The following is a 219,354-nucleotide window of genomic DNA, read 5'->3' as shown; positions in this document are numbered from 1 at the left end:
AAGTACAAATGTTATTGATTTCTCTCACGTTCTAAAGATTTTTATTTCTTAAAGAATCACAAAATATGCTGAGCTGGAAGGGACCCACAAGGTTCACTGAGCAGTAGTTTTTTCTCTGTGCTAACTTTTAAGGAACTTGTAACTTAATAATTTACCTAATGGAGCATGAGATGTGAAAATGTTGCACATTACAGATGTTTCTGATAAACAAATCCTACACAAGACAGTGCTGGAAATAAAAACAGGGGGAGAAGAGTGAGAACTTTGCCTTTAGGAAGGGTGAGGGCTTTGCCTTCAGGAGAATGAGGACTTTGCCTTTAGGAGAAGGAGGACTTGGCCTTTAGGAAGGGTGAAAATTTTGACTTTAGGAGGATGAGAACTTTGCCTTTAGGAGAAGGAGGACTTTGCCTTTAGGAGAAGGAGGACTTTGCCTTTAGGAAGGGTGAAAATTTTGACTTTAGGAGGATGAGAACTTTGACTTTAGGAAGGAGGAGAATTTGGCCTTTAGGAAGGATGAGAATTTTGTCTTTAGAAGGATGCCTTTAGGAAAGGGGAGAACTTTTTGTTTAGGAGGATGAACTTTGCCTTTAGGAGAAGGAGGACTTTGCCTTTAGGAAGGGTGAAAATTTTGACTTTAGGAGGATGAGAACTTTGACTTTAGGAAGGAGGAGAATTTGGCCTTTAGGAAGGATGAGAATTTTGTCTTTAGAAGGATGCCTTTAGGAAAGGGGAGAACTTTTTGTTTAGGAGGATGAACTTTGCCTTTAGGAGGATGAACTTTGCCTTTAGGAGGATGAACTTTTCCTTTAGGAGGGTAAGCACTTTTCCTTTAGGAGGATGAGCACTTTTCCTTTAGGAGGATGAGCACTTTGCCTTTAGGAGGATGAGCACTTTGCCTTTAGGAAGGATGAGCACTTTTCCTTTAGGAGGATGGACTTTGCCTTTAGGAAGGATGGACTTTTCCTTTAGGAGGATGAACTTTGCCTTTAGGAGGGTGAGCACTTTGCCTTTAGGAAGGATGAACTTTGCCTTTAGGAGGATGAGCACTTTGCCCTTAGGAGGATGAACTTTGCCTTTAGGAAGGATGAACTTTGCCTTTAGGAGGGTGAGCACTTTGCCTTTAGGAGGGTGAGCACTTTGCCTTTAGGAGGATGGACTTTGCCTTTAGGAAGGATGAACTGTGCCTTTAGGAGGATGAACTGTGCCTTTAGGAGGATGGACTTTGCCTTTAGGAGGGTGAGCACTTTGCCTTTAGGAGGGTGAACTTTGCCTTTAGGAGGGTGAGCACTTTGCCTTTAGGAGGGTGAGCACTTTTCCTTTAGGAGGATGCACTTTGCCTGCTGGGGTTGGCCATTTTTTGCCTTTACTGTTTGAAGTGAGCTGCTGATGCCAGGGCTGTTCTCCTGTGTCCCAGGGATCTGGCACAGCTCAGTGTGCTCTGGAATAACATTTTGGTTTCTTTGGCCACTGGAGATGTCTCATGTGACACTGCCCTGGCTCAGTGTCCCTCTGCATTTGGGCATTGTCACCTTTGGCTTTCACCTGTTGTCACAATGTCACCATCAACTCAACACCCACCCTGAGCCTTTGGACACCTTTTTTATTACATGATTCCAACCCTGGCCAGGTCAGTGGGAGTTTTGTTGCTGACAGAAGTGAAGTCAGTCTCCACTTTTTGGCTTTTAGCCTCAAGGCAGAAAATCAGGGGAGCCAATGTGAGCTGGCAGGGCTGTGCTGTGCCAGTTCCAGCCCTGCCTGTTGGGATATGTGCAGACAATAGGATGAAAATCTGCTCCAACACAGATGCAGAACTAATTTTTAATTAGTTCTAATTTTCAGGGGTTTTTTTAAATTTAACAGGAATTTTTGCATCTATAAAAATCAACCCAGATTTTCTTTCAGAAGTGTTGTTAATATGTCTGTGCCATATTAAAGAATTATGGAAATGCCTTTTATTTTATCAAGGTAGGGTGACCCTTAGTGTGGGGTCAAACTTTGTTAGAGTTTTCAGCTGCAAGCAAAAAAGTAAATGGTAGATAAGTCATCTCTTGAGCTTAAATTTCTGCTCACCTCTAAAAGAAAGCAAAACCAATTTTACATCTCCATTAAGAAAAATTCCTGCTTTATTCTTTTTTTTCTTCATTCCCAGTAACTCTGCTGTTTCTTCTGAATCCACTTCTCCTTTTATTTCACCTCCCCTTTGAAAGTCTCCTGGAGGATAACTTGGATTTTGCTTGTTTAGTGCTAAAGCAAACTGCAGCACGAGAATCTTCTGTAATGTGTTTGGAAGGGCTTTATGGTCATGTGAACAAAAACCTGGTTATGAATGAAACCTGAAACTTTTTAATAATAAATACAGAGATTGAAAACCTTTTAGAGCCACTGAAATGGGGGGTGGAGGGAAGATAATATCTTTACCTTCTGTAGGTGCATTTTGTTTTCCACTTTGGATTCTAATTGGATGGGATAAATGAGATTGTTTATTTTTAATGACTACACAGATTTTCATGAGCTTTGGATGAGGTGTTGAATATTCAAATTCACCTACTCTTCAGTTACTTCCAGCCATGGCCTTTATTGAATAAATCATTAAGAACAACCTTGTACAAGTGGGACCATAAATCACAGTTTGGTTCTAGGAAGTTCAAGGAGGGGGTTTTGTTTGTTTCTTCCTCTGTAGGTAAAATCTATCAATTAATAAGCACTCTTTTGTGCTTTTCTGCTTCATGAAGAGCAACAATGTTTGATGAAAAACCAGTGAAAGGAGACAAATGGGATGCAAGTCAAGGGGTGATGGGAAAAAGCTTTTAAGAAATAATAGTTAAAGCAATAAAATCCCACTCCTGGAAACCTGAGTGCAGATGAGCTTTGGTTTTTTTGGATGGGGAACCTGGATTATGTCATACAAATAGGGATTTGAAAATCCTTCAGGAAATACTGAATTTTTCAGTGGCTTTAGGTAGGATCAGGCATCCCAGGAGGGTTGGCAGTGCTGGAAGTGCCCAAGGCCAGGCTGATGGGTGGAGGAGGATGAAATTTAAGGTCCCTTCCCACCCCAGCCTTTTCCTGCTCTAACTGCTGCTCATGGCTTTGCAATGAAATTTTCACCAGGGAAACCAAAGTGTTCTCTCAAATGTGCCCTGGAAAAGGAAAGTTTGACCCAGAGGGGATGTAAAACCTGCTGGAGGCATTGGTACCACCTGGGTAGAGAACATCAAATTGCTTAATTAATTAATTAATGCTCTCTGGGGCTGCTGAGCCTCATTAGCCCCTGTGACCCCCCAGCTTGGCTGTCACCCTGGCCAGAAGGGATGGAAATTCCACAGCCAAGGCAACTCTTGCCCTTAAATTCCTGTTCACCTCTACAAGGAAACAAAAATAATTTTATGTGGTGATTAGAAAAATTCCTGCTTTATTTTTTATTATTTAATTTAATTAATTGTTATAATTTTATAGAAGAAATAATTAATAATTATTCTAAATATTATTTTGTTAAAAATTATGATTAACGAGTTTTTTTTATTTCATTCTTTATAATTTTTAAAAAATTCATTATTTATAATTAACTTGGCTGTTAATTAACTAATAACACATTAAGAATACATTTGAAAGGCATTTTTGTCATGGGAGAAAAATAACTAATAGAAAATAAATAATAAAAAACATTACAAAATAATATTTACTTTGTCCAGATTTTAAATAGGTCTTAATTTATTACTTTACTATATTTTTAATAGATAAACATATTTTCAAAGAAAATAGATGAATAGAAGGGAGCTTCTGAAGTGTTATTTCAAATTTTTGGTATTTTTTCTTTGTTTTTGTTGGGTTTTTTTGTTGTTTCCTTAATTTGCTTGCTTTGTGACTCAAGCTACATGTATGTATATATTTTATATTTTGTATTTTGTATTTTATATTTTATATTTTATGTTTTATATTTTATATTTTATAATTTGTATTTATATTTATCTTTATATCTATATAGCAGCCCAAAGCCTGCCTGTAGCATCTAAATTTGATGAAAAGAAATTTCAGAGTTTACTGAATTTCTTTTCCCTGTCAATCTTTTTATGCTGTGCACAGAAAGATTTACAGTGAAAAACAGAGGCTGCACTAAAGCTGAATGCTCAGTATGGAAACCATAATGCCCTTCAATAAAATAACTTTAAATATAATTCCTCCATGAAACAGTGAATTGCAAAGTTGATTCTGGTACTTAGATATAGATGCAAAATAATTTCTGTCTGTATTTCTGTGTAGTTTGTTCTCCAGGGGCTATATCAAACAATAACATAATTTATTCAATGTTCAAAATCCATCTTCTCATATATATTATATACAAATAAAATATATCATAAAACTTATAATACATAATAGGATATATAATAAAATATAAAATAGAAAATATATAATAAGATATAATAAGATATTTATATAAAATAAAAATATTTATGAATAAATAAAATATATAATAACATTAGTTTTAAAAAGTATTTATTTTTAGGGAAAAGACCCATCAACAAACCACATCCTGTTGTTACAGAATTGTTGCAGCCCCATATTCAGCTGCTTTGGGCTCCAAAGCAGATAAAGAGACTGATAAGGACAATAATTGGGGTATTCCAGGAGCTCCAATGTTGCATCCTAATGGAGTCAGATATTATGGAAGTGCAAAATTGATGTGGAACTCTCCTCAGATTTGTAAACACTTTAAATCTGGGAGGGGTTGAAATGGTGAATATTTGCTGTAAATGTATATGTCAGAGGTAAAATGTAAAGTTAGGTAAAATTTGTTCTCAAAATTAGCTCTGGATAACTCCAGAACCACTTGTACTAAACCAGTATTTTACATAAATAAATAGATAATTCAAATAATTCACTTAAATGCTTCAATAATTCACTTTTTAGCTACTGGCCCAAATAATTCCTGAGTCCATTTCTCTTTCCTTTGAATTAAACATGAAGTACTGGTAAAATTCAGAGTTTGCTTATAAAGGCTCCACACTTTGGTTGTTTTCCTGCAGAAAAATGCATTTTCTGGGGAAATGTAGTGATTTTCCAAGGCAAATTCGTCACTAGGTGGCAGGATCAGACTGTACTAGTGCCAGCATTGCTGAGGATTTATTCACTCATCTCTGTTCCCTAAATACCCCTTGGATTATATCCAGCATTCAAAAGCATCAACATGTTACAATAAATTCTAATCAATTCCAATCCATTCTAATAACTTAAAAAACATTAACATTAAATAAATCTAATGTTTTTTAATGAGGTTTTTTTTAATTGCAGGTGTACCATGCTGGACTCCAGAATCACTGAAATATTTCATCAATATTCCCTTTGGGATAAAAGCTGCTCCTTTTTGATAGAGCATTAGAAGTATTTTACTACTCAAATTTGTAATGATGTGTAAATAAAAACATGTTGGTTTTCCAAAGGCGTCTAATATTCAAATATTGCTTTACCCATATGGGCAAATGAGGTATTTATTGTGAAAATGGTGCTATTTTTTTACTTTAAATGCCATTTTTCCTTTGAGAACCCTCAATTCCCAGCCTCAGTTAGAGATGTTACAAATTAGATTTTTCCTGTGTGGGCTAATTTGAAATCTCTCTGGTTGGGGACATGGGTAAAACTGGAAAAACTCTGCTGTAATTGGCATTTTCATTCTGCTCTCCATTTATTCCATCAAAACAATCCTGGAGCTCCAATCCTGGAATATTTTGGTGCCTGGATTTGACAGATGGAGCAGCCAGGCAGAACCTGAGGAGATTTTCTTTTGAGGGATAAAGCAAATGTTTGGGAAAAAAATGAGAGGGACATCTCAGATCACTTGCTGGGTGCTGAAATCTCTGGGGTATTTGAAGGAACAATTTCAATTTCATTTTCAGGGATGTGCTACAGGTTGTGAGCCAAGAGAGTCCACAGACATGGATTAAAGGTCACCAGCCCTAAAGCATCCCTCACTATGGTGCAGTTATCCCTGTGTTCCCTACCAGAAAATAGCCTAGATTTTAAATTATAATTAAATTACTAAGTCAAGGCTTCCTTCTATATGTTTAAAAACATATAGAAAAAAACCCAAACCAAACCAACCAAACAGAAAAGCTTAAGAAATGTGTCTGAGCAGGCATGAGGAAAATAATATCATTTTACTTTAACACTCAGGTTAACTAATATGGACTAAAGTTATTCTGTAGATTCAATTATAGTTATAAAATTCTCTAGCGTGCTCCCTGACATAGTTCTTAAAATAATGAATAAAATGTTGCTTGATTTCCTTTGTTTTAAATTTTTAAAATAACTTTTTCCTCAGCCAACTGCTGGTCGTCCAAGGTAAGCAGGTGCAGAAGCAAGTCTGGATTTTGTGTGGCTTGGGGAAGAACATGGTTGTGATCTCAGGTTTCTATCAGTGCAATTCTAGACATGCATGTTCTTAGAATATTTTAGTGGGACTATATTTGCATTTCTTTTCAGGTGTCTGAGTCATGGCTCAGTGAATATTTTGCCTTGAATATGTTCTTAAGAACTTTGGAAGTTGTGAAAAAGGTGCTGGAGGTGTCCAGTGGGCTGAGATCAATTACAGGAGGAGTTTGGCACCCAGAGTAACTCCTGGCAGTGGGGGATGCTCAGCAACCAGGACAATGGGAATATCATTGACAATGGAAATTATAAATGCCTTTTTTTCCCCAAAAAAGACATTCTTAGCCTTAAATAGCATCTGCTTGAAAACAGCTCACTCTCAAGTTTTTCAGGAGTTTTATATATTTTTAGGTAACACCTGCAATGGCTTCATGGATCAGTTTTTTACCAGGAGCCTTTTTCATTGAATCTCCAAGCTGGAATTGCAGTTTTTCCCACAGTGAAATAGAGCTCTCCTAAAATGTGAATATCTGTTTGTACAGCTATTTTAAACTGATGATGTTGTATGGAATATTTGAGACTTAGGTGAAATAAAGAAAGCTTAAGTAGATTAATTTGTTTTGAAGCAGAACTTGCAAAGCTGAGATTTATTTCTTCATGCATTTGCTACAAACCTTCAGCTTCACATGTAATCAGAGCTTGGTTAAAATGATTTTTAGTTGAGAAATATTGAACATATTGCTTAGACCATCCCAGGCAGCACCTCACCTCTGCCACAACCTAAAATTGAGTTTTCTTTACAAATTCCTGCTCATGGCTGCAGTGGAAGGGAAATGATTGCAGGGATGAATCTCCCCTGTTCCAGCTCAGTCAATGCATCTCTGCTCTGCTTTACACTGAAGGACTCAGGCATCTGCACCAGTTTTTGCCCCTCTTTGGACACTTTTCAACTGCATTCGAGCTTTTAGATCTCACACCAGCACATACCTTAAATAATTTGGCTGTAGATATCTCATATATCCATATATCCCATATGAATATCTTAAATAATTTGGCTGTAGATATCTCATATATCCATATATCCCATATGAATATCTTAAATAATTTGGCTGTAGATATCTCATATATCCATATATCCCATATGAATATCTTAAATAATTTGGCTGTAGATATCTCATGTATCCATCAATCCCATATGAATGGTGTGTGGGTCTGTGTAAATCCACACATGGAATAAATAGGAAAAGAAGGATGCTCCAAGCCTGAAATAACTTCTTGCACCAACTGGGCTTTGTTACAGTCAATGTCTGATTAACACTCAAAATATTTTACCTCTGGTTTTTCAAATCATGTCTGCACATTATAAACAACAAGGCAGAATAGGTTTCTAATTTGTATTCAGCTGGAAAAATGTTCTATAAATCAGAATGGAAGTTTGCTCTCCCCCTTTGGTGAAGTACAAGAGAATTCTGTTTCAATGAAGCATGCAATTTTAATCAATTGTACCCTAAGAAAAGAAGACAAACAGCTGCTGCTGGTTAATTGGTGAATGTCTCCACCAATGCACTCATCATTTATTCCCTGCCTTCAATGCTGAAATAAAGGTGTGGGCACCCTGCAGTAGGACTGCCTGCACGTTTGGGACTGAGCAGCTCAGACTGTACATCAAGAATTTATTGCAAGAGACAAAGATGTGACCTTCACCCTCCCAGCTCCATTGTTTTCATCTAATAATCACCTTTCCTGGGAAAGGTCACATCTCTTGTGTCAAACCAAGGGAAAAACAAATTTAATCCCTCTGGCTGAAAGATTCATTTCTTGTTAGGAATGATACCAAGCTCTGGAGATTTCCAGAGGCTTCTGGGGTAGAACCAGAGGTTCCTGTGGGCTGCAAGGGACCCTCAAGGGCCCCAGCCTTTGGCTCAGGTTAGATCCAGCTCCAGGTCTTGCTCAGTTGGGGTTTGGAGCTTCTCTGTGTTCCAGGTTTTTTCCCTCCATGGTAAAATCAATTGTTTTCTTACACCAAGTCAGAATTTCCCACCATCCAGGGTGATTTCCATCTGTCCTTCACTGTGCATCTGGGGAAGAGTCTCTCCATCATCTCCTTCCTTCCTCTCCTCCAGAACTCCTCATTATTTCTCTTTATTTTCCACAGCCTCTCTGTTACTTTCATTTACAGCTCCATTTTTGGGTTGGGATTTTGCCCTTCTCCCTCTTTTCTGACTGATCATTTGCAGTGGAGCTGCAAACTCTTCCAGGGAAATACAGGAGTGAAATACAAAACTTCAGCTTGACAAAGGATTTATTCTCCTTTCCTCCCTTTTCTCTCCACTCTTGTTCCCTCCTGTATCCCCTTTCCTTTTATCCTCCTTGTAAGTAATTTTTGCAGCAGCTGTGCTCACTTGTTCTGTTCTTATCTTTTGTTTTGCCCTTGCCTCTAGGTTTGTTCTTTGTATTTTGGTTTTGCAGTTTGTTTCTTTGAGCCTTCCTTGTCCTCGGTTCCCCTCTCCATCCGTGGTGTGGCTGGTTGGGGTTCTCCACACCATCCTGGGACTGTTCCAGTGCTGGTTTTTACCTGGAAAACATTTCCTTTGCATTGATATTGGGTCAGTATTTCCTTTATCTGACTGATAAACAGAACCATAAAGATGTCAAATCTAAATATTTTACATTTACTAAATGGAAGATCCAAACAGCTCTGGGTTGGTTTTTTTGTTTGCTTTTTGGGGTTTTTTTGTTTGTTTGTTTGTTTTTAGTAAAAATAAGTTAAAATTCAAGTTAAAATAAGTTAAATAAGTAAAATAACTTAAAATTTGTCAACTCAAAGGATACAAACACTTAATTTGATCCTGTTCTGTTTCCTTTAAAAGGTATTTTTAAGACAGGCTCTGCAGCCATTTCTAAGTCTCTGAAGATGGCCATATCTGAAATACTTGATCCTAATAATGATATCAGATCTTGTAGAACTTTGAATAATCTGCCACATTAAACAGCAAACTGAGAACTGGGGTTCTGTTGTTGAAATAATGAAGTAAAATGAAATATCAGAGCATTGTATTATTAAACATGAAGATTAATCTTCTACAGCACTGGTTTAATGCTGTGTAACTAAAATGAATGTTCCAACTATTTTTTTGGAAAAAAATACTTTGTGCTTTGCTTACCATAGGAGAAGCAATGAATGGAGAACAATTCCATTGGCTGTTACAATGCAGAGGCATTTTTTTAAACATAATTCAAGGAGGGTAAGAAAATGTTCTGGTCTGAAAGAACAGATTTAGAAATGCTAAATAGCTTTATTATGTTGTTTAAATGTTTTAATAATGGTGTTACACGATGTTCTGTAAATTTCATTTACATTATAATTGCTATTACAACGTTAAAATACCATCAATGAGATGCTATTGTGCTTCCAAAATTCAATTATCAGTGTATCTTCTTTTATATCAGGCTTAGCTGTTGTGTTTGCAAATTCTAGATAAAACTCACTCTGCAGGCATCCATAGCGAGCTAAAAGGGAGAGAATACAGGAAGTGGGAAGGACAGGTATATTGAGAATTTTTTATGTGATATAGAAAGGCCACAGAAACTTATCTAAAGAGAGGAGACTTTGTCTTTGGGTGTTCTTTTTGTCCTTCTGAAGGTCTGGAGGGACTTGGCTCTACCCAATAATGATATTTTTTTTCCTTTCACTAATCCACGCATGTATTCTTAGATTTGCAAAGAAAGAAATCAAACAGAATTATTATCTTTATTTAAACCAGTCTGTCCTGAGCCAAACTCTTTGAGACTTCCCTTAACTGCCAGGTAATCAGCAGGCACTTTCCAGTGTCAGACCTCTCCCCTTCATGTGAATTTTGTGAAGAAAGCCCATTTCTCTGTATTCAAAAGCAAAGATTCACTGTACCTCACTGTACACTCTGCTCTGCATCCTACTGATTATCTCCCCTTGGAGCTGGAATTGTGCCATTTTCACTGAAAATCCAAACTGTAGTCAAATGCCAGCCTCTGTTTGGTGGGGTCAGGTTTAAAGTCCCTTTTCCTGAAGGATTAAAGAGCTGCAGTTAAGTAGCTCTGGCAGGTGAGTTCGGTGTGCAGCAGCTCTGCTTGAAGCACAATGCTGAAGGAAAAGTGGCTCTGAATTAAATCAACCTGCATTAGGCACTGCTTTTCCTTTTCAGAACTTAAGGACTTTTCTGCAGACCATCCCAATAATGCCACTTTATTCTCTAGTGGGTAATTATGCCTTTAATTTCTAGGCTGTCACCAAGCCTCCGTCCTGGGGGTTAAAGGGGCTCAGCCAGGGCAGCGCAGGAGTCCCAGAACCTCAGCACAAAGGTTTCTTTTGGGATTCAGCAGCGGCTTTTCCCGGGGCTGTGAGTCCATGAAAAGCCTCGTGTGCTGATTGCGGCATTGTCTGACACCCATCCAGCCCCGGGGCTGCTCAGGAAGGGGGAATGGGATCAAATTGTTGTTGGCCTCCAGCAATCCCTGCTGAACACCTGAATTCCCACTGAACATTTTCCTTAACTCTCTTGGCTTTTTCTTTCTCAGGCTCTGGTCATCCTCAGAAGTTATTTCTCCAAGCTGGAGCTGTTGGAATTTTGTCCTGCGTGCTGGGACAGCCACACAATTTCAGTAGTTCTTCCCCTTGGAGCATCCACGTGTTTATCAAATGCCTTCTGCTGATTTTCCCAGCATTTTGGTAACCAGTGCTGCTTGTCCTGGGCAGTTTGGAGCCCCACACACAGCTCTGCTGTCCTGCCTGGAAATTTGGTGATTTGTGCAGAAGGGAATGGTGTGTCCTGCTTAGTTCATGGCCTGTCCATCCTTGTGGAACTGCTGAATGTATTCCAAGAACCTCTGGGGTCACTGGTGGACATTTGCTATGTCTATATTGTCTCAAAATGTGTGGGATTTCTTCTGCATTTCTTGAAGTAATGGATGTTATGTTTGTCTGCCTTTGCTTGAAAAAACCCAAGTTTTGTGTCATGTTTTCATCTCTGTCAGAGTAGAAATTTGCAACCAAGGAGCCAGGGTTTGAAACCCTGCTTTGAGCTGAATTTGCTTCATTTACATTTTTACTCCACATTTAGTAAATGTATTGATGTGGTATTGTATTATTACCTCAGTGATGGGGTAAGGCAGTAAAATGTGTTTTGAATGACATCATACTTTGTTATTTCCATGACAGCAAGGTTTGAATGTGAGTTTAACCAGAGTGTCACTGCCACATTTCCCTGGGGGTTGTTGTGCTTGCTGGTGGGATCAAACACATCCCAGTGTTTGGAAAAGCACTGTGATAAATAGAAATTATTTCTCATTTAGAAGTGAAAAACAAACAGAGCTGGAACTTGGTTTTGATGTGATTGAGTGTTATTTGGCCAAGCATTGCATTGAAGACTCATTAATTGAGACACTCCTACAGTTTTGTTAATTGTAACCTCTGAGAGATAAATACAGATAATTAATCACCTCTCAGATTTGGGTCTGACTGTAAAGCAGAGAACCAAAAAAAAAAAAGGGAACTGCCTCAGTACAAACAGGTCTTCTACACAGCACAGGGAGATTTTTGGATAGCTATCCAGCTAGCAGGGGCAAAATTCTCATTACACTGAGGACTCTCTGTGCTAACTTTTTGAAAGGCATAAAATAATATGGTTGGTTGCAACAGCAGGAGGCTGGACTTGATAATTGGGAAGATTTTTTAAGTCCTGCATTCATAAATTTTAAGATGCTGATAGAAGGTGTCCCTGGCTATGGCAGAGGGTTGGAACTAGATGATCTTTAATGTCCCTTCAAACCCCAACCATCCTGGGATTCTGTGATAGATATGTATATAACTATATATAAAAGATGTAAAATGCAATATGATGTGACAGATGCTGTGGTGCCACCCTGAGGGACAGGAGAATCACACTGACACAGGATGTCAGCTGAAAAGCAGCACAGTGAGCTGATCTTTTAATTCTTTTCATTTGAGAAAGAACTAAAAGAATTATCCTTATGAGCCATTTCTTTAGGTGGAGGGCTAACATATTACAGGGTTCTCTCCCACTATTTTTATTTTGTTTGATTTATTAATTACCAAATCCTTGTATCTTTTTTATTTCCCATTTCTAGTTAAGGTTTGGAGAACCAGAGGGGTTTTACTAAATGAGGAAGGGGATCAGCCAGGAACCATTGGTGGGCATGGAGCATCTGAAGACAGGATTCAACAAAAGGGAGGAAGGGTGAGAATGGCACAACACAAATCTCTGCAGAATGAAATCATCTGAATTACCTTTGGATTTTAAGTAAAAAAAAAGGTGCTTTAAGGATTTACCCAAAGGGAGAGAAACATATTTTCAGAGCCACACACTGTCTGTTTTGGAACAGAGATGTAAGTCCAGGTCCTTTAGATTTCAGTAATTTCCAGCTGATGTCTGGAAACATAAAGGTCACACCCTTGTGCCAGAGTGGGAATTGGGAATTCAGCAATTCAGGAATTGGGAGCTAATTGAGAGGAAAAACAATATTTGGAGTAAAAGATGGGTGTAATGACACCCTTTCTATGGGCTAATGGATAGTGAAGGCAGCAGGAGGATTGGAATTTGGATGTGGATTTCTCAGTGTTTCTGTGCCTGTCTGCCTCTTACCCTCCTCTGACGTGAGGCAGAGCTTTCAGAGAGCTCTTAGGAGTGCATCAAGGGTTTGAAATATATTTATGGTGTTATTCCTTGTCTCCAAGAGGTCAGGCATTTTCAGATGTCTCCCATGTTAGAGCTGGGTTACCACAGGCACATTCTTGCTCAGAATTTGATGTGGCATTGAACACATTTAATTGATTTTTTTATTAAATACTGATAATAATGTCCTGATTTTGTAGCACGTTAATTTCCTTTTCTTCTCCACTTTTAATGATGATGTTGGCTATTTTTGCTGGTCACCTGGAGATGATTAAGTACCTGAGCTCACCAGGTGCTTTCTGAGAAGGCAAAGATCTGGGAGGTCACACAACTTTTCAGGGCTGCAGGTGGAGGACAAGGTCCTGCTCTTGCCTGGTGCTTGATGATGCTGAAATGGAAGAGTTTTATCTCTACAGTTTGCAGAGAAGGCAGCATTGTCCCAAAAGTGAGCAGGTAATTTTTATCCTCATGTTAATTCTGCCCTGATACATTCCTGAGTCCTTCGGGCTCTTGCTTAATGGAAACTCATTTGCCCAAAAGAATGATGGCAATGGGTTCAGAAAAGTGGAGAATTGTGTAATTCTGGCTGGAAGACAGAGCAGTGGATAAAACCCTGCTGATATTATAGCAATAACTGGAATAATCTCTAAGTCTTTAGGGCAGTGAAGATTCCATGGTAGTGGTTTTGTAATTAGACCTTCTCCCTTTACCTTTCCTTCATAGGGAGCAGGGTGTCAGAAAATTAGGAGTTGATGCAGGATATAATAGGGAACCTTCCTTGCTTATAACCCACATTTTTAATCCAACCACAACATTCAGTTCTATTTGCAGGTTACCATGAAACAGGAGATAGGCATGATTGCCTAGATTTGGTTTCACACCAGGCAGGGATGTGTGTTAGCAAACAAAATTGGAGATATTTAGTAATGGCTGAGTAAATATTAGCAAATGGATGGTGCAATTAAAGCATCAGGGTTGCAGCTGATAAGCTCTGATCAAGACTGCTGGGTGGCTGAATGAGAAGCTGAAGATTCAGAGATAAGAATTGATGGATGTAATGTTATCCCAATTGAGAAGAGGGGAGCACCTGAAGCATGGAGAAATGTAATTGATGACCTGTAAAACAGGCTGAGATTAAAAAAAAAAATAAAAATCAGCTTGATGGAGGCTCCTGCAGGAGTGCAAGGGGCCAGAGAGGGCTGGGCATGTTGGATAAGCTGAAGTTTTTCTGTTTTTCTTGAAGATGGTCAGGATAATGTGAACAGCAGTATGGGACTTAAAGTATCACTTAAAGCTTGTGGGATAGAATTTAGTTTTGAATTTATTTTATGGAACTGAGGGTGGTTTCTCCTCTCCCCTGACAGATCCCCTGTTCCCAGTGCTGCCTGGTTGGGGTTTTGTGAGTAGTGATGGAATTCTGTGTCCCTCTGCTCCCAACATCAGCCTGGGCTTATGGTGAACTGGTTCCCCTTAGGGAAGGGAGAAATGCAGCTTTGGAAGAGGGAAGGAGGATGAAAACCATGGAATGGAGCTTTGGTAGCAAAGGATCAGCTCTGGGGAGCAGGATGGAGCTCAATTATTCTCACTTAGTGGGCATTGCTGTCCCAGCCATCAGGAGGTTCCAGAGTTTCTGTCTTCATAAATTAATTCTGCTGGGTGTTTGTTACTCCAGGAATTCCATGGCTGAAGTGTTTGAAATGATATAATTTTTTATTATTTAATGTGTGTGCATTGCTGTACACTACAGCCTGCTGTCCATGCTTATGGATTGAGAGGAGAAAAACCTGCAAAGTTATTTACTGGGACCTGCAGTTCTCTGGGAGGCTTTGCTGGAGGGAAACACATCCTGAGAGGTGAAATTTGAAAAAATTTCTGTTCAGCAGTCTCAGAAAAGGCTGAGAGCCTTTTCTCTTGAATTTTTTCATCTTCTTTCCAGAGTGTGTCAGGAAAATCCACAAGTGCTAGAAGAAGACAGAAGAGTCCTGTGACTTTATTTGAATAAAGGGACTGAGATGAAATTAAGAGCTCTTGTTCTTAAATCTCAATTTGTCTTTACAAACCCTAGTTATTATTAACTCAAGCCTTTTGAACAACCTGGAACATTTGAAACCCTCCTGACTTTGCCAAGTCTGGTCCCCCTGCACCAGGCATGGCAGGTAAATATTGAGAATAAAGCAGACAATGAGACATTTTAGCCCATTAAACACCAGAGGTCCTTGGCCATGGCAAATGATGGCCAAGATCTCCCAGACTCTTCTTCCAGCTGAGAATTCCAAACCTCTGGGGCTTTAGAGACCTTTATCAAGTGGGATGGGTGCACTCATGTCCAGCTGTCCTGGCTGCTGTTCCTGTGCTCCTGCCTGGGTTTATGCACAGCAAAGTCCAGGGGCAGCAGCTGTGAACTGGCTTTGCAATTGTAGTTTTTGGGGAATTGTCAGCATTAGCTGAAGTGGTGAAAGGAGAAGTGAATAAGGTTAAAATTCCAGCAGCAAACAGACCTCCTGTTGGAAAAACCACCCACAAAAAAAGGGCATTGTCACAGCCCTGGGAAACTTTAGGAGTGGGGAGATGTAACCAGTGAGTGCTGAGGTGGTGCCACCTCACAGAATGGAGAAAATCTCAGGTTATTTCAATAGTGGAGAAAAATCAAAGCTGTAGGAGAAGAGAAATCCAAACTGGGAACATCCTGACAGTGTGATTCATCTATTCCAATCAATCCATTTAATTGTCTTTGCTGTTATTTATGGTGGTGCCCCTGGAGATTTATAGTGTTCATCTGAGATTGCAAAGCTTCATCACAGAAACCAACAAAAAAAGGGGGAGAAAATAAAGAAAAAAAAAATTCCAACTTCTCCAAAAGATTGGAGAGGTTTTTATAAAATCTTCCTTTGTAAACACCTTTAGGTTTGAGATTTAGATAAAGCTGGCTGGGAGAGCCACAACAACACAGGAGCACAAAGGGGATGTGACAAAAAGAAGGAAGGAAAGGCAGGAAAACAACCCCAAAGTGATAAAGAGGGGAAATGTGAAGAGAGGATTTGCTGGATGTGGAAGGGCAAAGGTTTCAGAGAGTTTCTTGAAGGGAACTGAATAGGAAATGTGCTTTTTTAGGGGCAGGCAGTGCTCTGGGGTTAGTGCTAAAACAGAGACCTCTGAGCCCAGGCACTTTCCCCTCTGGCTGTGGGGAAGGACAGCCCTGCTTGACACTGGAAATTTCATCTCCAGAAAGTTTAAAACATAAAAATGACATTAAAGCCGTTGCCTTGTAGTTGTTATGCCTTACTGAATCCTTACTGAATGTTGGAATTCTATAAAATCTCCCTGCTGTCTTAAATCCACACAATTTTCTGTCTTCAGAGCTGTTCTTTTGGTTAGTAATTACAGGTAATAGCTTGAATGTAACTGGAGAGGAAAGGATAATCCAAAATGTGCCCAAACCACATTTTTAGGGAAAAAAATTCTACAAAATGAATGTATTCATTGAATGAATAAATTTTCATACATTCCTAATGCACTCCAAAATTGTGCTCGTGATAAACAAGGAGTTTGATGAATTTTCTCAGCTGTCCCTGACCTATATTTTAATTTAAATATGTATATCTTGTGCAGACTGCCTAAAAATTCTCCCAAACCATCTACTTGTTGCAGTTTCCATGTTACTGGGCTTTACTTAGTGCTGAAATGCAATTAATGGGTTCTCTAGCAGTGTCAGGGCTCTGCTTGGCATCCTTGTGTGGGCATTCAAGCACTTTGGTCCTTGATGCTTTGTTAAAACCTGACTTGATAGTTTAATTCCAGGCAGCAACAGCCTGGATTAGATGGGTGTAGGATGGAGATTGCACCTTTCAAACAGGATTTAGGGTGATTTTTCCACGTGGGGCTGCAGGAGGAGTTACCCAGACTTTATTGGTTCTGTTTTTGGTTTTTTTTTTCCTTTTCTCTTTACCTTTCAGTATTACAAAAGACTGGAAGTTTTCACAGGTAGGTATAAATAATCCCTATATAGAGGTTTTCTGCCTCTGAGTTTATTTTTAAAACATATTTCCTTCTGGATTTGTTGTGATTTTTGTTTGTTTGGAGCTTGGACAATTTGCTAGAAGTCAAGAAGGAAAAACAAAGAGAAAAACTGCTGTTCCCCAGTCTGGAGATGAGGCCTCAGATAACTTTGATTTTTCCTACCAAGACAGTGAAAAAATGAATATTTGGCCCCAAATGCTGTAACTTGCCTGTTTCACCTGTATTATTCGGATTTCTGGGTCCTTGGCACTGTAAATTTTGGAGCTCAGCCTCCTCTTCAGCATCTCCTCCTGCATTTAAGTGCATCCATGGGATTTACAGACACTGAATCCTTACAGAACCCTCTTGCACAGAGTTAGATGTAAAGCAAGAAATTCAAATAAACAAGATACTTTTTGGCATTCCCCTGAGGATATTACAAAACTGCTGGAAATTAAATACTGATTTTTTTTTTTCTTCTCTACTGCTTCCTTTTCTTCTTCAAGACCTCTTTTCTTTCATGACTGTCTCCTTAGTAAACAAAAAAATAGCATTTCTTACCCAACCTTGTTAATACCCATCTTTAAATTTTCCAAGGAGATGCTTCTTTACTTCAAATCATGAGCTGCTTGTGCAACAAATTTAGCTTCAGCTCTAGAAGTGAAAAATATGTTCAGATTGTTAAGGTTTGTCTAAAATTCTTACAGAAAATTAGGCAAATTAATGAATCTTTGTAGAAAATATATGTTGATATATTTTAGTTTTTGGTTTTTAGAATTAAGTAGTAATTTAAAGTTTTAACAGTAAAATAATCTGGTATATTTGCTAAATAAAAGCAAGTGATATATGCTAAGTATATAAATGATCTGAGGTCTTTTCAGATTGGTTCCTGAAAGTTATGGTTTGGGGGTTTAAAAAGTAGGTTTAGAGGTCTTTATATCAAGTAACATCAAGATTGCAGAGTAAACCACTGAGAAATGCAAAATTCAATTGCTTTAAAAAATTAGAAAAAATTCAGTCCTTTCCTGCAAATCCAGCATAATCTAAGATATGGCACATACAAAAGGCAATCTGGTGGATAGAACTTTTAATTTTTGCTGTGGGTTCTTGCAGCAGTGGGAACACACAGGCAGGAAGATGCTCTTCTCTCCTACCCTCCTTCTTTAAGGGAAGAATTTCTTCCCAATATCCGATCTAAACATTCTCTGCTGCAGCTTGAGGTCATTTCCTCTCCTCCTGTCCCTGTCCCCTCCTGCCAGGAGCTGTGCAGAGCCACAGGGTCCCCCCTGAGCCCCTTTTCTCCAGGCTGAGCCCCTGCCCAGCTCCCTCAGCCCCTCCTGGTGCTCCAGACCCTTCCCCAGTTGTTCCTAAGTGCATTAAAAGCAATGAATTTAAATATGTAAGAATTGAGGTCTGAAATAAAGCAGAAACATGTACTGCTCACCTCTACAGATACACGTGGTCTTGTACACTGGTTAAAAAAGTAAAAGAGGGTCATGGAAATGAAAAGTATCTTTTGTCATGATGATGATGATGATAATGTTGTATATTAATTCCTGAATGAACTGAATCCCAAGAGTTCTAAGTGTTCAATGTGCTCCAGGTTTTTAATTTCTCTTGTAAGTGTTGTGTGAAAAGGGCAGCTGTCTGTAATTTGTGGGGAATGTTTCTGTGTGGTCTCGTTCTGTGGAAGGATGGTCCCTGTGCAGAACGAGTTTCAGCCTTCCTGAGTTCAGAAAATGATGTTTTGCAAAGTGAGATAAAGAAAGAATTTGTTTACTGTTACATGGCAATTTACAGTTAAATTGGAAACTGCTGTTATATGATTGGAAGTTAATAAAAGAGAATATTGCATACTCAAATGATCAGAAGAAACCAGAATTGAAGCAAAGGGGGAAGCTCTGTTATCTCTTTATACTCTGAGCTTCTGAAAAGGCTTTTAAAATATTCCATGAAATTAAAAGGAGATAAATCTTGCTACCCTGATAATTGCTAGCATTTACAAACAATCTGGGAATACTAAACCCAAGGGACTTGATGGGGAGAAAGATGGTAAATATGCAATTTTCCTTTTGTTTACTGCCTATTTATTAATTTTCTTTGGTGTTTTGTACTTTCTGTTCTATTGATTAGCATAAAGGCAGCTTTAGGGAGAGCACACTCTGTTCCTGCCTTCCCTCTGGAAAGGGAGCCTGGCTGTGGCAGCATTCCAGGGGTGTGGGACAGGACAGAAAGGAAGAATCAGCCCCAAAAAATCTCTCCCACCAAGACAAACTGAGACCCATAAAACACTGAGGATTTAAAGGTTGGTGTAACCTTAATTATTAAAGGTGATTTAGACATTATTAACCTTTAATTATTAAAGGTGATTTAGAAAAGGTGATTTGCTGAGCAGGGAGGTGGAGGAATTTATGATGACAGGACTGAATTTATTATGCCAGGGCTGGTGCAAGGAGCACACCTTGGATTTCACACCCTGCTGTATCCCACAGGAATTTATTTGCTTACAGATGTAAAACCATTCACCTGCTCTCCACAGTGGAATTTTCCATGCCATCTGCATTTCTAATCATGAAGGCACTAATTAGGTGGGAAGGCACCTCAAACCAGCTACTACTGATAAAAGTCCCTAAAAGAAAAGAAGGATTTGATGGATTATTTGGTGTCACCTCTTGTTGTCAGGTGTTGTTTCTTGTCCCGTTCCACCCAAGCTACAGGTCCTTTTCTGCCTGTAGAATTTTGCAGCTGATAATATAAATATAAATATAAATATAAATATATTGGTTTAGTTGAGGTGTTAGGGCATGGGATGGACTCGATGATCTTAAAGATCTCTTCCAACCTAGTCATTCTGTGAGTTCTGTGAAATATAAGTAATAAAATAAATATAAAAAATATAAATAAAAGAAATATAAAAAAAATATAAAATTTGCAAATTGCTGACTGGAAGGATTTTACATTTTATGGCTGTTGCCTACATTTCACCCACGTTTTGCTGTGAAAAAAATCACCCTGTACTATTCAGTAAGAAATTTTATTGGTGTCAAGTAATGGTATCAATTTTTACAGGATCTTTGGATTTTGTTACCTGTGTTTCAGACAGAGAATTGGGTTTTTTTTCCCCAGACATCTAGAAATCTCAAAGTTTAGCCATGTCTTAGATGGTAAGTCTGGTAGATAATATGTTCTTCTTAACTGTAGGACTAAATTCCCTGTCCCTGGATACCTGTGCTTGTTTTAGTGGGAATAGTTAAGAAATTTAACACATGGTGTGGGTGAGGTGGCTGCTTGCAGTGACAGGGACACAGCTGGGTGCCCTGTGTGGATATTTCTATATTTCTATATTTTAAAGCCCGCCTAGGCTGGTTGTATTTAAGTTTATACACGTGCCAAGTCTTACCTAGGCTGCTCCTGTTAAATTCAGAACTCCTGATGCTGATAACAGACACTTTTTAGTCATTTCATGTCACCTTTCACTACCCACAGTTTCACCTTGTGGTTTTCAGCAATTTGCAGAAGGAATCTGATAAAATGGGAGCATTCAAAAAGCAAACTGAGCTCATGTGGCTGCTTCAAATGGAGGTACCCCCTACTCTAGATACAAAAAAATTAGTATTTTAAAAACAGAAATATGTAAAGTACATAAAAAGCATCATTCTGGTTCCCCAAACCTTCTGTTGTGATTCTCCACACACAAAGCCCTGTTGCTGCTTTAAGGATTGAAATACATTTGTGAAGCTTTTCCTTTGCTATAGAGCACCAAACTGAGCTGGGGTGTATTTTGGTTATTTTGGTTTGTTCAGTTTCTCCATAAACATGAAGGTTGTGCTGCTATGAGGGGGAATAACTGGGAAAATGAAATACAATGACACTCCCTGAAGCCAGGTCTGAGTTTCTATCAATGCTTTTATTTTTGCTTAAGGAAACAAAAACCACAAGCAATGAGGAAACCATTGAATGTGATAGTCCCTTCTCCCTCTGCTTCAGCTGATAATTAAAAATTGCTGTTTTTACAGGTGAAACTGTGTTCAGCAGTGCTACTGAGAAGGCACAGAAGAGATCAGGTGTAATCACAGAGCAGAGATGAACTTTTTTTTTTATTTTTTGGATAATCCAAGTCTATGTATTAAAATACACATTTTGATTTGGGAATTAAGGAACCTGGAGCAACCTTGTAGAAGTTTAATACAAAACAGTAGTAAATATGCAAAATACAGGTGATAAGCAGAGCAGTGAGGCAAAAGGAAATAATATAAAATTTGATTTTTAAATGTAATTCTTTGTCATCCTTGGCTTCCCCCCAGCCCTGGGTATAATGCACTGCCAGTCTAATCAGGACAACAATGAGATGGTGGAATTTAATTACCAAAGCATCAAAAAGGAGATGGCACAGGGAGGCCTGATATCTGCTTTAATATGGACTGAGCAGGCTGTGCTTGAGGAAAATGAGGTTAAAACCACCACAGCTTGGTGATGTACAGTACTTCTTCAGTGAGAGGACTTCTCCCAGGTGGATACATCCCCTTTCAGCACAGAGATTTCTGGGAGATCTCAAACAGTAAGGTGAAAATTGAGATTACAGTACAGCTGCAGACACAGAGTGAGCCTTTGGTTACATGCAGGTCACACCTTGTGTGCAGGTATTGGGCATTTCACCCAGTTCCAGGAGAGATTTTGTCTTTTCACCCTGCCATATTTACTCAGAAGTTGGGTAAGGACCATTGAGATGGAGCTGTTTACACATTTCATTGATCTGCATCAGCACCCCTTAAAGAACAAAACTAAGAGATCTACATAGGACCAACAGAGCAGAATTATTCAAGTTCAGTGAAATATTACAAAAAAAAGGTTTCCTTTTTAGGAAAACTCAGCTATGGTAAAAATATCTACTACAGTGCACTGCACTGTAATAAATATTCAACATAAATTAATAATTTACAAGTACCTGAGCAAGTATACAGAGCACCATAGCACAGCACAGCACCAAAGGCAGTAGCTCAGAATTCTTAAAAATAATGCTGTTTTAAACATTAAAAGTTCTAAGTATTGTCATAGAAATGAACTCCAGCTGGAGTTGAAAGATAGTGCAAACTTCTGTCTTCACTTTTTAAAATAAAGGTGTCAGATTTTCATTTCACATCCATAGTGTTGCTGGACCTGGATACCTGTGGTGGATGTTTGGGAGCAGGCCTGTTGGAAAGAAAGAAAACAGCATATTGTTACTTAATCTCCATTTCTTTGGGTGCTCATCAATTTTGTACCTGATCAAAAATGTCAGTAATTCCAGGTGGTCTCCAAAAGCTGTAGGGGTCAGCTTGAAATGTTGTTGCTTTCAGAATTTCTGACTAGAATGGACAGCCAGGAGTTTAATCAAAGTTTCTTTGTGCAATTTTTTTGCTAAAATATAGGAGACAATATTGGTTCTATTTTTAATGTTTCTGAGCACTTCAGTGCTTTACTGGTAGAATTCTTGTAGCTTAAGACACCAGTTTTATCTTCCTTGGAGCTCACTTTATTCACAGGAAACTGAGGAATATTGGGCAAGAAAACAGCATTGACTAAACTCACTAACATTGGGTGTAGTTATTCCACTTCCTATTTTTTTCAAACCATTAGACTTTTGAAGTGCACAATTTCTATGCTTTTTGAATCTTTTGGGTAACATTTTCAGATGATGGCAACTGATGTTTCCTTGGGAAATAGGTGATGAGGAAATCACTTTTTTGGTGGCTGATTTTAGCAGCATTCAGTTCTCAGCCTAATTCAGATGGGGGGAACTGTGGAGAAAATTCATTTTTTATTGGTTAGTTTTGTAAATATACAGCCAGGTGTTTACAGTCAAGCCTTCACAGGTATTATAAATCCTCATATTCTGTGGGAGTCAGAGCAACTGTGCTGGTGAACTCCCAGTGAGAAGCAGCATGATGAGTAAAATTAGAGATGGAAATTATATTGGAAGTGGTTGTTGCAGCAGCTCCTTGAGCTGTTTTAGCCATGTTGCTGTGAAGTGCTAAAATCCAGGTGTTGGGATTGATACCTTTTTGGGACTGCCTAAAAACAGAGGCTAGACAAAACTAAGGGAATAAAAAGAGGTTAAATATATATTGAAGGGCGTTCAGGTACATTTTGGGCAGACAAGGCTCCTCAGGGACCACACCCAGGAATGGATGGTGGGGCACAGGTTTTCATACTTTTATGAAAAAGGGAAAATTAAGGGAATAAAAAGGGGTTATATTAATTGAAGGAACTTCAGGCACATTTTGGGCAGACAAAGTTCCCAGTGACTACACCCAGAAACGGATGATGGGTCACAGGTTTTCACACTTTTTAAAGTTTGGTCCATTTGCATATTGGGGGTTAATTTTCCAATTACAGCTTCAGTTAATGAAGTAATTTACCTCAAGTTTTCTCCCCCCAAAACTCACTTTTTTTTACACTTGTGGGCCCTGAGGCAGTGAGGTGTCCTTGATTGCCAGGCCTGGAGGAGAATTGTTGTGTCTGCCTAAACTGGGGAAGCAGCAGCTGACACTGTGTGGAGTTTGGGTTACACCCTGCTGAGTTACAGGATCACAGGCAGATGGGAAGCACAGGAGCTGCACTCCTAAGGCACGAGGATGGGGACTGACCTGGCAGGGCTGGCGTGGGGCAGAGCCCGGGGCCGTCCGGCGGGGCCCTGGCGCGCTCGGCCCAGCGGGTCCGCGGGGAGAGGCTTCCGAGGGGCGCTGGGCTTGGGGGGCTCCTGCAGGGAACACGAGCTCCTGTCAGTTCTCACAGGGGACAGCGCGCCCTCCAGCACACGGCCACAGCTCATGTCAGGCCATAGAACTGGGACTCACACGCTGGGCTGGCTGGGAGGGACCTTAAAGCCCACCCAGCGCCACCCCTGCCACGGGCAGGGACACCTCCCACTGTCCCAGTGATGCCTGGGAGGCTGCTGAGAACAGGAATAAAGAATAAAGCATTTAAAGGAATAAAGCAGGTATTTATTAAAAGGCCTTCACAGATACTCCCTGGGCAGTTCAAGAGCCTGGCCATGGCTCCACCCAAGATGGACAATGAGTCACGAGTTTTCACACTTGTATAAGTTTTGGTCCATTTCCATATTGGGGTTAATGTGGAAATGTTGTTGCTTTCAGAATATCTGCCTGGAATGGACAGGAGTTTAATCGAAGTTTCTTTGTGCAGTATTTTTGCTAAAATCTGTAGACTGTATTGATTCTATTTTTAATGTGGATGGACCCAAGATGGATGGCGTGTCACGAGTTTTCACACTTTTATAAATTCTGGTCCATTTCCATACTGGGGTAAATTGTCCAATCCCAGCTCCAGGTTATGAAGTCCCATCCTCCCAAATTTGCTTCCCTCAATTCCCTGCTATTTGCCCTTTTTGGGGCTGAAGCTGCAGCGGTGTCCTTGGTTCTGGGGCTGGAAAAGGATTGTTCTGTGTGCCTGAGCTGTGAGGAGAGCTGCTGGCACTTCATCTGGAGTTCAGAGTTGTACACTAATGCAGTACAGGATCTGGAAAATATGAAAGCTAAAACTTAAGGCATCACCAGGGTGTTCCAAGCCCCATCCAACCTGGCCTTGGACACTTCCAGGAGGCAGCCACCACTCTGGGTAAAACTGACACCTCATCCCCCCTCACTGTTTCCTCCTAGCACCTAATCTAAACCTAAACTGAAGATATGTTATGACCAGATAAGTTTAAATGAGTAAAAAGTAACTTATTTTTAATAAACTGGCACTCTAATTTTAAACCAAAGATTTAATACTATATTTTCATGATTTTATGACTTTTGATTCCTTGCTCTAGAAATGCAGGGTGCATCTCTACTGGACTCAATGCTTACTTGGTGGTAAATGGAAACAGCAAAGATTCAATACACAACTTTGTAGAAGCAGTTCTATAGAAAGGTGGGAATGCTTGACATGACTTTAAAATGGAAATTCAGATGGCCACAAAACCAAAGTGCCCCAGTCTGGTTTGGATTGGGAGCATCTGTGGAATCTTTTTTTGCTGTGCTTTCATTCAGTGGAATTAAAGGCTCCATTAATAAAGAACAGAAGTCATCTGCTGTCAGGCTGGGCCAGTGGCTCCTCTGGGTGGTCCCTGCAAACGGGGAAACTTGGCTGTTTGTGCTCCTTGTTATGGGGAGCTGGGACACATTAAGTGGCTTGCTCAGGGCACACAGATCTCTCCAGTTTATCCCCAAACTCATTTCAGATCTTTTTACCACTGGAGCTGCATAGCCAAGCTTTTCCCAAGGAATTTTATTCCTTATTTTTAGTTAAGGATCATTGGTAAAGTTAAAGGAAACAAGAAGAGCTTACAAGCATAATCCGATTAAAGATCCTTTGAAAGATGTGATCCAAGCAATCAGAGCATGAATTGCTCCTGAATAAAGTCCAACTTTTCATTATTTGTTTTGAGCATCCTTTTGTTTTTTTACTTTCCATGGCAAATATTTGTTCTTTCAAGAAGGAAATGCAGATTGATTATCCACAGGCATTTTGATAAGGAAGAAAATACATGAGCTTAAGTAAATCTCAAATTTGCCACAAACTACATTTTAGAGTTGCATGTAATGTCCACCCTCTGTTTAATTCTCTGCATAACAAGTACTAGTATTGATAGGTACATAGTCCCAACTCCTGATTTATTTATTCATTCATTTCCCACTCAAAAATGTCCTCAAGTTAAAATATCCTTAAGGAGGAAGCAGCCAAGTGTTTTGACAGGAAGTGTAATGTGGTGGCAAGCTGCTGGGAAAGGGTAAATGAAAGAAAAAAATTGAAAAGGGAACTCTGATAAAAATGGAGCTGGAGAATAAATGGTGGCTGAGATAAAGCAAAATGGAGCAGCACTTGATAGAAAGGAGATGCCACCAGGAACACACAACCCAAGGAACAGAGGAAAAGCTCTGTGAAGAAATAAATCCCACCCTCCCCCAGACTGATTACAGAATTATTATTCTGTTCTTTCTGTGCCACAGGAGCATCCAAACTTTGTGTGTTACCTCGTGTGGGGCCCTGCAGAGCCTTTGATGGGCTGGAATCTGCAGCACAGCTCAGGGTACCACCACAGCCCTGCTTCCCTCATTCCTTCCTCCACTCCTTCCCCTACAAAGCCTCAGCTCTTCCTCTCAAAGAGTTTATGGATGGATTTCTTGGTCCATTTTATATCCACAACCTGGCATTTAATGCATTCAGGCCCTGCTTGGGGAAGTGTTGTTTTAAACATTGGAATGAAAAAACACAATTCTCATACTGAGCAGCTCCAAAGACATCAGGTGCATGAAATTCCAGCTTTTTTCCACTGATTTTTGAAGAAGAAAGTGAAAACCCTCAGTGATTACAGCCAAGCTGAGGTGTCACAGGAGAGATTTCCCAGGATAACTGTGGCAGAAGGAGCAGAGCTGGGCTGAGCTTGGTTTTAGGAACAAGTAAAACCACTTTTTTAAGTGGTAAAATTTTGAAGTAAAAAAGTTCTATTCCCTGGCATTAGGATGAGCTGTAAAATTTGAGATATATTTTGGTAACAAGAGGATGAGAGTGTCAGAGGCAGCAACTGAATGCTAAAAGCACCAAAATCGAGGGGAAAGAGATCAAATCCAAATGCCTGCACTGAACCCATGGCTAGGATAAACCTGCACTGTTCCCTTGATTCACATGGGGCTCTGCTGATTTATACTGACTGTGAATCTGGCCCATAAATAAAGACTGTTTGCCTTGCAAGAGCATCTGAAAGAAGGAAAAGCTGTTTTTCAGTCAAAAAGATAATTAAATATTAAACTTGGCAAGAGCTAATTCGCTGAGGGTTTTTTGTTTGGTTGATTGGTTTGGTTTATTTCGTGTTGTCTTTGTTTTTTAACTATTTTACTTACAACTGAAGGCAATTTTATATAATTTACAGCACCATCCTGCAGCACTGAGCATCTGGGTGATATCCTGAATGTAGCAATGATTTTTCAAGTCCTTCCTCTTGCTCCCCTTCTGGACGTGCTTCCAAGAGAGAGCTGAAGCAATACATGAAGCAGTACTTATATTTATTATCCCAAACTCTTCTGAATTTACTTCTAACTCTTCTAATTTACTTCTTCCAAGATTTGAGGGAAAAAAATTGACTTAGGAATGAAAGATTTTCTCCCCACACAGTGTTTTTTGGTCCTTCTGACATAAAAAGTAGCTGTTTCTCACAATATTGAGGTTATGATCTAATTTTGAAAGAATCTATTCTTGCTCATTCTTTAGGCTGCCTTGAGCTGATCCCCTGTTTGTGTTCCATGCAGAGGCTGAAAATGGTGCAATGATATTTTGCTTGATGAAGGAACTGTCACAATGAATTTGAGCTGCCAAGCTGAGAAGCTTTTTGGCAGTTTCAGATCTGTCAGTCTTTGCTAGTGGTGGTACTGCAGGTCTGGTGTTCCACCTGGCACTCTGGGTGACATTTGGAGCACAAGGATTTTGGAACATGAGCTGTAGAGGGGAGCACTGGGCTGCTGTGATGTGCAGTGAGGCTGGGGCAGGTGCAGATGCAGTATCAGAATGACAAATGGCTCCTTTTCCTTTTCCTTGGAAAGCCTTTTCTCCATCCATATTCTGCTTAAGAAGCAGAAAAGCACTTGCACTTGAAATCTTCCCTATGACCACTGTGAATTGTGCAGAATGTTAGAGAAAATGAGAAAATGAACACTAAGACCACTGGAGCTAAAGACAAGCAAGAGGAATCAATATTGCTCCTGACTCCCTACAAAATTTATTTTAGAAAGAATCAGTGTTCCTTACTCCTCTGGAAAGGAAAATGACTGGAAACGTGGAAAAGGGAAGATAAAAAAGCAAATAAAACACAGATTGCACTTGGAAAAGTTGGTCTAACCTGAGTGATACAATGTTCAGGCTTAGAAAAAATTAAATCTAGAAACACTTATTTGCTACCACAATGGGCAGGGACACCTCCCACTGTCCCAGGCTGCTCCAAGCCCTGTCCAACCTGGCTTTGGGCACTTCCAGGGATCCAGGGGCAGCCACAGCTGCTCTGGGCACCCTCCCTGACAACTTCTCTGGGCAGCCTCTCTCATCCCTCTTTGTTTCTGACATTTTTCCAATCCCTTTTCAAAGCCCTGCACTCCAGCACTGTCTCAGAGCTGTCTCCTCCTATCCAGCACCAGGGAAGGGTCTCAAGCAGCTCTCAGGGCTCCTGCAGGTGTTAACAACTCCATTTCAACCTTGTACCACAGCCAGAACAGGAACAGCCTGGGTGCTTTGCACAGAAACAGTCACTCCAAAGTGCCACCAAAAGGGAGCAGCCAGTGACAAGGAAAGGCACTGTTTAATGCACACAGCTTCATCTACCCTGTCTATCGCCCTCAGATGCATCTTATTCAAAAATAAAAAATAAAAAATAATTACCATCTCTACTTAAACATTGCAGGGAAAGGTGGGTCTGCATGAAATAGTGGTTTTTGTGTCTGTGCCCTGGAAAACCAGACTGTGCTTCATGCAGCCCTTGGCAGGGCAGAAGCACATCAAGCTAAGACACCTTTTGCTCTTGCACATCACATCTGCAACATGACTCCCTAAACTGTCTCTCTGTGTCTGGCAGCTCACTAACAAACTGTGCAGCTCTCCCCTGCCTGGGCAGCTGCAGAGATGTGTTTGCCTCTAATGTCTTTGTTCTGTTGTCTTTTGAGTGGTGAAGGCAGAGTTCAGGATCCAAAATTTTAGGATCACAGCCCCACTAGCCACAAGGCAATTTTTCTACAGCACAGTTCTGAACTCACACAAAACATAAAGAAAATACTGTGGGAAAAGGGCAGCAAGAAAGATGAGAAAACACTTCATTTCTCCAGACACTCACAGAGTAAATATTACATAGAAGAGAATCAATGGTTCAAAGAGAACAGTTACCTGGGTGAACCTCAGTGAAGGATTAGCTGGCAGGGGTCTCTCAGGCCCAGCTTGGTGTCCTGGCAGCTGGGGAAGGGGTGGCAGGACCCTCTGGGGTGTTTTTAATGGTGGCACCTCGTGTGTCTTCACAGGGTCGCTGATGTCGATGATCTGATACGGCAGCGGCCGCCTGGGGCCCTCCCTCTGGGAAAAACCATCCACCAAAGTTAGAAATGCAATCATCCAACCAAAATTATACATTTCAATCATTAACCAAAGTTATACATTTCAATAATCCAACCAAAGTTACACATTTAAATCATCCACCAAAGTTAGAAATTTCAATCTTCTTCACCAAAGTTATACATTTCAATAGTCCAACCGTAGTTATACATTTCAGCCACCCAACCAAAGTTTTACATTTCAATAATCCAACCAAAGTTACACATTTAAATCATCCACCAAAGTTAGAAATTTCAATCTTCTTCACCAAAGTTATACATTTCAATAGTCCAACCGTAGTTATACATTTCAGCCACCCAACCAAAGTTTTACATTTCAATAATCCAACCAAAGTTACACATTTAAATCATCCACCAAAGTTAGAAATTTCAATCTTCTTCACCAAAGTTATACATTTCAATCATCCACCAAAGTTACACATTTCAGCCACCCAACCAAAGTTATATATTTCAATCATCCAACCAAAGTTTTACATTTCAATAATCCAACCAAAGTTATACATTTCAATCATCCAACCAAAGTTTTACATTTCAATAATCCAACCAAAGTAATACAATTTCAACCATCCACCAAAGTTACACATTTTGGTGTTAACTAAAGTTACTCATTTACACAAATCTTCCACCAAAGTTACTCATTTCAATAATCCAACCAAAGTTGTACATTTCAAGGGCTGGCACAGAATCACAGGATGGTTTGTTCTGAAGAGATCTGAAGGACCAGCATGTTCCAAGCCCTGTCTGTGAGCAGGGACACCTCCCACCAGGGAGCTGCAAGCCCTATCAAACCTGGCCTAGTGCTACTTTAAAATCCATGGGAGTGCCCTGCTTTTCTCTCCTAGAGACAAAACTATTTATTTTCTGCACTGGACAGCTCCACCTGTATTCAATGTGGAAGGCATAAATGAATTTTGAAGCCTACATCCTCTCCCATTTTACTTAATGTTAGTCCTACCTACATGATATTAAGTTCATGTAATTATTGCATTATAATAAATCACTTAATTGAGATCCAAAATACATGAGACCTTTTTTTGGTTTTCCCCCACTTAAAAAAAATATTTATGGACTCACTTTTTGTATGGCTGTATTTTGTGGCTTCACAATGAGGTTTTTACTAACACATACGGTATGAACATGATTTGGCTCAGATGAACTGGAAGGTCTTGCTGGACTCACAGACCTGCAATACAAACATTTAATTGTTGAACACAACGTTCTGCTTTGTAACATTTTCTTAAACAGGAGCCTCTTTTCAGGATGGGATTTTGCAAGGACTTTCTGCCTGGTTATAGTAAACAAGGAAAGTAAAAATTGTCTAGCACTCCTGCAAGAATAAAAATAAATATTGATTTTTTAGAAACCAGTAGTCTGTTAAATTAGCTTCTGCAATCTGTGGAAATGCAGCTTTGTAACACCCAGGAGACTATTCTAATGAATCTAACATTTAAACAGTAATGACCTCAAATAGGAAAGTTTCAGCTCACTCAGCTGAGTTTAGATAAAAGGCCATGCAGTGTAATGAAACTGTTTCAGACAAATGGAAATAAAGACAATACTTCCATCGCTGCTTAATTTTTCATCCCAAAAGGAAAGAGGGATATATTCAAACCAATACCTGTGTTATTTACTGCCTATCAATGAAATTAAACCAACCCAGGGAAAACACTGCTGATAATGGTGAATATTTTTTGTCAAGGCTGGTTCTTCCTAATACATCCACAGTGATGAGAATTGCTGTGTTTACTGCTTCCTTTCCTTAATATCTATTGGAATATAATTAGGGAAAATGGGCAAACCTTAATTTCTCTATTGTTGTCTTCTTGCTTGTAAACAACCACCTCATGAAAGTCTTCCTTTTGAGGTACATGATTGATCCAGCAAAGATAAGGCACAGGATGGTTATCAACACTCCTATGGTCAAGCTCTTATTGTCTGCAAAAAAAATCACATGGAGTTAACTTCTTCCAAGGGCCTGCTCACTGCCTGGCCAGGGTTTCTTTGCTATCTTCAAAAAACAAAAATCTTTCAGCAGTGAAATTATGATGGGAAGCTTTGTCATGGAAATAACCATGCTGTCATAATTTGACTATTGCCACCCACTGCAGCATCTGGCATGCAGAGGAGAGATCCATTTTGGTTTAGAACTGTATTGTTCATATGAAAGCAGACATTATTTCCCACTGAGATTTAGTTTGTACATCCACTTGTGAGGAGACTGCTTGCCCTGTAATGTCCTCAGACATAAACCAGAAACATCTTTGAGGTCACTAATGTTCCAACACTCTGGGGAAAAATTGGCATGGAATAATGAAATCCTGTAAAATTAACAAAGTGTAGAAATAATTCTTTTTGAGGTTGACCAGTTTCCACTCTTTCTCCTGTAAAAAAAAACAGGTGGAGCCTGAATTCCCACTGACCTGCCTGTCTGATGGGCCCACTGTCCACGCTGCCACCAAAGCCTGGCTTGTCACAGAAGGGGGGGGCCCAGTCAGCCTCACAGTGGCAGTTCTTTTTGTTGTTGCAGACCTGCAAAACAAGACAAATGGCTTAACATGAAAAACACCCCAGAGCAGCCCTGGCTGATAAGGGCTTCTAATCAGACAGTGACACATCAGAGAGGAATAAAACTTGGAGAAGAAAGGAGATGTGCTGATAGCTGCCTGCTGCACACTGAGGTGGCAAAGAGCAACTCGCCATGGAGGAAGAGGATCCTAAAAACCATTATTTCTTTGGCAGGAAATCGTTGGAGTTGCCCCAGCTGACAACATCAATAATATGAGGATAATCAGACACCTCTTAAGTCTTGTTCTCTGTTTGCTTCCAGCAGCAGCATTATCTGCCTGGTAACTTCAGTTCCTCCTGCCTGCACAGGAGCAGCAGAGCTTTGTCAGCCCCCCAAGTATTACTGAAGGGGTATTGGGGACAGCCAAAGGTGATACAGAGACTTTATTATTAGGCATGAAAAGACACTTGATTATTAGAAATCTACAGTTCTTATAGAAACAATGGTGGACCTAAGACCTTTAGGAATCTTCTCTCCCATTATTGGTGAATAGGAATAGCACACTCTAGAAAACCGTATCTATAAACAATGGTTACAGAAAGAGAGTTAATAATTGTTTGAATTCTTCCATCTAAATTTCTCACAGCTTCTACACAGCTTCCCAGGATTTTCCTGGGAGAGCCATGTCTCTCTCTGTTCAGAAGATATGTAATTACTACACCCCAAGCTCTCCTCTCCATAAGGGCTTGCACTGAGCCCAGCACAGATTTTTCCATGGCTCCAAGATGAACCAGTTGCTGGAGTAAGCTGTGAAATGGGCTCAGGGCTGAGGAAACCCTGAGGGAGCTTTGATACCTGTCCTAGGTTGACTATATGATGCTTTAATCCCCAGCTGTCGTGTTCTGTTTATGCTCAATAATAAGTTTTGCACTTTAGGACTTGTTCCAGAGAGTGAAGGGGGCAGAGAAGAAGCTCAGTTTGTTTTCAGGCACTGCACTCACTCCTCCACATTCCTGCTCCTGGCCTGTGCTGTCTGTGGATGGACAGACAGTGGGACAGAGCTCTCCGTTGTTTTAGTTAGTTTTAGCTTGCTGAGGCAAACAAGTTCCCTGGACTGTGGGGTTTTTTTCCATTTTCTTTGGACCTGTTCAAACCTGCTCTGGACAGGACACCAGCAGAGCACCAGCAGCTCCACCTGGGGCCCACCAGGCTGGGCCTGGGCTGTGACATTTCCAGCACTGAGGGACTGATCAGAGCCTGAGTGAGCTGAGCTGCAACCCGGGGAGGGACTTTCTCAGTTTGTCATCTCTTTTGGAGCAGCAAGGAGTTTTGTTTAATATTGTTTAGGTTTTATTGTTTAATAAACAGGTTTTTTTCCACTTGTCCCCAAGGAGGTATTTTCTCCCAAACCAGTTGGGGGAGAAGCCAATTGAATCTGCTTTCCTAGAGGAGCCCCTTTGGGGGTTCTCTCCAAAATTTGCCCTGAACCAGGACAATGCCACACCTGCACTGGCTGCAGAGACACAGTGCTCTGTGCTGGGGTGGTTTTAATCTGGGTGAGGGAACAGCTGGGGAGGCCTGACCACCCCTGTGGGATCAGAGAGCTCTGAGGGACTGGAGCTCAGCACCAGCATGGCCTGGCCCTGCTGCACACAGGGCAGGAGCCAGAGCTCCAGGGCTTTCCCCACTGTCCCCAAACCCTCATTATCTCCTCCTGCTGCTCCTCAGGCAGCTGCTGTGTGGTGAACACAGAGCTTAAAGCTCCCTGCTGGCCTGACAGAATGCATGGAGTCACAGAACTGCTCAGGCTGGAAGAGATCTCCAAGATCTTCAACCATTCCCCAGAACTGACAAGGCCACCCATGGCCCCAGGTGCCACCACATCCACATGGATTTTAAATCCCTCCAGGGATGGGGACTCCAAACTGCCCTGGGCAGCTGTGCCAGGCCTGGAAAAACCTTTCCATGAGGAAATTGTTCCCAAATATCCACCCTGAGCCCAGGCTGAGGCCGTTCCCTCTGCTCCTGTCCCTGTGCCCTGGAGCAGAGCCCGACCCCCCCGGCTGTGCCCTCCTGGCAGGAGCTGTGCAGAGCCACAAGGGCCCCTGAGCCTCCTTTGCTCCAGGCTGAGCCCCTGCCCAGCTCCCTCAGGGATTCTGCAGCCCCTGCCCAGCTCCTTTATGAATTCTCCAGCTCCTGCCCAGCTCCATTCCCTTCCCTGAACTCCACCCCTCAATGTCTTGTCCTGAGGGATCCAAACTGACCCCAGGATATGAAGTCATATTTAGGTGCTCAAATCAATGTGTAAATAAAAGATTTTGGGCTTTAGGGTTTGTTGTCAATAAGGTCCTTAATTCTGTGCTAACCCCAACCATCACTGATCTGCCACCACCATGGAGAGCCCACAGCACAGATTAATAAATGAGTTTTCACTAAGACACAAATCAGTTCACAGGAGTTTGGGTTATTCTGAGCATGCAATATTCTGGCCAGGTCAGCTTGGCAGGCTTTCAGAAACACTGTGCTCCCTGTGTCTGCAGAGCACTAAAATATTCAGAGAGCTCAGACTGACTGTGGTCATGTAAAATTAAAAAAAAAAAATTTACATTTCAAAGACAGCAAGATAATTAAAAATATACTTTGTTATATACTTTGTTAAGCATTATTTTTTAAATTAAAGCACCACAGGAATTCCCATTTACAATTCCACGAGGTCAGTTTTGCCACTGAGGAGTCACCAGAGGTTCTTGTTTGTACAGACATAAAAAATGCCAGTCCAAGCCTCTGCTCATTCCGTCCTCAATGATAAGAGGCAGCACCATCAACACACTCAGTTTTGCAAATTCAGGGTGATAAAATAAGTTAAAGCAAATTAAAATCCTTCCTCAGAGAGGACAGTGAGTTTCTATGGCTCTTCCAGTGTGGCTGCCACAGCTTTTCAGAGAAACAAACAGCTCATCAGCACATCAAGGTTAATAAGGCAAAGCTTGACATAATTAACATTATCATAATATAAACTGGGTTTCAAACCACTGATATTATTAAATGATATCATCACATTTTTCATTCTGTGCCACTTTCATGCCACAAAACTCATCAATATGGTTTTACTTTTTTAATGTTTTTCGAAATGCTGTTTCATTTGCCTCTCAATTCCAATGTTTCCAATGCTCAATTCAAAAACTTCAACTTCTTTGTATCTATGGAGAAATTGCATTTTTGATTTTTAATGGGAATTCTTCATGATGGAGGGTCAGACTTCAAATTGCTTTGAGGATTACAAGATTCCTTTGTATCACAGGCTGTCAATTAAGAACAAGATAATTACTGCCTGATAAACATTTCTTTGTCAAATAAAAACAATTTCATATAAGGCACAGGGGAAATGGAAATACATAATAAAATGTATTGCAGTGACTCTGACTGATCTATGGCAGGCAATTATAGATCTCAAAGCCATTACAGAAAGTGATTTCATGTCCAGTGGTTATTGAGGGATTGTAAAAAATGTTTTCCTAGGATGCTTACCCCCCGTCCATGGCACTTGGTGGCACATTTATGGACCCCAAAAACACTGGTGTTCTGGCACCGCCGGTTCAGGCAAATCTGCAAAATAAAAAAAAAAAAAAAGATTTTGAACAGGGACAGAGCTGCTGGGGCTCCCAGGGCACCCTATCCCTTCTTTCAGCAGTTAAATATTCCCAGCACACAAATATATATCATTATATGGACAAAAAGGACACCAGGATTGGGTGTCTTCTTATTATTTCCCTCAGCCCCTTTTAAATCTTTGAAATCCAAAGCTGAGCAAGTTGAATTCTGCTCTCCTGGCCAGCCCTGGCTCCACACACACAGTTCACAGTGTGAGGTTGTGCAAGCAAACCCTCACAGATCCACTCAGGTGGAACTACTGGGGAGACCCTGGGGTTTGGGAGTTTTTAAAGCCAATTTAAAAATCAGTAATTTGCATTTTTTTTCAGGACTAGGAGTGCACTGAGCAGGATTCCTTCAGGTTCCTGCTCTGTTTTCCTTCCTATCTTCACCACAGCAGATGCTTCCTTCAGCAAAGCTTTGGATCCTCATGGTGTAAATTATCAGAGTTTTGTTTATATCAACAGTGAAATATTTTTCATTCCACTACAGAATGTGGACCCATAGTAGTGAATATTTAAGTGAGGTCATTGATTTTTATGGGCTCATCATTGTTTTCCAGGAAAACCAAGATCTTTCCAAGTTTTTCCCACATAAATAACTTTTTTTTGGTGTCAAATATAAACCAACCCTATTTAACATTTAATATTTATAGGAAATGGAAGTAAACAAATAGCATATGCAGAAGAATAAAATTCAAATTTTTTTTTTTTGCTTTCCATTCATTGCAGATAAACTTTATGCTGCCAATGGAGCTGAAAATTGAGGTTAAGCAAGATTAGTGCTGAGCAATAATAACATCAAACAGCCACACAACTGATGAGCATGTCTGTAATGAGAAGTAACCCTACTCCAAACAGAAAAAAGAAGAAATTAGGACTAGAATAACAGTTCCTATGCTATGTTGACAACAGAAAAGGTCAAAAAGCCCCACACTGCACATTTTGCTCATGTTTAACTGCAGTGCAGTTCAGTAGTACTAAAAGTCAGTCACAATAATTAGCATTAAGCTGGGAATGGTGTTGAAGGAGGCGACAGGGATGCTTAATCAGGGCACTTATGCCCTGGGGAGAAGGAAAAATGGAAAGGAAATTAGAGTGAATTGGCATCAACATGCAGGCATGGAGAGAATATGGTCTGATTACAGCACTATTCACAATTCAAATATTCACAGTGCAGCAGCTCCCAGAATTCTGATCACATTAAAATGGCTGCGTTTCAAATTGTGCATCTCCAGTTGAGAAAACCCAAGAATATTTAAATTCATATTCTTAATCCATAATACAAATGCACTAATGTCCTCAAAGTAAAACATACAATTTCAGAAGTATTAGCCTGTGTATTCTATAGTGTGGATGTGTATGATTAGATAGATTAGAAAGATTAAATACTCATTAGTAAAACATAATGGGGTGCTTTCTCAGTGCTGAGTTGCCTTTGAAAAGACTTTTTAGAACAGATTGACTTAGAAATGTTGTAAGGGTTGTTTTCCTGTAGCAGAGCTGTGGTTTCACTGGGGATGGATTTCAAACCTGTTCCCAGTACAGTGAGATAATACAACGTAATTCAAAAGCTTTCAGAAATTCAGAGGCTTACTTCAATTTACCACAAATTATCAAAGCACTTGTTTTTCCTCCTTTTTGCAAGCAAACCCACTGAGGGTATGGAAACCTCCTTCATTTCAATAGATCTTGGACTGCTTTCCATTCCTCCTCCCCCTGTAAACTCATGGCTGCCTCCCATCTTTCTCAGATGCTTTCCTCACAAAAGGAAAACTTAGAATGAGTTTTTTCACAGCCATGTGAAATCTGGGCTGCATTTGCAGTGGGTAATTCACAAAGTTTGCAAAACACAAACACTAAAATCAGTTTTGGTGGCTGAGCATCAATGGGTTTATAGTTTTCTAAGAGTGCATACAGAGATAGGTTTTCCTGCATGAAAAAAAAGAAGTGGGGAGTCATAATCAGAAGATAAAATACGTTTTGAAACCTCAAGTGAAGTTAATGACAATTTTGCAATGCCAGAGATGCTGGGAAAGGGAACACATGGAGCTCAGGAATTCATTAATAAGCCTGTAATGTATTTTGCTGTACTTATTTTGCAGAAAACCCCAAGCCTCCGTGGGCAGATAATTGGGACTGTCTTCAAAAAATCAGTCATAAACTTAAGCAACTTGCATTGCACAGAAACCCAGGACGTTTTGGGTTGGAAGGGACTTTGAAGCTCATCTATTTCCAACCCCCTGCCATGGCCAGGGACACCTTCCACCAGATCAGGTTGCTCAAATTTGCATCTGAAAATCCATAATCCAGAACAGTGGCCAGAAGGGAGGAAAATTTGTTTCAGTCTAAGCATGAGAAGCAATTATTTTGTGGGGAAAAAAAAAAAAAATCCAAAGAAAAAAGAAGTACAAAACACTTGGCAGAGCGACGGTCGTGATGTTCCCCTCGTCTGGGAGCATTCCAGAATCTTACTTTTCCATCTCCACACTTGGTTCCTGCCAGCACCAGCCCAGGGTCAGGCATATCATCCCCCAGATACACGTGGGTGCCACGGCACAGGATCTTGCCCCCCTCCTGGAGTGGGATGTTGGTTTCTATGGAAACTGCATTGGTACCAATGATGGGTCGGTTTGCTCCTCCTTGACACTGGATCTTTCCACACTTCGCATCCCTGATGGAAATAAACACAACACAAGCAAGGATGAGGTGAATCATTGCAAATGTTCCAAGCCCTCTGCCAGCACCTGTTGCTGTGTTTGCAGGGAGAGGCCCTACCTGGGTTCACATTTGGCAAAGGAGCTCTTGGAGTCCTTCCCGCAGTTGCCGTAAGGGTCTCCAGCAGAATTGACTCTCTCAAAGCAGATCCCAGGAGCGGGTTTTGCACCTGAAACAAAACCTAATCAGAACTCTCATCTCATACAAGGTGTTTTTAATAATTTCCTTTGAGCTCTGCTGGTGCTTTAGGGGAAAGGGGGGATGTGAGCTGAATGTTGATGAGGCAACAAACAGCGGTGCATGCTAATGGAAGGGTTTGGATGGGTGGGATTGCCAGAGTTTGTCTCTGAGCAACAGGCAGTGCAGAACTCCTTCTCTTCCAGGATTTCTCAGCTCACAGCCCTCTTGCCAATCCTCCTAGGACACAAAACCTTCTAGCAAATACCAGACAGACAAAGGCCAGCTGGAAAGTTGACTCTTCTTTTGCAGGAGTTCATGTTCTAGTGACACCCCAAAGAAAATTCTTTTCAAGAAAGGCCTGTTTGACTGCAATTGAGAACAAGCCAACAGGGAAAATCCAGTTGTAAACTGGGTGTAAAGATGTGAGGGCCTGGCATGGCAAAGGGAAATGAGCTGCTATTAACTCAGGCTGAAGGACTGGGGAGAGGAAAGGAGCCCATCCCACCTTAACCCTCAGGACACCCACTCCTGAGAGGAAGAGTGACATGGAAGAAGGGGCATTTCTGTCATGGTGGTAGAAGTGGGAATATGGGAGTTCAGGCAGCATCTGGCTCTTATCTACTGTGATCTTTTCTGATAAAGACATATCCTAATGGCAAAGGAACTTCCCTGGTGGGAGCAGGGCTGGAAAAGCTTGTGCAGGCAGATAATTAATCCTTGCACTTCAGGAGTTCAAGGGCGCTATTAGAACATCTCTTCTAGTGTTTTATACACACAATCTCCTGCTCATTTCCCTCCAGATTAGAACCAATTACAGAATATCTTCTAGGGGAAGATGCATCCGTTCATCTGGAATGCTGAAGAGGTGAAGGATCTGCTTCCCTGGTTTGACTGCTGCAACAATTCATTAGTCAGTGTACTGGAATTTAATCCCTTTGTTCTACAGTGAAGTGTGGCTTTCATTTCCAGCCAATAATTGCTGCTTCTTGCAAGATTAAGAGGCCCTTTGTTAGGGCTCTTTACTACTCTGTATTTTCTTTCCATGAAAATAATTAACAGCACCATCAAGTCACCACCAACATTTCAACTGCTCCAACAGGGAGACTGGCTTTGAGCAGCAGAGAGGAAACTCTGGCTAAAACTGAGACCAGAGACCTGCTACCTGCATTTCTGTGCTTCTGACAGATCAGCCAAAGCAAAGCAAAAAGAACTTGGCAGCAAGTGATGTGATAGCCCAAAGGCTGAGAATATCCCATTTCTACAGTGCTCCTGATCTTTACCAGACACAGAACATTTCAACTAATGCTACATTTTGTCAAATGTTTTGAGTCACTTCCAAGTGTGTATGCCTCTAACTGTGGGTAAAACATTGCATTTATTTGAGCCAGACTGAAGATTTCATTTGAAAGTCTTCAAAGAGGAAAATGTTCTTTTTTTCTTTTCTTAAAAGAAAAAAAAGGGGGTCAGATTCCTGGAGAAGAAAATACAAATATGACTGTAACACTTCCAGCCAGTGTGGATCTTTTCACTAAAAACTCAGAGATTAAAACTTCAATTAATTATCTGCATTTCATAGTCAGAAGCTTGACTAATACTATATACTGCTGAACAGCAATCTAATGCTATTAAGGACAAAGTATTAAGAGTTGGAGAGACTTAAGATGGCACCCTCTTTTCCTTCTAACATTTTAACATGCTGAAACTGGAAAATTCAGCAAGAAAGGCACAGAAGGAACTGAATATGAGCTGATAGTTCCCTGGGGAGAAGGACAAGAGCCTGAAATTCTTTGGAAGATTATGATCAAGCTTGCTGAGTTCAGAATATTTTTTTCAAATCTAGAACTCCTAAAAGGGACCTACACAGGATTCTTTCAATTCTTTTTCATTAAAGTTCATGCAATAATAAAAAAAAAAAAAAAAAAATCAACAAAAGCATCCAGACGAGGCGCTGTGCAGAAAAAGCAAAAGTTAAATTTCCATTTTCAGCATGCAGATGCCTCCTCATCTTTCCAGGGTGGGCACACTCAGTGTTCAGCTTGAGACAAACATTACCATGTGCAAATTCTATAGCAGCTTTGGAAGGGCTGGGGAGGGAAGAAACGTTCTGGGAGCAAGAGGCCAAGGAAACCTGCCTTTTCTAAACCTGCTTTTTCTAAAACTGCCTTTTCTAAACCTGCTTTTTCTAAACCTGTTTTTTCTAAACCTGCTTTTTCTCCCACATGTGCAAGGACCAGCTTGTGCAGCCCTGGTTGTGAGCAACTGCTCTGGGTGTTGTTTTTGGCCAGGAGCCTCAGCCCAGCTCAGCTGCTGCCATGGAATTGAGGGGCTGGATGCTCCCTTGGAGCTGTGGCAGCACAGCCCAGAGCCCAGACACGCTGTCCCCTCAGTGCTGTCCCCTCAGTGCTGTCCCCTCAGTGCTGTCCCCTCAGGGCCAAAGCTGCCAAAAGCCAAATGAATGCTCATGTCCTGTGCTCTGACTGCAAGGGATGTAACTAAGGCTTATTCTGAAAATGGTTTTTAAAAGGGAATGCTGAAGACAGAGTTTAAGGTGTTCCTCTTTCACCTGGTGGAAGTTTTTGGGTTTTTTTTTTTGGTGTGGCTGATTTTTTTCCTGAATTCAGCAGCCTGGCGTTGCAGAGATGATGGAAAGCAGCCCCCAGGAAGGAAAACACATCTGCAGGGCTCAGACACTGAGCTTTAACTCCAGCTTTAATAACACTTGACAAGAAAAAGGATCTTGTGGAGCACAAACAACCACTCCCCTGCCAGGCTGGGAGCAGTCTGTGTGTGGAAACACCTGGTACCCAGTGATCATCTGCAGCCTGGAAACCAAAACCCAGCTTCACTTTCTGCCTTTGGTTTCCACCCAAGACATGCTGGTGCTTGGGATTCAGATGGCTGTTCCCTCTCCCCACTGGCTTCTCACAATATTTGTACTTCTTTATGGATGAAAACATATCAGAGTGTGAGATGCTGAACAGATGGAGCTACCAAGTTAAAAGGAGGTTTTCAGAGGATGCTTAAGGAAGAGAATTGTAATGTTGTGTTTCTGGAGGAAACCCATTTATCATGACTGCACCACGTAAACTGAAGCAGAAAGTCCTGTCTTCCTCTATTTTCTACCTCTGCAGGCAGAGGCAAAATGATTTGTGAAGGATTTCTGAGGGTTATTAAGTGGTTTGAGCTGGATGAACAGAGTTTATTTCACTTTGCTGTTGGTAATTATAGTATCATGACCCTCTAATTAAGGTCCTGTCAGCCCTTCCATGCCAAGCCTCATTCAAGGGATTAAATCAGCCCCTGGAAGCTGCAGAAGGTCAAAGCTCACCCCTGCAGCTGCCAGCCTGGAGATTGTTGGGGTTTTTTCTCCAAATGTGTATATTGATGAGCCCACTTCTTTCCCTATGCAGTTGCAAAAAAATAAAAAAATAAAAAAATCTAACTTGCAGGGCACAGAAATGCTGTGTCATTTCAGACCTGCTGCCATAGGTAAACACCAACAGAGTCTCTTGAAAGGAATGAGGGAAATTTCTGACCATGGTGCTGATTCCATGAACACGAGAAACATGCTCTAGCAGGCTGACAGCAGAAAAGGAAGATATTTCAGTTCAGCTCCCAGCTGTCTGTGGGTGGGGAGAGGGGAAAAAAACAACCTCTGAGTAACAGGCTGGAGTTCTGTGGCTCAGGCTGTGCCAGCCAGCACCACAAATAACTGTGCAAGTAAATATAAGCATAAAAACCACAGTTCTCTGTCGTGTGATCTGGGTTTCAGCTCATTAACTTTGTTTTTGCTGCAAAGCAAAAGTTCCATGAGCTGCCCTTGGCCTCTCCCCATCCTGATGATCCCTATTCTGTCTGGACAAGAGCAAGATGGGGTTGAGCATTTTTGTGCATTTAAGGAGGATGATGTCACCACCCCTGAGAATATGATTTAATATCTTTCCCATCGACAGAAGAAAAAGGCCTGGCCATAAATCTGTGATGGTCAAAATAGTTTGATTTCACTGAATTCAGGAAATTGCAGTGCTTGGACAATTAGCAGTTTTCCAAAAGCAAATCAGCAGTGGTTGGGTCAGATATCTGAGGCGGGCAGCCCATTTATTTTGTGTCTGTAGGGTTCTACAGACATTTATTTTGTGTCTGTAGGGTTCTACCTGGCAAAACCTGCAAAGTTCTCACTCAGTAACAAATATTGACATCTAAATTAAGAATGTTCCTGCCTCAACAAATGGCCATGTCCATGCAACACATTTAAATGTCTTCTAATTATTAAATCAATGCCTGCCATTGGCTCCCCAAAATCATTGCTTTTTTCCCCACTTGGGGAAATTACAGGAAAACAAACTGCCAAACTTCCCTAAAGAATCATTTTCTTGTCGATGCAGAAAAAGCCATGAGTTTAAAGTTGAGAATCTTCTGTTCCTTGGTAATCAATGATTTCTCTGTCTTGAGCAGCTCTATCTGTGTGTCTGGAAAATGCCACCACACACAGCATCACCATTGATGTCACTGCTATCAATAGGTCAGATCAGTACAATCTGATAATTTTGAATATGGACCAAAAAAAGGTCACCAGAATTTCCTGCTCCCCAAAGATAAAAATGACATGAATTATGGAGAGAGAGAGAGAGAATGGAGAGCTCTGGGAGCAGACTGGAATCAGCCTGGGCTCTGAGAGGAACTCATGGCTATTTTCAGAGATTCTCCCCAGGAGCTCCTCCCTTCTCCTTCCCACCAAGCTTTCCACAAAGATAAGAAAGAAGAAAAAAAACAAAAATCCTCTATTTTATCTGAGCCACTGTGTTGAGAGAAACAAAAACAACCCCAAGGAAATGCAAGTGCTTTTCTGGAAACAGGTTCCTACTGCTCAGCCTAATGTAAACAAGCTCTGACAGTGTTCATCATTTTCCTTTAAATAGATCTAAAAACATGAAGATTGACATTTATCATTGGGCTTCTGGACATCTGTAACCTGATGAATAAAGAAAGATGTACAAGGGAAGACATTAATAAGGAATTCAATATACCGAATATTATTTTAGGAAAAGTTATTGTATTTTGTTCTGCATGGATTCCTCCTACTGGGAAGAAGAAAATAAGGAGAGAATGAAAATGAATTGTAATATGATTTTCCTTCAGAGGGGGAATTATTTTTTTTTAAACACAAAACTACTTCAACACAGGCAGTTGTTAAAAACAGTTCTGATCAGACACAACAACCTGGGAAAAGGTTCCAATGTATATTTTGGTACAAAGTCCAGAGACAACATCTTAGAATGTCAAATCTCTTTGTGCTGCAGGCAAGGCTGGAAAGACGTGTAGGTTTTTAATCTGTACCATGATCTGCACAGTTTTTCCAACTGCATGAGCCACCCACCTCTCTTCTCATTCCACCCCAAATCTGCCAGCTCACACTTCAGCCAGATGTGTGAGAGAGCAGTGGATATTCACACCCCTAGTCTTTAAATCCAGAATATGGGCATTATTTGAAGTGTCCAAGGCCAGCTAGACAGGGCTTGGAGCAACGTGGTCTAGTGCAGGGTGTCCCTGATCATGGCAGGGGTGGAATGAGATGATCTCTAATGTCCCTTCCAGCCCAAACCCCTCTGGGAATCTGCATTTATTTTTAATTTATACTTCCAAAAACGTGGCAAGAATTAAGACTTTCAGTTCAGGTTTGGTCATGTCCCTTCCTCCCTATTTAAAATCCTTCTCCTTGGGCCTTCCCAAGGCAAAACCAAGGGGTATTCCAGCCAAAATCTGTTTGAGCTCTGTTCTTAACACAACATCTGTCTCATAAAGAGAGATGGAGCTTCCATGCCTGCCAGTGCCCATATCAAACAGTCCCGAGAAGGAAGGCAGGAGAGAATTAGGGGATCCCAGGGCTGTGGTGGAATTGCTGTGTTAGGAAGCAGACCTGGCAAGGAGCTGCAGCAATGCAGCTCCCTGACCTTTAGAGGAATTTTTCTCAGCCATTGACACCACGAACAGCCTGACCAAGTAACTTTCCACAGCATGGGAAACTGGTTCAGGAGGAGATTTTTGCCTTGTACAAGAGGAAATGTCTGTGTATGCAGGGATTAGAAGTCCCAGTGTGACTCAGGCTGGAGGCTATAATTGTCCATGGCTCTATGAGCTCACATCAGCTCTAGGACACGCGTGGGACTGGAGCACAGCACGCTTTGTTCCACGTGAGGAGTTCAGTTCTGAGCTGGAACCCCTCCTGAACATGCTCTGATACCCACATGGCCAAGCTGACCTGCACCACTGGGGCTGCTTCCTGACATGCTGTAATGCTCTTTTAAAGAGAGATTGCAAAAAGTCCACGTTCTCTGGGAAGGAAACAGAGAAATTCTTCAGTAGTGTTCTGGGGAGGGCTTTGACCAAGGGAAACATCTGTGTGCCATTATACTGATACAGAGGTTTTGGAGCAGAGTTAGAGATGCTGAATTCAAAGAGGCTGGAAATATTAGTTTAAAAGAAATAATTACACCTATTTCTAAGTAATGTTTCTCCTTAGGAGAGAGAGTTTTTCAAATTTGAGATAGAAGGTCAGAGATGCTGAAGAAGACATGATTTGGATTCATACCAAAATTCTGAGTTAATACTTGCATTTCAATGGAAGGGTCACAGGCCTTTATAGAAAGGTGAACAGCTTTCTTGGGAAACATGTTGAGAACAACTCAAGAACTCATGTTAACAGATTTCTGCAAAAAGGGAGCAAATTCCCACGGGAGAATAAACCCCTTTCTGCTTCAGTGCACACCCTGCTAAAAGCACTGTCAGGAGGCAGTTTCCAGGTGGCACCAGTTAATAAAATACACACAGTGATCCAGGAGTCTCATGTCAGTGTCAAAAGCTGAGCCCTGGCTGGGGATGGAGCAGACACATCTGTTTTGCAGATGAGCTGTTTAGAGCACAGGAGGAAGCTCACACAGCAGCCTGAAAAGGGCTGTGATTTCAACCTGCCAGGAGCGTTCAGCACCTTGTGGGGTGACATCAGACCATATCAAAGTCAGGAGGAAATGATTTGTCTAAGTTCACCTATCCATTTGCAGCTTGTTGCTGCATGAGCCTCGTTACCTCCTGCTGCAAGACATGAACACGACAGCAAATCAAGGCTGGAATGAATCACCCAGAGATTCCCTCATGATTCAAACAGCTACAGATTGGTGCTGCACCCTCCAGATCTTTATTCCCTCCCCCAAGCCTCTGTCAGACCTGTGTCCCAGTGCTGGTGATGCCTTGGGAGGGCTGCCCTAGGACAGAGGCTGGGCAGAGCTAAAGAATAAAGCAGGGATTCATTCAAAGCATCTCCTCCATGGATCCACCTTGGGCAGCACCAGAGCCCAGCCAGGGCTGCACCCAAGATGAACCAAAATGGCCCCAAAATGCACGGCCGGGCACGGGCTCTGTCCCTGGGATCAGTTCTGCTCCATTTGCACCTTGCAGTTCATTGTCCCATTCCAGCTTTAGCCCCTGCAGTCCCACCCTGCTTGTTTTTCTCTCTCCAGCCCACGGGGTTTGTGCTCCTGGGCTGAGATTTGGATCATTTGTCCTTGGTGCCCAGCTGGAGCAGGAATTGTTTTGTCTCCCTGCTCTGTGCACAGAGCTCAGCATCCCCTGATGTGAAGCCCAGACCCACCCACTAAAGCAGCACAGAATGGGAAAAATAGAAAAGCCAAACCTGAGGCCTCTCTGGCACTCACCTGGGCCCCAGAGGGTGATGCACTGCTGCTCGTGGGTCTGACAGATGCCATTGTAGCAGTAGCCATCCACCCCGTGGCACGCGTGCCCGTCGTGCAGGTAAACGTTGGCCGGGCACTGCGGGCTGGCCCCCGTGCAGAACTCGGGCAGATCACAGGAATTGCTCGACTCTCTGCACGAAATCCCTGCTGCTTTGAGCTGCAAAACAAACAGAACTTCAGTGGCTGGGCTGTGCCTGGTCAGCCCTGCAGCACAGGAGCAGATAGATTCCCCCCGGCCCGGCCCCAGCTGACTGCAGAGGACAGGGCAGGGATGGCAGAGCTCTGAGTGCATGGATCTGAGCCATGCTGGGAGGCTTTGGCAGCAAGGAGGCTCAGATGAAGCTGCACACATGACTCAAGACAGAAGGGAACCCCAGCCCTGATGTTTGCAGGTGGCTCCTTCATCGTGTCCGAGCACAAGAACTCTGGAAAGGAGGATCTGGGGCACTGGGCAGGTCAGAGACCTTTCCATCCAGGGCAGCTGATCACAGAACACTGTGCTGTGTTAGGGCACAGGAAGCCACCAGCAAACTTGGCTGTGGATTCAGATGCCCAACAATTCCCAGCTTGGAAGGTTCAATTCAATGATCTTGAATAGATCTTGAACGTTAATAAATCTATGGAGTTACATTTCCTCATGGAAATGTTGTTGTGATGGGCATCAAGATCTCCTCAAACTTAGTTACAAGATTAACTGTTTGTCCTGTACCAATTTCCATGGAAAATGATATTTTTTTTTTGGAACGTGCCAGTCTGAACATTCACATCTCAACAGCAGCCACAAAAGTTGGGTGTGCTCTGGGAGCAGCGCTGAATTTTAATCACATTGCCTTTGGTAAAAAGCAAAGGACATGAAGATAGATTGATTTTGCTAAAAAGCAATTCCTGGCTGTGAGGATCCCTTGCTGCTCCAAGCTCATAGGTTGCCACAGACAACCTGCTGGATGCTTTATTAGCCCACAGGCAAGGGATGGTCTGAGAATTCAAGCAGGTAAATGCCTGTGGTAAGTTGGCTTTTATAGAGTGTTAGGAGACCACAACAGCTGATGAGCTGCTGTTAAAAATACATTATGCTGCTGATGGAGTTAATAATTTAAGGACCCTCCCCCCAAAAAAGAGGGTTAAGCATTTAATGAATGCTTGCTGAGTAAGAATGAGAAAAATTAAAGCACACAAAAGTTCATGAAAAAGAAGTTTTGCATGAGTAACTGAAGGGGCCACAAAAAGCACAGAGACAATTAAAAAAAATCTGTTGATCTGCTCCTTCAATAATTTATATTTTGGGAATTTTTTAATTGCTCACATGACACACAAGTGTCTTAATGCTTATCAATACCAATTTACTTCTCCTCCATCCTTGCTTTGGGAATTATCTAATTGCTCACATGACATGCAAGTGTCTTAATGCTCATCTATACCAATTTACTTCTCCTCCGTCGTTGCTTACTGCACTGAAGCAGGGAAAAATGCAGAATTCTGCCCTCCCCACCCCACCCAGAGACATTTCCCCAGGTTCACCTGGCAGTCCTCGCAGCAGAGCCCATGTGCACACACTGCTCCTGGGTTCAAGGCACAGGTGGTTGCATTGCAGCACGGGTTTGTACATTCCTGCATGGATTTGGAGGGTAAATTTAGAGCAGACAACGTGCAGTCACCATGAGCTGTAAATCAAGAGGCTGCCTATAGCTCTGCCAAGAAAAGCTGGGCATGAAATCATGAATTATGCATGAAATTCGACAACCTGATCCAAACAGCCTTGTCTGCCCTCGGATTCAACAAGCCCAACAAGTGTAGTAAAACCAGAGGAGCTGCTGAGGAGGGCTGGTTTATTCCAGCTATGGATCTAATCCCAAATATCAGAAACAACCCGAGCGTGCTGACACCAACCCTGATAGAGCACTGGGGTGTTTTATTGCCACAGGAATCAGTGGAATGATTCCAGTGCCTCCAGAGAGGATCCAGGAGCTGCTGCAGTTGCTGAGCATCACGACCACAGCTCTGTTTTGTGCTAGCTGCTGGCCAGGCTCCTGTTTGGATGGAGGCTGGGGCTGCCACAGAGGAAGACAACGACACAATTCCATGTAATCCCTTATCAGAGCACACCAGTAATAGAGCTGTGAGATATGGAATGGCCATGAATTGCAGCCTCACTCACTGATACATCCCAATTTCACACTTGTGGATTAGATGGTGCCGTGTGTGGGCTCCTGCAAACTTTATTGTCAGTAGAATGAGCTCGTAAGGAGCCTCAGAAAAGAATGGATTTGTTTTTCCAAGATAATGCCCACAAGCTGCAAGTTACACCAGCTGAGCTGGAATCTCATCTCTCTCACAGAAATAGGAGCAGATAAAATTGCTCTTCAGCTGTGTTAAATCTGTTTGACTTAGCAAGGGATCACTGACAATAGAGGGAACACAGGAGGAATGAGTGGGTTAGAGTGATGCTCTCAGTCTCTTGTTACTTCCCTGGCTTCTGAAAGCTTCCCAACTGACTCACCAGCACAAACCAGAAGGATTCTCAGCATTTCACTGTTTTTTAGGTATTATCTTCCTGGATGTACAAAGCCAACTGTGCTGTGAAGCAGAGGAACAACTTCCTGCTCCTATTTCTGATCACCAGGAAGCAGCAGGCTACAGAAATATTCCTGTGCAGCTGCTGCATGTCAGGAGCAACATTCCTCTGCACAGAAGCACGTTTTCTAAATTCACCTCAGAAATAATCTGAGATAAGCAGGGTGGAGTGTCAGTCCCATTAAGGCCATTTTGAAGCAGTCAGCTGCAATACCCCATCCTCTGGCCCCACAGCAGCATTCCACAGGCAGACTGGGATAAAGACACAGCTCTTGGAGTGGTGTTTCAGCAGCCTCTGAAATTTCCAATTGCTGCCTCACTTATTGCTCATTGTAGGGAATGAGCTTGGTAAATAGTTTTTGTGCCTGGGCTATCAAATTGTCAGGAATGATTTTAACATAAACAAGTGAAAAAACAAGCAAGGCTCACCAGGTTTTGGGAGGATGGAGGCTGCCACCTGAAAGTACTCCTGGAGTTTGTTATTATTATTATTATTATTATTATTATTATTATTAGTTATTATTGATAACAACAGCAATGATGGGAGGAGGTTTCTCAGTGTGGCTCTCCTGGCTCTTCAGAGGAACCAGAGCAGCCCAACCCCAGAACAATTCCAGCACCACCTACGAGATGTCAGGCTCTGTCCTGTGGACAGGACACCTGGATTTCCCCCTCTCTTCTCTAAGAACAGGACAGACCCCACGGGGTCAGCCCATAACCCCTCTGTCCTTGTGTCCCCCTGAGAGCAGCCAGCAGCAGAGGTTTAAGGACATCGACACCTTCCCATTCTCCTGCCTTTCCCTTGGCTCTCCCTTGGCTCCATGGGCATTTTTAGCACCTGTAAGAGTCAGAGTAAAGGAACTCACAGGTAACCAACACAGTCAGGGCAGCAGCTCCTTCTGCTTGTTTGGAACCTGCCATTTTCTAACTTCATCTGCTCATTTGTTGATCTCTCCTCTCTCACCCTTTCCATTCCCTTCACGATTTTATCAGCTTATGCTGCATTCCCCTTTATTTTCTTCTTTTCCAGCCAGAGCCCTTTGGAAACTTTGAACCACCTTATTGCTTTTCTCTCAATCTTTTTTCACTCTGCTTTATCCTCCCTGGGATCAGGGAGGGGTAGGGAAAACCTGCACAAGCAGTTTCAGGCACAGCAGATTTATAGAGGTCTGCTGGTGCTTTGTTTTGTTTTCCTATTTCTCTCCTAGTACTTTCTAACAGCCTATTTACCTTTTAGACCACTCCTGAGCACTGGGCTGACATTTTCATGAGACTATTTATTGCAATATGAAGTCTTGTTCCTCCATGGTCAGAGTCAGCTCAGAGTCCATCATCTTCTTTGTGTTTTTGGAATGTGCATCACTCCTCAGTGAGTCCCATTTCTCATCCTAATGCCTGCTCCAGCTGCCTCAGAAGATTTCTCTGCAGTCCTTCACAGCCAGTTTTCATCTCTAGCAGCCTAACTAATATCATCAGCAAATTAAAGACTATTCCTCCTCCCAGGCTCTTTATGGAAATGCTGAGTTGTGTAGTCCCAGGACACATCTCATGGATACAGCACAGCAGGTCTCCTACCACTGCATGAAATGGGTGATTTACACCTGCTTGCATTTCTCATCTTTTAACCCAATTTTTGCCCGTGCACTTTTCTCTCCTTTACAGCTGCTCAATCTCCCAGAGATGCTTTGGTGAAGGTTTGGCCCAAAGCCTCTCTGAGCCCCTCACAGGCTGCAGTGACAGCCCTGTCCCTTCCCTTTCCATGCACTTGTTGAGCCCTTCAGAGCTCTGTGATGGATTTGTAAGACACAATTTTGTAAGAGAAGAGTTCCTGGCACAAAAGCTGTGTTGACTCGTCCCTGGCATGTCACAGCTGTTTGGGCACTCACTCCTAATTACATTTGGAAGTAATTTGTCTGACTTCTGAGTTAGCAATTTGTAGTTTTCTGTTCTTCCTTGCAGCTGGTTATGAAAGACATATTTTCATCTTTCAAGGACTGAAGATTTTTACTTCTCTTTATCCTTTTATCTTTCTATCTATAATTTACATTAACCCTCCTTCCACAGACACTGCAGCACATCAGGCATTTTTGGTCATATAGACAAAAATTGTTAGGATCATAAAATCATAGAATGGTTTGGGTTTGAAGAGACCAAAATCATCCAGTGCCACCCCTGCCATGGCAGGGACACCTTCCACTGTCCCAGGTGCTCCCAGCCCCAATGTCCAACCTGGCCTTGGGCACTGCCAGGGATCCAGGGGCAGCCCCAGCTGCTCTGGGCACCTGTGCCAGGGCCTGCCCACCCTCACAGAAGAATTTAATCCTAATATTACTCATTCTTGGGATGCTGCAACACCATGGACAGAGCTCAGCTGGCACAAATGAGTGGGCAGGGCATTAGTAACTAATCACACAGGTTTTCTGGAAGCACTCAGATCACAGCAGTAAATCCCAAATAAGTTTAATTGCACCCAAGCTGCATTTCTTTCCAATATAACTAAAAAGGCAAAAAAGACAGAAAGAAGAGGCAAATCAAGGCAGTGCTTGCTGACATTAAGTGGCTTTGACTTGAAAAGGTATCACTGACGTTCAGAAATGAAAACAAGAAAGATAACAGGGTTACAAAGACATTTGCAAGCTGCTTGCACTCTACTGACTTTAAACATGGAGATAAGGCTGCTTCCTCCAACCCTGCTATCCTCAAGAGTGAGGAACTGTCAGGAAATCCTCAAGGCTTGGACAAGCCCAATGCACTCCACAGGCAGGATGCAGCAATATCTTGCTGCTTTAACTGCCCCCATCTCTTTTGTCTGTAGGTCCCTATTCATCACAGGAAACAAATCCCAGATCTGCTGCTGCCTTTAATTCACATAATCAGAGAGAAGTTCAATAAAGCCAATGAGGAGAGGATGTAAAGGGATAAGGATGCCAGCTCGGATATTATTTGACCCCAGGTTTTGCCTATCTCCTGCTGATCTCAGGAGTCCTCTGACACAGTCACTAAACTGAATGGAACAATCTTGGATGCAGCAGCAATCTGTTTGGGAGGCAGTGAGGGCTCTTTCTGTTGGGAGGTAACTGACTAGAGGGAAAAAAAAATCCTGCAGGGAAGGAGGAAAGGTCTTGGACCTAAAAACTGAAGCTGCAATGAAAAATACTTGGCCAATATTAATATTTCTATTTATATAATTCTATAGATATGGATAGTGAGGCCCTGGCACAGGGTGCCCAGAGAAACTGTGGCTGCCCCTGGATCCCTGGAAGTGTCCAAGGCCAGGTTGGACAGGGCTTGGAGCAACCTGGGATAGTGAATAAGTGAAATGGCAGGGGGAAAATGAGATTATCTTTATGGTCCCCAACCCAAAGCATTCTAGGACTGCACAGATTCTGTGGTTATGTTGACATAGATATAAATAAATGCAAATTTAAATACAATTCAAAAATGTTATAAATATAAATATGAACATAAATATAAAATATAAATATGAACATAAATATATAACTATAAGAGTGGCTTCTTATTGATGGAAACAAACCTTCGACTAACTCACGTTTGCTTGAGAAATTCCAGCCAAGTTCTCAAACTTCTTCTGAGTTTAGCAGATTAGCTAATGCTGAAAGGAACTTCTAGGACCAGGAGGTCATGGCCAGTCTGCTGGACAAGCCAGAGTTTGCTCTCTAAGGATGAGCTGAGCACATTCTTAACCCAAGCCCTGCCTAAACTTTCCCATCTCGAATGCACTCGAGGCTCCCTGCTCTTCTGAGACTCTGAGGTTCGAGCTGATGGGACAGAAGCAGAGAAGTGAGAGCTCTGTCTTACACCAAGCCCACCAAAGCAACCCTCCACTGCCAAAATCCTGCAGGCAGGACATGAGCAGCATTTCCCAGGTGGTGTCCTGTCACTGACACATTTTCTGAAAAATCCCTTTGCCAGGAGTTTTCTCCTGAGAAGCTGAGAGGCCTCAGAAAAGAAATGTACACAATGAGTATCTGATGGCTGTGGAATGTGCTCTGGAGATGGTTCACCAACAGGTGCATCTTGGATTGGTTGCATGTGAGTTGTTTTTACTCGATGACCAATTGTGGTCCAGCTGTGTCGAGGCTCTGAGAGTCACAGATTTTTATTATTCATTCTTGTCTAGCCTTCTGATGTCTCCTTTCTTCTATTCTTTTAGTATAGTTTTAATATATCATTTTCTTTTAACATAATATATATATCATAAAATAATAAATCAGCCTTCTGAAACATGGCAGCCAAGATTCTCATCTCTCCCCTCATCCTGGGGTCCCTCAAAGCCCACCACACTCTCTTACCTCAGGCTCCCCACAGTCACACTCCTCTCCATCCTCCACGTAGCCATTCCCACACTTCTGGCCACCAAAGGACTCCTTGACCTCAGGCAGGTTAAAGAGACACATCCCCACTCCTTTCTCCAGGCTGTTTTCCAGGTCCTTCCTGCTGCAGCTGCTGAAGACCATGGGGAATGGATAGCTGGAGAAAAACCACATGGAGACAAAGGGAAGGTTGTTATATCAGATGAAAACCTCTCTCTCCTGTCACACTGGTGACATTTCAGCACATCTGTGCCTCAACCAGAAGATTGTGTTCACTTTTTATCACACAAAATTGAGATACAGCAGTTCACTGTGAAATTGAGCTCAACCCATTAATAATAATAATAATGATAATTTCTGACTATGAGCAAGGGAATTTTCACTTTTTCACTTCAATTTGTAGCTGCTGTTAAGGATTGGAAGTGTTCACATTTGAAATTCCTTCTCCCTCTTTTGCTTATGGAGTTATAATGCAAATGATGATTATGAGCCTAGAGAAATGCTGGGTTTGCAAGTAGTATCCTGCATTTGCAGGACTGCAAAAGATCCTAATCCTTCTTGGAAAATTCAGCCTCAAATGGCAAATTCATTCATCTTGCTCTGTAGAATGGCAAACTTCCTGCTCTTTTCAGGAAAAAAAAAAGACTAAAGAAAAAACCCACTGTTACTTGATAAGAGCCTGCTTCTGCAATTCATCAAAGCTGAGCTTGGGAACTGCATGATTAAAGCAAAGACAGTTTTTATTTTAAATCAGCAGGGCTGTAAACAATTTTAAATATAATAATGATATTATTATATTTATATTATATTATGGTATATATTATATATAATTATATATAATTATATATTATATTATATTATATTAAATATTTTAATAATAATTTTAAATCAGCAGGCTGAAAATCTTCCTGTTTGGAATTCCCAGTGCTGAGTGCAGGTTGGACCCTGCTGTGCAGACATGTAGCAGCTCCCACTCCTTTTGCAGAACCCCCAGCCAGTGAGAACAGGACAGTCCAGTGCAGCACAAATGCCAGCAGGTAATTGCTGTTCTTCTCTGGCAGAACTCAATTCCATTTCTGCTGAGGAATTTGCAGTTTGCCTCATGGGTGAGGGACCAAGTGACACCAGGGCCTGGCTGATGGCACGGGGTCCTTGATGCCTTCGGGAGCTGCAGCAGAGGCCAGAGGGAGTTCAGAGGAATAAAGTGGAGATTTATTGAGGTGCCTCCAAAGGCCACACCCTGGCAGTGCCCAGATGGCTCCAAGATGGAAGCAAAAGATCTCACATTTTTATAAGTTTTAGTCCATTTGCATATAGGATTAACTGCCCAATTAACAGCTTCAAATAATGAGGTTTCATCCTCCTTGCTTGCTTGCCCACCCTCCTCTTTCCATGTTGTTTGTGCTTTGGGCCTGAAGTTTGAGGAGATTGTCCTGGGGTCTCCAGCTAGAACAGGATTGTTTTGTCTCCATCACCTTGTGCAAAGATCCCAGTAACAATTCATATAAAGCTAAAGCTGCACACCAAAACAGAACAGAAAAACTCCAACCCAAGGTGCCATCCTGCTGTGACTGCTCTGTGCTGTCATGGAACCAGAGCCAAGGAACAGTTTGGGCTGGAAAAGGACTTGGAGACCATTTGATGCCACCTCCAGGGGCACCTCCCACTACCCCAGGGTGCTCCAAGCCCCGTCAGCCTGGCCTTGGACACCTCCTGTGGCTGCTCCATCCACAGCTTCTCTGGGCAACCCCTGCCAGGGCCTCCCCACCTTGAAGGAAACAATTTCCCCAAATATCTCATGTCCACCTTGAGTTACACTGAACCTGTGTCACAAACATGGTGTAAAACAGCTTCTCCCCTCAGACTGATACCTTTGTACAGCAGAAACTCAACATTTCAGGAGCTCAGGAGCCAACCTGGCAACTCCACTTTACTCACTGAGTGCTTTGTATCACCCACGTGTCATTAGGATTGTTATCTCTGCAGACAAACAAGATAACAGAAATTCTGCACTGCTGAACTTCAGCCTTCCATTAATCTCCTGGTGTTTCTGATATCCTCAGATGAAAAGCTTGTTTTGGGAATGATGATGCCCCTAGGTCTTAGAAAGGGATAATTTCTATTAAAAAGAAAGAAATGTTTGGCAACTACAAATGCAATAGAGCTTCCTATGCTGACATAAGGAAGTTAATTAGGATCTTCTAGGAGGTTATGGATACATTACAGAACAGAATATATTTTTTGCCTAGTTAAAATTACCTCTTTTACAGTTTCTTTTGCAATAAAACAGCCAGCTCATTGGAAAAGAACATAAACATGAGTCTGAAGAAGAAAATAATTTTCCAATATCACTATAGGGCTTGTCAAGTTAAACTAAACAGTTTTGAGTTTCACTGACATATGACTTCAGAAAGCTAATAGGCATCTCCATGTAATAAGCTGATTGCTGGAAAATATCAATGTTTCAGCAAAATGACAGAGTCTAAGATAAATAAAGAAATTTCAGAATAGCAGGAGGTAGGAGCCAGGCTGCTAGCTGGGCCCCAAGGGAGGACAGGGAAGGTACTTGGAGTAATGGAACAGAAAATAAAGGCTCTTAGAAAACTACTGACCATTTTATATTGAGCACTTGGAGATGTTCTCAACAGGGCACCACAAACTTCTGCCCTACCCTGAGCGTGACCGGGAAGAAACCTCACAAAATTCTGTGTACGTACTGTGAACAAGCAGATGGGTGCACAAAAACCAAAGAAACCAAAGAAACCCAGATACACCTGACTGATAAACCCTGATGAGGGCTTGATCAGACAGGGCCCTCATATCAAAGTGTGAGTAAATGAACACTGCATCATCCAGGCAAGGTCCTGCTCTTCAGTGGCACAGCTTTGATATCCAAAGTGAGATAAGGGTGAGACAAGGAGACGCCTCTTGGGGAATGAAATCCACTCAGGAGCACAATTAATGCAGATTTCCATGTGACACCTCTCAGCCACACACAGGTCATGAGGACAGCTCCCCAGGCTAAACTGTCACTGTTCCAGGGCAGTTCCTTGGCACCCCTGGATTCCCAGGATCATTGGCATGGATGTGAGGTGTGTCTGTCCATCAGCAGGAGGGCAGAGTCCTCTCTCTGTGCCAGAGGTGGAATTGTGTCATTGCTGATGAATGGGCTTTATGTTTCCCCCCCCCAAAGGAAATTCAAGCTGTTTCCTATTTTGAACCCAGAGATCCATTCATCTCCTGGCTTTTCCTGCTCCTGACACTGATTTCCTCAGCTGACATCAGTGCAGCACATGGCACATGATGACATTTCCTGAAACGCTTCTTTACCAAGTAATCCCCGAACAAAGCAGTAAAAACCCAGAAATAAACCCAGCTGGTGGAAACAGAGAAACTTCAGGGTAACCACACCATGCAGAAGAAAGTTCCACATCAATTGGTGCCAATTGGTATTTCATTGGAAACTTGATTGATCTTTAATGTGATACTCTGATACCCAACCAGTCTTCTTTTCTTGACCAATAAAGTTCCATGTAACGGCCACAGCACTTGATTGTTGTGATTTTAGGCTGTATTTTGTCTGTCTTTGCAATTTCAGGGCTGTTTCATCAGAAGAATGAAATGCCTGGCAGATGGGATGGGAAGGGAAGTCACAGATATCAGATGTCAGCAGTGCTCAAACCAATGTCTGGGTGGATCTGGAGCTTGTGAAAAATGCTGCAGGGATGGGGATGTGAAAAGAATTCATCCTCTGAACAAATACAGGAGCTTCCTCCCACTGCCCTCTAAAGAGGCTTCTGATCTCACCTGGAAGGAGCTCCTTAGGATGGCAGAAGGAAATGGGGTCTCCAGTGAAGTCAGCCCTTGACCTGTCTCCAAGATTTCAGTGATACCTAAACACAGGGACCTTTGTGCTTCCTGTGGTAGCTCAGACACTTGCTCTGTTGGAAAACCAGCTCATAAATGCCATGGAGAACATTCCAGAGGTGAAAAATTCATCAGCAGTCTTTATGCTCCATTCATCTCCACTCAAGACATTTTCTGTTACAGATCCTTATTTCTTTTTACAGTTGGAAAGAGAAAGGACACCTCAGTCCAGCCTCACTCTTATTCCAAAATGCTGTGTCCCATGCATTTTTTACACTGTCTGAATCTGGAGATTTAATACACAATGGATCATTTTGTGAAACTGTTCTGGCTGTGGATACAACGCAACAGAACTCAAATTGTTCCCAGCACTACCATCAGTCTCCTCAGTGGCTTTGCAGCAAGGAAAATCACTTCAGTCTTTCTGCCCCTCTTGAATCCACAGCATTCCTTGGTGTCTCCTTGGTGCTTTAAAGATGTGTTTAATCCCCAGCAACAAATATCCCAGTTTCCAACAAAAATAGCTCTGCCTGCTCCTGCAAATAAGACCTTCACAGTTGTCAGAGGATCCCTGGTAATCGATTCCTTGGGAAACAGAGCCTGGGCTTGTCCCATTCATTTATATTTCAAGCACTGCAGCCCTCCAAATGCCAGGTTCCTTTAGGCAGTTCTGCATTGAGCCTGTATTAGATGGCTCCTTCCATTAACTAAGTGAAGTGGCATCAGCACTCTGTCAAGTCCCATTTAAGAAGAGAGGATTCTTTGTACCAGCACCTCGTTGCCCAGCACAGGCTTCTTTTCTTTTCCTTTTTTTTTTTTTTTTTATGAAATATAAAAGCTCATCTCCGTCATCTCCATTCCAGAGGAATTCCCCTTCCTCAGGGGCTGAATGACAGGAGAGTACAAGCACAGGAACTGAGCCACTGCCCCAGAAAATTACAGGCTGAGGAGATGAGACAGGCAGAGCACTGAGGAGAGAGGCAGTGGCTGCTGATCCGTGCAGGTCACAGCAGATCTGTGATCACTGCCCAGGCTGCTGGGATATTCCTACTGCTGTCCTTCCACTGCTCAGGCTGCTGGGACTTTCCCATTCCTGTCCTTCCACTGCTCAGGTTGCTGGGATGTTCCCATTCCTGTCCTTCCACTGCTCAGGCTGCTGGGATGTTCCCATTCCTGTCCTCCCCAGGCTGCTGGATGTTCCCATTGCTGTCTTTCCCCCTGCTCAGGCTGCTGGGATGTTCCCATTGCTGTCTTTCCCCACTGCTCAGGCTGGGATGTTCCCATTGCTGTCTTTCCCCACTGCTCAGGTTGCTGGGATGTTCCCATTGCTGTCTTTCCCCACTGCTCAGGCTGCTGGGATGTTCCCATTGCTGTCTTTCCCCTTGCTCAGGCTGCTGGGATGTTCCCATTGCTGTCTTTCCCCTTGCTCAGGCTGCTGGGATGTTCCCATTCCCACCCTCCCTACTGTCCAGGCTGGGATGTTCCCATTGCTGTTTTTCCCCCTGCTCAGGCTGGGATGTTCCCATTGCTGTCTTTCCCCCTGCCCAGGCTGCTGGGATGTTCCCATTCCTCCCTCCCCACTGCTCCATCTGGAATATGCCTGGAGGAGCACTGCCTTGGGCTGCAGGAGACCCAAACCCCTCCAGCTGCATTGCAGCAGCACCTCAGGAAAGGTGGAACTCCTTTGATTCCTCCAAATCCTGTCTGTCCACACCTCAGAACCTTGGGCCCACCTCCCCTGAGCTCCTGCACCATAAAACACCACAGATTTGTGTTTCCCAACCACTCAAGGGGTAACACAATAATTCTGGGAATTCTCTATTCATTGCACAGCAGGATAAACTACAGGCTCACCATATCCTAGAATCATTTTGATTATTATGATTATCACTAGCCAATCTCACTTTCTATTTCTTATTCAAGAGCTGCAGGATTTTTCTGAAGGAACTGCATTGTTCTGTCCCAAATGTTGGTGTACACACCCAGACAGACACTATATGTATATACACATCTATTTATAGGGTTCAACACATCTATTTATAGGGTTCATTTCTTCCAGTTCACATCACAACCTGATTATTCAGCATTATGGCAATGTTTATACAGAGCCTTTTACCAAAAGACCCTGAAGTGTTTTACAATTATTCACTCAATTAAAATGCACAAGAGCCCCAAAGAGCTCTGTTAAGTACCACCAGACCTCCCTCCCTGAGGTAATATGATAATTGGAGATTATATTAATTTTAAAAGGGACTTTTTTTTTTTTCTTTGAGCATGCTTATGGAAACAACTGTTGGCTAGCTAATTGCCAAAGGTGCAGAAAACTGGGACTGAACTTTGCCCAGAATTCCTGAGAACCCAAACCTGAGGGGCCATAGCTGGAAATAGCTCTGGCATCAGCTGTGCATTTAGGAGCATGAAGGTGCTTGAAGACAAGAGAGGTGCTGAGTCCGAAGTTTCCCTGGTCCAACACCTGAATTTCCAACATTTTCCATGACAACACCTTGTCTGAACTGACCACCACAGTGACTTTGTGTCTGTCTCGACCCAAGGACCCTTTGAGATTCAAAAATATGAATATTTACTCTCCTTAATCTCTGAAATTCCTGAATTTTGGAGGGGATGAGCAATGCAGACTCTTTTACTGGAGGATGGAGATGGGAGTTGGAGCTCACCCTTGCTCAGACTCTAGAAAATGCCTGACACAGAAATATGTGAATTTTCTGTTGCATATTCCAGTTTTACATAAGAACATAAAAATGAGGGGGTGGAAACTAAATTAAAGAACAGAGATAGGGTTGGTTTTGGGAATACAGGTGTAACTGATTTTTCCACAGAAAAATGGCAGCACTAGAGGGAGAAACCCAAGAATAAACCTCTAGAAGGCAGAAACTCAAGCAGCATAAATGTTTCTAGACCCAGGGAGGTGTTGATTTCAAGGAACTGTGACAATTTTCCAGCCCCCTTTTAAGTCCTGATCTAATTGACGTAATTCTTTTGCACTCAAAAGCATCCCCTTGGTTTTAACCTTCTAGATTTTATTACTGCTCTCCACCTTTTGAAAACAACTTTTTATGGGCTCCTAAGAGAGATGAGCCTACCAGAATAAAAGTGAATTTGCTATGAGATGACATTTTTTGACACTCCAGCTCTTCTGTACAGCAAGTATGTTAATGAATTAGTAAGCATAAAGAACTTCACAGAATTAGGTGTCAAGCAGGAGATAAAATCCAGTTTTCTTTGATATTGAAATAGGTGTTCAAATACTACAGATCCCTTCATGTATCAAGTTCTGTCACTACACGTTATTTCCTACACCTCACGTTTTAGTAGCAATTGTTTCAAATTAGACAAGTGCCAAAATGTGGAAGAGCTTTTTAATCTATTAATTAGACAAGTGCCATAATATGGGAGGGCTTTTTAATCCATTATTTAAACAATGTCTTAATTTCTAAGTACTTTTGAGGGAGAAAGGCACAAATGCAGTTTTTGACCCAACCAGCACAATAAAAGGGGAGTTAAAGGTATCTGCAGATTGTTTCACACCTAAAGCTTTTCCCAACAGCAAATTGGGAAAATTAGGAGGAGGGAGGAAGCTGGAGGAGCCTTTGGGCTCTTGGAAGCAGCACATGGCAGATGTACCCAAGATGTCAGTCCCAGAGCTGATGGGGCACATCTTTTTCAGGTGATTTGGATTTACCTAAAAAGGAAGAGTGGTTTTATCTACAGATAAAGCATTTAAACAGGAAGTTTGCTTCAAAAGGTAGAGGACGTCTGACAACCCACACTTATTTTTCTAGCCTATTTTTCACTCCCTTGCTCCTCTTTTAGAGTTTTAATCCCTGGAGCATCGATAAAGTAGAGCACAGAACTGGGCCATGTAGTTAGAGATGACATCAAAGCTCTTCTGTCTGAGTTTGTGGTCAGTGACTCCAAAACAAGCCCAGATTTCTCCTGCAGCTTTTGTCACCCTCACTCTGTGGTGGCTGCTCACCCTTCCAATAAATAACTGGGATATCTCACACTGGTGTTCATTTAATTGATGTCTGCTTGGAGCCTTGCTGTGCTACAGTGGAATTTCCAGGCTTATTGGAAGGAAAGCCTTTCCAAGGAAGCGTTTAAGCTTTGCACACAAATGCCTTGAGTTTGTTTTAATTTTCCCCTGGGGATAGTGCAGATTCCCAGAATGAATTCCAGCAATCTCCCTCCAGGTGCCCAGACTGCACTGACACAGCCCCAGCTGAGGCTTGGCCTCTCCCTTCACACAGAAGGTGCAATTTTAACTACCTGGAATATTCAAAAAGGCAGATTTACAACTCTGAATGGGGGGCTTCAGGGCAGAACAAATGCCTGGATGGTTCCCAAAAATCCATTCTGCAAGGCAACAACACTTAATGGCTTTATACAGTATAGATTGTTGTGGCAGTCACAAAACTGCCAAATAAAACATTATTAGCAGTTACTTTCCCTTTGACAAATAGATGGTCAGAGAAGTTTTTTCTTGGAGGAGAGGCCTGTTGTGACTTTCCTTTGTGTTCTGGGGGTGAAGCAACACTAAACCAATTTATCAGCCCTGACAGGATCCTGACTCTGTGCTGGAGTTATCTGCATTGCAAAAGCTCCATGGGAATTGAACTCAGACAACTGTTCTTCCTGTTGGAAACCAGACAGCCAAGGCAAGGGGCTGGAATCAGTTTGAATTTGCCTCTGGCTCATCTTTTGCTCTGTTTCCTTTTAGACCACTACCTCATTAATAAAAATTTGCTGGATTGCTGAGAGTTCAGGTTTCACAATCTACTGCTTAGAATTTGAGGCTGATCCAATGCTGACTGCAGGAAAAGTCAGCAAGCAAGGCAGAGCAGAGGGAGGGATGAAAAGGCCAGGTCAGGGCTGGTCCCAGGCTAAGGAACAGCAGGATGCAGACACCCTGTGCCTGCCAGCAGCTCCCAGCAGTCAGGGAAAATCTGGATAAGGAGCACAAGCAGAGTGCCCTGAGTTTAAATTTTGTCACACAAAACACAACATCCTCAGCATGTGACGAGCAAATAAAGACAAATGGTCCAAACCAGAGCTGAAGATCAGCTTCCTGCTGATTTCTGATTAGGGAAAAGGTGCTTTGGTTAGTTCCCAACATGATTTTACAATCTGCTTTTGTTCCAGGCTGTTACATTCTAATTTTCTCCCTTGAAAAACCTTGGAATTGATTTTTTTTTTTTTCAATGGGCCAGGAGCAGACAGGGATGAAAAAAACAAAAAAATCTGATTTTGGGAATCAGATTGATGGAAAGACCAGTCATAAAGATGGTGCTCAGAGATGGGTTTGGGTGAGAATGAGCCTGGACATCAGGTGAGCAGATCAAATGACACCAAGTTAAGGGAAATGGATCCAAAATAGGGCTAAACCCAATGAGGAGAAACCCAGGCCAGGGAGAAGGGAATTCATAGGAAATCCTGAGTTGGAAGGGACCCACAAGAACCTTCCTGGCACAGACAAACCCCAGGGATCAGCCCTCTGGATGGAGAAGCTGCTCCCTGGGAAGAGCAGGAGCAGAGAATGGAGTGCATGGAAATGCCCCTTGGTGAGATGGGGGTGCTGCAGAAAAGAATCTGAGCTTGCAAAAAGCTGGGAACAATAAATACCTGGGGGACAGGCTCATATTGATTTCACTTAGCATCTCTGCTACCCGGGCTCTTAATAAATCAGGACTCCAAGGCAGCAGGATCATTGCTCAATTTCTTGTTCTTTGGGAAGATCCAAAGGAAAGATAAGTGAGGAAAAACAGTGCCAGAAATTAGTCTGAATTTCCCCAGCATTCTCACCTTCTCTTCTTCTGCTATGAGAAAAAAGCTCTTTACCCCATAACACCTAAAACACCTCAGATGAGTGGAAATGGAATCCTTAAAGAAATCCTAAATATATAACATATATATATATAAAATCCTAAATATATATTCCTTGTTATATAAATATATAACAAGGAATCCTTTTTTCTACCTTCCCCTTTCTTTTTCACAGAGCTGGAACAAAGAAAAATTAGCATCCACATTGTATTTATTTAATTATTTCAAGCCATGAGGACAGGATGGATCCAGCCATGATCCAAGACTTAGGGATCCTTAATGAGCAAATTAAAATTTCACTCACAGGAGTGAAAGGCTTTTGATAAATCTAAAACAACCCCACATGGATCCTGATGAAATCCTGGCCTTACTGAAACCCATGAGAGTTTTCATCCCAGCTCTGGATTTCTCACCTGGTGGTGCTTGGCTGCCAGGGGTGGAGATGAACACAATTTCCATGCTGAAAGAGGCCACAGAAAGGCTCTCCAGGACACCAAAGTTATTTCACCTGTTCATTTTTAGTGCCTTTACTCTAAAATAGGTGGTTTCTGATCCTAACCCACCGCTGGGGCTGCATCATCCATTTCCAAAGGCTGAAATGGAGCCTCCCTGCATTGCTGCCACCAGGAGAACGTGCCCAGCCCTCCCTGGCAGGCTCTGACATCAGGAAAGATCAAGAATGGCTTTGCAGGAAGGAATTGTCAGGGTAAAATCTGCAACCTTTTGCAGGCACAAAGGGCTCTGTGATTCCCATGACAACTGTGGCCAGTGCAGCTGTGGGCACCAGTTCCTGACAGGGATTCAGCCTTGCAAGGCCACACCAGCTCCTTCGAGTGCTCCTGGGCACACAACACATGCTCAAAAAGGAGCTTTCATGTGACCTGAAGGATTTGCCCTTTAAGGCATATTCCCATTTTCGAGCCAGGAATTTGGAATTCATTAACACCAATTAAAACTGGACACTGGGTGCTTAATTCTCCACGTCCTGCTCTGCAGATTTATCCCTGCAGGTTGAAAAGTTTGGGGTTTGTTTTTCTTCTTTTTCTATTTTTTTTTTTTTTGGATGAAACAGCCAAGATAAAGGGAAATGTCCTGATATGATTTGTTCTTGTGGGTCATGGCAATAGCAGCACTGCAGGAGAAAAATGTCCCTCTCAGAGCTATATTTCCTATGGATATTACAGCAACAAGACAAAAGGCAGCTGAGCTCTCTCATCCCAGCATCCAGGCCAGGAAAAGTGGATACATCTCGTGGCAGAAACCCCTGCTTGTCCTTAAGTATCTGCTATAAATAATCACACCAGGAGTAAAATGTGCTTTCATTTGAGAAGTCACCTCTCTCCTTGTCAGCTTCACTTACAGCAAAGTCAGGCTGTCAATCTGGGAGTTCTCCTTCAGAGTACACCAGCAAAGCCAATTATTCTCCCTCCTAACAGCACATGTACTGAAATGGGAAAGACTAAACTAAATAAAAAGCAATTATCCTTTTTCTTTTTCTTGCCCCACAGTTCTGTGTGCTAATTGTTAACAGTGACCCACTCCTGCAAAGGGCTGGGGAAAATTAAATGGATTTCGACCAACGCTACTAATTCTTCAACACAGATCTTATTTAGCACAAAAATTAAATATATCTGCCAGGCATGGAAATTATTAACAAAAAAAAGAAGGCCAAATGCACTGCAGACATGGGGCTATTTGGAGTGAAGGGAAAGACTGACATAAATCTATTCTGTAATCTCGTGGCTGTTTCCTACTAAAGGAAGGACCAGAATGCAATGTGCTAAATTACTGGGGCAGAGGGATATGTTGCTTAAGGTTTTTTTTTTTTAAAAAAAAGCAGTTGCACTGCTGGCACAACAGACCTAGCTCTGTCACAAGTAATTTATTACATCAGTATATCAACCTTATTAAAAAAAGAAAAAGACAACAAAGAAGTCTGTCTTTGTGCCGAGCTCAGCTCAGACTGGTTTGGGAACATAAACAGCTTCAGAGTTTAATTAGAAACTGTTTACATCTGAAAGATAATTTCATTTTCCTCAAATTGTAACAGAGGTAATTCCAGACAATTCTGCTGACTCTAGAGTTTAATGGCTCTAAGCTGCCAGACAGAAAAATGCAAAGTGAGGTCTGAACAGCTGAAAACCGCCTGAGAGGGGTCAGGGAATTCTGTGCTAACTACTGATGGTTTGATTATCTAACATTTAACAGCTCTGCAGCTCCAAGATGCTGCAAGACGTCTACAAGAAAAAAAGAGAACCACTCACTAGACTGAAGTGTCCTTTCCCACACTCTGTTTCTGATTTCTTTCCCATTTCACCCTGACCTTTTGTCTTTTTTTTAAGCTTTATTCATTTATTTATTTGAGGTTTTTGTTTTTTTTTTAAATCTGGAGAAGTGCTAGAAAAAGTGTGTTTCCCTTCAAGTGGATGCTGTTTTCATGGCATACCTGGCTGTGTATTTTCACATCTGGAGACTCCAGTTCTGCCTTTGAATGACCAAAATGAGGGTGACCTTATGTTCTGCTTCCTTGAGATCATTTTTCAAAAAGGAGAAAAGTGATTGAAACCAATACTTAATACAACAAATGGCACAAGTGATTAGTACTTTCCCAACTTGTCCTTAAGAGGTTTCCACTATGTTTTATTTATTTAACTACATGTTTATAAAGTAGTTAAATAAATATTTTTTTCCCGTGGCAGCTCAAAAATGAAACAAAAGCAGATGACAAAATAAGAAGGCTCCTAAAAAACCCTTTAAGACCCAAACCCACTGAGCCCAGCAGCTCTCCAGGAGCCCTCCAAGATGCAAATATTCACTTGTGCAGTGTAAGATCAGCATTGCTGCCACTGGCCTGCTTTTGATGTGCAGCCCTGAACCTCATTAATGGTAATGAGGGATCCACAGGGGAGCACAGACCTCCCTCACCATCAAAGGACAGCACTTGGGAGCACTTTAATCACGGGGTGCTGCTCCCCCAGACACTGCCCTGGTGGGGAACACAGGAGCTGCTGGATCCCCTCAGCCTGAGCCATCCCTGCTGCTCCTCCAGCCCAGCTCCAGGGGGAGAGGCAGATCCCTGAGGAACCCTGGGATTCCTGCACACCCTCCTGCCTCCACAAACCTTGCTTTTCACTTGCCTGGCTCCCATCACCTGGATTTTCACATCTCTCCCAGAAATGCTGCTCCAGCTCACCAGAGGAGAAAGCAAACTGTAGCACAGGAGCAAACCAGGTTGAGGTTTGTGTGCAGAGGCCAATTTCTCTTCCCAAACCCGTAATTCCACCAGAAATATCAGATGCTTTTGGACAGAGACCCTGGACACAGATACAATTCACACTCCTGTGACCTAACACTTAATTAAGGAATATTCAGTAAAATCCAGGTTGTGACACCTCAGTGGCTCTGGGGGATGCCTCAGGTTTGGCTTTTCTCTTTTTCCCATTCTGTGCTGCTTTAGTGGGTGGTGTGAGCTTCACATGAGGGGATGCTGAGCTCTGTGCACAGAGCAGGGAGACAAAACAATTCCTGCTCCAGCTGGGCACCAAGGACAAATGATCCAAATCTCAGCCCCAGAGCACAAACCCCGTGGGCTGGAGAGAGAAAAACAAGCAGGGTGGGACTGCAGGGGCTAAAGCTGGAATGGGACAATGAACTGCAAGATGCAAATGGAGCAGAACTGATCCCAGGGACAGAGCCCGTGCCCGGCCGTGCATTTTGGGGCCATTTTGGTTCATCTTGGGTGCAGCCCTGGCTGGGCTCTGGTGCTGCCCAAGGTGGATCCATGCAGGAGATGCTTTGAATAAATCCCTGCTTTATTCTGGAGCTCTGCCCAGCCTCTGTCAGCCTTCCCAAGGCATTAGGGAACATTCCAGATGCATCCTTGGAGCCCAGGAGTTTGGGAAGAGGGAGTTTTGCTGCTGGACTCCTGCAATTACAGCTGCACCTGAATGCCAAAGCTTCTGCCAGCCCTGCCCTTGCACTGAGCACAAACTCCAGAGAAATCTTCAAGCCTGAGCCCTTACACCAGGAAAATCAGCAAGACCTTCCAGAGTATGGAACAAGCAGGAAGAGAAAACAAATAAAAGCTATTTTAGTTGTCCCTGATAATCTATTTGCTACCACAGAAGCTGTCAATAGAGGGGAGCCAATAAAACCAGCTTGTCCTTGCCAGCAGAAATGGGTGTTTACTTAGAGAAAAAGCACAAACTGGAGTGTGATACCCCCCTTCAGTGAAGCTAACACATGAAAGCAAAGCATCAAGTGAACTCCTCCTCACCTGCAGCAGAGCTGCCTTTCAAGGATAACTTCTCCCAGATCCCACAGCACAGGAATTGGCCTCTGGATAGCAAATGTTTCCTAAGCTCATCCAGGGATGCCTGGACCACTTCTACAGCAGATCCATGGCCCAGCTCCTCCCCAGGGAGGCAAACAGGAACGTTCACATTTGCTGCATCTCCTGTGCAACTCTTGGTGTCCCTTGGAGCTCCCCACAGACATCTGGTACTGCTGCTCAGGAAAAAGCCACTCTGTTTCCACTTAAATATTTTATCTCACCTTAATTACTGCTGATGTACTCAGTGTTCAGTGCAGAATATCTAATTGCTCCTGGAGGGAATTAAAACCCAGTAAGTACTCAGGCTCTTTTTCAGTGGTACCTGGAAGAAGCCCACCTGATGGTCCTTCCCATGGTTAATTTTCCCCCATTTCTCCTCAGCAGTACTTAATTGGAGTAATTAGTTTAATTTGGGATTGTCACTCAGCTGAGTCTTAACAGATCCCCTTTGCTCTCACTCTCATTCACAAATAGGCAGCTTCCCATTGTCTCCCTGCTTTAATTCTAACATAAAGGTTTGAATTTTACTTAAAACTTTACTGATAACAGCAGAGGTTTTTTTGGGACTGGTTAGAAAAATGTCTTCTCCAAATTACAACAATAAATTAACCCATATTTTTCTATGTATGATTTCTACTCTGTGCTCTTTCTGGGTTCCTAATTGGTCTCCTCCCCCAGACCCTGCCTCCAAAAACTCAATAATTAAAGTGAAATTGTGTACTGAAAGGCAATTACTCAAAATTAGCTGTTCTTTTTTTCATGTGAGGCACCATTCCATAAAAATCCTCTGAAATAATAAAATAGTAATCTATAGCTGAGAGGTTAAATTGCTCTCATTTCTCCTTTTTTTTTTTTTCCTATTTATGGTCATCACTACACAAAACAGGAATTTCCACCAGCAGTGTCCCAGCCCAGGCCCCACTTCCCTGTAACACTTACAGTCATATTTATCTGAGTAAATTCAATTTAAAATCTGAGAGAGAAACAGAGTGATTTTAAATCCTAGCTGTGAAAATTGGAAATGGGAACACAAGATTGAAGATAAGAACAGGGGGGGAAAAAAAGGCAGGCAGAGGGGTTCAGCTCATTCTTGACTTTTGAAAAGGAGCATCACACAGAAGGAACAGGACAAAGGGAGTTGTTGTGAGGGAAGGATCCTAAAGAAGCTGCTTCCTCCTTCCTGGCCCAGACCTTCCTGTGTGTCATCAAGGGATGGAAATCAGAATATGTCTTGGAACTCTTGGAAAAGAGAAAAGCCAGGTCTGATAGGGGCCTAAATTGAAATAAGTTTCCCAAGAGATGTTCTTTCATTCAGTTTGTTAAGCAGATATCAATAGCCATGCTCTCTCACACATCACATTTTCCACTTCTTGAACATCTACACTCATTACCTGTCCTGAAACAATAGCCCACCCAGAATTTATATTTTCCTGAGTATTTTAAGTTATTTTGCACTTATTTAATCTTTTCTCCATCGTGGGCTTTGAGGAGAGCCTTCAAGATCAATGTGAGGTGTTCCATCTCATAACAAATGTACAGAGACAGCAATGGGGGGTAGGGCAGTGGGACAGACCTGAGAAAATCTCCACCATTCCCATACCCAGGTGCAAAGGGGATTGGAGGGGAACACTCCAAAGCAGCCCTTTCCCCATTTTCCACCAGCCTGTGCCTGTGGGGAGGCAAAGAGAGATGGAACAAATGGCTCTGTCCTTGGAACCATTTCCATCAGCCCTGGCTGGGATGATCCAGCAACGAGAAATGAACCTGAGAAGAGAAAATGCTCCCACCAGGGGCCAGTGAAAATGGATTTTATTGCAGGAATTGGGCATCTCAAAGGGAAAAGGGTATTTGGTTATTGCAGGAATTTGGCATCCCAAAAGGAAAAGGGTATTTGGTTATTGCAGGAATTGGGCATCCCAATTCCTGGGAAAAACCAACTGTAGGATTGAGCATCTGAATGGGTGAAACTGCCCCTCCTGGGAGGATTCCTGCTCCCATTAACCTCACCAGGAGGAGGAAATGGAAAGGCATCAAGGAGCACTCCCTGAGAGGGAGGGAAGAACAAATTTCCCTGCAGACAAGTTCCCTGTATGGGTCACCAGCGTGGAGCTGAAAGAGCACAGCAGTCAAGGACACAGGAAAGTGGGAGAGGGGAAGTTCAACCCTTGAGTTCACAGGAAGGGAGAACACCAACTATCAAAATTTTACTTCCCTTAAGGCTGGCAAAACAATCTCAGACATATCTGAAGTCAATATTTCAACTCCTTAGTGGGAGCTCACCCAGCTTCAAATGGAAGGCCCTGTGCTCAATTTTGATGAAGTAAAAATTTGTGTAAAAACTGCATTTCCAAAATTATTAAAGAAACAAGCTCTGCTAATTGGCAGCATTCTGCTCTGCAGTGCTAAATTCTGCTCACATTTGCAAGGGTATAAATGCAGCCCAATGCCTCGGGCTGCACCAGAATTCTTGGGTATTTATCTGCCTGGCAGGAGGAATATTTTTACTCCTAAGAGGAAACACTTTAGGGAGATATTTGGGAAAAAAAGTGGAATACTGAAGTGGCCTCACTGGCTCAGGCCAGTCCCTTAGTTTCCAGATAATAACATCCCAGTAAAAAGATTCACAAATATCTCTAATTTTCCTTCTTTGTCACTTGCAACTGTTCATGTACAAGACAATTTAAAAAAACAAGAGGAATATCATTACAACAGATGTATAAAAAAGAGGACAAGATATGTTAAATATTCCTTACTGATATGACTAGTATCAATATTAAATATATTTCAATATTAACATCTGTTTTACCAAACACTCATTTTAGTACTAAATATTCCTTATTGATAGTATTCTTATAGGAACCACCCCTGTTTCTACAGAAGGATTTATGTGATTTTCATAGCAGATATTTGAATCTCTCAAAGTTCTGTATTAACACAAATTTGTGGGGTTTTGTGCTTGACTCCATGTTAGAAAAAATACATTTTGCTAAAGTAGTTGGTCTTTAGACATTTGTATCTCACACACAACTGATGCTCATCTTGCTGGTATCTTTTAAGAATAAAACCTATAGGAAGCTGATTAAAGCATAGATCCAACAGAGTTTAAATTCCACCCTGATCCCTGGAGGTTTTTTCCCACCAAGACATAATTTCCAAGACCTCTTCAAAGACTGAAACAGAAGAACAGAAAGAAATTACAGTAATTGATGAAAACTCTTTTAAGTCAACAGCCTTAAAACATTCCCTTTTGTGCATGACCACACCAATGACTCCAGAGTGAAATTCAGAGGCCTTTCTGGCATAACTTGGATATTTCCTATTTTTGTAGGCATCAGATAAGGACTTCCCAGTGCTTTTTACACTAACTTCAGCTAGATTTTTCTTTATTCCATTCATTAAATCTACCTTAAACCAATTAGCAAAGCACAGAGGCAATGCAGTGAGTACACTGAGAGCAGACTGTCCCTCTAAATGGACATGGGATTCTCTTAGTTTTGATTTTTTGGCTATTTCCAGAGTGCATTTGAGATAAGGAACATTCATTTGGCCTTTCCTTAACAGAAAAACACTTCCAGAGAGGAAAACTTTTCAGTGTTCCTTCAATAATGGTGCTCAGGGGAATATTGCTATTGGTGAGACACGTTGGGTAATTAAATATTGGAAGTGTTAATTTGAAATGGGTGAGAGGCAGCTTGACTCAAGGCATGGAGTGTGCTCCAGGAATATTTGTCACAGATTGACAGCACGGGGTGGAGATAAAGCCTGAGGCTATAAACCCAAAGCTGAAGTTTCCATTTCTGCATCAATAATCAGTGCAAACAATCAGCCACAGCTCCTCCTCAGGCACAAGCTGAATGCAGAGTTTGGTGAAAATCCAAAGAGGGGGATGTGAGAATCCCCCAAACCTTCAACCTGGAAGGTTCTGCAGGAACCCCAATGGGGGAGCTGAGCTGCTTGGGATGAGGAATGGGATCTGCAGCTCCTCGTGTCCAGAGCAACCCTGGGTGGGCACACCCCTGCTCTGACCTCGCCCTGAGCCAGCCCAAGCCCAGTGCCAGTCTGGACTGGCACATGCAGCACCCAGGACAGGGTCAGACACCCCCAAGGACTCCAGGGTGAAGGAAGAATGAACAAGGGGCTATTTAATGGCCCTCTCACCAGATGAGTTCAGAAAGTTCCCAGAAATCTCTGTCCTGAGAGCATCCCTGTGTTTATTGCCATGTGGAGCAGCTGGTGCAGAACCAGCAACTCAGCAGAGCTGGCAGGAGCTGGAATGTTTCATTGGGGAGATCAGAGCCCAGCCCTGCCCAGTGCCCAGCTCAGAGCCCAGTGCCCAGCTCAGCTCAGAGCCCAGCTCAGTGCTCAGCTCAGCTCAGTGCCCAGCCCTGCCCAGTGCCCAGCTCAGCTCAGACCCCAGCCCTGCCCAGTGCCCAGCCCTGCCCAGTGCCCAGCTCAGCTCAGACCCCAGCCCTGCCCAGTGCCCAGCCCTGCCCAGTGCCCAGCTCAGCTCAGAGCCCAGCTCAGTGCTCAGCTCAGCTCAGTGCCCAGCCCTGCCCAGTGCCCAGCTCAGCTCAGCTCAGCCCAGTGCCCAGCCCTGCCCAATGCCCAGTTCAGAGCCCAGTGCCCAGCTCAGCTCACAGCCCAGCCCTGCCCAGTGCCCAGCTCAGTGCCCAGCCCTGCCCAGTGCCCAGCTCAGCTCAGCTCAGCCCAGTGCCCAGCCCTGCCCAATGCCCAGTTCAGAGCCCAGTGCCCAGCTCAGCTCAGAGCCCAGCCCTGCCCAGTGCTCAGCTCAGAGCCCAGCCCTGCCCAGTGCCCAGCTCAGCTCAGAGCCCAGCCTGCCCAGTGCCCAGCTCAGCTCAGAGCCCTGTCCCATGTCATTCTGTGTGTGACAGAGCCCTGACCAGTGCAGGATGCATTCCAGGGGGATGATTACCACCCATTGTCTCACAAGAGCTGAGTTATTTTTCTTTCCCAGACTCATTCTCCCCCACTCTCACAACTCTCTTTTGTTTGTGTCTCAGCTTGCTGTGCTTGGCCTCTGGCCACAGCCCTGATTTCTGCCCTGGTGGAGGGTGTCAGCTTTGCCTTTGAAGGAGTTCCAAGGCTGCTGTTGGGCTGACCAGCAGGGAACAGCCCTGCCCAACCCTCCCTGGCCTCTCCCACATTGATTCCCTTCTTTCCCAGAAACCTGCAGTCTTGGAAAAGGCACAGGGAGGATTGATCACAGTTCCCAGAGGAGGTTTTTAAGCAACAGATGAACTTTAGGCACACAGAGTGAACACTGGAGCTGGAAGGGACATCAGAGAACATCCAGAGCATCCTCTTGTCCTAAGGCACATCCAGCTGTACCTGCACTGCTGGCAGATATTTGCCTCACTGCTTCTTACTGGATTCCAGTCACAGGCAGTTTAACTGGCAAATCTTACTTCAATTTAATCCTTTCAGTCCTAGTCTGAACACGGACATGGAGAACTCATTCCTCATATCCTTCAGTTTCAACAGGAACTTAAAATACATCCCTGCAAGCAGTGACAGCTCACTCTGCCCAGGGTGCCTGAAATTCCAGTGTCTACAGAACACTCTTGTGCTTGGCACAGTGCCTCTGCCAGCAGCAGAGCCCCTCTTCAGTTCTGACAGGGAATCAGGGAATTTCCTGAACTCACCAGGATCCCTGAGTGCAGCTGCTGGCCCTGCACCCACAGAAGTGACCACAGCTTCACTGCTTTTATTTCCCACATTTCTAATCTCTTTTCTTGGAAGATCTCCCTCTGGACACAGAACAGCCTTAATGCCACCGACCTGGCAGATTTCATTTTCTCACAAGCTGAAAGTGCTCCCCACTTGCAACAAAAAAGTTTGTGCAGAGTTAAAAACCTGCTCTGCACGAGACAAAGAGTTTGCAGAGAGCCTGAGAGGGCATTTCCTGCATTACTGAATTTCCTACCCACTCATCTCAGTCTTGGCTCATTTCCTACTGTGACTGATGCTCAGCTGGCAAGATGAGAGGAGGTGAAATGTTGATTTAACACTTGCAACACAGCTTGTTTGGTTCTGGATCGTTTTTTGGTTTTTTTTAATTACCCAGTTTCTTACAGCATTTTTGTCTCTCACACTGTTAACCTGGAAATAGCAAGGTGCAATAGTACACCTGCTCTGATAACATTTAATTTTTTCAGCTTGAGGAGGATAACTGCAACAAGATTTAACAGGTGTTGAAAAATCTTTTGTAACTTTTTTTGTCCCTTCCAATGTTCCTGAGGCACAAAATGAAGCCACAGCTGTCCCAGTGCAGCTTGCCAGTCTGAGGCTGGCACTTACCCAGTGGAGGGGTTCATGATGCAGCCCCCTTTCTCAGTGGAAGCTCTGCAGCTGCAGCCCCTCTCCAGGGTGTCGTGATTCATCCCAAAGTTGTGCCCCAGCTCGTGAGCCAGCGTCACTGCTGCACCCAGAGGGTTTTCTGAGTGATCCTTCAAAACAAAACCCACAGCAGAACCAGTCAGTGCAGCACACAAACCCAACCCAAGGCACACATTCCCCCTCCAAGGTCCCACTGCCTGTCCTTTGACATGTTTTATAAGTTTAGCAGCTGAGGTTACTCTGTTGTTAAATAAACCCACTTTTAAATTCATCCTTGTCTAGGGCAGAGTGGGAATTTCAGGACAGCCTTTCTGGCCATCCATCAGCCATTTGAAACCATTGAGCAGCTGTGAACATCTCTTTATTTGGGCTTAAAATTCTGCTGTTCCAGAAATCCCCCAAACCCCCAGGTGCCAGCAGTGGCAGAGAGAGCTCAAACCAGACATGGAGTGTTGGAAAGGGCAATAATTTATGGGTGAGGATGAGTGTGGTGAGGGACAAGTGAGAAGTCCTTCATGTCAGGAGGCAAATTGAAAATGCAGCAAGAGATTTTACTCAGTCTATTTAATTTGCTTCAGACTGTTTCTTTAATATCAGAATGCCCAAGATTTCACAATCCTTTTAAAAAAACCAAGGACCGTTAAAAATCTCCTTTTTAAAATGAAAGGCCAAAGCAAGCCAAAATCTTCCATGGCCTCTTATTAACCTATAAATACTCTAAATGTTGAAAGTGTCAGTTTGAAATTTTAACTCTAATCCATGTTTAAATGCTGATTGTTGGGACAATCATTTCTGAGAAATTCACTGCATGATTTGATTACAGGCTGCTGATCAGAATGATGCTTTGGCTTAACCACAAGGAAGAGACCTTTCCACACTGATCATTTTCCTTGAGGGAAAAAAAATCCACTACACTTGTAAGAAAGCTTTCCCTGAAGGCATAAACATGTAATATAAATGCATGATCCACTATTTATCAGTCAGTAAATGGAATTACTGTGTACAGCTGCCTGCTCTAGAAGCTGGCATGAATATATTCACTTTAAATAACTCCTTCAGCATCATCTGAGCCAAACTCCAGACTAAAAAGAAGTGAAGGTAAAACTGTCTAAAACATTATCTGTGTACTAATGGAGGCCTTAATACATGACTTGGGGTAGATTTAAGAGTTTCTTCTTTCATCTGTCTGAGCTAACGTTTTTAGTAAATCATTTCTCAAGCAGCAAACAAAATTAAGAAGAGAATACAGTCATTCTGAAAAAGCCAAAATGCTCCTTCTGTAATTGGAATCAACTCAAAAGAATTTTATCTGTTTGTAAAATGTCTCTTTAAAAAAAAACCAAAACAACAAAAACTGAATTTAAAAATCTTGATATAAAAATCTTGTGACAGGCAGTTTGTCCTGCACAACACTTAAATAATGAGATATCTTATCTAGATACTGCTCTGATACAGATGGGTCTATCTTTGTGCACACAGTAATTGATGGAATACTTAGAGAACTCAGTGTAACTGAACCTGATGTCACAAAAAGAGCACAACCTCTCACTCAAATGGAAAAAAAATGCAGGGCTGAAGATTAAGAAAACAGCAAAATAATTCCATATAATTTACCACTGACTCAGTGGATGATGCCTTGAAACTCAGGCTATCTGGTCAAGGCAGAGAGTCCTCACTGAGCTACAGACACCCAGCAAATTGAGCTCAGACTTTCTTTGTATTTCCAGTATCTCCCTCCTCCACTTACTGAGCAGTGATTATATTTCCCTGAATACTCTGAAGCTGTCAACTAAAACTAAAACCAAGGATTCACACAGTCCACTCCAGAAGTGGAGCAACAAATGATGTGAAATGTAATTTGGGACTTGAAAAGGCAAACAATTATTGCAGCCCATGCGGTTCTCATTACTTGCTCAGATCCACTTGGAATGCAATTTTATCAGCTTCTAGAGAGGGTTTGCAGAAGGAGGAATGTGATGCCTCAGCACAAGAGGTTATTTGAAGACAGCATAAGTGAAGATTATCAAAACAAACAGTGACATGTTCCATTTGATACTGAGACCGTTTAAGAATCACAAGGACTAAAGAAATGAATAGCAATGTGACTTTGATTTATTCCACCAGGGTCCTTCAAAGTTAACTTGAGCAGTAAAAGTCATTACCAAACACATTTCACAATCACTGAATAAGCAACCATCTACTGTTAAGGCATTATAAGCTGTTGCACAAAACATGCAGCTGCTTTCAGCTGAATTCTGCCTCATTCCACTGGGATTTCAATCAAACCCTAATCATTAAATGCTGTCACCTACAGCTCCACCAGGCAAATGCCCTGCTCTTGGTATTTTCAGTGTGCTCACTCTGTCCATGGAGTCACAGAATGGTTTGAATTGGAAGGGACCTCAAAAATCATCCAGTCCCAGCTCACTTTCCACAGTGCCAGGCTGCTCCAAGCCCTGTCCAGCACTGCCAGGGATGCAGGGGCAGCCACAGCTGCTCTGGGCACCCTGTGCCAGGGCCTCACACCCTCACAGGGGACAATTTCCTCCTAATATCCCATCTAAATCTCTCCTCTGTAAGTTTAAACCCTTCTCCCTCGCCCCATCACTGTCTGCCTAGATAAAAAGTCACTTTTCTCTCAGAAATATTTTACTTTTAAATCCATGAATTCAGTGGGCAACCTTTGGAAACAGAAGAATGAAGACTGAATCACGTCAAACACTTGCTTTAATGTCAACTTCTCTTTGGTTTTTCTGTGACACTACAGAAACTTCACAGGGAAATGAAATGATAAAGGTCTTGTTAAAGCTGCTCACACTCACATGGCTGCTCTCCCTGCTTTGAGTTCCTCTGAAAATTAATGGCAGACAGGGTGTCACCCACTGAGAGAGCTCAGCCCTATAGAAAAGAGACAGGCAGGCTCCCAGGGAGGCATGACAGAGGAATTTAGATCATAAAGTAGAGCTGACTAACTGCAGAAAGAAGCAGGAAAATCACATCAGACAAGAGTCACTCCAGATTTGGTATTCAAATGTCATTTCTGACGCAGTCTCTCATTGTCTTTTCTTCCAGAACAGGTTTTAGAGTGTGGGAGCTTTTGGTGTTGAGTGCTGGGGGTGGGATGGGTGAGAAATTGGCTGAATTAAGAGGTTGGCCAAATGTTCATTTGTGCAGTGTCGAGACACCTGAGCCCTGACCTTCCCAGGCTGAGAGTGATTCATTCTTTCAGAGAGCACAGAATCTTTTAGGGTGGAAAAGGCCTTTAACGTCACCGAGTCCAACCATGCCCAGCACTGCCCCGTGTCCCCAAGTGCCACCTCCACAGGGCTTTTAAATCCCTCCAGGAGTGGGGACTCCACTCCTTCCCTGGGCAGCTGTGCCAGGGTACAGGTACCAATATATATAAATGTGTTTTGTTTGTGCCTGAATCTGCCTTTGCTAACTCAGGGGATGGTTGGGCAGCTGCACTTTTGGGTTGTGGGGTGAGTGTTTGCTTCATTTGGATTTGGCTCCTTTTTGAGGATTTGTTTAAAGAGCTGGAGAACATTTCTGGTTATCCTGTGCAAGTTTCAAATTAATTTGCACCTCAAAAGCCTAAATTCACTGAGTCTCTGGGAAACATCCTGCTCCCCTTTATCACAGAAGCTTCAGCCTGACCCAGGACTCTTCCACAGAGCCTGGGTTTCTCCTGGACAGATAAATCAGTCCCCTCTCTAGGAGAATGCTCTAAGGAAATTGCTGATTCTTGTTTTCTTGTTACTGGAATGAACTATTAGTAATTATTTCTCTTTAAACTGACAGCTTCCAGAGCAAAGAGAACTGACTTGGCTGTAAATTACACTGTGGAGTGTTTTAAATCTTAAGCTAAAAATTAAAAGGACAAAAAGTCATCATTAAAGGCATCTCTGACTGCAGATAAAGCCAAAGCAGTGACTGCAGGGCTGAGTCAAAGGGGTAAAATGGGGCTCTCTGCCTCATCTGTGCCTTTACCAAGACTTGGGGGTGCACTGGGACACTCCTACAGCTCTTTCTTCCTTTTTTTTCTCCTTTTCCTTTTGTACCTCTCTCCCAGGTACCCAGTGAATAATTGTTACAGTCAGCAATTACAGACTCAGCTTCTCAAGCTATCAAGAGCCTGAAACCTTTGTCTTTTCTACAACTTTGACACAACTTTTCCCAAATTATGTGATTTGATTGTTCTAGTTTAAAGCTTCTTCCCTCCGTCTTAGCACAAAGCACAGCAAAACTGAAATTCAAAAAAAGAAAAAATCAGAAAGAAAGTACATCAGGACTCCTTCCAGAGATTCGATAAGATGTTTGCTTGTGTGTTCACCATGTCTTGCATCTAACAACAATAATGCCCTGGGAGAGACTCAGCTGGAATAAATGCTGCCATTGTTTGTTCCCTCTGTCTGGCAATGCAATAAAACCACTGCTGCAAAGATGGAAAATAAGGCCTAACACAGGAAACTCTATAAATACAGAATAAAATCAATATAATAAAAGATTCAGGATAGACTACTGCTGCCTGTAACACAAGTATACCCAAGTGTATAACAAATACATCTTCTGGTTCTCTTCTTCACAGCACCTCAGCACCTGGTTCAATTACAATTAGAAGAATAAACTCCTTGCAAAGAGGCCCTGCTATATTTTAATGCAATATTTTGGTTGTTTTCACTATGGAAACTGTCATTTACAAGCAGTCTGAACAACAGAGAGATGGAAAATGGGACAAATGGGGCTGGTTCAGGAGGCAGGAGTGCAGGGGCTGGTGTGGTGTCACCCCAGCTGGGCCAGTGAGAGTGGCTGAGAGCTTCCCCCACTTACCATGACGACCCCTCCAGACTGCTCTGCTGTGCACATGCTCATGATGGGAGCCATGCCAATGGTTGTCCCCTGGAAGTACACCCCGCTGCAGGAGGGGGAGAGGAGACACAGAGCCACCAGTCAGTGCCAGGACACCTCCCTGTCCTCTCCAGCTCTGGGTTTCTGCCAGGCTCCAGCACAGACCCTGTTTCTGCCCCTCGCATTGGCAGCTCTAAAGCAATGGGAAGCCCAGGTGGGCTGTGCTGCCTCAGCTGAACTGAACCACAGCACCCCAGCTCTGGGAATATCCAATGGATCACCCCCACTGAGCCACCCCCAATGGACCACCCTCACTGGATCACCCCCAATGGATCACCTCAAATGGATCACCTCAAATGGATCATCCCCAATGGATCACCCCCACTGAGTCACCCCCAATGGATCACCCTCACTGGATCACCTCCAATGGATCACCCCCAATGCATCACCCCCATTGAGTCACCCCAAATGGATCATCCCCACTGGATCACCCTCAATGGATCACCCCCAATGGATCACCTCAAATGGAACATCCCCAATGGATCACCCCCACTGAGTCACCCCCAATGGATCATCCCCAACAGATCACCCTCACTGGATCACCTCAAATGGATTATCCCCAATGGATCACTCTCATTGGACCACCCCCAATGGACCACCCTCACTGGATCATCCCCATTGGATGATTCCCCAAATGGATCACCCCCACTGATCACTCCCATTGGATCCCCCCCATTGGATCCCTCCCCATTGGATCACCCCCAATGGATCATCCCCAATAGATCATCACCACTTGATCACCCCCATTGGTCACCCCAAATGGATCAATCACTCTCATTGGGTCACCCCAAATGGATCACCCTCATTGGGTCATTCCCAATGGATCATCCCCACTGGATCCCCCCAATAGATCATCATCACTAGGTCACCCCCACTGGATCACCTCAATGGATCACCCCCACTGGATCACCCTCATTGAATCATCCTCCTCAGTTTTCACTGCTGCCACAGGACCCTTCTCCCCCTCCCTTTTCTCTAAGGTTGGGAACAGGAGCACAAGCACAGAGATGGAGCCTCTGACTCAAAGCAGGGTTATTGTAATGCAGGGGGAAGTTTATGTGCTGCTTGTGATGATGCACAGCCTTGAGTGTAATAATTTCAAACAAAGTGTTATTATACATATAGAGAAATCAAATATCTCAGGGGGGACAGTTTGGAAAGGCTCAATTTATTCTTATTCAGGTAATGTAAGAAGTAAATAACTCCTTTTAATTACTGAGACATCAGTTGTGTTTATCTGCTCAGTATAAAGAATAGTCAATTGATCAAAATAATATCTATTCAACAAAGAGGTGTTCCTCTTCCCTTTTTTTTTAAAGAATGCTTTTACTTTTACAGAACCATAGACTGGTTTGGTTGACAGGGACCTTTACTCAATTCCTTTATTCCAAGAAAAAGCAGCAGGGTAAAATATGTTTATGATTTAATTTTTAAATCATGAATGCAAATGAATTGTTTAAATTAGACAGCATTTTAAAGCATACTGAGGCCATTTCATCAAGAAATAGGCTTAGGGTCAGAGCAGGACTGTCTTTTCCAGTGACAATTTAGACTGAGGGCAGTTTAAAATGGTTGTAAATTCACACCCTGAGCATGCAGCAGCTGAGCACCCCGAACCCCCAGCTCTACACGAGTTATAGACAGGCTCAGGACAGGCTTTGAGCACCAGGGCTGGGAAAGGAAACTCACCTGGAGCACCTGCAGAGCGATTTTGGGTTTGAAGCTTGCAGAGGGGAAAGGCAAACCCTCAGGAGCACAGATGTTCCTTCCAAGAGCTTAGAGGCTGGGGCAGAACTCAGCACAGCTATCCTGAAATCCCCAAAATCCCCCAGATGCTGGTGGTGGGTATCAAATGCAGAGCCAAGCCTACCTGATCAGCTGGGCATTGTCGTGGGCTTTCCGAGGGAGGAGCTTGAGCTTTCTCCAGTCCAGGAACTCGTGCAGGCTGGTGAAAGGGTCCTGGGAGATGGAGCACTTGTCCATGTCATTCCACACCTCCACTCCCACCAGGGCCACTCGGATGTTTAGGGGCCTGTAGAACTAAGGAGAAGAGAAAAGTAGGAAATATGTGTCTAAAAAATATTGCAGACTAGAATATTTCAACAAAAACCTAATAGTGAGCCTTTCTTGTGGAGGTTAAAACAGTTTCTTCTTCAGGGCAAAACACCTGACAGGACTCAGACAAAATATTTCCAAGACTCCCAGAAAACAAGTTCTGACCCAACCCAATACCCATAAGGCATTCAAAGAGATCCAGGGATTTCCTGCTTCTCCCTGAACTCCCTGCCCATGTCCTTCAGCTCTGAAGGAACCCCAGGCCATGGCAGATGAGTGTCCCAGGGCTGCCCCACCCTGGATTGCACAGATCCCATTCCACAGGCAGAGGAACTGTGCTGTGGATCACAGTAACAGCTGAAAACCAGCCAGGCTCACCAAGCCTTGCACAGAGCAGATAAAACCCAGTAATTTTATCCATTCCCCCACCAGCAAATGCCATTTGGCCTCAAGGGGGGAGCCAGAGCAAGATCAGCAGAGCCATGGCAACAGTTCCAATGTGAGAGTAATGTAAGGAAGGAGTCAGGGATTGATCAAGTCCAGATTTGCCTGACAGGCTGACAAAACACCCAGTAGATCTTTGTCTTGTTTCTATGCATTCCAGTCATTTGTAGAACACCAGCGTTTGCTGAGCATAAATTAAGCATGAAACAAAAAATAGATTACAATATGCAAAATTAATTTTGAGCAGGTAACATGGAAACACCTGTCCTCTGGCAATAAGTCAGCAAGACAATTATGGATGAGGTGGAGGTGTCTTCAGCAGCTTGTTTTTAATCAGGAATGCTTCTCCTTGAGCTACTGCCCTTGAAGTATCACTTGATAAATTCTCAGATAAATTAAGACACTCTTCAGTTATAATTTCACTACTAGAGTCCTAATATTTTCTGGCCATTCAGCCTAACAAAAATAAACTCTAATTTGTTCAAAAACCACTCTAGAGGATTCTTAGCCTTTATTGTTTCCTGTCAAGGAATTATTTCAAGACCTAAAAAATCCAGTGTATATCCCTTTCTTACTGCTTCCACTCAGCCATCAAATCTTCTTCCTTATTTTTAATTCTGCCATCTTCCTTGGATTACACATCTTATTAACTGTGTTTTCATGGGACTTTGTTGGCCTTACAACTGGACCTTCCCTTGTTGCTACAAATGACTTTGTTCTCCAAATTTCTCTTAAAAATAATCCTCTTTTTTTTTCTATAGGCTGTTCTCTAGGTGATTATCCCCACCCTCTTCCCTGGTGAATAAAATCCTAGGGCTAAATTGGGCTTTTTCTTGGGAATAGATCTTTACATCCCATATGCAGCAGAGCAGAGCTCATGGTTTTGTGTATCAAAAGGCAAATGAAAGGTTTAAATTTGCTTTTCCAGGAGCTTTGCTCTGAAATACTGGAGTACCAGCAAAGCTGCAGGGTTAGCTCCTTCAGCATCCTACAGAACGTGTGGGAAGGTTGGGAAAAGGGAAACAATCCTTGTGTTCTTACCTTATCCACGTAGTTTGCAATTTCTATCAGCCTCTGCTTAATTTTATCCACATCTTTGCCTTGTCTCTGAAACTTGGAATGTAAAGGATCAATGGACCAGCAGCACAAATGTCACAGAGTTTCCCCCCACAAGAGCCAGCACATCAGGGATCTTTGGGAATTAGGGGGCAGCCAAAATCCACCAGCAGACTCCTGCTGGATCCACAGTCTGCCCCAAAAGAAACCCAGACTGTGGGACAGGATTTTGGTTGTCGTGAAAAGATTTTAAAATCTCCAAGTGTTACGTAGGGGTCTTTTCAGGACTGATGTTTTGGGAAATAGTTCTTCTCTTAGCAAAGAGTGATTGCAGTTCTCTGAGTAGCAGTGTTCAAGGAGACCAGAAAAAAATTTTAAAAGGCAGCAAAATAATTCAAGCCAGGATTCAGATCTTTGCCATTCAGCTCCCTGGAACATTTTTACAGCCAGTGCTGGTACTTTGAAGCTCCCTTTGCAACACCTCAGGAAGGCAGTCGTGCTCCATGGAATGTGATGGCCAAGCACTGCTCCAGAAACCCTGACAGCCCCACTGAGGGCACTGGGAATGGCAGTGAGGACTTAACTTGCTCAAGGAATGAATATTTATTTGCCTCTTCTTCCATACTGACACGGTTATTTCAGAGTCAAACTCCTTCTGAGGTATTGTAAGGAATTTCACACCTGAGTATCACTGCTGTCCTATCTTAATAACTCCTTCCTTGCTCAGCCCTAATTAGGCAGGATGGTTTACCTCAGAAAACATCATATTATTGTCATCATATTGTCTGAAGCACCTTGTTTGCAGCACCATGGTAACCGAGCTGAGCTGCCCCTTTGCTGCTCACATAAGTTTTTATTTTGCAGTTCCTTACCTCGCGATTATCCGCCACAATAACGAGCTCCACGTACTTCGTTGTCTTCAGAGTCTCCCTCTTGTACTGTCAAAAAACCATGAGAGTCTTATTTTGTTTTCAGCCCTGATACAACAAAGTGCTTGCAAGAGGAAATACACAGTGTCTCAGGTTTCCTACATTTTACTACGATTTCACTACACACAGATTTGTAGTGCCTTCCTCCTCCTCATGGAAGTTTTCCTTACAAAACCTCTCAGGGTTTGATCACAGAAAGCAGGAGATTGGTGTAAAGTCTCTCTCAACCTTTCAGCTTTCTGCAGTTGAAACATTTGAGTTATCTTTCCTCACAGGAGAATATCCCCTCCAGCAGAAAGACCTCTGCTATTTCCAGGGCACTTTTAAAGGAGAGATGAGGTAACTTCTAACAAACATTTCACACGATAGACAAACTGGTTACTAAGAAAAATGAGAGAGAAAGGGATATTGAGTGAAGCAGAGAAGAGGTCAAGCAGTCAACTGATAAATTATGTAGGAAGAAAAACCCAAAAATAAAAAAAAGCAGAACCAACTGTTGGTGTCTGGGGAAGCAAATTAATACTTGAAAAATGGAAGGCACACATTTAATTCTGTATCTGCAAATTCATATAAAATGCAGGTCTAAAAGAATCACAACGCTTTACTGAAAAAACAAAATCAGTGAAGAAATGATTTTGTAACAGTACAAACCATGTCACAGCTCCTTTGTTACCCTAAATTTCAGTGACCTATTAGTGCCTGTAGAAGTTCTGTGATTTACAGCAGCAGCAGCAGCATCTATCCTATCATTCCTTCCTTGTGTCTGGACCAGGACATTTAGGGAAAAGAGGTCTCAGCAGAGTATCTGATCTTCCTGCCAGAACTTAGAAGGCTTAAACAGATGTCTGACCTACAACTGACCATGATGTCTTGAGCTGCAGCAAAGCTCTTTAACCTAAAACATGACTAAAGCTTTCCAAGGAAAACTGCTCCAAGGCAAACTGAGAGATCCCCTAAGCACAGCCAGAGCTGGACAACTCCTTCCAGACAGATTTCACAAGGTTTTCTTCACATTATCAAACTGTTCCTCTTCACTCTCTGCAGATTGATGATTTGATGTTTTGCAAGAATTAGAGGAAAAGTGAGCGATGCAATCTTTAGTATCTGACTTTCAACCTAATATTTAATAGTGCTGCAAACTCCAATAAGTTGAAAAAAAAAGTTTAATTTGGACCATATTTATGGATGGAGAGAGGAGTAAAAGCTGCTGTTAATGAATTAAACATCAAGGATGCAAACACTTGACAGGATTACACTTTTTAGGGGCTCTGGCAAATGAGCTGAGGTAGATTCTTTTAAAACTTCTGGCACTGGGGTGTGATGCCACTCAGACACCAGTGAGGTGCCACAAAAGGTAAATGGCCATGTGGCTGCTGTTTGTGATGGAATTGATCTCTCAGACACTGAAACTCTCCCATCCTGAAATTTATGATGAGGTCCTAAAGAGATGCATCTCCAAGGAGCCTCTCATCCTCCTCCGAGAGAAGAAGAAAAGATGATACAGGAAAATCTGAGTTCAAAGGAGCAAGGAGAGCTCTGTTACATCAGTCAATTTAAAACATTTCCCTCTCACCAAGAGTAAAACTGTTTGGACTGGAGTGAGCTGCAGAGAAATTGGCTAGCAGGCATAAAAATCACATCAGCCTCTGGTGACTGACTTGCATAACAAATCTGTTCCTGAGATTTGCCCAAAGGCTATGTGAACTCCTAGGATACAATATTTATTTATGAAATATACCTAATTATGGCTTCTTTCAGCTTGCTCTCTGCAGCCAGCTGCATCACTGCACAGCCCCTTTGCTGGGTTAATCCTTCAGAACTGAAATGAGGAGCCAATGACACAGCCATGAGAGCTGGGGGACAATGGGCTTTGTTCCTCTGACCATGGTCTCTCTCCTCTGCTTCTTCCCCACCTGATCCCATCCCAAACCTGCTGCCCCACCCCTTCCTCAGCCTTCCCTGCCTGGCAATTGGCATGGCTTGGGTGGACACTGCAGTGGTGCAGCCTCTCTTTCCTCATGATCTAAAAAATCCCCTGCCTGCTCCTGGTCACCACCATCACCAAAATGGCTTTTTTTCCTTGTGGCTACAGAGAAAATTCCCTACTGCAGGGAGTGTCCTACACATCAGACATTCTGCAGGGTCCTGTCTCAATGGAGCTCAGCTGGAAAATGCTCCTTGGTGCAATTTGAGGGTCCAGTGAGTCAGGAAATGACCCAGCACTCACAGAGACCCCGCTCCAGCAGGGCACGGGCTGTCAGTGGCAGCCTCTGCATCTCCTGCTCTGCTCCACTGCAGCTCCTCTTTGGGTCTGGGGAGCTGAGGCTGCTGCTTGTGCCATCCTTCACCTGTGCTTGCATCTAACCAAAGCCCTTGGTGATGCACTGATCTCACTTTTCAGCTCTGCTCAATAAGAATTTCGTGTAGGTGGTTGAGTGGAGAGTCAGCAGATAAAACCACACAAAAATCTTCCCCCAGACCTGTCAAGAAACCAAATATTTTAATCATCCCCATGAACCTTAGACCAGATTTCTGCTTAATTCTGTCACCCAGTGTGACTTGGAGCAGCTTTATGTCTCCCCACTTTGCAGGTCATCTTTATTTGATGTGCCCACTGACAGACTGCTTAGTGACAACACTGAAATATGAAAACTCACTGCACACATGACATTTGACAGCTTTCAAAATTCCTACATTAGAAGTTTAACCAACTTACTCATTAAATATATTGTACCTATCCATATGATGTGACTGCTGACAGGTTTTATAATTATGTCCAGTGAACCACAGCAAAAATATTTTTCAGATATTTAAAGTGAAATTTGAGATGTAGTTGAAGCCAGCAGCAAAATGGAAGAACCATAAGGGTAATAATAAAATGGCTTTGGTTGTGTCAGTTTGCTACATGCACACATTTTACTTCTGCTTTACACTGACTACTTCAGTGGAATTCAAAGTCACAGAGAATTTGGGGAAAACTTAATAAAGTTGTATTTCCAATGTTTTCTACCCACACACATGCTTTTAGAAATACACTTAATTCTTATGATGTTACATGCAAAGGCTAATGCTCTGGATGCAATATTCCTAAAAATGTAAAATAAATTAATTCCATTGCATAATTCTATCTAGAGATGTCACTTAGGTTGCTTTCCTTAACAATGGACCTGAGGCAAAGCCTGAGTCATACATGCAAGTACAAATCCCCATATGTGACATTCAATAAATGCTGATGGCAGATTTGTATCATTCTATAATTCCTAACCCAGCCTTTTCTACAACCCTTGTCCAATATGCAGAGGAATTTGTTACAGCATTTCCTCTTCCTAGTTTTTGGCTCATTTAATTTTCTAATTTCCATTAGCTAGATGAATCTCACATGAAGTACATTTCTGCCAACATCACAGCAACTCCAATAATACAGCTGTAAAATAATATGCTGAGAATTTGTTTTGTCTGCATAAGAGACTTTGCTACTAAAATACAGAGGTTCCAAACCTGGTATTAGCAAAGTATCCCAGCTATCATGTTCTCTTTCATCTTGGGAGGGCAAGAACTTTTCCAGACATCGCTCAGTATTCTCAGGGAGCCTCAAATTCTGGTTCTAACCATACAAGAACCAGAATATACAACCATAATATGAACCCATAAACTTTTCTGTGTTGAAAAGGAAGTGAAAAGCAAGCTATGCATGGAGAGTCCAGGAAAAGTAATAAAGCTTTAACAAATAACTTCATCTGCACTTCAGCAGACGGCACCGAGGGAAGGCGGTGGTGTGGGTTAAGGTTTTGCTCAGTGGAGACCCTTGTGGTGGGCAGCAATATGGAAATGCTGCCAAGCAGACACAGAAAAGCACATGAGCCACCTACCCTGGCAGCTGGAGGATGCTGTGATGTGGCAGTGGCAGCAGCCCCCATGGCAGGGATGTGCAGCTGGTGGCCACAGGAGCCCGGGGCTGCTCTCAGGTTCTCCGCTCGGTAGATCTTGTGTTCCCTTGTAGCACCTTCCAATGGCTCCAGAATGTAGCTTTTGTTTCCAAACACAATAATTCCCCTGGGACACAGGAGAGCAGAGTGAGACACGTGGTTTTCAGGAGCTTGTCTACACCAGAGTTACACCAAGTTTAATAATGATGGAGTATGAGAAAGCAAAACACTGATTTACAGTGTCACAGGCGAGCGGAGCAGGAAACATCAAAGCTGTACATTTGTCATTGCAGCACACACTATACTTTAAAAGAACCAATGGCTCACAGAAATCTGTCTCTTCTGAAGTGCTGCACTGCAGAGCAAAATGATATTTGTGCTTTATTTGTTTTCCATTCTCCCAGTGATGCATTGCCGATGCCGCCGGAGCCGCGGCAAACGAAAGAAAAAGAGAAAGACTTTGGGAAGGAGGTACAGTGGGAAAACATCCATTCCAGTCTGCAGCTCCATTAGAGCTGCTAAAGCAAACCCTGCCAGATCAAAGAGGCCTCGTGGTGTCAGCATGGATTATTAAATATTGCACAGCAGGGCAGCAGAGGGGAGCTCAGACACGGGAGGAGTGCGTTCCTGTTTCGCTCATTTTACTGCCCAAAAGAATAATTTCAACAGCAATGCCACCTGCCCCCTGAGGAACTCACAGATCTGGCACTGAAAGCTCTCTTGCTGAGCTCTTTAAGCTACAGCCTGTAAGAGGAAAGGAAGAGGGTCCTTGTGCTGGGTCCTGCCCAGATGCCACAGCAAAGCAATGGTGACAAAAGGGTGAATATGTGACAGGCTGGGAGAGCTGGGGGGGCTCACCTGGACAGGAGAAGGCTCCAGGGAGAGCTCAGAGCCCCTGCCAGGGCCTAAAGGGGCTCCAGGAGAGCTGGAGAGGGACTTGGGACAAGGAATGGAGCAACTTTATTATCTTAGTACCTTTTTGGAGTTTTAGAAGTGTCTGCCCCTTTTATTTCTGTCTCTGCTGTGATAAAGGTAAAATACAACAGCCATTGTGAGGCCAGTGTTACTGTACAATTTTCCAGAAAGTTACAAAAAAGAAGGATAAAATAGGAGAAAAAGGACCCAAAAGCAGGTTAATGATACTATGAAGATCGATTTAAAAGTAAAATGATAATTATTTGGAAAAGGTACCTTAGTTATCCTATTATTAGGAAGATATGATGAAGAAACTCAAAGTCTTTGGTCTGCTAACAAATGAACTGAAGTATTAATTCCAAGCTGGCTGCACAGTTTTGCTTCAGAGCACCACTAACACCAAGCCAACAGACATTTTCCTGGGGACTGGAACAGCTAAAAGTCCAAGAGAAAAAAGCAGCCTGGAAAGGCAGGATATCAAAATCTGTCCAACAGCAATCCCAGGAGCCTGTTTTACTGCCCTGAACCAAGGCTCAGGGTCTGATAATTCATCTGCAGCTCCCTCAGCCCCCTTGGCAGAGCAGGTGAGACACGTCCAGGCATCCCCCAGCAGCTGGGAGTGATGGGTCAGGGCTGGGAGGGCTGGGCTGATTTATCCCAGCCAGGATCCCAAGAGCCCTCCTGACATATGGGACACCTCGGGCAGGTCACCCCCTGATTTCAGTAACCTCAGGCTCTGAATTGCTGTCAGGGCTGCCTCACTCCTTGGAGGATTGGGGAAATGGGGACAAAATATTCACTTTACTCCAAAAACCAGCAGCCCTGTAATCAGCACAATCAAATAAGGGTTGTTGTCTTGGCCTTGTGCAATTAATCATTTAATTTTGGAGGCAGGAGTCCATTAGTCACTGTTTGAAATGGGCCAGCCTGACCAGCTCCCTGTGCTGACAGCTCAGAAACAACAGAAAAGCATGCAGGGGTTTATTTTTAATGCTAAATTTGCCCTTCTTAGAATGTTCACTTTCAAAATTAGAAGCTTGATCAATTTTCTTTAATTACTTACACTACAAAGGGAGAGATCTAGTTGTATCCTAAGTTGAGTTCTCTCAATTAAATTTTTTTAAAAAATATTTTAAAGTGAGCATCTTGTTTTCAGGAGTTCATATCCAAAATGTGCCACATCAATGCCACATTGCCAATGTATCCCTCATGTGCCCAACCTCTGTCTAAAAGAACCAAATGACCATTTCTTTAAAAAGACCTACATAACCATTTCTTTACCCCTCATGTACCCAACCTCTGTCTAAAAGAACCAAATGACCATTTCTTTAAAAAGACCTACATAACCATTTCTTTACCCCTCTTTTCCTTTAGCTGCTGAGGGCATGGACAAGTGATCAGATCCCAGAATGATTAATCTGGGTTTTTCCTGAGCACACCATCTGATTCCCATCTCAAGGGAAGCAGGGGCTTTTAAGGACCAGTTTCCCTTTGCCTATGGAGAAATCCCAGGAGAAGGAAAATCTGCAGATTTGGCAGAAAGAAAACCAGACTTTTCATTTAAAGCACACTTATCCCTTGAGTGCTGCCTACAGGATATCAGCACTTGGCTTGTGACCATCTGTAATAAGATAATGAATATCAAATATGAATTTTCTTGGCCAGCTCTCCGGTTTTGACTAATTTTCTTTTCCTACAATTGCATTTTTCCCCCATCGTGCAGTGCCAAGCACAGCACCTTAAAAATGTAACGAGTCAAGAGTTATGGTTCCTTTCTTTTTTATTTTTTGTGTGTGTGAACAATACCCACCAGTCATTCAGAGGCAAATAAAATAAATCTCTAGCTACTGGTTCCTTCCACTCTCCTCAGGTGTCTCCAAGAGGCTTCTGTTACTCCTCCAGCATTTCTGTGTCTCCCCCTGCAGCTGGGATCTCCCACACTCCTGAGTCAGCCCATGTTCCCACAAACTTTTCTATTTTTCAGCAGCCATTAATGCTAAACAATCTTGAGTTTTCCACTGATTAATAAAGTATTAATGTGGCAAATGGCACATTAAACTACAGATCCCCAGTCAAACATTGCACAGAGAATCCCAAAGAGATTTCAGCAAGTCCTTAAGACCAGTCTGTGGGATTTCTATCAGACAAAGGACTACTAGAATTCCCAGGATTATAAACGTTGGAGGGGGAAAAAAAGCAATATGAACTATTCAAATTTTAGTGTCAGGTGTCTAATTCTGGGTTTTCCTCAGTCCCAAACCTTCAGATGCTGGGATGTCAGACAGATTTACAAAAGAGGCAGGCAGGAAAGCCAAGAGACAACCCCAACCTACCTGAAATTCTCCCCCTGTCTCCTCCATCCCTGGTAGCAGAGAGGGAGGGAAAATATCCATCCCAAGGGCACGTCCAGACAGCAGCTCCCAGGCTCCAGGCCAACTGGAAGCAGCTCCAGTGTGGTCCTGAGCCTGGCCTAAATTTGACTCCAGCTCTGCACAGGGTTTGGTCCCTGCTCATGCCTGGGGCCAGCAGCAGCCCAAGCACCTCCAGATCCCTGCTGAGCCCCTGGAGATGGGAAACCCACGGGGCTCTGCCTCCTGTCCTCCCCTCTGAGCCCTGGGGACACCTGGGAATGTCTGTGTGAGATGGGAGAGCTCTCCCTGCCTCAAACAGAAATTAAAACTCACACAATTCCACATTGCCAGGAGTCTCTCAATCAGGGAAAGGCAATTTCATGGAATAATTCCACTTTTTAAACTGTCGATAAAATCAAATAGAATTTTTTTTTTTCCCCTCTTAAAAAGGAAAACCAAAACAAAACCTAAAGCGAGGCCAGTCGTATTTCATAAATCAACAGGCTTTAGGAAATCTCAAAATATAAATGGGATTTTTCTTTTCCAACTTGTCAGCAGAAGCAAAGGTCCTGCCAACATAAACCATCAACACATACTTGTCTGAGAAATTGTGATGCTGAAGCAAAACTTGGCTGGGACAGCACTATATGAAACTATTATATATTATTCTGCTGCACTATACAGGGGAAATTAAGTAAATTGATAAACCTGAGATCTGTGAGTGCAATTAAACATTTGGTTTTAATGAAGCTCAAAGTTATTTCTCAACAATAAAAATAAAAAGCTCTATTTCCACTGGCAGAGGAATGTAGATGTCCTGAGTTGGTGAGAAATTAGTTAGAGGGCAGTTCCTGCTCACACACTGAATATTCATTTAAAGTCTGTGCCTGCCCACAGACACTGCAGGGCTCCTGTGCCACCTGAAAACCTCCAGGTCCCTCATTCCACAATCAATGTCACAGCTCCCCAGGGACAGGGGCTGATCCCACAGCTCTTCCCTGGATTTCAAGGAGTTTTGGGTGAAAAGGTTCCAGAATTGGAGCCCTGTGAGCCCAGAGTGCAGGGCTGCTCAACAGGGGTGATCAGTGCACTCAGAGGGCATTTTTATTTATTTTTATTGTACATTCTGCATTCCCAGGGCTCTGCATAACAAATTCCCAGGCAAGTAAGCAGGCAAACAAACAAAAGGGAAAGAAAAATGAGGTGGTGAATGAGGGCTTCACTTTTAGGCTGTTTTAATAAGTTGCAGATGGATACTGTGGGGATAAATGAGCAGGATGATCTATTGACTGTTTTCCTAATAGAGCTGATATTTAGATATTTTTCAAATGGTTTGGTCATTCTTTAGCTTTAAGAGACTGGGAAATGCAGAGAACAGGAGTCTGAAAGCAGATGTGCTCCTGTCTCTGCCTCTGGTCACCTCTTTTTGCAACAACTCCTCACCTCTAAAACAGAGAAAATTTTAGTATCCACAGAAAAAAAAAAATCATCTATTGATGAAGAGCACAATAGGAAAGAAAAACAATCCCATTATCCTAGTACACTGCACAGGAGGATTCTATTAAAATAACAAATCTGACCCAAATCAGCCAAGGGCAGCCTCTCCAAGGGGGTGGAAGCAGTAGCACCACTGGTTCTGCATCTCACAGGAGTGGTGGAGGTGTTCCCACACAGACACACCATCACTCACAGAGCTCCCACTCCAGCCAGTGCCTTTCATGGACCTGAAAATATATTCTCTAAAATAGAATTATGGCCAGAGCCTCCTGCAGCACACACTTCATCCTTTCTCAGTGCAGGACAGATCTGTCCAGGGTGGGTGCAGATCGAGCTGCAGCTCTGATTCCTGGAATTCCAGCAAGGAGTTACTGGGATAGGGGGAGAGAAAATGAGATTTAATGTCCAGCATTTGGGCTGCAAGGAACAGGAATTGTGTTGTCAGAGAAAGGGTCACATGTGGGGGTGGGGAAAGAGAAAGGGAAGAAGGAAATTTCAAGGAAAGGAAATTTAATGGAAAGGAAATTTCAGGGGAAGGGGAAGGGGAGGGAAGGGGAAGGGGAAGGAGAAAGGGAAGGGAAGGGAAGGGAAGGGAAGGGAAGGGAAGGGAAGGGAAGGGAAGGGAAGGGAAGGGAAGGGAAGGGAAGGGAAGGGAAGGAAAATGAAGAAGGAAAGATGCATTAGCATGGGTACCAATTTAGTGAGCACATTTTACAGCACCCTGCAGCAAACAGAGAGACAGGACAAGAAGATTCCAACTTGCATATCCCACTAAATGCCAGCAGCAGAGTGGATGGAGAAGGAGCTCAAACACCTGGGTAGGGATCATCCCTCATCCCTGTCCTGGCAGTGATCCCTGTGCACACCATGGTCCAAGGCTGGACATGATGCTCATCTCAGAGCACAGAGGTGACCCTGAGCCAGGAGCTGCTCCCCTGGAACAGGCAGCCACGAAACAGAAGCCATGAAACCCCAGAAAGTGAATGGTTTTTAATGCTGAGCTCAAAATCCTCCAGGAGTTTCCTGGTCAGATAAATTAGAAACCATGCAGGATGTTTATATGAACTAAAAGCTCTGCAGAAAGTAGGGAGGAAAAGCTCACATCCAAACCAGTGCTTTTCTCAATGGGGATTTTCTCCTAACTTAAATTTTGGATGAAATCTCTTCTTCTGTGGGGGAATGCTGCTTGAGGAGTCGTGAGGAATTTACATTTCTTTTTCTCACTGGTTTCCTACTTCCATTCCTTTCTCAACAGTTGATGTCTGGAGTGTCACATTTAAATCCCCTCTTCAGCTGACTGTGTCTGGGCTGCAGTGAGTTCAGCCAGACCATTTGAAAAATGGTATTGGCAGCCTTGGGTACCATAACTCTGTAATCCCAGTAAAAATGAGCATCAATTCCATCCTGGGGCCTTCTGCCCATCCCTGTCCCTGTGGACACTGCATCTTTCAGCTGCTGATGAGGCTGGACAAAGAGTGAACACCTTCTGTTTGTGTGACTGGCTTAATCACCTAACAACTGGGTAAAACATCTGAGGATATTCAAGTGCATTTTGGGGTTTCAGAAGGAAAAGGCTTCCTGGGAGATTTCTGTCCTTAGGCTCCCAAGGAATTTTTGGGAGCACCTCTCAAGCTCCCCCCATCTAAGAGGTCACTGCAGATGCTTCTGGAGCTGCACATTTCCATGGCAGAGTCCCCTGGCAGCCCCTGGCCCAGGGAGGTTTGTGCCCTTCTCCAGGCTGCAGTTCTGGGTGGATTCAGCACTCCCAGGGAAAGTAATCAGGGAAAAATCATTCAAGTCTGAACAAATTTATCACAGAAGATGTGAGCGGTGGCCAGAGGCCAAAATTATTTGCTAAAAACTTGAAGGGCCTCCAAGCTGGATAAACAGAAGGGTATTTCCTGAGGACAGGAAGGAAATGGCTCAGCTCTGTCATACCTTCACCTTCCCACAAGCTCTGACAGTCTAACTGGCTTCTGATCCTGATGGACCCAGAAATCCTGATTAGCCATTGTTCCCATTCCGTGCACTCAGCATTTCCTGAGCCCTCTCTGCCATTCAGCTCCTCCTCCTCAGAGGAGCCAGCAGGATACAGATTAAGGCATGATTATATTCTCCTCTAACCTGCATTTTAGGCAGCTCTCAGTGCCAATCCCACTATTTCTGCCATTGTGCTCCTACGTGAGGTGAGGAGTTATGTGAATGTTATGTGAGGATGGAACAGAGCTGAGCAATGTGTGCTTGAGAGCTGAGCCTCCTCCTCTCTCCTCTTCATCTCTCACCCCTCTGCCTGCCTGAGAAACCTAAACCAGACTAACCTTAGTATTCAGATTTCACACAATTGTTCTTCATCACAGAACAATCATGAAGTGTTCAGGAGCTAAAACCACATCTCAACTGCTCAGCCACGTGGAGGGAAGACCTTGGTGGCTGGGGGAGGTCAGGGCAAGGCTCCTCCAGCTCTGCTAGCAGCTCCTCTCTGGCCTTGGCCATCAGCAGCAGCTCAGGGGTGAGAGGTAAGAACAGAACAAGCAGCCCCAGCTCTGAGAGCAGCAGTGCCAGGGTCATTTCAGGGTTTTACAGCCCTGCAGAGGCTCCCTGAGCTCCCCTTCCCAAACTGTCACATCCTCTTGGAATCCATTGACACTGTCACTGATCCACTGACACCCTCCTGTGACAGCTCCAGCTTTGTTATGTGAATAAAAAAAGTACTTTCCTTTGCTCTCAAGTCTCCTAATTTTGAGGTTATGAAGAATATTCAGTGATTGTCCCCTCTCCAGTGTGACATTCACCCTTGTTTCATCATGCTCCTTTTCTCCGTCATCGCCTTTCAAAAGTGACAAATCCTGGTCTATTTTCTCTCCTTGGATAAAAGCTGCTCCACACCTTTGATCAAAATTTTTGCCCTTCTCTGTACCTTTTCTGGATATATTGCTTCTTCCTCTTCTGAGATGGAGCAGGGGAGGGGGAAACAAGAACTGCATGCAGAACTCAGGATGTGAGCGCTCTGTGGATTTATAAAGTGGTAATGAGGGTTCTTGTTTTATCCTCTATTTCTGTCTCAGTAATTCCTATGATCCCTTTTGCTTCTCTGACTGCTGCTGAGCACTCAGCCTTCAGAGCACACTGAAAGGTGGGACCTATTCTTTATGAGTAGTTTCATATCTTTTAATGAACTCTGCTGGTCTGGGAGAAAATGCACAGTCCCCACCTATCCACACCTGGAACAATGCCCAGGGTGCCTGTCTGGTGGGAGGGGGAAGATACTGGTTTCTCCAGGATTTCAGAGGGCTGACAGCATGCACTTCCTCTCATTACATTATTACATTATTTTTCAGGCACTTGAACCCCAGCTCCACGCAGCAGCTGTGTGAGGTAGGTAAGAATCATTAAATGGATTTCACAGATGGAGAAACTGAGACAGAGAGATTTGTCTGATTCACTTAGAAACTGTCACAAAGCCAGGAACAGACCCTGAAAACGAGACCTGGCCTCCCTTCCAACAGCTGCTGCAAGTGAAAGGGCTGCTCCAGGGACTGTCCCCACCTGGGGCTCCATGGCCACACAGAGCCTCATGTCTCTGCTCCTGCAGCTTGGAGTCTTTGTCATGCTCTGGAAAAACAAGAGTCCCTGCTCCAGCCAGCTGGTGGCAAGTACATTATCCTATCCTATCCTATCCTATCCTGTCCTGTCCTGTCCTGTCCTGTCCTATCCTATCCTATCCTATCCTATCCTATCCCATCCCATCCCATCCCATCCAGATCTATTCTTTCAAGCCAGCAAAGCTGCCAGCAAAGAAAGCCAAGAAGTTCTCCTGGACTGTGCTTTTTTTGCAGCAGCCAGGGACAGTGGAAGGTGTCCCTGCCCATGGCAGGGGTGGGACTGGATGAGCTTTCAGGTCCCTTCAACCCAAACCATTCTGTGCTTCTGTGATCAAGCACTGGCAATATGTGGGAGTTATTCTGTCTGGGAATTGTTGCTGTTGGTTGTTTGTTGGAATCCTGGATGCTGAGAATGTTAAACTTTCTGTACTGAAAGGTACAGACCCGTAAAAGAATACTACAATTGACCTGAGGCTGTGGAGAAGGCTTCAAAAATTGATTGATAACACTAAGATTACAAGTGTGTGGTTGGTTAGAAGTATATAATATCACAAGGTAGAAAACTTTGAGTTTGGGGTTTTAGAATATAGAAATAAATATGAAACAAGATTGAGGTTTTAGGGCAGAAGCAGGTTGTTCTTCTTCACCTTCTTCTTCCTAAGTTTGGGTAGTGTTTTGTAATTGCACAGAAAAGTCCACGTTACAGGTTTCAAGAGATCAGTTATTGAGTTAAAAAAGAAAATAATCTAAGTATCATCTCTTAATTGAATAGTCTAGTCTTAAAAGACCTTATTACAAAAGATAGTTGGCCATTTTGTGCCTTACTAATAACAGGCTACCAAAGTCACAGCTGTGAGGCCGTTTCACAAATAGGAAATAACAAACACCTGAGTCCAAACATGAACTACTGTCTCAAGTGCCTTCAATCCAGACCCAGAGAAACCCCCAGTTGTTGGGCTGTGAAACAGGTTTGGTGGAGTGAATCAACAGGCACAGAACTCCTATCACAGACTGTTCTCACCCATGGACACTCTGTTTATCAATCCCAGCAGTGAAGCGGGCACAGAAACTGAGATTTCTCCTCGTCTGATCTCCTACTAGAACAAAACATGCACTGCAAAGGAAATTTCTGCAGTTTTGTACTGAAAAAGGTGCTGCAGAGAAGGAGCCCAATCCTGTCAGCTTGCACTTTGGGCACTTGTCTGCAACAGTGCCAGGAAAATGTCCCTGCCAGCATCTGCTGTCTTGACATGTCTGAACCACCTGAAGCTGGGAAAGGACTCTGGGAGCTCCACAATTGCAAAGAGAGCACTTTGGAGAAGAAAGAAAAGACTTCTAATGTGCATTTTCTCTTGAGAGTGATTAATTTCCAGGTAGCTCTGGAACAAGGACATCAATGGAGACCCTGTCCCACGAGGTACAAATTTTCCCTGTGGAGCTTGCAGCATTGTGATCCTTTAACTAAAATACTGAGAGTTCTGCATTAGATTTTTATAAACAGTTTTAAATTCTGGATATGTTTTACAGTAAGAATGACAGATAAATTCTGACTGTTCAGGCAAGGGGTTTATTAAACTTTTGGAAGATGCTGGATCCATAGTGAAGCACCCATAAAGCCCCTCTGTGTGTGAATGAGTCAAAGGAATCCCATCCACTACAGCAAATGGGTCATTCCCAGAGGGAGAGGGGTGCTGGGATCAAACTCTGCTCTCTCTGCTGCTGTCTGTCCCAGAGCTCCCTTACAGAAGCCTTGACAATGCCACTACTGCACAAAATGCAAAATCAAGGGGAAAAGATTCCAGCTACTTCTTCTGTTTGTAGATAAATTAAACCCAGAAAAGGCTGAGACAGCTGGAAATCTGACAGGAAAACTGGGTTTTCCAGGGAGAACCTAGAGCCAATTTACAGTTAATTACTGTGATTTGGAACAGCTCTGTGAGTAAATACCAGTCTCTGATTGTCCAAGTAAGAAAGATAATTGTTTCCTGAACTGTGTCTGTTGTGAACGTGAAATTTTGTCAGCCCATTCCTTTGTCAGACTGGAAGAGGTTTGATTTTCAGCAATAGGAATCTGCTACTCTGCTGTTAACAAGCAGCTAAAATCCGAAAGCTGAGCATCCTACCTGCCATAAACACAATTACTGAGCTCCACAGCCATGCATGTTCTCTGTATCACAAAACCTTTGATTTCTAAAGCCACCTCTCCTAGTGCTGAGGCTGCTGGACAATGAGTGATTCCACAGCTGGCAGCTGAAACAATTGTGAGGACAAAGAGGCCTGGAAAGGCACCAGGCACTGCCAGTATGAAAATGTGCCAAGGAACGGGCACAGAGAGGGATGGGCAGCAGGAGACAAGGGATGGCTCTTGGAAAACCCCCCAAAACTGTGTTACCTGTTCTTTGTTTTTTTCTCCTCAATGCAACCAGAGGGAAAATTATTTGTGGGGATTCATCCAACATTTGAAAAAGAGATGGAATCATGGAATTATTTCTGTTGGAGAAGCCCTCTAAGATGACTGAGTCCAACCATTCCCAGCACTGCCAAGGCCAGCACTGCCCCGTGTCCCCAAGTGCCACCTCTGCTTGGATTTTAAATCCCTCCAGGGATGGGGACTCCAGCACTGCCCTGGGCAGCTGTGCCAGGCCTGGACAAACTTTCCATGAGGAAATTGTTCCCAAATATCCACCCTGAGGTCGTTCCCTCTCCTCCTGCCCCTGTTCCCTGGGAGCAGAGCCCAAGGGTCCTGAGCAGAGCCACAAGGTCCCCCCTGATCCCCCTCTGCTCCAGGCTGAGCCTCTCCCCAGCTCCCTCAGCCCCTCCTGGGGCTCCAGCCCCTTCCCCAATACTGGATCATGCATTAAAAGCCAAACCCAGCTCTCAGGAGCTCCAACTCTGCTGAAATCTGGGCTCACCTGAGTCCTGAGCAGGTGCTGAGGCTGACGGAGGAGCCGGGGAAGCCCTGGACGTGGCCATGGTAAAAGCAGTGACCCTGTGCAGGAGGAGAAAACATTTCACTGGTCACAAATCCTCTTTGCTCCTGGGTTTCCAGCCCTTTTATTTCAAGGTGATTATCACTTTCAGGCCACAGCATTCAGAATCTCACTGGCAGCACCTTTCCTGTCCCGCCAAATATTCTCTGTGCTTAACAGACCAAAGAGTCCTAAATAAAAACCTTGAGTGCTCCTAAAGCTCAAAAAGTTATAGGAGGTTTTTTGTTTGGTTCTGTATTCTTATTTTGTGAAGGATCAATAATGTTAGATTTGTACGACTGACCCCCTTTTTCTGTCTTATGTATTTAAAGCCACAATAATTAAACATTTGATAATATTTTATATTATTCTAATAGCTTTATATTATTTATATTATTTTAATATTTTAATATTATTTTAATATTTTATAAAATAATCAGATTAACAAATCAGCTGCTGCATTTTACTCCTTTCTATATAGACTCCTATTTTTATTTAAGGGCATTTAAATCTGTGTATCCCTATAGGAGGCAGGTATGTGAAAAGAGAAACATAACAAAGCCAATCCCAACCCTAGAACCTGAAATAAAAAACCACAAAGCAAATGAGAAGGAAGGGAAACAGGTGGGAAATGAAATTTTTTATTGAAATACCCAACCAAGTAGCTGCATGTTATTAAAAACAACCAAGAATAAAGGGGGGGCTTCTATTTTGGGAGACAACAGTCCAATTTCATTTTGTACCTTGGTTATTATATTTCTTTAATAATCCACTGCTTGCAAAAGGCACCCACAACAGAGGGTTTCTAAGCTCATCCACATATCTGTCTGGAATCAAGGCTAATTCTATTGTTGACTAAAGGTTATATTGCATTCTCAATACCACCTGGAAAGTGAGAACTCTGCTGTGCAAGGTTCCCATCTGATTAGTGCAGAGGGAAGTTATCAGTGCTGCAGCACTCCAGTCATCTCCCTGTGCCTCTCATGGCTTGGTTCATTATTGCATTAATTAACCTTTCCAGGCTGGGGCATGGTTTTCACTCACAGCAGGTTTCTAAAAAGCACCTTGATTTTGGTGAAGAAAGCAACAGTCTGGGCAAGATGGAATGATTCAGACAGGAATTTTCTGTAAATAAGTTTGTGCCAGAGAAAATGTTTGTTTGATTTCCAGCACGAGCAAGTGAACACTGAGCAGCCAGCTCTGACTTTGTAAATACAAATCTCAGTAGCTTTTCTCAGTGGAAGAAATGACAGAAACAGGGTGAGAGTGTTTTACTCTTGGGTATTTTTATCATCAATCCTCATAAAGAGTCAGTAACACATTAGCAAAGATAAAGCCATAATAGAAGGGAGTCACAGATTGAATTTTTTGGGGTGATCACTTCAGTCACAATTGCTATGGATGTCAAGCTTTCCGTGTGGGTGCACTATTTCACTTTATTTCAGTGTTACCAGTTCCATGCATCCATGATAGAAGAACAATCAACACTCCTCCCACTCAAGCACTGAATTTCTTATATGCTAAAAGCAAAAATGAAATAGGTTTATTCTCATTGCTTAAAGCAAACATGAGGTGAAGTTCAGAGCTCCTGAGAAAGAAATCTTTGGGTTTGAGCATCGCCAGAGCTGAGGCCAGTGAAATGGGGAGGGGAGCCAATATCTCACCCTGCACAGCTGCTGCTGTGGTCCAGCTGTCTTTATCTAAGAGTGAATTATGGCAAAGGGCCTGATTTCTTTCCCTCTCCACATACAACTTGTCATTTTATTAACTCTCAGCTCCTGGTTGTGGCCCATTTCACAATTTCTCTGAGATCCAGCAATGTGATGCCAAAGTTCAATATCGAAAATGTAAACTTATCAGAGCATGGCCTGCAACAGGACTGGGAGAAAATTGATTTCTAGCTCAGTAATTCCACTGAATTGCAGGACTTTTTTCTGCTATCAAATCTTTTTATTCCTGCAAACTAGTATATAAAATGGGCGACCCCTTAAAAACAAATAATTACCAAAGGCTGATCCATCATACTTAAAACAGTACTCTATACTTGCTTGAGATCATTTAATAAATAGCAGGTTTTGACAATTTTCCAGGTGCTATAAATTGAAAAATAACCTAGACACTGACTTGTGTGCTAGAGAACTGCCCAAGAGACAGCTCCACAAACCTGCCTTGACCTCCAGGCAGAATTTGACTAAGCAACTTTTCAATGGAAAATCGGATTTGGTTTCAACTCCAGACTGTATTGATGTCCTCAGTGAAGAAGAGATATAAAAATAAAATCACAGTCTTGTCTTTTCTCAACTGTATTGCAGCATTTAATGAAAAATGAATGCACTGAGCTCTCTTTTTTAGGCAGCAAAATGCACTGTCATTACTAATCATGACTTACTTTGCCATTTTGCAAACAGATATTGTATTTCAGCAAGGAAAACCTGTCATTAGCTGTACACATACTCCTGTTAACTCAGGTAAATCTCTGAAAGACTCATGTGTTTCATTTATTTCCTTTTACTTCCTTCAGGACTCTGTGCAGCCTTCCTGCTCCCAAAACAAATGACTATTTTCTCCTGAGCTGATTTGGAAGGAGATATGAGCACCCAGCAAAATGAAAGCCCTGAAAGCTTTCGAAATGATTGCTTTACTTGGGGTGTCTGCAGCTATAATGAAGATGCTTCTTCAGAAGTAAGATGTTATGCAGAGAAATAATTCCTTCCCCTGATCCCAGCAAAGCCTGTTATGGATGGGAACACAAAGCATGGTGTCTCTGCTGACAGTGTCAGTGAGTAAATACCATAACAGAGAAAATACTTTATGGGACTTAGGCAGATAAAAGATAAGCTTTGTAATTAAAATGGCTTGCTGCATTATTTCTAATTAAGGCATTCATGCTGTCAGAGGACAAAATACATTCCTGCCTTAAGGGGTTATTATTTGTAAAAAGCAGTTTTAAATGCTTCTTTTAACAAGCCATATTTTGTATAGATCCATTTTTATACATGCACATAAATATACACATCCATACACACAAATACAAGTATAAAGTACGTCCACAACACATTTATGGCCTGGATTAAAAAAACAAAACCCAACCAACATCCTCCCCATGACCTCCCCAGTGAGGAAAGACACCCAAGCCTTCCAATCTCTGACATGAACTTTACACTCTGGAAATCAGATATTTAGGGGTTTTTTCCCCAAACAGAAATAGGCCTTTTCTCCATAACTGATCTGCCATAATTACCACATTTTAATGGTGGAAATTCTATTTCCAAGAAGCTGAAAAAAACCTCACAAATGTTAAAAGCCACGTGGTTCACCCCAGAGCTCGCCTTCAAAGGCTGCCTCTAAAAATTCATGTGTAGGATCAGAGCAGTCACAAAGACACTGAAGGCAACAGTAAAAAAAACCCAAAACAAAAAAAGCCACATGTTGAGCTGTTTCATGCCAGGGCTCAGATCCTGGCAGAGGATATTTTGGATTTGAAGGATGAATTGCCCAGGACAGCCCAGCCTTACCGTGAGATTGCGTGTGAGAACCACGTCAGTGCCATCCTGCAGGTAATGGGTCTCTGTGAATCCTCTGGCCAGCAGGCCCCTGCAAAAAACAGAGCACAGGGAACATTGAGGCCACCTCACCTTGAATTTTATCCTTCAGTGGTTCTGTTTGAGATAAGGATCAAAGGCAGGCATTAAGGATTCAATGGCTCCGGGGAATAAGGGAAAATGGAACTCCAAATATTGAAGCTGCAGGACACGAACACTTCCTGTGGTAATTGTGAATAGACTACAAGTTTCCAGACTGTTTTCTTTTCCAAATGAGGACTCTGTGCCAGCACATTTCAGTGCTGAATCTTCCATGTAGTTTTCAACACATTTTAGGTTAAATCTAGGGAGATCTGGGGTTTAGAGTACTGTTAAGTAATGGTGGTTTGTAGAAAAGGATAATGTTTTCCCTGTGTTCCTTATTTTTCATCTAATCTGTTGTATTCATCAGCAAGTGACCACCCAAAGACAAATTTAGCACTTGGTGAGTGAAACAAACTCCTCCTATTGACACTCCAGGGAAACACTGCATGAACAGCACAGAATTTACAGCACTGGATTTACCCTGCTCATCTGAAGGGATATTCACAAATGGAAATATAACGATTCCACAGGAGGCTGTGCAAGATCATGTGTGGGACGAGGCAGTTTGTTCCCATTCTCTCCACACTTCCCCTCCTGCCTTTGGCAAGGAGATAAAAACTTTGGACTTGCAATTGTCATTTTCCAGGAACCTCCAGGGAGGGGCATGTGTGTGACAACCACAGAAACTTCACTTTTTGTAGGGAACTCATCTCAGGCATCTGCCTCTTTAAAAAAGAAAAAAAAAAAGGTGTTGCTATTGATCTGTTTTCAACTCCTTATCTAAAGAGCATTTCTGACAGCCAGAAGGAGGAACACTCATTCACATTTACTCCTAACGCAGGTCTTGAGTTGTGCTCCTCATCACAAACACCCTTGAGTTTTGACAAAATTTCTGGTGAGCTGCAAAAGCACAATACAGAAGGAGCCAAGAGATAAACGCCACCATCACCTTCAGAAAACTGGAGAGTGCAGAATATTGAAAATCCCTGGCTCTGTGTTTCACAATGTTCATTCTGTTCCACTTCTAAGAGGTGTTTCTCCCTTGGGTTCTTCATTTGAACAAACCAGGCACTTTCTTTTATTTAAAGCTGGTTAATGCTGCATCTTTGCAAATATTGTGGTGGGAACCATTACACAGTTGGGGTACATACTTCTTGTGTTTGTATAAACATTATAACTGGAGCATAAACACACATTTAATTTTCATTACTGATTAATTTGCAGCACATTAATATCCAGTGGCTCCATCAGGATCTGGTTGTGCTAGGAGCTCTACAAACACTTACTGTGGAGAAAAACCAGCTTTAAAAGAAAAAGAAAGCCCAGCCTCTATCTTGAGGTGGGAAAAAAAAAGAATTAAACAAGACCAAAAACAAGAAAAAAAGGAAAAAAAGAAAATATGGAAGTGGCAAGGCAAAAAAATGAAGCCCCAACACATTATAGTGAGCACTCAAGCAGAGATTCTCACATTTAACTTTTAAATTTTTCAGCTTGTGGGAAATATTACCATATTAATTAATAGATATGGGATGTTAAAACACTGCAGCATTTGGTGGGTTTGTAGGAACTGGATCTCAGGCAAGCACCACACCCACAGCAGGATTTGGGTGCCCAACCAAACACCTCGTGTTGATTTAGATGCACAATAATAAATCCCACCAAGCAGCTCCACAGGGACACCCGTGGGGCCTCCAAGGACACTTGGCTGCAGTGGTGACCTCACCTCTTGTGCCTGCAGCCCCCACAAACCCTGCCAGGAGCACAGGGGGCTGTACCAACACTCATGGAGTGGTTTGGGTCGGAAGAGACCTTTGAGATGTGCCAGTGCCACCCCTGCCATGGGCAGGGACACCTTCCCCTGTGCCAGGCTGCTCCATCCAACATCCCCTGGGCACTGCCAGGGATGCAGGGGCAGCCCCAGCTGCTCTGGGCACCTGTGCCAGGGCTGCCCACCCTGCCAGGGAACAATTCCTGCCCAAAATCCCATCCAAATCCACCCAGTGTCAGTTGGGAGCCACTCCCCTTGTCCTGTCACCACACACTCTTGCAAAAAGTCCCTCTCTGTTTCCTACTGTCTCATTATGACAAAGAGCAGCTGCTTTCATAATTATCATTATTTATCTAACACTGCTCACTTCTGCACTTGGCAGGCATTAATTGCCTTTGTAAAGGCAAGATCCTGTTGCTGAAGCCAACAGAGTTTCACTGTGCAGCTTTTGGAAATGGGATTCCATCCAGGACAGGGGAGTGAGTTTCATTTAATGGGACAAAAGTACAGGTACAGGTAACAGATGTAGCAGAAGGGCAAAGTGATTGAGCAACTTGCTTTGTGCTCTGCTGTTTCCAAGGTGTTTGACAGCAATGATGATAAAGGTGACCTTTCTGCTGCTGTTCATTCTGCTCTGAGGCACAGATTTAGAAAATACTTCATAGATCCATAGGTTTGAACACCAGAAGGGATTTGTGATCACCAGCCTGCCCTGCCCCATTACAGGGGTCATCTGACCTAAATTTATCTTCTGCTACAATGACAGGGAAGGAACCAGATCCAGTTTCCCACTGTAAAGAGCCCTTGCCTTCATCTCCCATGAAGATGAAGCTATCACAAACCTGGCAGGATTTTAACCAAGCCCAACCTAAACCCACTGCACTTTGTATCTGTATTAACTGTGCCAACATTCAGTTCCCAGCCACTGGATTGGATCTCATTCCTCACATCAGAGCTTTATTTTTGTTTCAGTCCTCCATGGACAGTTCTTCCCACTAAAGTGAGGAAATGTAGCAGGTAAACAAATTCCTGGTGTCAGCAATGTCCCTGTCAGGATGAAAGTTTGATATAGACCCTGAAAATACTGGCTGAAAGGAAGAATTCCAAGTGTGAGCTGTAAAACACTGGTGAGAGCACCAATATGATGGAATCCCACTGTTGGGACTGACCCAAGGGAAGCAAAGGAATGTCCCAGTGTGGGACACAGAGCTGGGGCTGCCCCTGGATCCCTGGCAGTGCCCAAGGCCAGGCTGGACACTGGGGCTGGGAGCACCTGGGACAGGGGGAGGTGTTCCTGCCCATGGCACTGGATGGGATTTAAGGCCCCTCCCAACCCAAACCATTCTGTGATTCCAGGCTATCAAACCACGGAAATTTCACAAGGCACTGGGAAAAGAGGAGAACTTTGCAGGGTTCTGCACCAGCCCTCCTTCAGTTGGTACCTCAGACATCAGGGCTGGGACACCTGCTCTGCTGGCCCTGCCCTGTGTGCCAGCCTGAGGCTGAGCAGGGAAAGGCTTTCCCCACAGCCACAGGGGGAGCACCTCTGAGAGGCTGCCACGGAGTCCAAGAGCTCCTGGCAGAGGAAGGAGCTTTTATCCCCACTTGCAAAATGTCCAATATCCTAAAATCTGCATAGCTGGGTGTGTAGGGTTGTCACGGACATATTTTATGAAAAATCCTTTTGCTAGGATTTTTTCTCCTGAGAAGCTGAGAAGCCTCAGGGGAAAAGAAAAACAAGAATTATCTGCTGCTGTGGAATGCATCAGGTGCATCTTTGATTGGTCTCATGTGGTTGTTTCTAATTAATGGCCAATCACAGTCCAGCTGTCTTGGACTCTCTGGTCAGTCACAAGATTTTATTATCATTCCATTCCATTCCTTTTTATTCCTTTCAAGCCTCCTGATGAAATCCTTTCTTCTATGCTTTTAGTATAGTCTTAATATATAATTTTCTTTTAATATAATATATTATTATGTCATAAAATATTATAAATATTATAAATATAATATTATATAAAATATTTAATAATTTTTAATTTTAAAATTTATAATAATTAATTAATATTTATAATAATTTTAAAAATGTAAACATTTTTATCATAATTGTAAATATAATATAAATTATATAAATAATGAAATTATTATTATATCATAAAATAATAAATCAGCCTTCTGAAACATGGAGTCAAGATTCTCATCTCTTCCCTTGTCCTGGGACCCCTGTGAACACCACCACACTGGGTTGGTACCCAGGGACAGCAAGGCATTTCTTGACAGGTTATGAAAATTAACTGTTACAAGCACTCAAATTCCACTACTGAGTGTGCACCACTTCACTTTCCAATTATGGCAATAATGTTCAACACAGCAAACAATCAATCCAGCATATGTATCTATCAGGTAATTTAATTACCCTCCCACCCCCCAAAGATATGCAATACAATGGATTGATTTACATTTCTGGTTTTGACCCAGAGTAAAGGAGATTAATAGAGGAAAGTAAATTAATTTAGATGGCAAGCTACTTAACCTAATTGGATCAATGTAATTCTGAAAGAGCAGGGATCAAAATAACATTAATATATCATAGAGCAATTCATCACCATGTCTGGAGTTTCAAATGTTGCCAGCTACAATGCTCAGCAGTACCAGATGATTATCAATACTTTGCCCTGCATGAAAGACAGAAACAAATGCTCTGAAGAACTGCATCAGCTGCTTGATGTGATTTATAAAAATCAGCTGGAACAACATCACAACTTTCTCACTGATGCCTCAAAGATGCAGAGTGCAATTCTTGAGCACAATCACTCACACACTTGGTCACTGTGTTTATCAGCACAGTGATTTTTCCACACTTCACAGAATCACAGGGTGCTTTGGGAAGGAAGGGACTGTAAAGCCCATCCAGTTCCACCCCCTGCCATGGGCACAGACACCTTCCACCCGACCAGGCTGTTCAGGATCAAATTTCCCAGAGCCAAATGAACAAGTAGAAGCTTCCATGGCCCAGAAAGATAAATTTTATGCCTCCTGATCTCTGACAGACACAGCACAGGCTCCCTCATCCTCTGTAAATCAGCAGAAAGCTTCCATGTCAGACTTGCTGAAACATTTTCAGGTGTCAAGCAAGCAACCTAAGCCTCAGAGAACATGATGAATTTCATTTAAACTTCTCATCCTCACCTTCCTGGCCCCCCACAAGGTGAAATCTGAGGTGGTTTGTTTGGGGAGGGGAAAAGTGTCCTGGTACAAGCACATCAGATTTTTTCCCCTCAATCCATTTAATGACAGGAGTGGTAATTTAACACACTGCCTCTCACTTGCAAATGGGAAAATCAGTCTCTGCTCTCCAGGCACCGATATATTATTTCAAAAGGTTATAATGATATTTCATCACCCAGGGAAAGTCAGACAGACAGTCACAGGAGTCAGAGATGGAAAAAACCCAGTGGATCATAGCAAGTGTGCCATGGATCAAACCAGGCTCTGCCCCATGGAGCTGCAAACATCAGGAGCAGTTCTGATCCCACCACCTTCCAGGGGAGGTCACTTTGCATTCCAACAGGTGTTACTGTCATGATGCATTTCCCAAAATCCAGCCTTTCTAGTGCTTCCCAGCCCACTTCTTTCACCAGCTGAGACAAGTGCTTTCCTTCTTGGTAGATCTGTCATTTACACAGTGATGTAAATGCAGATTATTATTATTATTATTATTAATGCACAAAAAGGTGCAGATTATTATCCAATTGTCCTTCAGCCATCCAGGCACCAAGTACAGAATATCAGGCTGTAAAAAAAGACAAGAACTGTGCATTCCTCATGTCAGTGCTACTCAGGAAAAATCCCAGCATCAATCATCTCAGCAGGAGCAGACCCTGGGCTCCAGCATCACAGGGATGCCCCCCTTTGGTTACCTGGTTTCTCAGTAGTGGAGACAAGGTGCTGTGCCCCACTGACCTCTGGAGAGGAACAGAACACTCTGTGTGCTCTGAAGGCTGATCTTCTGCTTCCCCTTGCCTTTGATTCACAGCTCTGTGCAGTCCCTCTGCTGCAGGAACTGCTGTTTTAGGGAGAACATTGAATATCCCTGTTCCTTTGTAAAGGATGGCAGTCAGGGCCACAGAGGTGGTGCAGGGCTGGCTCAGGTGTGGCTGTGCTCCTCCCTTCCCCTCAGGGATGCTGTCACACACACCCCTGGCCCTCACTCAGAGTTTTTTCCCAATGCTCAAGTGCCTGTTTTCTCCCCACTCAAGCACTGCCTCACTCTGTTATACAAACTCTTATTAAAACCCCTCTGGCAATGCATTTGAAACCTTTCCTGCATCTGGGGGAGGTGAAGAGCCTGAAGCAGCATGGTGAACAGGCAGTTATAAAAAATGTCATTTATTCTGCCTGCTGACACCAGCCTACTCCATTAATTCTTAAGTATCTCAATTCGGGTCATTTTGACCTTTACACTGAAATTAGTTGTTATTTCCTCAATTGCTGCATTTTTTCCCAGGTACATCCAGAGGAATAAACAAGTCTGTTGAACCTGCTGCCTCTGCTGTGGTGGTCTCAGTGCAAGCACCCACAAAGGTGATGTTCACAGAGGTGTTTTTCAATTCTTCTTTCTCATTACAATGTAAAAAATGAGTTCAGCATGGGTAATGAGTTTCTCATGCACGGGTACCTAACACCATTCTATTCACAAAACCATCTCATATTCTCTAAACACACCACATTCTTTCCCTTGTTTAATTATCTTAAGTGATTTGAACTGCTTTTGGACATTTTCCCATTGAATGTCTCCACTTCATAATATCCTATCTGCCACACTCTAGCGTGCTGCCACAGAGGGGCTGCAATGTCATAATTGAAGAACCTGAGAGATTGAAATTCGTGGGCTTTATTAGCACAACAATTCAGAGGCAAAGAAGGGAGTAAAATAAAACTATAATAGCTGGGAAACCAACCAAGCATCCCAGGTTTCAATAGTAACTCTATGGTAGGAGCCTGCAGCCTATTTCACATGGCCTGGAGATAGACAATTGGAGTAGATCATACACTAGATTTGGAAAATATGTCTTTGTGCTGGCACCCAGTCCTTTTGATGCAGAAATCCATATAACCCTGTGCCTATTGGAGTCCATGTTAAGCTATATCCCCTGGAGTGGGTGGAGCAGTGCCTGGCACACTGAGAGCCAGTTCTGACAAACACATGCTGCAGGTGAGATCCATGTTCTGGGTGATCCCTGGACAGGGTGTGGGAACAGGCACTTCCACACTTAGCTGCTCCCTGGCCTGCTGGGAACAGGAGAGAAGAGGGATAAATCCTTCTTTCAAAGCCCCCAAGCACCCAGTGCTCATAACTTGTCACTGCATGTGGAGGCAGCATGCAGAAAACCCAACAGCCTGAGCCAACAGACCTGAGCAGGAACACAGCTCCCAGGCTGGCCATCACCCAGTGATTGAGAGATTTCTGCTTCCCTGGCTGCTGGGCAAATAATCCATGAGCTTCACCTCCCCAGATTTCAATGGGCAAAGATTGAAATGAAATCCAGCACGTTGGTGGCCTCCCGTGCTGTTCTGGGCCCTCAGTGCACACCCCACTTCCATCACTCACTGTCACATTTCTGTCAGCATTTACCTGCCAAAACTCCAGCATTTATTCATCACTCTAATTCCAAAATGTTAATGAAGAGACTACTGCTAACCAGTGTGTGGGGAAAGCATAAAGAAGATAAATAACACTTTTCCAACAAAGCAGATGAGTAACGAGTTATTTCCCTAAAATGGTTTAAACTTGGTCAAGATGTCCAGGGTGTCCCTAATGGGATGGGTTTAGGTGACCCTACACCTGAGATGGGCATTGAGGGAAGAAACAACACCCAGGGAACATGTGAAGGAATCAAAGAAGACCAGGAAGGTTCCCTGTGTCTCCACACAGCAAAACTTCAGCAGGAAAGGGAATGGCAGCTCCTCCATGGACTTGAGTGGAGCTGATCAACCTCACACATCCCAGAAGCCAAACTCACAAATGGAGTCCCAACATTCCCATGTTAACCTCAAAGACCTCCTGACTGCTTCTCACTGTCCAGTTCTGATATCCCAGAGCTTACAGCACCTCTCTTGGGGCTGTTCTTGTGAGGAATATTTCGGATCAGCTCCCTGAGATTCCCTGTGTGCTGGATGAACAGAAATCCTGTCACTGGGTCAGCTGGGCTGGGTGCCATGAAAAGCAAACACTTCAGGAAAGGCTCCAGAATAACACAAGCCACAAACTGTCAGCAATAGAGAGGTGCTGGTGCTTACTGGCTAATGGATTTTTGAAGGGAAAACACAATTCTGTACATTCAGGCAAAGCCTGTGGGCTGCCTGCTTTGGGGAGACTTTACTGCTCGAGCTGCACTGAGTGGTTTCAATTTCAGGTCATGGAAATGGCTGCAGTGGAACCCTGCAGCAATGTGCCAAAAGTGAAATAACCACTGAACTCCTGCTCCTCTGCAGCGTCTGTGGCAGGAGGCAGCAGGAATGGGCTCTGCCACCCTGCAGGCTGGGCCCAGACCAGCCTGTGTGAGAATTCTGGGTTGGCCTGGGCTGGACCAAAGACTGACACTGCTCTGGAGCTTCCTGGAAGCTTCTGGAAGGCCTTCCCTCCAGGATCTGCCCCTCACACGGCAGTGCTGTGGCTGCTGATGGGAAGCACGCTTCCCAGCGTTGTGCTTCCACTAAAACCTGTGCAGGATAACCTAAGAGCTTTTTGGGACATTCTGATCTTGCCTGCCCAGTCCAGAGCTGGAGCTGCAGGTGCAGGGAGCCCTGGATAAAACCAAGGCTTGAAAGGCTCCCCAGGATCACTGAGATGCTTCAGGAGCTCACAGGCACAAACATCACAGGTTGCTGGAACCCTGGGTACTGAGAATTTTACACTTTTACTGACAAACACTGACCCCCCCAAAACCCACTACACTTAACCTGAAGCCATCGAGAAAACTTCCAAAATTGAATAATAAAACTAACATTATGAGTGTGTAGCTTGAATAGAAATGTGTAATATCACACAGTGTAAAATGCAGAGTTTAAAGTTTTAAAATACAGCAATATATATAAAACACAATAAAAGTTTTAAAGCAGAGACTAGTCCTTCTTTATCTTCACCTTCTTCTCCATGAGTTTAGGCAGTATTGTGTAATTAAATAAAAAAATCTGCATTGTGCAGAACACAAGTAGTTAGTTATTGACTACTTGTGTATTAGTTACTAAGTTCAAAGTAAAAATAATTTAAGTGCAATTTCTTAATTAGACAGTTTATCCTTAAAAAGCCTTATAAAAAAAGAGATACAACTCAATTTTTAACTTTTTAGAGTAAATTACTATAGAACTCACAGTTTGTGAAACTATAATATAAATAAAAACTAATAAACATCTGGATCCAAACAAGAAAATACCATCTCAAACATTTAATCCCAACTTTAAAAAAAAACCAAACAAACAAACAAAAAACCAAACCAAAACAAACAAACAAAAAAAAAACCCAAAAAATCCACAACAAGTGGCAGGCATGATCTTTTAAATGCATTATTTTCCAACATCCCAGCACTGCCTTTCATAAAACTAAAACATTCTTCCTAGGCCCTGTAGCACTCCTAGGATGGCACATTTTCAGTAAGTAGTAAGTTTGGAGATACTGGGCTGGAAAGCTGTCAAATTCTATTTGAAATGTCTCAGTTAATTAAAATATGTCACTCGTAGCTGAGTGAAATTATGCTGCTGAACAGATGTCACTGGGCAAACTGTCTGAGTGTACTTGCAGCTGAACATTTTCAGACTGCTACGGAATTCTGCTTGAAAGATCCAAGAAAACTGCTCTTAACATGGAAAATTTATAAACATAGAAATTTAAGTAAGTCCAATGAAAAATCAGAACTTATTAAAATACAACAAAATGCAAACAGAGCTGAGGGATTACAAAAGGTTATTGCAAGCATCTGCAATACTTTTAGGAAGCCAAGCTCCTACAGTAATGAAAAGTCACTGAGCCTAAGTTTATCCTTAGACTCCAACCAACAATTACATCCTTTTTGTACCTTATTCTTGCTTTGGAGTTTGTGCCTCTAGGCTTGCATTTGCATTTTTAATTTTAGAGAAGTTTTATTGCCATTTCTGCCAATTTGTCAAAACATGAAATCGTATTTTTGTTTTTAACTAAACCCACAATTTCCTCCTTGCCACCAGCATGAACCATTTGCTCTAGGCAGGCTGTGCTCACATTTCACTTGCAGAATCATGGATTTCCAGAGATGTATCTTTATTTTGCCCTGTGCCTCAGTGTGCCTCTCACTAACCTTATAAAAGGCTGGGTGAAGAGGGCAGAGATCCTAAGGAGAGCTCTGTGTTTGTGTTTAAATCCCAAGGAGATCTCTGTGTTTAAATCTGTGTTTAAATCCCAAGGAGATCTCTGTGTTTGAATCTGTGTTTAAATCCCAAGGAGATTTCTGTGTTTAAATCTGTGTTTAAATCCCAAGGAGATCTCTGTGTTTAAATCTGTGTTTAAACCCCAAGCCTGTAAATCTGCCTTAAAACTCAGTAGGTGCAAAAGCCCTAAAATGAATGGCAGCTTGTCAATCCAAAGGTGTACCCAGTCCTGTATTCTGTCTCCCCCAGTGGCCAGTACTAAGGACATAACTCATTAAGAGGAGGAACATTCTACATCTCCCCAAAATCCTGCTCCTGCTCTGCCTCTGAGTCCTCTGTGAGCCAGGGATCAATGCAGGGTGGAAGCTGAGATGAAACACAAGCTCACAAGGGGGTTCTCAGTGTCTCCTGCCACTCTTCCTCCCCAATTAAAGCAGTGACTTCCATGAAGATCAATTAATTTGGCAGCACGACCAGGCTGCAGCTCTGGAGGCTGCTCCCCTGGAGAAGGCTTTGATTTCAGTGCCCAGCACAAAACCCAAGTTCAGTGGGGCAGGAAACCAGCCAGGAACATCCCCAGTGTGTCAGGAGCCTGGGTGGGTTTGTTTGGAGCTGCCTGGGAGTGCTCATGGGGTTTTCTAGAGCAGAAGGGTTGTTCTTTCCTGTGTGGGACCCCTGTCAGCACCACTCCCATCCAAAACCCCACAGCTGCTCTCTGGCTCTGCCAGCAGCACATCTCTTGCACACATCTCTTGCACACATTTCTTGCACACAGGTGTCACTTGATGACACCTGAACCACTTTTTAAAGCACATCCTCAAAGACAGGGGTTGTCCTCACCCTCAGCCCCTGAACACATCCCAAACTCTGAGCAGCTGCTGGGATATGGCACTGTGGTGTCCTGGGAAAGCCTGCAGGATATTTCAAATAACATCAGGCTATTCTCTCAGGGGATGATGGCTCATTTACAACTAACTCTGCTTCCAGATAAGACTTAAAATTAGGATGAAGTGATTCAAAACAAAACCATGGGCCTGAGCTTCCAAGCAATGAGTGAGTTTGTAGGGTGAAGGCAGCTGAAAGGATGGGGGCTGAAATATTCCTCCTTCCTTTCTCTTTCTTGGCCATTAATTATGTTCCTACATGCCCTGCATTTTGCTTTAATCTTTCTCCATCATCTCTCCTTTTCCCTGAATCATTCCCTCCAAGCCTCTTTCATCACCTCTTGCATGCTGAGGTTTATTACTCAACAGGAGAAACATTTTTCCTTGGTACATAAAAAACCAAAGCAACAGAAAAACATAAAAACACAAAAAGCAACACAACCACGCTGGTGCTTTTCTTTAACAAGCCTGAAACCTGTGGGTACCACAGCAGGGTGTGAGGCTGGCACCTGTCAGTGCCCAGCTCCACAAGATGTGGCATCAGTGGGGCCTCTAAAGGAGGTGACTCTGCTCACTACCCCTGCTGCCAGCTCAGGCTCCATGCTGGTGTTTCCCAGGCAGCAGAGGAAGAATAACCAGTGAAATCAGGAAGGCTAAATCAGTTTTTTAACGTCTTTCTTTGCTTTTTCACCTCTCTCTCTGCTCTGCACTTCCCCTGAATCTAATGCCTTGACTCTGCCATGTGTCAGAGCCCTTGATGAGCAAATTAAAGCCATCAATCCAACAGCAAATGACTGCAGGGGAGCACCAGGGCAGTGCCTGTGGCTTGGGGAGCTGAGCCACGGCCGAGCAGATGGACGTGGGAAGGAGGGAAGGACAGCAGAGGGCTGAGCCACCATCCCTCCTCCTCCTCCTACCACACAGAGAGAAACCCCACAGCCCCAGCTCCTCCACCTTGTGCTCATTTAGGAGCTGATTCATGGCAAAGCAGATTCTGACTCCTCTCTGCAGTGGTTTTTGGTCCAAACTCGCTCCTCACCCACTCTGAGTCTGCACTGAAGAAGTCACTGGTTTAGTGAGAGAAGGATCAGACACCATCTTTTAGTGGTTAAGACACAAAATTATAATTTTCTTTTCAATTCCAGGAAGTAATTAGTTTATAATAACATTTAACATTTAGTTGCTGACAGAGATATGACACTTATCTTACATAAGTCATTTTAATTATTCCTACTAACCAAGACCTCAAAAATATTGTGCAGTCTGAGCTAACAATGCCTTCCCAGATATTTCTGGTTCTACTGTCATTTGAAAAATTGATGCCTAGAGCATCAGCATTTATCAAGCTCATTATAGATTTCATCCAAATGACTACAGATAATTAAAAGTATGCTTCATTTTTATTGTAATGTTTTCCCCCCTAACACTGCAAAGTAATTCCATTGTTGCTCAGGGTTTCAGGAATTAATATAGACTCATCTGCCAGAACATGAAGTTCCACAGGATTATAGGCAAACTATTCATACACCCAGATGTGAGTCAAATGTGCAGAAATTAGACGTGCACACACACTAATATATCCATATATATAACCTTGGAGTCCTATATGCATTTTCACATACATTAAACAGTCCTAAAAAAGAATTGCCAATTCAGAGGGAGCTACAGACTCTTGGGTAACCACTCCCTGAAAATGAGTCTTCTCTAAAGCACTTGGGCAAGTTGGACACACAAAAAATCCCTTCAGAATTTTATTTACTACTTATATTTAACTGTTTCTCTATGAAATATATGCACCTGGTGCCCCATCCTCATACATCACACAGATTTATTCACACTTAAATGAAGCAAGTTTATGCTACTACTGCTGACCTGAGAAATCCTGGCAGCCTTTGCTTTGTTTTGTGTAACTGTGTGAAGAAACAAGTATTTTGGAAACTGTTCAAGAGGATTCTGGAGAGCCCCCCTGCCCCAGCTCAGGTTTAAGTGATGCATTTAAAGTTTTTAGTGATGTAAAACCCTTCAGGAGATTTCTGAGCTAGCTGGGCTTGCTCTGCAGTGGGAACTGTGTCATGCACAAGTGAAAATTAGGATTGCTGGATAAATGTAGGGTTGTATTTCCACACAGAACTGAATTAACTTTTTTTTTATTCTGTTATTCATGGATCAGGCTATGTCTGTCATACCTGGAACTGCTATGACTCTTGTTAATAATGCTTATACAGAACTATAAAACTGATGGGGTTTTGCTGCTTCTCAGGTTGCAGAATTTAGTACAACCCCAAGTTTGACTGGCACAACCACCACACCCTGCACACAGGAATCTTCTTCATCCCAGCATCGCTAACACTGCTTGAATTCATTAACTTCATGTGTCATCAATTTTCCTTGGCACCCCCTTATCACCAAGAGCTCGATGTTTTTACATGACTTTCCATGTTACTTTGAAACTCAGATCACCTATAAATAGCAGTGGCATTAAAAAGCAATTAGAGACACATGCCTTTTTAATGTCCCTATTGTAACCCAGCCTGGCAAATCAGAGAGATAATATTTAATGAGACAGACACAGAAGAAACTCTCCTGATTTAGTGTTAACATCCACATCAAGCAGTGCTAGCAAGGGGTTGCTGAGGCAGTTTCAGACTGAAATAAGAAAGAAGAAAAAACCCATAATGAGAAGCATCTGACATAAATATTAGGAAATGGATCTATATTTTATAAAGGCCATTTTATCCAAGACAGTTTAGGTTTCCTCCCACTCAGGGAATGGATTCACTGTGAATAAACCCTTGAGTCATGAGGGTATTTCACACGCAGATTTGGATTTTATGTAAATTATTTAAGTATGTTTTAGGAAGTTTGGGCAGTGATGTAGAAATGTTCCCCTGCCTGCACACATCACTCAAAGAAACAACACTCATCACCAAGGAATTCAGCAGGGTGAAAGCTCTGCCAACAGGCTCAAGCCGAGACTGCAGCATGGAAAAGTTGAAGCTGTGTGATCCTATTCCTTAAATTTGTAATTTGTCTCCTGCTGCTGACAGGAGGGCAAGGCAGTGCCTTGGCCAGGCTGGTCCCAGAGCAGCACACTGCAAGCTGCAGAAACCCAAACCCACAGAACCTGCAGACACATGGGGGTGCCAGCACAGCCAAGAGGAAAACCTGGCAAATGTGACAGGTGGGATCTCAACAGAAAGGTTCATTACACCACAGGGTCAGGCTTTCTGGCTTTGTCTCCTCTCACAATCATCTTTCTTTCATTTGAGGTACACCCAGGCCAGGACACGTTCATCCAGGTTTTGGTGTTGGACAGAATCAGGTGAGGTGAGATTGCTTTTAACAAGAGTGAACCAGAGAGACAAAAGCCTGCAGGAAATCCCTCCAAAAGAAAACTTTGAGACACCACAAGAGAATCCCACAATGGTTTGGGCTGGAAGGGACCTTAAATCCCATCCCATTCCACCCTAGCCATGGCAGGGACACCTCCCACTGTCCCAGGTGCTCCCAGCCCCAGTGTCCAGCCTGGCCTTGGGCACTGCCAGGGATGCAGGGGCAGCCCCAGCTGCTCTGGGAATTCCATCCCAGCCCCTCCCCACCCTCACAGGGAACAATTTCCCTCCCAACAACTCATCTACATCTCTTCTCTTTTGGTTTAAAACCATTTCTCCTTGTCTTAGGCTCGAGGTAATCAACATATAATTATCCAGTGCATGGCAAACACCAAAAAATTCCCTTTGCTTCCTTGCACACTGCTGAATTTTCACTCTAGAAGTGTCCAAAAAGAGACATAAAACATGTCACACCTAAAACAAAGGGTGGTTTTTTCACTCCAGCCAGGTCAATACTCCCAGGGAAATGAGGCTGTTTAATTTGGTGAGAGATGTTCTCCTACAAATGTTCCATGGCAGAGAAGCAGGAGATTTTATCAGGTTTTATCAGAACTCTGCTGGTGGCTCAGCCAGGGGCAGGAGGATTTCTACCCCTCCTGTGTCTGCCTGGTCCACAAAGCTTGCAGAGGAAGCACAAGAGAAGGGAGGTGCCAGGTTGTCAGGGAGACCTCAATAATATTGAACAAAAAACTTCCAGCAGGTGAGGGGGCAGATGATACAATCAGAGCCACCAACAAAATAGCAGGGAATGCAACAATTTGGGAAATGTGAAATAGGATCCTGAGCTGTTCCCCTCCAGACTTGTGATTTTAATTAGATCCTTGTCCGAAATAATGGAAAGGGTTTTGATTGATTTTCTTTTTTTTGTTTGGTGCTTTTTTGTTTTGTTTTTGGTTTTTTTTTTTGTTTTAACTGATGGCTGATGTGCAGATTGCAAAAAATGAGCTGCTCTGAGCTTAGACACTGATATCATGGTGCAATCGACCCAGTCCAGCCACACTCCCCTTTCCCCCTCAGTTCTGCCAATTCCCTGTTTTGTTTTCAGGCTGAGCAGGAAGGAGATGCTGCAGAAATTCCCAATATTCCCTCGTTGGGAGGAGGCAGAGCAGGGCTGAGGTGCTGGAGTGGGCAGAGCATAGAGAGGTGCAGTGAAACTGCCTGACACCTCCTGCATGCAAAGCTCATCCAGCCCAGGGATGGCAGCCCAGCAGCTCAGCCAGCTAAACAATCAAAGGCACAAAAGGAAAACAGAAATAAGGGAAATCAAAGCAAAAAGCACCAAATAAATGGGTAGATTTTTTTTTTTTTTGTGTTAATATTTGTAGGTATTTTCCAGGTGTCAGCAATGCTTTGAAGCAACCTTCCACTGCTTTGAGTGCTTTGAATACTAAGGAAAAATTAACTCTATCCCAGCCAAAACCTGGACAATGCTTTTCTCCAATTCCTGACCAGTTTTTATGGGATGTTGTTGTTTCCTCAAAAAACCCATACTCATTGGACTCACATTTTGAGCTGCAAGCAGGGCTTTCATTTTAGCAATAAACCACATGTCCCCTGCCATGGCTTTTTGGGAAGGCAGAGGCTTTCATGATAATCTTTGGCACAGCCTTGGATTTAAATGCCATTAATGAAATATTTCCTGATTCTGTCCTTGGACCTGCTTGGTCCTGGATTTCCCTTGGTCTGCTCCAGTTTGTCACACTCCAGACAGGAAGAATATTCCAGCTGCACTTTGGGAAGTGCAGTGTTATGCAATTTTCATGACCTCCTGAGACATGTTCTCCTTATCATAACACACCAAAAGAGAAGAGCTTTGCTCTGCAGCTCAAAATATTGGGTTTTTCCACCATCAAGAGCTATGGGGAGGTTTTCCTTGGATTATGATCATCAGTGCAGCTGTTCATTTCTCTACCTTGATCTGATAAAAACTTTACTCTTAAGGAGTTCAACTGATGAACTGATATTTGGTTTCATGGGCATATTTTGAACACAATTAGATAATGCACAGGAAGAAATATTTCATAAATATTAGGGCAGATCAGCAGAACCTCATCATTTCCTACTGAGCTATGGTGATTCATGTCAGCTGAAAGAGATACAACAATAAAAACCAGAATGCAAAAGAGACTCTTTGAATTAACATCAGGCAGCAACCAAATGAAGCTGAGTTTTGAACTCAATGCAAGACAGTAATTGTAGCTGGTGAGGGAAGAAAAAAAAATATCACAGCACTGGAATTCCAGAAATCTCCTCTCCTAAGAGGAAATACTTCTTGGCCTTTCTGATGGATGACAGGCTCCAAGTACAGTGTCACTGAGACAGGAGAGTGGCTGCAGCTCCAGGGCCCCAGATCTGCCAAGACACAGAGAGCTCTGCCAAAAAGGCATTTTAGGCTTCAGCAAGACCCAAGCAGAGACTCCTTGGCTTGTCCCAGCTTCCTGATGGTTAAAAGTTGGAAAGGTGGCAGAACCTCAGCAAAAGTACCTGGAAAGCCTGGGTGGGAAGAAAACAGCCAGGAGTGTGTCTGGAGAGGGGAGGGCACAGGGACACAGCTCTCAGTGAGATTGCCCTCATTGAAAGCTTGCTGAAATCTAGAGTTCTAAAGATGTTAAAAGTTTCTACAACATGGGCTCCTGACTCTACACCCCAACAGACAGAAGGCAAAATCCCCAAATTCCCTCTGCATTTCACTGAGCTTAATTGTGCTGATACCTCTTCCCATTTTTTTCCCTTTGAAACAAGAAATCTTTGAACTTTTTGAGCTGCAGATGCTTCCAGTAGGGAAGCAGTGACCAGTGAGGGTCCTGTGAGCAGTGACCTGGGAGAGGATCAGCACAAACACTCTGAGGTTTTGTTTCTCTGTTTGTTCCCATTACCAATTAGTGGCTGTCAGGGAGCATTACCCCAAACAAGATCTCCAGAAACACACATCCAACATGATATTGAAGTTTCTAGTCCTGCAGCTCTGTGCAAAGCTGGGGGACAGTGATTTCATGCTGCCAACAGCTGTCACAAGTAGTAGGATTTCATCTTGGCGCTGGCCTAACAACAATCTTTGCCTTTTCTATTTTGTGCTCCAGCACATCTTCAGCTGTCACAGCAGATCTGTCAGGCAATATTACCCTCCCAACAATATCAGCTCAAATTGCTTCCCAGAATATTCCTCTCCTGGCCTCTCAAAGGCATGAGCCTATTTTCTCGACTGCAACAGCAGAACGAATTCACTCCCCAGAAGCGTGGCTTTCCCCTAAAACACCAAGTTTGAGATGTCAAAGATTAATCCAAAAGGCAAATTCATGTAAAATTGTTAAATCACAGCACTCATGTGCTGAGCTGCAGTGGAAAAGCTGAAGGGGGAAAGCTTTTTGCTCGTGGCATCAGTGCCACGGAAATTCAAGCTCTGCAGCCCAGTCTGACCAGCTGCCCTCAGCCACCAGGGAGATGGGGAATGTGCACTGCTCTTTCTCAGCTTTGCCACTTCCTCATAATTATCTGCTCCTGGGATTGCAGATGTGCAGAACATAACAGGAATCCTCAAGGAAACAATACCTGTCCAGTGGTATAGATGTAAACATGGCTATTAAAACAAAAAGCAGCCAAGATGGGGAGAAAGGGAAAAAATGGCATTCCAGGGGTTAAAAATGAAGAAAAAGCTGATCTAGTGGAAGGTGTCCCTGCCCACAACAGAGGGTTGTAAATAGATGATCTTTAAAGTCCCTTCCAGCCCAAACCATTCTGTGATTCTCTGAAAGAGCTGCCACAGGTACCAAACCAGCCCAGGTCAGCACTCCCTGCTGCAGCACTCAGAGAGCTGCTCAGCCCTTTTATCCCTCTGCAAACATCTGTATTCTGAAATCCTGTCCTCTCCTGGAGACACAGCTCTTGCTGTAACAGAGCCTTGAACCTCCTGTGGGTTTATTGTAAAGTGTCAGCTGTGAGTAGCAGTGAAGGAGAAAGGCTGACAAATCCCCTTTCCCACTGGATGTCTCAATGTTCCAAGAGCAGGTGTGCCACAGCATGAATATTTTGATTTCCACAGAGGAATTATTCCCTCATTAGAGCGTAGGAGCTGCCTGGCACAGCTGATTTCACACTTGGCTGCTGCAGATGATGCTACAGGTCACACAGGCATTTTCTGCCACGCAAGATAAAAACCTCCCTGCTGCAGTCAAACCCTGAGCTGGCTTCATCAGAGTGGGTATTTCACTCAAATCATCACAGCAAATCTGGTTTATCTGCAGTAGGAGTAGAGGGGAGTGCTCCAGCAGGCAGGATTCAATCTAAGGCAGGGACAGACAATACACAGGAGAGGTAAATCAGGTCTGTCCAGAGGGGGACAGGCATCAACTATCCCTACAGTGAACTGCACACAAGGAAATGAAGCTCAGGCAATTGAAATTGTAATGAAAATTATTTTCAAGTTTTCTCTCTTCCCTCTATTTCCTGCCAATGGCTTGTGGGGGGGACAATTTCATTTTCCTGTTTAGCCAAACTTCTCCTCCTCTTCCCAATGGGCAAAGCCTACCAGGCCTGAATAGAAACTGCAGAATCATGGCAAGGATCCAGCTGAGATTTCAGCCCTCATTTCAGTAAACCCACGTGCTTAGTTCCAGCTCTCTTCAGAAAAATCTTTAAGCACACAGCTGAAGCTTTAAAGTGTTCTGTTGTGTGGTTTTTCTTTTAAAATTGTTGGGTAAAAGTAAATGTTGGGCAAACAAGTGCTTGAGGAGAGAAGCAGCTCTCAGGTGTGCAGGTCTGACCTGGGGCTTGTGCATTCTGCAAGCCCAGGTTTGCTCAGGGCACTCTCTGCCAAGGTGTTTCCATATCTTGAAAGCCAAAAGGCAGCAAACAGGAATAAAAACCAGAATTGTCCTTCACCTCCTTTGTGCACAGGAACACTCAGAGTGTGACTCTTCACTGTGGCCCGTTTAACAAAGAAATAAATCAGCTGTGAGACAAAAGAACCAGCCACAGAACATCACTGTACCCCTAAGTGTGCAATTTGGACTGCAGTGGCTCTGATATCCAGGGACAGAGAGGAAGATCCTGGCTCCTCTGGGCAAGAAGGCAAACCAAACACCAAGAGAAGAGAGTGTGGGCAAGTGCCATTCTCTGCTGTCATGAAGACAGAGGACTGAGCAAAATCATTCAGCAGCTATGGATGAGAAAAAAAAGTGCTTTCATTGAAAAAAATCATTAAAGAAAGGATCTCAAAAGCAGGGCCAGCTCCTGCTTCCCTCAGGTATTCCTGGTCATCCATAACTATCAACATTTTTCTGCCTCACATCTGATTATCCCCCATATGAGTTGGGAAATAGCTACAAAAATCTTCATTAAAACAAAAGAAGGGGTAACTACAGGAAAGAGTCCCTCTGCAGCCCTCATGGTATTTACAGTTCCAATATCAGCAACTTCTGCACTGTAGGCAGAATGAAACACAAGAAAATTAATTGGAGAAATTTTCATATATGGAGAGAAACTGGAAGAGGCAAGGGTTATGGCTCTGGAAAATCAGAAGACTGCAGAAGCTTTAGATATAAAGCACAACCTAATCTTCTCAGTTTAGTTACAGGAATTTAAAATCTGGAGGTTGTACCAGGAAACTGGTGGGGTTTTTTACAGCTCCTCACTGGTCTGTGTCCTCCAGGCCAACACCAGGTGCTTCCATCCCAGCAAGAGATCCCAAAAATGTTCAGGCTCTCCAGCATCCTGAGCCAAGCAGTGCAGAAGAGCAATAGAAATTGTGCTACAGTACAAGGGAGGATCATTACCCTACAAAAGTGGTCCAAATTGTCCTCTGAGGTGTCAGTGGCTACACAATTTCCAGGGTAAAAGCATTTTTTCCATGTGGTTTCCCAAATGTTCATAACCAGTTCAAGCCAACCATTATAACTTAAACACAGAGGATTAAGGAGTTCACCCTCTCCTGTTGTGGGTGTCTCAGTGATGCTGGGCCCAGTGCAGGAGCTTGTGAAGGGCTGAGTCACTGCAAATGGATTTAAACCTGCAGCTGATGGCACACTGGGACTGCCAGGGCAAACAGGAGGAAAGGAAGGGAAAGGCAGAGAGTGCCCCAAAGGCCATTAGTGTGAGAGGGGAGGGAGTTCAGCCTGGGGCCAGGCTCTGTCAAGGGATCCATCCATGGCCTAAGAGGAAATCAGGCAGAGGATAAGAGACATTGCAGGCTGGCATTTATCCACAGAATTCACAGAATGACCAGGTTGGAAGAGATCTCCAAAATCATTGAGTCCAACCCATCCCCAACACCTCTAACTAAACCCTGGCAGTCAGTGCCACATCCAGGCTTTGTTAAACACACCCAGGGATGGGGACTCCAGCACCTCCCTGGGCAGCCATTCCAGAACTTTATCACCCTTTCTGTGAAAAACTTTTCCCTGATACCCAACCTGTATTTCCCTTGAGGCTGTGTGCTCTGGTTGTGTCAGTGCTGCTGGAGACAGAGCCCAGCCCCAGCTGAGCACAGGCACCTTTCAGGAGCTGTGAGAGTGATGAGGGCAGCCCTGAGTCTCCTTTCCTGCAGGCTGAGCACCCCCAGCTCCCTGAAGTTCACGATGCTCACAGAGTGAAGGGGATCAAGTTCTGCTGCTTTAGGGGAAGATTGCTGAAGGAATTGAAGGAGCTGTCTTTTAGCACTAATATCAGGCCCTGCTGAGGCTGAGGAGCAGCAGGACAGGCTTAACCCTTACAAGGGTAAGTATCCAGCACCCCTGCAACATGCCCTAGAGCTTCCTTAAGGTGATGAAGAAAAGGAAAGAGAAGTCTAATATTTAAAGGTCGGCTAAAAGAGAAGCATCTGAAATAATTTACTGAATTTACAGAATGACTGGGTTGGAAGAGACCTTCAAGATCATCGAGTCCAGCCCAGCCCCAACAGCTCAACTCAACCCTGGCACCCAGTGCCACATCCAGGCTTTGTTAAACACACCCAGGGATGGGGACTCCAGCACCTCCCAGGGCAGCCATTCCAGAACTTTATCACCCTTTCTGTGAAAAACTTTTTCCTGCTATCCAACCTGTATTTCCCCTGAGGCTGAGTGCTCTGGTTGTGTCAGTGCTGCTGGAGAAAGAGCCCAGCCCCAGCTGAGCACAGGCACCTTTCAGCAGCTGTAACACTTGAGAGCAGGCAGCAGTAAGGGAGACAAAAGAGAAAAATAAGCAGCAAGTACCCCTTGGGTTCTCCCTCTAACTCTCCTATAATGAAGCAGCTTCTGGAATTCTCTTCATGTGTGCAAGTCCTTGGCTTCCTCAGCTGTGAAGTGCAGTCATGGCCTGACCCCCAGCACTGCAGGGGAGGCAGAGGGACCTGGAGGTCTCCCCTGTTTATCTCACCCAGGGCTGTGCAGCAGGACAGACACAGCTCCAGGAATTCACCATGGGAAGTGTCTCACATCTGGTTTCACCAGGCTTCTAATGCAAGGTCTTAGAGATAAACCCAACTCTTAATTAAAACTGAAACATAATTCAGACATGACTTCCAGAGGGGGAATGTGGCTACATCCACAGGCAAATTAGAGCTGACCACAGAAGACCCCATCATATTCTCATGGTGGAAAAGTCTAGCCTGATTACAATTAATTAGCAACATAAAATACATTACCACATCCCCACTAGAGAAAGGCTGCAGGACTAGTACATGTTCTGCTCTTAAGAGTTCAGAAAGAGGGCAAAACTGTATTATCAGGTGAGAGAACAGATGCAGGAGGGAGGAAACGGGACAACAAAAACTACTCCTAAATAGCAAGCATAATCCATCTTAATGTATGGAATTCCAAATTATTTAAGTAATGAACTAAACCCACATTTTCTGCTGTCTGTATAAAAACACACAACATTCTATTGTCAATTAATTCTAGAACTGAATCAGGGCCTCTATTTTACCTTTTCAATAAGACTCCAATGTAATCCTGTTAGACATGTAGGTTTTGTCTGAAACTTGTGTTTTGCTGACAGCTGTTCATGTTTTAGCAGTTTTAGACTATTTTCAACAACTATCCTATTCTATTGAAATAGTAATAATTACTAGTAGTATTAATTAACTCATACTAATAAACTAAACTAATACTGTTAGTATTAATTAACTTTCAGAAAGTTACTTAGCCAGAAATAACAACTGAAGAACAGTTTAAGCACAGATAAAGAGCTGGCAGCAAAAGGCCATGGGTTTGTTCTCAGCCACAATAAGAGTACAAGCCCTCAACTAAAAAGGTCATTTTTACATCCCCACTCTTATCCATCATATTTGTTCCATTTCATTAAAAGGCAAAGCTCAGAGTCACATGCTGAGTTATGGATAAGTAACAATTGTGACTCCTTTCAAATGTAAAAACTATTCTTATTCAACATACTTTTAAAATAATTGCAAAATCACTTATTTTTCAACAAAATAATCTGCAAACTGCTGGTTTCAATACCAGTTAGTTGTCTGAAGGAGAACTTGGAGAGGAATTCAGTATTACCAGCTAAAATACATGAAAAATAGAACTCTCATTTCCTATCTTGTGCACTTCCAGTGCACATTTAAAATCATCCCCCATTCTTCAGGAGGATGAGGCTCTCAAGTGCTCTGCAAGGTGCAGACATGAGCAGCACAAAGGAGACACAAAGCAGCCAGACCTGGATCCTTACATTATTAAGGGCTATTTCTCCAGCTCTGAATTCTGCCATGATTTTACAGAAAGTGGCTTTGCCTGTCCCTGCACCTCCCAGCTCTGATCTGATGCTGCCTGCACTTCACTGAAGGGATCTCCTCAGCTGCCCATTGTGCTCTCTGCCTCCAAATTCAGCATTTTGCTGTACTCCAGCCTTTCTCTCCCTCACACATTCACTTTTAGGCCTGAATGGCACCCATTTGCTTCACCTATTAGGAACCTGAGATTTTGAAAGGGAGTTAAGTGATGGGAGTTCTGTCACTGATACCCAAAGGCTCAGAGTTGGAGCAGCTGCTGGTGCAGCTGAGCTGGTCAGGCACTGCCCAGCAGGCTAAAAGCTACAGGGAAATCAGAATGATAATAATAAAATTGTATTTCAAATCAAACAAAATAACCCATGTTAATGGGTCTAATCCAAACAGCAAGAGAAATTGAGATGGGGTTTTATTAAATCCATTATTGTTTAATATCCCAAACCTCATTGATATAAGAATGTTTCTTAAAGCAGCATCACAAAGGCTTCCATGTGCTTTATTTTCATATCAGGGCATATTTTTTATCTCTAATCCCCCCCTTTTCCCTTCCCCCATTATCAGATGGCTGCAGAAGACAGAAAAGCAAGAGTCACCCCCTTTAAGAGCTCACCCACCCCACTGTATGGAGCAGTACTTGTCCTGCAGGATTCTCACTGTGAGCTGCTCTCCCTATAGGGAATGTCAGAACTTAACCTGGATTCAGGACAAAACCCTCTACATTTGCATTTTAAATAGGCTGAGGCCTATAAAACAATTATAAGCCAAAGGAAGTTTTGGAACCTAATCTTTGTTAGCATTGCTGGAGGAAAATAGGTCATGCCAAGAAAACCTGATTTCATTCCTTGATATAATTACATGTTTGCTTTTATAAAGATGATTACATGGCTCAAATTGTTGTTAGCACCCAGTATTGTGCTGAGCAGAGATCCATGGGCAGGAGATCCTAAATAAAACAGGGATTAGTGAAGCAGGAAAAGGCAAAAAATGAGTATCAGCAAGGAATGCTCTGATTCAGCTCCTGGTGGGATCCCACAGGCTTTTTTTTGGCAGCTGCTGTGTTATTCTGCACTGCCACCAGCAACTTTGAAGTAAACAAATAATCTACACCTTACTTGAACTTGGAAGGGATTTCGTGGGATGAGGGAGAAAGGACTTTGCTGTCTTAATTTAAGGCTCCTACTTTCCTACTCTTCCCAGATGAATCCATTGAAGCCATCATTTATTACCTTGTTTTTCCTCTCATCAGCCAGGAATCAAAGTCTTAATGTGATAATATCAATGCCAAGTAGGTTTTCATGGGGAGAAATATGGAAGCATTTTCCATATGCTCCATTCTTCCTGTGCCTTGACTCTCAGTGGCTGACAGGGCACAGGAGAAACCCCAGAAATCTGAAGGCAATGTGTGATGCTCTTCTGGAATGGGCCACCTGTGGAACCATCCCACAGGGATGGGGTTTTCCAAGGAAAAAACAATAATGGCTTTAATAAAGATCACTGCTGGCTTTGAGTAAGAATGCAGCAAAGGAGAGACAGAGGGGCTGAGCAGCTCTGAGGGCTTTTTTTTTTTTTTGAGTTAGAAATTGTGGCTGTGGGATGCTCTGCCCATTCTGCAGCAGGATTTCAGTGGTCTGGAGAACACCAAGGTGATTGTGGATGCTGATGAACACCAGGATTTTCAAATAAAGCCTTTCATAGTGAGATCTGCACTCCTGTGTCCTCCCAGCCCCTCTGGAAGCTCCAGAATCCTTCTGCAGAGAGCACAGAGCTCAGGAGCATCGCTGGCAATAAATCTGGTGGGTGCTCCCACTCAGAGTCCTCCTGCCTCTGTGGGTTTAATGAAATCCTGCTCCAGCACTGCTGTACATGTTGCCTGTAATTACTACACATCCATCAGCTGATTGTGGTGCAACTTTAAAAAGGCATCAGGAAAAGCTGATTTTTTTAAAAAATACATCTATATTTCTTTAAATTACACTGCTGTGAAAACACCATGAGTCAGCCAGTCCATGTATTAACTTCCAGTGAGGACTTTAGCTCTAAATTAATGTGAATTCTCCACAAACACCATTATTTCCTTTGCATAAGCAATTTGGGCATCGCTTTTCAAATGGACAAGTAGCAGATAATAGTGTTTAGAGTGCCTAGGAATGCAGAGTATTCCTGTATAATGAGATATCACAGAGCAGGAGACTTGGTACCACTTTAACAAAACAGCATTTCTTTGACAGAAGGCTTTCAAGGTTAACTATGTAGAGCAGCTACAATTTATGCAAACAAAATCTCCCCCGGTTCTTTGAACTGATCACATCTATTTTCTATCTCAAGGGTAATCTAAAACATCTGATTTCCCTCTTCTCACCCTTGTGTGAAAATAGTAGTGGTGCTTTCAGATGAAGGCCCAGGGAAGCTCTGCCACTGCTCAGTCGTCATTTTCAAATTTCCTATTTTAACAATATACTTTTCATCTGGTTTCTGAAGTATTTTAAACTCATGTTAAAGCCATGTTGCAATACAGAGCTCTCTGCTGCAATATTCACCAAGGAGGAAGTTAAATGATAGAGAGTTAAAGAAAATATCTATATGTGCAAGACAAATTAAGTGAGGTGCAACCACTGGCTCTTGCTAAACACAATCCAACTCAATATTTAATTGGTTTTCCTTCCTCTTTAAACATCTTTCCTTTCTAAAAAACCCCTCATTTTTACCACCAACCTGGACCAGAAACTCTTGTAACTGTTGAGAGTTTTGTCATAATTTAACGTGTCCTTTAAAGCACACCTACTCTTCCCACATGAACTCATTGAAACCATCATTTATTACCTTGTTTTCCCTCTCATCAGCCAGGAACCAAAGTCTTAATGTGATAATATTAATGCCAAGTAGGTTTTCACAGGGAGAAATATGGAAGCATTTTCCATATGCTCCAGTCTTCCTGTGCCTTGACTCTCAGTGGCTGACAGGAAAAACCCCAGAAATCTGAAGGCAATGTGTGATGCTCTTCTGGAAAGTTCTCAGTGGTGAAGCAAGCAGCAAAGAACCTGAGAAATAATCTGATTTGTTTTCTGGCTACCCTAAATATGGAAGTTTAAATGTTGTAGAATTGGTAAATCAAACTAGAATCTGTTCAATACAAAGTAAGTGAGGTGCAACCAGCAGCTCTTACTAAACACAATCCAATCCAAAATTTAATTTGCTTTCTTGGTATGTTACCCTTGCTGTTCCAATATCCTTCCTTTCTAAAATTTCCCCTTCACCACCAAGGCTTCTAGAGGTGTGTATATATAAATATAAATATCTATTTACATGATAATCCTGCTTTCAAATCACAGACAATTACCTTGGAAATGAGGAGATTTCTGTGCACATATAAGTGAAAAACTATCAAATACTAGTCAGAGGAAAATATTAAATACCAGTCAAAGGCACACTTGCTCATTGTTGGAAGATGCCACATGAAATAGGATGTCAATAAATACATTTCATTCCCTGCAATACATCAAAATGAGTAAAAGCTGTCAGTAGCTTGGCTCAATGACGTGTGAGAATGCAAAATGGGGAAAAAATGGAATTGTAGCTGCAAGTGTTTGATACAAGACCCTAAATTTAACATTGTTTCCCCTTTGCTGGCAGGGCAACAGGAGGATGGGCAGATGCAGACTCTGTTTGCACTGGCTCTTTCAGTGAGACATTTGCCATCTGGTTTGTGGAGGTAAAGTGAGGGGGGACAAAAAGCCAAAATCTCTCTTTGAACGTTAAACGAGTTGTTTCTGTTGGAGAGAAGATATTAAACCTTAAACTGCCTGGGTAGAAGGTTCCTTCTCTCCCCTTAAACAACCATTCACTTGTTAACACACTATTCAATTATAAGTAATGCAGAATAGATGAGGAAATCTAATGGCACTGTTACATTTATCAGCTGAAATCAGAGGCCTCATGTGCTGACAATGAATTGCATTTTTTATCTCAAGGTATGTGTGCTTACCCTGGCCAATACTCACTTCCAGCTCCAAAAACTCTTTTTTTTTCACATTTCATGTATATTTATGAATAGGCTATTACTGCCAAATTCCAAGCTTAGCTCTCCTTGCAGAGCTTAATACATATTCAAAAGTCACAGCTGTGACTGGGAGGAGATGAGTATTTTTGTGGAAACCATTTCTTCCTCACATATCCAAATGTATTTCCTTAATTTATTGTCACATGCTTGTTAAGCCATGTTTTAGATTCTTTTCCTGACACATGTTCCTGCAGAACTTGGACTGCAGTTTAGGAGGCTCCTACAACTGCAGTCCATGCTGATTTAAAGAAGGATTTCCTGCAATCATGGATTACTGTGGGCAAAACACTGGCAATGGCACTTGGTGCTCATCAAGAACACTTGGAAAAATAACAAAACTCTGCAATTATATCAACATGGAGAGTGTTGATGACTCTCCCCTGTATCTGTGACAGTTATGGCTGCTCTCAGAAATTACTAATTAAGTAACTCAGTAATAAGGATAAAGGATGACAACTGAAATTGATTTAATTCAGGATAAAAATCTCTCTCTATACTACAGAAATGCGCTCATGCTTTAGAAATTTTGGGGAAAACCATGTTCTGGAAAAGGAAGAAAAAAGGAAAATTTACTGTTTATCAGCCATCTTTAACTGAACAAATGACTTTTACCAAACAATGTGGGTTTTGGATACCTGTAAATGTCTGAGGGTACTCATGGGTAGGTGCCAAGGTCCTGCTGCCCCTGGCAATGACCCCGTGTCAAGGGAAGGGTCTGTGGAAGCCTATGAAGGGCACTTTTGGAACACACAAAATACCAACATTCTCTAAAAATCCAACAACATATCTGCTTTAAAATCTTATAAATCTCACTTCAACAAAATCTAGGGTTGGATCTATAGAATAATGGACATTTTCAAAGACAGGTTTTTCCTATCCCCAACAAAGTCACTGAGACAAAGGTAAGGAGACTTTGGGAGTGTGGTAGTGAGGGCAGAGCAGGGCTCACTCATCCCTTTCCTGCCATTCCATACCCCAAAATCCCATTTATTCCAGCTGGCTCAGATTTCCTCTGAGATTACAAGAGCTCTGCTTCTGCAGTGTTACCATAGCCATGTGTTAAACCTGGGTAGAAAACCAAAGGAGTTAAACCTGAACGAGCCCTGTGTGTCAGGGAACAGGAATAACCAGGAGGGAGCTGGAAGAAACATGAACAGCCTGGAGCCTCCTGTCTGCCCCAGTGATGCCTCAGGTTTTGGCTTTTCTATTTTTCCCATTCTGTGCTGCTTTAGTGTGTGGGTCTGGGCTCACATCAGGGGATGCTGAGCTCTGTGCACAGAGCAGGGAGACAAAACAATTCCTGCTCCAGCTGGGCACCAAGGACAAATGATCCAAATCTCAGCCCAGGAGCACAAACCCCGTGGGCTGGAGAGAGAAAAACAAGCAGGGTGGGACTGCAGGGGCTAAAGCTGGGATGGGACAATGAACTGCAAGATGCAAATGGAGCAGAACTGATCCCAGGGACAGAGCCCGTGCCCGGCCGTGCATTTTGGGGCCATTTTGGTTCATCTTGGGTGCAGCCCTGGCTGGGCTCTGGTGCTGCCCAAGGTGGATCCAGGGAGGAGATGCTTTGAATGAATCCCTGCTTTATTCTGGAGCTCTGTCCAGCCTCTGCTCTAGGTCAGCCCTCCCAAGGCATCACCAGACCAGCACTGGTCAGCACATCTAAAACTCCCATTTCCTCTCCCAGGCTGGACAACCCCAGAGAGCAGCAATTGTGAAGTTACAAGGAGATATGCAAAGAATAAAACATCTGGCACTGAGATCCAGGCTGTTCTGGAGAACAATCTGGCTGTAATGTTTTTGCATGCTTTGCACATTTCTAATGGAATGGCACTATCTCTGCAGCATGGATTTTCCCAATATCATTTTCATCTGGAGGCTGAGCCAGAGTTTGTTAACCATCTGCATATGTGCAGTGTGGATTTTAAAAGTAATTATTTTTGTAGCAGTCCAAATTGCTGTTGCATAAAATAGCACATATTTTTCATATATAAATTTTTTTTTCTGTGAAACTGCAGGAGGCTCCATAAGTCCTAAAACACCATTTTGCATTCAGTTTAATTTAGCTGTGCTGCAATTAGAAGGTTGGGTATGTTTGTTTTGTCTCAAAGAAATGCAAACATTTGCCTTGAAGTTTGGAGGTCCCTTGCTGGTGACAATATTTGAAGGGAGAGGTTTTGATGGTCTGTTTTGATGTTTTTAGGGATATATTTGGGATGATGTCCATCCTGACCAAAGCCTCCAGAGATTGAATTCACATGGAAATTATCCAGGTGGGGTTTTGCAGGGAAAGGAGCTTCAGATAGGTGACTCTCTTGTCTCTACTTTTCCTACTGGGTAAACACCATCGAAATTCTGATTTACAAAGAAAAAAACAATGTCTACAACATGCAGTTACAGCCAACCATGGGTTCTGCTGTTAACTTTATTGTGCTTTATACTATTGTTTTTATTATTTGTTATCTTTATTGTTTTCTAGGCTTATTTTATTTTTTGGAGGGAGATGAGCATTCAGTCTAAAGCCTTCTGCTGTATAATTTGTGATTTAAGCAATTAGAAATACCCTTGGTTTCTGAAATATTTACAAATATAAATAAAACAACTGAGTGAAAATGACTTGGCTTCAAAGGACAAATTTCTGTAGGCAGATTCATGGAGACAATAAAATTAAAGCTGCAGTTAAACCTTCATAACAGAAACCTCTGCAGAAAACTAAGTCAAGTCTAATATGCATTTAAATTTTTCATGGATCCAAAACTGAGTAATTTCCCTTCAGGACAGAAATCAGCCCCCAAAAATCTGCTCAGCACAGCCCCAGACTGCCTGAGCTGCACCTTCCCTAGGACAAGCTAAACTGAACAGATCAGAAAGGTCAGAATGAGGCCAAATACCTCAAAGCCACTGATAAAAAATGGCTGAAGGTTCCTATTTTATTTTTATTTTGTTTTGTTTCAGGCAAGAGGATGGCTGGCAGTTAAATCCATGTAATAATTCCTATAAAGTTAGGAGGCTTCTGATAAGTGAGTCCTGTGAAATGCTACACCTTCTTGGCCTCAGGCAAACAAATTTTTTTCTGGTGGATAAACAACAATATCATCCTACTAACACGTGTAAATTCTATTCCTTCATGCACAGATTCCATAATTATTTTTTCAGGCTTTGATAAACAGCATGAATTCTATATAATGCATGGTCCTCCTCTGTAATGAATAAATTTGCCTTTCAAAGTCTGCTGCCCTAATAACGAAACAGGAAGGAAAACCACAAAGAGCAGAAATAGGAACTGTTTCAACAAGCTAGTTGTAAATAAGGTTAAAAAAAATTAAAAAAATAAAAGCAAAACTCCCAAAGTGTGTTCAAAGTTTGATAATGATTTACAAAGGAGACTATTCTAAATGTAACACCTCCAGACAGCTGCAAATTTGATCTACAGCACTAACAACCACAGCAGTGATTTCTAATCAGGAATTACCAGCCCTATCATGTCTGGGACATTTTTTATTCATAGCTTTCTGATTTTCTTTCAGCATCCATTTAAACAGAGTTGCTTATTGTTTTGGATTAAATCAAGAAAACTGTACTATGGCTCAATTTAAAGCAAATACAGAAATTAATAATTTTTCTTTTGTGCTGCCATTGCAATAGAATTCCTTGTCCTTATCACAGCCGAGAAAGTTTTGGTCCAGGGGAAGAAAGAAAGAAAATACTGATTTTTCCTGCTCTGCAGAAATTTGATTGTGTGAATCTATTATTACTAATTATTACTTTGAAGCTAAGAGTCCAACAATATGGCTTACATATAAAATAATTTTCTCCTTGGTGCTACACAAACTAAACCAGAGAATCCTAAAGAGCTTTCAGTCAATATCTCCAAGTTTATTCCTTTATCATATAAGACTCCTGTTAAAAAGGAGACTAATTATGACTGCAAAGAGAATTTAACACATTAAAAATCAAATTATTTAATTCTTGATGAAGTTATGAATTCTATTATCCCCACCATGGAAAACACCCAGGGAACACGGGTGGTTTTGTGAACCTGCACCCTCTCTTCCATGACAGTTATTGCAAACCAACAAATTTTTCTACTCTGCAAACCAACTTATTCCCCTCAAAACTCCATGAAGTATGGAAAAAAAACATGCAAAAAAAAAACAGAAAGTTGATGTAGTACAGTGATCTGACCAAAAAAACCCTATTTTATCAAACTATCTATTTTTTTTTTGTGCAAAGGACAACTTGCTCACGTCTGTGCAAGCTGAGGTCTCTTTGTACTTTTCCCCTTTAGAAAAAGAAGTGGAGAAAAAAAGCCAGGAAATGAGAGTTTAAAAGCTGGTGATTCCCACCTGGCAGCTGCTTTGAGTGCTGCTCCAAAGGGCTGCCACGCCAGAGCAAGGCGGTGTCACTTCTAATTGCATTTCATTAAATCAGCCTCTAATTCAATTACAGCTGCTCTCCATATGAGCAGGCCACTGGAGAGGAAGGATTTCCCTCTTCCCTCCTTTCAGGCACACCTCGTGTGAAGATCCACAGGGATCTTCAGCAGTGCCAGGACAACTCCTGCTCATCAGCCCTGAACCTCTCTGCTCACAGCACCCACAGCAACACAACCCAGCTCCTCAAAGATGCTGCCTCTCCTTCAGCTTCCTTGGCCTCATTCTCCTCCCTTGGTTTCCTCTTTGTTTTGGGATCACAGAATGGCTGGAGTGGGAAAAGATCTCCAAGATCATCCAGGATCTGTGATCAATCCTCACCAATCCCCAGCCCTGAATGCCACATCGTGCTCTTCCTTGGACACCTCCAGGCCTGGGGATCCAAACCCTCCTGGGCAGCCCCTACCAATGTCCAATCACCCTTTCCATGCAGAAATTCCTCCTGATGTCCAAGCTGACCCTGACTGCTCAGGGGATTTCTCCTTTTCTCTCTGCTCAGGGGATTTCTCCTTCTCTCTCTGCTCAGGGGATTTCTCTTTCTCTCTCTGCATACAGTTCATTGCTCCCAAGAAAAGGAGGGTAGGGGAGCCTTGCATCAATCTCACACCTCAAACAATAAAAGAGAGTTTGGCTCTGACCTGTCAGGGGTTTCATCCTCTCCATGCAGAAGAACAAGGCTCAGTTTTCAGTCATTACATTTTTACAGAAATACATTTCTTTTGACCTTTGGATTGCCCACATTTAGGGGATGCCCTTAGGGCACACCAGTGCTGGAAAACTAAACCAAGACACAATTAGAGAATAGAAACACAGAATTGTGTGGGTTGAAAGGGACCTTTAAATATCATCTCATCCCACCCCCTGCCATGGCAGGGACACCTTCCACTATCCCAGGCTGCTCCAAGCCCTGTCCAGCCTGGCCTTGGGCACTGCCAGGTTCTCTCTCCTCTCTCACAACATTTCCCTCCAGGACCAGCCCTTGGAGTGAGGGGCAGGATGCTGAGCACCCTCCTGTAGCTGCATTTCTCTTCACAGAGAAAAGCAAGGCACAACTTCCCAAGAATATTTCTGAGATTCATATTCTCTGAACCTCAGGGAAAAAAAAACCCAATTATTATCTCATTTACTACTGTATTATTCACAAGTGAAATACACTGTAAAAAAATATTTACCTAAAAAAAAAGAATTAGTAGTTAATTCTAATATAAATATTTCAATTCACTAACCAATTAAATCCATATATATATAAATATATATATATCAAAACTATCAACTAACAATCACAAAATTCTAAACAATTAAGAAAAGCTGAGTACTTATACAAATTCAATTTAAATATAATGTAATATAGTATAAATAATATAAAATAATATAATAAAGTAATTAATTAGCCTTCTGATATCAATGGAGTCCTCCTCATAATTTCTCCCTTTGTATCCTATACCCTCATTCCAGCCTCTGCCCCAAACCAGTGGCTTCCCTCTGGAACCCAGTTGCAAAATCAAGGTCTTGTGCACCACAAAGCTCCTTGTTCCTGCAAGACTACCCATCAAAGAGTATAAAATTATTACAACTGGCAGCTCCTCACAGATGTGGAGACTGCATTCTTTTCTGGTGTGCTTTAGTCTAAAAGCCAAAAACAATTCTGGGAATGTCCAGGGGTAAGGAGATTACAGCAAATCAGGAGTAAATTAAGCAGGCAGGCATCTGCTGAAGGGAAAGTGGGGAGAGTGGAATGTAGATATTTCATTTATGCCGGATTAACTTCATTTTTTTGCTGAATTCATATTAACTTTCCGAGCATCCCCGTGTGCAGGAGTCCCCTGGGAGCCTGCAGGAATGTCACTCCTGCTGCTGTAGCAGCTCCTGTCACTGGAGGGCACAATGCTGCTGCTGTAGCAGCCTCGCACAGCATCAGCTCAACGATTTTTGGATAGATAACGTTTTTTCCTATTAAAAAAAAAAAAATTTGATCCCCTCAAATTATCTGAATGCTGAGATCTTCCTTTTGTAGATCTCTGGCTGCTAAATTGTGCAAGGAATAAAGAAGGAAAATCCCCTGAAATAACGAGTTGAAAAAAGCCCAGAGTTTTTATTTCCTGCACGGTGCTCCAGACAGTGTAACTATTCATTAACTTTAAAGCACAGCGTTTAAAATCCTGTTTTTCTTTTGGTCTCGGCTTTACATCCTGCAGTTCCTTTAGCCCCAAACCAAATCCCTGGCTCTGATCCTACTGCTAATATGAGGAAAATCAGGCTTCCATCTATTTGGGCTGTTATGCTTATTCAGCATTTCCTTGAGGAAAAACCTGACCCAGGTAAAGCTCCTTCTCATGGGAATGCCTTAAACCCAAGGGAAATCCTTTTCCTTTGTGTCTGGGCTCCTCTGGCAGAGCTCTCTGGGCTCTTGAGTGTCCAGACAGTGTGAAACACTGAACTATGGAGCAAATTACAGAAGAATTAAAAGGAAAAAAAAACCCTAAATGTTAAAAGCTCACAGGATAGAAAAAATAAAGCAGTGAAATCCCTGGCACTATCTGTCTTATGCAACCCCTGAGTTGCATATTGGGGTAATTCAGCCCTCTGTGTGTTCCTCCACAAGATGGGGGAGACCTGAAGGAGGAGACCACAAAGGCAAAAGCACAAAGAGATTCTTCCAGAAAGGGCCTTCTGTGTGGTTTCTCCTTCCTGCCACAGCCTGTGAGATGCAAATCTGAGCCACCCAGGGCCAGGAAATACGTTTCACAATGCTGATGGTCTCCTCAGTGCTTCTGAAATCCTATTGTGACCCATGCCTTGGAACAGTTGGACACAACTACTGGAGAAGCTTTTTGGAAAGCAATTTCATTAGCACACAATATTGGCCTGCCTCTGCCTGAAAAGTCAATGGTAAGACTCACAGTGATTTTAATGAGAGAAGAAGTAGGTCAGTACTGGAAAATCTCATGCACAGCCTTTATATTCTGTCACTGATTCCTTGTGATCCCCAGAGAAAGAGGAATAATTCTGAAGCTCCACGAGCAAGGCAGGGAAGTTTTGCTGCCTGGGCTGGGGTTTTGCTCCCTCTGTAGAAAAGCCCTTTACAGCATAAATCTCAGCTGTGACACTTGCTAGTATATGGCAAATATTTTGTTGTTGTCCCAGTGTTTCAGAGCAACTCACTGAAACAAGTTTCCTTTAAAAAAACCAAACCCAAAAGAGCCCAGTGTTGATAGAGTTTAGATTGAGATATCTCAGTCACTGTGACAAGTCACACACAGATGTAAGAGCTGCTGGAGGACACACAAGTGTCAAGAATTCCCTGTCTGTCCCAAAAAGGATCAACCCTTAATTCCCTGCCCAAATCAGGTTTTGACACAGCCTGTCCTGCCCAGACTCAGAGGTTTCTCAGCTCCATTTACAGATGGAGTTTGTTTTTGCCTAGAAAGTGTGACTGGATCCCACACCCCTCCCAGCCCAGCCCCTGAGGCTCCATTTATTCATCTCCAATCATTTCCTCTGCAGGCAGAGGAGGGATTCACAGCTGATGGGCCAGGCTGGTTGTTCCCCAGCTTTCCTTCCAAGCCTTTTCCCATGCCTGGGAGCCCAGCAGTGTCACCCAAACCAACTCAAACACTGCAACCCAAACCACTTCAGACCGGCAACCTCCTACAGCTGCTGCATCTCCCTAAGGCATAACAAAACTGTCACTGAGATCAGGGCCCTCTTTCCAGAGCCTTCATGGAAGTTTCCTCCTTTGGTTCTGATATCCCCACGACCCTCAGCAGGGCTGTGCCCTGATCCTATCACAGATTCCCTGGAATAAAGAAGGAGCAGAACTCCCTGCAAGGCTCTGATTTATTGTCTGTCCATGGCTCCATTCCCCACTCTGTCCCCAGGAGCTGGGAGAGACCTCTGGAGGAAAAGCAGGGAGAGAGAAACAGGGGAGAAGCAGGTAAATATCACCTGGAGAAACAACTGGTAAATCTAAACTGGAGAAAGAACAGGGAGATATAAACTGGGGAAAGGAACAGGTAAATATAAATTGGGGAAAGAATTGGTAAATATAAACTGGAGGACCAGGAGATAAATATAAACTGGGGAAAGAACTGGTAAATAGAAACTGGAGAAAGAACTGGGAGATATAAATTGAGGACAGAGCAGGGAGATATAAACTGGGGAAAAGCAGGTAGATAATAAATGGAGGAAAGAACTGGTAAATGTAAACTGGGGAAAGAAAGAGGTAAATATAAATTAGGGAAAGAACTGGGAGGTAGAAACTGAGGAAAGAGCAGGGAGATATAGACAGGAGGAAAAGCAGGTAAATATAAACTGGGGAAAGAACTGGTAAATATAAACTGGGAGAAAAGGAAGTAAATATAAACTGGAGGAATAGCAGGTAAATACAAACTGGGGGAAGAAACGAGGAAATATAAACTGGGGAAATAACTGGTAGATATAAACTGAAGGAAGAGCAGGTAAATATAAACTGAAGGAAGAGCAGGTAGATATAAACTGGGTAAAGAAACAGGTAAGTATAAAATGGAGGAAAAGGAGGTAAATGTGAACTGGGGAAAGAAACAGGTAAATATAAAATGGAGGGAAAGCAGGTAGATATAAACTAGGGAAAGAAACAGGTAAATAGAAACTGGACAAAAAGCAGGTAAATATAAACTGGAGGAAGAGCAGGTAAATAGAAACTGGGGAAAAAGCAGGTCAATATAAACTGGAGAAAGAAACAGGTAGATATAAACTGAAAAAAGAGCAAGTAGATATAAACTGCACGTCTGTCCTTCAAGGTCACGTAATTCCCTTCCAGAACTGCATTTCCAAAGCATCAGCTTCCCAACAGTGAAGAATAGCACAACAGAACATGTGAAATTGGATAAACATGGCTAATTCCCAAGGGAATCATAATTGTGACAGTGAAATATGATGGTTTACTAGGTCAAATACTTTCTTCAAAGAAACATGCTTGAAAATTATATTGAAAGCTTGACTTGGACAGATTGCAGGGACCTGGTCCAACACTATGGTCAAAGATATTTTTTCCCTGAAGAAATCAGTCACTGCACTACACTGGGCTTGCATGGACACAAAAATAAATTCATGTTTATTCTGTTTTATCTTCCTGTGTTGACATCATTAACTAAACCATAGTGGAATGTGAATCAGGTCTTGTGTACGTGTTTGCTCGTAATACATGAGGTTTTAAAAGGTAATCTGAAAAATTAAGTCCAAGCCAAGTTAAAAACCCAAAATATTAATATTGAAAGTGTTTTTAAAGCACCATTTATAGATAATTTGCACCTGAGAAAGGAATATTTTCTATCCAGCAGGTAAGACTCTTATAAAAAATGGATTGTAACTTTGTTTTAATGGAGCTTTATCTTTTTATGCTTAGATATAATTTAAATAGGTCACAAAAGCTCACCCAATACTCTAGGTCCCTGATCCTTGTATTTCCATCCTCAAATGACCTAATTACAGTGTTGCTTGATAAAATTTCGTGACATTAATAGTTTGCAAAGGAATCACAAGAACGTAGGAGTAGAAGGAATCACCTGGTAGTAGATGTTCACTCCTCTGTCCATCTGAGGTTATGGAATTCCCAGAGCCTCATAATAATCCCAAAACATTCAGAATACAAGCCTGGAAGGCACAGAACTCTGCTGGGCCACAGGAGGACAAGCAGGAGAGTCAAAGGAACTGCCACTGTCCCAGAACCTTCCATCAGCAGCTGATCTCACAGCTGGGAACACCTGGAGGGCCAAATCATCTGGAGATATTTGCACTCACTCCCCCACCTCTGTTTTACAGGGGAAATCCTCTGTTTCTATCAGGATAAACAGGTATTTTGTAAATAAATAAAAAGGATTTTATTGAAACAACATTTCTACACATGAGCAACCTGGTCTGGTCTGGGCCCTTGGCAGAGGGGTGGGATGAGATGAGCTTTAAGGTCTCCTCTAACTCAAACCATTCTGTGATTCCATGACCATATAGATAAAATATTAATCATAAATTAAGCACTAGATAAATTCCAGTTGGATATCATTATCCACAGCCATCCAGATGTTCTGGAAATGATTCATTAGAGATACATTCTGTAACTATAGAGATAAGCAGTGAAACTGGAGCTCTGGAACACATTTTGCTGACCAGGTCAGGATGTAAAATCCTCAGATATGACCAGGTCAGTGGCCACAGACACTTGGGGAAGATAATCTGATATCCTGGCAAGCTGATGCAAACATTAAAACACAGAAGAGGTAAGAGGATGGAATTTTTTTTTTTTAAGTGGTGCTGGCAGCTGCATGATGTCAGCTGTATTTGTGATAATAAAGCACTTTCTGGTGAGCACAAACCCCCCCAATTTGTAGCAATTAATCCAAACCCCAAGCTAAGTCAGTACTGGTAGCCAAGGGTGATAACATGAGCATATTTCTCCAGCAGAACATCATCCATTCCTGTTTTTCTGGCCTACAACATCCCTGCTCACATTCTTCCCTGGCATCTGAATTTGTATCTGTCCTACATCCCACTCCACCCTCAGAGCACAAGAGCTTTTCTGGACACATGAAACATCAGGGTTTGGCCACGCTGAGCTTTCACATTGGATAAAGGAGTTTTTTACTGAATTCTCACCTCCAAAGTGCCCTTTTGGAGAAAATATTTAAAGACATCCAGCAGCAAAGTTTGTGAAAAGAGGGTTCTACCCTTTCCTGGGCCTGCTAAAATGCTGCTGAACCACTGATTACTGGAGACTCCTCAGGGCAAAAAAAAAAGTTCCTTGTAAAAGATAAAGAAAACTGAAATTTCATATTAATATCAACAGACTTTGATCTAGCAATATATCTACCAAATGTTATTCCAGTATCACCCTCTAAATCTCTGTCTCCAAAATGATGTGGATTGTCAGAACTTCATACATAAATTTATAAGGGACCATCTTTAATTTCATGCAAATGACAGTCCTAAATGGCCCTAGTAAAATACTCATTGTCTTCTGCTCTCATGAATTTCAAACTTCTTTCAGTTTATCATGAACTCAGGAGATGAATCACATTCCAACTGTGCTCATCACACCCTGCAGTGGCCTTGGCCTTGCACCACGTTCCTGTGCTGAAATATGAAGTTCCAACCAAAAAAAAAGTTGATATTCAGCAAAAGTTTTAGTTATGAAAATAAAATTCTCTATAGAGTTGGGAAATTAAATGTTTTAGCATGGTCTAAATGGATCTCTTATTTGTGTGCCTGGGGACATGGGTTAGTGGTGGCCTTAATGGTTGGACTTGATGATCTTGGAGGATTTTCCAACCTTAATAATTCCATACTCAGTTCAAATCAATGATTATTTTGGAGTACCACACCCTGCACTTTGAATAATTGTTAGCTTGAGGGTTTTGTCCAGAAATCCCATTTTTGTTATGCCAGTCTCTACAATCCTTCACCAAAAAAAAAAAAATTACAATGTTTTCCTGCAATTATTTTCTCAAACAAACAAAAAAATATTCAAAATATTCTAGTGCCTTTATCCAGAAATGTCTCTGTCTACAGAACAGAAGAGCAAGAAACCAAAGGATTCCCCTGCTCCACTCCTGCCATCCTACAGATTTTCTGACCATGTAGAGATAATAAATGTGGCTGAGTGGATCCTGTGGTGTGAACTCACTGGAACCCAAACATGGCCATAATTTGGCCATGGAAGATTCCCAACTAACAGCTGAGCCTTACTGAGTCCATTTCCATGCCAGTTATCTCTCAGGATTAACAAAGGACCTTTCAGGTCACCCAGGACAACATTTTGGGTCTGGCAATGCAGCCAGGGCTGTGACCTGCACTAAGAGCTGGCTCACAGTTATAAATAGCTCAACCCAATTAGCACTTGGTTCATTTACTACATTTAGGGGAAGCAATTCTCCATCTCAGCCACCTGCAGAGCTTTGGTGGCTTTAGGGACATGAATCACACCTGCCAAGGACCCCACAGCTCTTACTCTACATCATTACAGAAATCCTGCTGAGGACTTTTAGGGCTGGGAGGGTCAGACATGGAAGTGCTGCTGCTGCTCAAGGCACTCAGCTGATTCACAAAATCCACAGCCTCAAACCCTTCCATAAAAACATCCCAGAGGTGGCCTGGGAAGTCACCACTATGGAATTGGGAGTTGGAATTACTGCATGGATGGTTCAAGGCCCACATGAACACAAGGACTGAATTCCCCAAGGCCATGACAGTCAGAGGGGCCCTTGGAGGGAATGCACAATAAAATCCTGTGTAAAATACAGGCTAGGAGTTCTGACTGTGCCCCCCAAAAAAAGATTCATTTTCAAAAGGAGGCAGCACACCAGTGGCAGAAATGGACAGGGCAGGGACATCTCATGGGACAGAACAAAACCAAAACAGACCAACTTCACCATTGAGACCATGAAAAGGCCAAACAAACCATGACTAAGGAACCACAGGAAATGACCACAAGGGTGGACACGCTCCTCTTTCCCATTTATCCACAGAAAGATTTAAAAATGAGACATTTCTTAACCATGGCTCAATGATTTTATCTCAGATGATTTTATCTCAGAGTAAGGATGTTGTGGTCCTTCTGCATTAGGATTGCACTGCTCAAATGTACTTGTGAGTGCAAATCTAAGATTCAGTCTTTAAAGTCATTCTTTTAGGTTGATGACAGTTGTATCACATGAAGTCTCTGTGTCCTAGCAACAACATAACTCTTGCTAAACTCAGGCAATTGGAAAATCAGTCAAATTCAGACACAATTAAGATTAAATGTCATAACTGGCAATGTATGAAAAATACCAGGCCTTCCCAATTGAACTTTTTTTTTTATTCTCCTCTCCATATCTTTCGCAATGATTCATGCAATGACATGAGTAATACATGGAAATATATGGGAATTGACTTTCACTAAAATATCTGAATATAGAACATTTGTTCTTCTCTAAGCATGTCTGGGTGCAGTTCCCATTCCCCTCTGAACCAAACACACACACACAGCTGATAAAAAGCACAAAGACATCCAAGCTTTAAAGTGGGATAATTTTAAACTTAAATCACATCCTAAACCTCTTTCTAAGACTCACATTTCCTACTTTTTCCCTGACCAAATTTCAACCCAACACCATTGCCCAGTCTTTGTCCATTTGCCACTGAAAGAGGGTAGATTTAAACTACAGGTGAGAAATAAATTCCTCCCAAAGAGGGTGGGGAGACCCTGGCACAGGTTGCCCAAAGCAGCTGTGGCTGCCCCATCCTTGGAAGTGTCTCTCCCTTTAGGGAATTCTGTTAGGAATGAAGCACTCCAGTGGCTTTGTTTAATTCTCTTTTATGATGTATTTTCCAGTGGTTTTCCCTTTACCATAAGTTTTGTAAGCAAAGGATCTCTCCTGTGATCAGTGTGGTCTCTCCCATTTCCACCAGTTGTCTTCCTCCCAGCTTACTCTTCTTCCAAATCATCTTTTTATTTAAAGAACAGAAAAATCTTGTCATGGAGAAGCCACAGGAATTGCTCATCACTGACATTAACAGCTTTGCAAATTAAGATGACCTTAAATGAGCAATGTATCCCCATGATCCAACCCATGCCTCCTGTACCATTTTTAGTCAGGAATGATCATATCATATCATTTTCCTTATGCTTCTTTCCTGACTTCATTTCCTGAAGGGAAAGACAGCTTCCCAACCTTTTCTGCCAATCCCAGCTGGGCTCTCAACCTCATACCAGGTGTGCAACTGCCAGGGTGAAAGGAATGCTGCTTTAGCCCTATCAATACTGTCAGTCACATCCCTGACGTTCATCTTTTGCTCAGACTGAGATGTTATCTTTATTTTTCCTTATCTCTGCATTCCAATAATCCCTCCCTGATAAATTCTGATCTCAGAATCCCTCCAGGAGTGAAAACCAGAGCAGGTTTCAGCATCCAGCTGGGTGCATAAGTGATCTCCTGGCTTCCAGGGCTCACCACAATCACTCTGCTCTCATTTGCAGCAGCTCCTGTGCAACCTTGCTGGCCCAGGAAGATTTTCCATAGATGATTCCAATGTGTGTGTGTGTCTTATCTCAGCTTCTTTTCTCTGCCATCACATCCAGGTGTCCATTGGACACCTCTCTGGGCAGCCCTTTCCAATGTCAAACCACCCTTTCCAGGCAGAAATTGCTCCTGATGTCCAACCTGAACCTGCTCTGGCCCAGCCTGAGGCCATTTCCTCTCATCCTGTCCCTGTTCCCTGGGAGCAGAGCCCGACCACACCACACCACAACCCCTAATTAGAGGATTCTGTGGAAGCCAACAAAAGAGGGTTTTTTTTTTCCTTTCTAATTGTCTTAACAATGGTTCAGAATAAACATAGGAAGACCCAGAAAATTCACCTCAGCTCGTATGCAAATTCCAGCACTGGAAAAAGCCCTGGAGATGTGGTTTGCAGACACTACATGATCTTCCATGCTCCCTCTGCTCTTGGATAAATTTTCACCCTGCTTGAACCGTGTGAAAAATATGCATAGAGAAGCAAAGGGGAACACTGGAGATGAGAAAAGCAGCCATGCTATGATTAAATATGAATGGTAATGCCAGAGCTTTGATGGAAGGAAAGAAGAAAAACCACTGCAACTAAGACCAGGAACACAAGACAAGGCATCCTCCTCTGCAGATTTCTGATATTGTGAGGAGAGTTTCCAAGGAGAAAGCTAATATCACTGTAATCCTTGCTTTTCCCAGTAAAATATATATGTTTTTGCAGAACAGGATTCACTTCTGAAGCTGTACCAACAAGTAAATTATTCATAAGGGAAGAGATAAAAGACAACATTTCACAGAGTAAAAAATTTAGACTCTCCTATCTCTGGCAGTGTGATCATACTTGTACTAACTGGGCAGACTGGGAATCAAAATGAAGCTCAATTAAGTGGTACAAACTATGCATATAAAATACATCAAGATGATAAAAATGACAGCTCTCCTGTACCTATGCTTCATCTTTCATGTTGAACCAGTTCAAAGAGAACTAAGCAAAGATGCCATTAATCAGTGCTCTAACGTCGTGCTACTTATCAATATGTGAGTGCAACACCTCAATAGAACAGGATGCTTAAAGGGCTGCTAAATGTATCAATATTCAATTACACAATGTTAATAAAGCCATTAAAAGAGAATTAACAAGTGTTTACTCAGGAAGTATCTCTGCCTGACATTAGGTGGCTCTTTAAACATTTTCTAAAGAAATACAGTAAAAAGCTATTAAAATATTTATGCAATGCTTGCATTAGTTCTATTTAACTGGCACAGCAGCAATCATATCAGCAGTTTTAAATGCCCTGCTTCTCAGCACCACGATTATCCACTAGTTATGAGAGAGAAATAAATTCCCAGTCTTAGAATTTTTATGCTTTTCATTATAAAGAAAAGATCTCCAAATCCTTCATTAAAGCTCAGAGCCCCACTAAAACTAGATGCTTCCAACTCTCTGTTGAGGAACCAATATGAGTTATGCACCTAAACCACTGAATAATAGGGAGAGATAATAATTGCACCTTCTTTTTCTTCCAGTGCTGGTGCCACCAGCCCAGTGCCTCAGGAGCAGCATCAGAGAGCCCCAAGGTGTTGGGGGCCAGCACTGAGTCACCAGCAGCAAATCTCTATTTTTTTATAAGTAATAAATTACTTATTCATTAGGAGTGCGCTGCAGCAGGAGCTGGGTTGAAAGGCTCCTGCCTGCCCAGGTAGCCCAGAGGAAAAGTTGGGTTTTGCCCCAAATCTTTGAGCTCAGGCCTCCCAGGCAAAGGCTTCCTGGAGATCTCTGAAAGGAAAGGCAGATTATTTCATTCCAAGAGATTGTGCTGCTGCAGCACTTCTGGGCTCGTGGCTCCTCCTCGATTCCCCAGTAACAAAAAGCCTCCCAGGACTTGTTAAATTAGCCAACGTAATGAAGTCCAATTCTGTGTTATTTGCACAGGGACTGGAAAAGATTTCATGTTTCCATGTACATAAACAAAACCTGGCTCAGCACACCAGGGAATTAAGAGGTTTATAAAATATAAAAGACATTCACATTAATCTGTTAAACAATTCATTCTCTACCCTGCCTTTTCCTACTAAGTGAATTCATTACTTATAAAAAAAAATATATATATTTGCTGCTGGCTCTTTTTTGCTGCTGGTAACTCAGGGCTGGCCCCCAACACCTTGGGGCTCTCTGGGGGGACCCTGATGCTGCCCCATGAGCACTGGGCTGGTGGCACCAGCTCTGAAGAAAAAGAAGGTGCAAGTGTTGTCGCTCCTTGTTACTCAGAGGTTTTGGTGCATAACAATGCCAGCTGTGCTGCAGCAAGAAGGACTGCACCATTGATCTGAATTAAATTATTAGGGGGTGTGGGAACGAAACAGATGAATTCACATCAAGGAAAATCCAAAATAAAGCAGTTCCTCTGATGCTGCCCAGACAATGCTGAGTATTTTTCTTCCAGGAATTGGTAAGCTCAGGGAAAATGCTGGATTCTTGCAGGACAGGTTGGGCAAATTCATCAACATAAAGCAATCTTTACACTGAGGCACCCACAACTCTTCCCAAGGACCTACTACAATTTTGATGGATACTCCTCTAAATTAGTATAAAAATCCATACTCTTCCTTGGAAAATAACAGCACTTACTATTTAACAAGATCAAACAGGTGCTAGGAAGTAAAAATATCTTAACAAGAACTGGCTTTGTTTTCCTTTTAAAAAGGTCTCTATATCAAATCACCAGGCCTGAGTTCAAAGGAAGTCAAATGCATGCCCTGTATTTATCCATTATCCACAATATCCACAGAATCCTTTGGAAAGACATTAATTTGCCACAATTTGCATCCACAAAACAAAGTGAGGAGGATTTTAATGATGATTAAAATCATCAGCTCCTCTATGAACAAAAACTGTATTAATCCAACCCAAAAGCAAGTGAAAACAGCAGCTATTTGCTCCTGACTGCTTTGTTTTCAGAAGACACTAATAACTACCCAGTTCTCTAATAATACAATTAAATCTTTCTAGCACATGCCCTCCTCTCCTCCCCAAATATTTTTGGTTCTGAAGCGTTTCTGTTGCAATCACTTCTACCTCAACACTATCACCCAGCTAATAATGTGATATTATTTATTTGTATTTGGGGTTTTTTCTGCTTACGTAGGGGTAAGGGATGAAAAATTCAATTTTTCATTCCTTGTGTAGCAAGAATCCCTCCTTTTTCCTAGGTTAGATTTTTATTTGTCCAATGAAAAGCTATTAAAGGGGTCTTGTGGAACTTGTTAACTGGTCTGTGCAACTTGTGGAACTGTTGTAGCTTCCAACAATCCGGTCTTCAACTAGATGAGTTTTAAATTTAGTCAAATTATACTACACCTAACAGGCACTTTATGGGAGATCTGCCCATTTTTCAGCCAAATTCAAGGGGTCTGATCACTCTTCTTTTCATATTGATGGCAGTCATCTTTCATGCAGTGAGTGTAAGGGTGTCCCTTCCAAAGGCCAGACACATCCAGCACAGGAAACACTGCCCAGAGACAAATGTGGCCCCTGGATTTCTGAGTCACCCCAACACATTTATTAAGCACTGAGTTGTGCTTTTACAACTGGTCTCCATCAGGGATATTTCATCTGTTCCCAGAGCGTCATCCCTCCTAATGACTCATAATGCAGCCTCATTCCATTGAGCTTGATTTCACTGCCTCATCAGCCTCTTGTTCTCCAGGGCCAAAGCTGCTCTTTTCAGCAAGTTCAGCCCACAGAGAAGTGGCCATTAACTGCAGCTCCTCATTATGTAAGAATCAGCTAATCAAGAGTGACCAAGACAGAGCTGATGTTGTGATTGAGGAGAAGGAGACATCTGCTTGGAATTATCCGGCCCGCTTTTTTCAAAACTGATACGGCATTTACTGCCTTGGTGTTCAATTAGAGCAGGAATAAATGGGTTTGGGTTGGGGGGTGGGATGTGGAGTTTGCTTCACCAGTGGCTTGGGAGGGGGAGAGGGATGGAGGTCACAAAGTGCAAGCAAGGCCCAGTGCTGAGGAGAAAAGGCAGAAGCTGTCTGCAAACCACGTCAGTACGAGGCACAGCTGACAGGTTCTAAGCTGCATCTGAAAGGCTGTGTGCAATGTAAAGAAAACTGTCATTTCCATGGTTTTCAGGCCAGGTTGAAAAAATATTTCTACTTCCATTCAATTCCCATCCAGTTGTGTATTTTTTTTTTCTTTATCTAACATCCAGAGTAAAACTAACATTCAAATGTATCAAACTCATTTCTGATGTGAATGGGAAGCCATTCCCCTGAAGTCAGAGTGGGCTGTATGTAAGTATTCCTGATTAATTTGGTGATGGAGCTTGCTTTTTTATTCCTAAATGTCACATGCAGCTTTTCTGAAGCCAAAAGTTTACGTGTTTTATTATCAGAGCACAGGAGATACATCTTCTTATTCTTTCCTTTTACAGGGAAAAAACGGTAATAAAACATGACCTTTTAATACATAATCTGTAACAGAATATGCTGGGCAGATAAAATATGTAACATGAGAAAGACTGCATTGAAACTAAACCCTGAATGGGGCTGAAACTGAACATAACTCTTGTTTCCCTTGGGGAAAGGAAAAGCATCAGATAGGAAGGGGACACTGAGCTTTTGCTGGACTGAGCAACACCAAGAGGCTGCAAATATGTGGGGCAGATGAACAGGCAAGCTCTGGGAGGACTGGGAAGCACAAATTGCCAAAAATAGTCCCATTCTGTGGGATCATTCCAGTGTTCTCAAATTCCCTCATTCCTACAAAAGGCACCCTTCCACACACAGCCAGGCACTTTTCACAGCTACTTCAAATGAATGAGGAGCAGGTAGAAAGATAAAAGCAGAGGAATAAATTGGACCCATTTCTTGAAGGAATCTGTCTGGATTACTGAGGCCAGACATCAAAGAAGGGGGGAAAAAAAGCACCTTCTTGCCAAGCTTATGTTTCCATATATGTATTTCCTCCCCACTGTTCATATAGACTCTGCTTTTTGCATCAGCCCTCTTGGCTGATATCGCAACACTTCGCTGCTTTTCATCTTCAAAATGTGAACAGACTCATCCTCGAGGCTCTCAAAATGTGAACAAATTCCTCCCTGAGGCTCTGCTGGGAGGAAATGAGACAAATAAATGTGGGGATCCCTCCTTCCCTGCGGGGCTCTGGGTGGTGGGTTGGCTGGGACAGGGCACGAGCACCTCCTGGACCCACACGCTCTGCAGGCAGGGATGGGTTTGGATTCCTCCAGCAGCACCTCCTGCCATCCTTGGAGCCCTGAGAAACTGCTCTGTCACTTGGAAAGGAACTGACATTTTCTGGAAAGAGTCTCAAATTCAGCATCCAGCAAAGCGTCTGCTTCCCCTCTGAATTCGGCCCCATACTCAGAAAAATCTTGTCCTCAAATCCCTTTCACCTGCCTTTTTCTCTCTTTCTTCCCTAATTTTTTTTTTTAAATTCTATCTTTTCCTTGCCCTTTTTCATTTTTGAAGAGGCAGAGGTAGGTGCAGAGAGGCAGCTGTAGCAGCAGCAGCTCTGCAGACATGCCTGCAGCCTGAGTCACAGACGAGAAATGGAAAAGGAGCTCTTACATCAGGGATGTTGAATCGGATCCTGCCCAGAGAAACATCCAGGAATCACACTCTGCTGTGGACACACATTCAATTCCCTTCCCCTGCTTTCCCTCCTCTTTCCGTGGATTTTGTGGCAGAGGAGGACCCTGAGGTTTTTAGAGAGGGGTCTGTGCACTTTGGCCACCTTCCCTGCAGCCCTGGCAGGGAAGAAATGCTTGAAATGCTGAAGGCTGCCCTACTGTGCCTATGGAAATTCATACACACCTGGAAATCCCTGGTAAGGGAGCTTGGAAACGGGGGAAAAAAAAGAGAAAATAAAGAAGAAGAAATGAAAGAAGGAAGAAAGAAAAAATATAAAAGAGAAGCAGGCTAGATGAACATTCAGGTGGGAGCTCCTGCACTCAGTTCCTGACTGAGATCTTTAAAGGCAAGTGAGGTATGAAATCCTATGAGAACAGCATGACCAGTGTCTCCTTAGCCCCTTAAAAAAATCCCTACACTCAGTTTGTGATACAAATTACTTCTTCTAACCCTGCAGGGATGTAGCCTTAGAAGAACCATATCCCAGGACCTCAAAACACAAATCATGTGGGGCAGATGTGAGGGGAAGGCTTTTATCTAAACTCCACGACCACAGCATAGCAAAGCTGCCAAACCTTAGGATTTAAGCATGACTGTGACAATACTATCAGGGATTTACTTTTGGTTGGTTTGTTGGTTTTTCTAAAAAACTTGTGGCAAAGCAGAAAAGACTTGAGGACATGAATCTTAAATATTAGAATGAAAGACATCATAAAAAGAATCTTAAATCTTGCATCTTGCTTTTTTGAATTTTTTTTCTGTTGTGATATCTCTTCCCAGTTTGTTCTGACATGGACACACATTGCCAGGTCTTCCTCCTCCTGCTCCTATTATCTCCCTTCTGCTACATCCAACATCCTGCTAAAATCCCAGGGGGCAAACTCAGGAAGGGAAAATTCCATGAATCATAAAATCATGGAACGGTTTGGATTGGAAGAAATCTTAAAGATCACCTCATTCCAACCCAGCCATGGCAGGAACACCTTCCACCATCCCAGGTGCTCCAAGCCCCAATGTCCAACCTGGCCTTGGGCACTGCCAGGGACCCAGGGCCTGCCCACCCTCAACTGTGCTTTTAAAACTTATTTAAGCCCTTCCTGTGGTTCAGAAGCCAGAAAACAATATCCACAAGTGCTTCTGAAAGTCAGGAGAACCCTCCTGGATCTGGCCTGGTCTCTGTGCAGGGGTTGTGAGGACGAGCTCAAACAGCCCGGGCCTGCCGGGGCACTGAGGCTGCAGAGCAGAGCTCAGCATTTATCCCTCACTGCTTATTAAATGAAAAACATTAACAAATTAAAAATTAAAAAAAAAAATTGCATAAAAAACAACCCAACAAGCAGAAGGATTCTGAAACCTGCCCAAGGAGCAGACAGAGAAGCCACGTGAGGAGAGGAGGCCTTGGGAGGTTTGTGAGGCAAGGCTGGCTCCAGCGGGACGCTCCCATCCCCTCCCTGTCAGCCTGCACAGGGAGCTGGGGCACCAGCGCTCCTCGCCATGTGGGCTGCACTATCAGCAGCAGATCACCAGCTTTCCAGAAGGTTTTTATCTCCTGTCTCCCTCCTTGTTATGAATTTTCTCTCCTGGAGGATTGCACGTTGCCCGTGCTTGCTGTCACGGCGCTGGGGCTGAGGGAGGGAACAGCATTCCTGCTCCTTCCCCACAGCCAGCTCTCCTCCCCACCTCTCTGCTGAGCCACAGCAAAGGGACGTGCTGAAAACCTCACATTCTGCACACCAAAGGGAGGTCAAAACACAGCTCAGAAAATATTGGAGTCTACTGCTGCAATGTATTCTGAGAGTGGAACCTAAAGCAGGCTGATTCTATATTCAATTTATTAACAATTGCCTATTACTGTTATATCTTTAATTGAAAGGGACAGCTCAGGATTGCTCTGACAGACTGAAAAAGTAAAACCTTTGAGTTCCCTTGGCTCAAAGCTGCCAGCTGATGACACTCTGGGAGCTCAGGAAAACACTTGTGCAGGGAAACCTGCACCTGTCCCATCCACCAGACTGATCCTGTTTGCTGTGTGAATGAGCTTCCCACACCTCATTTTTCCCAGAGAAAAGGGTTTGATCCCTCAGTCCTTCCCTCGTGCCCAGGCTGCAGGGTGGGGACAGGGCAGCACTGACTCCCCTGACCCCAAGTGTGCCCCCAAAACCAGGGTTTGGGATGTGAGTAGGACACAGCCCTCTCTTCTCTACAGGGAATTTGGCACAGCCCCATTATCCTGCTGTTTTGTAGGCACTGGAGGAGAAGATTGACCTTGACAGACTTTATGACAGCCACAAAAATGTCTCAGAATTTGTATTTCTGAGTCTTTTTATCTTCATGTTGTATCAGCATATAAATATCTTCTTTCACTGTTCCTTTTTTTTTGGATTATTCATGCGAGGAGTGGAACTCCTTATGGGGAACTCTCGTGTTTGTAGGGGTTGGAACTAGGTGATCTCTAAGGTCCCTTTCAACCCAAGACTTTCTATGATTATAAGATAAAAAATGGACCAAGAAAGCAGCAGTTTCTCTCCTGATGGGGCTGGACCCTTTCACTCCAAAATGACACAGCCAGAGGTAGCACTGACCACACAACTTCAACTACCATTGCTAAAAAACATAGAACAAACCTGTGTTTCTCAATCCCCATGCTAATATTGCATTTTTAAACCACAAACCTGAGGGAAATACCTGTAGCTTAGAGCCACAGACTGATCCCAATTTACTGTAGCTCTGGTAGCTGAATTGCCATATTTTGGTATGGGTTAGACCACCTGACTGCCATGGTGCCACTGCAGAAGGGGAAAAACTGCTCCTTCCAGGAAAGTGAAACTTTTTACTTCAATTCTGGTGGAATCCCAACTGTCAGCTGAGGCTGAAATGCTGCAGTACAGCTGCCAGCTCCAGCACTTGCACATAAACCAGGCTGAGGTCACAGTTTTTTGGCTAAGACACAGCACAGAATTACAATAGCAAGTATATTCTGACAGGTCCCAGCTCTCTGTTTGGGGTTTGTTTGTTTAGATGTGTTTCTCTCTCTGTATTTCAAGCCATTGATTCTATAGAAGCATGTCAGTTCATTATCAAATCCTGTCAGCTATTTCCTTTGGCACTGGGAATGGGTTGTTTCCCTGCTAAATTAATCCAGCTCCAATGTCACTTGCACACCAATCAGTGCTCCCATTCAGGGAGGTCGGGCACAAAAGTGGAGAGAACGACGTCTTTTCTTTTAACCAAAAAGAGGAAACAAAACATTGCTGAACTCTGAAGCCTCACTGGAGCTGGTCATGGCAGCACTGTGCATGAAGATGGCTATTGCCTGATTTCCAGCCCAGGGAATTCTGCTGGAGCCTCCTCAATCCTGGGGAAAAGTTTTCAGAGTGACCTCCAACACATCCCAACCCACCCTGGGTACTGGGTCTCCATGAAGATGTGGAAAATGTGCAGGAGGGACAATCAGAGATGACCTAAACCTCTGGAGACCTCTGGGACCTTAAGGGATTTATAGATAAGATGGAGGCTTATACCGTGGCCTGAGTTGGATTTTGTCTCCTGATAAAATGGAAAAATTTTTACAGAGGGAATAAAAGGCAGCAATGTAACCTCATATATTGCCTTTTTTATATTGCTTTGTTAAGGCTGGGCTATAAACCTGACAAAAAGGAGCATAAAATGATGGGGAAATGAAGAGTGAACCCAGCTCCTCTAAAATATTCCAGCTTTTTCTTTCCATTTCCACGTTCCAATGGACACTGCCAGTGGCCCACCAGCCACAAGCACACGGATGTCACCCTCACTGCTCCCTCTGCAAAGCTAGACAATGAAATCCTGGCAGAAGGAAACTGTCCAGGACACACCTGGGGTGTTCTTGATGTCCTCCCTCCATCCTCACCCTCATATGCCCTCAACTTATCTCAGCTTTTTATCCTTCTGTGACATCCCCAGCCTCAGGTACCCACAGGAGTCAGCACTGGGAAAGTTCCCCAGCATCTGTTCACAGTTACATTGCTCTGACATTCATAATTATGACCTTTGTCAGCAGATCATGTAAGCATGAAATTAGCTTTGAAAATCAGTAATTCCTCTGACTTCACCTGGGTCACTCACATGTTTGAAGTTAAAAGAGCACTGAGGAGCTTTGCTGTGTACAGACCTAGCCCTGACAGAGTGCAAAACGTTTCCAGTCACAGACAAACAGCCAGTAGCCACAGACTGTTCCACTCTCCAGCTCAGATTTAATCTTACAGGGGCTCTGTTTCACTGACACAGCCGTTAAGTGCTTCCCTCTAAGACCCACATGCTGCAATCAACTTCCAAGGGATTTCTGAGTGCATACATTACTGTCCCTTGCAGACCAGCAGAGCATCAGTATTACACATGTAATGCACCCCAGCCCGGCCAGCTGCTCCAAAAAGTGGTTTATTTTGCAGCTGATGGATGCTTTGCTGATTCTGGAAATCTCTCCATATGACAAGTGTTTCTAAAACATTTAAGGTACTACAGAGCTGAAGGTTCTCAAGAGTGCAATCATCTTTTGCAGCTAAATCATGGTAAGGAATGTACTTGCAACGTGAGCTCGCTCGCAGGTTTTCTGCCTGTGACAAATTGAATCCAGCACAAAATAATTTTGGGGTTGCAATTACAAATGGGCAGTGCCTGGAAATTAATCACCAAAGTATTTAATGAATATCCACAGAAGGAATCTCAACAGCTGCAAGCCATCGAGATTTCAAACCCTAGGCTGCCAAGTCAGGTACCAGTAACTCTTCCAGAAGTCACTCAGAACATCTTGCCCAGTACATATGAACACATTTTGATGGGTCTAAATATCAGAAAACACCAAACTGACATTCAGTATTTCCACAGATAACAGATGGTTTCACACGTTGCTCCCCACTTGGGGTTGTCTAATGTATCTGAATCGTGTTTTGAAACTTAACTCAAGGTTTGGAAAATCTCTAAGGTTTTCAATAAATGGAGTTTAATGTCAAGACTACTCAAAGCAGCTGTTCCTCCTAATCAAGGAAAATCACATCCAGGTTTTTTTTGCATGACCCAATGCAGAAATTATGTAATTTAGGGGTCCCATGCACCTCCACCCCCACCACACCATTCTCCAATGCTTACATGAAACCACAGAAAGATAACAGCACACGTCTCAGAGCTTCCTGTGCTGCCCCTTTCTACTCCAGACAAGGTGTTTGTGTTTCTCTCTGCACCCCTACCTGCAGCAGGTGAGTAATGTCTCAATGCTTGCATTTGAGCTCCATGTTCCACATCAATATCAGAAAGAGGGAGCAGGGGCTCATCTGCATCCTTGGAGATTCCCAGGACACAGGGATGGGAATGCTGCTCCCTTCCCCAGGTTTTTGATGAGCTTTTCCCACCTCTGGAGTCCAGAACCCACAGGTCCAGCCTGGCTTGCTGCCATCAGATGTTTGCTCTGCAGAAATGCAGGCTCTCATTTCTCTCCTGGTCATTATTTCCCACTCCATGCCCCTGCAGAGTCCCTGGAAGCAGCAGGATGCTCCTTTCACCTCTTGTGCCAGTGACAACACCAGCATTACAGGCAGAAGAAACACAACCACAACTTCCACAGACAAGCACAAAGAGCTTGGCACTGTTTTGCCTGGGAAGCACAGCCCAGTCCTGCAGACCAGTGCCTGGTGTGATTTACAGAAACAAAAATTGACCTACACAAGCACACGCTGAGAAAACTTCTGCATGGACTTGCAACACCCAGACCATAATCTCTTAGGAAAATCAAAGTCAGAAATTGTGAAGAAAAGAGCAAAATGATTTTGCAAGACCCTGACCAATTTTTTCTCGTGCTTTGGGATCTGTGAACTGCCTCTTGTGTGACAAATGCCAAACCCAGGCAAGGCTGATTGTTCCATTCCCCAACACTGCCTCAAAGCTCCTGCTGGGATGAGGAACTTCATGTTGTCAACACCACACACAGCTCTTCCAGAAGGCAAACCTTCAGCTGAACACCCCACCAAACTAAAAAAATAATCCCAGTTTACCCCAGCTGAAAAATAATCACTGATAAATGTATTTTTTCAGGAGCAGATCTCAACATCTCCAAATCCACACAGTCACACAGACGCCTGTGAAGGTAATTTATTGCATTTTCCTGTCCTGCTTCTAAAAGAGGTGGAGATTGCATCTTACAATCTCCTAAATCTGACTTTATTACAGGTACAAGAGAGTTTGGTATGTTCAGCAAAGCCTGTATTAGCAGTTTTATGGTTTTTTTATGTTTTTATGTTCTTTTAATCGCTGACATGGAATGTAAATAGTTTCCTCAATTGCTGCATACTTCCCATTCCTGCAGGAAGGCACACCCTTTGACAAAGATTAAGAGAATATAAAGTGAAATCCCTGTTTACTAAAGGAATTAAATTCTCCTCCAGTTACTGGAACACAGCAACCTGTGCATGGGGGATCTACACACCCTTCAAGGACAGGTTTCCAACAGCTAAGGGGCATTAAACATAACAGAAAGGAAGCTTAAGATCTGGGCTTGATGTCGAATAATAAAGTGAGCTGGAATTCATCACAGCTGGGTAATGTTGGGGTTCATCCAAATGAGTGGGAATAAAAAGCATCTTGCACTGTTTTACTCCAGAGGACTAAAGAGGTGCCCCATGGTTTTCCATTGATGTTGTCCATCCCCAGCCTCCCCTGGACATTTGCTTTCACAAGCACATTCCTTCCTCCTAACACATCCAACTGCATCACTCACATCCACGCTCTCTCTATTAAACTGAAAAAAATACCTTTGTGGCTTTGATTCCCCAGCAGGGGAACCTGCAGAACTCACAGATCCTTGGGAACTGTTATAAAAGCTTTTCCCTGGGTTGAGAGTGATCTTTGGTTTGCTTTTGACAAACAGCATGCAGTTGTCCTCATCTGCATTCCCACCATATATCCTTGAGATTCTCTTAGAGGAAAGCAGAACACTTGCATAGTAGACAAAGACTTTGATGACTTTTTCCATTTGTCATGGATTTCCAGAGCAGTGATTTCATTCTTGTTTTGGTTTTTAACAACTCTGCCCATAGGATCACATCTACAGCAGTCCCTGATCCCTCTCTGAAATCTCATGGACATGAGCAGGACTTGCCAAGAGCACATGGAAAAAGATGCACAGAAACTGTGCTCAAGATGCTCAAGCCCAGTGTTGGTCCTGGGCTGCAGGAACAGCACAACCATCCCATCATCAGCCCCTTGCCAGCAGACCCAGAGGGCTCCATTTAACATTCCAGCAGGGGCTAATCCCCAAGCCTTGACTCTTCACCCCTGATGGACACTGCATGGAGCAGATCATGGGTGCAGACAGCATTAGGAGGGATGAGTCCTCCCCAGAAAATTCCAGAGACTGTAGGGTATTCCAGATTACTATAAATAAAAGGCCTTACCACAGGAAAGGAGGAAATATCCAAAAGAAATACACAGGAAAACCCTGAGAGGCAACATGTCCATTTTCATCCCCACATAAATGCACACAACCATAGAGATTCTTGCTCTATCAGCAATGCACAAATACCCATAACCCAAACTGAAACAAAACTCTCTTGTTAGGGGACTCTGTATAGGGGACCAGTAGCAAAACTGGCCCCAGGTTAATTTTAAACCATCAATTTTAAAATTATAACCCTCCTCCAAGAGTACAAAGTGACCATGCAGCAGGGTACTTACTCATTCCTCTCCAGATCGATGACCAGATGTTTATTTTCAGCTTGAATTACAAACTGCAGCACTGCTGGGTGGTTCTGAAAAAGGAAAACAGAGTTGGCTGAGTCCAAACCCAGAGCCCATCATCCTGCACCCAGCTCTGCCAGGGAAATGGACACATCATGGAATCAAAGGAAGGTTTGGCTTGGAAGGGGTTTTGAGAACCATTTAGTTCTCATGGGCAGGAACACCTTCCACTGTCCCTCAGCATCCTCACAGAGAACAATTCCTTCCTAATATCCAAGATGTATTTCAAATTTTTAAGATCTATTTCAAGCTTTTCATAAGGCGTAATTAAGTTTTATCTTAAAAGAAAGAAGTGGTGCTGCAGAATTAAGGGTATAAAACATCCTGAGTTGAAAGGGACACATAAGGATTGTCAAGCACAAAAAATGTGAAATATCAATAAAAATATGGTCAACAGTATTATCAAGTATTTCTGTGACAACAACAGACAAAGTATTTATGCATATCCAAGTATTTAAGAGAACTTTCTAAACAGAACACCAGCACCAGAGCCCACAGAAATCCCAGTTGCACTCCAGCATGGATCAGGACATCTGGATTGCATTTTCAAGCACCATCATGGCTGTGTGCAATCTTCATACTGCCTTTCCCCTGGTTATAAAACCCCAGTTCTTTTTCATCTCAAGCATCCAAGGTAAACCAAATAATTTTGGGGTGAGCTGTGAGAGGGGATCTGGAGCAATGGAGGCCTAAAGACTTGCAGGAAGGGGCAATGCACCTCCACAGGCTCTGGAAACTGCACTCCCAAGGAGAAAGCACAGTTTGCAATATGCTGGCTACTCTTGATTCAAAAGACTCAGCTCAAATATCTTTTAAAACTGTTTACATTTAACTTACATTTCATTAAACAAGCTCACTGGATTGTGCAACAGCATTTCCTTGTTTGAAATTCCAACAGTAGCTCCATAAATCAGCTGTTCCCCTGTACACTCAAGATGCTTTTCTGGAGATTTGTGTCAGCCAATTGCAGCTAGAATCATTTTAGGATTCTAGTGTTTAATTGATTTATTGAGAAATGTGTCTGAATTTGTGATTGCTGCAGCAGAGCCCCAGTGGAGCCTCTGTGACAGACAGAGCATCCCCGTCCTTGGAATGCAGTGATTTTCAAATTGTTTGAAAAATTAGAGATGTTTGTTAAAAAGCAAAATTATTGGGAGGCTGTCATAGACTAAACAAAATTGTTCAAATGAGAAATAGCTGAGAACTCCCCAGTGCTCTGAGGCTTTATTGAGCCCAGGCTGGGAGTGAGATACCATTGCTCTCTCCAAAGTGTCCTGCTCGTGAGAATCCAAACGTGCTTTCTCAGCAACAGCATTGAAATTCTGCATCTCTGTGAACTCTGCAGAAACCAGATCCCACTAGAATGCTAAATAAATGCTTCAGACTATCCTTGGCACTCAGCAAACACATGGGAGTCATTTTTTGGCATGAATATTTAGAAGCAGTGTTGATTATGACTTCAATATTAGTGCATTGCTTCCAAAACCCGTGAGATCTACAGAATATGGAGTTTTGAGAGAGCAAACCACAATTAATTACAATATAACACAGTAAATAATTAAGATATTGCAGTGGCACAAATTGATTCTTTTCAGCTGAAGGCCCTCTTAATATGGAAATGACAACTATGTTTATTCATGAGTTCACAGTGGTACTTATTTGACAGTCAATGGATGTTGGTAAAGTTGCAAAGTTAAAAAAGCAGCTGCAGAATAGAACAGGCTGTTACAAGACAAAATCATCTCTCAGAGAATTCCTAAAGCTGAAACTTCTTCTCATGGAGCACAATAATGGCCCCAGTTATGGATGCTGCATTGCTGTGCACCAGACCCAGGTTCAGAATCTTGCTTCACCATCAATTTTTCTTTCAAACAAATGGCTCATTTCCTTCTTTTCCATCTGCAAGGAGATGAGACTATATTTTTTCTTAGTCTGACTGGAATTCATAAGCACAAATACAGCAAAAATTACCCACAGCACAGGTGTTAGGGTGACTGCAAACAGAAACACTTGAAATTATAAATTTCTAATGGTAAAGAAAAAATGAGTCTCTTTCAGAAAGGGCATTTGAGGTTTGTGCTTTGGTTTTTCCTCCTCTTTTTTTAATCCATACTCCTGTGAAATTAATTCAGATTTTTTGTTTGTTGGGGCTTTTTTTGGGGGGGGGGGGGGGGTTTCTTGCAGGGGCTGTGGAGTCTTCCCTAAAGTTTTTGCACATTTTTGCCACAATCTCCTAGAAGTTCATTTTAAATCCCATGAAACCCTGTGATACCCTCCCCTTACAATCAATATTTTCAAACCTGAGTCAGCAGGGTGAAATGATGATAAGTACAGATATTAGAGCACAGCTTTTATTTTCCACAGAGAATAATCAAAAAAGCACCTTGTGGGGATACAGAGCCTCCTGCTCAGAATGTTTGAGAGTCACTTGTTCTAAGACTTCCTTAAGAACCACAAACATATTTCCATGCTGGTGCCACAACTTATTCCCACATTGGTCCCTTTAAAATTATTGACTGTGGAAGCCACGTGGACCTGATGAGAGTGGCATTATTTAAACCATAATCAAGAATTTTTTAGGGTTCTAGTTTCTTTTCTCCACAGACTCAAGTTTTCTACTTCTCTCCTAAAACTGCAGTTTTCTCTTTTCCTTTTTGGTAATTTTTTTTTGTGGCATAAGAGAAGATTTCATCAGTGCACACAAGCTTTTCCCTGATATCCTAAGAGGCCAAACTTCAGGATGATTGAAGTAGGAATCTCCATAACTTTCCCCTCTTATTTAGAAGATTTGCATCCAAAATCTGCATCAAATTGTATCAAAAAAAACCCAGGAAGAGCATTTCCCCCCCTTAATTTGCTTCTTCCTTGCTTGGAGCTGAGGGGCTTTGGTCTGAATTGATGTTAGATAAAATCAATATTTTGAAGGAAATTAGTGAAACATTAAGTCAAGGTCAAGCAAGAATTCTCACTGATTAGGCAGATTAAAAAACATAATAAATCAGTACTTGATTAACTAGAAGATGAAGGGACAGCAGCCTATTTCTGAGTCAGAAAAGTTTTGCAGTAAAACTACTTTAACTAGTACATGTTTCATAAGTACTGCTTTTTTTTCTGCTTTTAAAATCACATTGATCCTCACTGAGAAAGAGAAAAGAAAGGACAGTTTAGGGATTAAGGGCTTCCCCTGTGAACGTGGGGGTGGTGTTTGGAATACCATCTAATAATAATGATATCTAGCCACAAAATAACCCATTTCTACTCCTGAAATACTTGTGGAGAAGATACATTTGGAGATTTGTTCACCTTGGTGGGATGCCCATTCTGAAATTTGAATGCAAAGGATTTGTCACTGGGCAAAATCTTAATTATTGCTGGATCCCCCTTTCCTTTGGGCTGTTATCCCACTGCAGGGCTGTGAGCTTTTCCCTACTGGGACTGGGAGAGAAGACTCCAAGTAATTTCTCATTACATTTGAAAAGCAGAAAACTGATGGAATGGAGAGTCCTAACACATCTGTCTTTGCAGCTCCCTCTCTATAAAAATATAAGATTTTATTGGATTGAGATGCATGAGTTAGATCGGCACACACAACTTTAAATAAATTCTAGCAATTATATAATAGAAATAAAGGGAAATATCTACAGATAAGGAAAAGAGTAAAAATTAACTCAAAGCAGCAGCATTAATTCATTTGGAAACAGAAATGCATTTTCAGCTGTATCCAGTGTCTAAATTCACTGTTTGAGGATAGAGATCAGCACAAGAAATAGAACAAAAAGGGGTCATTTTGCTTCTCTGGTTTCCAAGATTTAAATTATATCCTGACAGGGCCAGACTGAAATAGGCAGGTTTGTTTAATCCAGCAAAGTGGTTTCCAGGCCCTCCAGAGCTGGTATTAACTTTGCTAAAGCCAGCCCTGCAGCAGGCCCAGCTTTGCCTGGGCCCAAGGTGACCTTGGCCTATGCAGTGCTGAAATGGGCAAAAACTGGTAAGACAGGAAGGAAAAAATGATAATTAAGAGCAGAATTATGGCTTGTAATTAGTAGTATGCAACGTGGCTCCTGACATTCCACAGGGAGCTAAATAAAAACCCTCCCCTCACGGGGGATCACATTTCATAATTACCTGCCTGGCCTTCAGTTTGAGGACACAGAAACTACATTGAGTCCAACCAGAGTCAATGACTGGATGGACAAAGGATTCTACCAAGGGGTCATCTGGGAGTATTTTTTCATCCACAGTTTTAAACTGTGCTAAAACCACAGATGTTTGCTGTCTGAGCAAGGCCCACTTTGGAGAGAGCCCACATGGAGCAGCAAGGCCAGCTCTGGGGCAGGGCATGGACATGGAGCTGCTGGAGAAAGTCCTCAGAACCATCACAAAGGTGATGAGGGAGATGGAGCCCCTCTGCTCTGGGACAGGCTGGGAAATCTGGGGGTGTTCACCCAGAGAAGGCTCCAGGGAGAGCTCAGAGCCCTTCCAGAGCCTAAAGGGGCTCCAGGAGAGCTGGAGAGGGACTGGGGACAAGGGATGGAGGGACAATGTGGGAAACAGAAAAACAGAAACTCCCACAGACACTGAAGGGTTTGCTCTGCAGCCTGGGGAGAAGCTTGCATTGATGTAAAAATACAATACACAGATAGTAAGCAGAAAAATCATAAACTCATATTTCTATAGTTGTAAGTAAGAATATGCCTGAAGTAAGGGAGAAACTGCACTGATAAGATGGTGAAGGGTTTATAATGTAGGGGTGGGGTTGTGTGGAATAAACTGAGAGTTCAGAAGTTAGAACAGAAGCAGATGTGTGCCTGTGAGACAGGAGCCCATTGGACAAAAGTATCCTCAGTGCAGCAGAAGTGAGTAAAGGTGATGGGTCAGAAAAGCAAAATAAACCCTGTGGCACCTGTCCATTGGGTTAGAAAGTTCTAGAGTGCCTTGTAACAAAGAACTTGTGACTGCTCTTGAGCTATGGCTGAATGCTTGCTCCTCTGAAATCTCAGGGACTCTGAGCCTGATGTTTGTCTGAGCCATAAATCCTTCTTAGCCTGAAAATAGTCCCATCCCTTCATTATTAGTGGTGACAATGATAGGACAGGACACAGGGAATGGCTTCCACTGCCAGAGGGCAGGGATGGATGGGATTTGGGGGAGAAAAATCTTCCCTGTGAGGGTGGGCAGCCCTGGCACAGGTGCCCAGAGCAGCTGGGGCTGCCCCTGCATCCCTGGCAGTGCCCAAGGCCAGGCTGGACACTGGGGCTGGGAGCACCTGGGACAGTGGGAGGTGTCCCTGCCATGGCAGGGGTGGCACTGGATGAGCTTTAAGGTCCCCATATGACCTTCAAGGTCTTTTCCAACCCAAACCTCCCTGTGATTCCACGATCCTATTGACTTTCTCCTCTATGCTCTTAAAACCAGAAATTCCAGCACAAAAAACAAAGGTTGTGAGATCATTATCTCCTAAACACAGCTCTGGAAATTAAGGACCTTTGAGATTTATCAGGTAGTCACATTCCACACACATACAGGTTTTTTCTTGGATCAGAAGAGTTAACACCAGGAATTAGAAATTGCATAACTGGGGAAAGAGTCCATTATTTCCAGCAGGGAAAAGTTCCATGCCATTTTTTGCCATCTATATGAAAATACCTTTTATTTCCCTCGTTTATCACACACTGACGTTCTGCAGTAGTGCTAAAAGGTGTATTTACAGTATCAGATCTTTGGGCTGATATTATTCCTCTACTATCTATAAGACACAAAAAGGGAGAAGCTGGGAAATGTATAAGAAATAAAGTCACTCAGGGAATCTTACCATGGAAACTGGAACTCAATCCAACAAATGCAAGCTGTCTACAAAAAATATACATTTAAGATAATTACAACCTGCAACAAATGCTGTAAATTGTATGCAATGCTTTTAAATCCATAAATATTTCCTGGTTTTCTTTTGGCTTCAGTTTAGAAGTGAACACAAAGTGCAACGTTTTCTGCAAACACCTCCAAGACTAAGCAATATTTCATGTGCAGGACATGAAAAGCATAAACATTTAATTCTTCTCTTTTTGCAGGTTCCTGGGGGCAGCAAATTCAGCTGTGCTTTGCCTGCTCTCAGATGAGAAGGATGTATCCCTGTGGCTGCTTATAATGAGCACCAACTAAGCGAACAGAGCCTTTTGCAGTTGTTTTTTTATTTTCTTTAATGGCTTACCAATGACTCCCAAGCCCTTAACAAATTGGCTGAGCCAGTCCAATAATGTAGGAAACCAAAGAACTTGCAAGTTTGTCCCCAAGTTTATTTTAAAGAGATTATGTAAAAGCAGAATGATCAGATTTTTGCTTTCATGCTGGCTGTACAGAGAAATGCAAGATTCCTCTATCTGGAGGACACAATAGCTAAATTCGGGGGTTTTAAATTTTATTTTTGTCTTCCTTTTCTTAACTCCTACAGCAAATTGCAACTGCAGCTTGGGGATAGTCAGGCTTTTCCACCCTCTCCTTTTCCTGCTCCCCATACTGTCATATTATAAACTGATGGAAGATTTATAAATATATATGTATGTTTATAGTTATATTATACATATGTATTATATATCACATATATTTTATATATATAATATAAATATATAAACATATAAAAATATATATTTTTTAAAACCTTCTGCCCCACACAATGTGGCAGAACCCATTGCAGATGAGATCCTAAAGCAACTTTTCTGCTCCATCCCTGGCTTCCTTACAGGAATCATGGAATGATTCAATGGACTTCAGTTGGAAGGAATTTAAAGGAATCTTTAAAGATGACCAGTCCAATCCCCCTGCAATGAGCAGGAAAACCTTCCACCAGCTGGCAAGAAACCCCACCATGGAGCTCACGAGGTGCAGATAAAATTGGAGCTCTTGGAATGACCCTAATTTGGGAAAGTTCTCTTCATAAGCTGAAACCACTTTCAATTAAAATGAAAAATCTCCAAATTTCTGTGTGCTTGCCTCTGCAGCAGTGCCAGTGCCAGCCTCTGCCCATCAGGTTGTTTGGCAGCATCTGCTGAAGGCCCTGTGAATCTCCAACATTGTGTTTAAATCCCCAGCTCCTTGCTCACTACTGGTGCCCCAGGATCCCTATCCAGAGTTAAAAATCCAAGCAAACAACGCTCGAGAAAGAGGAAACCCAGAAGTTCATTGTGCCAGACCAAAATCAATAAAATTACAGAGCTCCAGCTCCCCATTTCCTGCTTTCCATGCAGGAATACAAAGCTAATGACTGCTCCTGGAAAGGGAAAACATGCTTACAAGTTAGCTACATCCTTTCTGTGAGCTATTCCTGATTTACATTTTTTTTTAAATCAAAGGCTAACCAGACTAAAACATGTTTAAAATGTCATAACACCAAGCAGCAAATATTTTAGGAGCAGTTCCAAAATAATTGGTTTGATGTTTGAAAGAAATCTGCACCTTGTCAGGCTGAGTTATGTTGTGAATTTATTCAGTATCAATAAAAAGTCAGGCATAAAACCTGAATTCAGCCTTTACACCACATTTTCATTATCAAGCACTGAGGTTACACTAAAATATATTAAGGTGCATTTAACCAGCTAAAAAGGGATTAGCAGAAAATTTTCAGCTTTATACTTTAAAAAACGAAGTAAAAGAAATTCTTTTTTTTTTAATTGAATCTAAGCAGTGCAAATAGGGCAGCCTTGGTTTTTACAGCAGCCCTCCAATTATCCTCTGAACTATGTCAGTTAAAAACAGGTCAAAAATCAGTATTCCCTTTTCAGTACAAACCTTGCAACAAGAAAAAAAAATCTTTGAAAGATTTTCAAAAACAAACTCTGAGAGAACAAACACGGGTGAATTATGAAAAGGGGAACTGGTGCTGCCAACACTTTGAAAGAGCTGATGGGGAGCGAGCTCTGGGATCCTCCAGCTCAGGATGTGGGCTGGGAGAGGGATGGAGCTGGAACACAAAGCAGCCAGGGGAGGCAGGGGAGCCTTTCCTGGAGCTTTGCAGCAGCCTGGGTGCAAAGCAGCCCAGGGCAGCCTTTGCTGGGGATTTATTGTCCTTCCTAATGCCTGCTGACCTGTGAGGAGATTCCTTGGGCCACAAAAAAGGGGAAGAAAGGAAGATGCAACAGCATATGGTTTTGACTGAATGGAAATGACTGCACTGAAGTGTGAACTTGACTTTGTAGTAAGAACAAGCAATAAAAATAATAATAAAATACGTGTGCTTTTAGCCAGCCCTCATTTACTGCAGTGTATCCCAAACACACCGTCTCTGTCAAGGGTCATTTCCACAAATCTATCCAAGATCCCCAAATTTGCTCATCCAGGTGCTGAAGTGACTCCACGGAGTGCAGGGACTTCCCATCCTGCCCAGCAGGACCAGCAGCAGGATCTCAGCTTGGAAGCAGGACAAGAGCAGCAGAGCTGTTGAATCCCAGCCTGATAGAAGGGTGTGTTTGCTATCCATCCCATCCCATCCCATCCCATCCCATCCCATCCCATCCCATCCCATCCCATCCCATCCCATCCCATCCCATCCCATCCCATCCCATCCCATCCATCCCCTAAACTGGCCAGAGCCCTGCCTGTCCTCTGACACCCTGAGGGGGTGGCCAGGAGGTTGATTGATTGCACCAACAGGAATTTGAGTTTTTGAAAGACCTGGAAATAAAAAAATCTTTTTAATAGAGGGGGGAAAAAACGATACAAAAAATTCGTTGAAGAGTCTGGTAAAAAAATGGGCTAAAAAAATGAAACATCCCCTATATTTATTTTCCTTATTGTATTCACAGAATCACAGCTTGGATTGGGTGGAAAAGGACCTTAAAGCTCACCCAGTGCCACCCCTGCCATGGGCAGGGGCACCTTCCACTGTCCCAGGGTGCTCCAAGCCCCCGTGTCCAACCTGGCCTTGGACATTCCAGGAATGTTGCCCCAAAAGCTTGAAGTGGAAATACCCTGTAAGTTTCTGGAGGAGTGTTTGGGTGTCCTTATATTCAGAAAAGGCACCTGAACACCACACAGCCTTAGAGATTTGAGAAGCCCATGGCAGCTCCTGCTCGTGGCAGCTTTTACTGTCAGCTCTGCACCACGATGGGTCACTCTGTTAGAGAGACATTTAACACCTGAAAATTTCAAGCCTGGGTTCAGACATTTTTTCCCCTGCCTCAAAAGCAGCCCAGAAGCTGGCCCAGGAATGAAAGAACCTGGAATTGGCTGAAAGGAAAGGCACAGTCATTACCCAGTATTTACACTGCACGTATGAATCACAACTGTTGCTGTGCTATCAAACAGATGGGAGCAGAAAGCACCTCTTGGTTGGAATCCATTATGTGCTGCTTAAACAATGCTTGGTGCAAGGCTGTGCAAAGAAAACAAACATGCCTGGGCTGGAGAAAATTGTCACAAAACACAAGTTAATAGTGCTGGCAGGCAGGAAGCAATTCACTGGGGCTGGGCTGCCTTAGTTATGGAGCAGAGCTCGCTGCAGACAGTCCTTTGCAATTTGGGTAATTGTGATGGGAGTGAGCAGCTGCTGAGATTTGCCAGTTTGAAATGGACGTGGAGTTCTTTGAGGACCATGCAGTGCAAATGTAGTGGATCCTGTTTGGGTTGTTCCTGTCTGGAAAAGTAAAATTCCTCCTCCTTGTCAGGACACTGGGGGCTGTGACCTCCTTTTACCAGAAGTTTGATTACAACATCACATTTTCCCCATGTGCTCAAAAAGCCAAGGTCAAGCATGGACCATGTCAAAGGCTTCATCAGCTCGTTACCCAGTGTAATTATATTTTCTGCACCTTACTCCCTTTGTCCCACCATGCTTCCTGAGGGTATTCCCAGCTAATGGCTCTGCATTTTCCCACCCACACATCCACTGTTCCAGAACAGAGCTGGAGCTGAGCAGCCAGCCTGACCCTCCTTGGAAACATCTCCCCTTCCACACAGAATTATTGCAGCCATCACTTGTAGGGAGCCCAGGACATGCTGTGCACTGTGGGGAAGGAGAATTATGGTGATAATTATACTAAATTTACAAAGATAAGAAATGGCCTGGCCTCCAGGTGCTCTCTGCTCTGTTCCTCTGCCTGGGGAGGGCAGCAGCAGGTGAGCCCCGGGTGTCACAAGGTGTGCGTGTCTGCTGAGGGAGCAGCAGAACAGAATGGGATTTCAGGGAGAATACAAGATAAAATCCATACTGAAATGTCAGAGTCTTTACCTGAGCCACTCCTTTCACCCCTCACTGTCACCTGCAGCAGTGCCAGGACAGAGGTTTCCCTCCATCCACCTGGAGGGGTCACAAAGCCATGGAAAATCAACCCCAAAATCCCATTCCAAAGGTTCAGCAAACTGCCACAGGGAGAAATAATGAGGAATTCAGTAGGAATTGTGTCCACTGAGACAAACAGAGGTGGCCACCCATTTCCCTGAACTGGAAGTCAACTTGGAGAGCTTCAAGAAATCCCATAAATTTTCCTATCACTGAAAGAGGGTTTCAGATGCTTTTTGTTTCCCGTCAATACAAATCTGGCTGGGCTCAGTGAGTTCTATTGAATGCACATGTATCTCCTTCAAGCCACATTTCATGCTCTCCAAACATCTTTCTCTAAATTAAATCCTTTCATATTCCTTGAAAAGCTCAGTTCTTAATTAGGAAAGAGTTCTGATTTTCCATTTTCATTAATTCATTCGATTTCAAGATTTTGAAGCCAAAGTAATTGCAACTAAGTGAAACTTACTGAAAGGCAGAAAGATACAATCAGTTTCAGACAATGAGAAAATTAAGGATTTTTTTTTTTTTGAATGCAAGGGTTGGTCTAAATGTCCTGGCTAAACTGAATTCTCAACAATGCTACAATCTCCAGAGAAGCAATGATAGATGTTTTGCCTCTCTGAATGAAGTCGGAGGGTTGGCTAGATTAATGCTTGAATTACTTAATTTATTTGGCTTAATTTATATGCTGTTCTTCACTTTCAGAGCCTCCCTCTCCCCCCCATCACAGAGTTGCACTGCACCAGGCCTGTGCCAAGATCTGTGAGCTCAGGCTTTGCTCTCCCTAAACATCTCTCCCTCTTTGTGGCTCTGATTAAATCTGCTGCGCTAATTTGTTATTGCGCTCGCCGATCTGCTTCTGGATTCCAGTTCCCTTCTGCATCCCCAGCACTGGAATGCAGAACAGGACTGAGGGGTTGGGGTCTGATTTCCACTCTTTCAAACCACAATTTGTCTCTGATGGTCTTTCCAAGGTGATGAATGCCTTATACAAAGGCAGATAAAATATTCTTATTTTTTAAACTAATGTAAAGGGCGATTTCACCCCACTCTTGGGCTACTCAAGATAACTTGACAAACTTCCCAAAGCTGTACTTCCAAGACACATGAATCATTTTTATATCCTGGAATGTGCCCTAAGAGAAAGAAGGAGCCGAAGATTTCCTAGTAAAGTAAATTATCCTGGAACCTGGGGGCAGCATCTCACATTTTTCTGCTTAATTAGAAAGAGACTTTGCCCAGAGATACCACACCTATACAGTGACATTCTTGGAGAAAACAAATGGCACGAAGGAGTGTGGAAAGCACAGTAAATTTATCTCAGAAAGCTCATCCTGGAACAAAAACACATGTGGTCTCTTCTGACTGATACCTCCAGGTTTAAAGTATTAATGACCAATATATTTCTTGCCACAAAGGCAAAGACAAAACACAGATAAAAACGTTGTTACCATTAATATCCACACAAGGAAATAAAAACCCCTGTATTCAAAATATCAATTCAGGATAATGCGTATTTTAAGATATCTAAATTTGCTACAAAGTTCATTAGGCATCTAGCTACTCTTGGAGATAATTTAAGTATTTTCAATTGCAATCTGAGCTTATAGAAAATATGTTTCTTTTCACATTACCCATCTGTTCCATAAGAATAAGCTATAAAGAAATATTTCTAGAACAAGTTCTTCCATGACATATTAGATAAACCCGTGGCTCTCAAAAAATAACCCCTGGATCAAGGTTATATAAATTGATATTAAAGCTCAGCAAAGATCTGCTTTACAGTAAATCATCGAGAAATAGGACAGCCTTTCTCCATCGAAGGGCACGAGGTAAATAACTGAAGAGGAGGTACAAACAGATAATCAATTATTTCAGTTGGTTTCAGGGTTACTGATGAAATTTTCAGCCCCTTAGAGAAAACCCAAAAATCAATAGAGCACAGAATTTTGAGATAACAAAGAAAGAAACATCTCAAAGGCATTTGCAACACGTGATAAAAGCGCAAAGCAAAGTCTGCTCTCACCTTCAGAGTGCAAATGAACAGGAATATTCCTGAGTCTGCTCTGGGCTGACTGCACAGGGGTGGGAAAGAGGGAAAAACCCTGCAGAAGGCTCAGGGAACATCTCCAGTTCCCACCCTCAGCCCCATGGAGCAGAGCATCCCAGAAAGAACCAGCAGGAGCAGAACTCTGCAGCTCAGCAGGTGCTGGTGTCCAGTGTCCATAGGGATGAGGGAAAATCGACTTTTAGGAACCTGGGAATCATGGGAGAAAGCAGCAGCGGCGCTGCAGCTGAGATGAGGAGCAAGTAGATTATTAACTAAAAACTTCATTTCAATTGTTCTTTATGGAATCAGATCTGCTCCCAAGATCCTTCTGTGCAAGACCTGGGCTGCCAGAGCATCCCATCCTGAGAGAGGACTCTTTACCCACCCTCATGGGCAGCTCCAGGTTGCTAACAGACCCTTCAGTCCTGTATTTATGCTGTTTCCCCTGCTTTTCACCTCATTATTTGTATAATCCTACTCTGCTTCTGCTCCCATCCCCAAAACCAGAAGCCAATGACTTGGCACAGGTAGGAGAGAGCTGCAGCACAACACAAAATTTACCAAGACCTTACAGAGCCACAGCTTCCACCCTAAACCAGCTGGGTTGGAATATTAAATATCCCAACCTCCATGGCATCCTGATCCACCTCTCTGACTTCAGCATCTATCTTTGAATTAAAACCAAAATTTAATAGAACAAAAGGCTGAACTTCTGCTAATGAATTCTCTTTCTCTTCACCCAGCTGAGAAAGGAGTTCATGTTTTCGTTGTTCAGGTGTTATTTAGTCTGGGTCCAAGTTGTACAAAACCAATAAATACAAGAGAAAGAAAAGCTGTTGGGCACCCATTTTCCACCTTCAGCAGAAAAGTGTTACCTATGAAGCTTCAGATATTTAAAGATTCAGAAAAATCCAAATTGTATCCCTTGTTTAAGCAGAGATGGCAAAGCTCCCAAAGGAGGTTTCCATGAAGCAGAAGGAATGGCCTCCACTTTGCATCCAGTCGTAGAAAATGTGGATTTTGGGACCTCAGAGGTTCCTGCCCAGGAACCTCAGAGGAAAAGTGTTCCCTATGAAGTTTCATGTATCTAAAACTCCAGAAAAATACGAATTTTACCTCTTGTATAGCAGAGATGTCAAAGCTCCCAAAGGAGGTTCTCATGAAGCAGAAGGAGCCATCTCTGCTTTGCATCCAGTCATAGAAAATGTGGCTTTTGGGACCTCAGAGGCTCCTGCCCCATGTCAGGATCAACTGCACCATTCTCATTTAGCAGCTTTTCTCTGGCTTTTCTGAAATTCCAGCACACTCAGAGACCTTTATCCTCCCTCCCTCATGATATGCATGTAAATACATCCTTTTCTCATTATCTTTATTACTGAGCCCTCTCTTGCTGCCTTGTAAGGCCATTCTTCTTGTCCCTGCTAGACAGGAGCACATCTAACAGTGTCACACAGACTGATTACTGCCTCTTCTCTGCCCGCAGGCTCCACCAGGGCCCTGCTCAGCCTCCTCCTCTCCACACTCCATGCTCCTCACTCCTCACCACAGCCATGGTTTCTCCAGCCATTCCTGCCTCTCCTTCCCGTGTCCTCCCAGCTGAGTTATCTCCCTCATTTATTTTAATGACTGCTTTCCTTCCCAGGAATTTTCCAAGGAGGAGGTTATGAGACATCTCCAGTCCCTGGGGCTGAGTCTCCTGTGAGATCCTCAGCCTCCCACCTGCACTCCTGAGTCCTCCAGTATCAACCACTGAACCTTGGGATGGGTTAGGTTGGAAATTACCACTCTGATCATGGAATCCTTTAGGGTGGAAAAGACTTCTCAGATTATGGAGTCCAGCCCTTCATCCAGCACTTCCAAGGCCACCACTGACCCATGTCCCCAAGTGCCACATCCACTCAAGTTTAAATCCCTCCAGGGATGGCGACCCCACCACTTCTCAAGGAATGAACAAGTCTCACCCCACTGCTGCTCCTGAGCCATTCAACACAGCTCTTTGTTCTTCCAAACAGCAACAACTCCAACTTTTCACTGAGACATGCACCTAAACTACTGAATTACCACTCCTTTACCAAAAAAAGCATCAATGTTGCACTTCTTATATATTTAAATAACATCCAACTACACGAGTGTCTAAAACTTTGCTGTTATAAATAACACATTGTTGACATATTGGTGGTTTTTATACAGCCAAGGCATATATTTTAGCAGAATAAAAAGAGAAAGGCTCCTGGAAAGGTTCAGGAGCGTCCCTGTAAGTAAGAAGTGGTTCCCAGACAGGGGTGCCATGGTTGTATCCCAAATATCAGCGAGCATGGTGTGCTCAGAGCAGGGCTCTGAAGCACAGGAGCCAGGCAGAGCCTTCTGGGAGGTTTAAAAGTATATCCAGCATTTCTGGAAATCTTAGGCTCATCAGCATATCAATAGAGCAGGGCTCTGCAGGGGCTCCCCCACTGCTGATTTCCTGAGGCGATGAGGGAAGGAGCGTTTTAGGGCCACATCCCAAGCTAAATGAGAAACCTTGATCACCAGGAGACTGAAGAATTTCAGAGAGGAACTCCAACAACCTCTCCAGGGGCACAAAAAAAAATAACATTTGAGGATTGACTAAATTGGTTACAGTCAGGGGAAGAATCAGGAAGAGCAGAGATGCCCTGTGTGCACTCATCCCAAGGGATTCCTGAGCTGAGAGATGCTGCAGTATTCCCCTCAGACAACAAACACTTGTTTTTACATCCAGCATGTTTTTAAGTAAACATCCTTTTCATTCTGCATTTGATAAAGCAGTTACAGCAGCTGCACCCCCCCAAACAACTCCATCAAATTGCAGTTTGCAAATCAAAATTCACAGATAAGAACACCTTGAACACACAAACTTTGCCTGAGGCTAAATACAAATTATTTCCTCTCCCTGCAGCAAGGCTGTGACGGTGACATTGCATCAATAAACCAGCTCCCTAAAATTGAAGGAGCAAATTTGTGCATTCCAAGGGATGCAGAGGAGTGATTTTGTGGGATAGGCAACAACAGCAATAAATCGCTGCGACTTTATTTTATGCTGAATAAATTTCTCACTAGCTCAGGTGCCAGCCAGCACACCAAAAGGACAGAGCATGAAAACAACTGCACTGTGGTTCACGAGGAACTTTTGAAACTCTCATTGCTCTGGCAAGGAAATATTTTATGTAACATAAAATATAGAATATTTTATTTTTATTTATTTATTGTATTTATTTATCATTATTTTATACTGAATACATTTCTCACTAGCTCAGGTGCCAGCCAGCACACTAAAAGGACAGAGCATGAAAACAACTGCACTGTGGCTCATGAGGAACTTTTGAAACTCTCACTGCTCTGGAAAGGAAATATTTTATGTAACATAAAAATATAGAATATTTTTATTTATTTATTATTTTTATTTATAATTATTTTATGCTGAATAAATTTCTCACTAGCTCAGGTGCCAGCCAGCACAGAGGATGGAGGACAGCATGAAAACAACTTCACTGTGGTTCATGAGGAACTTTTGAAACTCTCATTTCTCTGGCAAGGAAACCTTTTAATATAATATAAAAATATAGAATGTTTTATTTTTATGTGTATTTATTTATTATTTTATATTTTTTTATTTTTATTTTATGCTGAATAAATTTCTCACTAGCTCAGGTGCCAGCACACCAAAAGGACAGAACATGAAAACAGCTTCACTGTGGTTCATGAGAAACATTTGAAACTCTCATTTCTCTGGCAAAGAAACCTTTTAATATAATATAAAAATGTAGACTATTTTACTTTTATTTATTTGTTATATTTATTATACTTATATATTATTATTTATACTGAATAAATTTCCCCCTAGCTCAGGTGTCAGCCAGCACACTAAAAGGACAGAGCATGAGAACAACTTCACTGTGGTTCATGAGGAACTTTTAAAACTCTCATTGCTCTGGCAAGGAAGTATTTGTATATAATCTAAAAATATAGAATGTTTTAAAATTTCATTTATTATATTTATTATATTTATTTATCATTATTTTATACTGAACAAATTTCTCACTAGCTCAGGTGTCAGCCAGCACACTAAAAGGACAGAACATGAGAACAACTGCACTGTGGTTCATGAGGAACTTTTAAAACTCTCATTGCTCTGGCAAGGAAGTATTTGTATATAATCTAAAAATATAGAATGTTTTAAAATTTCATTTATTATATTTATTATATTTATTTATCATTATTTTATACTGAACAAATTTCTCACTAGCTCAGGTGTCAGCCAGCACACTAAAAGGACAGAACATGAGAACAACTTCACTGTGGTTCATGAGGAACTTTTAAAACTCTCATTGCTCTGGCAAGGGAATCTTTGTATATCATATAAAAATATAGAATGCAAAACCATAAAAACTACACCATGGCTGCTGGGAAAAAACCAAGCACATCTTGATATTACCAAATAATTTGGCTTGAGTGTGATGGCCAATGTCAGAATTCAAACTGAGCTTAAGGAAGATACCTTGGTAAGCCACAGCTTTGTGTTACCAGGGTTGTATTGATTTTTCTTGCACTGAGAAAAATAAAGATTTTGCAAGCCAACATTGCCTTTGAAGCCTTCAAACAGAGACTGGACTCTGTCTAAATTGTTTAGTAAATCAGGCTGTGAAGAATTTTCAAATGCTATTTTTTTTTTTTTTTGCACAGAAATATCAAAGTTCCCTTTGTTACCTGCCTCAAAGTAACTGAATTAAAGGAAATATTGCACACAATAATGGGGATCTCCAGAAAACACTGCTTTCATCCACATCAGCCAAAATATCTGCAGCAGCTGATCCCCCTGCAATGTGAGGCTGTGCAGTGATGGCACAGATAACATCCACACTTGGAACAGCCTTTATTTCTTTTACATTATGCTTTTTGTTCACCCCCTCATTGCCTTATCCTAAAATTAGAATGACTCCACCTCCGTCTATGAAGTTTATAGCACTGCTGAGTCCATCAGCACAAGGGCACGCTGCTAAACCCTCTGCTCCTAAATGAGATTCCTCCCTAATAACCTGTCCCAGAAAAGCAGAGCTCTGATAAGAGTTGCACTCCATGCTGTGCATCCTCCCTCTCCACTGCTCCATTTTCTGATTTGATTTCAAGGCCACATCTTGCTGTAGCCTTACTCAGCTGCTTTTTCCTCACAGAGTTTTGCAAAAACAAATTCAAAACCTGGTTTGAGAGCTGAATCCTGAGATAAGGTTGGAAACAGAGCAGCTGTGTAAGTATAGATAGAAATCTCAATATATAGATAGACATTTGCACATATATTGATAACTATCTATATCTATAGATCTATATAGATATATCCACTCCATTAATACAAATACAGGAAAATTCAGCCCTGTGGTTCTCCCTGCAAAAGAATTTACTCAAATCCAGCTGTTGTTGTCTCCATATCACACAGATTTAGGGAAACTGCTAAATACTAATTCCATGAAGGCTCTGAAATTCCATGATCAGCTCTGAGAGCTGATCTCCATTCTACACATTGAGGTTTCTTTTTAAATTAGTTAATAGGTGTGTGTGGAAGTGGGATAATATTGATAAATGCAATTTTAAAAACAAATGGGTGCTTGGTGATTAAATTGCATGGTTGAAAGAAGTAAAGATGCACATATAAATGAGAGATACATAATAAACCAAAATATTACTAATCAAAATATTTCTTAATTTCAAGTGTTTTCATGTCCCTGCTGATCTCCATCAAAGAAAGGTGATTGTCTAAACTTGGACTGAGTTATAGGCTCATCATACCCTATAAAAATCTCAGTTAATGTTCTTCACAATATTTACAAGATGTTTCCAAATTGCCTCCAAGTTTGCAACAGTGACAATCCTCATGCTCAGCACTGAAACCATTTCATTCCTCTTTCATTGCTTGAGACCTAAAATCTTGAAAATATCTATTCCCTTGTTCAAGCAGCACATTTGGGTTTTTCCACACGTGCAAGACATCCCTCTTTCCTCCAGAACAGCAAATTCCTGGCTCCTAAAGGTTGCACAGCCAAAGCAGGAACACAAAAAACACTTCTACTCTGAAAAATTACAAAAATCAAATTGATGCCCCATTGCCTGGGCTAAACTTTATTCCCATTTGATAGATGGGAAGGGGCAGGACAATAAAGGGGAGATGTTTGACTGCACAGAGCAAATAATCCAGGTTCCCATCTTTAAAATCCCAAGAGTTTCCATCCATTTCCTAACTCTGCCCCTGTGACAAGCAGTGTTCCCAGGCTCCTGACCCTGGGTCTCCCTGGAGCTGCTTTTTCCTTTCTTTTCTCTCTCCTCTGGGGTTCCTGGGAAAGATCCTGCTCTGGAAGGTTCCCACAGATCACATTTTAAACCAATCCAGCCCTTTTTTTTCCCTTTATAATCAAAACCCCATCGCAGTTGGCAATTCCACACTGAGCTCATAAGGAAAAAGGGAGTCAAATATTTTGAAACATCTTTTTGCTTCAATTGAAGCCTTTTTTACAAGCAGAAATTAAGCAATAAATAGAAACTCAATAAAGCATGAAATGTAGTACTTTATGTTTTAACTGTGGGCATTGAAATTGATTTTAGTTTCCCTCTGCAGGGATTGCTTTGGGGCTTTGCTTGGGGTTTTTACAGATGCCACTCACTCATTCACAGGGATTTACACACCTCAATAGCTCCTCCACAAAAAACATGACATCTCTTGGCAATAAAAGGTTAAAATTCACTTTGCCCTCTGACTATAACAGAAATACCTTTGCAAGCTAATGATTGTAACAGGCTGCTCTGTTCCTGAATAAACATTCTAGGGATTTCCTGAGGTGTTGTTTTGTTTTGTCGTTTCTTTTTACTTTTTTTTTCCCCCCATCTTTTTAATCGAGGGAAAAGAATTTGGAGGGCACAGCCAGCTTAGATGGTATTTCAGTCAGAAATGTGTATATGTTGTCTTTCTATACACTTTTCAAACTGAAAAAAATTACATTTACACAGCTTCTGGATATTCATTTTATAGGAAAAAAAAAATCTTTAAAGCTTCTCCAACTCATCTCCTTCTGCCAGCTTTCCTGGCCAACTCTTTCTTAGTAATGCCAGTAAATGCCAAAAAAAGTCTGGTTTCAACAACGTTCCTGTCTGTTGAAACCAAGAGAGAGGCAGTTTCTGTTGGATACACTGAATTTAGGGATCCCACTCTTTCTCCTGGAGGGAGTGGGCAATGCTAACCCAGGAACAGGCTTGCAGTTGCTTTGAGGACAGAATTCCTCTTGTTGACTTTTCCTGCAGCAGATCCATGTCCAGATCCTCCTTTGCAAGGCAGGTTCAGCCCTGCCAGGGCAAGGGCCCTTTTTTGGGGCAGGGAGGCTCTTGGCTGTCCCAGTTCTCACATCTCAGAGCTTTTGTCTCCCTGGCCAGCAGCGTTTCTGTCCCAGGACAGGCTGTACCTCACAGGGAAACAGCAGAGAGGAGATAAAGTGAATAATGGAGGACACCAGGGTGGGATTGCACCCAGGGTTGCTGCCCAGAGGAGCCTGCCATGCCCAGCACTGCCAGAAAATAACATCCACCAAAAAATCAGCCAAAATTGGGCAGCTCTGGGAAGATTTGACCCTCCTGGCCCCATGCAGCAGCTCTGGCTAAAAATCTTTGCTCCTGTGCTCAATGAGGTGGTCTCAGCTAGTAAAATTCTTATGAATATTAAAATTATTTCTAGGTTTCATTTTAACTCAGAAGGCAAAATGCTGCCACCTCAGAAGGAGGCAGAGGCGTGGCTGCCCCATGCCTAGAGGAGTTCAAGGCCAGTTTGGAGCAGCCTGGGACAGTGGAAGGTGTCCCTGCCCATGGCAGGGGATGCAATGAGATGAGCTTTGAGATCCCTTCCAAGCCAAACCATTCTGGGATTCCAGGAATCGCTCCAGACAACGATGACTGGCTGGGAAGGGCTTGGCAGGTTCACCCCAAAAAAGACCATTTTTATGCAGAGAATGCTCCTCAAAGGATGTGGTCAGTGGGGAGAGGAGGAACAAAAGAGGAGATGAACCTGCCAAGGAACCACCCTGGTGGAGGAGAGGCCAGAAGAGGAAGGGGGAACAAGGTCACGCAGCAGAAGCCAAATGAAGTTGATCCTTGAGGAGGAATGAGGGCAGGACTGAGGAGCTCCTCCTTTCCTGAGCCTGACTGCAGCTCCAGGGGAACAAAACATTCACATCTCAGAGCTGGGCACAGCATCCAAGGGCAGGGACAGAGCTGGGGACATACATGGACACATCCTGGTGGGACATGGGAGAGGGACAGCGGCCCTCCCTGGCTCCAGGGACAGAGCCACCACCAGTGAGAGCAGCTGCTGGGGCAGGGAGAGACACACACACCTCAGAGCAGCCAGGGCCACCAGCACAGCTATGGGGACACACAAACAGCCCCTGACAGGGTCACCAGCACAGCTATGGGGACACACAAACAGCCCCTGACAGTGTCACCAGCACAGCTATGGGGACACACAAACAGCCCCTGACAGGGTCACCAGCACAGCTATGGGGACACACAAACAGCCCCTGACAGTGTCACCAGCACAGCTATGGGGACACAAACAGCCCCATACCAGTGTCACCAGCACAGCTATGGGGACACACAAACAGCTTCAGGACAGTGTCACCAGCACAACTGTGGGGACACACAAACAGCCCCTGCCAGTGTCACCAGCACAGCTATGGGGACACAAACAGCCCCATACCAGTGTCACCAGCACAGCTATGGGGACACAAACAGCCCCTGACAGGGCCACCAGCACAGCTATGGGGACACACAAACAGCCCCTGACAGTGTCACCAGCACAGCTATGGGGACACACAAACAGCCCCATACCAGTGTCACCAGCACAGCTATGGGGACACAAACAGCCACATACAGTGTCACCAGCACAGCTATGGGGACACAAACAGCCACATACAGTGTCACCAGCACAGCTATGGGGACACAAACAGCTTCAGGACAGTGTCACCAGCACAGCTATGGGGACACAAACAGCCCCTTGCCAGTGTCACCAGCACAGCTATGGGGACACACAAACAGCCCCATACAGTGTCACCAGCACAGCCATGGGGACACACAAACAGCCCCTGCCAGTGTCACCAGCACAGCTATGGGGACACAAACAGCCCCTGCCAGTGTCACCAGCACAGCTATGGGGACACAAACAGCCCCATACAGTGTCACCAGCACAGCTATGGGGACACAAACAGCTTCAGGACAGTGTCACCAGCACAGCTGTGGGGACACAAACAGCCCCATTCAGTGTCACCAGCACAGCTATGGGGACACAAACAGCCCCTGACAGTGTCACCAGCAGAGTTATGGGGACACAAACAGCCCCATACCAGTGTCACCAGCATAGCTATGGGGACACAAACAGCTTCAGGACAGTGTCACCAGCACAGCTGTGGGGACACAAACAGCCCCATTCAGTGTCACCAGCACAGCTATGGGGACACAAACAGCCCCATTCAGTGTCACCAGCACAGCTATGGGGACACACAAACAGCTTCAGGACAGTGTCACCAGCACAGCTATGGGGACACAAACAGCCCCATTCAGTGTCACCAGCAGAGCTCCAGTGACACTGGGCAGAAACAGCCCCAGCACACCCCGATCAAGCCCAGAACACCCTGCAGGCTCTGGCAGCAGCCCCACCTCTCACAAAATATTCAGTGGAAATGCATCTCACAAGGATTCCACTCCCAGCACCTCTGCCAGGCTGGAAATTGCCATGTTCAGCTCCAAAAGCTCCATCTCGCTTTAGAGCTGTGTCCTTGAGGAAAGACAACCACACAAATGGGACACACAATTTCCACGAGATGAAAACTGAACATGAACTTTCTGCTGCAATACCAAAATGATACAGATAATTTTTAACTCATCTACACAAGCTTTTTGAAAGCAGCTGGCAGAGTTTTTTGGCAGTCATTTTATTTCTAGAAAAATACCAACACCTTGAAAGCCTTTTATTGTCAAGATATTCCTGCTGCATTTTAAAAAGCCTTATTATCAATCCTAATTATTTTTTTATCAGGCTTTAAACTGCATATAACCTCTATGACTCCTCATTACAATTCTGAAAAATGAGAAATATTCCTATAGAAGAGGCAAATCAACTGGGGCTTGAGTAAATCACATTGAAATAGAATTATAATTCAACAACAAAGGCACTGGGCTTGTTAGCTGTAAGACTCAGTGGATTGACCAGCTCAATTTACTTCTTCACCCTTCAAATATACACTGAGAACAACTCAATTTACTGTGGCTTTCTGAAATAAGGGTCCTCATCACAAAAGATGTCAGCAGCTCATGGTTTCCCCTGCTCAGAGGATTGGAGTCCTTGGAAGAGCCCCAGGTTTTGCTGCTGTTCCAAGTCCACAAAGGGCTCCTTGCAGGAGCTGCACATTCCTGGTACCAGGGGTGCTCGGTGGGACAGAGCCTGCTCTGGTCTAGGCTTCAGCCTGACCCAAGGCACTCACCATAGGAATTGAGAACAAGGGAGATTCTCCTCCTGCCTGTAAAAAAAACCCCAAAACTGATCACATGCTCAGAGCTGGAAAGCAAAGCATTCTTTTAATCCAACACTGAAATTCATACCTTACACTCGCAAGATCTGTTGCAAGAGACGTGAAATAGCCAAGTATAAGCTAAATTAATTCAATATGAAAATGCCTCAGTACAAGCACTTTACAAACCCAGCATAAAGCAGGAACTCAGGTTTAGATTTTAATCCCACATTAAAGGGTCGCTAATGTGAACTGCATCATTAAAATCAAAATATTCCCCCCCCCCCCCTTTTAATTGCAGAAAGCACAATCTGTTTGTTTGAGGGGTTGTTTTTCTCCTTTGAAATGCCAGCCTGAAAACTCAAGTTGAAGTGGATTGCTCCAGCTTTTGAAGGATTGCTGGAGCTGGGATCTGAGACACTACCTCATAGCTGGTGGGTCCCCAGCACACCCTCTGCAGAGCCCCTGGTACTGGGGGAGAGGCAGAGCTCCCCACCATGATATCACTGCAGATCTCCCCTGGCCAAGTATGACAGAATTCCTCCAGCAGCCCAGCCTGACAGAAGCTGGTGAAGGGGAATTTCACCCTATGGAAAGCTGCAAACCCCCAGGGAGAGCAGGAGGTGTCTGGTGGTTTGTTCCTACAAAGCTCTCCATTTTCTGTTCTTTAAAACACCCAGCACTTCCAACAATACCTGAGCAAAAACACTCACACAGAGCTCTGCAAGCTTAACACGCTGTATCACTTGGGCTAAAGATGCAAAGGACTTTTCTGGGCTCAATCCCAGTTTGCCCAAGTGGCTCAGGCAGGAAATGAATCCTCGTGTATCTAGCTGGAACCAGGGCACTGATGCAGTGCAGACACAGAAAAGAACTTCCCCCACTCAATCACCAGCACCAAGTTTTCATTGGTGGTCCCAGCTCCAGGAATTCCTCAGCCCCGGAGCTGCTGCGTGAGCTCCAGCAAGTCCCTGGAGCCAGGACACACCCACCAGCATTTCTGAAAAATGGCATGAATTAAATTATCAGATGGATCAATGGTTAACCGGGGTTGGATGGGAGGAAGGGAACCTGTTTTCCTCCTCTTGGACGAGGTGAGCTGAGAGGGGTGGCTTTGGGCTGCTTTGGCTCCCTGGGACACAGAAATTCCCTGACTGCCAGAGGAGGTGCCACGCTCCCTCCCCTGACTGCGTCCCTGCAAAACTTCTGCTGCTTCCAAATGAAACAAACACACAAGAGTTATTAACTAATAGAGCATATTTGCACTAATCACTCCTCAGAGTGGCCCTGCAAGGCAGGAGTACGTGCATAAGGAAAAGCAAAAGAAATATCAGATTGTTTACCAGGCTATTAAATTAATGACTTCCAGGTTATTAATTAAAGGCTCAAGGAGAGGATCTCCCAGGGAAGGTTGTGGAGGATTAGTGCTGTTCCTCTGCCTGTGCCAAGCTGCATTCCCAGCTGATGACACAGCTTGTGGAGAGAGCACAGCTCTGCCTCTTATAGTCGATGCTCATGAGTCATAAAAAATATGGAGAGCACTATAAATTCTGGTTATGCCTCTCTCTCTCAAGATATGTAAAACAACCATGTAAAAGAGCTATGAAAGCTGTCCTCTCAGCCTTCAAAGCCTTGTTTAAGCAGCACTGTATGACTCCCCTTAATACAATTGTCTGGAAGTCTAAACTTTGGTAATTATTTCAAATGAAAAGGAACAGCAGGAGGCTCGGTTGAAGGGAATATAAACAATTATCACTTGCACGAAGGCTATGCCAGTTATGAAATAAACTTGAATGGGTTTGCTCTTGAAAACACTGAGCTCTAAATTAATTATCTGACAGAGTGAGCCCCTCAGCCGTGTATCAAAGCCTGGGAGAGCCACACAGGGGGTGCAGCAAAGAGGGGAAATGGGAACCAGCACAGAGACCTGCCCTGGCAGCTGGGGCTGCCCCTGGACCCCGGGCAGTGCCCGAGGCCAGGCTGGAGCAGCCTGGGATGGTGGAAGGTGTCCCTGCCCATGGCAGAGGGAGGAAAAACACAAACTTCAGGGTCCTTTCCAACCCAAACCATTCCAGGATTCTGGGAATCTGTGTGATGCCCCAATAAGTTCCTAATAAATCTGGAACTCACGTGGAGACCAAAACTCTGAATAACACCCTGGCTATCACTGCCTTTGCCCCTTCTGCCACTTGGCAGCTCCCAGTGTGTTCTTCCATCTCCAGCATTATTACAGTGGCTTTTTAACAAATTTAAAGTTATCTTCTCTTCCTGCCAATAGTATTTTATCTCAATGGCAAAAAAAATCCCAATTTTAGTAGGTGTTGAACTAGGACCTTAGAGTGAAGGCATTAAAAAATGTAAAAAGGTGAAAAGCATCAAAGCATCAGTGTAACACCCAGGGGATGTGATAAATCTGGAGAATCATAAAGATAACCAACAACTGTCAGAGCTGATCATACTTTTATAGGTAGCAGAGATTTTCACACTGAGATTCACGTAATCAGTGCCCAAAATTCCACACAAATAACCAAGATTCTGATGTTTGCTCCTGAATACAATCCATAGCACAATGCTCAGGAATGGGGCAGGCAGGGATGCAAAAGCTGCTTCTTCAGGAGCAAAGGGAGATGCAATGCATGCTAAGCAGCAGGAAATGGTAATCCTCTGCCACTTCACATGCACAATCTTAGAGCTGTGACAAGTGCACACTTAAAAACCACAAGAAATATGGTCTAAATATATATTTTATAGCTGGCTTTCATCTTTATCTTCACATTTCATTGCTAGAGTTTATATTCAAAGCATAACATAACACCAAGAAAGAAAAAAAGAGTGTTGCTACAAGAAAAGGAACTCTGCCTTCTCATCTTTCTTTCTCCCTTTTTTTAAAAACCCTTCTTTAAGATTTCAATTTGCAGCCCTGATTTATTCCAGCCTGGGCAAGGGAAGGAAACAGATTCACACTCAGAGCTCAGAATCTGGCCTTGAACACTCCAGCTTGGCAAAGCAGTGTTGCTGATCCCTGAATCCACTGCCCCCTGCCTAGAGGGGAGAAGAATTTCTGATTTATTTGCATTTCCAAGTCGCTGGTGTTGGGGGAGTGAGAGCTGGAAATATCCTGCAGGTCTTGCCACCCTCTCTGCCCACCATGGGCACCTTTCTTTGTTCTCCTCTGCTTGTCCCTAACTCCAACACAACCGCAATCTCTTGGGGTGTGGGGAGCCACAGAACAAGAGGCCTCACTCTCTGCAAGGTGGGGAGAGGAGGATTTTCCAATCTGTGTTTATATACTGAGGTCAGTGACAGTATTTTCAAAGAGCCCTGTGATGCTCACAGTGACCCAGGTGGATTAAGGCTCTAACCCAGGGTCAGGTAGATTGTGCACAGCCACTTCCCCACAGTTAATTATTTTAAAGAAGTCACACAGCAAAATTTACTCATTGATTCACATATCCTCCAAATTTAACATCAAAAATCAAATTCCCTGTTTGAAATTCCATCATTTGGAAGCAACCAAGGCTGGCAACTTGCAAACTCAAACTAAGTTCAAGCATCTCAGGGCTTTCCAGCTTCTCATAGGGTTTTTTAGGAACCACACTCAGCTCCAGGCTGCAGGTCCTTAAATACCTGCCCATTTATTTTTGTGAATGGCAGCTGTATCCTGACTGGAGCACCCAACAGGTTAATACTGCACTTGGACAGGTACGGAGAACAGGATTACAAAAGATCCATCAAACGTCCAAAATATCCCCCAGAAAGGAATGCTGCACCTAACCTGCCCATGTGATTTTACAAATTTGAGAGGATTAAATCTTTCAAAGCACTTGGTCCTGATTCTCTTTGAGTCCTTGCAGGTGCCAGCAATGGCATGGCAGGTCCTACACAGACAGGGGCAGAGAAAACCCCACAGCTGAGTGACTCTGGGTCTACCTGCATAGCTGATCACACCAAACCCTCAGAAAACGCTTTCCATTTCTCAGGAACTTCATGAACTCAGCTTTGGCTGAGTCCAAAGCCAGCTCCACCAATCTGCGTCCCTCTGGGAACACGAGTGCCAGCCCAGGGGAATGCAACACTGGGCACTGCAGCTTGTCCATGCCTGGCAGCATTTACCCACATTATTTCCACTGGTTCCTAAATTCCTTTAAAGCACAGAAATGGAGCCAAAAGGCCCTCAATGCCCACATGAAACATCTCCTGCCTGGCTCTTGTCTCCCCAGGAGGAGGGATGAGGCTCTGGAACAACACCACTGATATTACCTGACCCAGAGCTCCTGTGCTGCAGGCATCTGGCACACACCAAGCCCTCTGTGTCCCTAACAGGGTGTGAGGATAAAAGCTGAAGCCAAACAGATGGTCTTCAAAAAAATCTTCCCTAAAGTGTTCTGTGTACTAAAACATCACTTACCCAAACTCTCATCAAACTTGGCTTGATTTGTGAATCGCGAGCCAAGTTTGGAAGAAAAATATTCAGCTGGAAATATGGGGGGGGGGGAAAGGAGGGTTTTTGGTTTTTTTTGCTGCACTTAAATAATATAAAATGAAACCACTTTGTTCAAACCTTAGAAATATTTAAGGAAAATAGAACCCAACCCTTGTGTGTTTAAAGCAAGCGCTGAGGTGGGGGGTGGCAATCAACACAGAACTCAAAGTGCTGAGCACATGAAAAAAGAGAAGTGGAAGGACAACTGGAGCTCTAATGTATAATGACCTATCAACACATGCTGTAATGCACACAAAATTTCAGGGAAGGAGGAAATCACATCTGCAGGGAATATGGGCAGCCATTGTTTGAAGCCCAGGGTGATGTTGCACAACCCTTCAGGGCCTGATCCTGCTGCCACGCAGCCCCAAATGCAGCATTTTCTCCTCAACAGCAACAACTGGACACTCAAAATAGCAGCCACTAAGGTTGGCAAGTGAATATTATATCCAGTAAATAGAAGAATTAGGTACCAGTAAAATATTCCCACTGAAAATGATACATTTTCTGAATTGAAAAACAAAAAAAAAGATGCCAGGAGAAATGTTAACAACCCTGACTAAACAAACAGCATCACACAGTTGTACAAATTGAGGTATTTCCACAGTAGCTCCTCTTAAGTGTCTGTATTTTATTTTTTAAATGTTCTTCCCTATCTAGGATGCTGATAGGCCAAGGGGAAAAGGCTCCAAGTTGTGCTCAGGTTGAATATTAGGAAAAAGTTTTTCACTGAAAGAGTGGATAGGAATTGGATGAGGCTTCCCCAGGGCAGTGCTGGAGTCTCCATCCCTGAGCCCTACAGCAATGACTGATGTGGCACCCAGGGCTGTGGTTTAATGGATAAGGTGGTGCCCAAAGGTTGGACCCAATGACCCTGGGGGCATTTTCCAGCCTAAAGGATTTCATAATGCCACAGAAAGTGTTGGCATCAGCACAGGCATCTTTTAAACAGGCAAAAAGCAACAACATTTCTGAAATGGTGCCACCATGAAATCCTGACCTTGGTTTCACAGAGCTTTGACTTGAGCTGGGGAAGGTGGAGAGAAAAACTGACCTGCCCAGTAAATGATCAGTTCTCTCCAGACACAAACCCCTTAATTTACACTTGGGAACCCCAAATTCTTTAAATATAATTTAATTACATATCTGTATTTAAAATTGAGGTTTGCCTGTCACTAATTTAAACTTTCCTAAGTTTACACCTAAACACCTAAATCACAAGACGTCCTTGAAAAAGCACATCCCAAGTGTATTAAAATAAAATCTGGTTGAAGATAAGCAAATTTTCTTTTTTCACTTCAGTAAATGGAATTTCCTCACTGCTGCTGAGCAGTCCTGTGTGTTTGTGCCATTAGACTGTGTGAATTATCTCACATTTTTTGCACAGTGTATGGGCTCTCAACGAGAAAGTCATTAGCTTAATAATCATTGCTGACAGATTCCAAGTGAGAGATTCCAACAGATACTGCAGCGACTCCTGGGGTAAATAAAAGGACAGTTTTATCTCCAAGATGGGAGAGAAGGCTGCACTAAATGATGAGTGTGCTTTCCCAGGGACTAATTGTTAAGCAGGAGTATTTACAGTTAAAGGATTGGGGAATGGGGCCATCATTGCCAGGCAATTATCTGTACACAAATAACTTTAATCCCTTGGCATTTTTATAGCCACTCCATTATTTATTTTACCATATATCCTATTGCAATACCATTCCCCTCTTACAAGTACATACTTTTTTTGACTTCATATACAATTAAAAAAAACAGAGGAACACTTTGAAACGAGTTGAAGAACAATAGATCTCATTTAGCCATCAAATACAGCAGTATTTAACTTTTGTGCTTTTGATCAATATTTATGTGACAAGCTATTCATTACTCTTCTCCTCTACCACTGAAGCTGTTGTTCTTCCCACAGCCTGATGTGCACTTTTGTGTATTTAATTTATAAGTTTCCATGGAAAAGAAGTATTCAAAGGGGAAAAAAAAAAGTGCTGATACAGCACGTGGATCTTTCTACCAAGCCACAAATCTTTTCTAGTGTTCATCTTAAACTGAAAGTAATTCTGGGAAACAAATTAACGATATAAATCACATTATCATTACTCACAGAGTGATGCTGGGTTGTAACTCTCTCAGAGAGCTCCAGTGAGTAGCTAAAAGGCCTCTCTCTATATGGAGAATGCCTGTTTCTAATTAAATAATCTAAAAATAGAGTTGCACATACATCTAGGACCAAGCCATCTGTGTTATCTCCAAGATAAGCCATTCTACACCCACTCTGATATCCCTTTCATCACTGCACAGATTCAGAACTGGGCCTGGCCCTTCTCTCCTATTTAGGAAGGGACAGAGGAGAAGAAGGAACAATTTTAATCTGGACAAGCTTTTTTTGAAAGTCAGAGCCCTTGTTTGGGAATATCTTTTCACACCTACTTGTGTCAATCAGCAACGTGATCCAAAGCCACGTCCTGCAAGCAGTGGCAGTAGTCAAGCAGGATTTCTCCATGGAATACTTTCCCAATCCAGCAAGAAAAGCTGTTTCTAATTGGCTCTCTGGACTTTTTGAATTGTTTTTGCTTGGTTTTTTTCCTACCTATCTTTTTTTTTTTTTAAACTATTTAAAAACTTTACTTTTTCCCTTCCTCATTCAGATAATTTAAAGAATGACATAAAAAGTGAGCTGGAATCAAACTAGATCTGAGTTAAAAGGCTGGGTAAGAGATTCCCAGGATACATTTGGTGACAATAAACAACAAACTGTCCTCATACTTCAAGAAGGAGATAAAACCCAGCCTTTTTTTCCTAAGTGCAGCTTCCTATATCATTCACAAACGTCTGGGGGGAAAAAAGGAGCAAAGCTTCTCAGGGCCTGTCAAGAGGGGGAAACAATCCCAGAGCCAGGGGCAGATCCTGCCTTGTTAGGGAAGGGAAGCAGAGTGTGAAGGGAGAGCCTCAGTCCCAATCCAGCACAGGGATGGAATTTGGGGGTCTCCCATGGGATAATTAAGCCCAGATAATGCCTCAGGCTGCAGCCAGCACTGGTTTATTCCATTATTTCCACTGGTCCCTAAATTCCTTGCTGTCAGACTGTATTTACCAAACAAACCTGTTTGGTGTGCTTGCCTCCCCCTCTCCTTAGTTTTCATTCTGCTGTTGCATGACAAAATCTCAAGCAATTAAATTGCTATTATTTCACTTTAAACTTCCATTTCTGCCATCAGAAAGAAGAATGCATCTCTGCAGGAAAAAGGTAATCATTTCAACCAAAACCCTTATCCATTCCTTAAATTAAATAAGCAGCAATTTCAGACATGTGGCAACAACGATATAAAAACACTCTTATAACCTACAGGGTGAAAGTGCATTAAATTCCCCCAACAGCCTTTAAATTGTTACACACCTCAGAATAAACAAATAGGCAAAATGAAGACTGACCTCTGAATAAATGCCATTCACTGGTCTCCACTGCTCTCCAGTCAGGAGGAAGGGAATTGTTATCTCATAATCTTTGGAGTGGTCCTTGGACAGCTGCAGCCTTGGGGACTCCACTTTGCTGCCCACATTCTCACCTAAGGACAGGGAGAGGCACTTCAGGTTAGCTGGGAAGAGCATCTGGCAAGGGGAACATTGGTACTTGAGGGACTTGGCAGCACATTCAAAAAGAAATCATTCAGGAAAAGGATTAAACACGAAACTTGTAATGTCAGAGTCAAAACACACAGGAATTTCAGAGGGAACCTGTGAAATCAGAGGGGCTCAGGGGGAAGAGCTGGAGAGGATTAGATGGTGGCAGCAGAAGGCAAAGACTGCACATTAAGAGGAGAGATCAGGATGCAAGGATATCATCATAGAGGATGAACAGTCTCATTAGTGGGGGAAAAAAGGTCTGGAAGAGAAAGAGAATGTAAACTCATTGAAATAACACTCTACTCTCCACAGGCAGATGACTTCCATTCATACCACCAGGTCAAAAAGCTGTTTGCATGCATGGTTTTGCTCTCACTAAACACATTAATGGCATGGTGCCTGTCCAGGCAGAGCCCTAAAACCAATATCACAGGACAAGAGCTGGAAAAATAACTGAGAATAAATCAAAGAGAAGACAGGGATGGCCTCCAGGTGCACAGGACAGTCAACACTCTGCTGGGGTTTGTCACACTCTCTGTGCTCACCTAATGCTCTCATGAAGGATGAAGAGTCATATTCTGAGCAGAATTAGCCCCATTTAATCACTGTTAGGATTAGCTTAAAAACATCTTTGCTGTCATTATGGCTAAGCCAACATGAGCAGAAATAAAATCTGGTCTTTTTCAACGTGCTTTTAAAAATACAACACTTGACCTAAAACACACCAAAAAAACAAACAACAACAACAACAAAAAAAAAACCAAACCAAAACAAAACCCCCCAAAAAACAAACAAAAAAAAAAAACTACCTCACAAGATAAAAAGATAAAATATATTGGAGAGAGGAAAGTTGTTTGCTATACAGAGTTCTTACATCCCTTTAATGCAGCCCAAGTGACTGAGGCTGGGAGGACACAGTGTCAGCCCTTAGAAGAGATGATCCAAAGCTGGCCCAAGACTTGGTTGTCCCCTGGGGAGGCACATGAGACACCATCTCATCAGCCTGGGAGGGTCTAGACAGAACTCCAAGCCTTTATTCTCATTATCAGGCAGGAAGCTCCCTGCTCAGAACAGGAATTTATGAAGCGTATCTCAGCAAAATGAGAAAAGTTTGGCTCCAGCCCTGCTCTCCTTTCTCCTTGGCCCACTTGAGCAACCTCAACCACACAGATTAAATGGCTCAGGCCCTTCTATTATTTTGTAGGGTTTGCATTCTGGAAGTGTCATGAGATCCAGGTTTTCAGAGCCCCTTGGAGGATCCTTCTCCTCCCATGGATGTGTTGTCTGCACCATGGAGCTGCCATGGTCATTTCAGGAAACATCAAAGCCTCTCTGATACTCCTCCATGGGCCTTCCCTGACCATTCTGCAGAGCATGAACTTCCCAGCACTACCCAAAACAGCAGAAAAAAGGGAGGGGATCAGCATTTTGCACAGATGGGTTATTCCCTAAACAGACAGCCTGCTCTGGAAGTGCAGCAGCTATAAAAACACAATGGGAGAAGGGAGGAAAATCCACACAAAGTGTGGTTCAGTTTTGCCACTCCTCCTTCTCTTCCACCCCAATGAAGTGATGCTCGTGGTGCATAACAAAGCAAGGTTACAACGAGCAAATTTAATCTGCCACACGTGCTTATTTATCTGCTGAAAAAGCTCATTGTGCAGAAGTGTTGATAGTCTGGAGACAGACATCAAGACAGGTTTATAGGCAGCAGTTATATCTTTATTGGAAAAGATAATTTATTTGGGGGGAAACAAAGCAGACAAGCTTCAGGGTTTGCAAATCTTCTGAAGCCACAGCATTTATAAAACACAAGATCAATTTCTGTCTAGTTGCTTTCCCTGAGCCAGATACTTGGCTGCTTATCTGAATGTTTTTATTTAAATTATTGGGTGTGATAAAAATCACAGCTTCCTGTGGAAGGCAGAGGAAGCAGTGCAGCCCAATTTTGGGCCTCTTTCTGGAGATAATTTGGGCACATGCATTGTGCACTTGCTTAACTCCCAGCTGCCCTCTGTGTGATATAAGCACAGCACGGTGCCTTTTGTATATCAAATAATGTTTTTCTCATGAAATTTCATTATATTTATGGACTGGGTGCATTTCTGAAAGACTGCAAAATAAAGAAACCTGTATAGCTGATAAATAAACTCTAACCCAGTCTTTAAATTAAAAAAAAAAAAAAAAGGAAGGGGAAGATAAATAGGTAAATCCTTTAAATAGGTTTCTGCAGCCTGATTCAAAGAACAGGGGGCAGAAAATAAGGGATCATAATCTTATCTATGAAAATAAGAAAATAAGGGAAGCCTGGAAGAGCAACCCACACTTATCCTGAGAAGGAGAGCTCTGAAAGGCCACTGAGCAATGGCACACGGACATGGGGAGAGGAATATTCTACACCAGGAGGAAAAAAACCCCACAAAAAATATAAGGAGAGAGCCAGGCCAAAAAAATCAAGCAGAAATAGTGCAGGAAACCTGGGGGGAAATGGGATAAAATCAGGTGGGTACACAGGAGGGATAGTTCCTGGTACCCTGGAGAGCCTTTGGCCCTCACCTGGGCTGGAGTCACCAAGGAATCCATCCCAGTCAGGGACACTTCACCCACTCTCAGCACAGTATCTGAACAAAACCCATCCCAGCTTCCCTCTGCTGGTTGTGGGACCCATCCCTGAGCACAAACCCAGCCTCCCAAAGAGCATCCAGGGGCACCAGGAGCGGAGCCGTGGGATGGGCCCAACACCTGCACCAAGGAAGGGTTTGCATCGCCCAAAAACCTCCCCCAGCTCCCAGGGCTGCAGCTCCTCATGCTCACAGACCTGCTGGAATTTCCTCTCTGCCACTCTGCACCTCCCTTCCCCACTTTCAGGAGGGTTTCTTTGAAGCTGAACCATTAGAGTTGTGTTCCATTAATAATGAGGCCTCTTCCCTACAGGGACTCCTGGAACTACAGCAGTATAAATAGTGTAATAATTGAAATCAGAGAATTGAAATTTCGGTAATGTGTCACGAGAGGAGAAGAAAATCAGGCCATCTGCAACAGCAGAAAGTTAGATTAGACCCAGGTTTCCTATCTTTTGTGTCACATGCACCTCCTTACTCACCTACTTATTTTCCATTTCAGTGAAATTCTGTCCAGCTCTTCCTGACGCAAGCTCGTCTCCCACTTTTTCACATGAAAACCTTCACAAGTTGTGTCTGTTTTCTATTTTCAGCCTGCACTGAAGGTAATGCTTTTGATCCACAAGCAGCCCACAAGCTGATGCAGCGCCCTTTATTCTCTTTTTTCCCCCCCCCAGTAATATAAAAGCTACTTTGTACAAATAGTGAGATGAGTAGATGTTACCTGTCAGTGACTTTTGTGTGCCTTAAGTATTTTTCATCTGCCATGTACTTCTACAACTTTTCTGCTTTGCACAGTATCATACAAGGGCCTGTTGGCAAAGGACTTAAGAATGGTTTTCATCTTTTTGCTTTTTATTTCAGTTCCTCCAAGCTGTGTGCAAAATAAACTCCGAGCATGTGAAGTGACATCTTTGCTTAGCGGCCACTGCCTCCTGAAACAACCCAGACTCTCTCCAGATTTGCATTTACTTAAAATTAATAAGCTTTTAGTGAGGCAGGGCCATTTATTTGTCCTCATGACAAACAAAGAGGTGAATGCACCCAGTGCTGAGTAGCTCTGGATAAAATGGGATTAAGTGCAAGGAAAACAGAGCATGTCCCACTCAATGCACAGCCCAACCCTGCTGCCAGTGCCCCCCAGCACAGAGCAGGACAGGAGTCAGACCTGGGCTGGTTTATAAACAACATCCATCTCTAACACACATCTCTCTTCTGTAAATTTACAGAATTTACAGAAGAGCCAAATGTGCTGCTGAGCTTCCTTCCATTGGGGATGGGCCTGTTCTGATCCCACATAGCAACAGGGACACCCAGAATAACATGGGCCAGAAAATCCCACAACGGTTTGGGTGAGAAGGGACTTCAAATCATCCCATTCCACCCCTGCCATGGCAGGGACACCTCCCACTGTCCCAGGTGCTCCCAGCCCCAGTGTCCAGCCTGGCCTTGGGCACTGCCAGGGATCCAGGGGCAGCCCCAGCTGCTCTGGGAATTCCATCCCAGCCCCTCCCCACCCTCACAGCCCAGAGTCCCTTCCCAATATCCCATCTAAATCCACCCATTTCCAGCTTAAAGCCATTCCCTGTGTCCTGTCCCTCCATCCTTGTCCCTCTCTGCAGCTCTCCTGGAGCCCCTCAGGCTCTGCCAGGGGCTCTGAGCTCTCCCTGGAGCTGCTCCTGTCCAGGTGAGCACCCCAGGTGTCCCAGGCTGTCCTCACGGGAGAGGCTCCAGGATTCCATCAGTCACGAGGTGCTCCAGGACTGACACAGCCCCACAAAAGCCCAGCCCAGCCAAGGTCCCAGTGATGCTGTGGGGTGTCCTTTTCCATCCCAGACTGGAGCTCTGTCTCCTCACACTGTCCCCAAACACCCCTCATGTCCCCCCCTGCACTTACTGCTGAGCTATGAAAATTATAGAAGTGGGGGAAAAAAAAAAGATTTAATTAAATTATCCCTGTGTTACCTTTCCTACTAAAAACCAACTCTAAATCATAAGTCACAGCCTGTCCTCGTTTTTCTCTGCAGGAAAACACCCAAAGCACTGGAATAATCTTTGGATTGGAAAGAACAATGGAACAGAGTAATCTTTCTGCAAACTGAAATCAGCTAATGGCAGTGCTCCGTGCCACAGGCAATGCCCTGGAAGCCAGGAAGGACATCCTTTATCCATTTCCCTCCTCATTTTCTCCAGTTTCCTCAGTTTAGCTCTCAGTTTGTGGCATCCATGGGTGTGGAGGGAGGCATTTACACCTGGCTGCACCCAGCTCTCCCTCACTGGGGCTGTGGCCAGTTCCTGAGGCACCCCCAGAGCCTGCACTGCTGCCTGGGGGCCCAGCAGGTGTAAAGAGCTTTGTCCCCCCCAGCAGGGACTTCTCTCTCCTTTGGGGTGATTCTTCTGCCACCTCCAGAAAAATTCCAACCGGAATTTTTTAATCCAAAACTCCCAAGCTTACAAATTGTACTAGCAGGGCCCCCAACGGGCAGGAGGAATGATGAGGAGGACTCCATGATATCAGAAGGTTAATTAATTACTTTATTATACTATATTACACTACATTACACTACATCTAAACTGAAACTGCACAAGCACTCAACTGAACAAAATTTGTGACTGTCTCCTGACCAACAGCTTTCAGAGACTGGTGAAGAAAACAAAACACTCACAGCCCAATCCAATCAAGCAAATTCCTTCAGGTAAACAATCTTCCACAATGCATTCCACTTGTGCACAAACACAGGCACAGCCAATGAGATAAGGATTGTTTTGGTCATTCTCTTCTCTGCTTCTCTCATTGCTTCTCTCAGGTTCAGAGAATGTGAATCCCACACTTACACACTGAGAGGGGAGGACCAAGCCTTGTCCTTCAAGATGGAAGTGAACTTCAGAACTTTAGGAAGTTATGGAAGTGAAACAGGGTAAGTTTATGGAAATTTATGGAAGTGAAACAGGGTAAGAACTGGAAGCTTCCCACAAACACAGCACCCACAACCAGGCAAGGGAAGGATTTTACCACAGTTCACTAAGAGAAGATATTAGGATCGGTTGGTATTTTTCTCAGCAGCCTTTACTCAAGAGTCCTCCTGAAATCCAGTGCTCAGAGGTGAGACATGACTGCACAGAGAAGGACAGGAATATTACAAAGAACACAATAACTTGCAGGCTGGAGCAAGGGGTTAAACCCAGGAGCCTTAGGGATCGTTAGGATTTCTGCTCCTACCACTGCTCTCCAAAGCAGGTGACACCAGAAAGACCCACACATGGTACTGGGGATAAATAACACTGATAATGCTGCATCAAAAGAGGTGTTTCCAGGGAGCACCAGAGATCCAAGTTAATCCTGAGAGCTGGTGTGAGAAGCACATCTGGAATGCTGGGGGCATTTCTCCTCACCTGCACTCACAAAAGATGAATTGAGCCTGGATCTGGTGGCTTGGAGAGGCTGCCAGGGAGAGCAGGGAAGTGGAAAGGCTGAATTACAAGAAGGCAACCAGAAGAATTATTTTACATAATGTAGAAAACCAAAGGTGACAGGACCCATGATTGTCCCTTAGCTCCCCATGCCTTTTGGTATTTTTCTTGCCAGTGCTGATACATTTAGAGATGGCAGGAGTATAAAGTGCCTATACATAAAGTGGGATAGGATTCCCATATGGAATTGGACAGAGGATCACATCCAGCTCTTGTCCATCGAGGAAAGCAAAAAGAAAAGAAAAACCAACTTGCTTAAAATGGAAATTGTCAACATTAGGGGTCAATCATATAATGCCAAAAAAAAGTGTCAATTATCCAACTCTGTGGTCTGGGGATGTGTGATTCCAGTCCTCTATTTCACTCCACCTTCCAGCAAAAGCCAAAACATTACCCAAGTTAAACATTACCCAGGCACAGATGTGGCTGAAACCACCTAAAATGGTGCCTGTTGTGCCTGAGACAGGAGAAACAAATTGGTACTTCATAAAATCACAGAATTGCAGAGTGGTTTGGGTTGGCAGGGGCCATAAAGCTCAGCCCATTCCATCCCTGCCATGGACAGGGAACCTTCCCCTGCCCCAGGCTGCTCCAGCCTGGCCTTGGACACTTCCAGGGATGGGAATCCACAACTTCCCTGGGCACTAATATAGAAAAAAAACCTACAAACTGTAATTCTATCTCATAATAAATGTGCAAATGCTAGAAAATAAACCAGAAAATAAACCAGATTTCCAGTGCATAATGGTTAAACAAAGCCATCCCTGAGACTTGCACGGGGTCAAAGAAGCAACAGCTTAAATTTTACATCAAAATTTTGATGTAATTTTAAATCCACCAGCTGAGGACACAGACACCCTTCTCAAAAGAAAGGACAAAAATCACCACATTGATAAGGTGCTTCCCATTATCCCACTTCCAGCACTTCCACAGCCTCATAAAAGGCAGCACAACACCAGACTCTGCCCTCCTTTATTTATAAGCACAAAAAGCCTGGGCAAGATGTGACTGTGCATAAGTAAAACCCTTATCTCTTGCAGTAAAGTTTTTATTAGTTCAAAATCATTAATTATTTTCCCAGCTAACCTTTGCTCCTCTAAAGAGTACATTGATTATTTCTACAAAACCCAGGAAAACTAGTCCTTTCATGGCCTGCTTGGAAAATAAGCCATTTTAAAAAAAGGAAAAACTACAAACAAAGTTTTACTTGTTTTCTCTCTTCTCCCAAATTCCCAAACCCAAGACCTCAGGCATTTAAGCACAAGTAACCCTTGGAAAGCAACTAATTCCATGGATCTTCTGGAGCTGGAATTTTGCCTTTTTTTCACACTGCAAAAATTACAACTCGTGTACAAAAATTTTTCAAACATGAAAAGTCAGCAAAGGTCTTTGATGAGCCTGAGAGGAGGCAGCAGCAAGATGACTCCATGCATTTCTGAATTTAATTTTCTGTTCTTCTGGCTCCTAATGGAAAAAGATCCTGCCTCCAGCTTGATAGGTCTGTGCAGATGGAGCTCTGCAGCATCACCAGGCAGCTCCAGGATGAGGAATGGAGGGTTGAGATTCCCTGATCCCCATTAACTGAACAGCATTAAAAACATGGCTTTCAGTATTTGGGGTTTATAATTCTCAGATCTACCTCCTGTCATCACTTGCTCATGCACAGTTACTCCCTTCCTGAATCTGATTCTGCTGATGAAATAATCAGTGACAGGGAACAGCCCTCTGCCCCCTCCCCAAAGAAATCCCATAAAATGCCTGGAATATGTCATGTGTTCAGCATTTCAATGTGGACACGGAAGGGAAAGCTGAAATCTGGAGGTGACTTTGCTGCTCTCCTCCACCAAACTCTCTGTGGTCAATGTCACTGCCCCAGCAGCTGAACAAACTGATGACACAGAGAAAGACAAAAAATAGAGAAGTGGGGGGGACAAGAAAAGGAAAACTAAAATGTTCCTTGTGGGACATACCCCCTAAGCAGTTGGATCATCTTAATCTTCAAGCTTCTGTAATACAACTGTTGGAAGGCTCCAAGTCTGAGCACAATAAAGTGCTTTATTCAGGGAACCATATGACTCCATCAGTCATTCAAGCACATGTTTGGCACAGATTGAAAGTGAAAAGCATAGCTAAGGCAAATATTTCAAAACTGAACTTGTCTTCCTAACACACATGGTTTATATATTGGTGTAATATCTATATAACTTATCAGTTCTCATCTAGAGTAATGTCATGGCTGAAGTACAAAATGATGGCTCTGCACCGGGCGTTTCTCAGCAGATAACACATGCCAAAAAGCCATTTAGTAGAAAATTAAAAGGGAGCTATCACACTTGACAGGTCCAAAAAAAAACCCCTAAAAACAAAACAAAACAAAAAAAATAAAACAAAATAAAACCAAACAAAAAGAAAAAAACCCCAACCAAACTAAAAACAAAACAACAAAAAACCCCCCAAAAACCAAAAAAAAACAAAAAAAAAACCCCACAAAAACCACAAAAAAAACCCCAAAAAACCCAAACAAATGAAAAAAAAAACAAATAAAAAAAACCAAACAGCAACAACAAAAAAATCCACAATAAAAAAAAAATCACAAAAAAAACCCAAAAAAACAACCTAGCAACCTATAAAAATAACTTTGTTCCTTCTAATTCCTGAAAATCTATTTCTCCAATCAGGATGCTGCACCATCCCTCAGTGGAGAGCTGTGCTGCAACAAACCCTGGCCAGGCAGCTCCTTCCTCCTCAAGTGCCTGAGATGTGTCTGCCCTGTTTGCAGATGAAATATTGCTCATCACAGAGCAACTCCTGCTGATGCAAATGCGATTAAAGCAATCTGGGCAGAGCACAGTGTGATTAAAGCATAAGTAATGGCAGAAGGATTTGGGCCCTCATTATACAAAATACATATTGAAATGCAGTCAAGGAGAGAAGCCAGTATATCTCAATATCCTCCCTGTTCTCCAGAACAAAATGTGACAAGTGGAGTTGGGAGAACAACATTTGCCATTGACTGCAGGAGGGGGCAGGGAGCCTGCAGAACGTTTCAAATAACCCAAACCCAGCTTTATGATGTGTATAGAATATGTACAGGGATATATTTGGGAAACAGCTGTCCAGCCTCATTTGGGATGCTGTTATGTTTGACTGAGGAATTACTATTCAGGACCAGTCCAAAGACAGAGTTGTCTTTTTTTTTTTTTTTTTTTCCCTAGAAGAGAACATTTCAAAACATAGAGGAATAAAGCAGTGAAGGAAAGGGCATTGCAGCAGAGTGGGTCATGGGGGAGGATCAAGAGGTTCCCCCATGGAAGAGCTCAGGGCTTGGAGTTCACAGAAGAGGGCGAGCCAGAAATGCAAGATTCCAACCCCAAGGAGCTTTGGAAAGTCCATGACACAGCAGCTTAGGAGAACTTCTGTCCTCCTGCTGCAAATCCTGCTTTCAGCCACTTCTTTTCCAAGCCCTGATCCACACTCTATCAATTGGCCCAGCCCTTCCCCCTTGTAAAAACAGGCAGGACAGGGCTCATAATGGATGAAAATCCTCAAGAGTTGCACAGTGCCTTTCCCACAGGTATCTCCAGGCTGCCAGAGTGAAGGATGGCCCATCTCCACTCTGGGACACATATGCTTGTTCCTAAATTGCTGTTTCTTCCCCAAAGAGCCCCACAGATCTTTGTTTTTGATTATGAACTCAGCCTTGCACCCTTCTGTACCAGCCAAAAACACTTACTGAGGCAGAGAAATAATAACCTGTGCTTTACAAGCACAAGGAATCCACCCAGCTCCAAGGGCAGAGAAAAAGGTACTAAATATATCTTCACTTCTCAGCAATGAGTCCACATAATTACGTGAAAATCCAGGTCCAGTGCTCCTCTCCAACTCCTCCCCTCCAAAGCCTCATGAAAGGCTACTTTCACTGAGTGAAGTTCAAATTACTCTCCAAAATACAATTTCCTCTTGCTCTTTCAAAAGGTACAGTGCAATCCCTCTCTGCAGTGATTTACTAACCTGCCTCAGCGAGTGCAAGGAACCCTCACACAGTGAAATGAGGGATGTTCCTTGCTGTGTACAACCAGCACAGAGAAGCACCAAGCTCCTCACTGCCACAATGATCTGTGCCTTTCATATTGTCTGGAAAAATCCCTTCACCCAGGATTTTGCTCCTGGGAAGCTGAGAAGCCTCAGAGAAAAAGGAGAACAATCATTATCTGGTTGGCTTCTCCTGTGTTTTGCTGCTTTGGAATGTGGTTGGAGATTGTTTACCCACAGGTGATTGTTTCATTGATTTCATGTGAATTGTTTTGACTCATTGGCCAATCAGGGCCAAACTGTGTCAAGACTCTGGAAGAAGTCACAAGTTTTTGTTATTAACTTTTTAGCCTTCTGTCTGTATCCTTTCTCTATTCTTTAGTATAGTTTAGTATAGCATTCTTTAATATAATATAGTATCACAAAATAATAAATTGGCCTTCTGAGAACATGGAGTCAGATTCATCATTCCTTCCTCATCTGGGGAGCCCCACAAACACAACAGATTATTCTTTCAGATTTCTCTGGGAAATACAGCACACCCAGCTGGGGTGAACTGCACTGTTAATTTAGCTGAGCAGGCAGGGGATGTGATTTGTAGTTCTTCCCCAAGCCTAGAAAAGGAGCTGCTGGGCTGAGGAGTTTATTTATGCCCAGGTTTTTATATCCATCAGGAGTTCCTGTTTGGGTGGGGAATACCTGATCCTCACATCACACAACAGCAGGCAGAGGAACATGAGCTGCACCTGCTCCAGCACAAGCTGTCACTGAATCTCTCTTCTGGTTTTTAAAACATGAATGAAAAGATAACTTGGAGTTAGTTAATGTTCTTGAGGCCACCTCTGCTGCTTAGGTTTATGAGTGTGACCTTGCAGAAAGTGTCACCATGAGCTCTGGGTCTCTCTGTAACTCCTGACTTGCTCACATTCCTGCAGCAGATGAGCTACGGGAGCAAAGAACATTTATTTTTATGGTTTCTTCAGGGCAGGAGATCTCCCCAGGTCACTACAACAGCTCTGCTCATCTGCTCTGGTGCTGCAGAAAGGATTTTAAATGCCAGCACAGGACATGAGCACCAGGCTGTACAAAGGAGTCAGGTCCATGGAGAGGAGGGAATTTATCCCAAAGGAGGGTCAGGTATAGAAACAAGGAAAACACAGCACGCAGAGTAAATAGCTCCTTCTTCCTAAAGTGTCAAGATTTAAACTCAAAGAGGAGAGAGAGATTTAGGTTGGATATCAGGAAGAATTTCCTCTCTGTAAGGGTGGGGAGGGGCTGGGATGGGATTCCCAGAGCAGCTGGGGCTGCCCCTGGATCCCTGGCAGTGCCCAAGGCCAGGCTGGACACTGGGGCTGGGAGCACCTGGGACAGTGGGAGGTGTCCCTGCCATGGCTGGGGTGGCACTGGGTGGGATTTAAGGTCCCTTCTAACCCAAACCATTGTGGGATTTCTTCTGCAACAATCCCACACTTTCACCTTGGTGTTCACCTAAAGTGTCTCTGTGCCCTACTGAGGAGGCAAGGGATGAAGACATAAATCCTCATTCCTTTGGGATGCTCACCTCAAGCATCAATGCACACATCAACATGCAAGAGCAGATTTTAACCTGGAGATCCTGTAGTGATCTCCAGCTCCAAAAGGAACATGGCTGAGGAGCTGTGTCCATCCCTGTGTGCTCCAGAGGGATTTAGTGAATTTATTCCCAGCTCTCTCTATCATCACAGTGCTCTCAGTGGCAGAAAAGGGATGGAATATAAACTTCAATAATATGGACTGAACTATCCTCCTCACATCTTCTAACTGTTGGAGTAGCAGGGGATCTCCAGTACAGACCATCACTGCATTCAGTGCTGCTGGATAAAAACTGCTCATGCTCAGCTCCATTCCTGAGCAGGCCCATATGATCCCTTTACTAAATGATAAAGTCCAGATTTTGTAATTTTTAAATTCTTTTTTGCATAACTGTAGCAAAACAATCCCATAAATACTTGATTTTGTTGAAGTTTGTATCTTCATGTATTCTTTCAGAGGTAAGCAGTCACACATGAGGTTTATCTTTCAGCTGCTTGCAAGATTAGAACATTTAAAAGAAGCAAGAAAACAGCAAACTTCCACCATTGTCAGAAGAAGGTTTTTCACTTAATGCATATGATATATACTATTAAACTAAATTTCCATGGGCTGACACAGTTCCTCTTAAAGAATACCCCAAAATAAATGAGTAAAAGAAACTTTTGTGCCAAATTCTGCATCCAGCTTTTTCTGCCTTGATGTGCATTATCCAGCATGGCTAACAGGCCATGACACATTTCACTTCTTGCCTTATTACATCATAGATTTGGGACAAGAAAGAATTTGTTCTTCTAATCACTGCTTTTAGCAAGTTGACCTTGTGAAAGGACAATTTCCTGCCTCCAAACTCTTGCTTATCCTAGCTCCAGGTCATGGAAAGCAGCAAATTCATTTGTGTGGGGTGTAAAGTATTAGTGGAACAACCTGAAGGGATTAAACAGATTAATTTCTGATTAGATTATGCAGTTCAAGTCACTTGATCCCAAATTAGTCTCAAAATCCAGCCTGAACCCTAAAAAGAGAAGGGTCAACATGCTGGAGCAGGGCTTTACTAAGAAACAATCCCTTCTCTCAGTTAGTGGGGTGGCAAAAAGATAAAAATTGAATACATTTGAAGCACTTTGCTCTGTGTTAACCAGAAACAAAAGGAATTGAGCCCTTGGACTGCACTGCCCTATGAGGAATCAACTGCTGCCCTCAAACTGTGGGGTTTTAATTTACTGGGTCATAGATCTGCCCTGGAGACTCAGCAGGACCTAAGAGAAGCCTGTGCAGGTGTGATTCAGGGATGGAGCACTCCAGGACTGTGCAGATGATGTGCTTTTGTCCAGGGAGAAATTTGAGGAGCTGCTTGAAATACAAGTGCAAAGTGCAGGCAGTGGGGAGAGCGAGATCCAGAGCGATGTGCAGTAAAGCATTAGAGGTTGTAGAGGAAGGAAAGTCACCAGAAAAAGGGATTAAATATAAAACTCCCTGCAATGTGGGCAGCCTGGCATCCTCAGCAGGATGGGATGGTGTGAGGCAGAGCTGGGGCAGCCTGCTGGCGTGGCAGGGCCTGGCTGGACAACCTGACAGCATTCCAGATTTTCAAACACCTTGAAAATGTCCATTCCTGCATTACTGCAGCTCTCACAGCACAAGTGAAGAGAAACCCACCCCAAGAGCCCAGCAAGGCAGCTCAGGGCTCCCCCTTCCCTCTGCCACAGCACAAAGGGAGGCTCAGGAACACAAAAAATCCAGAGCCCAGCTGGACTCCTTGGCCAGGTCGCCCTGGCAGTGTCAGATCTGCTGAAAGCAGCAGGGATAAATGTGTCAGGAGGAGGAGATGTGAGGTATGGAGAAGGCTGGGGGAGGAATAAATAAACCTGTACATGATAGGGAAACCCAGGGCACCACAGGGAATATTTCTGTGTCTGCTCTGGGGTGCCCTGACCCCCAGGGCAGCACTGACTCTGACCCTCATTCATGGAGAAAGTTTCCCAGACTTCAAGATAGACTGGAACCCACAAAAGTGTGAAATAGATTATAGAGAGCAGTGTAGGTGAATCACTGGGTGAGAAATTGAGGTTTTGGGATTTTAAGTGTGTTGTGGATGGAAGCAAGATGGAGGGCACAGGGTGCCCTCCTGGGTTTCTGCTCCATGCTTCTTGTTCATTCTCCTCTATGGGTTTGGGTGGCATTTTGTAATTGGGCAGAAAAGTCCCCATTGCAGCTCTGTGGGATCAGTTATTGGGTTAAAAGGGAAATAATCCAGGTGTCAGCTCTTAATTGGACAGTTACAAAAGGCCTTGTACCAAGAGATTGTTGCCATTTTGTGCCTTCCATGAAAAGCTGCTGAACTCACAGTAGTGAGACTGTTTTACTGATAAGAAATAGCAAACACCTGAGTCTGAACATGAACTGCCCTCTCAAGTGCCTTCAGTCCAGACCCAGAGAAACCAATGGCTGGAACCCCCACAACATGAGCTGAGCCTTTTCAGAACAGAATTTCATGATCATGGGTGGTGAGTGAGGGCCTTGGTGGGAATAACAGAAAAATGGGTGTCCTCAGTGGGATAAACAGATAAACACAGTCCTGGCCTGCTGCAGTCACCCTCAGGCCACCAGAGAAATCCCCCTGGGGCTCCCATGAGGATGCAAAACCACCCAAAACACAGCCTGGCAACCATGGGTTCAGGGATGCTCCTTGCATCTGGATCAGGACCTTTCCAAAAATCCCAAGCAGATCAGGAGATGAGGCCCCCAAGGAAGCAGCAGTGAAGAACCTGGCAGCTCCCCAGAGAGCTGGAGGTGAAGGATGCAAACACTGCTGAAGAGCGGCAGTAAAATTCCTCTGCTGGGGGATTTTGGCACGGATCTCTGGAGCCCCATGGCCAGGGCCAGCTCATGCCAGGCTGTCTGAAGGGGACAATCATCAGACCAGGAGGAGGTGATGATCCACACACCAGAAATATCTCCCACAAATGCTGGAGCAGTTTGAGAGAAGACAGGATTTATAAATGAGCTCCAGAACACAGAGCGTGATGGAGAAATCAGGTTTAGAGCACAAGACAAAGCAACATTTCTTCTCCTGCAATTTATTTCCATTAGACCCAAGGAAGCTGCAATCAGTAGCAAATTAAAATCAAGACAAAAGTGATTTTAACTGAAGGTAAAGAATTTTGGGTTGCAGTTTTAGGATTTGCATTTTTTCATGCCCAGACAAGCTGTGGCTCTTCTATCCTGGGAGTGTCCAAGGCCAGGTTGGACAGGACTTGGAGCCACCTGGGATGGTGGAAGGTGTCCCTGCCCATGGCAGGGGGTGGAATAAAATGGTTTTTAAGGTCCCTTCCAACCCAAACCATTCTGTCATTCCAAGAGTCTTTTTTTCCCCCCCTTCTGTTTTCCCAGCTAACACACAGTATTTAAAAGAATTTTTAAAGTTTGTGCACACACACACAATGTCTAATTTGGACTTCACCACAGCATCACTTTGTCTGCCCTGCAGGAACAGGACAGCCTTGAGCACAAAAACCTTGTACAGGTGTAGATTTTGAGGTATTTGACTGAGACTGAAAGATCAGATCTTATCCTACTTTATATTCCACTCCACAAGGACAACAAAGTTAATTTGGCCTGGTTGAGTTTTCCTTTTTGTCCACGAGTTCCTTTAAGCAGAAACCCAGCACAAGACTGAAAACGAAGAGGGCAATTGTAAAACCACAAAAACATGGAAAGAAAACATACTAAAGGCAAGCAACAAGGCTACTTGGAAGTTGTCTAGCCCACAAGCTGATAATTTCTGTTTAATAACAGAGCTGTCACTCAGGCAGACACACATTATTGCCACATTTCAAACCCAGGTCTCGAGGCATATCATAACCAACTTGTCTTAATCACTAAGCAGGAGTTAATGTAAAAATCAGGATGTCCTGGCAGCACTGGGATGTCCTGCAGGGCTCCAGAATGCCCAGTGAGAGCCATTCCAGCCCAGCCAGGAGCACCTGGTGTCACTGGGAGTGTGGAAAGGAGTGCCTGGAACTTTCAGCACCTCCATGCCCAAGAAAGCAGCACAAGCTCTGGCAGGGCTGAAGCTGTGCTCTGCTTCCACAGGAAAAGGTGGAATTAAGGCAGGGGGTGCTCACTGAACATTCTGGGTGGAAAAATGCAAATTACAGACACGGTACAGAAATAAGAGGAGCAGAAAGATACAGGGAGGCAAATCCAGGGGCGAACAACCACCACAGCTGCCCAAATGTAGACACCTAAACCCCATAAAGACACCATAGAGATGAGCAGCTGGCACAAACTTTACACAGAACTTAAATCATCGGTGTGAGTGTAACCTTAGAGCTTCAGCTTGGCTCTGAGGGAATTCTGAGCACCAGGAACCGGATTTCCACCCCCTCTTCCCATTCTGCTCGCTCCTCTGTGTGCCAGAGCCAAGTCACCCACAGTTTGCCCTCCTGGTACTGTAGGGACGAACACTTTGAAGTGTTTTACCTCAGATTTTCCCAACTGCAAGTGAACTTCAAACCATGGAGGGGCTGGCCAGCCAGTGGGTCCCACACTCAGAGAAAGGAGCCATCCTCCCACCCAAACCAACCCTTCCTTTCCCCACAAAAAGGGAATAACCACAGGGCACCTATTTCCCTTCATCTGCCAGGGAACTTCTGCAGCCTTTACCCCAAACCCTCTGATTTGGTGTAAATACAAGTGGTGGCAAAAAGAAACCAAGACCCCTCCCAAAGGCAAAGCTTCAACTCCTGTTAATCCATTAAGATAAATTCCAAGATCAAAGGCAACACCTTGTCCTTTCCCCCCCCCCCGGGATTTCCATGTGTTAAACTATCTCCCCATCTTTTCTCTTAGCAAGTTCAGAGCCAAAGTCCCAGTGAAAGTCGCTGTCAATACATTTGAAGATAAGCAAATATTTACAAAGCTTCAAGTTACAATGGGGGAAAAAAAAAAGGACAAAAAAAAAAAAAAGACAAAAAAGGACCAAACACACGAGTTTGTAGTAACACTCAAGGACACAGCACCCCTCGGTGCTGTTAAATGTATTCATAGAGGAGAATCTCTTTTCCTCTCTCACATAAATATACAGTCAGCTGCTGCTTAGCAAAGACAAGAAGACCTGGGCGCTGTGAGGATTCCAGAATAAACCCCAAACTTGCTGTAGGGAGGGACAATCCCGTCCTAGGCTGTTCCCATCCGTATAACACGGACAGCACAGCGCTCCACAGCTGAATCCCCGCCTGGAGCTCACTTTGAATGAACACAGCGGCGGCGAGAAAACTTCTACCCAGCCAGGACGCTTTTACCATCACTATTTGGCTTTTCCGCGCAATTTTCCCCAGCTGGAAACAGAGCCCGAACTCTGACAAGACTCCCAGACCTTTGAATCCAGCCCCGGGGGCTGTTTGGAGGGGATGCGTGGGAGGAGAATTTCCAACACCCCCTAACCCTGCGGGGCACCCCCGAATGAACACAACGGGGGCAATGGATCCCCGGGATGGGAGCGGCGGGGATTTGGGGGTGCCGAGGAGGGAGCAGCAGGTTTGGGGGTGCAAAGAAAGGAGCAGCACCTTTGGAAAGGTTCGGGGGTGCCATGGGATAGAATCCAGCGGGTTTGGGGGTGCAGAGGAGGGAGCAGCAGGTTTGGGGTGCCGGGAGATGGGGGTGCGGAGAAGGGAGCAGCAGGTTTGGGGGTGCCCGGGGATGACTCTTCGTGGATTTGGGGGAGCAGAAAAGGGAGTAGGAGGTTTTGGGGGTGCCAGGGGATGGGGGTGCAGAGAAGGGAGCAGCAGGTTTGGGGGTGCAAAGAAGGGAGCAACAGGTTTGAGGGTGCCGGGGACTGAGGGTGCCGAGGAGGGAGCAGCAGGTTTGGGGGTGCAGGAGGATGGGAGTGCAAAGAAAGGAGCAGCACCTCTGGAAAGATTAGGGGGTGCCAGGGGATAGAATCCGGCGGGTTTGGGGTACCATGGGATAGAATCCGGGGGTGCAGAGGAGGGAGCAGCAGGTTTGGACAGGTTTGGGGGTGCCGGGGGATGACACCCGGCAGGTTTAGGGGTGCAGAGGAGGGAGCAGCAAGTTTGGGGGGCCGGGGGATGGCACCCAGCGGGTCTGGGGGTGCAGAGAAGGGAGCAGCAGGTTTAGGGGTGCAAAGAAACGAGCGGCAGGTTTAGGGGTGCAAAGAAACGAGCAGCAGGTTCGGGGGTGCCGTGGTGGGTCTGGGGGTGCCAGGGGTCCCACAGCGGAGTTTTCCGGGGAATCTCCGCGGAGCCGCCGCGAGGAGCGGGAGCTCCGCAGCTCCGCGTGCGCCCGGCCGGGACCTCCCGCCCCATGCCCTCAGCGCGGCGGGGGGGGGAGCGGCGCTCCGAATCCATCTCCCTGCTCCTCGTCCGGCTAAAATGGAGCGGGATCCTTTCGGGGGAAGCCCCGGGGCTGTGTGGGACTTACCGCGGGGCGATGCGGAGAGCAGGCAGCCCGGGCCCAGCAGCAGCAGCAGCAGCAGCGCGGGGAGCCGGGCCGGGGGCAGCGCACGGGGGGAGCGCGGCTGCGCTGCCTGGAGGCGCTTTGACATCGCAGCCCAGACTGAGGGAGAGACAAACTTTCATCAGCTGGGGCTGGAGAGCAGCCCCATAATATACAGTTACCGAGAGGAGCGAGCTGGGACTCAGGATGTGAGAGATTTCCTGCATGCAGTTAACTCCAAAACCCCTCCTGCTCCTGCCTCAGCTGCTGATGAGCTGGGCTCGACTGCTTAGGGAACAAAAAAAAAAAAATAGAGGAGTTGGGGTTTTTTTTCTTTCCTCTATATTTTTTTTTCCTCCCTTATTCAAATAGGTTTGTGTCGGTTATTTCGTATTTTTGTTGTTGTTGTTGTTTTGGCAAGGGCCAAACTTAATCCTGCGCCCCTGGAACATCTGAGCCCCTCCACAGGGTCCCAGCCCCGGGGGGCTCTGGAGTCCCCCCTCCCTCTCATCCCCGAGTTTTCCCTTTTTTTTCCTGCCTGCCTCCTCTGGAAAGTCATCTGTGTACGTTACAGCTCAGGGGTTATTTATTGGTTTCATAATTATTTCAGAGTTGTTTCTGGTGTTGGTTCTTATTTTATATTGTGGGGGTTTTAAAAGAAGGGGGAAAAAAAAGAAAAAAAGAAAACAAACAACAAAACACACCCACAGAGTTGCCAGATGCATTTTTTAAAATCTCCCTCATTCAAATTATTATTACTGACTGTCTGGGAGAATAACCAAATACAGATTATCTACTCCTTAATGTACCACCAAAACACATGTAATGCCCGCATGTTGCTGTGGAGCAGCAGGAAAAAAAAGAATCCAATCCTGAAGATCCTCACAGACTTTTATTGTGCAGTTTTTAGCTTTAATTTACTAAAATTCTTCCCGAATCTCACAGTTTGGATGTTGATACTGAGTTCTGCAGCTTGGCTCCATGTTCCTTGTGCATGAAACAGTTGGCAGAAGTGTTCTGAGATGTGTCTGTAGGCCAACAAGAGCCATGCAATCCCACTGAAAAATGGTGTTTGGAAAGCACAGATTTGGGGCTGTTCTGGAGCAGAGGATGCTGATTATTCCCAGTGATCCAGACTGTACTTTTCAGCAGCTCTGGGGATAAATGAGCCAGAAATTCCAGGGGTGCAACCTCTGTGGCTCCCAAACTGGAGCCTGGCATGGTGCCCTGGTAGCATCACTGAACCATCCAGGGCTAACTGTGGTAATGCCAGGTCAGCCCAGCACAAACAAACCTGGAAAAGGGCTGGGATCATGCACAATGTGCACACAGGGCTCTCATCAACTGCTGTGCTTCACACTCAAAAAGCACCTTTCACCTCTAACCCCTCTGCCCAAACCAGACCCACGGACTCACCTCAAGTTGCTCTGAAATTTGAATTTTGTCTACAATTCTGCCTCACCTCACCACACATTTTCCTCATTGTGTGCATCCCCTCTCCTTGGGAGCAGTCAGGGATTAGCCTGTGTGTAACTTTAAATAGCCAAATGCTAAATTTTCCCTACTCAGCCATTATCAATTACAGTTTAACAGCTACACTCAGCGACGTTTCATCCCTCAAATATAAACTAATGAAATGCATCAACTCTCTCATTAAGGACATATGTGCTCCACACAGAACATTGGTTAAAAACATTAAAATTCAAACAGAAGAATCCTTTGTGGAAGGCCACCACTAAAACCATGTAGACATCTTTAGTCTTTGAAGGTACTTTTCCCATTAAAATGAAAAGAAAATCAGTTAAAGGGAGCTAAAGACTTCTAAATAGGGTTTTGGTAATCCCACAAGGCTTTTCTTTACAGTGGTAGTACTTTTATCTGAGTAACAATATTTGCTAGCAGAGAATGTGGAGCCAATTATATCTTGGTCATTCATTAGCATGAATCAAGTAGATATTATCAGAGTTTCTCCTCCTGCCCCCAAAAGGAATTGTTGCCTTTTACCATACTGATTTTATGGGCTTGAAGTTGATAGATCAATAATTTATGACAAAAGAGCCCCAAATATTTTATTAACAACATCCACATAGGAATGCTACTGAATTATAGCTACTTCGGGAGAATAACACAATTTCACCTCAGTTTCAAAATTCTCTTGGAAAAAAGGGACCCTCCAGGCACAGGGCAGGTAATGGGGAGTGTCCCTGCTTCACTGGGATGTGCAGGGAGAGGCCAGGCCTGGCCTTTTAATTCCTCATGTCAAAACACCTCCCACGGTCAGTTTTACAAGGCTTGGTTTATCCACCTCAGAAGAACAGGGCCGAGTTTCCCTGCAGGAAATGAAAATTGCATCCAGGTTGTGTGGCTGCTTCAAAGGGGGCCACAGTCCTGATTGTCCAGGTTATTCCCATGGGCCATGGATCTCCATCCATCCATCCATCCATCCATCCATCCATCCATCCATCCATCCATCCATCCATCCATCATCCATCCATCCATCCATCATCCATCCATCCATCCATCCATCCATCATCCATCCATCCATCCATCCATCATCCATCCATCCATCCATCATCCATCCATCCATCATCCATCCATCCATCCATCCATCCATCATCCATCCATCATCCATCCATCATCCATCCATCATCCATCCATCCATCCATCCATCCATCATCCATCCATCCATCATCCATCATCCATCCATCCATCCATCCATCCATCCATCCATCCATCCATCATCCATCCATCCATCCATCCATCCATCCATCCATCCATCATCCATCCATCCATCCATCATCCATCCATCCATCATCCATCCATCATCCATCCATCCATCCATCCATCATCCATCCATCCATCCATCATCCATCCATCCATCCATCCATCCATCATCCATCCATCCATCCACCCATCCATCCATCCATCCATCCATCCATCCATCAATCCATCCATCCATCCATCATCCATCCATCCATCCATCCATCCATCCATCCATCCATCCATCAATCCATCCACCCATCCATCCATCCATCCATCCATCATCCATCCATCCATCATCCATCCATCCATCCATCCATCCATCCATCCATCATCCATCCATCCATCCATCCATCCATCATCCATCCCTCCATCATCCATCCATCCATCATCCATCCATCCATCCATCCATCCATCCATCATCCACCCATCCATCATCCATCCATCCATCCATCATCCACCCATCCATCATCCATCATCCATCCATCCTTTGCTCTTCAGCACTCTTGGGGGAAGAGAAATGGAGGGATGGGGGTGTGGAGGTGTCTCACTGCTTTTAGGGGTGTTTTTACCTTTCTGGCTTTCACTATTCCTTATTTCTTTTATCCATCCATCCATCCATCCATCCATCCATCCATCCATCCATCCATCCATCCATCCAGCCTTTGTTCTTCAGCACTCTCGGGGCTCTCCAGCACCTGTATGCTTGGAGGTGTGTGCAGGAGCAGCTCCGTGTCACCTGTGGCTGGGGAATGTCCAAGGAATGAAGTGACAAGGTGACAAGGATCTCCCAGATCTGCCAGGGCCACCTCTGGACTGCACGACGCTCACTACCCCTGGTGGGCTTTGGAAACATGTCACTGACATGTTTTATGAAAAATCCTTTCCTTAGGATCTTTCCTCCTGAGAAGCTGAGAGGCCTCAGGAACAAAATGTACCCAATGGTTATCTGCTGCTGTGGAATGCAACAGGTGCAGCTGGGATTGGGCTCATGTGGTTGTTTCTAATTCATGGCCAATCACAGCCCAGCTGGCTCAGACTCTCTGGTCAGTCACAAGATTTTATTATCAATCCATTCTTTTCTATTCCTTGCTAGCCTTCTGATGAAATCCTTTTTTCTATTCTTTTAGTATAGTTTTAATATAATATATATCATAAAATAATAAATCAGCCTCCTGAAACATGGAGTCAAGATTCTGGTCTCCTCTCTTGTCCTGGTACCGCTGTGAACACCACCACAGAAACACTTCTCAGGCATTTTGGAGGCTGGGGATGTGAGAGCTGGGGATGCTTGCAGGAATGAGCCCTGCATTCATCACTACCTGTTGTCATTCCATGGCCAGGACCCTCCTGCCTCCCCCTGCCCCGACTGTCACCGTGTCACTGTCACAGGTCACAGCAAAGCAGCTCGCATTTAGGTATGGAAATAATCTGATGTAAAGGGCACTTGTGATTTGAAACCATGAATATTTGTCTGTGTGACAACACAGGCTGGGCCTCTGCTCATCAAATTAGGGATTCATGAGGAGCTTTAGTTCGCTTGGCACTGGAAAGGTCAGTCTGGAGGAGAGCAGTGAGGAAGGGAGCAGCGTGGAATAACTTACCTGGAAACAAGCTTAACACACAGACACCAGCAAGGAGGAGGATGCACCAAGGGAAACATGAATTTCCATTTGTTTCCACTTGGTTAAAGCAGTTTTGAGAAGGAATTAGTGACTGATGGAGACAACAGGGAAAAAAATAAGGAGTGGAGGGATAATAGATTAAGTGTAAATAAATCCTTCAGGCTATGATAATGTGATGCTTTGGTAACATTAGCTCCAAGGCAATGTAAATAATTAATATTAATTGTCAGATGGGTTATGGTATGCTGTGGGGTGTGGAGTATGAGGAAAAGAAAAGGAGGAAAAAGAAAAAAAGGTGGAAAAGGAAAGCTGTCTGCTGCAGGATTTGCATCCCTCTGTTACAGCCAGAGTTAAATGAAGAGAGGTTAAGCCACTTCAGAGAGCTGAACAATTTCAAGATAAGAGGTTCAGCTGGGCAGAAAGCACCTCTGTAACCCTGCTCTCACATCTTCCCAGATCAGCTGTGATCCCCTCTTGGATATCCAGGAAACCTCACTGTAATCACAGCATTGAGTAGTATCCAGATTTTTTTTTTTATTATTCCCCTATGTGCCAAAATGCATGAGGACGTGTCTGGGCTTAGCTACAGGGATCTACAGTTTTGGGGCCTCCAGGCTAAAGTTTTTCCTTCTCAGAATAAACAAAACAAAACAAAAAAGCTTTTGCCTTTGAAATCTGTGTGTCCCCCAGCCAGCTGCTGAGACTTTGTGTCTCCAGTCCTCCCTCACTTCATTAACTCTCTGTACAATCAAGATCCTGCTGAATTGTGACTGCAGTGGCAGATTACAGTCCTCTATAATTAACAGGCATAGATAGAGTATAATTCAGCCTGACCTTTAGCCACAGAGCTCTGCTCTGCAGACCTCTGTCCCAGCCTCCAGACATGGAGCAGCATCCACCAGGGCTGAGCTCTGACATCAAACCCTGGCTGTAAATCCTGCTTGCTGCACATGCTTGAGGGATGGATCCTGTGGATTTCCCAGTCTCCAAGGGCAGGTTTCCACCCTCTGTGCATGCCTTGAGGAGCTGCTGATCTGCCCTGGGCAGCACAATGAGTCTGCAGCACGCTGGGACACCCAGGATATGCAATGCAAGATCAGCAATCTCACTGTTCTCTTACCCAAAAATTCATCCCTGCCTTCCCCTCCTCTGGTTATGATTTTCCCTTCCTGTCCTAAAGGTCCCATAATATTGGATCCATCTGGAATTTCTGTCCCAAAACTGTGAGTTGGCCAATGCAGCTGGGAACAGCAAGAGGGGGCAGAGCAGCCAGGGCTGGTTCCTCACTGGCCATGAGGCCATGGTGCTCATCCAAAACAAAGGGTGAACAGCATCCCAGTGCCCAGCTGGGATCCAGCAGAGCTCAGGGACAGGGACAGGCTCTTCCTGTGGCTGCTCCATCCCTGGCAGTGTCCAAAGCCAGGCTGGACAGGGTTTGGAGCACCCTGGGATGGTGGAAGGTGGCCCTGCCCGTGGCAGGGGTGGCACTGGATGATGTTCAAGGTCCCTTCCAACCCAAACCATTCTGGGATTTTCTGACTTTGAGAACCAAGGATTTACTCAAGTTTCTCCCTTGCTGCACAAATAAAAAGGACACACTTATGAAGCTGGGATTTTGTGGAGCTGTTTGGAGTAAGAGAGTCTTTTGTAGAGAGCCTTGAACTGCTATGGCAAATCAACAGAACACAAAATCCAGTTAAACACTGAAACTGAGTTTTTCTTTTAACAAAGAAAACAACTAAACCAACTCCTACCTTGTCTGAGTGACAAAGCACTGTAACAATAAATTCAAGCATAAACAAAACTGACAAAGCCATCCTGAATTTTGTGATGCATTTAATGAATGAGATGCAGGATTTTCAGTCTGTCTCAGGGATAAAACACACTCAGACAGGGCAAACCCCTTCCATTCAGCTGTGCTTGGAGAGCACTCCCTGCCAGCATTGCTTGTAGCTGGAACAAGGACAGCAGGGCTGATGCTGAGTGCCACGGGCTCATCACATTCCCCTTCTCCTGTTTGCCCTGCCCAGTTTGTCCTGCTCCTCCCTGGGCAATAGAATTTTGGAAAGCAGCTCCTTTTCCCCAGCAAGGCAGGGGAGTGAGCTGTGCTTTAGTGCTGATTAAGCTCATGCAGTTCCTTGTGGGGAGGCTGCACAGAGCCCGTTGCAGGCGGCTGTCACAGGGCCAGGGGTGAAAAAGCCAAGAGGAGCTCAGGGAAGAGCAAACAAAGAAATCCACCCCTGCAAGGATCCAGGACCTTAACAGCAACAACAGCAACCCTGAAATTCTTCAGCAGTTAAAACACAAAGCCCCAAAGCTCACACGTTCTTCTCCTGCAGCACAAACCCTGGGTCAGAGCACAGAGCTCTCCTTGATCACAGACACCACCAGCACCCTCCCCACCCCTGCACCCCAAAACCCCCAAACCCCACAGCCCCAGCACCCCAGGGATGTAGGGCTCAGGCTGTGAATCTACCAGAGGGTCCAAAGGAGAGTCATGAAGGTGGGGAAGGGATTGGAGGGGCCAAAGGAGGAACATCTGGGTTTGCTCAGCTGGAGGAGAACTCGTGGGGGTCTGCAGCTCCAGGCTGTGATGGGAACAGGACCCAGGGAAGGGCTGGGGCTGGGCTGGGGGGTTTAAACTGGGGATCAGGAGAAGGTTCTGCTTCCTCTGCCCAGGGAATGGGCACAGCCCCGAGGCTGCCAGAGCTCCAGGAGGGTTTGGGCATCATTCCCAGGGTGGGGTTGTTGGGGTGATCACTGAGCTGGACTCAATGATCCCTGTGGGACCCTTCCAATCTGGGATTTTCTGTGATTCCCTGGCTCCCAGCTTTACCCCACAGGAGATTTCCCATCACCATTTTCCTGTTCCAGCCTTCCTCCAGGAAGAGGAAAAAACCCCATGAGCTGAACATTGCTCTGTTTTAGTACCATACGAGCAAATACCTCCATAAAACCCAAACAAGTTAGCAAACACACAATCTTTGGGATGTCTGCACAGCCCTAAACCTCCATGGGGGAAGAAACATCATTTTAGGCTTTCCCACAAATTTCAGTACTGAGAAGTGAAGATTTTCCAGCAAGATCCTTATATCAAACAGGACATTCTTGACAAGATGTCAGGAAGGTGTCCTGTGCTAAAATCCCTTTAAATCCAACAAATAACCCATTAAATATGTGAGGGGGTCTGGGTTTTTTTACTCCAGACTAGACAATAAGTGCTTTGATCTGTTGCCTCAAATTTCACTGTCTCTCTGAAAACAAAAGAAAGAAAAAAAAGCCACAAATTTTTACATGTCTCACAAGAGGACAGCATTCAACTCAGACTAAAAATTATGAAGTCGTATATTTTTAATATTCCTGTCTAGCCCTCTGCAAACCACAGAACAATGCAACATCCATCATCATAAAAGCTGGGGCAGTAAATTAGGAAGACAGCATATTTGGGGGCATTTTTTAAAGAAAAATAAATATTCCTAATGGGAAACTTGAGAGAAATCATTAAAAATTACTGTGGTATCTATCACAGGAGAATGAAATCAATTAGGTCTTAATCTCCTGTTATTTATGAAGGGAAGAATGAAACAGAGTTTCTTTATTACAGGCATTTTCTGTTAGGTTCTGTTGCACAACTTTGAGCCCCAAACACAGCAAAAACCTCTCAAAAGTAAAACAAATGGGAGTCAAATGTTGGTTTTGTAACAGCAGCTGATGGTGTCAGGTAGAGCAGGCAGCCCATAATTATCCATCTTTCACACAGTTTGACTTGGGCCATTAGATAATTCCATTTAGAGCCCTCAGAGTTGTATTTTTTCACCTCATGACAAACCCCAAAATTAGAGATGTGCTCCCAGCAGCATCACAAGTCCAGGTTTGGCACCACTCAGTGGGGATTGGTTATTAATTCCTCTGGAATTCACTGGAACAGCATTACCCACGGGGAACTCGCGTGGATGGGACATCCAAGCTCTGGGTTACTCCCCAAAAATTGGAAATTTACAAAAAAAAATCTGCCCCTGTCACCAGGGGCTGTGGGGAGCAGGAGGTGGCACTTGGGGACGTGGCTCAGTGGTGGCTTCAGTGGCACTGCTGGGCTCAGGGGCTGGATGGCCTTAGAGGCCTTTCCAACCCCAATAATTCCAGGAACAGGGGCTTGGAGGGCCCCTCTGCTCTGGCTGGGAGAGCTGGGGGTGCTCACCTGAAGAAGGATCCAGGGAAAGCTTAAAACCCTGGCAGGGCCTGAAGGGGCTTCAGGAGAGCTGGAGAGGGACTGGGGACAAGGATGGAGGGACAGGACACAGGGAATGGCTCCCAGTGCCAGAGGGCAGGGGTGGATGGGAGATTGGGAATTGGGAATTGTTCCCAATGGAATTCCCAGAGCAGCTGTGGCTGCCCCTGGATCCCTGGCAGTGCCCAAGGCCAGGCTGGACACTGGGGCTGGGAGCACCTGGGACAGTGGGAGGTGTCCCTGCCATGGCTGGGGTGGCACTGGGTGGGATTTAAGGTCCCTTCCACCCCACCCTGGGGTTTAACCAGAACATTGCTCTTTTCTCATCATTTCTCCCCCAAATCAAGGCAAAATCTGTCTCCAGCCCATTTCCCTGCCTCCCTCTGCAGTGACACAATTTCAGAGGACAACCCAGTTACAAAACCAGACTCCTGTCCTCAATGTGGTTTTTGTTTGACTCCCTGGCCACAGTTATATATCATAATAAATTAAATGACTGCTGAGGGACCTTCCTCCCAGACACCATTATCAGGCAATCAGAAAATTAGCCCACATTCAGACTGGACACAATTCCCCTGACCACCCTTTGGTCAGGATTTTTATTAATCTTCCCCACATCATGGATACAAAGTGCTCACTTTAGGGCACAAAAAGTTCTGGAAAACCACAGAAACATGAAATGGGAATGGATGTCTCTCCATTCAAGCACAGCTGCAAGAGCCCATCAGATGGTGAAACAGCAGATGGCTCAAGCAAAAAGTTGAAGATAAAGTTGTTTCCAAAAAGTTTTTTGCTATTTTATACCAATTTTTCAAGCCAGTTGCAGACTTGAAATAACTCCAGAACCATGGAGCAGCCTCTCTGTGATAGGTGTTTGTACCTTATAATTATATATTAACTAATCTATTATATAGCAACTGAATCTAGTCATGGTAAGATACTGCAGAAAATAAAAGTATTTTAAACATGAAGTCTAAAAATACATCCTGTGATAATATTTTTTTAAATATCCACCAAATTTCTGCAATTAAGAGCTCTTTTACAAATTCCTATCTAGGTAATACCATCCTCAAGCAGTTCATTGCACTGCTCCTATTTTATGCCATTTTGTGTAACTCTGTGTACCATGAGAAAATGGGTGCAGTTTCTTCTCCTTTTTTCTTTTTCTTTTTACTTTTTCATCACTCTGCAGCTGGTAGGGAGATGATACACCTCATTATCTTATTCTTTGGGTCATCTAAAATGAGTATTAAGTCATTCTACCTCCCACAGCTTTGGTACAGAGCCAAGGAGAACTCAGAAAAGTAAAATTCCTGACCTAAAAAAAGGGAGGATGCTTTATATTCTCAACATAAAAATGAGGTTTAATGCAGAACTATGGAGTGGTTTGGGTTGGAAGGGACCTTAAATCCCAGCCAGTGCTACCCCAGCCATGGGCAGAGACACCTTCCACTGTCCCAGGTGCTCCAGGCTGGCCTTGGGCACTGCCAGGGATCCAGGGGCAGCCACAGCTGTACCAGGGAACAATTCCTTCCTAATTCACATGACAAGATTATTCCAATGGTTTTCTCACAGCTAAACTGAAATTGCAAGAGATAAAACCATAACCTCCCAAAACACCTCCAGATGGGGGACAAGTTCCCTTCCAGGACCCAGCCTCATTCTCCATGGGCAGAGGGGCACCACACAATGAGCAGCACAGGCTCCTCTCTCTCTGAGGAGGATTTTGGGCAAGGATTTTTGTGATTTTGGCATAAGTAAACACATATTTAAACCAAATCTTAATAAATATTTCCATGCATGCACTGTTCTCCTCCACCAACAGTAAATTGGATGCATTTTCTGTAGCTTCTTTCATTCTGATCTGGTTTTATGCTCAGGTAAATTTGCACTTCAGTTGAAATGAATGCCCTTTTATTCAAGGGGCTGCAGATGGGGAATGGTCCCAGCTGGGGCTGGGATTTCTCCAAGCCCCATTTCCTGGTGCTGACCTCTGGCCAGGACAGGGGGATCCCACAGGATCCGGCCACATCCCAAAGCAGCAGCGAACTACACAGGCTGCAGTCACAGTGCCTGGAGAAATGTGACCCTGGGGACACCCCTGCGCCCTGCTGGGCTCCAGCAGGGACAAGTGGCCACTCAGAGCTCCTGGGGGGGAATCAGCCACCCCTCAGAGCACACAGGCACTTCTGTCCCTGCAGCCAAAGGGGCAAACACACGAGGCAAGCTGGGTTTGCAGCCCTGGAGCTCTCACTGGGTCAGGCAATGGTTTCCTCTGCAGAGGGCTGCCAGGAACTTTATCCCTGCTTTTGTGTGTTGTTTTCCTTGTAAATCAGGATTTCTGTCCCAGAAAACATTACACTAACGTGACCAGTCCCAGATATCCAACAATAAAACCCCTCCAAAGTCCTACCCAGACATTCTCCTCATCCCTCAGAGCAGCTGAGTAAACTCCAAGATGTAACTAATGGCTTGCATACACATACACAGGAAAATATTTGGGTTTAAATAAATCCCCAGAACACTGGAACCCTCAGTCCTTTACATTACAATGACTTCCAGCCCTTAAGGAGGTTTTCTGTCAGATGAGATTAATGATGGCAGCAAACAAACAAACACCACGTCCTGCACACCTCCAACACCCCATGTGTGCTCCATTTCCACTCCTGCAGGATTCCAGCCCTTTGTGCTTGGGAAGGACAATGCCAAGGCCATGTGCTGACAAGTCCACACAGGCTGTGTGCTATAATGCCCCCAAACCCTCCCAAATCTCCCCCAAACCAGCATTGTTAGAAATCCTCTCGTGTCCCTCCCAAAGGCACAGCACCAACACCCACAGAACTTGAACTCAGTCTGCAAATTTCTCCAACAAGAAGGAAAATTCCAGCTTGACAAGGGTGGGTGACCTCCAATTTTCCTGTTATCTGCTGGCAAATGGGCTCTTTGAAGAGCCTGCAAGGCCAAAGGGAGATCCCACCATTTTTTCCCTAACCCTGAACTTCCTAAAGCTGATGCCTCTTTGTCCAGGGCTATTCCTGGGTGGCTCCTGTTTTCCTGAAATGACATTTTCCTGCACAGTTCATTTTCTGTCACAATGATGGGATTGTGGAGCTGAAATGAATGCCAGAATTGTTTGCTGGATATATTACCAGATAGCTTTTTTCCCTCAAGCCCAGAAAGAGAAATTAGGTTTACAACAGAGATAATTTTTGGTTTTCTGAAGCACAGGTTTTGTACCATGTAAAACATTCCCAGACAGTGATTTGCATCATGCATTTTCCTCACTAGCTTATTTGTACACAAGAAATTCCACCTCAGACTGCCACAGATTTGTCCTGCAGGTTTTAAAAATCACGTTTAGAGAGAATAAAAACATTTGGAAATAAGCCTTTTACAAACCCCGAGGATTTTTTCCTTTTGATTGATGCACTTGGTTCCTTGCTGTGAGCCAGAGGAGGGGAGGATGCAGCAGGTGAATGTTGTACCCTGTCCTCAAGGAGGGAGAGGAAGCCAGGCCAGTGGAGGTGTCATTCCCTGCTCCATGTGATCCATGATGGTGCCAAGGGGTGAAATCCCACCTGAAGCCTGTGCTCCTCTTCCCAGGAAATGCTCACATCATTCATTTCCTCACAAGGAATTTCCTCACCTGGCTGCCATGGTTCCCAGGGAGGATCAGCTCCTCTGCTTGATATTCCCAGCCAGAGAGTGGGAAGCATGTCAAAAACACATATTCATTTACATTGATTTACATATAAATGTAAATCTATGTATGCATGGAGTAGGGACATGCCATGGCTGGTGGATGAACGTTTCTCCCCCTTGAGTCCTCATTCTCTGATTTTTTGACTTCAGGAAAATGCAGCTTTGGTTCATTGTGGGGGTCTTCACAGGGGTCCCAGGACGAGGGAAAAGATGAGAATCTTGACCCCATGTTTCAGAAGGCTGATTTATTATTTTATGATATATATTATATTAAAAGAAAATGATATATTAAAACTATATTAAAAGAATAGAAAAAAATAATTCATCAGAAGGCTTGAAAGGAATAGAAAAGAATGAACAAAAGCTCATGACTCTCAGAGAGTCTGAGCCAGCTGGGCTGTGATTGGCCATTAATTAGAAACAACCAACATGGACCAATTAAAGATGCACCTGTGGCATTCCACAGCAGCAGATAATTATTGTTTTTCTTTTCATCTGAGGCTTCTCAGCTTCTCAGGAGAAAAAATCCTGGCAAAAGGATTTTTCATAAAATATGTCTTCGACAGTTCATCAAGTGACTATGTAGATGAATCAATCTCCCTTGAATTCCTGGGTATCCTGCAGGAGAAATGCCTGATTTCCATGGAAAACACTCTCATTCCCAATGAGGAAGATCCTGGCTCTTCCTCTCTGTCAGAAAAGTGGGAAAGGTTTTGGGGCTCCCTTCTGGTGTCAGTGCCAGCCCAGGGAGTGATTATTTTGCTGTGTCCTCCATGGACACCAAACCCCAAATGTTTTCTCTCCATGCCAGAATATCTTGCTGTGGCTTTAGGGTGAGACTCCAGGCAGGCCTAAGGGCATACACTAAAGCAGGGTGAAATGTAAATAACATTCTTCTGCTTCCCAGATGGTCAGGAAATAATGCAGCTGAGGGTGCAGACCCTGATGAACCAAAGCTGCATTTTCCTGAAGGCAAAAAATCAGAGTGAGGACTCAAGGGGGAGAATGTTCCATTTCTACTGAAATAAAAGAGAATCCGGGCACTGATCGTGTGGGAAATGTCTCTGGCCATAGTGAGCTAGGACAGGAGGAAAGCTTGAAAGAGAATCCTTCTTGGTGTCCCTTTGAAAGAGAATCCTTCTTGGTGTCCCTTTTCTGAGTTCTTCTTGGAGTCATCTGTGGTCCAGCCTTGGCCTGGGTTTCCAGTACAGAATGACTTCCTTGGTTATAAAGGTGTTTCTCAGGGAAAAACACTGGCAGGTCCTTCCTCACTAC

At 43.4% G+C, this 219,354-nt stretch overlaps 1 protein-coding gene across 2 annotated transcripts; it reads right to left on the bottom strand.

Annotated features, from left to right (window-relative positions):
* Nucleotides 1–20,915: 20,915 nt before the first annotated feature.
* On the bottom strand, nt 20,916–205,968 carry ADAM12 (ADAM metallopeptidase domain 12). 2 transcript variants are annotated; one of them, XM_077182778.1, is made up of 23 exons: nt 205,750–205,968; nt 187,421–187,554; nt 156,564–156,637; nt 101,428–101,506; nt 97,856–97,932; nt 86,522–86,705; nt 82,596–82,661; nt 81,709–81,780; nt 80,039–80,208; nt 78,091–78,175; nt 73,222–73,370; nt 52,842–53,019; nt 47,476–47,565; nt 45,919–46,114; nt 38,090–38,198; nt 37,787–37,985; nt 35,190–35,267; nt 31,576–31,684; nt 30,955–31,090; nt 30,230–30,338; nt 28,935–29,117; nt 23,654–23,766; nt 20,916–22,217 (listed from the first exon to the last, which is right to left on the bottom strand). In XM_077182778.1, exons 1-23 carry the CDS (start codon nt 205,871–205,873, stop codon nt 22,157–22,159), a joined length of 2,775 nt encoding a protein of 924 aa, XP_077038893.1. In that variant the 5' UTR covers nt 205,874–205,968; the 3' UTR covers nt 20,916–22,156. The 2 variants fall into 2 exon arrangements, with proteins under 2 accessions (XP_077038893.1, XP_077038894.1); XM_077182779.1 differs by lacking the exon at nt 81,709–81,780.
* Nucleotides 205,969–219,354: the final 13,386 nt, after the last annotated feature.

The sequence above is a fragment of the Agelaius phoeniceus genome, chromosome 9 (assembly GCF_051311805.1).
Source record: "Agelaius phoeniceus isolate bAgePho1 chromosome 9, bAgePho1.hap1, whole genome shotgun sequence".
NCBI classification, from domain to species: domain Eukaryota; kingdom Metazoa; phylum Chordata; class Aves; order Passeriformes; family Icteridae; genus Agelaius; species Agelaius phoeniceus.
The sequence above is the reverse complement of the archived record's forward strand: the minus strand, read 5'-3'. Positions and strand labels throughout refer to the sequence as shown.

Excerpts from the sequence above, each read along its gene's own strand:
- ADAM12 (XM_077182778.1), bottom strand. The coding sequence starts at position 205,873 with ATGTCAAAGCGCCTCCAGGCAGCGCAGCCGCGCTCCCCCCGTGCGCTG. Across the intron at positions 86,706-97,855 it reads AGCACCTGCTCAGGACTCAG|GGGAATTATTGTGTTTGGAA; the intron begins GTGAGCCCAGAT and ends CCTGTGTCCCAG. Across the intron at positions 80,209-81,708 it reads TTGCAAACTACGTGGATAAG|TTCTACAGGCCCCTAAACAT; the intron begins GTAAGAACACAA and ends TCTTCTCCTTAG.